This window comes from Ammospiza caudacuta, chromosome 1 (assembly GCF_027887145.1).
Source record: "Ammospiza caudacuta isolate bAmmCau1 chromosome 1, bAmmCau1.pri, whole genome shotgun sequence".
Classification (NCBI taxonomy): Eukaryota; Metazoa; Chordata; class Aves; order Passeriformes; family Passerellidae; genus Ammospiza; species Ammospiza caudacuta.
The window spans coordinates 49836647-50060045 of record NC_080593.1 but is presented as its reverse complement, the minus strand read 5'-3'; the positions used below and the strand labels follow the sequence as shown (position 1 = coordinate 50060045).

General features: G+C 38.5%; 2 protein-coding genes across 19 annotated transcripts; one reads left to right on the top strand and one right to left on the bottom strand.

The window, feature by feature from the left end:
- Positions 1-14156: 14156 nt before the first annotated feature.
- On the bottom strand, positions 14157-160115 carry CLASP2 (cytoplasmic linker associated protein 2). 17 transcript variants are annotated; one of them, XM_058800510.1, is made up of 43 exons: positions 159824-160115; positions 147578-147656; positions 134355-134458; positions 130931-131022; positions 130532-130607; positions 128976-129073; positions 121876-121946; positions 101194-101340; positions 85958-86037; positions 80252-80344; positions 79458-79603; positions 77903-78038; positions 74740-74810; positions 72946-73005; positions 71745-71822; positions 71029-71196; positions 68378-68433; positions 67125-67295; positions 63816-63839; positions 60997-61014; positions 58972-59073; positions 58809-58835; positions 55861-55887; positions 53812-53982; positions 52794-52901; positions 49079-49141; positions 48302-48408; positions 44969-44992; positions 44267-44511; positions 43645-43708; positions 38453-38616; positions 37660-37738; positions 37452-37502; positions 32827-32970; positions 28995-29138; positions 28542-28648; positions 27038-27191; positions 26078-26306; positions 21563-21756; positions 20607-20735; positions 18715-18921; positions 17481-17597; positions 14157-16417 (listed from the first exon to the last, which is right to left on the bottom strand). In XM_058800510.1, the coding sequence occupies exons 1-43, from the start codon at positions 160016-160018 to the stop codon at positions 16331-16333; spliced, it is 4707 nt and encodes a 1568-aa protein (XP_058656493.1). In that variant the 5' UTR covers positions 160019-160115; the 3' UTR covers positions 14157-16330. The 17 variants fall into 17 exon arrangements, with proteins under 17 accessions (XP_058656493.1, XP_058656542.1, XP_058656550.1 ...); XM_058800559.1 differs by lacking the exons at positions 134355-134458; positions 147578-147656; positions 159824-160115 and adding an exon at positions 131672-131741; XM_058800567.1 differs by lacking the exons at positions 134355-134458; positions 147578-147656; positions 159824-160115 and adding an exon at positions 131425-131504.
- A 29569-nt stretch (positions 160116-189684) lies between these two features.
- PDCD6IP (programmed cell death 6 interacting protein) lies at positions 189685-220346 on the top strand. 2 transcript variants are annotated; one of them, XM_058821163.1, is made up of 18 exons: positions 189685-189955; positions 195973-196027; positions 197773-197842; positions 200910-201037; positions 201604-201757; positions 204901-205001; positions 206678-206794; positions 207600-207822; positions 208555-208678; positions 209297-209474; positions 209870-209981; positions 211062-211231; positions 211946-212194; positions 213488-213622; positions 214489-214583; positions 215882-216014; positions 216379-216584; positions 217362-220346. In XM_058821163.1, the coding sequence occupies exons 1-18, from the start codon at positions 189750-189752 to the stop codon at positions 217525-217527; spliced, it is 2622 nt and encodes an 873-aa protein (XP_058677146.1). In that variant the 5' UTR covers positions 189685-189749; the 3' UTR covers positions 217528-220346. The 2 variants fall into 2 exon arrangements, with proteins under 2 accessions (XP_058677146.1, XP_058677138.1); XM_058821155.1 differs by having other exon boundaries at positions 206663-206794.
- Positions 220347-223399: the final 3053 nt, after the last annotated feature.

Genomic DNA, 223399 nt, shown 5'->3' with positions numbered 1-223399 from the left:
GCAGGGCCAATCAGGGAGAGGCGCGGAGGGGTGAGGGGGAAGCCCGGCCAATGAGGAGGCACTTCCTCACGCCAGGTGACGTCAGCGTGACGGGCGCGAGCCGTGCCTGCGCCCCGCCCCGGGCCCGCGGCATGGCGGGAGCGCGCCCCGGAAGCGGCGGCGGACGCAGGGGCGGGAGCGGGAAGGGGCGGTGGCGCCCGGGCCTGCCCCCAATGGCCGCTGCCGGGCGGACCCCGACCGCTCCCCAGCGACCTCCGGGGCCGTGGGTCCCGCTCTCCGCCCCGAATGGCCGCTGCCGGCCGCGCCCCGACCGCTCCCAGTGACCTCAGGGGCCGTGACTGCCCTGAGCAGCCGGGCTCGGTGCGAGGTGTCCCTTCCCATGGCTGCGGGGATAAGCGTTGAGGCCCAACCCAAAGCGTTGCATGGTTGCTTTTTCCAGAGAACACCGAGGAGCCTTCCTGGGAAAACAGCCAAACCCCACAGAATCACTGAATATTCCCACAAGGGTCAGGTTGGAAGGCACCATGCTGGGTCATCGGATCCAACCTCCCTGCTCAGGCATGGACACCCTGGAGCACATGGCACAGGATTGCATCCAGATGGTTCCTGGATATCCCCAGTGAGGAGACTTCCACAACCTCAGTGGGCAATCTGTTCCAGTGCTCGGTCACACACACAATAAAAAAGTTATTTCTCATATTTAGGTGGAAGTTCCTGTGCATCCATTTCTGCCCATTGCCTTTCTCCTCCTTTTACTTGGCACCACCAAGAGCCTGGCTCTGTCCTCTTGACACCCTCCCTTCAGATAGTAATAGACACTGATTAGGGCCCCTCTACTCTCAAAAAAATTCTCTTCATATTTAACTATTCAGACAATACTTACATAATTTTAGGATTTCATTACTACTATTAATTTCATGAAAGTGTTATGTCTGGAGAACAAACTATTAAGACAGAACACTATTAAGACTGTAAAATATATTTTGATCCTATAGTAACATGCTTTAAGTACAATTGCAGAAGTTCTGCAAAAGATAAAGGCAGGCCCTAACTTCATTAATGGTGAACAAAATACTAGCTGTTGTTCAAAATGTGCATATGTCATCCTCACAGATAAAGAGAGGTATGCAGACCATGATTTATGATCTTCAAAGAAAGTTTGTAAGTTAAAATGTCTGCCATCTTCTCAAAAAAAAAAAAAAAGTACTGTAGTTATTCCTGCTGTAATTGCTGTAAGAGTTCTCTGCCTGTCTGGGCAGAGATGAACAGCTCATCTGCATATAAGGAGAAGCTTAGAAAAAGTGAAATTTATTAACAAGGCAGGGGCTCATGGACAAGCCACTAAGGTGGGCACTAGCTACCATGTTACAGCTTCGAGTGAGAAGAACTGAAATTACCACAGGCAAAATTCCTCTTTTGTGCCTGACAAGATGACAACAATACTGAGGCAGCAGAAACAACACAAACCCCCATTTTTGTAAGTTTTACAAAAGAAGATTTGTGGGAAACTTTAAGTAGTGCACTTTCTACTTCTGACAGATAAGGCAGGCTATAAGACCAGAGAGGCCACATACAGTTTGATTTATGCATAGCAAAACTGGTTTCTCTGCTCACTAGACCTATGCTAACATAGCTACATAGCAGTTACGAGATCATAAATTGCTGATTTTGATACTGGGAATTGTTTTCTTGTGACATAAATTCCAATCATTCCTGAGGGCATCCTGAGAGGACACCATGAAACCCATCCTCTTGCATTTCAGTCTTTAAAAGTTGGGTGTAGCTTGTCCATGATAAACAAGGTGACTGCTAGTTTTTCTGCAGATGTTATCTTTACATATTTTAGGACACAAAATGCCCTTTTTCTGTTAAAACATGACTATTAAAGGGAAAGTATTTTTTTTTAGCATTATTTGTATCCCTGGCTCATGCAGAACAAGTTTTCTGTAGAGGTGTGCGTTGTTTGGTTTTTGCTGTTTTTAAAGTACAGCCTTGTGATGTGTTCCTTTGGGGCAAGGTCCTTGATCAGTGCCATTCTCACATCCTCAGCTGAGGATCAGCAATGCACACAAATTGCTTCTGAGCAAGCCAGATGCACAAGTCTAACTTGTCAGAGACAACACTGCCTGTGCCCCTGCCATTCCACTTCTGCAGACCCAGTGACTGGAATTGGAGACATGATGTGATGGAGAGAAAGTGCAGGCAGTGGAAGCCTGATTTTGCCAATGCAATTTTGCTTTTTACAAAAAATAAAAAGCATTCCAAGTGCAGTTCTGCTGGTATATGGGGATCCTGGGACATTCCTTTCTCCATCTGCTTATCACTGCTGCTGGCTGGCATCCTCCCCTGAGGCTGATTGCTTCTCTAGCAGCCTTACTGATGCCCAGCTGTGGGACTGAGGTGTGCTGTTTCACTAAAGGTGCTCTGAAGACAGAGCCAGGCAACTCAGTGATTAAGAGCAGACTGAAGCCTCGTGCCTGGGCTGGTTTGTGTTCTTTCCCCTCAAGGTAGTTGGCCTTGAGGGGCAATTTCATTAGAGATCAGCTCCTGCACACAGCCCATAATTGATGGAAGGGCCTCCTCTATGCTGTATTTCAATCCCACAACACAGATGCAGGCTGCCATCCAAACCTAAAGGCAGCTGCTCAACAGTGTGTGGGAAGAGCAACTTCAGAGGGACTCAAATGGCAGATTTTTAGATAAAGGGTGGGAAAATAGAAGCAAATATAGGGAGCAAAGGCAAGGAAAGGCAAGGACATGGTGAAAAAAGGCCCTGAGAAAAGCTGTGAAGGGACCAACCTCCTTGTGGCTGAAGAAGGGAAGACTGGAGGAGTGAGTGGACACTTTGCACCCTCACTTTCCCTTGTGGCTTGCTTCCTTTTGTGCTGGAGCTGTGCGTGTCACTTGTAAACAAGGTGGGAACTCGAGCACCTGTCCTTCATTTCTGCTTTATTGCTTGAGTCAATAGAAACAGTGTTGTGTTTGCTATCTGTTTGTGTTAACCAATCTGAATTTCAGATCACTCTCACCTTTGTACTGAGATGGATTGATTTTATAAAACTCCACTGCAGTTTCATTAGTTTCAGGCTTTGGAACCCAAATATAGCCTCAATTCCTTGGGGTTTCTTTTTGGCTGGTTGGTTTGTTTTAAAATCTAAAACCTAACACATTTCTAGTAAAAACATGCTACTCAACAATTCTGCAAGAGAACTAGTAATGCTGTGATGCAGCAATAGTTGTAAGGCTACCAATACAGTAAGAGCCACATCAAGATAAATGATTAAACACTGTTATGTTTATGTACATTGTATTTAGCCAAAAAGTAATAAGCTAAAGTTTAATACAAAGAGTGAACCACATTATAAATTGAAACTTAATTAACATCAAGATTATCTGTAATCTATGAGCCTACCTCTTGTTGAAGCACAATCATTTTTAATTATAAGAAAATTCGAATACTGTACACAAATAATATTTCAATCATGCAGAGGTTAAGTAGGTTCATAGCTAACAGGAATATGCTGATGCAATAAGCTGTATATTGCATGAGAATTTCAATGCAAAGCGTTTAGCTTTGACAAAGCAGACCAAACCCCTGGTCCCACAGATCAGTTGAACTGCAGCAAATAATCAAAGCAGATATGAGACATCAAGGTACTTCTAAGTCTGTATTATTTCATATAAAGGGAGTTTTATCTACAGACCGCAAATGTAATTAAAAAATCCCAACCAACCAAACCAAATATACCTGTGAACATCATATTAAGCAGGAAAACATTCCTAACACTATTAGCAGCATGCACATACAGTGACATAGCTTGTGAAAATTGTAGGACTACTGCAAAGTAGACCTCCACCATTTTGATTCTACTGCTCCAAATACTTTCAAATCATCAGCTCTAATTGAAGGCTTCAGCTTGTGGATCAGCAAAGATTGCACATACACTCTGCATTCCTGTGTATTATAGCATTATAATTACAATTATTATGATAAAAAGTCACCCCCATCCTTCACTTACCGCAGGTAGCTGTTGTTGCTGGTGGGATACTGGTGGTGGTGATAATGTTCAGGCTGGCTGTGCCAGAAAAGCATTTTGGGGTGAGGTGAAGGTGAAGCATTGTGCTCAGCTAGGAGATGGTCGCTGCAGTGATGGGAGATAGGAAAGAGAAAACAAATACTCAAATTCAGATTACAGTTGCACTTGGGTTGCTCTCAGGCCTTTTGTCCCTCCCTCCAGAAGAGGCAGGCAGCTGATGGCTTCGGCTGCTCCCCACATGCTCTCCTGCTCCCCAGACTCGCTGTGCTCCTGCTGCTGCCCAGCTGCAGGGCTTTGCTACTGCCAGTGTGGCATAAGTGCAGCTCAGAGCTCACCAGCATCCCTGTTTCTCTCCTCCTGTGCCCCCACACTGTCCTGGAGTGTCAGTGAGCAAACCCTGTGCCACAGAGCCAGGGAAAGGGCTGTTTCACTGCACTTGGCCTCAGAGAGGCACTCAGCTCCCTCTTCACACAGTCTAGAGACCTTGAACACTGTAACCTGCATAGGCACCACTGACTGCAGAGAGAAAAAAAAGGTGGAATACACAAAGGCCTCTCTAAGGGAGAAAGATGCCTTCTCAGCAGTGTTTAGATTGCAGCCTTTTTGCTTGCTCATTTCATTCTGGTGGCAGGCAGACTGCAACCTTATAGTCAGTCACCTTCTTGCCATGAACCAAAATTAAAAAAACCCCAACCTAATGATGAAAACACTGTCAAATTGCAGGAAAAGTATTTACTCCAACACCACTCCTCACACCCACACTTTAGGGAAAAATCATATTCAGATGTAAACCAGCTGCTTGGTGCACTCAGTGCCATTTGTATGCTGGAATTTGCAGCCAGGACTGCAGTATCAATTTTAAAACACACAAAATAGTACAGGTTGATCTTGGAAACATCTTGACATTCAGAAGTAATAGGAGGCACACATCCAAAATCCTCATCTGAAAATAGCTACCTGCAGAGGGCACCCATTCTGCTTGAAAAAGGAAGGACTACTGACAAATAGTAGTAATTCATTGGTGGCTTTGTTATTTTTGTGGTTCTTTTTTAAAACACCAGCTCATTCTATAAAAAGATACTTGTAAAACGTATTACAATATTGTGGCAACACACAAGCTATAAAAATCAGGACATCAGAGAGCAAGATTCTGGGAAACAAAAAGGAATTATTTAATATTAAAATGATAATAATATGTAGCAGCCAAAAAAGCTTCAAATAAACATAATTGGTTGAGGATTTTTTAATAGCATCTCAGACAATTCTCTCTTAATTTACTCTATTTACTTGACATCAAACAATGCAAACAGAAATGAATCACAGACTGGCTTGAGTTGGAAGGGATCACAGAGATCATGTACTATGGGCAGGGACTCCTTTCACTGGACCAGGTTGTTCAAAGTCCCACACAACCTGATCTTGAACACTTCCAGAAACAGGGCAGCAACAATTTCTCTGAGCAACCTGTTCCAGCATCTCACTACTCTCACTGCAAAGAATTTCTTTCTAATATCTAATCTAAGCCTACTCTCAGTTTGAATCCATTCCCCCTTGTCCTGTCATTACATACTCAAATGTCTCTGTCTTTCACGTGAGCTCCCCTCAGGTACTGCAAGGCTGCAGTAAGGTAACCCTTAAGCCATCTCTTTTCCAGACTGAACAAACCCAATTCTGTAAGCCTTTCCTAACAGGAGAGGTGCTCCATCCCTCTGGTCAGCTTGGTAGCCTCCTCTGGACTTGCTCCAACAGGTCCATGTCCTTCCTGTGCTGGGGAACCCAGAGCTGGATGTAGCTCTCCAGGTGGAGTCTCACCGAGTGGAATAAAGAGGCAGAATCATCTCCCCAGCATATAATAATACAGAATAATAGTAGAGGAACTGTAAGTGTGGGATGAGAAACAAACACCCAAAGGTAACACTGCCCAGGAAAGCAGACAAGAATTGGGACTGCTGCCTTAGTGATTCTGAGAGATTATTCTCCTCTAAGTGGCACAGAAGCACCTCGAGGAGGGCTGTTATGACACAGATCTGCTTGTGTACACAAATTGATCTTTGGTCCAGCAAGGATGAGAGCTGGATGAGTCTTTTCAAGGTTAATTGTTCCTCTTACACGTCTCTAACCGCAGACTTGAAACAGTCATCCTCACAGATGGAAAGGGCTGCACATGTCCCAGTAATCTGTTTTATTTTTTTAATAATTATTTTGATTTCAGTGACTGTAGGAAAATAATGTATATCCTGGTATCCAGTTTGCGCCACAAACCAGTAAACTGTAAAATAAAGCTACTCTGTCTTCAGCCCTGGATTTTGGCAAAGGAGGTAAATGCATGCAGTGCATTTATTTGGAAGCTCCATTTCCATCTACACTGATTATTCTCAAGAAGAGAGCTACACATGCCACAAAAAACTTTCACAACCTTCCCCTGGGTTTACAAAAGCTTCTCATGTAGAGGGCAGGCACGTTTTTTTCTGTGACTTGTGTTACTGCAAACGGAAAGGGTAATACCACAGATTCCCTTTCACTCAAATAGCCCTACCACAAAATGGCTTCCACCTCTCTATGCATATCCCACAGAGCTCATGTGGCTTAAATTGTCCAACACTTTTTCCCCTCCCCAAACCAGCCCACTGCTTTTCACAGATGCTCATTTATCAGAATGCAAATGAGAAGGAACACTGCAGTTCTGATTAGTCTTTTTTGTGAAGTCCAAGACAGAACTTGGGAGCAAAAGCATTTGAGATATCTGTTTTTTGTCTTTAGCATAGACTTGGTTCCTACCCCTTTTAGAATTTTGATATTTTTAAGTAACACAAACACCATATATTAGGGCTGCAGATTTGTTCTTAATAATAAGATAGACAATGTGCCGTCACTGAAAAAATAACCACCCCAGGGGAGCCCAGGCAAGCAATTGCAGATTCAGCGGGTCTGGGTTCAGCCCATGTATTCCAAATGCAGAGAGCAAGCAGGAGCTTTAGTTCTGCGATTTCAGTTCTCTGTCATTAGCTTGCCCAGCTGTTACCAGAGCTTTGACTCTCCTGATCACAACAGAAGGCTGTAATAAAACAGGAGCATCACAGCAAATGTGCCCATTCAATCTCTTTCCTTCATTTGATTATTCAAATATTACCCTTATGTGGACAAGTGAGTCATTGATAATATCCAAAAACTACTGCCTCGAGGAGATGTTTGTAGGGAGGGTGAAGTAATGACAGCTTTTCTGATCTAAGTACCTGCTTCTTACAAAAGGTAGAAGTCCCAAGGCCTGTGTGGCAGGTGTCCCTCATGGTATGCAAACTATTTCAAAATTGAGAGTGTGACCACAGAAGCTGCTGCAACAAAACATCCTATCCCACTGTAACCACTGTCCCTGATGGTATAACAGAAGAAAAGCCAAGCAGCTCTTGTGGACTTCTATACAAAAGCACTGTGAAAGTGGAAATTTTGCTCTTATTTTTCCCTCCAAGGGTTGACAAGATGATTATCAATCATGATGCTTTGAGTTCCTCGTATGGAATATAGTAGACAGAACATGTAGAAAAAAGTTATTATTCAAACTAATTTTTATTCAAAATAATTTAGTGTTCTTTTTCTTTGTCCTATTCAGAGTCTTGTGTTTTGACTGATCTCTGTTGTGAACAGTATATGGGTACAGCTTCAAGTACAGTGTAACTCAGTTTTTAAAATCAGGATAAACTTCCCAAGATACATCTAAATGTGGTATTTTGCCTTGTGAAACACTGAATATTCCCCACACCCACACCTGCTGCCCTTGACTAACCTCTAGACATAAAGGTATGTGGTTACATGGTCCTTCAAGTTTGGGGACAAATAAGGTGAGTTTTTTACCTTGTACTGTTTATTGTTAAGGGGCTATTTTTTTTTCTTGCTTTATGATCTGCCCAGTAAGTACACAGATCTCAGCAAAGGAGCACTGTATACACAAACAACAAGACATTATTTATTTAAAACATGTCTTGCCCTAAGGCTTGTGTATGGCATACAAAGTCCAACCTGAAATTTAAGGTGGGGAGGCTCATGTTTTGCTAATGGGTGGATATGAAGTTAAGTACTTTAGCATATAGTACCTGATAACTTTATTGGATTTTTTTCCCATGAGTTGCATTCAAAATGATGAAGTCTCCTAATGCATCACTCAACTTGCTAATCTTTTTTATAGTGATCAGACTCTTCATATAATTTTTCTGATTGATCTTCTGAGAACCACAACAAATGACCTTAAATACTGGCATTATAAACTGTTACATATGACCAAATGTCATCTTTGCTCTTTGTTTTCACCGGGTAAAAATTGTTCTACAGAAAACACATGAAAAACTTAAACAGGCACAATATAAGACACTGTGAATTCAGTATCTATTCTGAAAATTTTGTTTAATGGAAGTTTTTACTGTCTAGTGATTTTTGTTGTGCTTAAAATACTAGCTTTCAGTTTAAAGTCAGAAGAAAGTTTTATATTGATACAGAAGCAATCCCTACGTACTTCATTCCCAAAACAGAGTTGAGGAAAGTATTGTTATTTTGATGCATCCTATTTGGTCTCTGGACTCTTTTTGGTTGTATAGCAGTGGCTGCCTAATGCGGGGTGACCTTGGATAACAGTGAGTTAGTTATCATGTCTAGATGATACTCCTGGCTTGGATGGGCTATGAATCCATCACACATCTCTGTGAAAGGTGCTGACACACACTTCTAGCCCCTCTGGTTTTAAGAGCACAACTTCTCTGTCTCTCCTGTACACCTTGTTAGTGAGAGTATTCCCTTCTACTGCAGTGAACTTAAACAAAGCTGGGTAACAGCGACAAGCAGGAATAACTTCTGCATGTGATCCATCCCTGCAGTTCTCCACACACCTCCTGACACACAGGGCTGGCTCAGCCCTGTCCTTTGCTGTTTCTGGTCATCTGAAGGTGGCAGAAGGACAGGGTCACTGCTGACAGCCTGAGAACAGCAATGCACTGTGTCCATGGAGTGCAGCAAAGGATGAGCAGCAATGCCCCCACATGCTTTTCATGTCCACCTACCAACTTTAATCTGGATTCTTGGATATTCTAGGTGTTGTAATTTGGGCCTGTTGAATGCTGAAGGACTGCTGCATTTACCAGCCCTTCTTCTGTGATACAGAACACTTGAGAAGCAGGCCTACCAACAAAAATAAAGGGGAAATGGAAAAATCCACAATGAACATTTTTAGTTTTTACTACAAGTTCCAGTAGTAGTCTTAGGACAGTGCCAGCATAGAGACAACACACCACAGGATATCTGACAGAACTGTGTGCTTGATGCATAACTCTGCTGAGCATGCTAAATGCTTCAACAGCTCCTTCTGAGCACTTTGATCAAATACATCAGATACGTAGCAGACCCTGTGGACTTGCTTCAGTGTCTCCTTAACACGAGTCCTCACTTGGAGAAGTAACTTCATATGTAAAGGAGAAATATGGATTGCTTCCAATGCCCAACTGTTACAAAACCCACAGATTTGGCTGCTTCTGAAGAATGCAGCAAGATATGCTGCTTTCCTCATGGGGTCTTGTCCCCTTTTAAGAAAGTCTGCATTGCCTGGAATTCCTGGTCTGTAGTTTATTCCTCCATAGTCATATTCCTCACACAACCTACTTCTCAATCTCAGGATGCAGTAAGGTGCTGAGGTATGAGCTGAGGAATAAATGCCTTACTGACATCACACCTTACAAGATGAAGCATGGCAAGTATTACCTTTGCTTTCTTCTGTTTTATCTGCTGCCCTTTAGGAAGACCATGGCCTACAAAGAAACCTGTAACATGGAGATCATTTGCAGGCACTGAGATTTCGACAGCATCACTAACCAGAGAGTATTTTAATTTAACATCATACCTGAATCTAAACTCAAGCCAGCAGGTTTTTATGATGGTGGCAAAGGGTGGAGTCCATTTTATTTAAATATGACTCAGAAGTCTGTAAAGGTGGACAAGTTAAAGTTGTTGTTATTCTGCTATTCTGGGTCTGGTAGCCTAAAAATCAGTATTTGGACTTCCAGACTGCTGTGGCAATGTAGGCTGCCTGACACAGAAAACAGAGCTTGGTTATTTCTCACTCCTAATAGACTGACTCCCTTTTACTTGAGGCTCTGAGGTAGCTTTGGTATCCTGCCAGGTCTAACACTTTCTAGCATTGGGCTGGCTTGGGTTTGTAAATAAAGTCCTCCAACATCAGTATTTTCCTCTCAATTCCCAAAGCAGAAAGCAAGACATTGTGTATTCCAAGAAAATTCCCTTCCTAAAATCTTTACAAATCACAAAGGGGCATTAAGGTTTTTCAGACCATTAGCTGCAACATACAAGGGGTTTAATTAAGTATAGACACCATGTCACTCTCCTTTTATTTTCTAACAACTCTGCCTTTTCCATCTCCTATGCAAAAACCTCTTCCTATATGGTGCAAACAGTGGCCAATTAATAGATTTCTGAGAAAAGGCAGCCTCCAACAGTATTAGCTCTTCAAGTAAGGTTTTAAAAAGTTTAAGCTGGCACTTTCTGAACAATCAGGTAATATCCAATTTAGACTTCTTCTCTAGGGCAGGTACAGATTATAATAAATGGTGATGCATGAAAATTCCTTAGGGAAAGCAGGTAATTTTGCCTTGGGAAAGTGTTTCAATGGATTAGTTGGCCAGCATAGAGATGGCAATAGCTGTCATCTCTAAGATCAAAACCAGCATCAAACAGCTCAGAAATTCTTTAGGAAAGCTACAACCATCTGTAAAAGACATTTACTAGAGTGTAAAAATGTATCTGCATCAGTTTAATTTGTGCTGAAAGGACACAAAATAACATGCCAGATATCACTATTTTTCCAGCTTAGAGGCTTTTTGTGTTTGCATACTGTTAGGTACGTTTCACATGTATTATTTCAGACTAGCATATAAATTAATTAAGGGCTTTAAAACATGCTGATCTGCAATTTCAAATGGAATACACATCCATTTCCCTACAGGCTTGCACTTGAGCTGTTTATCCAAGCTGAAATCAACAGTTTCTTCATCTTCCCTGGTATTTTGACATGAACTGTATGTGCTCAGGTTAAACACACTGTGCTAAGAAAGAGGTGAGTGTTTTTGTATTTCCTCCTCCACAGGCAGACCCTCTCAGCCCAGGACAGACATTCCTTCATTGTCTGGCACAGGTTTGTGAGCCCTTGGTGTTGCTGGAGGACCAGTCTGAGATTATTCCAGACAAATCAGATTGGGGAAGCTCCCCCAAAGGTATTCTCTTGGCTCTGCCACAGGCAGAGATGAATAGATGGTGAGGGAATACCTAAACCAGTCCAGCTGACTTTTGAGAATATCTGTCTACTGCATAACTTAAATCTATATAATTGTTTTTAACTGCTACAGGTGTTCCTTGGACAGACAGGCACTGCTTCTGAATTTATCCTGACATAAGGTAATCAGAACCATCTCCAGTACTGACTGTAATATGAGTTTACAGAGGTCCAAAGATCAGCATTGCTGGACAATATCATGATATAGGTAAGAAAGGATACTGAAAAAGAAAACTTGTAAAACTGTGGTGCCCAAGATCAAGTTCAGTTACCTTTTCACCTCCTATCTGATACCAATGAAAGTGGATATCAAACATCTACATGCAGTTATGTTCCTTTTTCCACCAAAGAAGTATTTTCCATGTTTCACCATCCATAATTTTTTCCAATCTTACCCCATCAAAGTATTTCCACTAGGATTACTTATATCTATCTAAAATACATCAAAAGTGACAGAATTTTTATATTCAACAGAAATCACACAGCATTCAAAAATTGCTTGCAAATTTCTTAGTAAATACACTTACTATTCTAAAATCCCATCAGGAAATGAAGAAAGAAACTTCTTTAACTGGGATAATCCAAGCTGCACAGCTTGGAAACTCTGAGCTGTTAAAGTACACTAAAACACAGAAACATAAACAAAATATAGGAGAAGAGTAAGTGAAGTTTGATTTTTTGCCAGACCAGCACAATTAGTTCTTCAAACTTCCCACATTTCTGAAAATCTTCTGCGTTTTAACAAAAAAGAAAACATATAAATTATGAAGCAAATCTTTAAAGTACGTACATTTAATGAGCTGGAAAACTCAGGTGGGGGAGAATTTAAAGATGCTTTCTTAAGTGAGCTCAGTATAAGTATTGACTTTTTTCTTACCTGGAAGTAGACTGCAACTGCAAAACTCATTAGTTTACTGTTTTAATTGGAAGAACAACAACAGATAATGTTCTCCAGATAATCCTCCAGTTCCAAACTGCTTATGCATCCCCACCATATTGAAGTTTATTGTTTCTCTGTGTTTGTGAAGTCCCAGCCTAACACAGTGCAAGTTAGCACAGCCTGTGGAATCATTCTCACTCGCCTCCCATAGGGAGTAACTGTAGTGTAATTCAACAGATTTATTTCCCAAAATTATTTTCTCTTTTATGATTGTTTCCAAAGGGACAATACTACATTCAGCATTTGAATTCCTTTGCTGAAAATTCAAACTTGTGAGCAGTTTAGGCCTGCATTCTCAATAGAATTTTTCCATGGGTATGTTTGTGACTTAAATGTTTAAACACGGACAGAAACCATTAAGAAAATGTAAGTGTTTCAGGATCCAGATGTTTGTTCTTTTTGCTCTGTGACTCAGACCGCAAATAATAAACACAACTCAATCTGTTCCAACCTTTATCTTCAAAAACAAACAAGCAAGCCAACTCAGGAAAATTTACATGATCAGCTCTCCTTTCAATTTACATTTATTATCCCAACTTCCTTGCTAAGACTTCATCTGAACATAATCTGTTACTCAAAATTCTTTAAAGCAAATGACATCCAAGTCTGAGACATCCACAATATTCATTTCCCATCCTGATTCTGCATGTAGCTTTTCTTCTCCTTCCTCTTTTTTAAAGCCCAAACCCAACCTTTAAGAATTACGTTTCAATACTCAAATGACTGCAATGACCTATATTCACAGGATATTAGAAGGAACATATAGAAACCCTGTCTGAAAGAACAGCAACTTATAACTGTCCTATTTTTTTCCAGATCTTTATGCTAATCCATTAGAGAAAACACCTCCAGCAGGAACATAAGGCATGACTACTCATTGCTTGAATTTAACTGAGCTAATATCTACTTATAATATAGGAAATGAAGGCAAAAAGCAATGCAGTGAATCTGATCAACTGGCTGCTGTGGAAATAATTTTCTTCCCAAATTCTTACATTCTGATGGGTTCACATAATATAAATAGATTCTATTTTTTTTTTTTTTTTACAAAGATAGCAACCCCATCTCTGCTGGAAACAAAACTAGTCATATCATAAGTAAAATATTCATTTAAATATATAGCATTGAGATTTTTAATACATGGGATATCTTCACTTAAAACATTTAAGGACTGCTTCAAAGCAAAACTGATGGACAAACCTCGGGTAAATATTTTCCTCCCCCCTACCTGGAGCAAAATTTTTCTGTCATATAGGGGATAAAGCATATCTTTTGTTTACACGTAAAAAAACTAGGTTTCATCCAGAATATATACTGTATGTTTCAATAACTTATATTTTCAGTATGAAATAGCATCTTCAAAAAGATGACAAGTAACAGTCATCTTGCAATGGTTCTCTGAAAATAAATATTACCTATACAAAATGCAGGAATAACATACAGGGCTATTAAGCTTAGAATTCGTGCAATTTTTTGATGTGACTGTATCATTAAAATGCAAAAACTACAAGACTGCAAACTGAAAACTATTTTTAAATATTAAAAAAATAAAATGTAAATGATGTATCATATACAAATAAATGAAATAATAAGCAAAAAAATCTGCCTAGATGAAGGAAACTGTTTTCATAAAGATTCTATTCAATTTTTAAAAAATTTGTCCAATATACCTATATTCACAGCATGTTCTCAAATGCCAAGTCAGATTTAGTAGCAAAACTATATAAAGAAACATCATTTGGATGCACAAAACATGAAGATAAATCTTTTTAACCAATGCTGTACGAATCACATTTATAATTTTTCTCATAGCATGTGATCAAATAAAACAGAAAAACCAGAATGTATACATTGCTAATCTTTTAAGTAATGTTATGTACATTTTATTGCCAGTATATGCACAATGGTAAGCATAGAACTATAAATACACAATGTAATTAAACAGTAGAAAACAACAAGGATGTTACACGTAACAAAGGAAAGAAGGAGGAGATACTATTTTCTTCATGTAGCTGCTAAAAAGGGCTAGCAACGAGTTATGACAGTCTTGGATTTAAGTCTTTACATATATTTCTACAACTTTTCCTCCAAATAAATCTCTGCAATGGCATTGCTTCTTTAATAACCACATCTTAGCTCTTTCTATTGCATTCACTTCAAACTAAAGTAGAAACAACCTTTCATGTTAACTACAAGCATCTGACTTATTTTTTTATTCAGTTTTGTTTTTCGGGGTTCCTAGCAGGTAAAGTATGTAAGTAGTTTCTTATGATATTTGGCTGCAATGTTGAAGAATAGAGTTCTGAATACACATTAAGTGATAATTTGGAAAAAAAAAATAAAGATTTTTCTCTAGATAGTTCTTCTACTGGGTGCTATATGCAGCAGCTCAGTCAAAATCAGTCACCCTGAAGAGGTAGAGAGAATTTCAGCCTAGCATAGATCATCATCCTTGGCACCACTATTTTCTCTCTTATCAGGATACACTTCCATCAACTAGACAAAATCACAGTCAAAGGGAAAATAATGCCAGGAAAAAAAGTTCCACTATTCCTGGGAAGGGCACTGTTTCATCCCATTTCTCACTTAATTAGCTTGCTGCTTATATAAAAAAGAAAAAGGATAAAAAAAGGAAAAAAAAAAAAAAAAAGGAAAAGACAACATTTAGGGACACATTTACTTATCTTTGTTCTCTTTCCATTATCAACTTCATAAATACAAAGAACCATTATTCACAATATACTAACTCTTTTTCAAAAATGGAAAAACAAACCCTTGAAACATTTCCACACCTTAATCCAGATGGGTCTTGAGGATGCTATTCAAGAAAACCATGCAAATAATTTGGTGCAGCTTTTCCTACTCATCCAAAATATATATTTTTCTTTAAATTAACAGGTGGCGAGATCCATAGCGTTTGTGACTATTCCCCCCTCCCCCCATTTAAATTCAATGCAGAAAAATCTCGGTGCTTTTCGGAAGGTAAGGAATAAATAGTTTTCTGCACTGTTGTCATAAGATCCCATGTGAGTTACAATACAAGACTACTTGTTCCAGCAATTAGGTTGAGAGGAAACATTCTAGTGATAAAGATAAATACATACTGAGCATGCTTGGGCAGAGCACTCCATTCTGAAGCATCCTGCTTGAAGAACGAAAGGTGACAAGGATGGTTCACGTCCATCAAGTGACCATGAACTCTGCTGCTCACCAGCAGGCTGCCACACTGCCACCAGCTCGGCAGTGCAGTGCTGCCCTGGCAGGGCTGGCTCCCACATTAAGAGGTACTGGTTGTACCAGTCCTCTGCTGCGCACACCAAATTCTTATTTATGCAACAAACATACAACCAATGAACAATATCACTGTGACAGGACTGGATCGATCCAGCTTTCTTTTTATAGGCATATTTCTCAATCTCCAGAATATCCCAAACAAGCTGTAAATAAGATGATGAACCACCAACACAGTGAACGAGTCTCACTGCAGTTCAGACTAGTTCAGCCTTGTTTCACATCACTTCTTGTTTCTAGCAAAGGACATGATGCTCAAACAAAATAGCAATAAAAAAGTAATGTTATCTGCAGCTGAAGAAAAGCAACAGAATTTATATTTTAACTTCTGAAGCTTAAAGCATACCTTTTTAATTAGCATTAAAAAAATCTTTTTTTTAATACAGTAACACTGGCAAAAGTTAATGGGAAGACACAGAGGATTATGAACAGGGTAACTGATGGATAAGATTATTTAAAATTTTTATTCTGCTTTGATCAACTGATGTTAATACTGTTTTTCCTTAGATTTGGAATAATTCTATTGCAACAGTCTCATGCAGGCTGAGGACAGCCATTGGTTAAAGGAAAAAAAACCAAAAAACCAAAACCCCAAACAAAAGAAAAATAACAAAAGAAAGGGGGGGAAAGAAAACAAAACAAGAAAAAAGTTCCAGAAGTTGCATGTAAAGATTTTCCTTTCACTGAAGACGGCCTTGCCCTTGCTTTAGGAGACCTGGTTAACTCTTGTCAGCTTCATTAGCTTTGTCCAGACATATCTGCTGCTGTATCCCCTGCTCCAGAGCCTGTTTGTGCACGTTTGATGTAAAGGTTCAATAATTTCATCTGCAAATTTAAGCCAGAAATTAATTTTGTTTAGTATTTGCAAGCTATACAGACTGACTACAGGAATGGTACAACAAAATAAGACATTAATTCTTTTTCTTTTCCCTAAAAGCAAAATTGTACTGTACACAGGTACTCAAAAGGAACATACATGACAATGAAAACATCAATCACAAGTAAAATTTGACACAAGGAAACTGCTCAAGCTTCTCTAAGGATATAAAGAATATTATATCAGGTAGCTAGATTGAGACAGATGGAATATTTTCCTCCAATTATAATGCTTTTCTAAATATGGTAGTGGTTTGGGTTCCTTTATCTTTTAAGTTACTGCTGAGGTTTAAGCCTCTAGTCAGAAATGCTAATGCTGGTATGTACTAAAGCTTCCACTACTGTCTAGAGTCACTTTAAATATGATCACTGCCAGAGACTATTTTAAAGATTGAACTGTCTTATTCACAGACACACAAAATTAATTGTCCTGTTTTACTCCCAAGGACAAAAAGATTCACAACTAACATACAGCTGTTTAGATGCAAAAAATTGCATGAAAAAGATGTCAATGAAGTCATAAATATCCTGAAACAAAAAGGACCAGAGACTGGTTCTTATTATTTCAAATTAGAGATACTGAAAAGACTGGTGAAAGCAAAATAACAAGGAGGAAGAATAAATGGAACTGCTGTATGTAGCATGGACATACTATGTTCCTTGTTTTTCAATCACAACTTGCATGAAAACAAAGACAAGAAACACCAATAGGGAAAGCCTGCTGAATACAGCCATAATCACTGCCACCAGCATACAAGAAACTGACTGCATTAAAAAGTAGTAAGAAACACAGTTTAGTAATGATCTTTATGCAAAAGTTTGCACACTTGCATATAAAAAACCTGTGGACTCTCAGTTTGGAATATTTTACAGCAAAGCTGTATTAATACAATTGATATTCTCTTTCAACTTCTATACACTTCTTTGAAACTTTCTGGCAATGGCAACCAAAATGCAAACTCATAGATGCAATTATGAGCCAAGATTTCTTTGACCCATATCTTCTACTTACTTTACTGCCAGTGAGTTGACTGAGATGTGGTTTTAGTTCATCACCAATTACTGCATGAATGGCTACAAGGCAGAAAACGCATGCCTTACGAACGCTGCTCTCTGAGTTATCATAACCCTAGAAAGCAAGAAAATTAACCTTAATACCTTATCAGTTAATGATTAAAATCCACAGAAAGCTATTTACTATAATAAATACATTGAAGTCTATGGGAAATTAAAGCCAGTGTAACCCAACAAAGCATTCCAACAAAAAACCAAACACACAAATACAGAGCATGCAGTTAAAAAGCAGGCTGCATATTAATAACCATTGATAATAATTTTCTAGGGTGAATTTAAAACCCACACAGTCCTGTTCATAAGTTACACTGAAAACAGAGTGCTGCCATGCAACAGGTGAGCACATAAGAGAGCCTTTCTAGATTATACTTAAAGCAGAAGACCACTCCCAATTTGGAGCTTCCTGGCTCTGAATGAAGAACTCTCTTAACAGCTAGACTTTTGTTAACCCCCATCTCATTCTTCCATGACTTTTGGTTTTTTTGCCATTTTACTATCACTCCATGCCTGGCTGTCTCACTCAGACTCCCTTCCCAGAGGGCCCCTTCTCTGACTCTATTTTCCTGCAGATGTATGACCGGATCACACTCATTAAAGACAGAAATCTGCAGACTGCAGCTGCCAACTCTAAAGAGTCTTGATCCATGAAGGAAATTAATGTATTTTGGCTCTTGATATGATAAAAAGGTGGTAAAAATTTCAGTTTTAAAGACCAAGGAAGAGAAAACTTGGATATTCTTCTAATTTTATTTAACTTCATAAAATTGCTTCTTTCCTCTTGTCTCCTAAAAGCTCCCATTGATGAAACCCTACAATTATACACAAATAAAACATGGACAATTTCACCTCAAATTATGTAACTTGGAAAAAGGTACAAACAACAAAGAACTATCTTAGAACTGGAAGTATCTACCAAGCTTACCTATAACCAGGACTTTTTATCCTACTGAAATTTCCTGAGTCCTAATCATGGTTATAATTTAGCTCCCTGCTAATCAAAGAGATTGTTCCCACTATTGAAAGTATTTTGGGTCAAGGCAGCCATCAACTATCAGACAAGTGAAATCCTTTATAAGAACCAAGTGGTACTATTTTTTAAAAGTCTTTGCAACTCCTATGTATACAGTTTCTTTTTATTAGTCTGTTTTGCTGCTTCTTTCTTCTTTCCTTACCTGTATTAGACCTGGCACAATCTCTGGTAAAAGCTGAGTAAGGGTTTCTTTAGATACTCTTTCTATAACTTTTGTCTGCATTTTGATTGCAGCCAGATTAATGGGGTAATCTGCAGTTTGGATAATTGGACAGAGAACTTTGATGCACTGATCTGGGCTAATGGAAGTGGCCAGCATGGAAGCAGCTTCTTCAGCAGATCTCACCACCTATTGAAAGATAAAGACAGAAAAGTGATTTGTATAAGACTCTTACTCTGTGGTCTGTTTTCTAACAGTAATGGTCTTGAGCATAAAAATTTTCTATCAAGACCCCTGCAGTATTATAGAAATATAATAATATAGAAATATAAATATAATGTCCAGCCTTTGGACATTGTTTTGTAAAACCACAATTCTTCCCAATATTCTGTGGCTACTATGCCCTTGGCAATACACATACCAGTTTTTCAAATCTGCTTGTTTAATAAAATCTAAAATTTCTGTAATCTGCATACCCTCCAACTACATATTGAAGTATCACCACCTTTGTAAACCTGTAATTGCTTGTGTTGTCATTTGTTATTGCTTGTTGGGTCAGAGATCACTGATAAAACATGCTTTCACATTAATTTCAAAGGTGTGTTTAATGACATGCCTAGATTGCTAATTGTAGAAGCCAATAGAGATGTTCTTTCCCTATGATTTCGAAAGAAACTATGACAAAGGAGTACTTTAACCCTGAAGAATATGCAGAACAAGAATAATAAGGTAGGACTTCACCAGCTACACAAGCTCAAAATACAATAAGGGCACCACAGGGAAAATTAACATCTGATCTTCACATTGGTGCTGTGGTGGCATCTGCCATCTAACAAGGGGAAGCACTGTACACAATGAGGGGTACACAGTGGTGTACAAAAACCTTCAAAATTTTCTCTCCATCCGTTACTCTCTCACTCCTAGCACACAAAATGATGAGAGGGGAAAAAAGCACAGGAACGGAGAAGGAACAATAGGGAAATGACACTGTAATAAATGCAGCGTATGAAACAAATCCAGAGAGCAAGGGGAAAAGAGAAATGAGTATCAAATGAGTGATAAAGTCATGGGATGGGAGGAATTGCAGTCAACTTCAAAGCTTGAAACTCCACAGTAAATTCCACAAAGTGCCCTTGCATGGGGAAGATGGACTCATTTAGTATAAACATGGATTCTTTCCACAGCATCAGTGACACTGATGTCAGAAGCTGAATATTGGGTTTGTTGTTGTATCTGTGTTTCCTGTATTTACATGCATTGTCCTTTATTGTGTATGCAGGCATCACAAATAACTCTGAGCAAGGTTACATTTACCCTTCTCCTGAATCCCCTCACTATTCCTGGCACAAGCACCTCCCCCACTGACATATTCCTCTGCATTTTCCCTTAACACCATTCAAAGCCATGCTCTCAAATGGAGCAGAATGGAAAGGGGTGACAATTCCTTGTCTTGTTTAGCCTCATCTCTCAACCATGAATCTCATTTCAATCCAAAAGACTGTTTCACATCTCTAAGACACTTATATTTGGCTTAAGATGCCAAACAAGGAAAAAGCACCTTTCAGTTATTCCTTGAAGAGCCATGGTGACACGCTGTTGGTTACATGGTCCTGTGGGATGGCACCCAAGGCAATTGTTATTAGAGATGATATTAGCCATTCAGAACCTTTTAGAACTGCAGGGTTTTTTTTTTCTTGCAAACCCATGTTTACTAATAACATCACTGTTCTTAAACATATAATAATATGCTCATTATTAAAAAAATTACTTCCTCGGTAAGAAATTATTATTTCACATTTTCTGGACAGTTCTTTCATTCTGTAATAATTTTATAATAATATAACTTTAAACAAATAAAATAACTGATTACTGACCTCCTTATGAGGATCCTTATGTGCTTCTAAGGTCTTCATGATTGTGAGCTCTGCATAATTCTTAAACCTTGCTGGCTGGTTTCTTAGAATTTCTCTTAGAACTTTCAGTGCCAAAGCTCTAATTGCATGCTAAAGATTCAATATTAAAATAAATGAGTTATGCATCTTTAAACAGGCATATGCTTTTCACATTTGTTCAGCTGCTGGAAAAATCTTTAATAATGGAAAAAAAATCTGATTATGCTTTGCACACATAAACAGGCTCAATCTAGTGTTAACAAATAAAAGTAGGAAAGAATCTCTTCAATCTCTTTTTTTGCAGAAAATGCAGGTGACAGATCATAAACATATTACTAAACTTATTCTGACTTATCCATGCTACCCAGAAGTTCCAAACACAAGGGCTGATAAAACCATCATGCAAACACATTTGTTACTTTTTCTTTATACAATTACTTTCAAAATCAAACACAAGTACTAGTGTCTTTTTGATCCTGAGCAATTTCAGGAACATGGCCTTTCTAGAGAACTAGTTCTCTACATTACATAGTTCTCTACATTTCTATTACACAGAAAGAACTCAGTCCCTTCACAACGAGTATTACTGTATTTTAGAAACAAATATTTAAATGCTTTGCCACACATGATGTTTTGAAATTCCAGATTCATTCAGGGGCTATAAACAGAAGAGCTTTGAATCTCTGTGCAAAAATGTTTCACTCAATCTAATATGTCAGATTCCACAAATAGGAATCCTGGAGAAAGTAAGTATCACTGACGCCCTTTTCACCATCAGAGGAATTGGACTTCATGGCATTTTTGTATTTTCACATTTTTTTATTTTTCCACCACTGACTGGAATTTGTGCCCCTTCTACAACTCATACAAATGTCAAAGGTACTGAAAGTAAGCCATGTACTTTGTTAACATTCTTAACTGGATGTTTCTGAATTTACCTCTTTATCTCCAAGTGTTTCAAGCAGCAGCAGAAGTATTGTTTTGAAGTGCTCATCCCAAACACCAAAAGACTCTTCCTGAGTTAACTTCATGAGCTCATACAGGGCAGCCTTTCTTTCTTCAACTCTCTCATTGTGGTTTGATAACTCTTTCAGTAGCTCTGCAACCAGATCAGAATGGTCCATGGGAGGCTCTGTCAAAAAGAAATGCACAAACAGTTACTGCAGATAACAATAACAGTGCTTGTTGTACAACTAAAGGATATATTCTAGAATGACTTGCTTGTTTTCGAGCATGCTTTTGTTTTTTCCCCCCCATGTGCCTGCAAGCATTGCAGTTTGGCCACTACATTTTCAGTGCAGCCAACACTGCTGAACAAGCTAACAATCCCTCCCAAATCCCTACAATGACACAGCAAAAGCTTCCTTGCAGGCTAGTCTGCTGCAGGGGTTTTTAGGCTTGCAGTACCCACTAAGTACTCTGCACCCTTTTATATCTGATCTATACAAGAAGGGCCATCTTTCCCATATGACCCTTCCATTCAAGATGAAAAAAAAATATTTTCTCTGTTAGTATTACAGAATTGTTTGGACTTTGTAAGCCAAGATTCCACAATGGCTAGGTTGCTAAAACAAGCAGGGAAAAAAAAAAGTATAACAATAGTTCTTGATACAAAAGAGCTGAAATAAAGGAAAACCAGGGCTAGTCCCATAGATCCCAAAACCAATTCATTTAGAGATGGCTCTGGATTTTAGTTTTTATTAGACAGGATTCCATTATAATGGAAAAACACATTATTAATACAGCCTGTATTTGTAAACACTGGACTGCAAACCGAGTGATCTGCAAACCATCAAGAAACTTAAATATGGTCTTAATGAAAACTTGAATACCAACTTGAGAATCTTTATTCAGCCTTTAAGAAAGGGAAGCATATAGCTTCCATCTTTGCACTGAAACATTTGGATAAATTAACAGAAATATGCCATTTCCTAAGGTGAAAATTTGGAAGTTCTGGCATAGAATACAAATGCATTGCACCTTTCCTGAAATGACTGCATGTATTAACTGACACATGAAAAACATCCTCCATGACAAATTAATTATATCATACACTGAGAAACCACAGCCCTTGAACTTGAAAATGCTGTACAAAGCATTTGTACAAAGAAAACAGTAAATGCTGAGTACCACAGAATTAAATATCTTAATATCACATGTCAGCTACTGTAAAAATCATGCTGGTTTTGAATCCCACATTCCTATTTGCATTCGGTTTTGCATGAATAAACAGGAGCACCAGCACCTGAAATCAAACCACAAACACTTCTGCTGCCTCTGTATTAATGGATGATTAATGTTTGACTAAAGGGCAGACTGAAATTGCATTAGGTCAGTTATTATTTAAAGCAGATGAGTAGAATGGACAGTCATTTTTATGGAAGCAAGATCATTACTTTTACTGGCAGCACTTCTATACTTGTTCTACAAGTAAGAACTGTAAGAATTATAGCATAGCAAATCCATTTTCAGGGAATGCATATTGACACTTCATTTGCAAAACTACTTATATCTGTTTAAATAAAGCATTTTCATTGTATTGTCATCTTAGATGGATGGATGGAAGGGTTAAAGAGAGGGGAAGGTAATAGCCATGTCCATGCAGGAGTAAGGGGAGGAAAAAGCTTCAGTGTGTATGGACTACATAACTGAAAAACATGAAGATAACCAAGAGGGACATGCTTTTTCAGCTTGCCTTTTCCATTTCTTTGTATGACTTAGCACCCAGTATTTAATTTCCAAACATTCTCTAGGTAAGAATGGAGTAGCATAAAAGAAGTCACGTTCAAAATCTACTCTCAAAATTTATTTTTCAGAAAGGAAAGAAAACACAAATGAAGAGGAGCAGATATAGCTCCTTCATTTGAATGAATTAAAATATGCATTAGAGAGATAAATAATTGATGAAGAACAGCTCTTCTCAAACCGATCAGATATCCTTTTGACAGGACAAACAGTGTAGGGGTTAAAAGGGAACATGTAGGTATGTCCTGAATTTAGGAAAGATTTTCCTACTGCCACTCACAACATCCTACTATAAAAGCTATGCAAACATAATGGCCAAAAAAAAGCAAACAAAGCAAGTGCAAAATTTGATGAATCACTTGCAGGGTGACTGGATTATAAATGGCTTTCTATTAATCCAGGAGGGTATGAGTGATGTCCTTGCTTAGATGTGTGCAGAGCCTGGCTCTGTTGGATGCATTTGTTAGTGCTATCAAAAAAATTTGGAGCCAACTTAAAAAATCTGCAGATGACATCACTTTAAGGAGCAATTACAAATGTTCTGAAGAACAGGGTAAGAACTGAAAATTGTCATGTTAAATCAAAGGAATGGTCTGGAAGAAAAAAGATGCCAAGTGTAATGTGAGACACAGAAGCAGAAATCCTAAGCCCATGTACAAAGTGGGAGGTAAAAAGGAAGATGTTTGAAAAGTGCAAGCCATGGAAGCAAGCTGAAATATACAAGCTTCTTTGGAGAAGAACACTGTTTTTCAAACAGGGACTGTTTCCCTATGCTTCAGATAAAGAGTGTTTCCCTTGGGAAAAAATCAAAGTGCAAGTGGTTGGAAGATTTAGGTTGTTACTCTGAAGATCTTTTTACATAAGAGAAGCAAAACACTCAAATGTGAGTCATGTGAGGCACACTGTGGCATCTCCTCCACAGAAAATTTTCAACTGCCAGACAAACCATCTGTAAAATACACATTCCTGCCCCAGTGCTGTTGACAGGACTGTATGAGCAGCTAAGGCTCTCCAATCTAGCCTTGTATTTCTACATCTTTCTGTCAGTAATGCGTGACAGGATAGCTGGGAATCCAGTACTAAAGTAATTTTGTGGCAGGAACAAGCAGCAATTCTGTGGAGTTTCCAAAAAAATAACTAATGTCAAATTAGCCCTTCAGGTTTATGGGGAAGGTGTGTAACTCTCAACAGAGGAGTTGTATGCACAAGGTTTTTTGCCAAGTGTATCTTTTCTCTTGCAGACTTCTCACAAATAATCCCAGTGAAATTCTAAAAGTAACACACAAATGACAGAATGTACACGATACAGCTAAATACTATGGGTGAACAGCACAGGAATGAAAGCAAGTACTTCATCAAGACCCATTAAAGAGCAGACCTAAATAATGCATTGCACTACTCTTCCAACCAGAATAAACTCATACTAGATGGGGATGAGTGAACTGGCTTCACTCCAGCCAGTCGTGAGTTGTTACAAACCTGGATCATGCTGGCACAGCACAGACTGCATCTGGTTTAATGCAATACCCAAAAATTAGTTGTCAGAAGGCAGGAGGCCTCTCCCATGTAAAACAAGGTCCCTTAATACAGAATCTCGAACATAACCTGGCTCTGTATGTGGATGGCAAAGCTATTTAATTATTAATATGCACATGACACGATTTGTAAAACTGTGATTTTCCCTCCATCTTTTTCAGAAGATAGTATCTGGCTGCACTACATGCTTCTTCATGATATATAAGAAAACCAAAGAAAAATGCACCATACTTGGATTTGGTTTTGATTTGATGCAAACTTAAAGCCAACTTATAGAATAGGTGGATAAAACACCATGTCAAAAAAGAACTGGTTTTTAACTGTTTCTGTAACACATCTTTTGCAGAATGACAAAAGCAAAACAGGTAGAAGGGAGGTGATTGCTTTGTCCCTTGTTATTAAGAAAGTGTTTACTTAAAAGCTTAATCTATAGCTGAACCAGTGAATACCAGATTATGAGAACCACTGACTATTTGTTAAAATAATGATAGTAGTGCTAATTTGGAACCTTCTTAAAATAGAGATAGAAAAAATTACCTAAAGATAAATGGAGAAATATCATAAAGAAGCTCTGGAAGCCTACAAAACAACTCATGTTCCTATATTTACATGGGCTAGATGAACCACATTCCTGGCAAAAAGCTGGTTTGTTATGTTTCATTTAAAAATAATGTTTAGTCAATAGAAAATGCCAATGCCATGTTTCAGATATAAATATATTACTAACAAAATACTTAATCTTTCACCTAATTCCCCAAACCAGTTTGATCCAGTTTTACTTCTACTAAAGTAGAAGTAAAACTTTTACTTCTTTACTTCTACTTTTACTACTACTAAATCTTTTCTCCACCCTCCTGCTTTAAATTTCAATCATAAAACAATCTGATAGGTAAATTTATACTGGCAATACTGATAAAGGAGGTGCTTCCAGAAGTACACAACATACTTCAGCATTTCCTTCATTTTTACCCTTAGTCTCTAGAGCTACCAGGTAATCCAACAATGTAACTCAAAGAGATGACTAACAAATAAACTAATTTAAAATACAGCTTTTGTAAAAACCTCTCAAAGAAGTGATACATATCTCCCTAACAATAACTTCAGGAACTGAACTCCAAGATAGAAAAATCTCATAATTTTTCTTCTAGCACAGAATGTCATCTGAATCTTACCATCAGGAAACTGCTCTGCATCATCATCAAACATGGCTTCCTTCAAAGCAGATTTATTGAATGCACTGATCCCATCAGAATAATTGTATGGGTTGTACTCTCGTGAGCGTGGTGAGGAGTGGGGAGGCATGGTGTTGAGTAATGACGTTTTGTTATCCAGCGCTGTCCGGCCCGTATCGCTCACACCACCTCCTGCTCGCATGTCCACCATTCCCGAAGCACTGCAAATCTGCACCACAGCAAGTGTCACAGGAGCATGTGAAACACTCCTACACCTTTCCATTAACTACAGCACTAATTCATTTATATAGCAAAAACTCACACATTTCAAAATGCTTAGAATTTTCAAACTAGCCTTCAAATAAGAAGTCTTATTTCCCTAAAAGCTGCTTTCCTTAAAAAAAAACCAAAACAAAAACCAACCAAACAAACAAAAAAAAAGCCCAGAAAAAAGGTGTATGTTGTCCAAAAAAATCATAAACCAAAAATAGTTGTATTTTATCTTACAAGTCTGGTGCAAAGTGATTAAAAATGTGTTTAAGCATATATATATGTCGCAAGTTCAACAAATCTTACAGCCAAAGTTTAACAGAAACAGGAGTCTTAAATAGTGCATCTTAACATCCCACAGGTTGTGTACAAAATAAAATAAAACATTCAGAAAAACATGTATTAGGATACAAACATCTCAGAAAAATAATTTCAGCTGTTTTGCAAGATCACTGATTTGTAAACTGTTAACATGTTAAAGACACAGACATTGCTACGTAAAATCAGCATTTACGTTTTCAAAATGCAGCTCAAGACTAGGAACATATTTTTCTAAAGCTCTTAAGTAATTTAGGAGACATGCCCAATTTAAGAATATAAACCTCCTGAAACAGATGCTTTCTTATCTGCAATCAATCAGACACTAGCTTAGTTTGCTGATACCAACATGGACTGAGTGTAAATACTCACTGTGTCACCATCATCTTTTTTAGCATCTCGTTTTACAGGCTCATTCATATCTTCCTGACTGCGAAAACTGAAATTCTGAATGGCTTCAGTGACTCCACGAAGAGAGCTGTAAATATCTTCAGAATTCATGTTTTCAGTGTCATAGTCAAATGCACTGTGGGCCACAGAGAACGACATAGGAAGTAAGATGGATTTATTTTGTGACCTGTACTTTTAAATCACATTAGCAGGCAACTACAGAGACTGAGGAAATATTACTAAGATGATAACTTTTCTTGAAATACATTAAGAAAGTTGTCTCTTCACAATCCAAAATTGTATTATGGTATGCCTTAGTGTACCAACATCGACACAGAAAGCACTGAAAAGTAGGTAAGGGAAAAGCTACATTAGGTGACAGCAAGTGCCTGAAGAAAAACTTATTTTGCTCGGTTTTACTCTGCTGAATGTGAAACAACTGGAATTTTTACACCATCCTCTTATTCTGAAAAAAGTGCTCAAGTAAGGAGCACTGATAAAACTCAACAGCAAGTTGACTGGTAAAAGCAAAATTACAAAGTTGTCCACTTTGCTGACAACATCATTACTGTAAAAAACACTTGTAAACTATTACTTCTTTAGTCTCCCCAGTTTTAAATCTGGCTTGATGACCCAGTTTGCTGCTTTTGGTTGGGACAGACTTAAATTTCCTCATAGTAGCTGGCTGGAGGACTATGCTTTGGATCTGTGCTGGAAATGGGGTTGTTACCATAGGGCTGTTCCAGCACCAGCTGAGCAGTGCTTACACAGAGCCAAGGCCTATTCTGCTCCTCACACAGCCCTGGCAGCGAGCAGCCCGGGGGTACACAAGGAGCTGGAAGGGGACATGGCTGGGACAGCTGACACCACTGACCAAAGGGATGTTCTACACCATATGGCATCACCATCTAAACATGTATCACTGAGGGAAGGAGGAAGGGAGGGATGTTCAGAGTCATGGCACTTGAGTTGCCAGGTCACTGCTGCAAGTGATGGAGTCCTGCTCTCCTGGGGACAGCTGGACATCTGATCCCCCATAAGAGATGGCAAATTCATTGTCTGTTGCTTGCACATGTAGCTTTTGCTTTACCTAATTAATTGTCTTTATCTCAACTTTTTCTCTTTTATATTCTGACTGTCCCCCATATCCCACCATGGGGATACTGAGTGGCTGTATGATGCTTAGTTGTTAACTGGGATTAAACCATGACATGAGATGACATATTTTAACACTTGTTAGAGAAGCACACTTGGGTTTGCTCTCTTGCTAAACCATTTGCATTCCAAGATGGACAGCCCTCTCCCACCTCAGGCCAGCATGTCAGATCCTTCTGGGAGGCCTAGCAGTCTCACTCTATGGAGGAAGAGGGATTATTTCTGAACATCTGCCATTTTGTGCAAAATTTTGCCAATGCTTTCATTTCTGGGGTTACATTTTGGACAATGTGTTATAAGCCTTAGATGTGGCATTGTAATACCACATTACCTTGGTGACAAAGTGTTCTGTGATGTATTGGTTGGGGAAGTGAGAGGACTTGACCAACTTGCTGGGGAGCGTGGAGTAGGTCTTGTTAAAGGACTTCCCATTGATCCCTGGAGGAGGAGAGGTGAGAAAAAATACTTAGTAGGACTAAAAGCTTCCCTTTTAACTTATTATATTTATTATTATATTTTTTTTCCGGTACCCAGAAACATTTAAAGAGCTTCAACTAAGTTCCTGGATTGTCTAACCCATTACTAGTAACTTCAATTGTGTGTAACTTTGAATTTAGAAAGTACAAGATGACTACTCTTAAGAAGAACATCCAAATCTATTAAGTCACTTGGAAGCAACATAGAAACTGTAACTGCAGAGGAAAAGGAAAAGACATTCCATAGAGAGCTACTAAGTAGGCTTTTACATAGTAACTTCAGAAAGAAGAGTAGCAGAAGTGGATACCTGACCACTGTTGCCTGTATTCCGGAGATGATTATGGAGAAGCTTTGTGGCTCCATCCTGAAATGTTTTTGGTAAAGCACCCAACAGCATTGTAAACTCTGGAGTGTTGAGTTCAAAAAGGGAAATCAGCACTGACTGTGCAGCCTACAAGAAGAAAACACAAACTCAAGACATTAATTAGAGTTTCAAAGTAACTATCAGCAAAAGATGCCATAATGAGTGGTAATCACAAAATGTGACTTAAGTCTTGATCAAGCTTGAATAAAGATGTTAACAGATGTGAACAAAAGCAGTTCATATTTGCTGGCAAGTTGGAAGTTCTGATTTTGATAAATTCAGGCACACAACTACCATTGTAACAAGCAGTCTTTCAGAAAAGTGCTTTTCAAGCCTCCTAGCCCCACATCCTTACTGGAAAAAAAATGAAGGAATTTGAAAAATGGCTTTCAGAGTTTGGGAAGTTGAATAAATTTAGAGAGAGAAATGAAACACTCCAGGCAGAAGCAAGCATGTGATCCTTTCTACTGAGTTCTGCAAGTGGTAAAAAATTACAGATGATAACACACTTGCCTAAAAAGGAACAGTTAGCATTGTAGAAATTAAAACAAGATACCCTAATGTGGAATGAGACAGTAGTGATCACAGCACTTGATACTCCTCATAACTTACCCTACAGCCAAGCTAGTTAGTTAACCTTGCCTCTGCTTCCTTTAACCTTTCTAAAAGGTAGGCAAACATAAGGGGCAATGGAATTTAGCCGACTACAAATTCTGAAAATGAAAACTGTGGAGTAGTTTGTACTGGATGTCACCTCCCATACTCTCAATTTAATCAGTTCATCTTTACTATCACATTCATCTTACAGCATGTTTTACACATGCTGGGTTTTTTTTTAACCTGAATAAAAACATCAGTGTTCTCTACTGACAAAGCAACACAGTAAATTACACAACAGTTGGATTCCCCCTAGTACAGGAACTGTTGATTGAAAGAATTAAGTAATGTTTGTACAGTTTGATGAAGATTCACTGGATAGTATAACAAACCTGTCAACATAGTCACTAAACTAACAAGTGCAAATGAGAGCTGGAGGAAGTTCTCCAGAATGACTTCTTTGTAGCAGAGACTGTGGTTGTAAGATTAACCAACTACACGCAGTTTATACAGCTCACCCTCAAGTTCTGCCATGCACTGGAGACAACCAGTGCCTCATGCTAGACAGAATGATAGGCAGCTTGCTTAACCACCAATACACTCCAAGCAAGTAGTTCAGAAAATTCTTTTAGACATTTATTTCCCTCCTTTTGCTTCCAGAGCAATGAACTGTAGCATTTTTTAATTAAAAGTGGAGAGCCAAGGTATGAGCACACATACCTGCACACATCTCAGTATTAAGTTAAACAACAAAAATCCTAGCATGTCAGATTGCCACAAATTATCTTGGCATACTCGTGACTGGTTGTTTTCTTTAACTTATTTATTTCCTTGTCCCTTTGATAGCCTTCCCTTCAAATGATCACCCTGAATGTCCTCTGCAATCTGTCTGATGTTTCTCTTGTCCTTGTCATTTCTAATGGTCAGTCTTTTAATCTAAACTGATACAAAGCAAAACCAAGACAAATTTAGCATCTGAGCAGAGGTTTGGAAATCACCACCTTCTTTTTTCTGTCTGGTTAGCCAATCTCCACTCCTTAATACTGTGTCTATTTAAGCTGCTATTAAGAGAACACAATAGCCAGTCCAGGATTGTATCAGGACAAAAACTGATACCATCAAGTCTGCCCAAAACGAAGCTCTGTTGATAGTATCAAAACTGATACTGACTGCAGAAGGTTTTCAATGCAATTACCTATTTTCTCTCTTTCTTCCTTACCCAAGAAATCCTGCATTTTAGAGTATTTAGAGGTTTTTGTTCTCCCCAGCATAAGGTCTCTGCTGAGATTTAAATTCACTCACGTAGAGATAATCTTTAAAAGAGTGAAATAAGGATTAGAAATACTTTGGTTTTGCTTTCTTCTTAGAAATTTTCTAAGAATAGATTCAAACTTCTTCCAGAAGCATTCTAATCTTAGAAGAAATCTAAGTTTTCAAACAGAATTTTACTTTCCAGAAAGAAGTTCCATGTCACTGAACTATATTAAGAGTACCCAATGTGAGACTAATAAACTAGGATTTTTCATAATACTTAGCACTAGAACTGCTTTTGCTAAGGAAAAAACCCAAATCCACGAATTACACTGAAATTACTTAGAAAAAGCTTTTAATTTAAAGAAATTACACCAAATCCTATAAAGCTTATTACACCCAATAAAATTAAGAAGGCCGTGATAGCAGGTTGAGAAGACTGTTAAGAGAATTAAATATTTTATACTATCAGAATAACTCTTTTGACTTCTTATTGGCAAAATTTTATTTTCAACTGTTACAGGATTTTTGCAGTTAGTTGCCTCAAAGAGCTGTGTTATGGAAAGAAAAATAAATTCTGAAAACTTACATAATTAAGGTGTTCCAGATGAATAAACTCACTGGTAATTCTATGCATGATTCAGTTACTTATTGACATAAAAATGCTTATTAGGGTTATGAACCATCAGATAAGACAGCTTGGCACGTGTCTCAGTACTAAAACTTCACAGATTTAGAAGATAGTGCTGCTTCAATTCTCCTCCTGTTCTATGATCTTTTATATGTTACTAGAACATGATATCCAGGCAAGGAAAATCCATTGGATGTAATCTATTACTGTTTTCTCAAACTCATGAAGTTAGACAAGAAGTGAATGACTAAAACATTACTTCCAATACAAAAACTCTCTGGTGTTTTTTTAGTATGTATTACAAACATTCTAGATACCAAGAAGTCTTGTAAGTTATTTTTATTTTTGTTTTCTTCACATCACAATTTGTAAGATAGTCCCTACTATTCTTTCCTACATCCCTCCTAAACAAAGGAAGTTACTCTTTCCAGAAATGATGAAGCTGCCGAAACTCAAACCTAATTGAAAGTAGCAAAACAAATCACAACAAATTAATTGTTGCTGCTTTTCAAACTGCAGAAATAGACAGAAAAAGAGAAGAGTTAGCTCTCCTTGTCATAAACACTTGCACTGAGGAACAATAAAAGGTACAACATTTTTGGAGTGTTTACATGCTGGAAATGGCAGCTACACAGCATGACCTGTAACCATCAGAACAACCAAACTGTTCCATCAAACCGCAAATAAGATAAGAGTTTTTTGCTTTCTACTGCACTAATTTGAAGTGCTGTTTAGAAACTCTTTCCAAAGACAGCACTAGTACATTTCTTATGGTTATTTACCCCTGCTGTATCTATGTAGCTCACAGATGTTAATTTTCACTTTACATCAGTATGTGGAAAAGGGAGGTTGGCACTCAAAGCGCAGCATTATAAGAATAAGCCTATGACAATAAGTCTATAACCTTATCAAAGCACTTTCTTTGTCCAAGGTTCAACAGCTATCTACCTACCTGTTGTTAAAAATAAAGGACTCTAGAAAAGCCAACAGAGATTAGACTGAGTTTGCTACCAAATTTACCTCTCACTCCTGCTACAAATGTGCTATTCAGTATCACAGGGGGTGATCTCTGATGTAATATTAAAACTACCAAAAATGGCCATTAAAGAGATTTTAGTACTAGACAGTACTTGCAATGAAGAATGATAAATTATGAAACAGAATCTCAACATACTAACATATATAAAAGCACAACTGTAATGGAGAGTCTCAAGATGTTAATTTAAAATTTTTTACTTCAATATTCTTAATTACCTGGAATGTTTTGCAATTCTAAGGACACATTAACAAACATACCTTTCTAACATCTGAGCTTTTAGGTTCTGTGGTCCAGGTGATGATTCGAGACACTGCTAACCTAGTTTCACTTGAATTTACAAAATCTCCTGGGTCCATCTGTTGTGCAAGAGTTTCGATATATTTTAGGATTGCAACTTTGACCTGCAAAGAGAAACAGAGTCAGGTGGACAATAACAATGGTGGGCTGCAAGAACAACTGAGCTCACAGAGTGTTCATTCCCTAAAATAAAGATTTTTTTTTCCAATTAAACTACACATTTTCAGCATTAATGGGTTTTTTTGCAATAAAACAATCTACAAATGGATTTAACATTTGAAGAAGAAAGTTATTCCACAGACATTCAAATACTTATAGAAAGCTTACATTTCACTGATAGCAACTAAAAGACATAAATCATTGCATATGCAGAAGCTTATATTTATAAAAAAAGAAATGAAGAAAAGATTAATTCAGAATTATTAAGAAAGTTTTTCAAGTGCTAAAATGAAAAATGAACATCATCTGATGAACCAGTGATCACTTCTTACTAGCTCCTACCAAGTAGTTAACACTCAGTGCTTTTTTCATAAAACATCAGATTGAGCAGTCACAGTCTCTGGAAATAAGCCACAGGAATCTTCCCACTAAATACTAAAAAATGTATGGAATAGCATTTCTAGCAAAGACTTAGATGGGTAACATACACACTTTGTTTGAATATATTCAGATAACAGAGACATGGATTTACCAGGAGGACAGAAAACCTCCTGAGCTCCCTTATTTATCTGATCATTCTCTTACTCCACAAACTTGTTTTACTCCTTATGCAGATTCCCTGTTTTGTACATCCCAGATTGCAGCCCCTCTCTGCTTTCTCTGTGCACCGCTGCACAGTTTTTGGGCAAAGGTCTATTACACCTGTGCATGTCTAAAATATTTACTTCCTCAGCTCCTACTACCTCAGAAATTTGTCACCCAATCCGTCAATGAATGTTCTGGACATTTATTTAGACCATCTATCAGCTGCTTTTATTTCCACTAGAATTACAGTGAACCAAAAATACCTACCAGGAGGGAGAGACTTATGTCCATCATAACCAGACAGAAAAAGAGTTCTGGGTGTATTTCTGGTTGTTCATGGATTGTAGTACAACTGCTCTGTGCAAAGCTATTTAGAAATTTCTCTTGGTCATGAAACTTGCAAGTGATTAAAAACTCAAGATACACTGGTACACACAATGAGGATTAATAATGAATATTTCATTTCCAAAGCAGCTGTTAAAGCTCAACTTCTCTGAAGTTAGACCAAGCAGCATCTGAAGGCTTTCATCTTATGCAGATCAGTATCTACAAATGCACTATTTGCTAGCTATTTTCCAAGGAAAAAGACAAGCCATGAACATCTCTGCAGCAAAAAACCTTAGGCCAAATGGCTTTCCAAATTCAAAGCAATAGTTGACATTTCTAGATTACACACGGAAACCATTGTGACACCACTACATTTGACTGTTGAGGCTTTAAATAAATCTGATGTAAGACTTAAAGGTTGCTGTTAAGGACTGTAACACTTAGAACACCCAGAGGTATTTCTCCCAATGAAGAGACTCTGAAGTATTGTATGTGAGAGAGCAGCATTATTTAGTGTCTGAAGAACTGCTTCCTGAGGAACTTGCACAGACTTCGGCAAAAATGGAGGCTCTTGGACAGAACAGCACTGAATAGAAAATGAATGGAGGGAGTTCTTACCAACAGAGCTTTTCACAGTGAGACAGATTCCCAAAGCTAAACCTGACAGCTATTTCCAAAAAAAGCATTTTTTACTTATTCTGGAAGGGCTACACCTTTCTGTGGTCAGTATTATTACAGATTAAAAACCCCATGCTCAAGTAAAACTCCATAAGAGCAGCAAATCTACTTTAGAAGTATCTTTGCCAATATCTCCAGTAACTACATACTGAAATTTAGCTGAAATTTAGAAATAAAAAGGCTAACATCTTCAACAATCCATTTAATCTTTCTGAGAGAAAAATTTTTGGACTGCAATGAAAGCATCTCCAGAATTCTTACAATGAGTATTTGCTGTTAAGTTGAAACCACTCTCTAGGAAGCTGTTCAATACTGTCACTTTCAGACTGCCCAGGTGTCTATCTCCAACTTAGTGAATACTTAGGAGTGATTGTCTGTGTCCTTATATAACCAAATGACTAAAATATACACTAAAGATAAATTGTTGTGAATCTCTGTTAATTAGGTGTTTTTTAATCTAGAAATTTTAATGCTGACTTAGGTTAAAAAAAAAATCTTCTGATCAACTGTGGCAAATCAGCACTTTCAAGATAAAGAAGGATTTAGAAACTTGAACTTTGGTCACAATGCTCAAATCAACTCCTCACTGAGGCTGAGTTGATATGAAACACAAGAAAAATGAAGTGATGATTGGAAGTGTATTTCAGGACAATATCCATCCTTTGGAAACTGTATGTTTTGCCCCTGCAAAAATAAGCTAAAGAGATTATATCCCACCTAGAACATTTGACTCCTATGCTCATCCAAACATTTGACCAAACCAGACACATACATCTGGCACCTCTAAACTGTGTCTCAGTAACTCACCACACCTAAGTGTAAAATGATTGCAGAAGCATGACAGATATAGCACAGTACACTAAGCTGCATCTTTCAAGAATTAGGTCAGTAGAATTCTATCATCTCTATGGTTGGCCTTCTTACTGCCCAGCTATCCAAATCCATCCCTGTGGTCCCTCTTAAAGCTCAAGTTTTACTGCCTGAGACTTAGCTGTCTTTTTAAGTGTAGAGAATGACAATGACAATTTACTCCAAAGGATGATGATTATTTATTACTATCAAGTGAAAACCAGACAAAAAAGTAATTTGTAGAAGGGAATTGTTACACAGCTCAAATTTCTGATCTACCATCCTCCTATCTGACCATCTTTGGGGATGCTGAAAATCCCTTCTCTTTTTCCTGTCACAGCGAATGCTGTTTCTCAATATTCCTAGAAGAAAAGCAATGAGATAATAGTTTATCAAAGAATAAAAGCTCAAGACTTCAAGAATTGGAGTAGTCCTCTAGGATTATCAATTACTCAGTGGGCTTTGACCACACCAATTATTCAACTGGTTATATCAATTATTATATCTGGGTGCACTGAAGATGGGATTTAGGCAAAATACTCAATAATGTGGATATTAAATAGTTACTTCTGATCTGTGGGTAATAAATAACTTTACTGTCTGAATCTTGAAGTTGTAGTTACCATATAAAAAGGAAGTAAGGGGCAGATTCCACTTTCTTCTGGAAAAAGAAAGCTTACCTTTTCTTAAACAGTTACATCATTTACTGTCTCAAAAATTCATTCTAAATACTCTTTATTTTGCTTCCAACTATACTATAGAACTATAGGTTCTTCTATGGAGATAACTTTTACCAGCATCTTGATTTCAGAATTCCCTCTCAAAATTATTTTCAGAATGTCTTCCCATCAAGTGTTTCATATTTCTGAATTCCTTCTGGACCACTTAGGGAATAATCTTGAACTCAGTCCCAAATTAGCCTAGTAGGAGTCCATGTCTTGTTCCAAATCTACACTCTCAGCTTTGAAATGTGCTTGATGCACCTTTAACACCTACACACTACTGTATGGAAAAAGGAATATCTCAACCATCAAATTCACTTTCCTAGAGAGGAAAACCAAGCAGAATAAAATTTGTTCCAAGGATTCATTTAAACAACAAACTGATTTTTACTACCTCATTTGCTGTCTTCAATAAATGACAGCAGTCCCTTTTTAACACAGCTCTACGAAGCAACAGTGGTCAACGTATCAACTGTCCTCAAAAGCTTAAAAATATAAGTTTTACTGTATTGTAGACAAAATAGGCATATTCATGTGACTTCAGGTTCAACATAACTCTGGAAAAGTCATACTCTTGTGCAGTATCAAACGGAGTAAAAATATTTCGTGCAGGATAGAGCAGAAGATGCCAGTTATCATATGCTTGTTATTTCCCCATTCGCATAACTTATAAATCTTCTTAGGATTTGATGCATTTGTTCTAAAATGAACACTCTTTGGAACTGCAAATGTACTACAGAATACATTTTTACTTTTCAGATATGCTGGAAGGTCTACAGACTACAGATTCTTAGATAAAAATGTGTGTAATTATAAAGCTACACACTGCTTTCAGAGGAGTGTATCACAGAAATAGCTGATTTTAAATATAGTAACTCAAGTTCACATTAATATTAGAATAATTTAAAATAACTCAAGGCCTATCAGGCTGAACACAGGAAAAAATATATATGAACTAGGGAAAAAAGTATGGGAAATCACAAACATAAAATTAGGAAAGACTTGATAGAGTGAGTTTGCATAACCAGCTTGATGTTAGGCAGCCACATTTTTGTTGCTCATTTTTACTGTACTGTGTTTTTATTAGATCTCTCTTGCAGCAAACATTTTCATACTAGTGTCATGTTTAAAACTGAGCATCTGCATGCTTCAAGTTTCTCGCAAAGGTTAGTAGCAGCATACAATGCATTCAAATACAAATTATTGGTAACACTGTAAGAGTTTCACATAGGGTTAAGAAAAAAGACAGTAATTCAGACAAAAACCTTTGAGCTCCAAAAAGAGCGAAGCTGGTCCTGCAGTGCTGGCTTGACTGTCTGAAAGTTTATAAAAACAAAATCCACTAATTGAAAACCTTTTCTTTTTCTTTGTTTTTACACAAAACAAAAATAACAATCCAAATTAAAAAATTAAGACAAGCAAATTTCTATTAATGATAATTTCTGTCTGCAAAGCAAGCCTAATAAGTCTTACCTTCAGACTAGGTGTTTGGGTCTGGTCAACAGTAAATCTCATTAAAATACTGAACTGGAGGTCATTTGGAAAAGATTCCCTGTAAACAAACAAAATAATGTTAAGTTACATTAAATTTTCTTTTAAGAACTGTTGAGAGGCACCAAATAAGCTCTCACCCTTCTTAGTAAGGGTGCTACCAGCTAAACTGCTACCAGTTGCCACTGTATCTGATTATTACACTGTATTACATCCTTACCTAGCATGTAAAGCATAAGATTTAAGGAATTCCTGCTATGAAGCAATTACAGCTAGAACAGATAATGCTAGTACTGAGGAATGATATAATAATGATATGCTAGAATTCTGATTCTAAATCAGGCTATTAGTGAAGTCTGGTGAGAAGGAAGACAGAAAGCAAATCCATTATTATCATAACTCCTTAAAGTTAATGCTGATGCAGAGATGAATATTCCAGTGAAACTTTCACAGCAAAATAAAGAAGTGCAAACACAATTTCTACATCACTGAATACAAGGTGAGACAACAAACATACATGGTTCAAGTGCACATTTTGCAATCATGTAAGTGGTATCATATTAATTGTTCAGCACTGAGGACTCGAACCCTTTCAATTAGGAGTCATTTCACGAAACCAAAATGCTGAAGCAATAAGGTTTATTTAAGTTCAAGATCTCTATAAGCTGTGCATTTTTCCAGAAATCAAACAGCACACACACACAAAATAAAAGCAGCAAAACCCTTCAAAATAGCTAACAAATTTGTTACTATTACTTTTTAAAGTGCTCATTACCTTGTGACATCAAGTGCCTTCTGAACTTTTGCTTGTACAGACCCAAGCAAATCAGCACCCATTTTTTTCAACAGCTGTGTCAGCAGTACAAACAGCCAGTCCTGCAGATCTTCTTTATGGACCTGGATGAAGTCGACCAGGGTCTCCAAAAACATACTGAACACCTACAAGGCAGAAGAAGATGGAAAGAGGGTAGGATGGGGCAAAAGAGGAAGCGACACTGACGTATGCCGAACTTACAAACGAAGAAAGCAGTAAGGGAATCAGAGGCAGAGAAAGGCAGTGTTTTGCAGCCAAGCAGGAAAAAAAGAAAAAAAGGAAGGAAAAGAAAGAAATCTGCCTTGCTTTTTCATCAGATTTTGACATAAGAGTACTTTGGAAATGTTAGCTGACTTCTGTAAAAGTTTGACAATTAGGTATTCCATGCAGTTTCGTCAAGAAAAGGAATGCTTACTGTGATGGCTGGCGCAACCTCAATTTTTCCAGTAAAACTTTATTTTTTACCCTCTCAAGCTCTATCATTAAGTTGATTTGTCATATGCCTCAAAGACTACAAAACCACTTTCTTTTTAAAACCAAAAAAGCTGCTAGTTCTTTAGCAAAACAATAATTTTAAATATCTGCATTATTAATTACTGCAAAATGAGGACAGCTGTCCCTTTCCATTACAGATAATGTGTATAGAACAGAACAAGCTTCTTCTACTATCACAGGTATCCCAACACAAAATTATTCACCACAGTAGGGAAAAAAGCCACAATAGATTTCAGATTGGCAGGTGTTTAAAACACAGAAGTACTTTCATTTTTTTGAAAACATAATATCCATTGTCTTCTTTTCAACAAATAATGTTGAAAAGACTGAAGTAGGTAAAAAAAAAACCAAAACAACAAAACCAAAAGAACCAAAACCATGTATTTTTTAATTGGACTCACATCAGGAAGACGGGCTTTTTTTGGAGGGAAGGGAGGGTGTGACAAATAGGTAACTTTGTTTAAAGAGCTCTTTTAATATATCTGAATTGTTTTAAATTTTTTCCAGGCCTAAGAGTGAAATCAGGGTGTATACACTTTATACTTCTGTGGCCCATGGGTCTCCTGTTTCTCTGACAAGAAAAATGGGTGTTTGAGCTGAAAAAAGTTCCTTCACAATACACACACCAGCACAGAGCTGGGTACAGCAGCATTGCTGTGGTGCATAGAGGGTTGGGCAGATGTTGCCTCCTGAGTGTTTATGGCATGTGTGCAAGGCTAGAAGAGCTGGTGCACAGCAAGGGCTGGAACCCACATGTTTCTGCAGCTGACCTGCCTTGCCATTAGGCCAAATTCTGCTGCTTCTGTGAGAGTGGAAAACCTGAAATCATGATCACACCTCACACAGCTGCACACTCTAGGCCATGGAAGCAGACTTTCTTCCACAGCACTGATGCAAGTAAGGAGGAGCTGGCACAGGCTGCTGCACACCTTCTTTGCTGAGGAAATTCAATCACTTTTCATGACGATCACCAAGTCAGGGAAAGCAAACTCACACCATAAAGCGGAAAAATTCCATACAAATATCTCTTAAAGTAGTGCCTCCAAATTTTCTCTAGAAATAAAAAATAGATTCGGATTCATTTTATCAGGAAAGGTTGGACCAGATCATCCTTGAGGTTCCCTTTCAACCAGGTATTTTATGACTCTTTCAGAATCTACTGGAGACTTGGGAAAAATTTTTAGTAGATATCTTAAATACTGAAAATCTGTGTTAGAAAGAAAACAACACAAATTCCTACTCAATATAAAGCCCATTAGGAATAGCTACTTGAATGAATTTTGCTTTTGGGACAAAGTATGTTAAAAATTGTGAAAAAAAATTGCCAACTTCTATGCTGTCTGTGTAGATGTATGTTCAAGTCTAAGGTTTCAAAATTACCCCACCAGTACTGGGAAAGACTTTTTTGTGCAAGACTGGAAACATCTTCTGTCTCAGGCTAAACTAAAACTATACAGAATTTTGTGGCTACAAGCAGTAGCCACAGTAAAAGGACAGAGGCAAAACCAAACCAATATGTACTTTCTGTATTGTAATATGGAGTCTTTGGCTTTCACAGCCCTAAAGTGAGGGGAAAATATACTTAGGCAGACAAATTCTGGTGCTATAAAGATTACACTGTGTGTGTGGTGGGGGGGTGTCTCACAAAATCCTTCAAATTGAACTACACAGCAGAATTTAAACCTGCACCTGTTTCTTTGAGTTTGCAGACACTGACACACGTGGCTTTTCCATTAAAACATGGCAGCCTAACAAACTGCTTACAAGCTCTGACTTGATGGAGTAATACAGACTTTTTATGACACTTCAAACATGTAAAGCGGCTTAAACTGAAATAATTATAAAGTGAATTATGATTCACTATGGCTAAAATACTCTGAAGATCCTGTGCTCATGTTTCAGCTGTTAAAAATACACATAATTGAGGATTCAGCTTTTTTTAAAGCTTTGCTTCATTTTAGATTTACCACGGAGAATGTTTAGACAAAAATAAGTAAAGTAATTTTGCTGCATTAAAAAAAAATTCTCAACATATCATTTTGTCTCAGCATGAAGAATTTAAGAAGGCTGAAAGAGCATCTAAGGTAAAGGATGAATTTGGAATGGAAAATGGAACTCAAGTACCTATAAGTTGAAGAATGTATGTGGATACTGCAAAAATTGCACTTTCTGTTTTTATGATGCAAACTAAAATACTGAAATCAACCATCTGAAGTTGAAGTCATAATAATTTGACAGTGGAAAAAAATAAACAGATATGGAAATAATTACAAGTGTTCTACCTCTAAAGTGAATTATTTCAGATGTGCCAACCACCACAATACAAAGCAGGAATGCATAACCAAACAATGTCAGCTAATTAGTAGATAAAGCACATCTCGAAATTTTACCACACATTTTACTAATTGTTTATAGCATTTTATGATTGCAAAAGGCTTGACACTGCATGAACTCTTTGGGGAAGTAAAATAGAGAAAAGGGGTTAATTGCACATTCATGCAAAGTAAGGTTAGGCTTCCAACAAATACTGAACCAACTTACTCTCTAAAGAGAGTTCCAACACAGGGGACAGCATGCAAAACGAAACGAAAACAGAACAGAACAAAACAAACAACAAAAAAGGGAAAAAGATAAAAACACACAAATTAGTGGCCATCAATACGACATTCCTGTATGGAATATAAACCAAAATAAAACAAAAAAGGTACTTCAAAACTTTTATGACAAATTTAAGTAATTTTACTGGGATACCCAATTTAATTTTAAAATAAACACTTGGCACGTCCTTTAAGCCATTCTCCCATTTTCTCCTCCAAATATTATTATTCTCTTATTCTATGCAATTCCCTCCATCCAGATATCCTGTTAAAGTAAACCTTATAAAATTCCACAAAAGTGATGACAGAATAATTCCTACAGACACTTGAGTAGAGTTTAAGATGAGATTTATGTAGGTGTATATGTGTGATTAAAAAAAAAATCACAGCTGATGAACTCTTATATTTAAAGGGCTCTCCTGATAACATTGATAACTATTAATAGTTTTGCAACACCAAGAAGCAGGCAAGGTTTCAGGGATTGGAACAGCTGTACCACAGGTCAAACACAGGCCAAATTTTCTTGAAGCTACATTATTTCATATCATAGTGGCTAGTAAACAGAACAATCAACTGAACAAGTCAATATAACATTTTAAAAGGCTTATTTAAAAGGTAAAATGCTCTTTTATTTCTAGCTCTGACATATACATTGCTACAAATACTATTATCACAGAACAAGCACAATTAAACCAAGCTGCTATTAACCATTTGGTCATTACTTCATTTAAAAAGTAAATATTCCAGCAATATTTCAATATTTAATATTCTTTTCTCTGCTTTTTATGTAATGTTTTTTTCTTTTTAACTGCTTGGTTTAGTCTTTTCTTCTGGATTTCTGCTGTATGTGATCAACTTTAATGCCACGTTGCTGTGGGCAGTGCAAGTTATTTCCAAAATATGTGGTGTCAGAGATAGCAGCTCTCACTTTTTCCAACAGGAAAAATAAAGAGGACAGATGAACACTAAAGTTAACCTGTCAAGACCTCTTATCACTCTGAATTTAATTTTCCATTGCAGCAATAATAAAGAATTTTACATATTTTTAAAAACGTGTAAAATGTATTGCATAATCAAAGTAGTTTTTCAGGATTCTTCTGGGAAAAGTCAATACTTCTGAAATAATACCCTATTATGAATTCATCTTTGTAATTTCATCAATTCTGAAATACCGACACAAAGTGGGACATGTTATACTCAACATAAAAGACACCACTTCATCCAAACAAGCCTATAATTAAATAAAATATAAAGTTAGGTACTTTTTTTATATTATTACATTTATCAGGATCCTTCCTTACCTGCATTCCTTCTGCTGTGAAAAACTGTGATGTTTAATCAAGCTGTACTAGTAACCCACTTCCCACAAAAACTGTAAAAATACTATCATGCAAAGTAACTCACTTAAAAAGATTTTAATTGTCTTAAGAAACAGAAGCATTATTTTCCTTATTGTATCATCCATACTGAGTCATTACCTAAGTAAAAGTGAATAAACCATCACATTTTCTTTTATACCAAAGTATAGTCTCGTTATGGAATATTTAAAAAATTATGTAAAAATTATTCACCAGTCTCAACTGGCAGCCCTATCTACAAAATTCATGGAAGGTATCATAAGCTATGATAATACACAATGTCCTAGAAAATAAGTAAGTACACACTTGATGTAGTTTATCTGATTATGCATGATTTAGTCAGACAACTTTATTTATAACTTAAATTTTCTTCTCATTGAGAGAAAATCTATACTTTTGTTGAAGTGGCCTCTGTAAATAACAACCTCTTAAAAACACAGATTTTCAGCACAAACTCTTGAACTACTTCAATGCATTTTATATGACATTGACCTTCACTTTATTTCCATGATCCTGCAGAAAAAGGGTGGAAAATTATCTTGTTCAAAACTTCAAACTAAATTAATTGAAATCTCATACCATTAACTACTCTTGTTTGAGAAATTTTACATAGGGAAATATCACTGACGTAATTTATTATAACTGCCTTTCTTTTAATTTATGTTTTCAGAAATTTATGAAAATAAGAAAAACCTACACATACCTTACTGTGAGGATCAGCAAACATTCTTGTGAAGATCTCACACAATCTTTTCAACTCAACACGACTGTCAAAATGACAACAATACATTAGTCAACTCCCCTGCTAGTTCTGCTAGAACACTAATGCATAGCAATCAGTGAAATCACTAGTAAATCTTGAATCAAATAATCTAGTAAATTAGGTTTTGTTTGAGACATGGATAAAAATGTAATAAATTTCATCTAAAATGAGACTTCAAACCTCTTCAAGTATCTCTTTTAAACTGTCTCATGTATTATACCATATTTTTGTAACAGCGCAGATACTGAAAAAAGTGTTCTTAGTAGAAAGTAGTAAACTATTTCTTCTGAATAAATATCCCCAAAATTGTAGTAATAATAAAAAAAAAGGCCTTCTTTTGATAGTAGATGGAAGCATCTTATGAACACTCTGTATGGCAATAATTCTCAATTGTGTATTCCCTACATCCACTAGTATATAAACATACACTAGTAGCCAGAAGTGAGAAAAGCTTCCTTGCTCCTTCCCCCACCTTACTCTCACAGACACACCGCGCCTTCCCTCTCCCCTGCCTCCCACCAACACTGAAACAAGATGTTTCTCTATTGAGATGCCATCCTACCTTAAAGTTCTCTGGTTCTTTAGCAAGTTCTGCAGGCCTAGAAGGCCTTCTTTCCTCTCTGACCAGTTGGTGCTGGCACAGCGGTTCAGGACCTCAGCCACATCTTCTGTCTGCCTCATGTAGGTGGGGATGCTCCCGTTCCTGGAGCTGTAGGACCTTTCTGAACAGGCACTTGATGCATCACTGTTGGCATCATCATCTGAGTACATCCCATACGATTCGTATCTTCTTCGCACGGGCTTCTTCTATTGTACAGAGACAGCCCAGATCAGCACTGATCCTCACAGGGATAATACAACATACCCATAGGGGGGCATAAGGCCAACAGTTCCAATAACTGGTGTGACCCCTACTCCCTGCAGTGACAAATGGCTCCAACCATTCAGCAGGTCAAACCAAGTTAATGAAAATATTCTGAAGTATGGCTTACATAATATTCCAAACATAAACCCAAAGCAAACGCAGAGAAGACATACGTTTGAGGAAACATTTAACTTTAGGTCCTTTTCAAGAACCCACAAAATTGCATAATGGGATGACAAAAGATTGTTGCAAGTTAGTTATTTCACTTCATAGCTTTATATACATTACAGAATTTAAGAATCAGAGGTCTACACAAATTCTGACATTTTAACTAATTTTGTATCAAACATGTTAATATCAAAATATTAAACTATTAAAGAAGAAAAATAGTTTCTATACCTTAGTCCGTATGTCTCCTAAGAGCTGTTAGCAGTAAATTATTGAAAAGAAACAGAAATTGAGAACAGGAAGGTAAGGCATGGCAGCACTGTGAGTAATAAACTTCCTGCCACTGGACAATATATAGTCTTACTGTAAATTTTGTTCTTAGCTCTCTGTGTCTGATTAGCACATTGTCAAGATGTAGTTTGCTAAGTTTCCATTTCCAGTAAAGTATTACATATCATGGGCAGGTTGCTCACAAAGACTTCTCTCTCAAAATTTTTGTGTCTTATGTGGTGATATTTGAGCATGAACACATTAACTTAACACATGCAGGCAATTTTTATTTTACAATCAACTTTAAGTTAAGGACCAAACCTTGATTTGAACTATTTAATCTAAATTTTGTCATTGCAATAATAACAGTCAATGTTCTACAAAAAAAAATTGATTACATAATGCAAAATTCCAAATTTCCTAAAATAAAAAACAAGCCAACAAAACAAAACACAACATACCAAAGATCAGAAGGGGGAAAGAACAGCTATTTATCCTAAAATGAAAAAAAACCCACACACCTCTGCAAAACAGCTCTTGCCATTCAAACACTGGAGCTGAAGTCAGCATTTAAAAACTCAATTTCATTACATACTCAAAGAAGCAGTAGTATAAGTGATCATTTTCCCCTTAATTACCACTGCCAATTGCACAGGGCTCTCATTTTAAACCATGGAATAACTTCAAGGATATCACAATACCAATCACTAACTAATCAATACAACAGGTAACAAGCAGGCTTATTGTCAACAGAACGAGCATAAATACATGTGCAAGAGAATAACTGAAGGGAAAAATCACAGAGATGTTAAGTGTTTTGGAAAAGATACACCATAAGGCAAAAACAAAAAAACTTTTCAGTAAATAAATCTGAAATGCCAAAGATGGTACTAAAGTAAAAGACAAAAATATGGAATGACTTCCATTATTGCTGCATTTTATATAGCAATATTCAAAAGAGATCTTAGGCAGAAGACTGAAACCTCTTTGGCTTCACCATCACTAAAACTGGCCAAGTATTTTTCATAAAATAAAACAGAGAAACACAATCTGGAATATTTTTGAATTTATATTACCTATGACAGGACTCTACATTCCACCATTTAAAAATACCACTATGAGTGTGAATCTTCAGTCTATGGTAAAACAGTAAGAGTGTTTATTAGCAGACTTCCATCTACATGGAGCCATTTGTACAGACAACCTGTACCATTTAGAGCATGGCAAGGAACCAGGCATGCAAGTGCTACAATAATAAAATTATGCTGCTCTTGATCCTTCTCTGTAATGTCAGACTCTAGTTAAAATATACTACTTCATTTTCCTCTAACATTTCTAGCAGCATCATTTCTCTGAAGAAGCTTTATTGCTTCAACAAAGCAGGACATATTAAAGCCTCAAGAGCAGTCATGGGAAACCTGATTTTCTCCTCAACTTCTACTCTTACTAGATAATTTGCCCAGCAAATTTGAAAACTAGGAGGCTGCTAAAAGTATTGAAGATACTCTTAGTGATGCACTTGTGTGGAAAGGACCATAGCACATGCTTTCCAGTTATAGCCAGAAAATTTCCATGTTCCATAGACTGTTTTTCTACTGTTCCCTATTCCAAAATCCAGACTGAATTCCAGTTTACAAACCAGCATTAATGCTGAAAACATTTAGCAAGTTTGTAATAACAGAAAGGGGAAAATGTACTTAACTTCACCACGACTTCCTATGCAAGATTTCACAGATATTCTGATCTTTACGCCAGTGAAGGCACACAAATTTTAAACTAGTATGTCAAGAAAGAAGTATTACCTAAGAAATCAATAAATAGTCATACTAACAATATAACAGAGTTCTTCAGAGTTTGAAATTTTGTTTCTTTCTATTGAGCTATATCTGACTGTAATTTAGAGTCTAGTTTTTTACTAACTTTTAAAATAACAGTTTTTCTTAAACCAGAGAAATAACCATTCCTTTAAAGCATTCTGATAACTAGAAAACAGATAGTTGCAAGTATTTAATGAGATGCAAATAGCATACAATAATTGATAAAAATGTATGATTCATAGCATCAGGACTTTAACTGAGGATTTCAGCTTGCTGATGTAAATATCAGAATAGCAAAATACATCATGTGTTCAGTTTGGGGCAGGAAGGCAGAGGAGCCACAGCCACCTTTTTAAAGAACAACACAGCTTAAAAAGGAGAATAACCAGTTTTAACTTAGTGTAACGTTTTGAAAACAACAAAGGAAAACAAAAACTAAACTTATGAGATGCTACCTGCTGTGCTGGTTTTGGCTGAGCTAGAGTTAATTTTCCTGACAGTGGCTGGTGTGGGGCTGTGTTCTGGATTTGTGCTGAACACATCTTTGGTCATATAGAGAGGTTCTGTTATTGCTGAGCAGGGCTCACACGGAGCCGAGACCTTTTCTGCTTTTCCCACTGCCATGCTGGCCAGGAAGCTGGGGGTGAATGGGACACTGGGAGGAGACACAGCCAGGACAGGTGACCCAAACTGACCAAAGGGACATTGCAGACCACGTGACATCATGCTCAGTATATAAAAAGAGGGGAAAAGGGGAAAGAGGAGGATGTTTGGAGTGGTAGTGTTTGTCTTTCCAAGTCATTGCTATGTGTGATGGGGCCCTGCTCTGCTGGAGATGGCTGAACTCCTGCCTGCCCATAGGAAGCACTGAATCAATTCCTTGTTTGGCTCTGCCTGGGTGCATGGCTTTTGCTTTTTTGCTTTCCATAATAAACTGTCTTGATCTCAACCCACAAGTTTTCTGACTTTTACCTCTCTCTGACACCAGTGGTGGGAGAGACAGAGTGGCTGTGTGGGGCTTGGCTGCCCACCATTTTCTCTCTTCAGCATCAATTTCACTTGCTGTCAGACAGAAAAACTTTAAGTGGCACCCTGGTGTCTGGTAAGCAGAGGGCTTTAGCTATCATCATTCCTAGCTCTAACAAGCCTTCAACCTATCCTGAAATTTTTCTGGCTGTTGTGAGAAACTGCTGGTCAGTTCTCCCTGCTCAAGTGGCTCCTTAGGCTACTCCAACACAACAGACCAAGACTGTTTCCTGTCTGCCATGAAAAAAAGCATGCTTTTCAAAAGTTAACACTTCTGTAGGGAATGAAAATTCCAGTACTCTTGCAGCTCCAACAACTCAGTTTCTTTGGGTTTTTTTCCCCCCGAGAAGCCAATAAAACAATAAATTACAAGTTCTTCTGCATGCTAATGCACAGGAATCAAACACCTGAAGAGCCTGTAACCCACACAAGGTAAGTGTGTGATTCTTACCAAAGCATCTGCTACTGCCTCTTCCACGTCAGAACCTGTGTTCAGGACTCGCATAGCACTGACTGAGGACGATAATCTACTCGACTGACTAATTCCAAAGCCAGTACCTGTTACAACAACAAAAAGAAAGACAAAGAATTCCATCAGAATAGAAAGCTGGGATGGAAATATCACACTCACTTATAAAAACCCAAGTAGAAGAAAAGCATTTGCTCAGCATTTTTAGTAAGTTATGTAGTGGATAAAATAAACATTTCCATTCTGAAGTCTATAGCGGCACAGACAAAAGTAAGAATTCAAGTAAAAAGCCAGTCACCTACAAATGTTCTGTTCCAACATCACATGGAAAAACCCCTATAAAAAGATGGTTTTATCTGAAAGAAATTTTGCTTTTTTAAAAATTAATGTCTTCTTCATTTTGGGTTTTTGTTTTCATTTAGAAAGAAAGCAAATACAATAGGAAGACTATTGAGACTGTTGATTAGAAAACTACATGCATAAAGGATGCTCTACAAATACTAAAAAAATAAAAAACTAAAAAAAGTTTTTCTGCAAGTAAAAAAATGTTGTTAAGGAAAAAAAGGATTAACATTGGAGGATGAGGGTGGAGACAACATCTAGCAACATAAACACATCTATCTGGATTATTAAAACCACAAAATTCAAATTAATATAAATAATGCTTTCTAAAACTGAACTATGAGAATAACCAAGTGGGTGGGAAAAAAAAATCCAGGATGACTGCACAGATGACAGCAAAGGGTACTCATCCTTCACCTGTGGCCCCATAAGCATCAGGAGCGTAGAGGGCACCAGTGGATCTGGAGTGATGTCTGGAAGCTGCAATAACAGGATTAGATAAACCCTATCTATGACCATGGAATCACAGTGCTGCAATAGCTGCTCAGGCGAACAACAGAGTATTTATCAAAAAGATTCAGCTTAAGCACAAGAAACTGAATATTAAACAGAAGCAAAAATCTTCAGAGTAGTTCTTTGATTATGCCAAATATGATTATATAGGTTTATGTACACTGGACATTTCATGCATAATTTTTTTTAATTTACAAGATTAAGAGCAGGGTAAAAGCAAGTACGTTTAAGTTCAAAGAAGAAAAGGTGCACAGACACACATGCACACACACACACACACAAACAGAATCATCAGAAACAGCTAAAAAGGCATCAGTCCACTGACACTGATCTTGCATTGTGGTCTTAACTAAATTCTGTGTGCTCCAGTCAGAGCCAGAGCTCACATATCAAACACTATCTGCAAAAAGTGCCTCCTGCACGAACCTGCTGTGCTGGCAGCTGACAATTTGTACACACTTGAATTCTTGCCTATGTTGCAGACAACTCAACCTCAGCAAAAACTCAGCACTATGAAAATGAAGTTAAATATACCCAATTATAATTAAAAGTTTAATATAAGCCAACCAATGCAATTAATAATTCACATACTTACTATTTTATTTAAATGAATAAAATGTGACGCTGAAACACGTTAGTTACTACAGCTCATTACGATTCTTTAGTTATGGCAATTGGAAACTGGAGATCCTTAAGGATTTCTGAATAAAACTGAGTACCTCACTCCTTATGGCACTTGTATAAAACTGCTTTTTTAGTGATTCTCAAGAAGCTGACTCACCATTGCTTGTATTTTCTTTCTTAAAACAAGCGATTTTTAAATTAGATGTGTTTTATACAATTCAACTTTTTTCTTAAGTTCACTTAAGTTAGAATTTTATTGCCACATAAATGACAATTTAAACTTGAACTCCAATGTCCACCCACAAAGACAAAACTCCTAGATAAAATCTTACAATTTAATAAATAACTGTAAAAGCACATATCTTACTCCTTCTGGATATATAAAGTAGCACAAACAGACAAATCAAATTAATCATCCTTTTCTCTGATTAGCAAAGACCATTCAAGAGTCTGATTTGACTCATTTACAGGTGAACCATGGATCAAACAACATTTTGGGAAGGACCTTTTAACCTGAGTGCACTTCCACAACGATCCTAAGCCTTGTAAAGATCCCAGAAACAACACACTGTCTTTACACATTAAGCTCTCCACCCCTTAGATAAGGTACAGTGATGTACTTTATTTCTAACTAATTCTACATGAAGATGTTTGGCTAGGGCATTTAAGTTTGGAATTAATGCTTCCTGGAATTCTTGGTTCTTCAGAAAGTGCATCTCAGCATGGAAAAGGAGATATCACAGCTGACAGCTCTTTCAATACAAGCATGAATGGGATAAACCTTCCCCTTACTCTCCATCAATGAATGCTGAAAATTACAGGTTCAACTGAAAACTAAAAATTCAAACTTCAGGCTAGAAACTTGAAATTACTCCTGTCCCTACATACATTTGAAATATGCTGGACAAGTTTTTAAGACAGTGAAAAAAAGCATTATATATAGGGTGAAATGTACCTCATTCCAAAACATATTTTCAAGAATATTCTTTGTAGCCCTCAAACTGCAGAAAATGTCATGTATTTACTTTTGCTGTTTCATTTTTTTAACATATGAATCAAAATAAGACTTTAAATGGACTCAGACTAAGATGAAATGAATTATTTCATTTAATGTCCATAAAATATGGACATTAAACTGGTCTGATATTTAATACTGACTATATTTAACAAAAGTAGACACTTCTATATAAATTACAAATCACTTGCTTCTTAATGGCTCTTATCTCCCAGTGTATAACATTATACTGAGATGTGAGATTACATAAACACTTCATAACAATGTATACAGTGAAGCCATTATGTAGCATTTAGGACATTTTATACCCTAAAGGGGGATAAAATCCATTCTATTTCATTTTTGTTCATAAGCAAAAATTTCTGTGCTGACAATGAGAGGCAATACAAATTATATTCCCCTATTCATCCCCATGTCAAACTGCCTCTAGATACACAGAGCTGAATTTGCCTTATTTCATCTTTCACTTCTACCAACAAAACAATGAATGACATTTTAAATCATTCAAATAAAAAGTCATGCTAAAAGAAATTTTCATTTATTCCCATTCCCAGTATAATTTCCTTTTTTTTTTTAACCAATGCTGGATTCCTATACATATTACTTTGCATTCTCTGTGCTACCAGACAATTCCACCTATTTCACTAGTACTTGTTTTGATATCTAAATTACAAAACTGAACTACATAAAATAAGAATAAAACCTCCAGTGGCATCTATCCCAAATATCTCATGGTATTGCCTAATACAGACTTCTTAAGATAGCAAGCATTTGACCAATTACAAAATGTAAATCTGATCTTGCATGCATGTAATTCAAATCAAGCTGTAATGCAGCATAAGAAGCACCAAGAGTTCTGGAAAACACCCTTGTTTTTAAAAGAATAGAAGGTACATAGGTACTTCAACACAATCTCCCAGCCATGTTTTAGAAAAAAATACAGGTTTCCTAATGGATCCGGCATAACATCTACTTTTAGTATCGTTTCCCAATTAAACAGCATCTGGGCAAACCAGCATTAGTTACTGAAACAGTCTTCACTCACTCAATCTGTACTCTCCCAATAAAACCATGGCTGGCAGGAAGCCCTAACAGATCACAACATATGTCCAGTGCTAATTAGGAGTACAATAGGGTGCCTCAATTTGAAATAGAAATCAGAGATTTACTATTTTCAGACTATGTTTAACAGCCAGTATTATGAAGTCCTTAAGTGTAAGCTACACTGAACAAAGCAAATAAGAAGGACACATACTGAAGACTATTTCAGACAAAGGTAACACCAAAAAGAGATCTGTTTCAGATTCAATTGCACAGAGTTTAATATTACCAAAAGAGCAAAACAAAAACTCAATCAACAAACCCAATATGTAAAAGCACTTTAAGCAAAATATACTATCAACTTTGTAGTAACCTTGCCAAAGATACATGGAGATGAAAATCTTCCCTAATCCTTAACAATATGGTAAAGTAATAATAAATTAATATCTTTATGCCTCATTGACATCTCAGAAAGAGACTGAATCTTGCAAAACCTTGCAATTCGTGTTAAAACGAATAAGCTGCTGACTATAGCTGAAGGGACATAATTAAGCCTATTTTCTCCTTACAAACTAAAATAATTCATTGACTAGGTAGAAAATTTTGAGCAACAGCTGACCCTGCACTCAAGCACCCAAGCAATGAAAAGAGAAACATGCAATTTCAAAAAAATATCCAAAAACCAGGAACGCCTTTTCAAAATGGCATCTGGACACTGTGCATCCTCACACACCTTTCTAGACTTGGTACTTGAGACTGAGCCTAGCAAAGCCTGTATTTCTGTGTGCAGCCCATTCACACACTGCTCATCCTCCATGGGGTAAGTGGGGGGAGAGCCGAAGGAAGGGAGAAGCCGGTGGCCAGCTAGAAGCTAAAGGCAGGGGCACGGATTCGTTAGGGGGCAGGACAGCCATGCACGACGAGGCTCCGAGTACTTACCCAGGGGCGGGAAAGAGCGGACAGGGCTCGTGTCCCTGCTACTTTCACGGCTGGCCTCCCTGCTGCAGCCCTGACTCACACTAGGCCGAGGAATGCGGCTGCCTCGCGCTAGTATGATTCAGGGTGCAGGCAAACAGCGGCACAAAGGGAGAAGACATAAGAAAAGTTGCAGTTTTAATGCAATTCTGTTCCGCAGTAAGATCAAAGACGCGTTTCTAAGAAAAGACATTGATGATTATGTCGCATTTTAAGTCATAACCTTTTTTACAGACTCTCTTGATTGTGGTGGGTTAGTCTAAGTGTGGTCAGTTCAATGAAATTATTTTTTTGTACAGCTTAAAATGGAAATTTACTAACTCTTCACAGAATGGTTGAAAGACCCGTTGGAAGGGATGGAGAAAAAATGAACAACATTGAGTAATGATTCAGAATTTGTGCTCAAGATGAAGTTAACCAAGAGTAGCACCAATGGAAAACTCCACAGCCTTACAAAGAAGGAAAATAAAATTATGTGGCTAAGATAAAAATCAAAAATACAAAGGAAGAACAGCATCAACATCATTCAAATCAACAGACGTTTTTCAATAACGTTGTTTGCAATAAAGAGTAATCTAATTATACTGAGGCTGAAGACATGTAACCTTCATTTTAGCATCACAGCATTTACACATGTGCACACACATACACGGAAGACATGAAGTAATGAAGAACATATTTCCAAAATGGTATTACACTTTCATTCAAAGGATATGGGTATTTTGGGTGTGAAGTGAAAAAAAGAGAAGGAAGAAAGGAGGTGAGGAAAAGAACAACTACAACATTCTGACAAGAAAAACCTCAAATTTTAGCTTCAGTTTAAAACTGTCTTGTGTATCAAAAACTAGTCTCAGAAAACAGCCACATTCTGGGATGTATTCTATGTTTTTCATCCACCTATAATTAAACAGCAGCTGTAAATATCCAGCACTTAAATTAAGAAGGGCTATAAAGAAACCAAGAGTTATTTGGTGACTCTTACCTACTGACAACCTAGAAGGACTAGCTTCTCTACTGCATCCCTGACTTCGTGGGATTTTGCTCCGTTTTTGTGCAGCTGCAGGATTCACCAACACTCTCTGAACTCCTGTGTTCATAGTGGAAAGTGTGGTTGTTGTCAAAACTCTTCCAGGAGACCCAGATCTACTGCCAGCTGAAGGTAGAATGAATAAATATTAGCAACACCACAATGGAGAAACAATCATGGTAAAAAGAAAATAACACCTCAAATTAGTAGGAAGGTGGTGGCAGACTGAAATGATCAGGAAAAACTTATAAGGTAAAAACATGAAACAGAATGCCTTGGTCCGAGTTCTTCCAGTACTGCATACAAGGTAGTTAAAATTATTGATGCAAGGAAGCACTTGACATGGTATTTAGCACTACATGAGCTCAAGAAACCACAATTATTATTTCTGGACTTTGTCAAGAGTTCCACGGTCCCTAAAATGAATGTGTTCTTTTTTTTTTAAGCTATGTGGTCTTACTAACCACACTTTCTATTAATAAAGAAAAGCAAACAAACAAACCTGTTGGAAAGCTAAAAGGAGAAATTTTAAACTAGGACTTCATAACTATCCCAGCTCTTCCAATGTAATCAGTGTTAGAGTTAATTAATGATGTAATTTTCCTAATATTTGAAATCTTCTCCCTTGTTTAAATGCATGGTACCTTCAAGGACTATTCTGACATTAAATAAAATATGACAAACACATGCACATTTCTGTGGAGGTTACCCCACAAATTACAGAAAACCTTCAATTAATTCTAAACAAGCTAAAAAATTGACTAGGATATATTTAAGTGTCTTAAATTTCTGTTAATTAAAACTGTATAGTACAAAGTACTACAGATGTTCCAGGTACACTATCACTACCAGAAAAGGTGGTCACTTATCTTTAATTTTAATATTTCAGTTACAGAACATTTAAATTCTAAGTTTTTAGCAAAGAACTCATTCTTCCCTAGCTGTAACTAATTTAGATCACCAGCTGACATTAATATATTGCTTCCAGCTATACAATTCAAGAAATATGACCAAATAAAAAGCAAACCAGAATTTCAATCAAAGACTAATTACATACAAATCTGAACCCTTCATTAATCTTTAAAATACAATCAGGTAACTGTATGACCACAGTGATGCTATCAGATTTACAGACAACATGCAACTTTTCAAGTGAATTTCATGGGTTACTTCTCATGAGACATGTGGAAAAAAGACACAAGTTGACTAAAGCTTGACTATATGGGAAAAGAAATAAAATCCCAAACAAAGTAAAACATATGCTGGGTGGAAGAGAGAAATCTAAAAAATGTACCATGCATGTATTTTCAGATTCATTGTTTGAATTCAAACTTGAAATGATTATTTAGCAAAATCCCTTTTCCAGACTATGGGCCTATTCAGCAGAAATGATAAATAAAGTATTATGCAGCCTGGAAAAAAACAAGCACAACTTCTATAGCAACAGAAGAATAAGCAAGCCTATAAAACTGCTGTTAAGTGCAAAAATTAAGGGTTTGACAGTTCCCTCACATCAGGGTATTTCAACTTAGAACTGATATTACGATGCCTTCTTCCTGTTTTGTAACTCTTTAAAACAGTAAAAAAACTATGTAAGGTTTCACTGTGGTGCAGACTTGTACATTTTCTTCAATAGGTCAAAACCCACTTGTTCTAATACTTCATTTAATCTTTCTATAGTTTGACCTGCAAAGTGTACCACTGCAGTGTAAACTAACTGAATACAGCCTGAAAACAGCAACATTGGCATACTCTTGTCACTATTACCACTACCAGCAGATCTAAGTGAGCTGAATGATGAAACAAAGATTACTAAAGCACTACCCCAAAATGATAAACCCATCTCATCTCTCCTGCTTTCTACATAAGGATTGCACCCAATTAAATTATGCACAGCATATGGAAAAAAGCCAGACAGAATTTCTGCTGAATAGGGTCCTTTAATGAGGTATGTCAAACAGGTGATCAAACAATGATGTGTACACAAATTCTGTAGACTCTTACCACCAATGGGGTTAGCAGACTGTGATCCTGAACAAGTGTAAAGGCAGGATTAGGGTAGGGATTTATAATCCATGAAGAGGGAGGGAGCAGAGCAGATTAAAAAATGAATGGCAAATGGAAATAAGAAAGCTTTAGTCATTTCACACAGGAAAAAAAGCCACAAGGGGGTTATGCTAAAGCAGTGCTATTAAGTAGCTTCCACATTGAAGAATTACACTCATGTGCTATGTACAAAGCAGATGAAGCAAAGCTGCACAAGCAAATTACAATTCTTCAGCTTTCTAATCAACAACTCCACACTGAAGAATTAAATTTCAATTAAGCATGAAACCGTAGCCTGGATATTACTTGAAAAGAATATTACATTGCCAAAAAGGTTCAAGAAGTTCAACAGCTGAACAAAAATTACACACGAGATCAAAACTTTGTTTTTGAAACACAACAGTAAAGGAACTGAGCTGCAGGTGCGGTGGATGACCAAAACAAAAAAACCAAATTCACAATGGCATAACTGAAAAGACTTGCATAGAATTCTTTGTTTTCTTCTTTAAAAGTAATCTTGAGTACAAAAGGAAGAATTTGTTTCCACTCAGAAATTCTCTGAATGTCAACTGTAATGCAATTTTAGCAGACCCTGTTAAATTACCTGATAATCAAACTGGAAAGAAGAGGAAAAAAATGTAACCATTTTTTTCCATAGGTAAGAATAAATAATGCGGCATTTACTTTATGTTAATTTAAAAATAGAAGAGTAAAGGGCTTTTAAAACCCTAAAAAAATATTTTTTGGTAAAAGCATTCAAATTTGCAAGTCTTTCATAAAATGATTTTTGAACAAAAGATAGCTGCAACCCAAAAATTAACAAAAGCATCTGTGCTAGAGTGGTTTTAAAAAAAAATAGCTTAAATCTAGTATGAAGCTATTCTCTCATTATATAAGCTGGGGAACTAAATCCCCTGTATGGAAACATTAAGCATCACGCTTCACACAATGCTGTGAAAATTTTCAGTCACATAAAGAAGCATCACCCAAATAGCTGGCATACAGTGCCTGAGAATTCTCCTTCGCCTGTCCATTTGTATTTGCCCTGTTTATCTTCCTTAAAACATCTCAGAATTCTTGTTCTCCCCCACTGACAGGTTATAATGAGCTATTTGAAGCAAGCAGTTCTGAACAGAAGTAGTAATAAAAGGCTGTAAAGATGTATTCATGCATTTAATTTTCACACATCATCACATGTAGTCAGATCTAGTTATCTCAATTTATGTCTTCAGACATTAATACTGTGTAAAAATGAATTTTAAAAACCAACCCTGTCATTATTAATAGAAAAGCTGGAAAGGCCTAATTCTGCTTCTCTGGATATAGATTTATTTAATGCTATATGGCAGTGATCATCACTAAAGTATTATATTGCTACCTAAATTTATCCCCTTCCCCAGACATTTATCAAGCATCTTCACTTTTTACAAATTTACCAAAGCTATTAAAAATGCAAAAGTATTTTCAAAAAGCTTAATTCCAAACTTTCCTAAAACTAATGAAAAAATTGTTACAGACACTGCTTATAGCTTTTCACAGAAGGGAAAAGGGGATTAGAAGGAACTTTACCTTCCCTCCCTCTTAAATTATTGACATATTCTTTGTTTATGGTACAGTGTTGCAATCTGTAAAACAAGTTTTGCAGAATTTTTTTCCCAATGACTCATTTGAAGGCTCTCATTTCACCAACATTTCTGGGACTAGAGCATTGTCAAAGCCCTTAGGGGAACTTCTTCTACTGAATTTTAGTAGTAGTAGTAGCAGTAGTAGAATTTCAGTAGTAACTCCACTGAATTTTTAGTGTGCTACATTTATCTGTACACATTGTTTGAAAGCTTTATTTCAGAAAACCTGCATACATTAGATCAGGTTTGATCCAACTGTACTTGTTGGGAAATTAAATTATGGCAAGTACTCTAACGGGAAAAAACCAGCTACTACCTGCTTTTTTAACTTCTAAAATTATTCTATTTACAACAGATGCAGTCATTGCTATGAAGACAAATGCTTCTGCCATTAAAGAAATTATTAAAGGGTTTTATTAAAGAAAGTGGATATGGTTAGTGATAGCAAAATAATATTGAAAATTTTAAACCTGGCAAAATTTACTGTTTTAGAACATTAGATATGACAATTTATACAAGTGGGAAGTTAATTTTAATTTTAGTGCAATACAACATTATTGTGCATCTGTCTTCTTTTCATTAATTTAGTTGCATTTCACCTAATCAGAAAAAGATAAGAATCTGAGAATGCTACAGAGCTTAGTCAGAAAATGTCTGTTGGAGACATAAGATGCGTGGACGAATTGCTGTAGGTCAGCCAGAGCCAGGAGTGTGAGGTAATCAGGTCTTTTTAATTAATGACCAAGTGCTTGGCTACATCTGCAATGGTTACTAAACACACAGAGAAAATTACTGTGGAGTAGCTGACACACATTAAATTCCTTGTTTTAACCCTCTGACTTAAGACAAGCTCAGTAACTGATTGTAACGTGAGGAGTTAGTATTTTTTCTTCAAAGTAGAGTTAAGTAAAGAAAAGAGCTGTAATACAAAAAAAAGGAGTTTATACCCAAGAGCTACAGCATTTTCTAAAGAAAATGGGTATTTCTGGCTAAAATAAGACTATTTTAAAAATGGAAAATTAGGTCTCTCAGGTAATTGCCTTCCATTCTTCTCTATTAGTAGTCCATGTTTACTGGTGCTTCATGTTGAGGAAGTCAGAAAAGGGGGGAAAAGAATGTTGAGAAGTTATAATTGAAGACAGAATTTAAAGATAGATTTCACTCCCTGCTACATTATCTAATTTAATTGGCAAACTAAGATCTAACCTAAATTTTGTCCAGAGAAAACATGAATCAGAAAAGCATGCAAATACCACTGATCCAAAACACTGAAAAAAATACCTTCATTTTGGTCTGGCGATGATGAACCTAAGGCACAGAACAACAACTCAGTATGTAGCTTTTTTTAAAAAAAATTAACTTTGACTGTAGCCATTGGTCAATGAATTTATGCTTAAGATTTGGCCTCTTTATCAGGTATAACTAATAAACAGAAAATACATACGCTGAGATTGTGACACCACTTTGGTTCTACTCCGTCCTCTGGAATCTGTTTTAGAATTTCCAATACCAACGGAAGGGGTGGAGAGCTTTGATCGTATACGACCTAGAAAAGAAAAAGGGCATTAAATCAGTTTTTCACAGTCATGCACAAAGCAGAGCATCAGTAGTATTTACTAATATTTTATAAAGTTTCTGCATATAAAAGAAGCGCAATGTAACTCAACTGGTGACAATTCGCTTGGGATAATTAGTAGAAATTTGAACACCTTAAGGAATTTAATAGATGAGGAAGCAAGATACTTCTCCTCTGATGCTACATGTTTCATCAAACAATTTGCACATTACACCTTCAACACCCTGGACTGGCTAGCTAGCTCTTCCTTCCAACATATATATGTCAAGTACATTAAAAAAGGGGAAGTTTACTCAATACAATGCAATTCAAGCACTAATGTTGCTGTATGAGGTAGTGTCTTCTCATGATTACTTGAGCTTCTAATTCTACTTTTGCTGTCATAAAACTACAGATTCTGAGCTTTCTTCCTAACTTCACTCCTATTTTAAGAAATCTAAATATTTTTCATTACTGAAGATTCTACTGTTTTCCTGGCCCCAGTCATACAGACTTCTACAGGATTTCCCAAACCTTCTAGAGCATTTTGCAGACACTAAATACATTCAAGTAGTTCTCATGACAACATGATATAAAGAAATACTACTTTCCCCACTAGACAGAAAGGCCAAGCAAGAGACAAATTAAACTAGGTATCTACAAATAAAACAAGATTCACTTTTCCCTAGAATGCCAAATGACAAATTCTCTTGGGTTTGGTCAAAGCTTTCTGCATTGCTAGCCATGTTCCTTGTAACATCCAGCATATACAAAGAAATTACAGAAGAAAGGAAGATCCCAGTTGTCTGCATTACAGCTATCTGAAAGATCATTCATAAAAGAAAATAGTGGTGTTGTATACTACATTTCCCAAGCCAACCTCTCAAACAGCAGCAAACTGAAATCACAACCAAACTCATGCTAACCATAATTCTTCTAAGCTGCAAGAACAAATCCCAATAAGTCTCTACAGGGTGGATCTAGCTCAACAAGCTCTACACTTTTAAACACAGCATGATTAAAATATTTCGTAGACATGCTGAGTCAATATTTGATCTAAAAGAATTAAGTACATAGACTGTTATTTAATTCTAGCCTCTTTAGGCTTTCCACAGCAGAATTTGGACATCAACCAAGTTAATATTATTCTTCCAAGTAGAGGGAATAGCCACAGATGAGAGTCTATAGGAAGAGAATCAGGATAAAGGTGGTTATTCACTAAAACAATAGGCTTAGCAAGAACAGTTAGATTAACTAGTGCAAACTCTACTAGTTATCCCCATGCAATGGCAATTGAGAGCTGTGAGACTGCAAGGCATGTAACTGCATTCAGAATTTGGCCCAAAACCTAGGAACACAGAGTGCCACTATTTCAATACTATGTTAAAGTATCACCTGGAACCTGTTTCATTTTTATAAATGTAAAATAAATCAGTTTGTGTCTGTCAGTTAAATGAACTGTTAACTCATTCGGAGTCTCTACATCCATTCACTAATGGCAGGTTTAAATGCTAATAACAATAGAAAATTAGCTTCCAAGTCTCACAGAGATGAGTAATAGTAGCACCTGCTTCCCAGAGCATGAACACATTTGATGAAATATTCTGTGACAAGATTTGCTTTAAAGAATGAATGCAAAATTATAAAGCCCCTGTATTTTCACAGCAGAATGTTAAGCAATGGTACTTCAGACTGCAGATGAGTAATTAAGAATTAAAATAAAAGCAAATGAATTTTAAAAATAGTACATAACAACCAAGTATTAGATGCATAAGCTGTTAGCCCATAAGCCCGTATCTGTTATGAACCTCCACAAAGCCCAAGAAACACCAAGTTCTACTTTTAAAGCTTCATTTCTATCAATGAAAATATGAAGCTGAAAATATTAGCTAGTCTAACAAAGTAGTTTCTTACCATCTTCAGAAGCTGTTCCTAAACAGAAAAAATAACAAAATACATGATATTCCAAACAATACTATGTCTTTGAAATTTCTTTTTGAGATTAATCTTGGGAATCTTGACAAATTTTATCAAGTCAAGAGAGCTAATGCTTTTATGTTGCAACTCCATAACTGAACTGAAGTAAAATAATCAAGAAAATATCCATACTACACTGAGAGCAATTTACAGGAACAAAATGCACATCACTGCCTTTCAAACCACAAGAAGTTCAATAGAAGAAAATTACAATTATGAGATCAGTCAAAAAATTACATATACACATCAAAACAGACATTAAAAATACTGTAATGCAAGCTCTTCTGAAAATATGAAACATACTGTTATACATAACCTCAGAGAAAAACACAGACACAGTGTTTCCCACACTGGACAGTGATAATTTGACAGGAACTGCCAGCAAGAAGGATTTCTCTGAATTAAGCCTGTGATTACTCTGAAGATACACATGCACAAGATCAAGTCTTGCTCAGAGACATGGAAGGAATATGAGCTTGCTGAAATCAGATCACACTTGGACAAGTATGCTGAGCTTAACAAGGCTTGAGTTTTGATAATGTGAGAGTCAGACAAACCTTTCTCCCATCAGTGCCTAGGAACTGATGGGACCCTGCCTCATCAGCAGTCCTTCCTCTAAGTTCCTCTGAAACAGATCTTATTACACAATAAAATGCATACTAGTAATGATAAAAATGTGAAATGCCCTAAAAAAAAAAAAATCAAAGGATAATTCCATTTTTATTTTCACCCTCTACCATTTCTGCCTTGCAAGACAACTACAAGGATGAAAACATCTGTTAGCGTCTTTGGCTAGCCTGAACTCAGTCAGATTTGCTGGGAAAGTTTTCTCATGTTACAATATCTTCACAGAGCTATTTTTAAAAACTCCCTCTAAAAAACTAGTTCAGTGTGTATTTCAATGCTCTTCACAAAAACCAGTTACAGTAATATGTAGGTAGGAGTGCCTCAAAGTACTGAGATAATATTTGCCAGTTTGCAAAAACTCAAAACCAAACAAAAAACCAAACCCCCCAAACCCTGAGCTACCTCTCCAAATCCAACAGTCTTGCAGAGATGGATCCTGGAAGGCAGATCCTATGCAACAACTAAGACAGCCAAAGAGACTCCTAAAAGCTCCTAGAAGGGGTGGTTCTGTTTCTCGTTCCTCTCAGCCTTGTGCTACCACCTGGTCTGGATGGCTAAAGGTTCACTGGCAGCTTCAAAAGCTAAATAACAGTATTAGTCACTTTTATGAAATCAGTTTTATGGAGTTTGTTCACCTACAGTCATCAATAATGGAGTATCACAAGGTGCTAACAAAAGAAGAGATAAAAAATATGTGGACAAGGTTAGTGGGCAAAGGAAACATGATTAGTTCCTCCTGGTGATGGTTAGATCAGAACAGCTGTATCATACAACTACAGCTGGACAGCTGAGCTATTTTCATTCCAAACGCAGATCATATCTGGAGATAGCTTCTAGAACAAAACCCCAACCTGTTAACTCTGACCAATTTTAAAGCACTTCCCTTGCTCCTTTAAACAGAAATGTGCAACATAGCATTAGTTGTGACTTCTGGACAGAACAAAAGAAAAAGCCTACATGGCCCTAAGAACCTTTATTTCTGGTGACAATGTTCAAAGCTCATAACTTGCTATAAACAAACAGCCATAAATAAAGCCTACTATATGTAGCCTAAGGAAATGTAATGTGGAAATAGGCAATACAGATTCTACTATCCTGTACAAACGCTCCTCATTTTATTAAACTAGTCTTGACATCTTCAGTGCTCAAAACCAGCTCCAATTCTTTCAAGAAGCATCTGTTTTGAAATTATTCAGGATTCTACTTTCTTACTCTTTTCATTTCTATGAGATACATTTGCTTCCAATAAGCTACTGATTCTTCCCAACATGCACAGTTAATAAATACATCACACAAAATATTAAGTAAGCAGCAAACTTATTAAGGACTTGTTAAGTGCTCCCAAGCAATAAATTAGAACTACAATCACCAAGCAGCAGGCTGGGACTGTCACTTTATTATATGAGAAGCATTATTTGCACACACCTGAAACAGACAATCGCTATGAGAAGCTTGATGCTCAACTGTTTTGCAGTCCCATTATGTGTTTGTAACAGAGTGAATTAAGAAAAATCAAGTGCTAAAACTTAGGTGGGACACTTGATAAGCTATTTTAACAGGTAAGTCTTCTTCATAAATGATTCTTTAATAGAATTACATTTTACTACAGAATTTAAAGGCACTTAAAATTATGTAGCAAGCCTAGATTTTGATAGAGGAGATTTTTTTGGTTTTCTGCTTTTTTTTTTTTTCTGCTTTGTTTTTCTACTTAAGTGGTCAAGCATCTTCGGCTCTCCCACTGCTGTTCTGCTAAGTCAAAAAAATTGACTTCACATGTAAAACTATTGAATCAAGCGGCACTAGATTAATTTCAAATGCATGTATTTAACTAGTTAAAATCAGCATGTAACAATTACAAAACTGCTCTGTAATTAACAGAGCTTCTTTTAAAAAAGAGGGGTAATGTCAGATTTCTGTTCAGGTTTCTGTTGCTGATACAGACCAAACATTCACAAAATTGACAGATACAGCAATAACACATAAGACATCAAGATTAGACAGGAGTTAATGGAAACAGCATAGTAATTTGTTAATGAACAGACAAATGTATTAAACATCAATACTTTTACATAAAAGACACTTTATTAGATATTTAATAGAATTAGAGGACAGACTAAATAATTTCTTACCATCCATCTTGTCAGAAGTATCCTCTTTGTTGAAAAAGCAGGCAAAGAAACATGGAAAACTTAGTGTGTTAGAATAAAGGTGTTCACAGCAGAGTCATAAAACATTAATTGAGGAAAATACATTAATATTAAATACAGCAGACATGTTTATCTAATTAATGCATGTATAAGCTACCTTAAGCAAAGTTGGTTTTGCAACTTTGCGCAAGGTACAAAATTACAAAACAGAGTACAAGTACCCTGCACAGTGACATTGATTCTGTATTTCCCAAATTTGAGAAAACCCTTACCCTAAAACATTTATAAATGGTTTCATTCTTGGTACAGTTACTGAAGCATCAGTACATATGTACATCATTACTGAACCACTTATTTATATTTCTTATTAAATTTGCTTCTGAGCATGAAGTCCCACCTGGGGTAAGAGACAGGAGGGATAAAACCAGCACAATTAAGACAGAGGACAAATGAGAGAAAGTTTCACTCTGTTTTAAAAGCATTAAATATTTACCAGTTCAGCTGGAAGGTAGGGCATAAATATTCTGACAGTAACAATCAAAATTAAAATATTTAGCACAAGACATATATAATTACAGCTCAGGCCTCCTCAACAAGGACATTAATACTTAAGGATGTCAAAGATAGTCAACATTTAAAATAACTAGAGAGTATCCTCCTGCTTCTAGCATAGTCTTTTAATAAATCATAAATAAGCAAGAGTTCTTGTATTAATAATGAAAAGGGAAGAGATGGGTGAACACATTTATGGATTACTATGCTTATAAGCTTCTGGCCTTCTGAGGCTTTAAATTTGGTAGCTGTGTAAGCAAAAGGTGGATGTTTCTCTGCAAGCCAGGCTGAAAATAAATTCAAGCTCTGGGACACAATGTCATTTATTTTGGTATTGACTGCAACACCTAAAGGGAGTGGAAAGCATTACCGAAATAAAGTAACAGTGCCTGGGCCTTTTCAGACCATGGCCAGTATTGGCTTGATAGTTCTGTCATTTAACTTTCCATATTTGGGCTACTATAAATAAATCCCTTAAAATGGACAGAAGAAAGAACTTTACAAATAAGCCCATTATCTGAAACATGGCACTTGCTTGGATTTGCACTCCATTGATTTAAAGGTTACCTTTTGAAAACTAAGAGTAAACAATATTTTGAAGCTAATCCACAACAAGCAGTCACACTGTCTACATGGCATGTATCCTTGAAATTACCTTACCACAGTCAAAAAACTGTCAGGAGATTGAGCCAAGATCAGTCACGCAGTACCGCTTTTATGTGACTGCAAACAAACCTTGGTCTCCTTGACTACCACTGCCCTTTCACTGCCTGCACTAGGATTTGACTTTCACTGTACTTTGCCAGTATTACGTTATTTTGCCATTTCAAATGACATTGCACTGTTCTCCACAAGTGACTGCATCTGCTAGCAAGGTAAAGCTTTCCAGCAACTCAAATCCTTCACATGAATAGGACCTGGATTTATTGCTTATTATTCCCCTCCCCCAATTCTCACACATCCAATCAATAAATTACAAAGAGAATAAGCTATTTCTGTTACTTTCCTGCTAAATCCACCACTGTTTACTTCACTGGAAACCTATGTGCCCTTCTCAACCCTTGCTTACAAAATTCCTAGCATGAATCAGATATTGCTTTAAAAGCTGTAAAAGCAAACCAATAGTCCTATCAAGAGATAATTTTCTGTGAAAGTCTTAAAACAATATAGTCCCTTCATTTGAGCAGCATAAAGAAGACATTAACAGAGCAGGATCTCTGTTTTCCATTTGACTTTTCTCTCTGTCACCATGCTCTGCACCACTTTTACTTTGAATGCCAGCTTTGTCTTAGGTTCAAAATATGTTTTATTGCACATCAAACCACACCAGGCAATACTCTGATCTTGGAAAACGATCATCACACATATTTCAGGCTTTTAGGCACTAAGTGAGGAGGAACTCACAGTTCCAGAATTATAAAATGGCTTGAGTTGGAAGGGACCTAAAGACCACCAAGTTCCAATCCCTTTACTGTGGACAGGAACACCTTCCACTGGAGCGGTTGCTCCAAGCCTAGTTTTGAACACTGTCAGGGATGGGGCAACCATCATTTCCCTGAGGAACCACCGGTGTATCCTGTCCACCAAGCAGCCTCATGTCGGTGTCCACCTGCAATCCAGCAGGTTCTGCTGCCCCCTCTGTGGGCACCAGAGGGAGCCCACATCCAAAACTGCTATTCCAAGTACCAAGTATTCCTTTTAGTAGTTCAGGACTGCTCTTTAAATTAACACTAAAATCAATGCCGTTCACAGACTTATACCAGGCCCTGATGACAAAAAGAATCAACTAATTTTAGGCAGCTTTTAACTTAAGTTCTGATCTTAAAAAGCACAATTAAAACCTTTGCAAACCACAGCCTACATGTATGCTAACACCTGCCCAAACACAATGCAGGTCAGAAGAACTATACAGTTTCTTTGCCTCTTGTGATCACCTATGGCCATACTAACATGTTTCTCCTTGGTAGTCTACCTGGCACAGAAGCTGAGAAGAAAAAAACAGTTTTGGGAACACTGAACCTTTCTTTCCCTACTGTTATCCCTACAGCACCGATAAGCTAAAAATCTAGAGCAAAAATACATTCATAGTCGTTTACCATCGCCACTTAGTGGATGTTCTAGCACCTACACCACCACCACTACAATTATCAAATACCTTTCTGCACCGTTACCACTTGCAGCACTTCCTATGTCTAACAGCAAATATCAGTGGAGGCTGTCAGCTAGGTAAAGCATACACATAGTTCCATCAATGCCCTTAGGAAGACATTACACGCTCAACGTAGTAAGTTATTGTGTAAAACACTTCCCTATTTCATGAAGAAGCCACCTCTGACTGCCAGGGTATTTCATTAGCACTCTTGCAGAATATCTGAACAGCTGAGAAATATGGAAAATCAAGAGCTCTCACACTCATTTTACAAACAAAAAAAGGCATGATCACCATGTGCTGTTAAGTACAGATACCACTCCTTCCAACACTTAACATTAATTCTAGATTAAGACATTCAGAGATCATAGTATGGACACACTCTTTGCACTGGCATTCTTCCAGCACAAGAAAAATAAAGCACGTAGGAAAGTTTGCGACTTACTTCAGAACACCTGCTCTTTTGCCACACTCCAGTGCTACTAACAACAACGACTGCTTTTCAAGCACAGGAGTATTGCACTGTAACTTTTTGATCAAGAAAATCCCAAAGACCTCTGAGAGCAGCAGAGCAGAGGTGCTCCCCTTACCTAGGGAGGCGTAGGAGCCCGGGGGCAGCCCGGCTGCTGAGAGGCGCCCAGCTCCAGCTGCCTGCCCAGCAGCATGGCGGGCCTTGGCACCCGCCGCAGCGTTCACGTCGATGTCACTGCGGGACCTCTGCAGGGTGCCCGGGCTGGGGACGCCCTTGCTGCTGCCTGGAACTACCAGAAAAGGAGAAGAAAAAAAAATGAGTTGATATTGAATAAAATAAATGATATTTAAGAGGGTAACATCATCTACTACTGCACCATGCTTGTAAAAAAGCACAAAAACAATGTAAAAAAGGTTAAACTAGTATTAAACCAAGAATTACTGAGATTAAAAAGCAAACCAGATCTGGTCTTGCTATGAATTGCATATAGAAAGAGTTTGTGTGTCAGTAGTATTTATCTTCATTCAGCATGAAATTTTAGCATTATTTAATGCAAACTGTCTCTTCCCACCCCAGCACAAATGACATAATTCTGAACCTTCGTGTGATTTATTATGTTACTGAATGATTCACATATGTAAGAAAATTCACATCCTTCCTTGAGATACTGAAGGATGAACAATATTCCCACACTTCAGCTAAGGTGAGCTGAATGCGTATTCTGAAATGTTTGAGAGTCTAATCTTTAGTATTTTCATATTCACTTCCTATTATTTACTGAATTTTAACTATTTACTTAATTTTAACCACTGTTTTAGGTCTTCTAAACTTGACTCCCCTTATCAGTTTCAGTATCCATTCTTCATTACAGTCCATTTGTAAAAAGCTCCTTAATGATTTACTCTCAAAGAGTTACTACGACATTATGGGAAAAGACATTGAAGTTATTAAATCCCAAAAACTAAACACATAATTAAACTCTTTGAATTACAAATATGCCATTTGGCTGCTGTTCTTTATATATGTATTTACAAAGAGCAAGAGCTACATGGGAACAGATCAAAGAGACAGTGAGTCTTTAATTTCTAATTGCCATAAGCCTAACCATGAACAGACCAAAGAATAATATTTTGTTTCTTTGAGAATGACTGTTCCATGACAAAACTCCAGGACAGAGGATCAATTAATTCAAAATTCATAAAGAGTTGTGTCTTATAATTGAAACAACTGAAACTACATAAAATGAGAAATACCATTATTTATCTTGGAAACAGGGTAAATGCTGATAGTCAATTTTTAAGCTACATTATAGAACTTTTAATTCAAACAACATGAAGAACTATGCACTACACAATATTACCACCACCTTACCTCTGCCTGCAAGACTTGCTGGGCTGGCTGCAGACCATTTAGATGACAGAGGCCGACTGAAAAAAGTCAATAAATCCAGTAAGTCTCATGTATCAGATGCAAAAGTAAAAAATAAAAGAGAGGAAAAAAAAATTTCTGTTCTTTTCTCCCCCTTCAACCTTCTCAGCATATTTTTAGATAAATACTCTAAACAGAAAATGATAAGAAAACCAGAATTATCTTTTCCCTTACATTTTATAAAACTACATCCTTATCACAAAGCACTAATCCTTCAGCTACTGACAGGCACATTTGCTAACAAAGTTCAGGCATTCTAGACTAGGTCACAGAAAAATTTAAGGTGGTCAGTACAAGGTTTTAAACACAGGGCTGATCTTACACATCAGCCATCAAACAAGAACAGTGGGAGCTACCCAAAAACCTTTATTTATGAAAGACTATGTGAAGTGGTGTCTGCAGTAACAAGAAAAACAGGTGTCCAACTCATAAGACTCCCCCAGTCCCAGATGTCCCAAGAATCAAGTTATAAATTAAAAAAGGAAATGCTAATGCCTCCAAGCAGCTAGATTCCATTTCCCCTGTTGGAATGTAGAGGCTCCCATATCTTAAAAAAGGAGAAAAATCTCATGTCTTTTCTTCTATGTTTTGTCTTCATTTCATTCCCACTGCAAAAATGAGTAGTTACTGAAGCACAATCTTCCAGTCTAATCAAGGTTAATTGTGAGCCCATCCTTTGGCCTGTTTGGTACAGTAAAATGCAGCTGGAGACACCAGGGAAATGAAAAGGACTGGTAGAAGAAAAGGTAATAGCATATTCATTGGTTAATATTCATTGGTTAAATATCTGATGGGGAAAGTTTGTATTTGATGAAATAGCTGAGTATTTCATCAACAGTCAAATTTCAAGCTGAGTCAGTGTCTCAGCTTTAGTAAAAATAATCCCTTTAATTTTAAACCTAAAAGCAGAAAGAAAAGAGATGCCTCATTCTGTGGATTTATCCCAGTTATTAGCTCAGCAGTAATATAAAGGTCAGCACCATAACCTAAATCCTCACAGAAGAATATGTGTTTGCAGCTTGCTCTGAATAAACCTGCTTTTCTGACATGACTAACTAATGTTTTGAAGGTACTTTGCCTCAAGTAAGGTAAGGAGGCTGAAGTAGAGCTCCTGACCTTACAACTTGCTCCAAACAGAAATCCCAGACAACTGCCACAATCTATTGCAATTGACATTTTATGTAAACAGTTTCATATAGGTACACAGAAGTCACTACATTTCTCTCTCATTCTTCTATCTTCTCTTAAACAATTCTGGATTAATGATCTCTAGGAGACGTAAGTTCAGAAGGTCAAAAATCACAGAGGCTCTGACTTCTAGGAAATCATACCCGTATTTCCTAATTTAGCCTATACAAGGGGAATTCAGCATTCACTATACTAAAAGCCAGAAATAAAATTTTGGGTAACAAACATCCATCTGAATGCAAAGTTTGTAATAAATCAATTAAAATTTCATTAAATTCCAATATAATCACCTCTACTGTTCATTTCTTATTTTACCCCTAACTTCCTGTACTGTAGCACTTACACATCTTGCAACATGGGAAACAATATTTGAAGATTTACGATTATTTTAAGATTCTAATTTCCCTGTAATTTAGTTTTTAACAGTATATTACCAGTAACTCATTAACAGCACTTTTATTTTCAGATGGGGAACAGAGATTAATTTAAACAAAAATATTTAATCTCTGAATAAACATTTGTGGAAAATGAAGTGCTGGCAATTGCTCGCATCACAGACAACTATTTTAAATGATTTTTTTATAATTACAAGAATCACAGGAATAATAAGGTAAATCTCTGATATTTAAGGCATTAGCCAATAAAAAAGGCGAATTCCAATATGTGAGAAGCAGTCTTTGCCTTCAAGTAACAAGTGAGCAGACAAGCTCTCAGGCTTTGATAATGAAGATCTGAAATATTAAAAGGTTAAAATACTTTGAGGAAGCTTTCTAGCATTTAAAGGCAAAAATCACCACATACTACTTCTACTGCTACTTCACATTTCTGCTAAAAAGCCTGTAGATTTCTTTTACTATTGGTACCTAAGAAAACTTCAATTTTTTCAGCTCAAGATTACCTATGCATTTTAATACATCACTGCACCACAGACCCACCCTGTAGTAAGTGGCAGAGCTATGAAATACTGCTAATACATATTCAATACTGTGAAGATAGGAAAAAAAAGCCCAAACCAATCTCCAACAAATCTCATTGCTGATGTTCCGTTTTCATGCTTGCCAGGGAAAAAAGATGATAAAGGAATTACACCATTATAGCTTTCCTAGACCTATTCAGCACATCAGAATGCTGGACATCAATATGAACTGGAAGATATTTTGGTGTTTAAAGCAGCTGTTAAGGAATGAATGTATGAATACAGCATCCTAATATCCAGTTAAAGACTGTCTGTACTTTGCACCTTGCTGGGGTAATGCTGTCACTTAGCAAAACACGGGAGAAGAAATTTTTATTAAAAAAATTAGAAGTCACAAAATAAAACTGCAGCTTTTCTGTACTCAACAGGAATCTGGATAATTTGCTTTTGAGAAACTGCATTTGTTTCTTGGCTCAGAAGTGACCCTTACTTGAGGCTCTCCTGTGAGCTGGAGGATGACCTGTCTGACTGAGGGAGAGATGCTATACTGCCAGAATTCTTCAAGTAAGTCTGAAGGCTTCTTTGATAGGGTGGCTCCAGAGAATTGTACAGAGTCTCAGCTTCACTAGGAAAGTGATTTCTAAGACCCAGATAAGCCCTGCAAAAAAAGAATAACCACATGTAAATGCTCAGTATTTTCTTTAAAGGGTGGAGTCAGGAAGTAAAGATTACAAAATGAACCATGGATGGGAGTGAAAGGAACTGAGAGTATGAGCAATGCTCATCAAGTCAGCTGCATGGACTGAATTAATCTTTTCAAAATAACTGAAGTCTATCATCTGAATGTCTCACATTCACTCACCAGTTGTGTGGGGAAGCAAAAGGAATTGTTTTCTAGCCTTCTCAAAGTGCTGCAGTTGTTTAAAGACTTAATTAACGGGAGCAGAATGATTATGCAGCAATATCAACCTTTCCAATTCTTCTTTCAGTGGAATCATCAATGCTGCACAACTGCATTGACTGACTTGGCTTTGAGAATGTCTTTTGCCAAAGAAACTGGGTAGCAATTCAGGACAGAAACATGTGTTTTCAAACAAACTTGTTTTTATCTTCTTCAGCCATGGATAGCAGCTCACCTTGGATTAGAGCCTTCTATCACTCATTTAGCACACGCAATTTTTCAGAGCAAAATGAATCAAAACTCACTTTCTTGCCTCCACTCTTGCTTCTGCATCAGCATCATGAATACCCTTCTTGATTGTTTCAACCAAGACAGCTGCATGCCTAGAAGAAAGACATTCTTCATGCTATTTTGCTACTCCAAATTCTAAGAAGTAGCTTTACACTTCAATTAACATTTCACCAAGTAAAAAACGGCTGCAATACTAGTTCTTTCCAAAATATGCAGTAAACAAACACTTAAGCACACTGATGACATAACTGTACCTTCTGTAAAGGTTTAGGTCAGCTTACTCCTTCAATCTAAAAGGATTTTAATCTACTTCTGACATACACCCACCTATCACACTTAAAAAGTTATTTAAAAATACCTTTTATAAGACATCTGCCTTCCTGAAATGGAAAAGCTATTTCCACTGTTATATTAATAGTAGGAAAAGGGGAAAAATTAAGACCATAAGTTTTCTTACAGCTTGGAAAGCTTTTGGCATATGAGTTATAAACCTAAATACAAGTTCAATGAACAGCAAAGTACCCATCAGAACACAAACTTGTGAAGACAAAAGTTTTAATTCAAGGTAAGTTTTGGGTGGGAAGTTTGTTATTTGGGGGTTGGGGGAGAGGTGGTGGGTTTTATGGGTTTTTTTAGACACTTTGGCATAAATGATTTCTCCATTACTCTCCTTGTCAGGAGCACCCTGGGGAAGCAGCAATGTGACTGGAATGAGCTGGATGAATTCTTCAGAGTCAGTTCTGGATGCCCTTTATTCTCTTTGCTCCTATCCTGTGTTTAAAGTGACCAACCTGCAGAACTGATGCATGCACAGTTTTCCCATCTATCTGGAGAAGCCACAACATGCCCTTACTCATTAGCACAAAAAGTCCTCCAGCCTAAGCCCACTTGCCCTCTTTCACAGCAAACACACAGATTTCCCCCTGCCAGGAGAAAAGACAGCTGCTTACCTGTATATGCATTGCTCACAGGCAGGATGGCAGAGGCAGAGGGTAAGGAGAGGAGGCCACAGGAAGCCAAGGCTGGAACATACAGCTCTCCTTCCCCCTGGCACCTGAATGAGCCACATGACCTGCTGTGCTAGAAAGGCTGTCTATGCCAGAAAGGCTGGCCAACACTGAACAACATAATCCAATTAAAGGATTCAACGACAATATTTCTGTCTTAAATTACATTAGCAGTTTATTTTAGGGGAAAAAGTATACTGGCCCATACCTTTCCAGTGAATGTGTTTGCCACTCTTGTAATAACAGGTCTAAAAATTCAAAGGAGCGCCTAGAAACACAGAACCAAAGTCATAATTAAATACTCATTTCTCTAATGTGCTCGTGGAAGAAACACCAACTTTACTCTTTCCCCCTGAAGGAAATAAATAAAATAAAATAAAATACCTTTATCTGTCAAATAAGGGCATTGGTCACCTTACTGGAAAGTTAAAATATTCTCTATATTAAGCAAACATGCACGCTAACTAATTTTAAACTTCAAAATAACAGACATGGTTCAATTAACAATGTGCTGTTCAAGTCATGTTATTACACATACCCCATGTTAACTGTATTAGTCCCAAAATAACAGACATAAATTAATGAAGTTGAAAAAATTGTACAGAGTATAAAATCCTAACATAAAAAATAACAACATTAAAACCTCATAAAATATTAGTAATTATTAATATAAAATTTTAATTTAAACATTAATAATAATTATAATTAGTATATTTTATATTATTAAAAATAATATGTTATATTAATATATAATTATATATTGTACATTATATAATACCTAAATTTAATTTAAATCTATTGATAATAATTTTAGAATATTAATAATAACATAAAAGTATCAAAGAAACAATACAGGATTTCTATGGCAGTATACTTCTGTCCAAAACACTATTCCCAACCTTCCAACTGTCACTACTAAGTAGGTAGCATAAAGGAAAACATGAGACAATTAGCAGAGGGCTCTGCATATAGAAAGCACTGCAAAAGATTTTCTGGCACTGTGCTAATGAAGATATCTAAATGTATTCATTATTAATTTGGGAATCTTGACAATTAGCCAACTGCCATTATCAAAAGGCATACTTTCAAAAACTATGTCTGAAGCTAGATCCTGAGGAAAAATCAAACTGACACAGATTAAGGAGGTGTAGATAATTTTCAAACATAAAGTGTACCTGACAGACTGAAACAATCTCTTTTTCTGGTTATTCAGCATTTTTTACTTGTTCTGGAGGGACAAATTTGGTTTTATTCTGCCCAAATCCTTTGGGCATCTGCAAGGCATGGCAAGAAACCCTGCAATGCTTGTCACTATTACAAATGATGTAGTGTTTTGCTGTCCTTCCAAAAGAATGAGAGCAGTATGGAGACAACGCCTTCAGTGATGCTCACTAGATTGTGAACTGCAGCACCAAAGCCACCTACAGTCTGATGTTCCTCAGTAAAGGCACAGCATGTGGAGGCACTGAAGCCCTGTGAACTGTTCAGCAGTCAAACCAGAAACTGTGGCAGGTCAGTACAAGCTGGGTTGAGGTAACACTTGCTCTGGATGCAAAAGCAGCTTAGACTCAAAGAAAGTAATTCAGATGCTCAAGTTGTTCCTTGCATACACACAGTGACATTGCTTTCAGGACTAGTGTCAGTCCTGAAACAGCATTAACTGCTTTTGTGTGATTTGGTGCAGAAAATGACACTGTCAAAAAAAAAAATCATTTTTTAAGAGCCAACCCACGTGTTCAAGCATCATGTTCTCAGAGAAAGCAACATGCTGGAGATGTAGCTGAGATGCTGAACACCACAACACATGGATGCTCTGTGTCCTAAGGTAGCTGCCACTGTCTCAAGGCTGAAATTAAATTTTGCAGTTTGCAGTTTACTGGCTGACAGTTTTGTGTGTTCAGCATTTATGGTCACAAGTCTTCTAATTTGTTAATTTTCAACATATGATAATCATATTTTAAAAAGTAACAGCTTTGGTAATTTTCATTTATAATGTACTCACCTTCTAACTGCAACTGATTTTGAGGTACAGTTGCTTGTTATTAAAGGTATGAGTCGTGGCACATGAGTATGCTGCCAAAAAAAAGACACAGCAGTTAATGAGAAAAGCATTCCTGAATCCTGAATTTGTACTGTACTTATTAATTCAAACAGAATTAACACCATAATAAAAACTGCAATCATTTAAACTGCTTACCAAAACTAAATCATAGAATACTGTTAAATGAAAGACTGCTGTTAGCATGTCAATTGAAAGAAAGCTATTTTCTTCCAAAAGGTCAAGCAAAAACCACTTCCAGTGCCATCAACAATAACATCATGATATGCAATACTTTGCTGTCAAAAGTAATATAAGAAGTTCAAATGTAGCTGTCTCCTCAGAGGAGTTGAAAGCTGATGCTATTTTAGTTTTGCCACAGGGAAAAAAAAGTAACAGACATAGCTGTCTTAAAAGTTAGGGTTATAGAGCAAAAAGTGAATCAATGAATATGAAAATATAGGCATTCTTACAAGGATCAGTATGATGAGTACCACAAGGATCAAATGTCCTTTAATGCAAAATATGTCAATAAAGTAATAAAAGCATTGACATATAAGCAAACCTATATCGATAATCTATATGGAAACACCTGATGGGAGAAGAAAACTATTAAACTATGCATAAGATAAACTATATTCAATCCAAATGCATTACAGAATTCAGAATTAAAGCTGTCTTACTTCAGCTTTTCTTAACTAGTTGCAGACACAAAGCATTACCATTTTAATTTCAAGTAAGAGTAATGTAGTTCAACAAATCTATTCTCAGTTAATTTCTTTAGTCCTTTCTTGATTAAATACCTACAGTAAACAGTCCCCAATACAGTGTGAAAGAGTAGGCTAATTTAAAAAAATCCAAGATCTTCAGAAGTACAGTACTGAAGAATTTAAACTCTCTCATGTATCACAGCTGCAGTATATAAACACACAAATCACAAAAAAAATCAGAGATAATCATCAGCTCACAGAGTACTGCCAATTTTAGGATTAGGAAGAAATTAATCAAAAATTCTGGAAGAGCCTAGCAGTTATATTTGTTTGTCCTGATATACTTTAAACACAGTTTTAGGCGGTTTGTTTGTGTTTTGTATAGATTGAAAAGAGGCATATGACTTCCAGAAAGGGACAATGAGCAAATCAGGAGTAAAAATAATTTTCTACAGATGGAGAAACCTGTAAATTCAAGTTACTTGGAGCTATCAATGTTGTAATTTCTAGAAAGTATTTTGCAAAGGAATCAAAGCCTCAGGCTTGCTTTAATTCTGTTTTTAACATGTCATACTTCATCTTCTGCTCCTTTGAGGATGTAATGATACATGCTTCCTTGCAAACCACCTTGAAGATCAGTTGACAAACCTGAATCCCACCTCCTTCTGAGACAGATTTCTGCCATCATGCCATCCTCTCCATGATTCCCTTCCCCCCCCCACCGTTATTTTAATTGCCTTCCTGATGTATAAGAGTCAAGAAAGAGAAATCAGACTGCACTGTAAGAACTTCCTGGAGAAGAAATACGAAATCCAATGAAGGCACAAAGATGAGATGAAGCTCCTCAAGATCACTGGTATAATACAGCCTCCCTGTCTCAATGCACTCACTCTAGAGCAATTACAAAGGAAAGCACCAGGATCTCAACTGGCTGTCACTGGGTGCTGCTGGGAATTTTTGAGTAAAACACTGACTCCAAAAACTGCAGTAGCTTGGGTTCTAGATACTCAATTGATCAAAGACCCCCTGACCAATACTCATTTAGTCCAAAGGACAGAAGCCCAAACAGGCATGGGGGCTGCACTTCTTTTTGATATTTAATTCTCAAATATGAATTTTCTGCTAAAAAACCTCACACATGCCATTTATTGGTTGGGTATTTGAACACCGTGGATAGGATTTTCTTGTTTTTATGCTTCAAATCCATTATGTTAAATCACAGCTAAGAACAGAAATTTAAACAAAATCAGGGCAACTATAGCTGATGTGTAAGCTTGTCTTCAAATGACCTAAACCAATAAAGCCAATTTAATGCAATTGGTGAATGTTTATCATTTCTTACATGCCTGAGCTTGTCTTACACTACTGCTAATGGTATTCTCTTACAACTTTAATTATCCTGTGTAAGGTGTATTCCTTCCCTCTCAAGTCTGTGCCATCTCACAGTGGAGTGTAAGAGTCTGGGGAAAAAATACCAAGGGATTTTGTCTTAGCCCAAGTGCTGATGCAAAGGTCATGCATGCAGAAGTCTCAGAGCACATTCTCAGAGACACAGAGAGACAAAGCAATATACATTCTGAACCATTCTGAAGATGGCAACAAAAGGCAAAAGTCATGAAACCTCTTAGGTTTTCCAACAACTTACAAAATTAAAATTACCACTGATGAGATCACAGTAAATTGCACTAAGTGCTTGGCATTAAGAACACCACAACTTCTAATGTAGAAACTACAGGCAATCTCCCACGTTATGTGAAACACAAAAGTAGCAGTCCAAGTCCCAAATTCTGCCTGAGACACCAGTCAGTAGGTGCTCAAAGAACATTCAGTAGAAAACAGCTAGGATAGAGCACTCCTCTGTCCCATAGGCTATAGCTTCAGGAACTCAGCTTAGAAAGTTCTTGAATTTAAAAATTCAAGTCTCTATTGGACTTTTCTTTGATGAACTCGTGCTTTCTGAACTGATCCAGGTATGTGGAGCCTCTTCAACATTTTATCATTAACTCCATGGTTTCAAATTGTTTTGGGGGGGAGCGTATATGTAGAAAGAAATAACTTGCGTTGTTGTTTGCACTATTTAAATTCTCACTAGTTTCTTAGCTACTAGCATAATTTGTATTTTCCAAGAAGGCAGTTAAAAGCAGTTACTCTTTGAAACACACTTGGTCTTTTTTCAATTAACACATTACAAAAAAAATCCCAGAAACATGAAAACAGCAGCTGTTCACACCTATTCTTCCATCTTTATGATGACAATGCTGCCAATTGGTTTCAACGATATGTAGTATTTGTCCACCCATGAGAAACATTACTCCTCTGGTAAAGAATTATTTAAAAACCTGTATTTCAGTGCAGTTGTTATCTCTGCCAACAGCCACGACCTGAAAACTCCTAGCAGGCGAGGTGAGAACACCTACCCGAATGATGAACCTGATGGCTGCACACCCAGAGGTTGCCATCACTTTGGCGCTGTTGGGAACCAGGTTAAAAAGAGTAGGCACAATTGCTTCAGCGCCATGGTCAAACTTGTTTCCCAGAACAGTTGAAAGGTGGCTGTTTAGAGGAAACATAAATTAATTTCTTAGTCTTAAAAAACATTAATAACTTTGCTTCATAATGAAAAAACAAGTACTACAACTGGAAAGCCTAAATTTTCACGTCTACATAAAGTATCACTGTATTTCTGCTTTTTAACAGACTTTGAGATGTATAAATCTAGAATTTTAAATAAATTATTGAGGTTTTTTTCCTTTTGAATGTAGGCAAAACTACTGAACTCACCACAATCAGCCAACCATAAGATTTCACACCCTTGCCTCTTAAAGGTTAGGTTTTCAGTTTTAACAAATATTAAAACACATGCCACACACAGAAATTTAACTGTCCACTGGTGACAACAAATGCTTCTTTTGTGCAGTAAGACTATATAAAAAAGGATTTGTAGCCAGCAGCAAATGACACATCAAATATATCCATGTTTTAGGGATCAAGGAAAATTCCAGGTTGTTAGGCCTGCAGGAGAATATTTGCAGAGTACTTTTAGACTGCTCCTGACTTCATGTTAGGAAGGGTTATTACAATTTTCTCAAAGTCTCAATTTCCTTGGAAAGGGCAGCTGTATGTTTCAGCATTTCCTCTCAGTCTGTTCAAACAGGAGACCAGAATAGCAAGGGTGAACTCCATGGTGATCCTGTTTCAGATGGCCACTGAAAATCAGTGGTTACACCAATGTCTTTCCAGAGGATAAAAAAAGTCATGGAAAACACAGAAATGGGAAACACTACTCTGGTTTTCCCCTTGCCCTTGAATTTAAAGGAGTCCATGAGATGCTAATGGTGAAGATTTTATTTCAGTTTAGCCACAGCTTCTAAAATTATCATGATCACCTGTCTCTTGCCCAGAGAGACAACCCTGGAAGTGTTCAAGGTTAGGCTGGGTGGGGCTTTGAACAACCTGGTCCTGTGCAAGGTGTCCCTGCACTGCCAACAGGATTGGAACTAGATGACCTTTAAGGTCCCTTCCAAGCCAAATCCATCCATGATTCCCTGAAAGGTATTACCTCAGCAAAATGCTCTGTGTTCAAACCACTACAGTGCTATTCACATTGTCTTTACAAGCAGTGCCAGTGAAGTGCTGCGCCAATCACCCAAGCATAAGCGATCCTGAGATAAGTCCCCAGTATCATTCACAGCAGTTGGCATTAACCTGCACTAATGATGGCTTGGCAATTGGTGGTAACTGGTTATTCACATACAATTGGTTACAGGATTATCAGCTACATGCATCCCCTCAGAGAACAAATTCCTTTAAGCATTTCTTTTCCTCTGTGGCTTCAGATCCTGACTTGACTCTATCAGTCACAGAGCACAGCAGCCCAACAAGAGAACCTCACCTGGGACACTGATAAAGCACTCTAAGCCAACCCCACAGTGGCATCTAGCAAGGTGCCCAAAGGCACAGGACTGTACTTACGCTACAGTGATGCAGGCTTCTCTCACCACCTGGGATCTGAGATCCTTGGCTGACAGCTTGAAAGCACCATCCAAGAGCCGCAAATGCTGGAAAAACCCATCGTACTGTGCAGCTCCAGCAACGAGCAAGGAACGAACCTTCTTCAGCTAAAAAATCAACACAGTAGGGTAAGGACACTGCCAATGTGCATTTCAAAACAAAAGAAAAACGAACAGCTTCACTATGCAAAAATACATGTTGGCATGTCTTTAAAGCAAAATCTTCAAAATACATGGCAATAATTGAAAAGAACTGTGAAAAATTTATATTAAGCTCTAGAGTTAAAAAAAAATAATCGCAGAATCCAGAATACAAATACACAAACACATAATTCCATTTACATACCTGTTTATAAGCATTAAGATGCCATAAACATGATTAAAAAATATAAATGGTACATACACACAGAAATTTTAGCCCTGTAAGTGGAACTTTTCACAGTTGCACACAAGAGATATTAATGCTAGCAGTTAACCTGTAGAATATGCAACTTTACATAAATGCCAAACTTCAACATCTGTGATGGCTTCTAGAAAAGCTTCCACTTAAATGTCAGCAAAAATGCGTTTTAGACTTTAAAAAAACACTCAAACTTACTTGGTACAGAAAATTTAAGACGTAAAAATTAAAATAAAAAATTCTTTTATTACATGGAGTGCAATGACCTTAGGAAAAAAAAAAACATTTTAAAATACTGTCTGTCTGTGCTTTATGAAATACACCCACCCAAGCCTGAAATCAGATAAAAAGCTTACTGCATTAGTTCGCTGATCCCAATCATGTTTGTCATCTGAGAGAATTTCCCTGATTTTGTTCAACGTTTCTTCAAGTTCTCGACTAGAATAAATCTGAAGTATTAAAAATAAAAATTTAAAAAAAATCAGCAAGTTTTTATTGTTAATATCCTAGGTAATGTGATGAAGAAAAATACCTTGAGAAGACTGAAAATACAATTCTAATCCCACAAATCTTACTCCCAAAGTTCCAGAGATCTGTGTAAGAGTTATAAACAGGCATTTTAAGACCAAACTGTAAGGATATCACTGAATAATAAATATTCATGAAAAAAAGGCTGAAGAAGCAACATTTTCCTTTCAGCATATTCCTTTCCTTTTAGCTGATCACAAAGATTTCACCTTTCACCTTTATGATGAGCTAATCATAGTCACAATTTCATTAACTCCACTTTAAAAAATAAATAATTCAATAGGAGCAGAGGTTTTAGACAATCTGCTGCAATACTATGGAAACTCAGTTTCATTTTCATACTCTTATAATGAAACTCAACCAACATCTTAATTCATTGCAACTCTTTTGGAGCTGGGACTCTCTGGGGAACCAACTGGGCTGTAAGAACACCAAAATTAAAATTTGTCTGAAAAATTAAATTAAAAGGCTTCCATAGCTTCTCTATGTATTGCTACTTTAAGACTAGAATTTATTAACTTATACAGTCAGTAAATAAATATAAGGAGCCACCTCTAGTCAGAATTCTCACTATACAGTAAGACCACCAATACTGAAGCCTAAACAATCTAATCATGCAACAGTCACTATTTGTTTTTAAATGAATTAATGTTTTTATTGAACTGTACCTGTATAAGAACAGATTTTTAGAGAAGAAAGGAATAAAAAACCTACTAGTGAAAAAATAGTATTTTTAAATTAACCGATTTCCCTTCTGTTTTCCTGCACATAACTCAAAGGATGTTTTTTTCTGTTTCCACTGCATACATAAAATTTAAAGTTCTTTTTCCCTTCAGACTGAGAACAAGTTTAAGAGAATATGAAGCAAATTACTAAGCAGAAATTTAATCCGGCCATGGTTTTGTTTTCTTTAAAAAAACCCAAAAAACCAAACTATCTTCAGCTAAACATTTCCAGTTTTTTTTGATCAACAGTTTTTTTATGTAATCACATCAGTCAAAACTCACTGGCTCATACACAAGCACCTGAGACACCTTCAAGGCATAGGGCTGGCAGACGTGGGTCAGGACTTCAAGGAAACTCACACCTCTCTACAGTGAAAGCTGGACACCAGCATGGTAACTTATTTAGCACCTAAACAGCAGGGCCTGATGCTGCCTCGTTATTTCAGACACACGTTTTTTATGTGCAAGAGCACACAGAGGAAATGAGGGCCAGTGGTTAGGACACCTTGTTTTGCATGAATTGGTTAAGAGCTGTGTCTAGCATGTATATATGCATCTTTGATCTTACTATTAAAATGATGCAATGCCTTTCTTCTGTTCTGCAGTTATGCTGAGTGATTCTTTTCTTTAAAATATCTTTATTTCCCAGGCATCTTTAAATTACTGCAAGGGTTATTCCAAATACAGTCTAGTTTTCCTGTTTCCTGAGCACATCAAATTAATTTAACTTACAAAGGATTTGGAACCTTAACTCTACTGACATCTACTCTTTTCCCAACACTTTAACAGAATATGGTTATGGAGGTATGCATATTTCATGCTGGAATATGGAGGAGGTGAAAGACATCACAGCTCTAAAACACCTTCATACTGGATTTCCAGAATAAACAGGCTAGGAACCTTTGCAGAAACAGATTATTCAGTACACCCAGACCAGCTTCACTGTAAGGTGGAAAACGATTTCTGAATATACTTTACCAACGAAAGTGAGATTTTTATTACCATGCAGCTGTGTGACCTCTTCCAGGATACACTGTGGAAGCAGCTTTGTACTTCTATACACTTCTGTGACTGCATCCATAAAAACCAGAAAGCTATTCCTCATGATCATTGTTTCCTTCAGTGGAAGTCACTATGTATCTGATGGAGTATCTACTCCATCGCCCACAAAACTTGAGTTCTGTATCACTATAAGATATTTGTGTATACTGGTAGCCTATTAATAGTTGTTAAACAACCCTAGTTTATTCTAACACTAATTCTCTAAGTATCATACTCTGAAAAAAATAAGTATTATGTGTGCCTCAGTAAGCTTTTTGATGAAAATTATTTCCATTCTGAAAGAAAATTATTTTTCTTTGAAAGTGTAAAGGTCTAGTCCCTCGTTAACTCAAGATGCAGTTTCATATTACAGTGACACTTCATGCCATCAGAATTCACGACATGATTCAACCTCCTCAGAATCTCCCTTTACCATAACTCTCTTTAACCTGTCTCCTGCTCAGTTCAGATCTTTAATACACAGAAAGCTCATCCTACAAGAGGAGAGGCAAGAATTTCTTTGCCAACTCAGCATTTCTCTGTGAATTTATCATAAAGCAAGGTGCAACAAGAAAGGAAGCAGGATGATGAAGCATTCACATTCTCTGCAAAAATCCCTTTGCTCAGGATTTTTCTCCTGGGAAGCTGAGAAGCCTCAGAGAAAAGGAAAACAATTCTTATCTCATTTGCTTCTCTTGTGTTTTGCTCCTTTGAAATGTGTTTGGAGATTGTTTACCCACAGGTGATTGTTTCATTGGATTCTGGTGTGAGTTGTTCTGACTCATTGGCCAGTCAGGGCCAAGCTGTGCCGAGACTCTGGAAAGAGTCACAAGTTTCATTATTGTCTTTTTAGCATTGAGTAAGTATCCTTTCTGTATTCTTTAGTATACTATTCTTTAATATAATATAGTATTATAAACTAATAAATTTAGTTTATAATACTATATGTGAGAACATGGAGTCAGATTCATCATTCCTGCCTTTGTCAGGACATTTCCCAGCAAATATAATACGATGATGCCTTTTGGTGGCATCTAATTGAGGACTGTTCAATGCACACTCAAACCCCAGTCTGAAGTCCTGGTCAAGGTACAAAAACCTCTTGCAAGCTGTTTCATTAAGCAAATCCAGAAAAATATGTTTTTTGCTGTCAGCCTCTGTGTCATAAGAGACCATGTTGTACAGTCTAGTTATTGCTGGAAGACTAAAATAGCTGGGCAACAGGCAAACACAGAAGCAACTGTACAATGGGTTAATGTCCACCCCATTAGCATTTCCAGGCAAGGAATTGAATTTTTCCTTTAATTACCTGGCACAAATAGAACTGAACTTAGAAATATTCAAATTGGCATTGCAGTGTAGAATTTAATAAGTGGTATAATTTAATTTTGTAATTAAATGAAAACCATAATGCCACTGAAAAATCCTGTATTTTCAATGTTATACACGCCTACCTTAATTTCACAGGAATAAAAAGTAATATTCTAATAATTTCTTTTCTCCCTGCCCTCAATCAATTACTCTTTTAGGAGGCCAAGATGAAACTAAGTGTTCAGCCAATGACATAATGCATTTTTGGTTCACAAGTTCCCATGTCAGACTTTATAAAAAGAACTGAACTTGTTTTCAAACAAATTTTAGCTATTAATGGAGTTAGTCCTAATAATCTGAACACAGAATTTTCTTCTGTTTCAGCAAAGGCTTAAGTTGTAAAAACATGGTGGTTGTAACCTTGAATATGAGTGCACAATCCTGTCACTACAGTACTTTTTAGTACACAGATCCATCAGACTACATCTAAAATCACCCATCTTGTTCATAAACTGCTGCTATCCATTAGAGGGCAACATAAACACACCTCATTAAAGGCAACTGTAACATCAAAGACAGAAAAATTAAAAGCTCAAACACAAGTAGGAATAATAACTGTACAGATGGAAAGTATTTTCAATATGAGGATTTAAAAACTGGGTACAGGTAAACAACATGACATTCCTAAAAAAAGATGAGCAGTCACATGAACAGCTTACTGGAAAGGCAGACCTACCATTGGAGACTTTTAAGGATGATTTAAATCATACCTACAGAGTAAGTAATCTCAATTTGACTAATTCAAATGCACTTAATCTTCATCCAGAATTGAATCTGGTTTTCCTTTCTTACTTTCACTGAAGCCACTACTCAAACCCATAAATGTAATGAAAACAGAAGAGACACAGGAATGGGCCCAGTAACATCCAAACATCCTCATGCTGTCCTATGCTTTTAGAATAACTACTGGTAAACTACCAATATTTGTAGGTCATAAACATTCTTTCTTCACAAGTCTAACAGAGAAATTTCCCACTTCCTTAACAATTAACACAGTTGCAAAACATGAAATCTGCTTTGTTTTTTTTTTTTTCTGAAAGATCAGAGACTGTCCACAACTAGAAGCAGGAAGTTGGCAAGGAAGTCATTATTCCTAAGGACACTAAATGTAACAAATAGGTAATTTTGGAGTCAGCCACACATTTCTCTCCTGCCTCCTCACCTCAGCTTGAGGGAGATTAGTAAAGACAAATGTCTTTCACCTCTATCTCCTACAATTTACAGAATGACCTGCCTTCCTAGGCCATTGAGCAGTCAGACAGGAAATAACATGTGTTGGTCTACGTCCTGTGGTCACCCCAGTTTTGTCCCTGCAGTGTTACCAACCAGCCTGAGTAATCAGAGAACTCTGTGTGGGACTCTGTCCTTGGCACTGCATACACTAAGGCACTGAACTACAAGCATCACATTCTCTGTTCTGTGGAACATGGCTCTGTGTAACATAACAGGGATAAACAATATTAAGAGCTACATGTTTTTATCCTCCAAAGAATTCTTAACACAGTCTGAAGAGGCAAAGATACATAAAGCTCTTACAGTGTTAGACAAAGACTTCCTTGATGTGACAGGGATCATGGAGATTGAGTGCTCCCTCATGAAAGCAGACAGTACTGCTGCCTGCAGAAGCAGATCTAACAAATAACTATGCCTGGGAAATAAAAATAGAACAAAATCCTTCTGTCATTTGGCAACTGTGGCTTACTGAGATTTTGGTTGTGTTCCACACCTCAGCTCCTCAAGGAAAACTTATTCAAAATAGCCCTCGTACACTACACACATATTAAATGACTCAACTATGTGAAAGTATCAAATACATGCAATTCCCACACTAAAAATATAGAAATTCAAATCTGATCTTCTTAATTAAGAACTCAGAATCCAACAAGTTCATTAGTATGAAAAGAAGGCACTAGAATATTTTTCTAAGTATTACTAGAATAAGGACATGTATACCAGACACACATCATTACAATTCAGGTGAATTTGAAAATACAATTCTTGCTGTTTAAATTATTTGCCTATATTATTATTACTTGATTATGCCTTGAAATTTTAGCCCCAAACTTTCCAAACATCAAGTTAATCCTTTTCTTATTAAAACATCCAATTACTTTCAGTGGTTCCCTGAAAAAGTTTGAGAAAAGCAATAAGGCATTATAGCCAAAACACAATGTGGTAAATAATCAGTAGGAGAGTAAAAAAAAAGGTGGCACTTTTTTTGGTAACTCCTGGGAAAATATAAAGAGCTTTCCATGGAGACTCTAAGGTCAGAAGGAGGAAAAAGTAATGATGCTTGCTTAGAACAATGTAAAATTATGTAAATTTAAAAAGCAGGTTAAGCCATTATTGCAAATAACATATTTCTGAAGACAAACATGAATATACACAGCATCTTACCTGTACAGTAGGAACATCTGTAAATGCCTTAATAAAATCATCCTCATCCACAGCTCCAGCTCCTCCTTCTTTAGAGGAACCTAAATAAACATTAAATACTGTTAAATAGGATGCAATATACATCAAGGTTTGAAATCTCTTACAACCATCTTTCACCATACCTACTTTCAAACATTTAATATATCTTACAATAATGCTGCATTTTTGTGTAGAATTGTACATCGTGTGTAGACTCACAAGACTTTGAACTCTGACTTCACCATAAGAAAAATAATGACCTTTTTTACCCCAAATGAACAACTCCAAGTATTTTCCAATTTGACAACTTTAATGGTGCAATAATTTTTATTTTTGTGTCTAACTAGAAACATGTTTTGCATAACAATCCTCTAGCAGCAGCTTGCATTTGATTCTGAGACCTGCACCCTGACAATAAAAATGTTCTAAAATAAAGCCCCAAATTTCAAATTATTTACCAGAGCAAGAGCTATTCATCACTAAATGGAATTCCTCAGGATGAATTTTCATCTTAACATTTGTGCCTCAAGTAATCAATCCTGAAAGTCTGGGCATTGATTTTTGTCTTTTCCATATGCTAACATGAAGCTAGGAAGTGTGAGGTACATTTCTTAGTCTTAAGGTTACAAGATCTTCAACAACGAAAGAAAAGACACAGTGAGGAGAATTTGCACTGGAGCAAAACCTGAACTTCAGTGACCTTATTTTCAGACCACTCATGATGGAACTGTTCTCACATGACAGCCAAAGATGCCCAGCAGAAGGACCAGGGAAGAATACTGACAGGTAACCTGCTGGTTTCACACTTGGTATACCTTGCAAATTTTATTAACATCTTGTCTTAGAAGCTAAGACAACTCTAAGCAAGAAAACTACTTGGAAACAATGTCTGGATTTTGCTCTCCTGAAAAAACTCAGTTTATCAAGAAAGCCCCCTCTTTAAAGAAATGAGCTCAAGTTTGCTATCAAATCGAAGGTCATCAAATCCAGGCAATGCTACAAGTCTAGAACTCCAAGCACAAGGTGAAGCTTGGCAAACCCTTAAGTATCTTCAATAATTGCATCAGGAAGGTAATATGACAAAACATATTAACCACAGGGAATCAGTCCAGCTGAACATTTCCTTTCTGAAAGGAAAAACATAATCTGTCACAGCAAATGAGCATTTGGGAACAAGTGCCTCTTTCAGAGGCCTACAGGGTAGATGGCAGAATGTCCTTCCTAACTGGCAGAATGAAATGGAGGCATCACACAGAGAAGACAAATATTTCACTAACTACAGAACAAATAAAAACCATAAAGAAAAAGCATTTAAGAGGCTGAATGGTCAACCAAGAACAAAACGGTAGGAATTCTTGATGAATCAAATTTTGGTGGCTGCACTCTAACAACCATGGTTTACAGTCCCTGATCACTTAATTCTAGTGAAGGAAATTATGCCTGATGTCTTTGTATACATGTCCAGTTTGGAAGCACCAGGGTGCACTACTTCTACAAATTTGGTGGCAAACTTACTAGATCTCAACACTGCCTTGCAGAACAAGATCTCTCATATACCTTTGTGGCTCATTAGTGTAAAAACACAGAACCTGAACACAGTACCTGCAGTATGATATAGGAACATCTAATAGATTTTGAGTGCCTTAGCTCAAGGATGCTGCAAAGAGATGCTGTACACAACACATTTCAATGGGTGTATCTCCAACATCATCTGTCACAACTGCCAGTGGCAGCCAGAAGAGTAAAAAGAAATTCCAACCACCTATTTCTTCTCCTTCCAGAGAGTAGAGGGAACAAACCCTTCCATAAAGTTAATGACTATTTGACCAGCTAAAAAAAATGAAGAGGGAAAGACCAGAACACACCCTTCTGCCACACAAACTTATACAGCTCTTCAAAGGGAGAATATCCTTGTCAGAGCAGAATTTTGTGGAGAGACAGCTTGAAAGAAATAATTTGGCCCAGAGGCACCACGTTAAAGTAGGTGGTACAAACAGCTGCTTAGATGCTCAGATCATCACCTCATTTGTCTGTCCATAAATACTCTGACATTTAAGGAAGTCTCATAGAAACAAAATAGAGTCAATACACAATACCTAGTCATGAAAACAAAATAGAAAAGTAAGGTTATAAAAGTTCTGTATTATTATTCAGTTACATAAATACAAAAATACCTATGCTAACACAGGGAAAAAAGTACTTTGCATTCCCATCCTTTACTTACCAATTTTTTTTTCCAGGGAATAAACTACAGAAACATTACAAATTGACACATATAGGCCATGAACACAAAAATACAGAAAAAAGTTTGGGTTTCAAGTTTTTCTAGCTCACTGCTGTACATCATAAAGATTAAAAGAAGAATAAGTTGCCCTTGCTAAGTAAGTACATGCTGTCACCTTCAGTCTACCCTAAAGTATCCCTTTTAAAATTAGGAAACAGCATGTGTTACATGACAGATATTTCTAGCACCTGAACATCATCCAGTAATGCATCCTGAGGATTAAGGAAAATCCTTTATCCAAAGAATAACAATTTTTTACTTCAAAAAGAGAAAGAAGAGGGACAGACTACTATTTAAAATCCATTTGACATAGTCCAGACACAGAGAACTCTCCATCTTCCTGAGTTTCAACAACTAGTTCACATCTACAAACCAATCTTCTTTCTCTAAAAGTTGTTTTATTATCTTGTTGACTGGTAAAAAAAAAATTATATGGTTCAAAGTTATCTGTAAATCACATTTCACTTCTATTTCACTGATCCTTCTCACAACTACCTGATGGCATATGCATACCAGAACAAAGTATGAAGTAACTTTTCTTCATATAGTATAGAAGTCAAAAATCCACACTGCTTAAAGAGGAAAAATACTGTTCAATTTTTCCCTTTCCCTTTTATTCTCTCTGTAAGTATTTTTACCAATTCTGTTTACCAAGTCACTGTTTCTGTAGAGACAATCAAAAAATGACAGAACTCCACCTGCTGTTTCCCAATTCAGGAGAAAGTATTTTACTGTGCTCACAAGATACATAACAGTCATACACATGCAGATGCCTTCAAAGGATCTCTCATGCTTTTGTAAGGCTTGACTCTCCTCCACAAAAGCAACACCAGAGCTTTTCTAAATTCTCAATTTCAGACAGTGCTGCCTCCAGACCCCAAACTGATATATCTGACAGAGCACACATATAAACTGTTTTGTTGCTTACCTTCTCAGACCAAGCTTGTGATTACAAATTTCTTGTATTTCTCTCTAGTATTAATTCCTTCCACTGAACAGTGCCTGTTCAAGGCTCCCAACAGAACACACAGTGCTTTGACCAAATAGGGACAAGTTCAGCCACTGCGTTCCTAAAGGCAAGAACACTATAAACAACTCTAGGGGGCTTTAACCCCACTGCATTTTTAACATCTTTAAGTGCTCAGCACACAGCTAAAATTCAGAGCCTCATGAGCTGGGTAATTTTATCACCCTGTCTTTGGACTTGAATCCAACTGAGCTTTTTTTCAGCTGAGACCCAGAAGAAAAAATTCTCTCACGGAGAGGAAGAAAAATACACGCAAGACATTTATCTACATTGTTTGTTAGTTTTCATTCCTAACTTTTACTTTTTCTTATCCTTCAAGCCTTCTAGTTAGACAGACTTTCAGAGAGCCCTGGAAGCCTCAGTTCCACTTCAGGAAGCTGGTGAGGATATACCAAACATAGCAGCCAGACATGAAATGGAAACGTATCACGGCACCTGAAGCCCCTCTCAGTTTTACAGTGGCATGGTGGGGGTTTGCTAGGTTTCTCTTTTTTGTGTGTGCATTTTCAGGTTTGTTTTGTTTTTTAAACTGAAGCTCAGTGAGTTTAGAAATGGAAGCAAAAAAAAAAAAATCCCTCACTTCCTGCAGACTGCTAACAGAGATGACACTTTCATGAGTTAAAGGTCTCTAACACTTTGCAAGGCCCTAGGAGTCTTTTTTTGGAAGAAGGTTTATTCCAGTCATAAGGCTGAGTTCAGCACTGGGAATAACTCAACACCAGAAAGGGTACTGTATGCAAGCAAGGGAATTACCCAGCCTTTTGTGAAATCAATTTTTTCACCCAGGAGTTAATTCCTGTGGTTGAGTTATTCCACTCTTCAGACTAAAGCACTTGAAATACTTCCAATATATCACAACTTTGGAATGTTCACTTGCTCTACTGCCTTGATGCTCTCCCCAGTATTATCTACAAATCTGTACATCATGGGATGACAAAACAATATGGAAAAACAAAGATGCTGAATGTGATTTTGGACTTGTATTCCTGTTTTCCAAAAGAGAACTGCTTATTCAAAGCATGCCTAACTGTTAAATAAAGTACACAAGTGCTGGCCTGAAAATACAAAAGAAATTGCTCCATTTGTATTTGGTAGCAGGCCTTTACTAGTCAAATTGATTTTTTTCTACTTTCATAAGTCTTTTGACAAAAATTTCCAAAAATAAATTCCCTGTGAAAAAAGGGTATTTCAGGGTATAGAAACTCAGGAGTAACAAATACTCTAAAACTCTGTTTCACTTTTTGTTCCTAAATCCTTTTCTTGAAACATTTCCCTAAAAAAAATTTAACTATTTTCTGATACAACATGCAATCACAATTTAACATTAGTAAACTCTGAAAGGGATACTGTTTCTCAGATGCCTTTTATCCCTCAGAAATCTCTAACTGCAGGCAATTATCTTACTTAAAACATACCTAGAGTAAAATGATGGGGAGCACTTTTTTTTTTTCTGAAATACAACAAAATGTTTTGCCTTTGTCTCACCTAGTTCAAAAGCTTCATTTCTTATCTATCAGAGACTGAAGCAAAAGATGCAGTTCATTCTGAACTGAAAGAAAAAATCACTGTTACCCTTTTGGCTTTGTAGGTTAATCAACAATCAGCTGTAAATCAGGAACAGAGAGCAGCTTCAGCTCTGCGTGGGATAAATGGCCAGGATAAGCTCAAGTACTTACTCAGCTTTTCATATAATAGGTGAACTGGCAACTCCCACTCACTCCTACTGACCTCTCTCGTTCTAGCACTGGGACAGCTGAGCACTAAGTCACTAAAGGGAGGGGCTAAACCAAGAAGAAAATAAACTGGCCAAGATGAATAGTTTCACTGAGCAAGTTCCCCAGTCTGCCTCACTGTGGGGCCATACAAACACCAAGGCAGCACAATCCAGAGCTGACTCAGGATACAAATGAGTTAGAGAAGACAAGGAAGGAAATTAGCCCAGGCAGCTTAAAAAAATACAGCTGCTGAAAGTCTAAGTACAGGCTGAGGGGAATAGAGCAATGCTTAAAATGAACTCAAGGAAGGACAAGTGCAGAAGCTACATGGTGAAATGGACAGCCTCTCTCACAGCAGGGAGTGAAGTGCATCTAAGGAAACTGCTGACACCAAAGAAAGATAAACAAACAAACAAGCCAGTGCACACACACAAACTATAAATAATAGATCACAACCACCCTATCAATGACGAAGGCACAAAACCTAATTGTTTCTTCAGCATGATACTTGCAATAATAACCACATTCTGTTCCCAGCCATAGTGGGCAGATGTTGCAAAGGTCATATTTAATTCTTTGAATGTGCATTCTGTTGTCTGTTAATCTCTGTAACTGGGATTTTTCCTGAATCTTCTGTAGCTCTCAGTCTTTGCAAAATCTTTGTTTATCCTTGGGTCAGGCCTTATTATTTACTTTTAAAGTGGTATCTGTTGGGGGCGAGGTAAGGAAATTCCAGTGCTTCATGATCTGAATTTCAACCTCTGAGATGGCAAGGGTGACTTTTAAGGCCATGACTGTGATACACAGTCCTCCTCATGTACAGACTGATCTCAATCTCAGTAACTCAGAAAGGACTCTCTTTATCTTTCCAGGTATCATAAGATTACAAAAATAGTCTAGAATAGCATCTTTTCATAAGTCTGTCTCTGTAAAACAGGAACTAATGATCAGAAAACTGGCTGGAGACTGAGAAGTTTTGAAAATTCCCTTCAGGTTTTAAACTACTGAGTTATCTAAAGCTATCTGATACACTGTGCATAGAGACCTTGTTGCATTAACAGATTCTAACATTCTAAATATTCTTATTTACATGTTTCAAAAACTGATCTGTGAACTTCAACTGACAAACGTATAAAAAACCTCCCATACAAAAGCAAATAGGTATTCTTCAGTCTCAAGTATCTGCATAAAGCACAAAGGTGTTCTTTCATCTTCATGTGAGTGACAGTCACCTAGTATATAGATGCTTTCAGCTTGCCTTAGGTTAGGAAAACATTTGAAAGCAATAAAGAAGCAGCAGTTGCTCAAGTAAAAACCATTTGGATCAACATTAGACAAGACTGTTTTTTAAACAAGAACCATAGTTTCAGATAGTTATACTGGTAAAGCCTACAGGATGGATATAATTAGACCAACTTAGATAAAATTATGTTAGTTTAAGTAACTTGTACTGTCTACATCACTTACTGGCTTTGCTATACAAGTTAAGAAACAGATCATGCTGCTAATTGCCACAACTCTGCCAATAAAGCTTTGGGGAAGACCAAACTATGAAGAGCTGCAGAGATCCTAGCTTAGACAGAAGTTTTCATAAACTGAATTTCAGCTGCCTTGTGTCCATTTCCTGAGAGAACAGCAACTGCATCTGCAAACAAGTAACTCCACATTCTCCAAAACCCCTCTGTTATTATAAACTTTTGCAAGCACACACCTTGTCTACCAGAGAAACCTCACAAATAGAACTTCATTGGGAGATTAACTTACTGGGTCACTCAACACATTTGTCTTATGGTAGTTATTACCTGCACATAGGGAAACAGGAGAGTGAGAGAACAGCAAAAGGAACCTGCACCAGTCCCATGGGCCACTGCAGTTCATGATTCAGTACCTTAGCCTAAAATACCTCTGCCTGAAGTTGAACTGCCTTTGACAATGACACCCAGGCAGGCAACTAGTATCAGCAAACCCGTTCAGTTGCTCCAACACAAGCCACTAGAGTTTTTTAAATGAAGTTCAGAAATATGTTTTAAAATCATCAGATACAATACTAACCCAAATGAAAACCCAAATGAACCTTCCCCCCACCCCCCCCCAGCACCTCCACCAGCAAAGCCTTCCTGTTGTTTTTAACCAGCTCAGAAAACAATTCAACTGAGTAAGCAGAACAGAAAAGCATTCACTAGAAAGCCCACTTTAAGGAAACTGACAGATGAATTCTGTCATGTTCAGCCCCAGTGACTGACACTCACTCTGTCCGGACTTGTCCACCCCACTTCCTCCAATGCCAAAAGTCATCATCCCTGAGGCACCCAGAAAGTCATTCAAACTGGAACAGCAGCATAAACTGAACAAAACAGCACAGTATCTTGAAATACCTTTACAATATCTTGTATTCTTTAATTTATCTGCCTTGTTAGAAATTTGGCAGACACAGTAGAGACCTTCCCAAAACAGCCTACCTGTACTGCGCCTGTTCCATTAAAACATTCCTCTTACATGCCAGAGACATTGCTCATGAACACAAGTTTCCACCCAACAAGTGAGTGTGCTGTCTCTGAGGGCTGAGATGCTAAGCAGAGCTCTCCATGCAATTATACATCCCAGGAGAAAACAGGAGCAGGAAGGACAAGCAGAAATTAGGAGTGAGCTGCACTTACAAGGAAGAAAGTGGTGCCAGATTTTCAACTATTAGGATAGCACATCTCAAGCCCTGAGGTGTGGCATGTTAATCAGGTACAAATACAGGACTCCTGTACTAAGAGGAAGCACAAAATAATTCTTAGGTGGACTGAAGATGATAGCACCAGCACATATATGGTAAAATTTGAAGCTGCTCTTGAGCATGCAAATTCCTTTGGAATTATGTATTGAATATAACATGCTACAAGAAACTTAGTCACTAATGTCTGAAGCTGATTCCTAACACTGAATGCATAGTTTCAATAAGTTTAGCCTCAATTCCTTTGTATACAGTTTCACAGGTATAAAAGATCAATAATACTAGCTCTTCACAGACACCCTGTGGCCATCAATTCGATTAATAAACATCTACCAAGCACACAGTAAATAAGAATATTACAAAACAAGAAAAATAACAGTGCTATACTTAACACAAAGTTTAGACAGCACACATTAGGTAAGACCAAAGCCTGGACGTGGTAGAAGACAAGCAGTTCCTCAAGCAGCGACAACAGAGATGCCTGACTTTTTAGGCTCATCTCAAATTGATTAATGTTGGTTTCTACTCAACTGGAAGCTCATGCAGTCATCTTTCTATTCATGCACAATGTTCACGCTCCCATGGTAATCTTTCAAAGCACTCATGTATTTCTTTTCTCTACTGGCACTCAGTTTTCATAAATAATTAAAAGGACATACATATGCAACCCTGGCCCATTTGTTCAGTTTCAACAGGTGAGTTTGGAAGTTAGGCTAATTTTATGAACATGATAGCATTAGTCTTATTTTCAGTTTTTAATGTAACTTCCTAATAACCTATTTACATTTTACTTTAATTTGATACTAGTTTTACATTTGAATGGGAAAATTGCACTAATTATTTTACATTACAGAAATTACTGACAGCATGCAGGAACACAAACAATTGGTTTGTACCATCTGTAATTCTGATGCCAAAACAGAATGATTTGAGATACTGTGATGTAATAGTTTCAGTAATATAGAATTTTCATTACTGTTGTCAGTATCCATTTGTGTATTCCATTCTGGAACAATTCAAACAGACACTTTAATAACAACAATTCACACCACCTGTCACCACAAACTACACAATTACCATTTTTACATGTTCTAGATAATACATGTTGATCTTCTAGAAGTTCACTAGGGCAAGACAGAAGGTTGAAATAACTTGACTTTGAAGTCTTGTTTTTTCTCTTATACTGTAAAAACCATTTAATTTATACATTCCAAAAAATAATTTCCAACACAGGTGCAAATACTTCCATTACAAAAATAATTTCCATTCCGTGCTTCTCTGTTTGAAAGCATATACCATTGTCAAAAGAAATGAAACAGGTTTCTTAAGCCTCTTCTCCCACACACCAACACACTACCCCTATGAAGAGGAATCACACCTGCTACTCCACAAAGCAGCAATGCAGGAATGTTTTGGAATGGTTGTCTTTGCTTACTGTTCAACATAGTCACAGTCCCTAAGGGCTCCAAGAAGCAGGGTCAGCTGATTTTAGTCCACTTTGCTCCTCCCTCCTTCCTCTTTTTTCTTCTAGTTTAACTCACATGAAAATACAAATTGCTTCCTCTTCCTATTGCTTGAAATAACCAGTACTCAGCGTCAGCAGCTAAACAAGGGCTGGGTTGTCTTCCTTATTCTCATCACTGTCTGGTACAACCATGATTGCCAGTAGGATGTCTGGGACAAGAACCCCAGGCAGAGACGTCACAAGCAGGCTGGGTTACATCTTGTGGTGTGCTTTCATCTCCAGACCTCTTTTGTGCTCCACTGGTACTCTCTCCCTATTTTATCCATTTACAAGCTGACTTCCAAACTATAAGCCTTTTGAGAAAAGACTGTCTGATATAATACCAAGCTTATACCAACATAATGAATCCTACAATTTAACTGAAACTTCTAGGAATTCAGTGAAAAATAGGGTAGTATGAACTATCACTTCATTGACACACAGAAACCAGAGAGGCTAATGAACAGTGTTAGGGACACATACACATATTTCCTGAAGGTATATGTAAAGGTGTGTATACATATATATATGTATATTCATAATTTATCATGTTTGTTTATTTTCATTCGGTTGCCTTATTAAGGTGGATTTTTCAATCCCCCTGCTGAAGAGAGCTGCAAAGGAAGGTATTTGCTATAGGAATGGAAATCCCAGTGATTGCACAACCATTTATAATGTCCAAGGAGAACAGAGCACTGATGGTATGGAAGGGATCCCTAACATCAAGTGCCATTCAGGAGAATAAACAACAACAAAATCCAGTAACTCTCAGAGAACACAGAAAGCTGAAAAGTCCTCCTACCTCCCTGAACTCTGTATTAGGTTAAAATAGCTGCAGTTCATGACCATAGGATTGCAACCCAGCAATTCCATGGGCAAGGATCTCTTGGGATGGAAGTTAATTGACATTAACTGTGGGGAAAAGGAAGCAAATAGGCATTCTGCAACAAATTCTCTGATGCAGACTCTGATACCCAAGGCTAATCTCTAAGGCTGCTCAGAATGACAAAAAGACTTTTTAGCTGGGATGTTGAAGAAAAATCCTTGAATTTCACCACCACCACCCAGAAATCAAAAAGGAAACAAAGTGCCACAGAATGCTGGGGTGCTTTGCTGACTAATATTACCTCAGAGCAGCTTTACATCATTCAAAGGGCCAGGTAGAACAAGGAAAACCAAAAGAATCCTAGTTTATTTTAAACAACAAAGAGAGCACTTTGGAAATCACTTAATGAGGGCTAACAAGAATAACAGAGGAGATATTCATGGACTTCAGAATTCAAAATTAAAAAAACAAAAACTTGTGGGCATTGATTATTATGAATTCTTCTGGTTTTTGTACAAGTGAACATGGAACTCTCTTGAGTCTGGAGACAATCGATACAGTGAGCAGGAGTCTATCTTGTTTCAAGTCCATTCACTAACCTTGTGTATTTACAGTTCCACAATTACAGAAGCACTTCTAACACAAACGTTTCTTAACTACAGCACCTAGTTCTAATGAGGTTAACTTCAACTATCTTTCAGTCTCAAACCTGCTTTATGCAGGGCCTTTTCATTTAAACTTTGTCCTACTAAAGCCTCTAAATGCTACAAAATGCCTTCTGCTAGGAAATCAAGCCAAAAAAGCAAATAAGCACCATTTCAATACTTTTCAACAAAGACCTGTATGTCTTATTAAGAAGGGGAAAAAGGCATAATGACAGATACAATAATGAGAGTGCAAAGCAATAACCAATACATAATATTGCCAGCCCGCCAATGCACTAAAGATTAAAAAAAACCCAATGAAATACAGATAAAAAATATACCATGCAATATCTTCATGCTGAAAATGCTGCAAAATGTATGAAGTCCACCTTGTTTCAAATTACAGCACTAAGACTAATGCTCCAGCCCCACAGAGGTTTTTTGTAAAAAATTCAAAAGAAAGTTAACAGAAATTTCAGTCATGATTATATTTCATCAGCAAGCATTTCTTCCAAAGGCCACATGGCTCTCTTGAGGAATCACCATTTCTACATTTAACCCATTTTGAAGACTACTGACCTAAACTGACATTTTGGGAAAAGAGAGGATGCCAGACTTCTTGTTAAAGCAGCCTGAGGTTTGCTACCCACACTTAGATTACATAAAGCTTCCAAATGGTATACAAGCAGGCAATTCCCTAGAAGACTTGGAACAGGGCTTTCAAATTTGCAAGAGAACTTGCCAAAGACCTATAAGAGATCTTGAACAGCACAGGGAGAGGAATATAGCTCATTTGGCTGACATGAACTGAAGCCCTTTTCTACTGTAAATTATGGTCTTCCTTACCATTAAAAAGCTTCTTGAGCCATACTGCCAAGAAAAAGCCCCTGAGTATCCAATTTCTGCAAGGGCAGGACACAGAGTGCACATCCTCAGCAATAAGAAGGCTTTAGAGCACAGAGGTATTTGCAGAGGCTCTACCACCTGAATGAAGAGCTGAGAGCAAGTGTATCAGAAGTAAGCAGATCAGCTGTGTGCTTGCTGGCAAAGGTCTAACTTGGCAAAGTGTATCGACCACGGAATAAGAAATATGCCAAACAAAGCACTGCCCCATTAAGTGGAAGACCTATCACTTCTCATTCATCACTAACAAGAAGCTCAGTGTCTGAACATCTCCAAGCAGAAAAGCCAGAGGAGAAACAGCCTTCTGGATTCTTTACTCCCAGGGCAGGAAACCACTGTGGCTGCCTGATCTGGTACTTTTTTGGCAAGCTGTCTTCAGCAAACTTGATCATGCCTGTCAGCAAATCCACAAGTTCTACAAACCTTCCCATCTCAACTGCTAACAGGAAAATGTCCCAGCACAAGGAGAGAGAATTCCAGGCTGAGTAGAACTCTGCTATTGCTCACATAAGACCTGTTTTACCTGCCTTCCTGGACAATGATGTTGCACTTCCAGTGCCACCAAAGTACATTTCCTACATTAAAATGAAAATGCCCAAAGCAGTGAGAAATTCTTTTTTTTTGAATATCAGATGGGTCCTTTCACTTGAACAGCATATCTGGGCAGTGGTGGAATTACCCATTTCTTCCTTAAGAACCATCTCCATGACATATATAATGAAAAGCCAAGCTCACAGGCATCTGAGGTATAATTCAGCAGGTGTCAGCAGGCAAGAAAGCCAGAGGTGTGGCTAAGGAGTTCAATTTTCTTAGCTTCAAGACAGGGTAGCCTCAAACCCTTTCTGGACCCAGGGAAAAAAGCTGTACTTTGCCACCTACAACTCATTGGAAAATACTCCTTTGTCAAGCAACATCTCTGGGATCCTTTAAAATATAAAAGGCAGTTTAATCGAATGGAACTTGCAGTAATCTCAGCCTTTGCTCAACACAATTTCTATCTGCACTAAATTCTGCCTGGTCACAGAAGGCTGAAGAAGAGAAACTGCAGTAAAAACTTGCTTCAACTGCAGGTCACTTCCATAACTGGAGATTTTTGTGGAAGGGAAATAAAAAGCAACACAGTTCAAGGAGCTGCTCCTAGTTCTTCCTCCAAAGCTGAATTGCAACTTCTGAAGATGGATTAATGGATATTTGAGAGTCAGAGAAAAGGGACAAGCAGGACCAACAGGTGGCAGAAGCACGAGGTGAGCAGTGAAAGCCTGAAATACCCATCCAGTGCTCATGAGGAAAAGGCGAGAAATGGCACGCCCACTGACTACTGACATGGAATGCAGTGGTGAGCACAAGGATGTGGGACTGGAGGATACAGCAGATTCTTACTACATCAGCACGAGCAAACAACTTCCAGAACTATAAATGAAATCCATGGAGATGGCAATTTTGGGGCTGGAGAAAAATCTCAGGTGTACTTTAGGCACCTGCAAAGTAGATCCTACAGAAACTGGATGTGAAAGACCATCAAGGATTTGTTGTAGCCATAAAGATCCAGGAAGTCTCTAGGATAAACAGAATAGGATGACCTAACTGGGCTCTCCAAAGACCATGGCTCTCTGGAATAAAGGTTTCTAAAACCAGCATTTTGTCCCATCATGACAGTGTGCCTCTAGACACTTCTCCTGTTCTTGCTCATGTCTCAGGCAGTCGTTTCTGACCACTGTCAGATGGGAGTGTGGGCTGCCCAGGCCTCCAGTCTGACCTTGTGTCATTGTTCATATGAAGATTATTACAGGAAACTCCTCGCTTCTGGTAGAGACTATGACCTTATTGTTAAAGAAATACATTTGGCATCTACACTAATCTTCTTGATTAGGCTAGGAGATGCAGGATTTGTAAATAATGTATTAAAATTCTGACTACAGACATCCTACAGAATGAAAAAAGAAGGGAAATAGATTGGTATGTAAACACACCCCAATATTTTCCTCAGTTGAAAGGAGATGGTATAAAGCAAGGAATGACCAAAGTACTCTGGTTTTGGCATGCTTAATTTTAAATTAAGTTTGGCAATATAGGAAAAAGAGAAAAAACAATGTACTAATTTTTGGGGTTTTAATCTGCTTTACTACTGTATTTTTAGATAAACTGAAAAATCAGTGAGTGGTTATTCTGTTCTTATCTCCCTTCACCTTGTATCTCGATGTTTTTACTGCAGAGGATGTTAAGTGAAAGCCTACATGTAAAAAAAAAAAAATTAAAAACCATCTATATTTAGTAAAATATTATTTAAAGCCCATATTGAAATAAACAGGAATCCTAAGCAATCAGTTCTGGTACTATGCATACTAGTCTTGCATGCAAAAACCACCATGCTTCAGGTTAAAGAGATTACATTATAATTAGTTATTGATTTATATTTACTCATTAATAACACTTGCTATGTGCAGTAATAACAACAATAATAAATATCAATGAGATAGTTTCCTTTATGGAGTCTTTTAGGTGGTATTTTCTGATATATATTCCTATCAATTCTCAGCCACACTATGACAGTGTTAATGCAGTCCTATGGAAATCTTTTCAATTTATTAGGAATTCTTAAGATTACTATTGAAAACCAATAAATTTTCAAAACACCAGCTGTATCTTAGTAATGTGAAAATACTTAAGGCAGCTTATTAGCCATGCAGATTTTCTTCCAAATTCTGTATTTGCTTTGCAGATCACATATGAGATTACATGAATAGGAACATGGAAAAATTACTCTTACAAAAACCCCTTACTAAAAGAATCACTTATTCATAAAAACCCTGTACCTGAAGCATGGTGTATTTCCACAGAATTATGTATTTTTTTTAATGTGTACATGAACCATCAAAAAAGCAGCCACTTCTTTAACAGTAAACAGTTGCTTTTGTTAGGCTACCCCCGCCCTAAAAAAATGCGGATTTCCCTGTTCTAAGATCATAATTACTAAGCATTCCTCATACACTGCTTTAGAGCTACACCATGCAAAAAAATCCTGCCAAGGCTTTTGGCCCTCATTTTTTATCTTTCACAACCAATTTCACAATACTGACAGTTAAAAGAATAATAATAAAAGTCATCCAGATGTAACACACACCTCTGATGAGGGCTCTGGGTGATGGCTAATCCTTTCTAGCCATGTGAAGCAGTGCAGACCCACAGTAAAAATTTTTTCTACACAGACCTTCTCCAGAATTTCACAGGATATTTATATATACAATAAGTGCAGTGTGGATTCCAGCAGAGACACCCATACATATATATGCATATAAATATTTGTATGTATTTTGTATGTATTTTTTTCCATTCACCAACATAAATGCTATCTCCAGACATTAATTTTATTTATAATGCAAGAGACCTTTATAAGCTCAGTGTACACACAAAACCAGACAGATATGCACACACCTTTCCAGATGAATAATTACATAAAACAGGGTCCCTTACTGTTCTCAGCTCTGCAAAAATACTGCAGTCATGAATTAAACATCACCTTGCAAAGTTCTCTGTTTTGTGCCTCTCTGGCAAGGTTTCTGAGAACACTGATTAGAATCTGAATAGCTTTACATTACCTCCAACCTTAGGCCCACCAGCTGATCCCGGCTTTCTTGCACTGTTTGAAGGATTTCCTGGCTTTTTAGGTGCCGGAACCTTGAAGGCTGAAGCAGCTGATGATGGCCTATTTCCATCCACTGACTCTTCATCATCAAAGCTTTTGTCTAAGAAAAGATATGTTAAATAAAAATAGAGCTATTAGAATGGGCATATTTTCATTTCCTAACAAACTATTTTCCTTCACATTTCACAGAAATTCACAAAATGCATAAATAAAAACAAGTATTTATCAGTTTGTGCTGTCTCTGATCTAGGAATAAAATGACAATGGGAGATAAACAGCATTTTCCACATTTCACATTCTTATAAAATACTATTTTTGCTTCATAATTAACCACAGTAGAACTAAGCATAAAAAAATGAATCCTACACATCCACTCCCACAAAGGAAAAATATCTTTGCACACACCGAATTTTTTTAATAATTTCTTAGTATTTTCCCAAAAGGAAAACCCTTAATATAATTTTTATCATTGCAGTCTACCGAAGAAAAATGCTTCTCCTTTTCCTTCTTTCACTCATGCATGCATTTTCTGCTACACATCCTCCCACAATGTGTCTAACTAGCACTCCCTGTCTCCTTCCTTCCACCCAGATTTTTCAACTTACAATCACAGATCCTCTTGCAGATCAGCCGCCTCATTCCTCTGATAGCTCTTCAATCCCCTCGCCCTAGCACGGACCCAGCACCTCACATGGCCACATGCAGTAAATTCTTAGTACCAATCAAAGATTTTATCAAAATCTGCTCGCAAACACCCAAGATCCACCACTGAGATTTGTGCCGGCATCTTTCTCTCCCTTCCCTGCACTAGGTGCTGCACAACCAATGAGCTGCAAGGTGACATCATCTTCTGGGAGCCAACGCCAGAGGAAAAGGTGAAAATTCTCCATGCAAATAAATTCATTCCCACACATGGTATTTGCCACTATTCCAATCCTTCGTTTGAAAAATCAGACAGGCAGACAATATTCAGAAAGAGGGCTTGCACTCCTCTTTCCTATAATTTCAGGTTTGTGTATTTTTAATCATGAGAGAAATTCATGCCTAGTGACTAAACAGTCTCAATTCAAAATACTGTGCCTTAAAAGAACCCCAACATATTCCAACAGTAGAACATCATGTTTTCCCCACCCACTTAGGGAAGAAGGATTTATCTATAAGCTTGAGCACAGAAAACACCCAGCCTATGGTTCCTATAATAAATAAAATGGGCGAGGCTGAGACACAGCTGCACTACAGTAATGAAAAACTAATTTAGCATATTACCTGCTCTAAAACCTGCCATTTGTTAAAAATATATATATATATTGCAAAACTTCATCATCTCTGGAATGGTTAACTGTTTACCCTTTGCTAATTCAGTACTTGCTCCTAGGGAAATGTCAACTATATTTAACAATGCAGCCTCCCAGAGGAAGGCAGCTTACATTAAAAGGTATAGCAAGGTTTTGTCCAGCAGCACTGGCAGCACCATCGAACGTCACAACACCCTGCATTTAACATGTCCAACATCACTGCTGCTATAGTTAGCACATTTTCCTAGCATTTGCCAAAAGCTGTGTTTTGCACTAATGAACCTCCATGATCAAAGAAACAAACCGTCACAAGAAAAATATGGATGCATATTACCAACTTGCATTAACATTACTTGCTCCTCTCCTATAAACACTGATTTTTAGGTGGATCTTGCTAAGAGTAATTGTTTGGATCTGTAAACTCTCCGAATGGGAGGAAAAGGCATCAGCCTTCTCCCTCACTGTCCTGTGTGTTGCCATGGGAACAGCACTCCCGCTCAGCATACGGGCTGAGCCAGAATACATTTTGATTCCTGATGCTTTTACTCTCACTATCTTAAATAGAACCAGACATCAAGAATTCGAGCAAGGAAAACCACTAGCACAAAGGCCAGATTAAGTGAAATGACTTAAACACTGTCACAGAAGGGTAAATGGCAAGGGTTAATATCTAGGATACCCACAGCATTACAGGTAATTTTAAATTAGAAATATCTTGCAGATTTTTGAACAGCATGACCAGATCAACACTGACACGTGAGTATGGAATCATGAAAACAGACTAAAAGTGAAAACAGGCTTTGCAAATAAAAATGGTTCTGTCACTGCACTTTCAAATCTGACGAAGAAACAGGCAAGACTTTCATGCTACTACCCAACAGCTCCACAATGCTGCACTGATATGCAAATATTGCATAAGCCTTTGAAACAATAAAGTTATTTGCAATACAATCCTAAAAATAGAAACTAAACATTTGCTCATTTATGCAAAATCTCCTAATCAACAAAAATCTAGACAACCCCAAACAACTGTGTACTTTGGGAACCAATGACTCAGATGAAATAATTTTATTTTTACCAAACAATTCATTATGAAGGAGTATCAAAGATGGGTAATTTTAAAAGTTACTGCTCAACCCCAAAATGTGCAAACAGAATTCCAGAACAAAAATGCAAAAGCAAATGTTTCGACCCACTGTGTATATTAGAGGATACATTAAATAATGTTCTTGGTAATACTGTCAAATTACATTGCCTAGTTAAAAAATATTTTTTCATACATTTTAACAATTGTTAACACTGCATTAAAAATCTACACTATGAAATAGTTTTATACAGTTTTTCAGTCCACATAAAACTCATCCTTTTAAAATAAATGCCTATTTTTCTTAAGATACACAGAACTGATTGAAGCCACTGATACATGGCTGTTCTTAACCAGACTTTTCATGGTTTATGTTAAAATAAATTTAAAATTGCTGTGCTGTTACTTGAAGTGTTCCAAAATAACAGTACAGTACCATAAGCATATAAAAGTAATAGCTGAAAAGGATTTGTTTGAATTCTATTAACACTGAAGTGATAATGCAGCTGAGCCTCTTTTGTTCTGGATTTGTTTCTTTTTTAAATAAACATAAGCAGGAAATTTTCATACAGTCTTTTAAAGAAACCAGAGGTTTTCCCCACCCTTTTAGGCCTTTACACTTTTACTTCCCTAGGATTTACCATCAAAATCCCGAGCGATCTTTAGGGACATTCCATTTTCAGAAATCTGCCTTACACTGTCAAGATCCAAAACCAGAAGTCTGTATTTACAGCACTTCATGAAAACAGAGCACAACACTTGCCTCCCTTACAATGCAGCTTCCATGCGCTCTCGCTCATCTGCAATGAAGCTTTAGCTGGTAGCTCCTGTAAAAGCATTTCCATGTACTTCAGCATGGAGAAGCCCGGCTCTAGTTGTAACTGCTGCTCCCCGGGGCATAATCAAGGAGCAGTTCTGCCCAATCTGGCTTTACTACCAGCCTTTGGCTGGCCAGAGGAGCAGGGATGGAGCTCCTAACAGCCAACACACAGAGCATGGGGATCACTGTATTTCAGTATCAAACTGTGCCTCTGATGTTAGTTTTATGCAGTCTACAAGCAAAATATATCTCTATAATGGGATGTCATAAAAGCCTAAATGTAACTGGTATTTCAAAACAAAGCCATCTGATAGATGCAAACTTTTTTCATTCTAAAATGGCTGGATAATTTTCATTCTAGGTCATTTTAACACTTTCAGAGTATCAAATTTTACGTATGCAAATAGACCTGACAGTTGAGAAAGCATTATCCAAATAGTGTTTTAAAACAAAGCTCCAAGGTACTAAATATGAAAAGCGTATGAATTGCTAGCAACCCACAGAACATATTAAAAGCAAAACACAATAAACTAAAGACACTGAGCCTCAGTTAAATCCCACAACATGTTCCTGTACTTGATATACAGTATTTTAAACCATAGTGCATAGGGAGTTTTGGAGGTAAGCACACTGTACAGAGAAGAGCCTGGAATCTTGTACCGCCAAAAACTCCTGAAGAAACCTCATGAGCACCAACTGCTCTCACTCTGGTACAAGCTCTCTTCCAGATGAACAACTTCAAAGCAGGGGAAGAAAAAATTCATGAAAAGGTTGTTTTTACCTTCACAAAGCTAGAACTCAGGATCTGAGCATTAGAAGTTTTCTCTTCTAATGGCAGGCAGATATCTGCCCATAGGGGATGCTCTGCAGGTACAGTGCCCCAAGTGAGCTGCTATCAACAAACTGCTGTGCATTTCTACAAAATTTCTGAAGAACTGTCTAAGAAATCTTTCCAGTAAAAACCCACCAAACCAACCTGCAGGACACATCAGAACCTAAAGTCCACTACACTTTCAGATCTTATGATTTACCAAAGTTATTTGAAGATTAAATGCATGCAGACAGACCAACACTTGAACTACCACAGAGCATTAAACACTAAAATTCTTAAGAAATAAACTATGTAATTTGAACTAAAAATAAACAAAATATATGTGCTATCTTCCTTCCAGCATTACTCTTGGGGGCCAGATCACAAATGTGTAGTGTATGTTTTCTGAAGTATTCAGAGAGATCAAAGCATAAACATTTATAAAGAAACTTGATATTCAAAGAACTTCTAGTACTCCCAATATTTTAAACTCCAGAACAATCTACTTACTGGGATTTACCGATACAGCAGCAAAGGTAATTATGTATCCAGTAAATGTAAAGATATATCCATTGACAAGGAGAATCCAGGGGAGAAATCTAAAGTTTTTCATATCCAGAGAGAAAAAATATTTCATTTTCAAAGAAGATTAAATTAGAATACCTTTATTGTTACTGCAACTCAAGCCTCCACCTTAGCTGGTTTGAAGATTCATATAACTAATGTGACATTCTGGTGTCTAACATTTTGTAAGTCATAGTCAATAACAAAGAAATAAAACACAGTATCACCTACACAGCAGTGCAAATACAAGCTCTATATTCTACCTGTACTACTCAGCAGCAGGAAATCAAAAGTTAACTGACTTAAAGGAGGTCCTCAAGTGACACCATGAGGGTGAAAAAACTGGATCCCCTGCAGTAAAACTTAACTAAAGCTGGCAATAAAGGCAAATCCAGATACTGTTTTCAGTAGCAACATTTTACATATCTAACATAACTAGGGCTGTAAATACCAACTTGCAGTATTTTACTGTAGCCTGACAAGAGTCAAACTAGAAAACACAGTATACTTAATATTTACATATTTAATAAAACTGCTTTTAAACTGACTTCTATTGAAAACATATGTATCAATTTTAGTTCAATAACTGATCATTATAAGCTTTGCCAACAAATACTGGTTTTTACCTACCGTTAACACTTCCTCTTTCACACCACAAAATATTTATGAGGACAACTGCAAAATCCTGCCTAAGCAGAAAAACCCCAAGTAGATGAACTCTTTTAAATTTCCCAGTCACTCCCCCATTCTGTGCCTACCAAGACATCCACTCAGTCTCCCTTCAGTGACTTATAAACAGAGACTGCATCAATTACTTGGAACATCTGGGACTGGATCATTAGCTCAATTCCAGATGAACTGGTGTGGCCCACAACAACTTCTGTCAAGCATGAAAATGAAGCCGCAAGCGCTACACATGCATCAAGTTAGCTGATCCCTCTAATCCATACTTCAAGCCAATGCCCCACATCATTGAGTGAGAACTTTATCCCTTACACATCAGGCATTCCATACAGTCCAAATCTGTTTGTCCTGACACAAAGGACAGGATTCATTTGCCTAAGCACAGTCATCTAAAACCAGTTTAGACAGTCCTGGGCATCCTGTCTGGCAGCCAGCTGACATTCCAGCAGGCCACAGATCTCTTGCAGTTCTTGTGTCACACCCGCTCCTTCCGCGTGGCCACTGAGGATCCTGCAAGGCACCTCCAGTGGCACCAGACTGTGCCAGCAGCTCTCTGGGCACAGAGAGCAACAGGCACAACTTCCCCAGGCATTGTCCTGGGGAAGGCTCTGAGAAGATCAGATAAAAGAATGATAAACCATTCTTATCTTCACTTGCTGCACCTGTTGAACACGTGGAATGTGTTATGGAGATTTGTTTACCAAAGGTGGTTTCTTAATTGGCCAATGGTGATGGTGTTTGGATGGAAGGACCAGTTGGGTCCACGTGTATCGTGACTGTCTGAAAGGGCAATGGGTTTCTTAATAAGTACAGAATAATAAAGTGATTGATCAGCCTGCTGAGAATCATGGAGTCACTGCTAATTATTACCCAGCTGGGGGCCTGTGGTGACACCAGACACCTACAGCTGGACAGATGAATTGCACCTAAGAAGCTTCAGATCTACCATAAAGGCGTCATTCCTTGGCATTCTCCCCATGCCACAGCAGGTATTGGGCTCCTAAACCATTGGGAGACAAATTCTCATACTCAAACAAAAGCCTGCTTCCCACAGTGATGGAGCATGGCTCTTCCTGGGACAACAGTGACGGAGCATGGCTCTTCCTGGGACAACAGTGACGGAGCATGGCTCTTCCTGGGACAACAGTGACGGAGCATGGCTCTTCCTGGGACAACAGCGGAGGCACAGAAGTAACGTGAGGCCATTACTGATGAATTTAACTTTACTGATGAATTTAACTTTACTCCTTTGCTCCTCTTTGCCTTCCTGAAGGAAGCAACTGTACCAATGATAGTGCTGGCAAATGGCTCTCTTCTGTGCAATACATGCTGATGCTCACCAACAAAATCTCAAATTCCTACCAGAAGAGACTTCTTTTTCTGCAGTAATCTCACAGAGGATGGGTGAGATAAAAAAATACCAATGAGAACGGTGTTTATAGAACAACAAAACCTGGTTCAAAAAACCCCCAAAGTTCTTAAATGTATATAAACTTATATTCTTTTACATGCTATTTTTTCAGGCAGTTCCAGTGAACTGGTGTCTTAAAAAAAAAAAAAAAAGAATCAAAAAGGCAGCAAGTAAGGGGAGCAAGAGTCAGTAGCAAATATTTATCAGTTAGATTTTGCTGTTGATCTGATCTCAAATTTTAATAAAGTTCCCCTAATTTTTCAACAAGCAAAGCAAAATACAGCTCTATTACAGTCCATCGATCAGTTGCAGCACTGAAAAAGAGGCTCACACCTGCTTTTGGGGGAGGCTGTATGCATTGATCTGCTCTGCTGCCTGCATTTGATCTCTTTTAAAATATGACCCTCAATGAATAGGACAAAATAAAAGAAGGAAAATGAGGAAGAAAGTACTAGACCTAACAAACATTTAAAAAAATAAACATTTAGGAGTGGCAATGACACATGCCAAAATAATTATCCTCATGTAATACAGGCATATTCCAAAGACATTAGTAGTTTATCTATTCTGCTCCACAGCTTCATGAAGGACTATGTTAAAAAAAGATTAATTCAAAAAAATTTAACACATCCCCAGTACTATTTTCCTAACTCCATAGAAAAGTTAGTCTTACAGTTTATCTTACTACTGTCTGGATGAAAGACAAGACTTAACTACAGGTTTCAAATAAAGCTGCAATAAGCTCAAATAAGCAACTGAGCTAATTTTGCTCCCAAGTAAAGCTTCATTCCCATTTCTAGCTCTAGAATATCTCCTGTAAACCCAAGTACTTTTCTAATTTTTACCTATTAAAGTTTAAGACAGTTTCTGCAAATTTTGCCATATTTTGCATTTTTACAATATCTGTAAAATTACCATAGTCCACATGTTTAAATTAATTCATAAATAATTGAGTCCTTCCTAAATTCTTGCAATTGGACTTTCTTTTGTTACAAATGTGTAACATTTCCCAAATGTTACTGAACATTTCCCAGCAATCTTACTGAAAACTGAAGATGCCGTCAGCATCTTGGTACTTTAAAAATCATCAATTTCACTGTCTTTACATCCTTCCTGAGGCACATTCAATGGCCTTCTGAATCAACACTCAATAGTCTACAACCTATTAGCAAACACACAATTTTCTCAGTAAAAGGGGAAGAGAAAGCTAATGAGGTTCTCCAGAATTCATGACAAGGTCAGCTGCTAAAATAGGATTCAAGACTAAACACCAAGGCTGAAAATAAAACTACATAATGTTCTTGTTCTTCAACATCTGGACTATGTTATAGCTCTAGGCCATGCTATTTGGACCACACTGCACTATGTCCAGCATTAACAAGTCAGGCGCCTTTTAGGACAGGCGAAGGCAAAAAGGTGTAGGAGGACACAGACCTGGTCTTGCATAAAAAATCAAACACTGAAAGTTTTTGGCCTTTTAAACACAAATGTTGAATCACTAGCTGTAACATAGAAACTGACAGGATACTCCTCTATTTTAGCACAAAGTAAAACATGCCTACCATAGCACAAATGTTTTGCTCTCTTATGAAATACCAGAATTAAAGCTGAGAAAGACAGTAACTTCTGGAGCACTCAAGATTTCTGCTAAATGAGTGACTACTCCCTCAGAGAGTTTCCCTATCCAGACACTGATTAAAATAAAAGCATGTAATTCATTTTAAAACGTGATAAAAAAAAAGAAAGAAAAAGAAAAAGCCCTAAAAGAACTTTTACTTGATGCCTGGTAAATTTTTGTGAGCCACATTACATAAAAGACTCCTAATTTCTATCAGAAGTGATGGTTTATTTAACCATTGAAGCCCTTCTGAATCCTATACTCACTTGTGGCCAAACCCCTCACTCAGTTGCTTAAGCTGCCCTCTGAAAAAGCTGCCACTTCAAGTATCTTCTTGAAGTATCAACTCCAGTATTTGCATTTAAAATACTCTGTAAGCCAACAGCCAGTCTTTGCTCAGTAGGCCTGGTTTAATTTCTGTCTTTATTATTTCATCCCCAGAAGTAATTTTATCTCTTTCTTCACAAATTCCTTTTGTTTATACATCAAGTATCCAATTCTCAATAGATTATCAGTGAATCTATTGAATGACCTATTTTAAAATTAATATATTTATCACAAAAGTGGGTTTTATCTAGAAACCACTATCCACAAACTGCAATAATATGCCTAGCATTATTGATGTATGTAAGTTCAGAAAAGTAGCAAAAAGAACCACCACATTTACCTATCTGCAGCTAAGTCAAACAACTGATATCCATTGAGAAACTATTCAATTCAGGACATTTCCAGTACTTAATTCAGTGACACAGAAGCACCTGGGCTTAATGACTTGAATTTTCAAACTATCAATTACATCACAGCAAGGGTAAGAGAGGCACCCATAAGTGCTGTGTTCATTCATCTTTAACATATATCACAAGTATGTGTGATAGGGAAAGGGCACAGGATACATGAAACATCAATGAGAAGGCTGACAAACAGGGAGCTTAAATTGGGATTTACTATTAGAGTGTGACAGTGACAAATGTAAGTCTACCATCAGAGAGATCAATGAGAACAGCTAACATTTGCATTAGTGTGCAAATGTTTTTAGTGTGTTTTTAGTGTGGCCAATTTCTGCATGTTCAGTTCCACTTGCACGTTGAAAATGTAAAACAGTAAGGCAGATTGACAGATAAAACACGGATCCTAGAAGCAGAAAGTGCAATATGAGCACACAGCAGATGAAATATTGAGAAGTTTATTTTTCTGCATTTTAGATCCATGTAGCTTAGGAATTACAAGTTAGTATTTGCACATGAAAACATGCACACCACAGCACAGAATGAAAGGGGCTGCTAATGGCCTTTTGGCTCACTGACCCACCTGATCTCTGCCTTACACAGTCAGAAGTAGAGATTAAGAAAATATGGCAAATCACCTTTCTTTTACTCTCAATGCTGCCACTTGTGGGTAATAAAACTGGTGGTTTTAAAAGGCCCAACTCTCCTCAAACTGGACTTCTTAACATATAATCATAAAATGGTTTGGGTTTAAGGGACCTTAAAGATTGTCCAGTTCCAACCCTCCTGCCATGGGCAGGGACACCTTTCACCAGACCAGGTTGCTCAGAGCTCCACCCAACCTGGCAGTGAATTCCTCCAGGGATGGGACATTCTCTGCTTCTCTGCTCCAGTGCCCCACCACCTCAAGTGAAGAATTTCTAGTCTAAATATACCTTTTTCAGCTTAAAGCCATTCACTATGCCTTAGTAAAACATCCCTCTCCAGCTTTTCTGTAGGCCCCCTTTAGGCACAGGAAGGTGCTGTGAGGTCTCCCTGGAGCCTCCTCTGCTCAGGGCTGAACAATCCCAACTCTCTCAGCCTGTCTTCACAGCAGGGGTGCCTCAGCCCTCTGATCATCTTTGTGGCCTCCTGTGAACTCACTGGACAGAGATCACCTCCCTTGCCCTGCTAACCACTCTGCTTTTGATACAGCCCAGGACAGAACTGGGTATAGGGCTGCAAGCCCACACTGCCAACTCATGTCCAGCCTCTCATCCACCAGCGCCCCAGAAGTTAAAACTCACACCAGATCTGGAAAATCTGACGTGCTTGGTATATGGCTAGCCAGCTTTAGTAGCTGCCATTTCTCTGATTTTGTGGGAGCATGATGCAACTCCTAAATAATATACAGAGATTGTTCCCACACAGTGTTTCTAATGAGTTTGTAAAAATCAACTTGGCAATGCTAAGAAATTTTAAACAAAAACAACCTACACAGAAATGTAGCAAGTTTGACCTTTAAGTTCAATAGCCACTGCGTAAGTTCATTGACCAAAGGACTTTTATCAGGTCAACAAACAAAACAATCCATAATGATAAAAGGATTTTTTGTCAAATAGAGATCTACTCATGCTCATTGCTTAGGCAATCATGGAACACCATGCAGCTCCTGACATCTAATGAAAGCAAAAATATCTAATTTGAATAAAGTAAGGTTTTTCTGCAGGCTCTTAAGAGCTATGCTCCTCAACTTCAGTCCTTCTCACCTTTCCTCAGGCTCCAACTATCCAGAAGTTTGAGGGCTTTTAAGTGTTTCTCAGTTGAACAGAAGAATTTTCACATCAATTAAATACACATGAAGAGGTACCAGAGAGATTCTGGTACCATGAAAATCTTGTTGTCTACACTCCATATAGCTGGGAAATTCCTGTGAGTTTTGAATTGTGGTTACTTCTTGTAAGAGTCTACATACACAGCTGGTTTTCAAAAGGCATTTTCAAGTTATCAACTGCTCTTTCCAGCTGTTGCTATGAAAGTGCATTTTGATGAACAAGCTGGGCAAAGAAAGCAGACAAAATCCAAACCACAAGTCTTTAAAACTAAGATGATTTAAAAATACAATACACAGAATGGAATTTCTGATTCAAGTCAATACTACAGGACACCCTTCACCTCTGAAGGCATTTCAGACACTGAAATGATCCAAACGTAGCTTACTTGCTCATTAGTATTTATGAAAAATAACATGTAACAGTAACGAAATATTCCTAGTATTTCATAGATAACAAAGACGAAAATAAACCCTGCAAGGCAAATATCCAACCAGTCAAGTGGAAGATTCGTGCAACATCTATGAAAGGAAACCCTTAGTAGGCCTTAAATTTCTCCTGTGGCTGTTCACAATTTTAATGGGTTTTTTTTATTTGGTTTTTTCCCCCCCAAAATGTACTTTAAGAAATAATTAAAATAAACAACTCCCCACCAAACAACCACCAAACAATAATCAAAAACATGCAGATATAATGGAAAACACCAAAATAAATTTTTTCATTATGTAACTTGTTCTTAAAAGCTAATAAAAACTTACTCCAGCACTCTAGATAACCAACACTTTTGGGTGATAGATTAAACATATCTGAAATCTTTTTAGTGAACTTATGTTTCATGTTTAATGAAAACAACAACAATCACCACTACCCACAAAATTCTTTGACATTTTGAAAATGTCAGTGAGAAGCAGGAAGACAAAACTTGTAGTTATTACCCTAGAGTATATAAAAAAATCAGATGCTCTTATCATTCTAGAAGCTATGCTGGTTTTGAGAAAACAACTGTGTCTGTCATATGTTGCAGCTGTTTTTCAAATTAAAAATGCTCTGAGTTGCACCTTGAATTCTTCCTTGAATTCTTTTTTTTCTATTCACACCACGCTTGAACCTTGCTGTATTCATCCGTTCTCTCTCTCCATCTTTTCATACAGCCCTTGGCTTGTTTACACATTCCCTCCCTCTCCCACTCAGCTGCTACACTTTCCCACTGTTCTTTTACTGCTATTAGCAACAGTGCTTGCACTCTACAGACAAAACACAGCTCAGAATCCATGGTAATCACTGGGAGTAGCATATGACCTTGCTGTGAAAAGAAGCTTTGCACTGGTTTGGAACAGAAATCACACTCAGCTCACGGTATCTTGCTCTCTCAGGCACAGCCATGTCCCAAACCACATCCCAAACTATGTGCCCACCAACTGCTAATAACAAAGGAGTGGTGGGAAGCAACTACAGGAAAAGGACTGGATAGTCCTTCCATAGTCCAGGAAAAGGACACCATACCACTGCAGGTGTGGTCAGCGTGGTCAAGAAAACACAGGCCCAAACAAGAACAGAAAAGGGAATAAGTGATACACTTCTATCCCACACAAAAACTTCTGCTACTCTTTATATTCCCACCCCCAGGAGACAGCTCTGAATGGTACAAAGCACCACAGTTACTGCCTGGCCAATTTCTAGGCCAGTGCAGCAATTGCTTTATTATCAGCATTCACAGGACTCTGTTGGTTTAAAAAGTCTCCTACCAGAGGATAAGAAAAATCAGAAATACACCTCAGAAATCCACCTGCACTAAAATAACATATATTTTAAATCAAGCTAATGTCTCAAACATCACTGTAGCTTCTGTGCCTTTAATATGTCCAATCCCTTTTTGAGTCAAAAGTAAAATATTAAAGCTGTGCAGCACCCACACTTCACAGAAACTAGTTAATCAGATTAAAGACTTAGGAAGACAGCCTTCCCTCAGAAGAACATCAGGGAATGGAAGATAATTGTTCTCATGCTTTAGGACCATGCATAGATTAATCAAGTATTTTGAAAGAAGACAAAGCACAAAATTTGATTTGCAGATGCAGTAAGACAGAAGGATAATTTCTATTTATAAACCAGTCACATATGCTTTATCACCTAAAATGTGACAAGTGCTTCAAGTCATGAAACATCATTACACGGTATGCCATTTACATAAAAATACACTAATAAATAAAGAAGTGCTTATTCATTGTATGATACAAAACAGTATACTTAGTATACACTAGTGCAACAAATGTGTGTACCAAGTATGTCCTCTTACAAAGCTGATTATATGCTTTTAGACAGCCCTCAAATACCTTATGTCTGGTACTGCAATATGTTTAGTAGATCTTAAGAAAACCTATGTCTGATCTTCCCTATAAGGCCATTTGTAGTTTTAGGCAGATAATTTCGTCCTTATCCTAATTACCTTGCTCAGCTAGGATCAAGGGAGTCCCTCACCTATGAAATCACAGGTAACACAGCACGGACTGCCAAAAAGGTGAGGAAACACCAGTGGAAGCTGCTGGACTACAAGCCCTGGAGAGAGCGCACGACGCGATGTGCACACGGCGACTCCGGCCGCCACCTCCTCAGCAGCCTAATCTGGTTACCAAGGGATAATGGCAGAGATGCATTATCCTCCCCAAGGAACACGGCAACCAGAGCGAGGAACAGCCCCTGGCTGGCTTTCCTCAGCAGCCTCCACAACTTGCACGGCAATCCCAGACCTGCACTCACACCAGTATGTGAAATGCCTTTGAGGTTGAGGCAGCGCGTGCTCTCCCACTGGCACACGCTCACTACAGAAGTTACGGTCCATTTGTTTGCTGGGCCACAAGCACTGGATTATTTTTTTCCCCCCTCCACATTCTTCCAACAATAGCTTGGAGAGCTTGAGACAGTTAACATGGGGGCAAACAGAAAATCTGGTTCTTCCCTTTAATCTTCACTTGAGAAATCAGATTAAGATTCAACTGCTAAGCATCATGCTTTATTTACATTTCTGCTTGTGCTCAAGAAAACGGGAAAAAAATCCAGAAAGTTCCCATAAGCCAACATCTTGCATTCAAGATAAAACTCACATTACCACTTCTAAATAGCATTTCCAAACATAATCTGCAATTCTGTAATACATCCAGACTGATTAAGTGAGCAAACCAAATAAAACAAGTAAAAAAATCTGCTCTCTGGAATATCTGCACAATGCCTTCAGCCGAGTCTCACAAATATTAAGTTAAACATACATACTGGCCACAACAAAGTGACATTTTGCAGAGAAAAGACATTTCTCAAAGGTTGCAGAATCACTAACCTTAAAACATTTTCTTCTATGTTGCATATATTAGGAGGATATACAGAATATTTGCAAAACAAAAGACCGCAGCCAAACCATCGTTAAATTTAGAAAAAAAGATTAAGAAGTTTTCTTAACAGTAACTAAGGTTTTGTTTTCCCTTGCAGTTTCATAACACAACATCAGAAGACTGAAATCCTTGTAAATGTGGTAAGCAGTAGTTTTAAGAGAGACCAACAGCTACATAATCATCCTACACACTGTTAATTGTATCTGGCATTATTGCTCAAAGCTCCTACACAGAATGTCAGCTGACTGCCTGAACAGTACTTTGTTCTTAGTGCCTTTGTTAATGACGAATTAAATTATACAGAAGAGAGCTCCACAACCACCCTCACTTTATAAACCTTGGCCATTACAGAATGACAAAAATCCTATAGCTTTGCCTAGAGAACACAGCTATTTCTTAACATGCTACAACTTGTATTCTTAACCTGCAAGTTACCATAATTCATGTTTACACCATGGAGAACTGTGTTGCCTCACAGGAAGGAAACAAAGATGAAGAAAAACATTTACAAGAAAAAAAAAATCTCAGCAAGAGTGAGCTTGGTACTTATTCAGTTCTACAGAGACCACGACTTCTCTTGCACCTTGCAAATGACAAAAATACAAACATCAGGGAACCACCTACATTTTTTTCTGGACTTACAGTCCAGACATAATTTCACTGCTCTGGTCACAATCATTATCTCTTTTGGTCTCTGACATTTGAAAGAACTAAGTGTAAAACACACATTTCAAGCTGTCTCAATAAAGAGTCTTCCCCAGGACTCTTACAACTACTGTTTCAGCAAATTCAGATAAAAAATTTAATCTTAATCTGTGATCTTTATAAACCATCTTCTTTATGCAAATCTGCATACATTGTCACTTGTGAAAGCACAGCCATCCTACCTCATCCCTAAACTTGCTGCAAGTCCAATGAATGTGCCTCAAGTCTCTCTAAAAATAATAAAGCATATATAGAAAGTCATCAAGGTATTAAGCTCAGAGAACTTGGCTGACATGCAAACCCAAGGGTGTCCTAAAGATAAAACTTAAGTCTAGTTTTTAACGAAAACACAACCATATAGTCTGTACCGCTTTACTGACCTACTTTCCATTGGTTTGTGTAACAATACACTGTGCAGCGAAGGAAACGTAGTAACATCCCATGTCTTTATTAAATATGCATCCCCAGATCTAGCAGCAAGGCTCTTATTTTATGGCTATGCCGAATAAGTAAGAATTTCTTCACACAACAGGGCAGGTTAACATCCGCTTGTTTACAGAGCAGTATAGTAAATTCTGCCTCATCTTGCAGAGGTGGCCAACCCAAGTAACACCGAGGCGAGAGGGGTAAACACAACGCCAACATAAAAATGCACAGCGGAATCGGCCCGAGTAGTAAATAATTGAGATCACGGGCCATCCCAGAGACCCAGGCACGGTTAAAATTCCAAGAAGGGCTGGAGCTGCCACGCTCGGTGCCCGGTACCCTCCGGCTGCCGCACGCAGCATCCATCGCCCATTGCCCGGCTCGGGCGGAAGCCGAGCCCGCCAGCCCGCGATACCAACCTGCCATACCGAGCTCCCCGGGCCGCCCAGAGCCCCCGCGGCCCCGCGCCGCTCCCCAAGGGCACGGCGCTCCCCACTCACCGTCCCCCACAGCCATCATGCCCGCCGGTGCCGCGGGAGGGCGGGCGCGGCGGGTCCCGGCCGGATCCCCGCCGGATTCCTGCCGGCTCCCTGCCGCTGCAGCCGCCGCCTCGCTTCAAAATAGCAGTCCCGCCTTGCGAGGGAGCCTCCGCGCCGGCCCGGCCCCGGCCCGGCCCCCCGGGCGCTCCGCCCCCGCCGTCACGGCCCGCCGCGGCCCCCGCCGCCGCCGGGGACAGCCCACAGCCCCGGGGACAGCCCACAGCCCCGCGGGAAGCTCTGCCCCCCGCCACCGCCACGGAACGCGAAACCAGAGGAGGAGAAGGAGGCTCGGTAAAGGACGAGCGCTCTGCGGAACAGAGATCAAGCAAAACGCCACGTAACACGAAATGAAACAAAACAATAAAGACACAGGAAGGAGGAAGGGGTTCCGTTGAAGAAAGCTGCTGCCTCTTTCTTTGAGTTTTCGGGAGACTTCTCCGGAAATCCCCCCCGCACCTTTGAAAGAGAAACTGCTTCCAAAGCATGTGTGCAACACACGCTGGGAGCATCAGTGACAGCCTGCCCAGACCTGAGCTGCTGATCAGAATTTGTACCTGATCAGTTTGTACCTGAATGTGCCTTTTGGGTGACATGCTGAGGGTAAAGAGTGCAATCCAAAGTGATAAAAAAAAAAAAAAAAATAGTAGCAAGTAAGTAGTACCAATTTACGTAGTCTTGCCAAAAGAAAAGTTTAAAACTCAGGCAGACTGGAGCATATGCTGCTGCACAGAGCATGAGAACTACGCATTTGCAAGGAGCCAGACACAGTTCCTTGTAGTGACAATCCAAAAGCTCAGTCAAATTCCTTAAAACCAGTGGAAGTACAGCCTGATGAGGCCCTTTTCTTGCAAATGGGCTTGAACTGACCAGTACAGTTCATTGGTCAGTAGATTTTCCTATTTAAAATGATAAGCCATCAGGAAGAGCAGTTGAAATGGAAAATGATGTGATTACATTTTGACCGCTTGCACTGAGCACACCAAAGGAATACATGCAGCTCAAAACCTCTATAAAATAATCACAGCAACTATCACCAGTATTCCCAAATGATATATATTCATGTTGTGCTGCACTGGTGAGCTCTATTAACAGTATGTCGTCACTGTCTCCATAGTAACTATATTTCCAAATAGAAAACAGCAAAGGGAAATAAAAAACAATAGTGTAATGTGGAAAAACAGATACACACTCCTGCTATGGATTTTTATTTGCCCTTTTTTGTCTAGGAGAACACATATTTCAGCTGCGTCTTTATCACACATAAAACAGCTCCCTACACCATGATGCTAACATCACATACCCTACCTGTCATATTTTGTGTTTGTAAAGCCAGTCCTTTGAGGCATTAAATATTAAAATGGAAAAAGTGCACAGGTTGAATAGAGATGAACAATTTATCTTCAGCCCAATCATTCTGCTGAGTGTAGCAGGGAGCTCAGTATTAATAGTTTCCCTACTTTTGTTTTAATTCCCTGTCTCAAAAATGACACTACTATCTGATACAGGAGTCTGCTTGAATTCTCTTAAAGAAAATAGTATTTACAAATCTCAGGCAGCAGAAACAAGTGCTTTTGTAGTGCTGAGATTGGCTGCCAGTTCTGTTTCCATAGAAATGAACATTCACTTGCTGAAAAATGGTGGTGGGGGGGTGCTTTAAAGAATCTTCTCCAGTTTGGAAGGCTACATATAGTTCTGGTGGAGTGAAAGGGCAAAACTAGCAGCACGTGTAAGATATTGCTTAACAGGCAAACATCCTGATATGATTCTTTTAATACACATCATTAAGAATGTAAACAAATCCCAAGGTTTGCATAGCAGCTCATTCATTCACGTAATTGACATTAAAGAAATGATCTCTGATTTTACTATACACATCTTAGAGTAAAAAGTAAAAAAAATCAAGGGTCAGCTGGAGAGGCAAGCTAGTAGTGGGATATTATTTAAGGCTGTAAGCACTCTCATCAAGCAAAAGCACCAAGATTCCTACCCAGTTCCCTTGTTAGACATGGCACCTCCTCATGTGTTGGCTTTTGAAACTCCTTGTTACATCCCACCCCAATTATTCCATCCATACATGTTTGAATGTGCCTTCCACCTTGTCTACCCTCAAAGAGGATCTGTCAGTCCCTAACAGTAACTCATTCTCCCCCTGCTCTTTACCATTCCATCAGAGACCAGATTCAATAAAGGAAAGAGGCAACATAAGAGTGAAGGGACTGTTCTCACTAGATCCCCTCCAGCACACTGAAAAAGTAAGATATTACATCTACCAGTGTGCTCAGATGGCAGGAAGGAGACCGTTTCCTGTCTGCCTGTATTTCTCCCACATACCTAAGCACACCAACATGATCTCTTTTAAAACTCTCAAGTATTAGATCAGTATTTTTTTAAATATATATTTGTTTTGACTATCAATAAAGTATGGAAAACATTTTTGTAATCAGGTTGTTAAAAACTGCAAGCTTTGACTCTTTATTCCTTTTTTTCTTCCTAAGTACATGCTGGATAAAAAGACTGAACAACTGACGTTAGTATTATTTGATGAGAGAATCCTCAGTCACATCTCTGGATTCTCAGAAACTAGGTCAACACACCAAATATTCACTACCACAGCAGTGCAACTCAGGGCTATGAAGAAGATGACATCTTCTGAGGTTGTATTAACAAGTTCCTCCCTATCCATCACACACTGAACAGAACCACCATCAGTACAGTCACCCTACTTGGGACAGTAACTCCACCTGGCAAAAAGCCACTCCTTTTGCTATTAAGAAGCCCCACTATGGAGTTTAATGATATTAAAGCCAGATGAAGTGGTTTTGTACTTTCCACCCTGCCTCTGCCTCCCCATTTGGGAAAGACAACCCTATTTCCCCCCCCCCCCACCATCCCAAACCCTACTACAAAATATACAAAGCACCAAAAAAAAAAAAATCCTCAACACTGTAACAGATGTATTTAGTCACTAAAATTTGGTCTTTATCCAGAGATGTTTGATAAAGCCCCTGAAAGAAAAGTTGGAACCAAGGCCACAGGAATTCAACAGTAACTTTAAATCTACACGTGCAAGCAGTAAATACAAATTGTCCTTCAGAGAATAATGAAGCACAAAGCCAAGATAAAGCACTAACAATGGAAGAATACCTTTCAGTAACATTGAAAAAGTGCCTAGATGGAAGCAACAGATGAACTAGGTTCAAGCAAAAATACTGAAACCAATGTATTTAGAGGGATTCTGTCATTTATGGTACCAAAATAGAATCACAGTAACTTTTGCATAGAAATTGCTACCTACAAGACAAAATACATGGTTTATACTGTCATAGATCAGCATCAATATCTGTGTTTTGCACATGAGATAAAAATAGGTTCAAAATAAACTCTCTTAAATGGAGACAAAAAGGAGAGAAGTGCTATATAAACTACTCCAGCAACATGGTATATATATATTTATATATTTAAATAATTTCAATGCTTATATTCCTCTTTGTGACTTTCTCTGTTTTCCTGAGAACTACTGACAGAAAAAATACCCATGTAAAATGCATCTCTGAATCTCTCAAACCTCTGAAACCTACGCAGCTGTATTAATATTAAATGCAAAAGATAATGGTTCATCCTTTCATAATGAGTAAGTTTACAATATAACAGAACATAAACATTTACATTTTATGTAAAACATTCTTACCCAAATTAGAATGCTGTGGGTTTAAAAAAATATATAAATTTTTGCAAATCAATTTTTAAGTGTTCAAGAATAGCAATGTTTTATTTCAAAGCAAAATGCAGCATGGAAACTCTTGCTATGTCAAAGAAAAGGTTACAAAACCACTTTCCTTTGAACCTAGAGTCACTTCTGTTTTCACACTAACAAGAAAAGGGTGAGAAAATTTCAAATGAAAAAAGTATATTTGAGTACATTGAGGAATTATATACATTCCTCAAAATATTTCTACTCTTGAACAACTACACTTTTTAGATACAGCAGACCATAATCAACATAGTTACTTTCAAAGACAAATTAATATGAAGAAACACTTCCTAATAAAACAAGATCTATTGATTCCTCGCAGAAGACAATGAGGCTTCCAAAACTGACTATGCTAATGCCACTGCCTCCTTTGTTTTGCTGTTATGTAACACTTTTTTCATAATTTACAGTTCTAAATTAAATTTTCATACTAAAATTACGGTAGCAATAAAGCAGTAAGAAGCAACAGGGATTTTCTGCATAACTGGTTGTCTTTTCCTGAAATACACCAAAATAAGGAGCTCAAGCTCAAAGAAGTTTTAACTTCAACAATTGTCTTTGAATGCTGCAGTCTCCTATTTCTGTAATTTTAAACTCCCTGTATTATAATTCATGATACATAATTTTAACAGAGAAAGTATCAAACACACCCATCACTAAAGTACATTTTTCTCTTAGAAACATACTAAGGATAAAGGTTCATCTGATCTTTTTTCCCATACATGAACACTTTGCAGCATTCTTCTATCCTCTGCTGAGCACATCTGTAACTCATTAAATATTCCCTGCTTGTTTCCATGCAGTTTCAACACCTTTTCCAATTGTATTCTGACCACAATCCAGCAAATACTTCCAAGTAAAGTGCACAAGCTCGTTTCATCAAGTGTCTCATTTTCTTAGCATTTACATGTTGCTATTCCTCCATCTCACATTGATAATGCTAGTATTTAAATACTTATCTTGCATTAATCTAAAACTGATTATAAATATATGATCTTTCATACTCACCACTGACGTTACTTAAAATCATATTGTCAGAGTTTCTTATTTCATCAAATTTTGCAAAGATTGTTTGCAACCTATAAAGAACAAAAACAACAAAGGATTTTTAAATGTCTGAAATCCCACTGGCTACTGGTAAAAACAGAAATTAGTTTATTAGCATATAAAGCAGCAATGCAAAATATACAAGAGATTAAGTGTATGAAGAAACAATTCGTAAAGGATTTCTCTTTAGCTGAGCGTCTTCACAGAAACGCATAGAAAACAAAGTAAACTTAGCAAAGAACAAAACTTTAGTACAGTTATTAGCATGATTAAAAATAACCTTCTATAGTTCAGGTTCAGTAATAGCACATATTGGGTACATATAGTCTATATATATATTTATTCATACTCAACAATAAAAGGTTACAATTTGAACTATGGAATGTTCAGTACAAGAAAAAAAAAATTTAATTTGTTCTAAGACTATTAATAATTTTCTTCAAAAGTTTTTGTTCCACAAAATTTCCTCAGCTTGGTTATGAAAAGAGCTCTGTGCTAGCTAGCACTTCCACAGGGAAAAAAATGCCAAACAACAAGACTTTCTTCTAAACTTAAGATACCCTAAACACTTAGATGTGTCCAACCCACACACCACTGATTTTAACTGTCACAATAGAGAACACACTGTAAATGCTGTGCTACATGTAAACAGCAAACAGACAAATAAAATTCAGGATAAACCAAATCACAAAACTCTACAATCCTACATTTGCAATCTAGTCCCACAGGGCAAAAAATGGTGTTCAATCAAGAAAGCTGGCAAAACACTTCAACAGCGCTTTCTCATCACTTCTGCAGAAAACTCAATAAAAGCAGTGGAAGTATCTCCCAGAAAAATGTGTCCCACACATTAACAATAGATTTGCACTGACACTGTTCAGCTGCAAACAATTGAGAATATTTTCTTGTATTCCTCCAAAGACTTCTCTGAATTTTAGACTACTTGGTATATGGTAAGATGTAACATGCACATGGGATTTTTAGCTCCAGGACTATCAGGACTGAATCCTGATTTTAAATGAACAAAGTTATGAACTACAAATCACATGACAACCTGCAGGTCTCTGAACAGGTACAGTTCAGCTACATCAGAAGAACCAGAGACTATACTACCCAATTCAAAATTTGCACTGATAGGCTGTCTTTACAATTCACAATCCAAACTGTTGTATGACAAAACAAGAAAAATAGGTAAGAACTACACCTGGGTATGAAAATTCTCACAAGGAGAAAAGTCAAGGACACATGAAGATTTCACTTCAGCATTTCATTTTACTTCACACACCACTTTTATGCAATGATCCATGCAGAGAGGCAGTGCACTTAGCCTACATTCTCTGAGACTTGCATATCCCTTTCACTCACTGGGACCTCATTTACCCAATAAATCTCATCCTAATAAACCTCATTACCTAATCATGAAGTATGTGATAAAAAAATGAAATGCAGACAGACAACAGCATAAAAAATTGGAGCCCTATCCCCACTGCGCCCCCTTTCCAACAATTTGGGACTCTCAGGATGCATTATTTTTACTTTCCAAATACTTCAAAGCAATATGCTACAGAGCAAATTTGTCCTGGACTTAGTAAGCCCACAATCAGAACTATACAGATCTCCACAAAAAGGCTTACCCTACTGCAAGGATCTAAAACAACACAACCAAAAACCCTCTTAATCATTAAAGTCAATAACCCCTACCATCTCAACTTGTCTCAAAACCAGATGAAGCTCAGTAGTAGTTTGCCTAAGCTTTCCCTAGCACACTCACCAGCTTGTGTCTGGAACCTATTATCCCCTCTCCCTTTTGCACCACCATTGCATTTCCAACCAGTGCTGCCACAGCAAAATGAAACGGCAGCAATTCACAAATGTCACTGCTCTACTATTAAACTTCAAGTTTTGAAAAGATCAATTTTGCAAACCAAATGCAGTATATACTGAAATGGGGTTTTCTGCACTTGGACTTGAAAAAGTAAAACTTTTGAAATGAAATGTTTTTGGGGTACTGGAATTTAGTAATGACACATGAAATGCCATTAACATGCTATGTGCTTTCAACTGTAGGAAGCGAGAATCAATAGCTGTAACAATGCATTAGGCCATCTTGCTTTCATAACAAGAAGTTAATGTGTTTGCCTCATATGTTTGTGTTTATCAGGGATTGCTGTGAGTTCCTCTCAACAGTGCTGGATTCCATAGCAAACACTGCATTAGCAGTTCACCTAGTGAATAAGAAAGACTTAACAGTATATCTGAAAGGCTCAAACTGTCATCCCAAGAGAAACTAAGTATGACTAGAGAGATAAACAGATTTGCCTTAAAATTTCACTTTGATTTTTACATCCTGTAAAGCTGATGTTATCCACTTGGCACAAATATTTTAGAGAATTCAAAAGAAAAAAAAATTTCCTGCTCTTTTGAACTTTGTTTTCAAAAATGCTTTCCTGAGTATTTTAAACAGAAGCTAAAAGCAAAATGCTTCCTTGTAAATATTTTACAATAATATACATGTTGCCTCTCACTCTGGGCAAAATATTTGATAAAGTATTAACTATAAACAATTTTAAAAAATGTGTTTGTCAGCAGTGGATGCTACATTGTCAGTGTTGCAGGCTGGAGAACAACACACAGTACTGCCACTCCTCACACTTTCAAAGCATGTCGTTATGACCAGAGACACACTCTGCAGTATTTGTCATAATTGCAACAACAACAGAAGAGCCCATTATAACACAGCTGTCAACATGGTAAAGCACTACTGCAGAACCAACCCTCTCTTTAGAAGAGCTTACAGGATCTGTAACTACTACTTTGCAAAGTCTCTCACAACAAGTTTGTCCCTCCCTCTCCTCCCACTCTGCTCTTCTTACTACCTTCTTCTATTTCTTCACAGGGTGACAAGCAGCAAGGCAGTATGGGCTAGAGTCTCTAAAATTATTGCAACCACCATCAATTTAATTATGTTTACAGGAGGTTCAGCTCCTGGCAAAAGAGAGCCTGCCAAGAGGAGTCCAAGAAATTCTACAGGGCTGGATGAAGACCAGTTTTACTGGCAATAAGGAATGTTTTTGAGAAGGGAAGCATTATTACTCCTTCAGCTCATATCTGCAAGCCCAACTCTGGATGTGGCAATCAAAATCAACCACTGAAGTCACCACAAGTCACTGGTGGACAGAAATACTATCTCCTTTTCCCAAATAGTCATAGACAGGTCTTCCTCAACTTCTCATATAGATGGGAAAATTCCCATTGACAAAAACCACAAGTTTGGGACAGCAGGTATTTCTGCATGGGCTGTCAGTGAATAAATGAAGGAATGCATGAAGTTGTAGCACTTTAAATGGGGGCTCCTGGCAACCTGCCAAACCCTCTCCTCTAGCAGGTGACAGGATGGGCAACAGGAGGAATGCACACGTACCTTGCTAGGACACAGCTTGAGCTGACATGCACACATGGAAACATGGATGCTTCCAGAGAATGTGCACAACACTTCACACTGAAAAGCTGTTTTTCAAGACAATGCTTGATGCAGTTCAACTGTTCATATGATGAGCAGAGGGGCAAACCTAAAAGTGTGGACCTTAGTGAAGAGGCAAAGGGGGGTACCTAGAAGTGTGGACCTTTTGGTGAAGAGGCAAAAGAGCACCACTCCCCTATCAACAGCAGAAGGATAAAGAAGAAGAAGAATGGATGGTGAACTAGTCTGTTGTTTATGTCCAAACTGAGTCTAAAGCAGGAAATAACCCATATCAAACTTTGCAGTTGTTTCTCCATATTTCCCCTTTCCAAGGGAAAAAAAAAAAAAAAAAAAAGATCTTGAAGACATGTGTCCACATCTGGACACACAGATGGATCTCATCTACAGCTTGAACTAGACAGATAAGTAGAATGTGCATACCACATAAAATGTGGTATTCAGAAACGCATACTGCAATATTCTTCAACATTTTAGGAAATGAAGTTTGGCCCTAGACATGGGAACTAAACAAATGACTGGTTTTTTGCATTTCTGTTTCTCAAGCAACAGTGGGGAAATTTGTCAGATGAATTCCTCAATGATAAAAGCTTTTAACACTCAGACTAAGTAACTGCTATCCAGAGCCACGTATACTATTTCCATTCAGGGAAGATCAGCCACACAGATTCCATACTGCAAAACATTCAGTTTGGCCCATAGACAACAAAACCTCTTCAGTATTTTTGGCTCACTGAGCAATAAATAAACATCCATTTTCACTATTCACAAATATATTAGCACTACTGCTTTCAGGTCTGACACCAAAGACTGTCAAACCTCTCTGGCAGCAATTATAACAAAAGGGAAAACAACATCCAAATTTCCAACCACTGACTTTACACTGATTTTTCTGGAAAAAGAAAGTGCTTCAAGCAAAAAAGCATAATAATAATCTGAGATTTCTAAGTTAAAAAATAACAAATAGAAAGAGGAACTCACTGATTTTATTTATAAACAAACTCACCAATTAATCTCAGTAAAGAAGAGAAATGCACTGAACAAAAATAAATAGTAAATAAGTAAAATTGAACTACAAAAGTAAGATCCCATATTTTATTCATTACTTAGATTCCGACAGGTCCAGTAAAGCCCTGCAGAAAATCCAGTGTTTTCCACAAAGGCAAACCCTACCAGGTGCAGATTAGAAAACCTTTTAAGCCTACTATTATTAAAGTACTAACTGTATTTGGCTTTATACAGACACAACATGTATATGCCATTTGCATATTTAAGGAAGTTGAACAATTTCTCAAAACAATGCTTGATTAACTTTCCTGCCTTCCTTTCAGCAGACAGGAGCTCTTATTTTCCAGTGCTCTAGGATGGAGTGCATTCAAGCAGCAACACACAGCTCTGTAATGTGTAATTTGTTATGCAAACAAAACAAGCCTACATTCTATTGATTCATGTGTGCACCAAACACTAAAGTAATAGATTTTTCTGCTAATATTTATGTTTACATGTAATTTTTAATGCACTGAGTTACAGCAAAGGAGCTGCAATGCAGTTCTTTAAGGCTGAACTCAACAACTGAAAGCAGCCGTGTCTGAACTACAGATTATCTGTAATACTTAAAACCCTTAAAACCAACCCAGACACACACACATGAACACAGATTCCCCTCAAAATAATAATGATACTCTACATCAAAGGGTTTTTTCCCCACAGATCATAGCTCCTGCATAACCACTTTTATGGTTATGAAAATTTTACTGCATCTAAGCAAAGGGAAAACCTCTGACAGGCACGGGGGAAGAAACGTCTTAAATGAGGTCTGCCTCTGAAGGAACAACAGTCTGAGCTACCACAGAGCTAATCTGTCTTTCCTGAGCTTTGTCAAACGCCTTCTTAGTTGTGTGAAGGAGTAAGACAGGACTACAGGAACTCTGCTTTCTGTCAGGGATGGATGGGACAGAGAGCAGCAGTCTCATGTTTAACTCAGGCAAATCCTAACTCCCTCCTTTATCCCAACCTGAAAACTACTGCAGAGGACACAGCACTGACACTCAGCTCATGTACTATTTAACAATAGTCCTGACTGTCAGGTGCAAAACTGTTAGAGATTTAGTGGCAACAACCCATTTAACATGCACCAAGTAGAGCCTTGCTTCTTTATGTAAATGCAAATTATACAACCATGCTTGCTTTCAGATCAGGGGGAATTTTGTATTCAGCTGATTCAGACAGTAGAAACAACAACTTGGCACCTACTGCAACTAAATTAGAAGCTGTTGATTGTCCTGAGGATACAAAGCACCTATGGTGTTTAATCCTATTTGGATCCCAAGATGTACTCAGCTTGTATCACATGGAATTGAAAATGGTGAGGAACTTACAGTCAGACCCAACATTCCTTGCAAAAAGGCTGTGATATCTGCACTCTTTTATTCTCTGTTCCAAAACATGTCCAAGGCCCTATCTTAATGCAAGGAAGATCTTCTTGGATATGTTCCACTTATTTGACAGGAAACTTAATTTTTTAAATTGTAGTAATATGGCCTAACTTCTGTGGTAACCATTTAACCCACTACTAGTCTAAAAACAAGACTATCATTAAATAGAAGAGAATGTGTGCAACTTCTCATTCTCATAGGCAGGGTAAACTTGTGTCTCAACTCTGCCTGGAAAGAGAAACAATAAATTCAACACCCTTCTTCCATGGCCCTTCTTCTTTCATAGAACCATAGAATGGTTTTGGATCATCCAGTTCCAACCCCTCCGTCATGGGCTGGGATAACCTTTCATTAGACAAGGCTACTCAAAGCCCCATCCAGTCTCACCTTGAACACTGCCAGGGACAGGGCAGTCACAGCTTCTCTGGGCAGCCAGTTCCAGTGTCTCACTATCCTCACAGAAAAGAATTCCTAATATCAAACCTAAACCTATTCTCTTCCAGTTTAAAGCCCTTGACGCTGGTCCTATCACATCCTTGTAACAAGTTCCTCTCCAGCTCTCCTTACACCCTCTTCAGGTGCTAGAAAGTGCTCTGAAGTCTCCTAAGAACCTTCTCTTAGGAGAGTTAAGTTTTAGCTCTTAGTTTAGTTTCTTAGATGGGTCTGATAAGGCACTCATCTGATACTCTCTCTGAAACCAAGCAGTAGACATATTCAGCTTTATCAAAAAGAAGTGAGATGAAGGTGATGGTAAAGTGGTAGGCTAATATCTAAGGGGTTAACACATTTTAGGAAGTATAAATTGTCTTAACAAGGAATTTTAAAGATTTTATGGAATAAACAGTCTTTCTCACTAAGTGAAATTTCAAGCTCTGTCTAGCTTTCTTAATTAATCAAAGGTAGAAACAAAATGTTTTGTTTCATATGAATTATTATAATACTAATAATAATAACAAATTTTCTTTCATATAAACTAATCAACACAGTCAGAAACTCTAGTAACATCATACTGAAAGGCAAAACTAACTAGAATATAAAATAAAAATTACAGTAATTTAAAAACAGCATTTTTAGTGAGTTTAAAGTTCCAATAAAAAACAGTAAAACATAAATGGCTCAGAATTACAAAATCAGAACAGCTAGCTCACCTTCCAGGAGGAATTCCTCTTTTTGTGAGATCTATTCGTACTTTCTCTCCCACATGTCTATAAACCTCTACAATGGCTAGTATGGCAGCATCTCTCACCTGTGAACAGTTTAAATTGTTAATTTCAGGGTTATAGAAACCAAAACAACATTTGCTGACAGGCCACTCATCTTACAGTTTCTATGGCCCTGTATGCCAATTCAGTTGAAACAGTGAGGGTGAAAAGGAAATAGAACTGTTATATCAAGATGGCATTTGTTCCAAGTTAGAGAGCATGTCCAGATGGTAAAAAATCCTAGAAATAACAGCTTTAGAGGGAATTTCTGGATCTGACATAAGAATAGCATTTGTGGAAAAAATGTGCTTTATCTAGGACTCGCTCACAGCAGGCAATTCTTTCAAAAGTTAGCTCCTGCACTCAGTCTTGACATTTCATCTCGTTTCCATCTGTTTTGACACACAGCAAGGTCCTTCTGGAAGACTAAGACTGCCCACAAGAGTGGACCAAAGTGATCAGCATTTTCTTTATTTATTTCAACTGGAATCAAGTGGCATGACATCAGCACAAGAAAGGGAATAGGGCAGGACACTGAAAGGGGAAAGAACAGGGGAAAGGAGATAGAGTGCCTCTTCAAAAATTTTAAACCATGGCCATCACAATAAAAACTGTCAAAAATGCATTTTAGTAAATGCCATTATTTGCTATAAATAAGGTCTGGAATTCATTTAGTATTATTCTTTGCAGCAGTTCAAAATGAACATAAAATTGCTCTAGCAAGATGTGAACTACATCTTTACTAATGATCAGCAAACAGGACAAATTCTCAACAGAATTTCTATACAACAGAACAGTGTTATGCAGCACAGGGGAGATAAGAACTTTGCTGCATTCAGAAATTAAGCATAAAGACCAATCCTGTTTAAAAGTCCATCTCCTACCAATGTTATCTTCTCCCTTGCTGTATTCATAGTCTTTTCCCTCAAACACAACTTCAGATAAATCAAGATATTTTAACCATTTCCACTGGAAGATTTTCTGAGATTCAGACGTCACCATTATGAACTACTTCCTGATTTTCACTGCAGATGTTTTTGCTTACTTTAATGACAGTCCTTGCATGTTCTTAAATGCCATTTGGTTTCCAACTGGATAATTACACATAATGTTAACTCCAGCAAATTTGGCAAACTAGCACAGGTTTCACGTAAGGGCTGCTTCTAGAGGTAGCTTTTTGTGTCAATAGCTTATTTTTATTTCTTTCCTTCAACATGCTCTGTAAGAAACAATTACTTTCAGCAATTACTAGTTTCAACTTCTGAAGACAAAACTAAAGGGACCAGTATATCATGATACTGCTGCCTTTGCAACTCTACTTTCATCTTCTTAATGGATTGATTAAGAAGAAATTTGGTTTATTTTTTCTCATGGTAGAAAATAATGATCTGCTGCACACAAGGACTCTTATCAGCTTTTCTTTGAATGCTTACATTTATTTTGCTTTCACTGCTCTGTCAAAGTATAGTTGTTCAAGGCCCAGAAAGTACTGAAATCCTTACCTGACTGTTGGAGTCACCAAATGCTATACACAGATGTGGTACCAACTTGCTGAGGATTAATGGTTGTGCACCGTAACTAAAAAAAAAAAGAAGAGTGTTTTTAAGAAAAAATCGGAAAATAATTTTTGCAGAAGTGAACTTTTGGCTTAGATTTTATAGAATACAAACTGACATCAATCAAGCTCTGTCTCTCTCTTACTAGTCCTTTATCTACTTTTAAATAAGATAAAATTTCTGTAACTTTAGTCTTTCTTTCAGAAAGCCCGCTACTTAAGTAGTTCGATTTTTCCTATATATTAATTTAATTGAAGCAGACTCCCTAAAGGATTACTTTCAGAGAAAAATGACATTCAGAAGAAGGATAGAACCATTACATCTCCATAGAAACAAAAAGCTTACATGTTTAAGGTAGCAACAAGACACAAACACACTCCTTCTCGGGATCGGTAATTCTTGTGTTTAAAACCAACAGCAAGGCGTTCCCAAATGTACTATAAAAGCAGAAATAATGGTCTTTAATTACCAGGAGCACAATACAACATAATTCTATTCCATATAATTACATTCATAATAGTTGCAAAAAAAATAACAGAAGGCAGGTCCACTGGAAAAGTGATAAAATTAACTTATGAAATGCACAATATGGAACACAACACAGATTAATTCTACACCAAAACCAATTCCTAAAAAAAACGTCATTCAGCAATCTAGCTGAGTATTTTCCTTGTTTAACAAACAGCTCTTAAAACATACAGAATTGTTACAGTTAATGCACACAAAACAAACATTAACATTACAAACTACTGACTCAAGCAGAAGTTACTATATTCTTTTTGCTTCATATTCTGTTTCCCTGCCAGAATTTCCTCACATCCATTTTAGCTTGTCCTTACCCCTACTCCTGCTGTCCCACTTCTCCCTTACTTTTGCTTTAGATCTATTTCCTCATTTTTTGATTTTCTTGCCCCCTCGTTCTAATTCCTGTGCTTCCATTTTTGCTGCGCTTTCGGTTCTCCTCTCCGCGCTGCTGCCGCTTCCTGTGGTAGGATCCCCGGGCTCGCTGCACCCTCGCTCACCTCCCTGCGCACTCGTTTTCCTCTGCCCGCCCTGGCTCTCTGCCTGCTGCCTTTACCCCGTTACCTTTCCATCTCCTGGCCGTGCTCTAGCCGTGTATCAGGGCGCTGGAAGCACCAAGGTGGAGAAGAGGAGCTCGGGGATTCTCCCTGGGAGCAGCTGCACGGGCTCAGGCTGCAGCTCGGCCCAGCTGCAGCGCTGCCATTGCAGCCCGGCCAGCATCCGGGCAGCGTTGCCTAGCGATGGATGGCTGCACACTGCCAGGAGCTGCACACTTTGCAGCCCAGGCACCTCCCTCCCGCCAACTGCACCCCGGAGTGCTGCAACTGCAACCTGTAATGACGCCACACAAAGCTGCTAAAATGTATTACATGCTAATTATTGCAATCGGCTTGCTGGAAAAAAAATAAAGCCTTCACAAACAGCTGTTGATCAACAGAAACAGAGCGCAAGAGCAGGGAATATGCATCCTCTTTATTAATGAGGTAGCACGCTTCGGAGCAGACATAAAATTTTCCAATTAGAGCCCTGCTTGATAATTTTGTCCCATCTGTGGTTTTTTGTTTGTTTGTTTTATACTTCATTGCATTTAGAGAGAACAAACCTTAGACGAGCAGGATACGGCTTGCCAAAACTGCATAGCTTAAAAACAAAGAACAGGGTTTTACGGAAGAAAACATCCTTCCAATTAACCCACTGTCATGGACAAACGTGGGAAAAAGGAAATCTCCTTGCTAGATGTATAAAAATACAGGTGGAGAGGGAACTGCTGACTACTGAAATAAGCAAAGCAGACCAAAGAGAAATTTCATCTTTCATTGAATTATCCCTTAAGAGCTAAATTTTTTTAAGCAGAGAAATTCAAATGGCTGCTTAGAAATTTTAACGTTCAAAAGTTCCTAGTAAGAGTTGATATTAAGCTCTCTTAGCCCCTTTCATGCACATTTATACCACCTATATTTTTATGCTTTCCTGCCCATAAACAGCTACATCTAGTTCTTGCTCATAAAAGAAACAAAAACCCCCCAAACATCTAAAACAAGTAAAGGGATTTAATGACATGACAAATTAAGTATTATTCAACAATATGCTAGAAGAGGGAAGGTGAGTTGAGTAGAAAGAAATTTACAGGACTTAATCTTCAAACAATTATTCCACTCAGCTCTTCTAAAGGGATGCTTCAGTCTGCAGCAGAGAGCCTAAAGCTCTGTATTTCAGTGTTGGAGGCACAGGAAAGACTCTGCTGTTTTGGTCCCTGCTGTGAGGATGATTGATGTTTTTCATCCAAATTTGTAATGACCCATAGGCTTTCCTGAGAGCAGACAACCAAAGCCAGGCTTCTCCCACTCTGGGGGAGCTACCAGGAGAGCCAGACCTTGTCTGACAGACACATGGTCTTCCTTGGACCCCACAAACCTCATATGCTTTCTGACAGAGAGTCATCTCCACAGGGGGTGGAAACTTCCTTCCATCACCTCTATGTACAGCCTAAGAACTCTGCACAAAGATGGACCAACAATGTAAAACTTTCCTGACAAGGGTTTAGCACAAAGCAACTACCATCAATTTCTTTATCAGCAACTGAAGGTATCTTCAAGGTGCTTTGCTGTGCACTTGTCCAAATGCTGTTGCTGTGGAGGTGCTGGTCTGTATGCCAGGTATTTGGGAGCATCTTGGGCACAGTAACATGTCATTTATGAACTACTGGCACTTTGACACAAAAAAATACTACCAGGTCTTTTGGTCAACGATTATGACTGACACTGCAGCTTGTGAACAGATAAAGGAATGTCTTTGTGGATGATATTAGTAGACCCTGATGCCTAAATCCCAACCAGACCTGTAGCCAAAGGGAAATAAACATGTTCTACAATAGCCAACATGCCACATGTTTTATCAGACAAACAAAGCAACTGACAATAATTTTCTCACTCTAGCTAAAGTCCACAACATCTTACTCACTGCACACAAACATTCAAACTTGAATCTATGAATAAACAAAACCAGGAATTAGCACATACAAAACCCCATTTTTTTTTCTTATTAACATCTAGAATTAGAACTCAGAAACAGCTTTTCTTCAGGAACTGAAAACTTAAAATAGTAAGTTCTTATTCACATCCAGGGTCTCCAGACTTCCAAATAACACCCCTATTCAAGAATATAATCTTGTTAAACAGTCTTCCATTTTTCAGACTCACAGAGTCAAGATATAAGATGAAGCACTCAGAAGCCACAAAATGCTTAGAACTGAAGGTTAAGTAAGCCTTTTTACAACCAAAAATGACAAGCTAAAGGGCAACTTATCCCCACCTCAGTCTGTCCATGGTTCACAGAGCACCGCTGTCATACAGCTAGAAGGCCATGTTCTTTTAAGTTAGAAAATGTGCACCTTAACTGTAGGACTAGTCCTACATGTTCAAGTACAAGTCTCATTTTAAATCAATTTGGAGCTAATTAAACATATTTATTCCCACTGTCCAAACCCAGAAGATGCTTTAATTAACAAAACCCTGACACATGGCATAAAAACATCTACCCAGAATTAAGCTATGATGTGCAAAATATGCAGAATCACATTGTGCCAAGATTTTTATCTTTAGCTGAACAATCAGTGTCAATCCATTAAGAGTATCTTTAACATTTACACCATTAGCAGTGGCAATAACATTGTGACATGTTCAAAGTTCATACAAATGTCATAAGCTCACTGGAGGCCTCCATCTGAATCTGCATTAAGCAATCATACCATGGGTGGTGCTGCTTCACTCATCAGTTTCAATATAAGATTCTGTGCTTGCTCTCGAACTTGGTCTTTGGCATCTCCCATACGATCTATCAAAGCCAGGAGAACTACAAAAAGGGGGAAAAAGAGAAAGTAAAAAAGATTAAACACCCAGTGGACATTTTCTAATGCTTAAATGTATTTTTTTGAAACAGATGTAATATACATGTCATTCAAAAATAAAATCAGAGTTTAAGTAGGCCACAATATTTTAAAATCTCAAGTGCATTTCTGAGTATTTTATAAGACTAACAACAAATGCATAAGGCTGAAATAGAAGAAAATAGTAACTTTCAACAGGTTAAAAAGAAACCAAAATTCCCATTTTCAAAACGGTATGAATGACTTTGATTCTGTCTTCAAAGAATGTTCCACGTAGCTTCAAAATGTCTGGCTTTTCTAAAAAATAATGCTAGGCATGGTGAGTGGCAAACAATTGGAATAGAAATATATGACTATTTTAAATCAGTGTGACTTTGCTGTTTATTGTAAGAAAATCGAAAGTTTTAAATCCCTTTATTCACACAGTGTATCTTCAGGAAATCCAGCCTTACTTCAGTACAAGCATTGTTAAAAATTACTATGCTAAAACAAGCATCCTTGAATAGTATTTAAGAAAAATTGCATGACAGCTGATGATTTCAAATCCTAAAAATAAGTAAAAATCAAAATCAAAGGACTTGCCAATTCTTTTTGTTTGCTTTTCCGGACAGAAGCTTACGATTACATCAGATAAATTAATGCTATGACATTAGGAAAGATATCCCAATGAATACATAGCCAGCTCCATGCTGTAAGACAAACTGCTGTACTGGTTCCCAATCCTCCATCTGGGCCCAACCCTTCGTGAGATTCTTCCCCCCAGTGCTTTCAGTAACACTTTTTACAAATGAGGGGTGATGATACCGAGTGTGCTGCTTTACTTCAGGAAGCACAACTGATGGAGTTGGTGGAATTAGTGGAGATGTCATCCCTCACAAGACAGTGATGTAAGGTACTCCAAGTAAAAAAAAAAAAAAAAAAATCTTCACAACTAAAATAACTTTTTACTACATTTGGTACTATATTACTGAACACATGAGGATATTTTGCAGTTACTGCCTGACCTCAACAGACTGCTGAAGAATTTCTACCCACTAAAGAAATAACTGTATTTGGCTATTGTTTGAAAGGCAGATCTGAAGTCATTTTACCAGTACTTAATGATTTTATAGTAATAACTAAACAATAGATTTGCCAGCAAAATAAAGGGAAGAGAGTCATACATTCTGAGGAGGTTCCCTGAGTCCTCTGTTCCTATATCAAAAACAGCAGCCATTTCTGTACCATGCTTGTTACTGACAAATACACTGCTGAAGTTGGAATTTCCCCTCCTGTGATACCTGAAGGCTTTCTTAGTGTCCTAATCTGAGTATTTAATACTACTGGTTCTGGATAGTCCACTGACATCTTCAGCCACCATTATCAAGGTTTTGTGTTTTTCATCTATCTTCTTTACCGTTTCTCCTCTGAAGAAATTAGTACAGCTACTTTCGTTTTACAGTTTGGAAGGAAGAGTCTGGGGGATTTTTGTCTGGGTTGGATTACCATTGTTTTGATAGCGTGGGACTTTTTCTTTATGGTTTGGGTTTTTAAGGGGTGTTTTTGCTTTGTTTGGTGGTTGGGTTTGGTTTTGGGTTTTTTTCCCATTTTGTGAACAGAGAAAGAACTCCAGACCGTAAGAAATTATTTCTGGGAGTACACAGCTGACCAGTCCCATGAACTTCCAATCACTTTACACCTACTGATTATATTTTTCTTGCCAACAGTACTTTCCATGTCCATTTTCAGCACTTCAGAACTGACCCTGTCCCCATGCCTTACACCACTAGTGATGTCTCCATACTGACCTGACTGCTGGGCAGCTGAAGGCAATTCTGGCTTTACAGAGAAGGAAACAAACACAGCCAGTGCCAGTTCTGTGGGAACACGGCTCCTTTGTGACTAATTAGCACTCTGAGTCATTTGATGGAGCTGCAGATACCAGGGCTCTGCTCAAATCACCAAGGCAAGCACAGAGAACAGCTAGAGAAGCTGCTGAACAGAGATGAGGTCACTGAGTTAAACTAAGCTATGACACAGCCCGCAGATTTCCGTGTGTGCAGCCACTGAACACAGCAGCCTTTGCCACTCCTGGAGCTCTGACAGAGGGACAACACGCTGTGGGAGCTGTTAAAGGGCCCAAATGGCTGCAGGCTTGGCTTTTTTCCCCTAAAAGCTCAAATTTCTGTAAGACCCCATATATGGCATGTTACATTCTATTTGCACAAGACAAAAGAAATTAGGCTGTTGAATGCTGGCAACCACCAGCTGGTTTCCAGTGTGGCTGTTCATCTTCTCTGTCAGAATAAGCTCCAACAGGAAATCATTGGAAGTTGGGTTTCCCATCGATCAAGTTTCAAAACAGAACATCATTTTGGCTGCTACCTTTCCTATAAGATGTACAAGATTTCTCACTAGCATTATTGAATAAGTGTCCCTCTTTATACTGCAATGCAAATACATGCATTTGGTTGTTCCTGGCATCAGCCTGCAAACTCAACAATCTCCAACAGATGTCAGAATTAAAAGAAGGGTGACAAAGAAAAAGTAGGACCATACATGAAGGTTGTATTCAATGTGGTGGCCTCCTAACAAATTACTCAGTGAGGTGTATAATTTGTCACATGCCATCTGGACTGAACAACCCTACTGTTTTACATTTACCTTATCCATCTTTTATCTTGTTGCCTAGATTCTTAAATTATTTCAAATGGATTTTGGAAAACCTAATAACATATGACATCTTTCTGTTATTTATTTCTGCTGATATGCTGAGAAAAAAAAACTACACTAAATTTAGGAGACAGTGATTCCTTTTGCAGCTGTTGTTTATTTTTTGTGAAGCCCTGTATTTCATTCAACTTGCCTTTTCAACACATTTTAGCATGTTGTCAAAGTTTCTTACCACTTCCAGCCACTCCTGAGGTTTTCCTGTTAAGATTTCTACATTGCAGAAATCTCATTCTCCCAAGGATTTCCTGCTAAGATTTCTACATCACAATTTTACAGGTTTTGATTACTGAACAAACCCTTAAAGTGGTAGCAAAAATACTCTATAGCAGACATTAATTCTACCACATCTATCTCAAACTGACCAGCTATTTTATAGTCATAGAATATTCTGAGTTGGAAGGGATCCATCAGGATCATTGAGTCTGACTCCTGGCCCCGCACAGGACACGCCAAGAGTTGTACCATGAGCCTGAGTTCATTGTCCAAACACTCTGTGGTGGTCACAGCACCAAGCTCTGTCACACTTGGTGCTGCGACCACTTCCCTGGAGAGCCTGTTCCTCTGGGCAAAGAACCTTTTAATGATATCCAAATCAAACTGCTCCTAGCTCAATTTCAGGCCATTCCCTCAGGTCCTGTTGCTGTCCAGCACAGAGCAGAGATCAGTGCCCTCCCCTCCTCTTCCCTCACAAGGAAGTTGCAGACTGCCATGAGGTGCCTCCTCAGTCTCCCCTTCTCCAGGCTGAACAGACCAAGTGACCTCAGTCACTCCTCACACAGCTTCCCCTCCAGACCCTTCACCATCCTTGTTGGCCTCCTTTGGACACTCTCTAATGATTTAATGTCTTTTTTATGTTCTGGTGCCGCAAACTGCACTCAGCACTTGCAGTGAAGCCACTGCAGGGTAGAGCAGAGCAGAACAATCACCCCCTTTAACTGGCTGACAATGCTGTGCATTTACATCTGAGCTGCTATTTATGCCTTTTTCCGTTCTGCTATATCCATACCAGAGCTTATTATCCCATCAATTTCTTTTCCCATTGCCTTCCTTCTCTTATCTGAGTACATCTGAATAAATTTTCCTTTTTCCAAATTCATCAAATAATTTTATCACCACTAGTTGGGACAGTAGATGCACGACTAAAGGCCACAACCAGCCTTCAGAGTCAGAGAGCAGCCTGAGAGATTAAATATTTATTTCCTCTGCTAGGATTGAATATGACAAAGCAAGTAAATTGCAGAAATTGCCTAGAATAACACACAATGTATTTTTAAAAACCTGAGCAGTTTAACTATATGACCCCTGCAGCAAAGAATGCCATAGGTAGCACAAACAATTTCCCTCTGTTAAAATAAGAGTTCCTTCTGGAGCTTTTCAGTTTGTATTGTTGCTTTTTCTCCTCCTCTGACCACTTACACCTGCTGCTCTTTGTACAACTGTTCTCATTTTAAGTCTCAGGTCTACCTATTTCTATGAATCAACTTTAGATAGTCCATTACTACAGGAAAAAAGCATTAAGCAAAAAGGAATCTTTATTGAGGAAACGTTATCAATGTTGGCAAAAATTCTGTTACTAAAAAGAAATGTCTTTGAGGACAGAAAGAGATTAAACCTAGGCAGCAATATCTTTGTTTCCTGAGAAACCTTGCCAGCTCAGGCAGCAGCACTGAACAGCTGTCATTAGAAAGGAGGGAGGGAAAGAGCTGCCCCCGCAATTAGGGCAGTCTCTGTTCTGGGCAGGATGCACAGGAGAGAAAAGTATCCCACAGGGCCAGGCTGACAGATCCATGTGGTCAAGGGGCTACTTCTAAGCAAAGGATCATCAGCAGGCTCTCAGAGAGGGCCTCAGTGCTCCCCTCCTCAACAGAAAGTCCTGGCCAGTTTAATCAACAGCAATTTCAGACACTAATGTGCTTCTTGGGGTCTCTCCAGGAGCTAATTAAAAACAGCATTAGTGGGATTAATGACAAATACTGTTCATCAGCAGCAGCAGAGAGGAAGAAACAAAAGCTTTTTTTATATGATCTATCCATGTGCCTATCAAGGCGTCAATCTCAGGAACATGAGAATAGTCTTAAAGGCCAAAGAGTTTCAAGAGGTGTATTAAACCTGAAAGAAAAGTAGAAGATTGAGAACAAATATTCATAGCATCTTCTGAAATTTTTAAGCTCTAAGCTAGGCTTTTTACATAACTAGAATTAATTAGAATCAAGCTGAAAGCAAAGAAGGCTAGGATTTCTCTACTCGGAGTTAAAAACACTGCATTTCTAGGTGTCATACACTGAAATGCCCATGGACAGCAAGCAGATGGCATTTTAAATCACAGCCTATCACTGAGGCACGGATCATTTCAGGTAAAATGAATTCCCACTACTAATAAACTCCAGTACTAGCTAGCCAGGACCAAAAAAAACCCCAAAAAGCACCAAAACACCCGCATAGATTTTTACTTTTTTCTTTTTTAACTGAAACCTCAGAGAATCTAATCACAAAGATGAAAAAAGTTGTGCCTTTAATCCGTTATGACCTTCAGCTGTGACCATTAACTAAAGAGGAAATCAAAGAAAATTTAAGGATTTTCTGAGGTATTGTAGGAAGTTAGTATTTTTGTTACATTTAAAAATACAAAAGCAGCTATTATGGAGGAAAAAAATACTAGGCTATCCCCTAAATGCCTTTTCCAAAAAAGAAAAAAAATGAAGCAGTCTGCATTTTATTGTTTAAGAAAATCCTACAACAATCCAGCACAGCTTTTACTGAGGTCAGTAAGCTATAAAATGAAAAGGCAGTACCAGACAAAACACCTGACTCACATTTAGATGCAACAAAGCATCCTTGAGACAAGACATCTTTCATATAAATAGAAAAGCCTGCTTTACTTGATCTGAACAACTCAGTTTCTTGAGTTAGTTAATTTCCAAGTTTTCTCTAACAGCATAGCTTGGCCATTTTTTAAGCAAAGACACGGAACAGATAATTTTGAAGGTCCCTTCCAACCTAATTATTCCACGTTTTATGTTTAGTTGTTCTGCAAGCATTTTTAATCTTGATTCCTCAGCAGAATGCGCCCTTAGTCTCAACATTCCAATTCAATTAATAAAAATTAAAAATAAGAACACAATCAAGTCAGGCACTAACACCTGAAGATCCAGAAATTTTTTACATGTCATATATCCATGGTAGCTCATGCTAATACAGTTCTTGGTCTTCATGGATTTCATGGATTTTCAAAGCATTTCTCCATACCACATTAAAACCACTTATTAGAGAGTCACAGCTTGACTAAACTGCACACTTGAGTCTTTTCCACCAAAAAATTCAATAATTAAGTAAGAGAAAAAGCAAAAACTTACAATTTGGGTGTCACTAAACACTGATTTCCTCAAACAAGTATTTCCAAATTCTTGGACCAATACTTTCAATCCAAATTCACCGAAAAAGTTAAAGCATGTTGCAAGCCCTTACAACTGCTTTAAAATACATCAGGTAACGCAGAACCATTTAAGTCAGAAAAGCTCTTTTAAGATCATCATGGCCAACCACTAACCCAACACTGTCAAGACCACCACTAAACTTTGTCCCTCAGTGTCACATCTACAAGAGATTTGCAAATACCTCCGGGATGGTGACTCACCCTCTTCCCTGGCCGTAACAGCGCTTGACAACATCTTTCCTCATATCCTATCTAAATCTCCCCGGCACAACTTGAGGCCATTTCCTTTTGTCCTATCACTTGTCTCTTGGGTGAAGAGACCGACCACCACCTTGCTACAACCTCCTTGCAGATAGTTACAGAGAGAGCAGTAAGGTCACCCCTGAGCCTCCTTTTCTCCAGGCTACATAATCCACAGCTGTTCCTCATCAGCCTTGTGCTCCAGACCCTTCCCCAGCTTTGCTGCCCTTCTCTGGACATGCTCCAGCCCCTCAATGTCCTTCTAGCAGTGAGGAGCCCAAAACTGGACACAGGATTCGTGGTGTGCCCTCACCAGTGCCAAGTACAGGGGACAATCACTGCCCTGGTCCTGCTGCTCACACTACTCCTGATCCAGGCCAGGACACCACTGGCGTTCCAGGCCACCTGGGCACACACTGGCTCATGTTCAGCCACTGTCAACCAACACTTCTAGGTGCTCTTCCTGCAGCTCTGCCTGGGGTTGTTGTGACCCAAGTGCAGGACCTGGCATTTGGCCTTGCTGACCCCTCAAACCATTGGCCTCAACCCGCTGCTCCAGCCTGTCCTGATCCCTCTGCAGAGCCTTCCTACCCTCCTGCAGATCAACACTCCTGCCCAACTTGGTCTCATCTTCAAACTGAGTGTGCCTTTCATTCCCTTGTCCAGATAATGGGTAAAAATACTAAACAGAACCAGCGCTGAGTCCTAGGGAATACACTTGCCACCAGTCACCAACTGGATTTAACTTCACTGACCATCAACCTCTGGGCTCAGCCAGCCAGCCAGTTTTTAAGCCACTGAAGAGTGCACCCATCCAGGACATGAGGCTTCAGAGAGACTTGCAGGCTTCATTGTAACAATAAATTTGATGGAGCATTTCAATTAGTGTGAGGACACTAATTTAAACGCTCTTCCAACACCTTCTAAGAACTACCTAGAAAAAATTTAAACACTTCAAATTTGTTTCACATGTTAATATTGGCACTACAATTATCTCCCAAAATTATTTTTGCCCAGTGGTTTCTTTTCATAGTAAGATAAATCTGAAACTACTATTAAACATATAAACACATTTACATATGGAGTTTTTGTGTGTAAAATGTGTATCCCTATTGAGACTTCCACATACAGGTACATCTACAAATATAACCTATCTGTGTTTCATTGTTTTAACTGTCAATTACATTTCCTTTAATTTTCAAATAAGTACAATATTTTGCAACATTTTGTAGGGTTGTATGTAAAAGCTAATGTCAATATAGTTATGTAACAGACTAATGCACAGTTCAATATATGCAGAAAAATAAATCATGGTTTAATACTGCACTGTAAAACTGAAACAAATTCTGTTTCCTTTACTGTATTAATTATTTTAGTAATATCTTTACTATATTCTTTCTTTTCCTTTTCACAATAAGGAGAAGGCCAAGTCATATTCACTTGTTTTAGAGAACAAAACTAAAAGTATGAGTAGACACTTTTCCCAGAAATCCTATCATCCAGACACATATGCCCATAATTCTAATTGTCTCTTTTATTTTGGATATATACAATTACTTTAATAATTGTGTGATCACCTGGGAAAAGAGACTGTGATACAGTAATTATGTACTCTTATGTAACATCGCTTTTAATCACAGAACAAGCAGTAGTTTTAAATACCAAAAGATGTAACACTCAAACACTGCTTTATTTTTTCCAGAATACAAACACAGTCTTATAAAAGAACACATACCCTGGTATTTATTGCTTCCAAAGGATTTTCAAAGATTTGAAGTGGAAGTACTAAAAGAAAGATTCCAAATTTGTGTGTCTAGACTCCCAGAACACTGATGCCAGCTGCAGAGCACACTCAATGTTGCTAATCATAAAAGGATAACACCTTATGAGAAATTTAGTGCAAGGTTGGATGGTTGCCTAGGAAACTGAATTAAGTCTCTTATCACTTCAATACAAAGATCACTAACATGCTCTTTGGAATACTGGAAGGTATCTGCCCTACCACTGTTGTATTGGTTTTGCCCAAATGTAAATATATGTAGGTTGAAAAGATTGTAGTAAAGCAGAAGCCTGTAATGTTTAAGGGGGTGAATATTCAGTAACATTAGCTGTCCTCTGCACTTAAGGAAATCCACCCCCATCAAAACAGAACAGGAAATTAAATTGGGATGGGGTAGGAAAAGATTGAATATGTTTTCCCATATTGCAGTTGGATAATGTATTATTATACTTCCATCATTTACTGAGATCTGAATCACAAATAAAAACATCTCAGGGTCACCAAAATATAACACTGTTTATTAAAAGAAAAATACATTTAAAGTTGCAGGTATGTTATAAGTGAAAACAGCTGTAAAATTGAAGCTTTACCTAGAAAAGAGGCTGCATTGTATTTTAAAAAAAGCAGAGAACAAAGCAGTTAGGTATTTTACATCTATCCTGCTTTGCTGTAGTTATGGTGCAATCCTTATTATTTTTGGAGAATACAAGTACCTACAATAGCTTAGTGCAATAAATGAGAAGTTAACTATAGTTTGAATATTTCAAAGTAATAATTGAATTCCCTGGAAAAATTCTGTTATGTTTGCCTTCAAAAAATAATACACTTACATTTATTTGACCAAAACAGAGAAAGTAAAAGCCAACCATATAAATTAGTACTAAGATAGGTCTGTGGGGCCCCTGTGTTACTTAACTGAACTACTTTGCTTACAAATTTCCCAACATTTTCAAGCTTAATTCCATGATTTTTGTTTTCTCCTAATATCACCTGAATGCACTGCATATCTGAAATACACGATTATATACCCCACTAACAATATCCAGGTAACTTAACTGGACATAACCAAGAGAATCACTTAACTGGACATAACCAAGCTAAAAAAAAAAAACCAAAAAAACAAAAAAAACCAAAACAAAACAAAAACTAAAATCTCTCTAGAGAGCTGGACTTCCACACAGCTCTCAAGAAGGGGTCTTGCCCTAACGATAAAGGCATGGAGCAAAAACACTACCCTGGAGAGTGGGCCCCAAATCCACCATCACTGCACAGGAAACAGGGTGTTGTAGTACACAGTCTCATGCACATATTAGGTAAATTTTCAGGGAGCAGCTGTTGTCATCGTATTGAAGGGGTTCCATACTGTTGTCTCCTTATCACAAAAGTTCCATACCTTCTTGGTGTTTCTCATGGGTACCTCCTCAGAGCACTGACTCTTTCTTCTTCACAAAGCAGCCAACTGACTGCAGTTCCCTTCTTATCCAGCCACCGCACTCTTTTATAGCACTCTGCTTCTCGTTGGTTACAGCTGTGGCCTGGTAAAGTCAGGCCTGTTGCTAATCTTTGATAATTGGCCCAGCTGCAACTCCTTAGGGGTGAGATTACTTTCTACACTCTTTATTTTCTTATATTCTATCCCCCTACAATTGCCCCTTTTTCTTTTAATTACAGAGTTGCAGCATTTCTAGAAGGACACGTTCAAATAAATTAACATTATGACGCATTCATGTATTTCATTTACAACAAATATTCAGACAACATATTACAGTACAAATATATATATATGTATTTCTAAATGTTGGTTCCATTTTGCAGCTTTTCTCAGTTTAAAAAGTATCTTCAAAATCTTTTATACTCATACTTAACAAACATTAATAGCTGCAATTGATATATTTCACTAATCAATAAACACATTGTACTGAATAACAGAACTACTCTTTTTCTAGTTCTTACAGTTACTTTAGTAAATTCTGTTTCTTCTTACTTTTCCTCATGCAGTTCTCCATTCAAATCACTATGGGACCACATTGCTTAATGTTTAAGTCTTGTTTCCTGAATCACCACGAGATCACATTGGTTGATACTTAAGTCCTTTTTCCCAAATCCACAGGGTCATACAGTTTAGTATTTGAGTCCTTTTTCCCGAATCACATCGGGGTCTCCAACTCTCGTCATCTTATTGCAGGGGGTCCATACTGTTGCCTCCTTATCACAAAAGTTTCACACCTTCTTGGTGTTTCTCATGAACATCTCCTCAGAGCACTGACTCTTTCTTCTTCACACAGTAACCAACTGACTGCAGTTCCCCTCTCAACCAGCCACCCCACTCTGTTATAGCACTCTGCTTCTCGTTGATTACAGCTGTGGCCTGGTAAAGCCAGGCCTGCTCCTAATCTTTGCTAATTGGCCCAGCTGCAAGTCCTTAGGGGTAAGATTACTTTCTACACTATTTTCTCATATTCTATCCTCCTACAAGCAGCTATGAAACAGAGGAATCTATAATCAATAACTACAAAAGTAATAGATGACAAACACAAACAAATACAATTGTGCCACTATGAACATAGGCACCTCTCTGGTATGGTGTGACAGATATGGCTTCCTTTACTCAAATGCACCACAACAGAAAGGCACTGAAAGGGCAAACAGTTGTATACAAGAAACAGCTCCATTGTGTCTTTGAGCTGGGGCAGAGGGAGGGATAGCAGAGGACAGGCATGGAAGAGATCCATAAATAGAAACTGGCAGGAAGGTATGAAATGTTAGCTCACCTCTCTAACACAAGATCTAGCAAGCACCAAGTTTTTCAGGCAATCAGTCCAAACAAGTTTCTCATACTTAAGTACTTCTACAGAACACTGCAAAAACCAAATGTGGGTCAGAAACTAAACAGAAAAAGCTGTAGGAAAACAAAGTGAAAGGGCATACACTGAATATCCCATGTGCCTCAGCTGGCCCTAACCTGTAAGACTGCTGAGAACTCCTACTGATGAAGGAGTTATCACTGCCTGTTTCTCCTGTCCTTGCTTTCTTCTCAGGCAACTGCAAACAAATCACTGTCAAATACAAGTCTTTGGTCTGACTTAATGGAGTCAGATTACATTAGAAGACAAATCTGCAGAGTCAACAGAACATGATTTAGGAAACTCCTGGTTCTTTAAGTTTTCTTGAAGGAAGCAGTTCTCTGCTTCACCAATGTGCTTTTAATTATTCTCATAAGCCCTGACTACACAAACCCGAGACAGTTACAATAATGTTTTTATGTTACTGCTTCACTGACAAAAACTGAATGATATTCCCATCTTGTTATGAAACTTGGAGAAAGAGAGCTAACAACTGAGGAAAATTCATATCACTCTTTTAAAAAGTAACCTAAAATACTGTTTTCTGCCTTTACTGAGACTAAGATTTCAGCGACTGTTAGGTTTGTTTATACAGAAGTTGATCATGAACAACAGTAACTTGAATATTCTAGAGATCTTCATTCTGGAGATGCTCTGAGGCTCAGTTTCAGTTGAAAGCAGTGCTTCTTAGCTTAACTGAAAAATACTTGGAGAATACACAGCTTCAGATGTAATGTGTGTTAAACGGTCACCCACTGCCAGTACTCTCTCTCCCTTCTGCTTTTTAATATAAATACTACTGAAATTTAAATATTCAGTTTGCACGTGGTCTCACTCAACTACTGTGACAAGAAAAGCCCAAACCCACAAGAGGATTTTCAAACTATTCTCAGATAGTTCATACTTAAAACAACAGAGAAAAACTGAATAAGCTTCCCAACTGTCCTTTAATAATGTGATGTAATTTTAGGTTTTACAGACTTAAAATAAAAACCAAAACTTAGTCAAACTCTGGAGCAAAACAGTGTTTGTAGCTACAAATGGAGACTATTCAAAAATCAATACTGTGCATAGCACAATATGCCTCCAGTTCCCTTACACTGCTCCAATACAAAATTAACCAGCCAAAGAGAAGCTCTCTGCAACAAAACAGATTTAACTTCTGTAGCACACTACTGCAGTAGCTCCACAGAACACTGAAATAAGCTTTCAATTAATTTAGTTAGCAGCTTTTCATAAATTATACTTTGTATTCCTGAACTTTGAAATTTTATTTCAAAGCTCTTAATTACAAAACTAAACATGTAAAATTTTGATAATTTGAGATAGCTGGGGATCAGGGAAAATGATGTAACTTACTCAAATTTTGAAAAAGGACATTCACTAGAAACTTCTGTCAAAAACAGCCAGTGCTATAAAACCAACATTAATATCCTAATATCACTAGCTCTTTTCAAAGCCAGCAGCAAAATGAGTTGACAAGTAGTTTGCTTGTACCTCCCACAAAAAAGGTCTCATACTCCAGCACATGTAGATCCATTAACCTGAAATTCATTTGAGTAAACATTTCACACAGGAATAAGAGTTAGTACTTCTTTCTTTCATCCCATAAAAACTTTAGATTACTAAAAGCTACAGTCAAGTTATTTATCAGAAGGTAGATCACATAATCCTCTGAGACTACAGGCTTCAGGAGGCATAAATCTCTGATTAAAGTGATCTGCAAATCAAACCTTCCATCTTTAACACAACTTGAAGATAATACTTGTGTTTCAATGTAAATTTTAGAGGACTGTCTCAGGGAGTGGTAAGCAACCATATAGCATCGAACTAATTACTGGAATGGCACTCCTTGAACCATTAAAAAAATCCCAAGCACCACCTAAGAAATCAGTTACAAATGAATACTGACATGCTACTCTACAATTATTTCAATTCCAACACCAGTAAAATGCCTGCCAGTACATTATAATTAGCTCAAGAAGTTTTCAACATGTTCCACTCCAGCTGCTAGGAGAGAAGGGAGGAAGTGTCTTTTACTGTTTGGTCTTAGGGAAAAAGTTGTATTTTCACTTACCAGTTCCTATATAGGGTTTAAAGCGTCCTGATAGTCTGTCAACAAAGGCACCTAAAACATCTAATCCCAGTAGTGCTACCTGTTGAAACAAAAGCATTGCATATTATAAACCAGATCAATAAGGAAAGTTTTAAAATATATTGCAAATAACTTAAGGATAGAAATGCAAGTATGCTGAAAAGCTATCTTAAATTAAAGTTTCAGTTAAAGAGCTAAGAATTCTTTCAAAGTTCCCATCAAGACAAAGTTATCAGAATATGTTTGAAATGGATCAAGTTTATTTACATATACCAGAGCAATTCAGATTTTTTAATTCTTGTCTTAAAACAGAAGAAAATAAGTATTAGAAATCCAATGTTTTCCTATTTTTAACCACAAAACCCAAACCAAGACATGGTTTAAAGTTTCCCAGATGCTAAGAGCTTAGTCCAGGAGCTTACTTCTGGCCACTTAGCTCTTCCACTAAGGTCATTACATCATTTTCCAAACTCCCAAAAGAAAATAATTGAGAAGCTAATTCTGCTTTCCCTAGTGGTCTAGAGTAGACCATTTTTCCACTTGCTTGTTAAACTAGGGAAGCTCAATTTTTCATTTGCTCATTAAAATATAATAAAGAACCCCCTCAAACCAAATGAAAACAACAAGAAAAATGAAACCAAAACAAAGACCAACTCAACCCACAACAATGAAAAAAAACCCCCTCTAACAAAAACTAAACCAAAACAGAAAAAAAAAAGGAAATGCAAAATACTACTGGAGTTTTGAGGCATTTCCCATTCATGTACAGAAACCAGATGAGACAACAATATCCACTAATACAGAAACAAAAACACAAACAGAAATTATCAATTTGACAAAATTATTTTACAAAGCAGGGACACTTCTATTGCTGTTTACTATCCTGCATATTGTTCCAAGACTTCCTTCTGTTTTTCCTACAATAGCTCATAATGAACACCAGAACCTGCATTTTTCACAACTTGTAGTTACCTCAATTTGCTGCTGCCCATGAAGGTGCAAATGCAATAACCATTTGTCAAAGGAACAACCTCCTCAATCTTGGGTGTTCCTTACAGCTTTTCCTCCTCTTCATTTTCTAGTAAGACATGCACTGCACATTTTCCCCCATGAACTCATGACTAGAATTCCTCTCCTTTATTAGCTGTTTATTTTCATAACATTTGGATCTGCATTTTTTGGACCCCTCTGTTTCCTTAAGATCCCTATCTGTCACAATTGTCCGCACTAGGCAGAAGGCCAGAAGAAAATCTGACGGGATATGCATGTGATACACATGGCCCACGCACAGAGCATCATACAAGCCTTGTTTCTACAGGAAACTAGAAAAATAAGGTCCTCAAAAAGCCCAGGATTAGAAGCAACCACACAATGAAGCTGGTTTTAATAAATTCAGTATTTGCACAACAGATCTGCTTTTAAAAAGGAGATACAAAACTTAGTTAGCAGTTAGTACAACTCACCCAGACACAATTCTATTACATACTAAAATACAGGCTAGCATATATAAATGGATGGCATCACTGGCTTAAATTAATAAATTGCCAAGAAGTAACTATCTACAGATTAGAGAAATGGAATACTATAGCTAGTAACTTACTTATACAAAAAAGAATTATACAAATTAGCTTTTGTGGTAATGTCAAGGTTTTTCCTTTAATGTTACTTTCCAGCTTATCAAGCAATATGAAACCATAGTCAAAAGCTCCATCTAAAAACCAGTGTCTGAAAGAAATAAATTCCTTCTGGAGCCACAGTTTTCCTATGCTTCTGTTTCCTGACTACAAACCCACCTGAGACTTGCACTGACAATTTTATGGTACCTTTCCATGCAAGTGTTTTGCACAAACAGGAGCCTTTTCATCTGTTAAGATACATTCTTAAAAGTTTCTCTCTTCTTCAGACATTAGATTATCTTTGCAAAATCTGTCTTGAAGACTTCCATCCTCATGAAGAACTCAGAAACTTAGAGTAAAGCACACGTGCATGAGCTTTACCTCATGCAAAGTCTTCTGTGGTCTGCAACTCTGAACAGGTAACAGGCATGAAGTCACAATAACTGAAGAGTTAAAATGTCAGTGTGGCCACAAGCTGAAGTAATGGAAAACTGCTCTAGCAACAAAATTTGCTTTCATTCCACATCACAAAACAAGTCAGCTGTACCACACAGCTACAGAGGATAGCAAGTGAACTACCTGTTGGTTTTTTAAATCAGTTTTAATATTTCTCTGTTCTGATACACAATGCTCTAAGCTTCAGCATCTCCTGGTAGGTATCATCTGTGCAGTATTCAAGCAGCCCTTTGGAAAGAGCTCCTAATTTATATGGGGTCACATAAACATCATTCAAGAAAAAAAAAAAAATTTAAAAATGTAAATTAAGGCAGAACTTGGAGGTTATGCAGAAGCCCTGCAACAAAGAGGTTCCAAGTTCTGAGGCACTGTGTGGGACCATTTACCAACACAGGCTGTCCACTGTCAACAGAAAAACCTTTCACCAGCATCACTGCTCTTTCCCCAACAGCTCCAATGAAGGATGAATGCCTTCTGGGATTAAAATCAATGGATTTGTTTCTTACTCTGCATTCATTAAGCCTTTTGCTTGCTGTCTAGAAAGAGCCTTTGTATATTGAGAGTGATTCATCGGTTTACCATTGTCTGAGGCATTTAAACAGTGCTTTTAAAGTTCATAGGGAAAAAGAAATTTAGGCTCATTTGAACTAGAGCTGGTTATTTGCTATTCTTTAACAAGCCAATATTAAGCCTATCCTTGACTTCTCAGATCACAACAAAGTTGCCAAACCAACTGAGAAATATTTTATCTGTTCTGGATAAAAAAAGACCAGACTCTTTAGTGAAATCAAGATGTTCCAACCAAAAAACGATTATGAATAGAACCAGTGATTAGTAATTGAGCCTATTCTTGCTCTGCAAGCTTGATCCTTTTCCAGCTCTCCTTCTGCACACACTTTCCAGCACTTCCCCTGTCCTTCTGTGGACAACTTCCAGGCACCTAAGTTTTCTCCTAGAAAAAGAAATACTGTTCTTCAAACCATACCTGGATAACCATGCATACTTATATTATTTTCATTGTGGTTCTGTAATTTCCTATCCCTGTGGGGGACAGCTAGGGGCAGGACACTACCAGGAAAACATCCCTACTTGTGTAACTTGCCAAATAACCTTAATACAAATGTCCTTGGATTTGGTCATAGGATCTCTGAACTGTGCAAGGAAATATGGGTTCTGTAGAACAGGATCTGTGAACTAGTCATGAGAATCTAATGGGGGAATTATGGAGGTCCCTATCTGGGAGTCCAAAGAATGAATTTAAGGCATTGGACTTCCTGTCACCATGGGGACAGCTGTGGTATCACTAGCAACTACTGACAAACAGGACACAGCATGCCAAACAACTACGCCCTGCAAGAGCAAGCATTGTTCCAGCACTGCACTGCTAGAACAAGATATATGCAAAAACTTCATGGGATGATATTTTTTAAAGTATTGTCAGCCAAGACACAAGGTACACTTTCCTTAATTCTCATAATCTCAAGAACCTTGCAAGCAGCTCAACATGAAACAAAAATATTTATGTTCGTGCACTATCTTGTACTTCACTTCTTCAAGTTCTATATTCTTAGTTCTCTCTACTCATCTTTCAGGACACACTTCTGCTCCCCTATTCCATACTTCCTGCTCCCTTTACTGTTTCCCACTCCAATTCTATCCACTTCCCCCATCTGCAGAGATCTATCCATACTCCATTCCCTCCCTTAACTCAAAAGCTTGTAGATACTTAAGCATGCCCTTGGCCCCATGAGCAGAAGGACATTTCCATTTTCCTGGGTCATTTCTTCAACCTGTGTGGTTTTTCAGTCCCAGCCACGACATCTCCAGACTCCATTCTCCCTACCACTCAGCAGCAGTTGGACAGCTGCCTCTGCTGACAGAAGCCAAAACTGCAGACCCAGCTGCTGAAGGTACCACACACATCTTCTATACTGAAGATATTTTAGCTGACAAGGAAGCATTATTTCCATTCTCTTGTGTCTTTCACCTTCAAGAGCACTAATGACACACTTCCAATTCCAATGGCATGATTTTTTTTTTTTAATACGTATCACATCACATTGCAAGGAGAGAGCAGAGTTGCTGGTATCTAACAAAGTCTTCAAGCTCAACAATTGGAGTCCAAGTTGGTTAGCAAATGCAGAGCCCCCTCTACCTCTGCTACTGCCTTCAAAATGATGTTTTGCAACTATATTTTGTACTACAAGGTAAGATTCTCCAAAGCATCCCATCTTTGCTACTGTTAAACCACCTGTCAGCTGCAACCTCATTGTCTCAAAAGGGGTATAGACTATTATAAAAATCCGTATGAACAAACCATGTGATATAACAAACTATTCAGTGTAACGTAAAGACTGCTCAGTGCAAATCTTAAATCACCCAGTGCAAAACAACTAAATAAACTATTTAGTGCAATACAACAGACTATCAAACTTCTGATAACCTTCCCTTCACAATTCTCCTGTGATGGCCAACCACAGAACATTTCAGTGACGCAGTGCAAGCAACCACACTACCAGAGGATTGCTGAATGAATCACCCGTGTTAATCTAGAGAGTGGCAAGTGTATTGCTGCACTGAAAGGCTTGGCTTCTTCAAGGGATCTCCCAAGAGGCACAATTCTAGGATGTCCCTGTTATGTTGACCTCTCCTGCACTGCAGACAGAACAAGCAAGCAAAGTGCTCTCCTAAAAATTCTAGAGGTTAGTAAAAAAAAAGGAAATATGCTTTAATGCCCGGTCCCCAAGTTGGGAACTTGAGCTTCCTATCTTGTCTGCCTAGATTAATTAAGAAGCATTTAGCCAATTCTGAAGAACACATTGATGTAACACTCAAAATGATCACTGGAGAAAAAAAGTTTACAACTTTCTGTTATTTCAAAATCTCTCATCTCCAAACTGAATTCAGACTGCAAGTGTGATCCAAACTGTTCTGTATTATGCGGACAATACAGTATTCTAAAATTTGTGTACTGCCTCCAGCTTGATCCATTACATCCATTGAGCATCTCCAGTTCACTTCACATGTGCATAAACGTTCTTCCCTTAACTATTGTAAGAAATTTTTCATAAATATTTTTCCAAGGACTGTGAGCAAAACCCAAAAGTATATGATGCAGCAACACTTGACATTGTAAGCCATTTTTTTGAGATTGTCTGGCTAAAACTTTATGTGCTACACTAGAAAAAGTTTCCAAACAGAGCCTCTTTAAAAGCAAGATTCAGTGGGAAGACAACGAGATGTATGGTATTTCTCTTTTGAATAAATAATTAATTAAAAAACTTTTTTTGCCCAAAAAAATTGCAGTTGAAAGCCTTTCTAAGCACATTGATGGTGCAAAACAAAGAAACACTTTTATTTTAAGACTCAGTTCTTTCAAAAGAATTTAATTCTTTTTGTGCCCAAGGTCTCTTATTTCCTTTCCCATTTCCTCTTATTTAAATTGTATCAAGCATACAGTGACCCCCATTCTCTGCTACTCACTCCCACCTCTGCAGCAGCTCCTCTGCTGTGGGAAGAGCAGCATTCATGCAGCTGAAGAGCAGCCCACTTTGGGGAAGCAGCCCAACAAAGAACAAGAGAAGGCACCTCCTGAGGCGTGTCTCCTCCCTGGGCCTCCAGCCGGGCAGCTTCGCAAGCGCTGCCATCAGAGCCGTGCAGCATGACGCACCAGCACCACTCCTCAGGCAGGCACAGAAACTGCTTCCATCAGCAGAGCTGCTCAAATCGCCGGGCTCACACGCACTGACTGCTGCCAGCCCTGCTCTGAGGGATGCACCCCTCCTCTGGCTCACACGCCCTGACTGCTGCCAGCCCTGCTCTGAGGGATGCACCCCTCCTCTGGCTCACACGCCCTGACTGCTGCCAGCCCTGCTCTGAGGGATGCACCCCTCCTCTGACACACTGCACAGGGCTGGGAAAGCTCTCTACCCACACCCAAATCAATCAAACCGCAGGCTACAAGTGACCCTCCTGTTATCCCTCTTGGCCTGCAGATGCATTTGATCTGGTGCACTGAAATCGCCTGTAACACGAGTCAAATCAGCTTGCTGAAACACTGGAAAATGAATTGGACATTGACAAAACGTTAAGTGCCTCAGGAACAACAGTGGGAACAGAACACCTGGCCCCATGAGCAGCAGAGCTGCAGTTTCAACAGCCAGTACAGTTAGGCTGTGTCACAGACATCTTTTGTGAAAAATCCTTTCTTTAGGATTTCTCCCTCTTCTGGGAAGCTGAGGCCCCAGAGAAAGAATGTAAACAATGGTTACCTGCTGCTGTGGAATGCAACAGGTGCACCTGTGATTGGCCCATGTTGCATGTTTACAATTAAGGGCCAATCAAAGACCAAGCTCTCTCTGGGACATCATCAGAGAGAGCTCCTTTGTTGATTCATTCCTTTTCTATTCTTAGCTTAGCAGCTTCTGAGACTTTTCTCTCTATTCCTTTTAGTATAGTCTTAATGTAATATATATCATAAAATAATAAATCAGCCTTCTGATCATGGAGCCAAGATTCTCGTCTCTCTCTCTTCACCCCTGAGGGACCCTTGCAAGCCCAGCAACAGGCTGGATAACACAAAACAACTGGACAATGCAAAACAACTGAGAACTGCCAATTCCACCTCTGGAGGACATGCCTGAGACTTTGAGACTATACATTCCCAACTCAAGACCAGACAAAATTAATTTTAATTAAAATAATTAAAACTTCTTGGAAGTGTCCCTTGTCTTCAGGAGATCTGCTTGATTATTTGACCAATATTCCATTACACCTAATGTATCATGAAGAGAACGTAAATACTACATTAAAAAAACAGTAATTATTACTCAAGAAGGAATCAAATAATTGAATTTGAAAAATAAAATTGGATTCACACATGGACAGGTTAAACCACACTCTCACTACATAGAAAAAAGAAAGTAGATCCCACACAGCCAAGATCAAACAAAACTTGAAGAAAAAAAGAATGAAATTCAGCAAAGAGTTCAAAGTCAAACATTTCTTCTTCAACAAAGACATTTAAATCACCAGCATTTGCTAACAAAGACTAAGGAAATACCAGGATCTACACAGTAACTGAAAATAAAGGTTTAGCAGGGTCCTCTTTTATTCCATTTCTCTGTCCTGCATCTTACAGTCCTACAACTCACTATGGCATTTGCCTTTTGTGTAGCATATGTTGGCTTGGGTTCAACTTCAGATCCAAAACAACCCACACATTTTCTTCCTAAGGTCTGCTACACACACACCCCACATCCTGCATTTGTGCATTTGGTCATTTCTAACTAAATGTCCCACTCCACATGTTTTATCTCTGAACTCTCTTTTTTCAGATCTCAGTATCTCCACTTTATTCAGGTAGTTTTAAATTGTAGGTTCCACCTCGCACACATGTGTGGTCAGCCAAGTTTTAACTGCTGTCATCTCTCTGCAAGTATTTCAGACAAGCATCCCAACCACTTGTCTTTACCTATCTGCAAAATTACACTTCAAATATTCCCTTCCTTTCTGGAAATTGAAAGCTCCTCCTGCTGGCCTTTTTTTGAACTAAAGACAAACCAAAATAAATACTCGCCAAACCAAGGAAATACAAAAATGCAACACCAACATTACTGGTATTTTAGTATCTTTTGGCATTTAGCATTGAGACAAACAAACCTCAGAAAAATCTCACTTTTCAAGATGCATAGAATGAGATAATTCCAAGGATTTGCCTAAAAGAAACAGTATCTCTTTCTGATAGTGTGGATAAAGAGTGAAATCAGATTTTCTTCTTCCCATGGCAAACAATCTGCTGCTCTGGCATAAACTAGTGATTATTAATTATTTTTCTACTGCAGTTGAGGAATAAAACAAGCTAAGATACTGACCATAAAGGTAAGAAATCCAAGTGACTCGTAGTTACAAACATTCCTGATTACTCTTCTCATATAAAACTACCTGGAGAAACTACCACCATTTTAGTCATAGTTTTTTGTAAGTTCTGATCAGGTGTGATTTCTTTTAAGAATCAAAAGGTGGCTTTGTTGCTCAACAATAATTTTAATGAGAGTAATTGTTCAATTTTGGCGTTCTTAAAAGACTCCACAACATACTAACAACCAAGAGTAGATTAGCAAAGCTCTACATTAAAAGCAGTATTTCCCCATCCCACATCTCTTCAGCAGGAGTTCAAAGCAGATTTCCAGATTACTTGAGTCAGACATAGAACAGTTTGAGTCACCAGACTGCACAGTTAGATAAACTTGTAATTATTTCAAGTGACTACTGAGCATGAGAGAGACACAACAGATGTGTTAAACAAAACTCATATATACCTAGATGAAGATCCAGGCTAACCCAGTAACACCAGCAAATATATATCAGCAGTACCACTCTCAAAATGGGTAACTCATTTACTGTTTGAAGTTCACCTGAGAGTCCAAACAGAAAAAATATCACTGTTCCCATTTCCTGAGATTGCTAAATATTTCAGATTGATACCAAATACCAGCAGAATAATTCTATCACTCAACTCTTAATACTTTGCATTCAACTTACCTATTCTTATTCCTCACAGCCTTTGGAAAACAGTTGAGGGAGGGGGGATAGGGACTGACATATACCCAAAACCCCAAATCTCTGCATTGTAGAAGGAGAGAGATTAGACCCAACCAATACAAAACAAACCACATCACTAAGCAACCAATTTTCAGTGAGGAATTCTTTCATTCTAGTGAGATACAAAATAAAAGTTTAAATTATGCACATCTTCTGTGCCCTCCCTGACGTTGCAAAGCTTTTGAGTCTTTGTAAGCCAATTCATCACTGCACAGACATGGTAACTGAAGTCCTCATAATTCAACCTTGACTCATCTCTCTCTAGGTCATTCCCTATGTTCTGCAACCAATTTTCACTACAACCCTGAACCACCTGCAGATGAGTCAACACATTCTTAATCCCACCTTTCTGTTTTACCAGTAACTCAAGCTAGTAATTGTGTTTTCCACTTCAATGAGCTAGATGAACTCAGAAATTTTCCTATCTGCTCTCTCAGTTTGGAATTGCCAGCTTGTTTATTAAATAACTATAAAGAGTTGCAAACTTCAGAACAGCAAAAGCACTGTGTTTTATGTGGCCAAAATCTTTTGGGGATGAGTTAATTCAACCTTGCTGATAACTAGCCCACATTTAGAATTATTGAATGGTTTAGGAAAAGGCCTTTAAGATCATTGAGTTCAGCTTGTTTACTGAATGCTTATTCTCTTTTTCCCCCACTCACTATCAAACCTGCCAAGCCAACCCTCCTATTACTCCTCCAGAGTCTTTCCCTTCGGGTTACATGAGCCAAAAACTTTCCAGGGTGGCATACCGTAGAAAGTTTTCTCTTCACAGGCACAGCTTAAGAGTTGAGACCAGAGCTCTCAGACATGCATCTCCTCTTTCAGTACAGTCAGCAGAGTACACTGCATGCAAGAACTGAGATTTCAGTGGGAATAAAAAATACAGCACGTTCAGGGCAATCACATTAGTTATCCCCTTATTATCCATCCCCATCACCACGAGCAGAAATAATGCTCTCCATCAAAACTTCCTCCAGCATTCCCCACTTGTATCTCCAATTCATCTAGCTCAGCAGTTCTGAGTCTCCAGCCATTATCACTGCTTGTGATATCACCAGTCATGTCAACTGGGAGGGATTCATTACTTTAGGACTCCAGAGACCGCCAAGACCTTCAGCAAGATACAAAAGAAAGATGATAAGCAGAATTGTTAAGTGCTCTACGTATCCATTTCTCAGTAGAGGGTGACCAACAATATGTTAAATAATACAGCAATCAAAAATCACTTGGTTTTTTTTTGAGAAGACACATGAGTCTGTGGATTCATTACTTTCTATTGTTCAGGGCCTGAGTGCAATAACGAAATAGGACACAACATTTAAATGTGTAACATCTATGCTGGCATGAGACAAAATATGCAAGTAAAACACATGCCATTTTTCTAGACTATTAATCTGCATTTTGAAGCAGCACACAGTGGCAGTCACTACCACAGCCAGGAACAATGGTATGATGATCATGAGCAAAACACCCAAGATCTTGTGCTGTTGTCATTAATATAGTCACAGAATCTTCCAAGCTGGAAGGGACCCACAAGGATCATCAAGCCCAGCTCTGAAGTGATGGCCCCTAGAGGAATCAAACCCGTGACTAACACCATGCTTTGAAACACAACAAAGAGCCACCAGTAAGTGGACAGAGAGAAGAAGTAACAAAAATACTGTAATAATTTTGCAAGCAATCTTTAAAATTCTCAGAATTTGTAATACTCTCATTCTGTATGACTCTTTTCAGGGGTACCCAGCCACGTACTAAGGGCAACAGGCTCAAACTGAAACACAAAAGCGCCATCTGAATACGAGGGGAAAATTTCCTTTACTTTGAGGGTGACAGAGGACTTGAACAAGCTGCCCAGAGAGGTTGTGGGGTCTCTCCTGGAGATATTCAAAACCCATCTGGCTGTGATTCTGTGCAACCTGCTCTTGATGAACCTGCTTTAGCAGGGAGGTTGAACTAGGGGATCTCCCTTCTGTGACTGATGCTTGTGGAGCACTGCATAGTTGTCATTGATCCTACAGTCCAAACAGCTCTGGAGTTCTGTCACCTTACATCAACAGCAAACAAAATGCCTTGCATTATGAAAAATACATCTTGAAAATTGAATTTCCAGTCTTAACGCCTAATTCTGTTAATTTACAAGTGGAGGAAGAAACTCTTACATTACCCTGTTAAGTAAGTAGCTAGCACTCTTCATGAAAAAGGGTATTTTTAAAGACCTGTCTAGGTCTTGCACTAATCATTTTTTTCACCAACAATCCATCCTCAGATGATGGATTTAAAGATAAATAAATTATATTTGTCCAGCACACGCTACTTCCTCAAGCTAACCCGACCTTTACTGACAGACACGCTTCCAAAATAAATAAATCATGTGCGCAAATCGAGTTAAGCCTTTATTCTTTTCAGACCTCAATCTCAGAAGTTGCTACGTGCAAAGGCTGGCGGATTAAAGTCAGTGGAGGGAAGAAAAAAAATCCATTTCAGGAACATACTGCCCTCCTCCTGTGTCTCAGAAAACAGAGAAAAAAGCGAGCACAAGCTGAGAGCAGCGAGTTTAAAGGTCCAAAGTGCGGGCGGATCACGCCGGCAGGGCAGGGCGGAGCGGGCCCGGCCGGGAGCCCCAGGCGCGCAGCGCGGCCCGGCAGCGCCCCCCGGCGGCGGCAGCGCGGGCCTGCCCCGGCCGCGCCGCGCACACGCGCCGCGGGGAGGGCAAAATTCAAAATAAATAAATAAAATCAAAAAATCGCCAGTGCGAACACGATTGTCCTTGGCACTAAAAATGCGCTGTCAATCGCCTTATCGGCTGACCGACGTCAGAACAATTCGCAAGTGTTAACGCTGGGTGAGGGAGTGATCGCTCTTTTCCCGTGGCTCCGTCTAAAAGACACACGCACACAGGAAAAAGCGAAACGTGAGTCATCATCGGGCCGCCGTGAGGATACTGTATAACTTCCCAGGCACGGGAAAGTCACCTAAAGACGATATAAACAACTTTCAACTCACAGAGGGAACCCCAAGAAGCCAATTATTCCTTTAATTGGCTAAAATACACACAGCGTGATACAAATCCGGTGGAGCAGCACTCTTTACGGCCTGCACAAAACGATGGCAACCCCATGAAACACTACACCCAAGTGCAGACACCATGGAAGGGGAGTGGTAGCGAGAAAAAAATAAGAAAAATAATCATCAGTTCTCGTTTCTGAGTAAGAAACACAACCCGAGTGTGTAATATAGTTGCGGGGGGAGGGGTGAGGGGGTTTAACACAATGCCGCGAAAAACCCTCAAACCAAAACCAAAATACCACCTAGCCAACGATAAAGGCAAAGCCAAAACCCCTATTACCGTTTCTTTAAGGACAGACACAATAAAACATTAACCACCCTTCCAAAATTTCGGAATTCCCCTTTGTGCGGGGAGGGATAATACTGGCACAAATGTAGTTTTACTTCTGCTCTTACCTGATTAAAAAAGTAACCCGGGGCTCTGTACCTCCCAACCATGATGAATCATGGTCTGCCCGGGCCGAGCCCCGCCGAGCAGCCTCACCTTAAAATTACTGGAGTTGACCCACGCTGTTAATTCGTCGATCACTTTGTCAAGGCGCTGCTGGTCCTGCTCCAGATCGGGGGACCTCGCCGGGTCGCCCAGGTACTCCAGCAGCTCTTGGCCGACCTGCATCCTGCGGCCCACGTCCTTCTGCTGTACCTGCTCGCAGAAATAATCCATGCCGGCAGGCTCCATCTTCGGACGCTGCGGAAAAGTTTCTTCGTAGGCGAGCCGGGGGCCTCAGGGTCGGAAGCGCGGGCAGGGCAGGGCGGGCGGCAGGGGCGCGGACAGGCCTGCCGTCCTCATGGAGCCGCTCCCGGCTCCGCGCCCGCCGCCCCCATGCGCACTCGCGGTCCCGCAGGGGGAAGCCCCCGGCGGGAAGGGAACGCGGCGCTGCTGCTGTGCCGGACTCGGTGGGTGCCGCTCACTCCTGCTCAGGGCTTTCCAGCCGCCCCCGCGCTGTCCCGAGGGATCCCGACAGGGCTCCCCGCCGCCGCCCCTCCTCTTCCCTCGCCGGGGAACGGGAAATAGAGCTCGAGAACAGGCGCTGCGGCTGGAGGGGCTCGCAGGCACCCCGGCCGCGGGCTCGGAGGATCCCCCGGGGAGCTGCTGCCGCCCCCGCTCGCTCTCCCTTCCCTCCTCCCGCCGGAGCAGAGATCTGCGGGCCGCCTCTCACGGGCACCGGCGAGGCCGCGGCGAACCTCTCATGCTCCTGACGCCGCGGCCTCCGGCCCCTCCTGCCCGCCCGCGGGGCGGCTCCCAAACTTTCGTCCCGGCGGGTCTCGGCGCCGCCCGCTCCCCTCCACCGTGAGCCGAGCCGGGCCGGGCCGGGCCGGGAGAGTCCCTCCGAGAGCCGCTCACGCTTCGCCGCACCTTCCCCCGCCGGGCTCTGCGGCGGCAGCGCCGCCTCCGTCCCGTGCAAGTTGCGCCTCCCGCCGCCGACGCGGCCGCCCCGGCCGGCGCCAGGCGGACACACCGGGCGGGGCCCGCGCGGCTCCGCCTCCCCCGGGAGAGCGCGCGCCCGCCTCCCGCCCCGCGCTGCGGCGGGACAGATGGGTGGGTGGATGGACGGACGGACGGATGGATGGGCGGGCAGAGGAGGGGCAGTGCGCGCTCCCCCGGGACCCCTGCGGGTCGTGTCCGGCGGCAGTGGGAGGCGCATGCGCTGTCTGCCCCGCTGATGGCCGCGGTGCCGGTCCGGCGCTCTTGGGCGGAAAGTGTTGGAAGAACAGGGGAAGAGGCGTGAAAGGTGCTGGGGTGCTTGGGTGCTCCCCTGCTTTCCTCCCCCCCCGCTTCCGAGCGCGGGCCCGGCTTTGCCTGGCCATGCCCTGCAACCCCTCCCGCCTTGCTCAGAGCCCCGGTGTAAGATGGGGAGGTCACCGTGGAGCCATTCCCAGTATTCCCGGTGTGGTTGGCTCTGCAGCGTTGCTGTCCGCAAAATCGGGTTCCTTATCCGGAATGCGACAACACTCCAGAGAGACACGGGTTTTTAAATTCAGAGTTGTGCAAGCCTGGGTGCTCAGTGCTATTCCATAAATCCAGCACAACCCATCGGACTTTCTGCACTGTTACTTACACAGAATCACTGAATCACAGTTAGGGTTGAATGGGACCTCTGGAGATCATCTAGTCCAACCCCATGCCAAGGCAGGATCACCTAAACGAGATAACACAGGCACACATCCAGTCGGGTTTTGAATGTTTCCAGAGAGGGAGAGTCCATGAACTCCCTGAGCAGCCTGGTACAGGGCTCCACCACCTTCAACATAAACAAGTTCTTCCTCACACTGAGGTGAAACTTCTTGTGTTTTTTTTTATGGCCATTGTTTTAATTTATGGCCCTTGCTCCTCCTGCTGTTGCCGGGCACTACTGAAAAAGAGTCCAGAACCATGCTCTTGGCCCCCACCTTAGAGATATTTATCTGCATTAATGAGATCCTCGTTCAGTCTTCTCTTCTCTAGACTAAACAGGCCCAGCTCCTGCAGTCATTCCTCAGAAGAGAGATGCTCCAGACCCCTAATCATCTTCGTGGCCCTCTGCTGCACTGTCTCCAGGAGCTCCTTTCTTGTGCTGAGAAGCCCAGAACTGCAGATGGATGTGCAGTTGAACCAGATGAACTCTTGTTCGTGGATGGCAATTTCCCAAGTAAAGCCCCAGCATGGCGGACCCACATGAGACTGCCAGGAATCTGCTTGAAGTAAAACAGAGACCCTTAAGTGAGGGGCTGTGATTTTAGGTGTTGTTTCAGGACCAGTTTAAACTGGTCCAAATCCCCTTGATGGTGGGAAAGGCAGTCCTCTCTGTCCCTCTGCATTGGCCTCTGTGGCCTCTGAAGGAACAATTATGACTTTCACATGCAGGGAGAGGAGAGCAGAGGAGGTCACTCATCCCCTTCTCCCACCCTAGCTGCTCCACTTGGCCCCTGTCTTGTCCCCTGTGCCAGACCCTGCACACATTGATCACTGGGGCTGATTTAATGGGCTAAATGACAGAGCTGGTGTCAGTGAGCTGGGCTGGCCCACGAGTCCTGCAGGCAGAAGCGTGGCACTTGGAAAATGGGAAGCACAACAACCTCCATCACTGGCCAGGGACAGTGACATTGTTCTCCTGCCCCTCTGATATTGGGAAGGTTCACCTCATGCTGAACTGGAGACCACTGCTGATACAGGCAGTCCTTTTCTTCCCTGCTGTCGTGTACACAATTCCTCCCTTCCATACACCAGAGCTGGTTTTTATTCATCCTCACTTAAACAGTTCAGAAAGATAATATTTTTATTCATTTTTCTCCCCTTTTTGAAATCACATAGCTAGCTTTTTGCTGATTCAGATTCCTAAATTTTCTCACTCTGGGGTTCAGCAGTTACCAGAGTTGGAGCAGGCAAAGACAGCTAGAAGATAGATGGGGAAAGCAGCCTTTGTGTTATGAGAGCTCATCTTAGTTCCAAGACAGCAGAGTCTGGCTGTCTGGCTTGCCTTGTTACTCCTTGGAGTGGGGAAGAGTGAACCTGCAGGAAAGCAAGGTACTCCCTTCATTTGGCTGCTGGATTTACACTGAGGAACCACACCTGCAAATTGCTGCTTCACAGCAGTGTCAACCAAACTAAATTGGTGCTGCAGTGTTCCTACTTGTCTGCTTCTCACAAACCCCTTTCTCAGGAATTCTCCACTTTCCTTCTGTCCCATTGATCTGAAAAAAAAAAAAAAAAAAAAGAAAAGAACTCTCCATCCAGGAGGCAAGACAACAAGCAGCCTTTTGTTGATTTTGGTGAGATGCAGCAAACTGAGGATCCCATGCTTCATCAATCCCTAGGCTTTACAATAATGAAGATGGTTAAAAAGATTAAAGATGCCTTTAAAACAGAAATGTATGTATTTACTTTGAGCTTATTATAATTTACAAGAAGATTATGAGCTGCTCATCATGTTTTCAGGAAGGAAATCCAAAAAAGGAATTTTGGATGAAGCTGAATAGTTCTTGTCTTGTGTGTGCGCACTGCCACTTATGAAGATATGGAATTACAGGTTGCTTTTCTAGGAAAATGAGACCCAAGAAACTTCTGGAAGTGAAAAAATAAATTTCAGAAAAAAACCAAACTGGATTGCAATATTTTTTATCAGTGCACTAGAATCTGATTCTCTGGTGTTGTATGTTTAAAAAGCAAATATCTTGCTATGAAAGTTTTAAAATTGTTGACCTAATAATATTGGCTAAATAGAAAAGAACCAAGTAGACGGTGCTGGACCCTTGGAGTATTAACAACTGTAAACAATTTCTGTCCTTGTCCAAAGTATCTGAAAAAAAACCCAAAGTAATATAAAATTCACTTTTCATTACAGTCCAAGTTAAGCTCAATCTCTGAAGAAAGAAAATCCTAAGCAAAAAGAGGGGGTAAAGCTTGTGGCACTGAGTTTTTGAAAAATTCTCTCAATTCAAAGCAAATACACTGATTAGGTAACCCAGTTGTGTGACTAGCATTGAAACTGAGGGGAAGGGTAAAGTATAATAAGACATGCACTTGAAATATCAGAACTATTTTGTCAACTCAAAGACGGCATTGCAAAGCTATGCTAAGGGCAAAAAGTCATGCTGGGCTATGTGGCCTTTCTTTTTTTTTCCATTTCACGTAATAAGTGTTTTCTTAAAAACCACAGCAGAAAATAATTGCCTTGCTGTAAAGTCAGAGGATTAGACCACCGTATTTCATCCTGTGAACCTGTGACTACCTGCCATGACTAGTGCCTTTTTACAGTATTGATTATAGGTACACTGTTTGGATGTACTGCTATTGATATAACAGCAGAAAATGGGTAGCCTTTTTATTCCTGAGATGTTTTTCTAAGACTAAGTCAATTTTATTTGAAAGCTACCATTGAAAGTAGTTTTCTCTCTCTCTCTTTTTTTTTTTTTTTTTTTTTTTTTTTTTTTTTTTTTTTTTTTTTTTTTGTTGGTATCAATAAATGTTGGTTGACATTTTCCTTTGCAAACAAATAGCTTTTGGCAAATAGAACTTCTGGATGTTTGGATGTTCATTTCCTTTTTTAGCAAGGCAGGAGTAGCACTCCAGCACTGAATCCAGAGCAGTCCCTCAGCTTGGAAAAAGGACGTGGTTTCATTGCAGATGTTCCCACAGAGTCCTAGTGGACTTTATACCTAGGGATGTGGGCTAGGCTCCAAAAAGAAGGCATTTTCATTCAAGCCAAAGATCTTATAAAGCTTCTTACTCTCAGTTAAGGAGATTGCTTTCTCTGGAATGCAATCTTCTTTTTGATATGCAAGCATGTGAGCATAAATCCACTCCTCTTGTGTATTCGTACAATGCATAATATTTTGTAGAGCCATTAAGCCCCGTAATTGAATGCAGAATCCAAATTTCCTTCAGTCTTCTCAATGTGACTCGCTAGCAAGCAGAGCAATTACAGCAGGAGCCGAGGTAAATGACACTAATCCAGTGCGGCGCGTTTCCAACCTGAATTGCACACCAAACCTGTTCCTACGCCCCCAGCCCATCCGAGTGTGCTGCGCGATTCCCGCACGTATTATCCTGCTCTGGAAAAGGAGAGAATCCTACCAGCGGGCTGGGGAGGGAGGATGCTGTGCTCTTTTTCTCAGAGGCTTTTTAGGGGATTTTTATGGTTCTTTCAGCAACGGGATCATATCCGCTGTGTGGGAAGGGTTTCTCAGGAAGGGAAGTCAGTCTGTAGAAGTAGCTTTTCTGCAGCAGTGACTGACACTCTCTGCTACAGGAGATCGATAACCAGGTTGCATGAGCTCTGAGCCTGTTAGGGCTTACTGCTAGCAAGGGAAGGAGGGCAGAGCAGAGCCTGGAGCACCCAGCGTGCTCCCTTATCAGCCAGGGAACAAAGTTCTCTTCATCGCAGATAGCGAACACGGGCCAAAATAATAAAAATAGAGTGGATTTAAACATGAGTCACTCAGAAAGTTCCCATAAATTACACTTGATGTAGCCTAGGTTGACACTGAAGAAATCTACGAGAAAGTTGTCCTTCCTGCTGGATTCCCCAGGAGCCGGGTCAGCACTTCTACAACATGTTCCACCCTGGGTGACTTGAATCAAATGTTCAGATTGCATCTTGGATGTAGTGTCCTTCAGTCATGTACCACCTTTTAATGTCTTCTAGAAGAACCATACCTTTTATTTTTTTATAAGTTGGAGATAAGTACACTAAGGGTCTTCTTAATACTGTCAAGAGGTAAAAGACTGTGCTATTTTAAGCAGAAATGTGGCAGACTTTGTTATCTATGTTGTATAGGTATTTATTTTGCATCTTTTCTGGCATTCGTTGCGAAAGTATGATGTGTATCCTGTCAAGCTGAATTTATCACTGTTGGTAACTTTAAAGTATCATTTGAATTCCTCCCTCTGAGATTACCAGTATCAGAATAATGAAGTAATAAATATCTTTTGAATATAAATAAATAATTAATGCAGGAATGTTCTGATGATGATATTGCAATACATGTACCAAGCTAGTTGAAAATTTGTCCATTTTTCTCACTGGGTCTTAAAAGATGAAATCAGATATAACTGTATTAAAAATTTACTTGGTGAACTCAGCTACATTTAGGCTTGTGCCATGAACGTTCTTTAAATTATGTATTTAATAGAGATTGCTTTCATATGTTTATTTATAAAACAGTCAGGAGCTGAAACTAGTAGTTTGGTATTTTTCCTGTACATACAAAGTTAATTTGATCACAGAAATGGGGTGTGAGGGGGGATCAGCCTGATGCCTGACTACTGGATTACTCCAAGGCATTAATTTGTTCCTTATTGTCCAAATATGTTTTAACATGTAGACACTGCAATTAAATAATTCCACCTGATAAATCTTTTATGAGTAATTTGCAAATTTTCTTGATTCATGTGATACAGAGAAGGAAGAACAAATTAAAAACTACAGGTAATAAAAAATAGTGTCAGAATTAACATGTAAGTGACAACTTCTCTTTCATCTGTTAGTCTACCATGCCTTATATAGTTAATCAAAGCACTGGTGCATAACTTAGCATCCTTTGTGCCCTTTTTGCACAGCAACAGAGATATTTGTCTTTAGTGATAGTAGAATTTGACCGTGGTTTGCCAAGCAAAGGTTTCTTTCTGTTTTGTGCAGGAGGTTATTTGCTAGACTTTTATCAATTAGTATTTTCTATCTTTAAATTTCTGTGGAGGAATATAGTATGCCAGTGTTCTGTGTGAGACCTTAATTGCTATATAATGATTTCATGTAATGTTAGAAAAAAAATCTGGAATGCATTAGTCCTTTGATATAAAATTTTCTCAAATTTTAAATTTAATAAATTAAACTTTTAGTTAAAATACCTGTGAGAACTATTTCAATATAGATGCAATTACCTTTGTATTGTAATCCTACCCTTTGTAACAGCAGGATGAAAGAACTAGAAAAGGATCCAAACTACTTGTGTCATCTGACCTGAAAAATAAAAGCTGGTGAGCACACAGTGTACTGCAGAGCAGTATCAAGGGACATTTAGCTGGGTGCATTTTGGCCTTGGAATGGCAAAATCTCTGTTCTTGCAAAACTAGTCATGGCATTTTCATTATCTGCAGGAAGATTGCAAGAGAGTGAATGCACTGAAGGATATGAAAAAATTTGCAGAATGGAATCTTTCTCTTTACACAGGAACAACTCTCCAAACCAGGCAGAGCAGTGATACTCATCCTAGTAACACCAGTGCAGTGCCAGACTGCCCCCGTTTGCACAAAGCAACCCACTTCTCACTGCATGGCAATGAGGAGGGGAAGAGAAAAACACGTACATTTCATTTGTTGGCCTCTGGTTGGGCTTGCTTTTGTTTCTGTAATGCAAGTCCTTCTATAAATAGGACAGACTCAGCGGTAATTTGCTACTCGTGGAACTCCTACATCAGCACTATTGATCCAAGGAAGGTTTTCTCAGGTAAGAAATTGCAGGGTTCTTCCTAAAATGAGGACAAAATTTTCCGAACATATATGTGGTTTAACGCATACAGACGCATTTCCATACATATAGCTTAAAACTACTTATTTTCCATAAAGAATTGTACGCGTTTCCGTGTTGGGATTAGGCTGACAGAATTTTTTTGGCTGCTGCCGGATTCTGGCGTGTTTTTCCGCTGGAGTTTGCTGGAGTTGTCTGGCTGCTTGAGCGCTCCCTCTCGTGGTGAACTCGCCTCTAAGGAGATTCCCGAGATTCCCGGCCAAGGATTCCCGACCGAAGGAACTTTACCTACCATATCTGTTACGGATAACGCTGTGCAGCAAAAGAAAGAAGCCGAGATTCAGTTGTTACAGGGGTTTTTTTGGTTTTTTTTTTGTTGTTGTTGTTTTTTTGTTTTTGTTTTTTTTTGCTTGGCTTTCCGCCCTTGTCACATAGAAACCTACTGTTTAGTATGGATGCAAATATCAATTGGTATTTTGAGGGGGGAATTTCTGTAAATCAGTAAACATATGAAGGAAATGTAAGTATTCATCTGTGTTCTAAGGGAAAAAAAAATTGATGAATGATTTTAATTTTTTTGCCCTGAAAAGAGTAAATGACTGTCATTCTCTAGAATAGGTTAGGGTCTCCTGTATCTGGTGCTGCTGAACCTGCTGTTTAAAGCAGACTGTACTGAGCACGGCCATCGGCAGCTTTGACCAAATACCCACTGTTATGGGTCTGTGCTGTACCCATAGGGTGTGTTTTTATTAAATTCATTTTCCGCTCGGAACTGTCACCCATTCTGCGCAGGAGGAGTACTGAGAGTTTCAGAAAGAAAGCCTCAGGCATCCTCCTCCCTCCTTCCCTCCTCCAGCCCAGCTCCTGACCCGGGAGAAGGTGTGCATCTGCAGCGTGACGGGCGAAAGCAGCAGCCACAAACCCCGCAAGCCTCTTTGCGGCGGCTCTTCGCGTCTGCTGCGAGATGCTGAGTCACGGCTCTTGGGTGTCTGCGCCGCCTGACACACGGACACGGCAGGGCTGCTTCCAAGGAAGCTCAGAGTGCACCAATTCTCCCTGTTTTCCCATGGCTAAAGCGATAGCCTGCACAAATCTCCCAAGCTAGGTGGGAGAAAAAAATTATAAAAAGAAAATTATATTATATAAATAATATAATTATTACATTACTATATGTTTATATTTGTACTTACATATATATGTGTATTTGTATTTATATTATATGGTTATATATTATTTATATAATTATTATAAATTATTTAGAATATACGCTATTATAAATGATATAAAAGATGCGCTTCAAAATATACAATTAAAAAACACACTTCAGCCTGACACACGGACATGAGAGCCTTCTAAGAAATCTCAGAGTGCACCAATTCTCCCTGTTTTCCCATGGCTAAAGCGATAGCCTGCACAAATCTCCCAAGCTAGGTGGGAGAAAAAATTATAAAAAGAAAATTATATTATGTAAATAATATAATTTATTACATTACAATATATTTATATTTGTACTTACATATATATGTGTATTTTTATTTATATTATATGGTTATATATTATTTATATAATTATTATAAATTATTTAAAATATATGCTATTATAAATGATATAAAATATGCGCTTCAAAATATACAATTAAAAAACACACTTCAGCCTGACACACGGACATGAGAGCTCTGCTTCCAAGAAAGCTCAGAGTGCACCAATTCTCCCTGTTTTCCCATGGCTAAAGCGATAGCCTGCACAAATCTCCCAAGCTAGGGGGGAGAAAAATTTATAAAAAGAAAATTATATTATGTAAATAATATAATTTATTACATTACTATATATTTATATTTGTACTTACATATATATGTGTATTTGTATTTATATTATATGGTTACATATTATATATTATTTACATAAATATTATAAATTATATAAAATATACGCTATTATAAATGATATAAAATATGCACTTCAAAATATACAATTAAAAAACACACTTCAGCCTGACACACGGACATGAGAGCTCTGCTTCCAAGAAAGCTCAGAGTGCACCAATTCTCCCTGCTTTCCCATGGCTAAAGCGATAGCCTGCACAAATCTCCCAAGCTAGGTGGGAGAAAAAATTATAAAAAGAAAATTATATTATGTAAATATAATTTATTGTGTTATAATAATTATTATGTATTTTATATTTATATATATATTATATATAATTATTATAAATTATGTAGAATATAAAATATACACTTCAGAATGAATATTTGAATGAGATAAATAGCTATAAATACAGCTCTGAAGATCATAGCAATGTAAGTCGAGTAAAATAGTGGGAAAATTATAAAAAGAAAATTATATTATATAAATAAAATAATTTATTATATTATTATTGTATCTATATTTATACTTATAATGTTATATAATATATATTATTTATGAAATTATATAAAATATAAAATATACACTTTAGAATGAATATTTGAATGACATAACTAGCTATAAATACAGCTCTGAAGAGAATAGCAATGTAAGTTGAGTAAAATAGTGATTAAGGAGGAAGATTGCTTTTGTGTATGTGGGTTCTGAACTGGACTGTTTACTAGTAGTTGAATTCATGGTATATTAATGATCAATAGATTGCCCTGTCAAGAAAATACAGTTTTTAAGCACATCTAACTGGAAAAGAAGTAAAAAACCCCACATGAATCCAAGCAGCTCAAAATGACACAATTTTTGAAAACTAAGACTGGATACAGGTCCTATGACTCTGACCAGTGTCAGGGATTGAGCTTGTTATTTTAGGTGGTTTTTTTGTTTATTTGGAGAAAGAGGGTGAGGTACTGATGTGATGTGTATGGATGGGATCTCTTAAAGAAAGCATGTGGAAATAAGTAATAATTACCTAAAGTAATAGAAAATTTTCTTAAAATTTTTTTAAGAAATTTTTTTTAATTAAATGTAGCGTAATTGTTAAAACATAATACAATTGTTGGAACTTGAAAGAGAAATTGTTATATAAACATATATGAACAAATTTAATTTAAAACCCACTGTATTTCAAATAATTATTCAGAACAGCCTCCAAACTTTTCTTTGGCGTTTATTGAACCTTTATAATTTCCAGTTTACTTCCAAATAAATCCTATAGGCACTAATTTTAGTAGTGAACTTGGCAGTGCTGGGTTAGTGATTAGATTTGATAATCTTAAAAATATTTTCCATCCTAAATGATGGTATTATTTTAAATTACTTGCTCTTAGCAGATACTTTTCTACACACCCACATAAGAAATTTTATATTCATTTGCCCTAATCCATTAAGTTGGAGTCAGAACTTCCATAAGCCAATGCTTATGTGCCAATTTATTGATATTTTAATAAAAAGTTAGGTACTTTACCATTTCTACATTCTAGAAGGGAAATGGTTAGAGAAGTGAATGTACAGATTGGAAACACAGGCACTTTGGAGGGACAACATCTCTTAGAGTCAGATTGTGAATAGGGGTTTTGTTCCCCCTTTAGAGGCTCTATTTTTCCACTGAGAGAACTCAGTTATCCACATTGCATAGGTCTGGGGGACTGTTTCACTAAAGACGAATCAAGAAAAACATGTCACATTGTAGGAAACACTATAACTTTTTTAAAATATAAAATCCCAAGTAATATCATGCAAATTTGTGGCAGCAACAGTGGACTCTTTTTAATTTGCCTTTGACTGAGTAATGATGATGTCTGTGATGTCTCAATTATGAATTCCCCTTTTTTTTTCAATATTGCATGAGTCACAGCAGAGACATTCTTGTATTCATTGCCAGCATTTAAAGACAATAACCAGCCTATTTAGAAGTAAATTCCCATTGAAATCAAAAGTTCAGCCTACGAGTGTTTCTGCTCACAAACCTGCCCTGTGCTGTGGATTTTCCAGAGCATACACCCCGTGCACAAGTGGGCAAGCATGTCAGTGCTTTGAGTGACAGCAGGGGGAAAGCCCTACCACCCCCAGCATGGTACGCACCTATCTCTGCAGTGGATGTCTGAACCATCCCCTGTGTTGACTCCAATAATTGGCATGCCAAACAGCAAATCAAGAATGTATAGAAGTGAGGGTGACTAGCTTAAAAATTCACCTTTAACCAGACTTTTAGTTTGTTCATTTTAGATACCAGCTTACATTAAACATTTTGGTTCTTTTTAAACTAGTTTAAGTGCCAATCTACAGCCTGATCCTTTTGGAAGGAAAAGACTGTGCAACCTCTGCAAAAATAATATCAATTTAGTGACCAATTTAGTAGCTTGTGGGTTTTTTTAAAATAAAACAATGTTCTTTGTTTTTAGATCTTGACAATGTAACTTTTATTCAAGGATCTTGGCATCAGGCTGATGGATGCTCCTGCTAGTTCATGTGGAATCCTGCGAATGGCACAGGGATCAGTGCAGCAAGGACTGCAGCCAGAGCAGGCTGCTCTGGAAGGGAAGGAAAGCCAGCAGCTGGGCAAGCTGGAGTAGGGGTCCCACGGAGCCCTGTGCTGGAGCAAGGTGAGCAGAGCTGTCCCTGGCAGTGCCCCCAGCAGCTGGGGGCTGCCACACTGCTCTCAAGGCAGCTTCCAGGTCGAGACAGGCGTCTGACTTGGGCACACCACGGGCCTCTGCTCAGGGCAACAGATGGAGCTTAAGCTCTGCTCCCAGGTGAAGCTAGGAGGCCTCCAAAGGGGCTTCTCACAGCTCCTTCTCACCCACCAGCTTTTCACAGCCACATCACTCAAGCTTGCGCTGCTATACCACATGGCAGTCAGGCCTCTGCTGGGAGAATGCACCCAAGGATCCTCATACTTTGGATTTATTGGTATTTTTGTGGTCTCTGACTTCTTGCTTGCAATTAAAATAGACAAGTTTCTTAGCTCTGTGTTTACTCTCTTGTTTTCTGAAGTGTAAAATACATGTTTCTTTATGTGTATGAAAATGGAAATATTCTTTTGCCTTAAATGCTTTAAACATTTGGATGTAGAACTTCTATCCCATTTCTGTCACAAAGCTACATGGCAAAGGAGGAGTAAAAGCAGTAGAACCAGTCCATGCAAACTGTGGATTTGAGATGGATCTGAATGACAACATCTAAAATTTCAACATAAAATCTGATTTTCCACCCACAGTTCACTTTTATTCATCTCTGTGGCTTTGCTGTAGAACCATTGGAAGTCTAAGGATTAGTTTCAAAACTTTAGCTGCAGACTTTCATTGAGATTCAGAAATCCAGAAAATCCTGTTATGATGAGGCTTAATGTCAGTCCTTACCTAAGCACAACATCCCTTGAGTGCAGTGAGTTGCTCAAGTATGAACTTCTGAAGTATGCCCAAAAATAGGAATGAAGCGTATCTTGGCAATGGCTACAATTCCTCATATTTATGAAAGCAATCCTGGGAACTGTTGACATTTTCAAAACTAGCATACAGTTATATGTTTATTTGGGAAAAAAAAAAAAAAAAAAAAAGAAGAGGCATATTTAAATAGAAAATGTTTTCTTCTCCCAATCTAATTTTTTTGAAGCATATATGGTGAAAGTGCTTTCCAATAATCAAGTGCTTTCCAATAATCCAGCTTACTTTTTCAAGCAAACACTTTAATCAATCAGATTTTGCTAACTGAAAAGACTTTTAGAAAACTTTTGACATTTCTCACATTTTGTAGCACTACTTTCTTTTCCCCGGGACCCTGGAAGCTCCACGACAACTGTGCTCTCTGGGTTTCACGGGGACAGATTAGACCAGCAACATTCTCCCTCTTTGATGCAATGTAATAGATATCTTGATGCTGCTTCAGGAAGTGCTAACTTGAGCCTGGAGAATGAAGCAGATACGCTGGCTATGCCTGTACTCCATTTGAGGTTACTCTATCCATGTTCACACTGCTGGCTGCAGCGTGCTTCCAGGGATGTCCATACATAGGGATATGCTATAGTTATAGCAGAGAGAGAAAGCAGACCTTTTGGCTTTGAAAGCATTTTTGAATGCATATTTGTGCAACCTGATGTGTTTCAAGATGTTTGTGCAGACCAGAGGCTGCCTTCAAGGCAGCGTTGCAGGAAGAACAGTATTTGTGTGGTTATGTGACCATATTCCTGGCCAGGCCAGGAGCTTTGTTCAAGGAGTGTTATTCAACACAAAATACTTTTCCTGTTCTCATTAGCATAAGTTTTAGCCAGAGCCTGTCACAATCAGCTCCAGAGAGTCTTGCTAGGCAGTGCTTGGCGTCCCAGGGTCTGGTGTTCAGCTGGCATTGCTGGAGGAAGGTCTGCAGCTGCAGGTGAAAGCCAAAGTGAAAACATACATGGCTGCTGTGGTCATGTCTGTCTGCTACCAACCCTGCTTTGTGCTCATCGCTGTAGGTCAGGGCAGGCTCTGGCTCCAGCAGTCGCCAAGCACTTGGACCTTCTGGAGCTGGAGTGTGACCTCCTCTCCCGTGCCTCCTTGCTGTGTAGTCAGCCTAGCAAACAGGAGAGCTGAATGGCCCCCCTGTGCTGCAAGGATGCCCCAAGAAGCACATGGCAGGTGAGGGTGGCCACTGGTGGTGCAGGCTCTGGTGTGTCCCTGTCACTGTCCTTGCAGCAGGGCCCAGAGCTCCCCCTGGCACGCGCTGGAGGACGTGAGGAGCATCCTCTGCCGCCGTGCTGAGGCTGCCCTCTGTGCCTCTGGGTGTGCATAAATCATTGATGGTGCACAGTCAGGGGGTCTGGCCTCGGGCAGTGTACAGTCTGGTATGGAAATACACTGAGATCACAGAACCTCTGTCAGAAACCTTAGTTTTAAATACACTCTACCTTCCATGCCGAGACATGGCCGTTACATGAAAAGCCAAGAGCACAATTATCACAAAAAGTTTCCCTGAGCCATAACTGTGTCCAGTAGTCCATGTGAATGGCTAATCCGAACAATACTTTTCCACAAAGAGGAAAGATAATGCAAATTATATTTCACAGAACTGGGCGATAGCTATGTAATTGTTGAATCCAATCTTTATCAGCTTTAAAACGTGTCTGTAATCTCTCCTTGTAAGCATATAGATCTCAGCAGGTATTTTGCCTCAAGGCTTGTACAGCAGCGGGCCTCCTGAGATCAATCAAGCCAAAACACATCATATGGTTTTAGTATAAAACTGTTCCACCTATTTTAAATATTTCCAGCTGTAATTAACTAACTTCAGCTACCATTACTCACTCCTATTTAATGTACCACCACTACAGTTCAATTGCAGATTTACTTTCTTTCCATAACCACTAACTAGCTGTTGGTTTTATGAACCCTGTTTTTCTCCTACTCTGATAAACGTCCATTATATGATAAAATCTGACTTAATTTTAGAAGTGTTCTGGTCACTGTTCTTTATTTCATGTGTCAGTAATCATAAAAAGAGCTAATCATGCAATAAGGAGAAAATCCAATATTAAATTACATAGTAGCTTTGTACAGTGTAATCTTTTCACTCTGAGAGATTAATTTTATCAGCATGGCATTTGCAGCTGGTAGTAGATTCAAGAGATACACTACTCCTCTCGGGAAATAAGTCAAAACCATGGCATGAATATTATTACTTTTAGCTTTATCTTGTGGCTAGAAGAAAATGAGCTCCCTGTCATTTTTATCAGTATCCCTATTTATTTAGGCAAAGCTGGGGGTAATGGTAGAAACGTGATTCACATGGTAATTATTTTTAAAACTTTTTCCATTCCTTCCTAAAAGCGGTTTTTTAAGTTAAAAGGAGAAAAGTGCATTTTTCCTCCCGATGGTGACAATGTTGTGTGCTGTGCAGTGACAGTGGTGTGACAGCTGCCTCTGTGCTGTGATGCACAGCTAACTTGCTTGCAGCAGTGCTTCTATGGGCTTTTGCTCTGAGAAGTACTTCTGCTGGGGCTACCTCAGCAATGTCTGCACTGCACATTAAATACCTTGAACATTTTCACCTATTTTCATCTGTAAGCTCTTTACAGTTATATGGTGCTTCAGACTGAATTTTTGGGTTGCTTTTTTTGTTTTGTTTTGTTTTTTGTTTTGTTTTGTTTGTGCACTATTTCATGCACTTGTGTTCTTCCTCTGCAGCACAGTAATATTGAGAACATTGCAAAAGTGAGGCAGCGTCAGACAGCTCAGTTCCCTTCAGGTGTAGTACAGAGCAGAAAGCAAATGGAAGGTATAGGTATTTATCTCCACTCCAAAGTTGCCACAGGCCAGTTTGGTTCCTGGAAAAATTCCAGCTACCCTAAGAGTTGCTGTAACTTGTACCATAATTGCTGTGTTTCCCATAGGACTTTTCAGCTCTCTGCATGACAGGCACTGAAGAACATCCTGGCCACACCCCAGAGTGCTCTCATGCTGGCTCAAACACAGAAAGATCCTTAGCAAATTTCTTCTTATTTTTTTGGAAGACCTCTTCTGGCGCAGGTACAATGTGATGAAAAGCAGAAGAGGAAAGTCAGGGACAGCTAATGTCCCCACAATATAGTAAAATTTCTACTGCAACAGAAACCCCTGGCTCTCTTGCTGGATCTAGCATGAGAGTTCTCCTGGCAAATAACTTCTCTGGTATGTTTATGATAGGTCTATTAATATATAATTGCTTCAATTTTTGTCTAATTTAACAAAGTGTTCCTAAATTTTGCAAAGACCCCTGCATTCATCTATGGTTATTTATTTGGCATTATGGCAAGTAAAACCATGCTCCTTATGTCCCTCACTGAACATCCAAAAGCCCTAACAATTTTACACTCACCCTACTCAGGACACCCTAAGCTTGCTGCTTTTTCACAAGCATTGTGTCATCACCTCAGCTTGCAATAATTGCCTACAGTCCTCCATTCTTTACAGTATTCTCTTTTCCATTTCCTATAGAGTTGCCATTCTTAATTCCTACATTTCTATGCATATAATCTGGTTAATATGCCATTCTCAAATATGTTCCAAGTGAGCAAGGGAGAACACAGGAGAGGAAATGAGCTGAAGCAACCTTTAGTTTGTCAGTGATGAAATACGGTGTCAGCAAACTGTCACAGCCCAAAAGTGGAGATGACTGGGTACAACTATAGCACTTCTGAAGATAAATTCTGGAGACCCTTAAGTTTTCATCTTTAATTTTTACCTTTGCTCTTAACAAATAATACATCACAAGTAAAATTTCTCATCTCTTGCTGAGCTGGTTTTTTTGGCATTTACTTTGATGTGCATGCATTTAGACCTTATATATGAGTTTTACACAGAAGGAGAGAGCTACCATCGAATCATTCCACACATGTCTGGCCAATAAAATGTTACATTTAAATAATTAGCATATAAACACTAGGTACATTGAATGAAAAGTCATACTGAGTCATCTGCGTGGTAGAGCAAAAATTCTTTGCTGCTTCATCCCTGCAAACAGGCACAGATAAAAGTATTACCATGCCAAGCAGGTAATACTGGTATGATCAAAATGGAAAAAGTGACTTGCATGAGGTGGAACAAAACACACCATGGGAAAATGAATTGACCTGCTATGATGACTCACATCCAGCTAACCAATCCAAAGTACATTCTTTGAAGCCTGTGAAAAGTGGAGGAAGCAGACGCTGTAGACATAGGGGTACAGAAAGGATACACAAGACCAGAAGCCTGAAAGTGGACAGACACATGCACATCTGGTGTTGTCAGGGTTACAGAAGCATGAAGGATTGTACCAGTAGAGAAGTGGTTAGACTTTGAATTTAACTTTGTGAAATTCACTTGCTATCCTAGAGTGATTCCAAGGGCAATTTAATGTCACTTCTGCCTAGTCATAGTGGAATTCCTAGTTAAGTAGGTTGGAGGTAATGCCAGCTGATTGTGAAAGTGGCTGCTGATAAGCCTGTCAGTGCTTGCAAGAGAGTGGAGAGTAATCAAGCATTCTTTTAAACATAATATTGGAAGTAGGAGTAACCTATCTCATATTCCTTGAATTATCTTATTTGTGTACATCACCACCTCTGTATCTGAAAGGAGAGGAAACAGTGCTAAGTACCTAGGCCTACCAACACACCAGTTTGAAAGGAATGAAACACTGTAGTTTATAATCAGTCTGAATGAAAAAATGTACAAATCAGCTGAATGTTGGATTCTACAGAAGGAAATACCACTTAAGGAACTCATTACAAAAATTTCACTCTCTGTATGTGACGCCAAGAACTTTCTGGACCTGCAGAGGGAATCCATGAAGTATTAGGGATAAACTCATAAGCTTCTAAAATATAATTTGCATTATATATTCCTTGGTGTAAGGTTTACATACTAGCATTAGTCAAGCCCTGTCCAGCTACTTTATGTCAGGATGAATCATATATGACAAATGCTGCACTGAAATCTGCCCTAATTTATGTAAGTTTTGCAAAGGTGTTGACTGAAGTACGGTGTCATGCCACAAACTGGCTCATCCAGTGTCTTTCAAACTCTCCTCTTTAAGTCTGAGTCAGACAATGGGAGGTCCTATGGATGTCCTACAACAATGTGAGAAACAAGGTGAGCCACAGTTATCTCCTCTGATGGAAAAAAAAAATAGAAAAAGGCACGTATTGTAAAAATTTCCTTCATCAACTCATTTTTTGTTCAAAATCACACTGCTGCATTTTGTTGCCTGCTTGCACCACATACATTTTTATACAGCCAGGAGAACAATAAAATAGAAGACTAAACAACATTTTTTGCATCTTATTTTTTTGCAAATTGCACTAGTACAAGTCTGTCTATAATTTCTCCTTTGAACATTGTGAAGCAAGCATTTTAGGAGGAATCCTCTGGCAGTGTGGTCAGCAAATCCTGTTGCCATTTATTTATCCCCAGATTTTTGTGGTCAAACCAAACTTTTCAAAAGAGCTGCCTGTACTGGCATTTGTTACATTATTTAACAGATGAACTTTGTTCCTATTCATTATATTTGGCATATTTAAGATAAAAACCACATATTACGGACAGGTTTAACAGCAGGACATGAGGATCTTCACAGCTTTCAGAAGTTATTAGAGGTGTCCCTTTGTAAACTCATCAGTATGTGTGTTAAGGAGGTGTTTTAAAATGGGAAAAGTCATAAACTCCCTGTATGGAGCATGGAACAACACTGAGCTCAGGGTCTTCCATCCTTTGTTTGATCTTCCCATTTTTTGTAAGTCTTAGAGTGTTTAGCACTGGAGTGTGTTGTTTCCAGAGAATAAGGACCACAGCTGTCCTTCCTGGACCATGCTCATAGGGAATGATTCATTCAATTCTCACATTAGAAGGAGAAACCTTGAATTGACAGCTTTTAAATCACATCCTTGCTTTCCTCCTTACACGCTCGTCATCCCCCTTGAATCTAAAATTAGGCCTTGGCCCCTGTTGTCATCTCCTAGTACCTCCCAGCAGAGTGAGTCTGCTCTGTCCAGAGCAGAATGGCAAATTCCTTCTCCTGACTGTAAGGTGCTTTCACAGAACAGATTCCATGTGCCCAGTGACAGTGGCAATATGTGCAGATGTGGATATACCCACACAAGATGCGGATATACCCCATGAGGATCAACCCACACAAGCATGCTCAAAAGCATGTCTGGCTTTCCATTCACCTTGGTCCAAAACCAAGGTGAATGGAAAGGGTGTGAGGACACCCTTTACTGAGTGGGAAGAGCACATTCCGAATCTGGAATAGTGAGTTGGTGACAAATAACCTGGCAGTGAGTGAAGAGCTGAGCTGCCTCTTTGGGCAGCCACTGCTACAGGCACAGGAATAGAAGCACACACCTCCAGCCAAAGGACAGATGCCTCCCACCCCACACATGATTGTCTCTGTTGGAGCAAGGCACACAGCCCATAGGAGGGAAAAAGTTTATTTTACTGTCTTCTCAAACCCCACTGTTTTGTGTAGTAAAGGAGTTCTAGATAATTGAACAGAGACCTGCAGGCTCTTCCCCATCTAAGATGCTGAAAATTAAAACTTCACTACCAATAGAAAAGATGACATAGTGGTGTGAATCTCTCACTTGCTATATAAGGCATCAGTTAAGTGACAGAACTGAATTTCAGCAGTGTTTTTTAGGGAAATTTACCTAGCGAAGGTACTTCTGTTGGGCTCTTTTTTATTGTCCTGCTTGTTCCATGTGGCAAGAAGTGATGTCTGTACCAGCAAGCATTATTCTGCATAATGACTAGCTACCTAATTCCCTACCTCCATCCAGACATCTTGCAAATGAAGTAAAATTGTTTCTATTTGAATATTTTACAAGTAATTTCAGAATAGAAGATGTAGTTGAAGTATCTGCTACATCCGTGACGATGCAGAAAGGATCTTCCAAAATTAAACCCAATTAGATTTCTTCTGTATCTTCAATGTAGTATACCTAGCAGTCTTCAAATTATACATGCAGTTTTCAAGATTTCAAGACAAGCCTTGTAATTGTAGTGTAATAAACAGGAAAATGCATTTTTCTTACATTGAATATGCAGACAGACTAATAAAAATTTAATTATATATTGTAAAATACTAACAAAGGAAATATATTAATTTCTACCTCTTTGAAGGCTACTCTGTCCTTTGGTTCAAAAAGCATTCAGATTGAATGGATGACATAGTTAAACAAAATTCTTTATAAAATATGAAATGCAATGCTTTAAATAAAGCAAGCAATATTTTAAAGTGAATAAACTAATGCTGTTGCTTTAGGTATACCCTAAGATGCAATAATTAAGAGATTCAAAGTTACCCCAGTATCTTTCATCTATTTTGCTGTTTTCCACTATTGATGTTTGCATTATTTACTAATAGAGAATTTAAGAGAAAACTTTGTGACTTTCAGCTGTTAAGGGCTAGCTTAATCAAAGCTTGAAAGAGCAATTTGTAAAATAAAAACAAAATACAAACAAACCTTCTCTCTTCCAGAATGTATAAAGAATCACATATTTAGGTTCAGTCATTTATTATTTTAAAATTAGAAAAATAAAACACAGCATAGTTAGGGGAAGACTATATTGCAAAACTCTTCTGTTTCAAGGTCATTAATCCTTTCTTCTTCAAACATTTAATTAAAGATGTGATAACATTAGAACGCTACCCATCTCCTGTTGGGGCTTCTGAAATCCTATGACACTTCAAGGAAATGTTCATAGCAAGAATAAGTGCAGAGTAAGGGAAAACTTAGTCCATTATCACAAAAAGCAGATGTTTGATTTTTCTTCTGCTTTCAATGCAATATGGCAGGTCCTTTGTTTTCCATTCCTAAGGGTAAAAATTGTTTAAAACTCCATAATTTATATATGTAAAGTAGAATTAATGATTTAGTAAGTAATATCAGTGGTTAAATGCTGAACAAAAGTAGAGCAAACCTTTTCTTCATTTCAACAAACTCTGAATTATAGAATCCTAAAATGGTTTGGGTTGGAAGGGACCTTAAAGACCATCTTGTTCCAAGACCCCTGACATGGGCAGGGACACTGTTCACTAGAACTGGTTGCTCAAAGCCCCAGCCAACTTGGAAAAGTTGAACTTTTTTCTAAAACCCTACCATAAACCTTGCAATTAAATCTGTTGATTACAGATTTTTCATGCCAAAATATAAGTTAAACACTCATGCATGACTTTGGATTTTTCAGAAACTTATATGCAATGTTTCAGTAAATAGCTGTAATCATTTTAATCTGCCCTGGATTAAATTACACTGATTCTGTATTGCATCCACTTTTTCTTGTGCATAGTTGTGCCATTACCAATAGATGGGCAACAGGGTATAAACTTACATCCTCACAAATGCTTTAATTCAGAGCAGAAGTGGCCATTTTGGGGCCTTCCACTCACCTGACTTGTATCAGTAAATCTATAGCACTGCATATTTATGGTTTGCTTTCTTTCAGGACAATTTCCTCTGTAATCATTGTCTCTTGTGTATCTGGAGGCTGAGCATGGCTGCACCCTAACATACAGTACTATGATAACACAGCTAATTAAAAGCTGTTTTATGAAATACATTCTGAAAAAACATTTGATATTTGTATTCACAGATCTTGAATTAATTCCAATCTTCAGCTTTTGGGAAACATGTTTTAAGAGCATCTCAGCTATTTCCTACTGAACTAGAAGCTGCTATTGTCTTCCACAAGCTCTTCTGCTTTGCAAATCTTCTACAACGACAGTGATATGAATAGTCTAAGCAGTAAAAATAATAAAATTTTTAATAGGATTTATGAAAACACTAGTGATGCCACGGTGCTTAATATGAAGACCCACTACTACAAACCATGATGTGAGAAAGTGAAGAGCTGTTTGTTCATGTTTCTGTAGTATATGTTTAACAAGCACAGGCTCTATCATTATGTGATCAGTAATATGGCATATTTCTGAAGCCTGCTGAGACTTGAGGAAAATTCTAGGCTGTTCTGTAGTTGACCTAATAGCTAATACTCTTGTAAGCATTTATGGAAAATATTGCACTAATGCTGGTTGGATTACCTGTTTGTTGGCTCTAGTTCATCTACAATAATCATGGAATCACAGAACAGTTTGGGCTGGAAGGGACCTTAAAATGATCTAGTTCTAGACCCCTGTCATGGACCAGGACACGTTCCAAAAGACCAGGCATCTCAAGGCCCTTAACACTGCCAGGGATGGATCATCCACAGCTTCCCTGAGCAACCTGTTCTAGTGTCTCACCACCCATAAAGTAAAGAATTTTTTCCTAATATTTAATCTAAATCTACTCTTTGTCAGTTTAAAGTCATTACACCTTGTACTGGCACTGTATGGCCTTGTTGAATGTCCTTCTCCATCTCTCTTTAAGCCCCCTTCAGGTACCGAGAGTGCTTTAAGGCATCCATGAAGCCTTTTCTTCTCCAGGATGAATAAACCAACTCTCTCAGCCTGTCTTCACAGGACAGGTGCTCCAGCCCTCCCATCATCTTTGTGGTCTGCTCAGGACTTGCTCCAACAGGTACATGCCTTTCTTATTTTGGGATCCCCAGAGATGGATGCAGCACTCCAGGTGAGGTCTCACCAGAGCAGAGTAGAGGGTCAGAATCCCCTCCTTTGCCCTGCTGGCTTGAGGCTGCTTTTGATGCAGCCCAAGATGAGGTTGGCTTTCTGTGCTGCAAGTGCACATCGCCAGCTCATGCTGAACAATGCAACAGGTAAAATTATTTACTTATGTCAACAGTTTCCAGGTCTGACAAATATCTTTCTATAAACATCTACAATGTTATTTTCTGAGGCACTAAGCATGTGATGCTCTTCTCATTCTAGACCATTCAGCCAGCACCCTCTCCTCAAGCAAAAATCAGACATAGTCACTATCTTTAACTTGAGGCTGAAAGGCAAGTTGGTTGTGAAAATTTTTTATGTAGCTGGTGAGTGAGCCCACCAGGGGAGGGACTATGTTAGATCTGTTGTTTGTAAATAGAGATGGACTGGTGGGAGATGTGGTGGTTGGAGGTTGCTTGGGGCATAGTGATCATGAAATTATAGAATTCTCAATGTTTGGTGAGGTCAGGAGGAACATTAGTAAGACTTTTATACTGGTCTTTTGGAAGGTGGACTTTGGCCTATTTAGAAGGCTTATTCAAAGAGTTTCTTGGGAAGCAGTCCTTAAAAGAAAAGGAGTTCAGGAAAAGTGGATGTGCTTCAAAACAGAGATCTTGAGGGCACAGGAACAGACTGTCCCTGTGTGCCGAAAGATGAGGTGACAAGGCAAACACCCAGCCTGGGTGGGCAAGGAGCTTTTGGAGGAACTTAAGAATGAAAAGAGGATGTATCATCTTTGGAAGGAGGGTCAGGTCTCTCGGGAAATATTTAAAGGGGGCTACTAGAGCATGTAGAAGAAAAATTAGGAAAGTCAAAGGTCAGTTTGAACTTAGAATGGCGACTTCAGTAAAGGATAATAAAAAATATGTTTTTACAAATATATTAACGAGAAAAGGAAGGGTAAGATCAGTCTTTGCTCTTTATTAGACGCAGGAGGGAACTTGGTAACTGCAGATGAGGAGAAGGCAGAGGTGCTTAATGCCTTTTTTGCCTCAGTTTTTAGTGGGAAGATGACTTGTCTTCAGGAAAACTGCCCTCTTGGGTTGGTCAGTGGTATCAGGGAGCAGAATGGTCCCCCTGTTATTCAGGAGGAGGCAGTCAGAGAACTGCTGAGCTGCTGGATGTTCATAAATCTATGGGACCAGATGGGATCCATCCCAGGGTGAGGAGGGAGCTGGCAGATGAGCTTGTGAAGCCGCTCTCCATCATTTACCAACAGTCCTGGCTCACTGGTGCGGTCCCAGATGACTGGAAGCTGGTCAATGTAACACCCATTCACAGAAAGGGTAGAAAGGAGGATCCTAGTAACTACAGACCACTCAGCCTGAGCTCAGTGCCAGGCAAGATAATGGAGCAATTTATATTAAGTGCCGTCATGCAGCACTTACAGGATAGCCAGGGTATCAGACCCAGCCAGCATGGGTTTAGGAGGAGTAGGTCATGTTTGACCAAACTGGTCTCCTTTTATGACCAGGTGACCTGCCTTTTGGATGCAGGAAAGGCTGTGGATGTTGTTTATTTGGACTTCAGCAAAGCCTTTGACACTGTCTCCCACAGCACACTCCTGGAAAAGCTGGCAGCCCACAGACTTGGACAGGAGCACTCTGTGCTGGGTTCAGAACTGGCTGGATGGCCATGCCCAGAGAGCGATGGTGAACAGCGCTGCATCCAGCTGGTGGCCAGTTGTAGTGGGATAGAATATAAGAAAATAAAGAGTGTAGAAAGTAATCTTACCCCTAAGGAGTTGCAGCTGGGCCAATTATCAAAGATTAGCAACAGGCCTGACTTTACCAGGCCACAGCTGTAATCAACGAGAAGCAGAGTGCTATAAAAGAGTGGGGTGGCTGGTTGAGAAGGGAACTGCAGTCAGTTGGTTACTTTGTGAAGAAGAAAGAGTCAGTGCTCTGAGGAGATGTACATGAGAAAACACCAAGAAGGTATGGAACTTTTGTGATAAGGAGACAACAGTACGGAACCCCTGCAATAAGATAGCAACAGCCAGTCACCAGTGGTGTCACTCAGGGGCCTGTGCTGGGGCCAGTTCTGTTCAATATCTTCATCGATAATGTAGATGAGGGAATTGAGTCCTTTGTTAGTAAGCTTGCAGATGACAGCAAGTTGGGGACGTGTGTTGTTCTGTTGGAAGGGAGAAGGGCTCTGCAGAGAGACATGGAATGGTCGAATGGATGGGCAGAGTCTGGTGGGATATAATTTAATAAGTCCAGGTGCTGAGTCCTGCATTGGCCACAATAACCCCCTGCAGCGTTACAGGCTGGGGACAATGTGGCTGGACAGTGCCCAGGCAGAAAGGGACCTGGGGGTACTGGGTGACAACAGACTGAACATGAGCCAGCAATGTGCCCTGGTGGCCAGGAAGGCCAGTGGAATCCTGGCCTGTCTCAGGACCAGTGTGGCCAGCAGGAGCAGGGAGGTCGTTCTGCCCCTGCACTCAGCACTGGTGAGGCCTCACCTGGAGTGCTGTGTCCAGCTCTGGGCCCCTCAGTTTGGGAAGGACATTGAGATGCTTGAGCACATCCAGGGAAGAGCGACAAAGCTGGTGAGGGGCTTGGAATGCAAGCCCTGTGAGGAACGACTGAGGGAGCTGGGGGTGTTTAGCCTGGAGAAAAGGAGACTCAGGGGTGATCTCATCACTCTCTGCAACTTCCTGAAAGGTAATTGTAGCCAGGTGGAGTTGGTCTCTTTCTCCAGGCAATTACTCTCAGAATAAGAGGACACAGTTTCAAGCTGCCTCAGGGGAAATATAGGCTGGATATTAGGAAGAAGTTTTTCACAGAAAGAGTGATAAAATATTGGAATGGCCTGCCTGGGGAGGTGGTGGAGTCACCATCCCTGGATGTGCTCAAAAAAAGACTGGATGTGGCACTTGGTGCCATGGTTTAGCTAGCGTGTTTAGGGCATGAGTTGGACTTGATGATCTTGAAGGTCTCCTCCAACCTAGTAATTCTGTGATTCTGTAATTGCCACTATACTCTAAGTAAGTGTACTAACAGTATTAATTTGATGCTTTCCTATGTCTCCAGCCTCTCGCTTCTTCATCCTGACCTGTATCACCTCTGGAATGTAGGCTGAAGATGTGTTTTTCTTATTTAGCATTGGAACGGGGTAGGATGACATACTGAGCATTCTTGTGATTGCAGCTCTACGAGCACAGAGATAAACATGGCCCCTGCCCAGCTAAGCTCACTATCAATGTATCTCCTGGTGCAGGCCCCTCCTCAAATATGAGAAATATAAAACTTTCATGAGTACAAATAAAAACTGAGGAAATTAGGATTAATAATACCTCTACATTTTGAAACAAAGAGTAAAGGAGTGTCAAATTTGAAGGAAATGGTAGGAATTTTTCCTCATGTTTTTGATTATGGGATGCTGAGGAGAGAATTCATCCATATGTCAGGAATTTTTCAACTTCTAAATAGATTCAGACCAAATCAGACAGATTTTTTTCCTGCATTTCCTCATTTTGGTAAATGATGATAACCACTCCTGAAACTCATGGTCAAAAGATAATGGTGATAAAATACTTAGTTCTTACTCTATCTCACAAAAAATGTTAGGAGTATCAAAATGGGATTGGATCTGAGTGATAAAATAAATAGAACTTTAGGCAAGAGGACCATCAGATTTAATTAAATGAACAACTTATCACTTCCTTTTCTGATTTTTGATTTGTTTGCTATAGCATCTCTTTGCCAATTAGTGCAATTGCTACAGGGTGAGTCTTATGCTATGAATAAAGCAGCATGATCAAACTCTACAGAATAAAAATGGTTATTTAGGAAAAAGAGGAAAGCTGGGAACATCTAATGTCCACACTAAAATGAAATGCATCAGGGACCATTATAAGGCTTAAATGTGGCTGTAATATGTTTATGCTGCATGAATTTAAACATTTTAGGGGAATCTGTGTTAAAGTGGTTCCCTTAGATACTATCATAAATCTGTTGAAGAGGGAAGTATGGTGTGTTGTTTAAAGCACAGGACTCTGAGTCAGAGGATGTAAATTATGCCCCCTCTACTGATAACTACTGACTGTGGCTTCCTCATCTTTAAGTTGGGAAATAGTACTTAGCTAGACATAGGTAACAAGGAGACAAGTCATTACTACTTAAACATTGTAATAATCAGAATAAAGCCTTCAGGAGTGCTGATTTATTAAGAGATCTGTGGGAAAGAAGCAAATCACTTGTTTGAAGTTCTGGAACTTGTTCTTAAGACAAAGTGAAAAGTTGTTCTGCGTTGATGGACGTTCAGGAATGCAAAGCACCAGTCATTCCCTTCATTAAGCAGCAGCCATCTAAAGGTCACTGGGGCTCTAAAGTAGAACTATGATCTCATAGCTGCAGTTTTTGCCCTTCCCTGCTCACACCCTTTCCGTGTTTATGAGTGTTATGCTGGAAGATATTGATGGCTTCCATCTTCCATAGATAGGCAGCCACGTATCTTGTAATGATGTGCAGGCTAACTATACTCCAGAAGGTTTTGATATTGGAAACTGTCCAAAGTTAAGAGTATATCTTAAGATTGATCAGAATGTGAGCTGATGAGGGAGGAGGTTTTCCCTGAACAGGAAAGTGTGGCCAGTGCAAGGCTAACTCAAGCTGAGAGATCAAAATGCTTGCAAGTGTATGTGGGCAATAAAGCCTTAAGAGAAAACAAGCACTGAGGAACTCATGCACCCAGATAGGAGTATGGCACGACTGCCTACTTTTTGTGTTCATTGTAGAATAAAAATACCTTTTTAAATGTGAAATTAAGTCAGTTATAACTTGGTTTTGATTGAGCTGGGGTTTAACTTGGTGCAGGGGTGCTAGAAACTGTTAACATATAGTTGTATGACTATATATATATAAACTATAGACTATATATAAACTATAGACTATATAACATAGTCATGTTTTGTGACTACAGCAATCTGGCAGAGCTCCAAGGGCACCCACTTGGGCCCCACTGAAAGTGACTGGATGCCACAGAATGAGGACAACTCCATCATCCCTTTCCCTATCCCTGTGCCTAGGAAGGCTTGGCTGCTGTTGCCACAGCATCTTTGGACTGCATACAGGAATGTTTAATACTGGACAAGCTGCCCCTCCCAGTGGTGACAGGAGTGGTTAAGACTGATTTCTCAGGCTCTACCCTTTTCCTCCTATGCACCACCACTTTAGACATTCACGACAAAGACAGCTCTGCTTAGCACAGAACACTTTCAGAATGGAGTGATCTCCTGCTTTACAGCAAAACTCATGGTCTGCTGCAACATGAGAACAAATATGTAATTTTAAAAGCACTTTTACTGTTCCTTTTATGGTGTCATCACCTGGTGGCTTATGAAAATATCAGGCTTGGAGGCTTACCTGTCTGGAACAAAGGGGAGAAGAAAGGGGGAGATGAGCACAAGGGCTGAATATTCCCTTTTGGTCCCCAGACCAGGCAGCCTGGCAGGCTGAGTGCCTGTTTCACTCCTCTGAGCCATGCTGGGCTGAGTCAGCAGAAAGCAGGCATGATGTGAACAGCTGATCCATGACTACACAACACGAGAATCCGTTCCTTTTCCTGCCAATAGAGACATTTGAACTTTTGCTACAGAGAAGCCCCTTTTCACTTGAATTTAAGGCAGCAGCCCTTAGGGTGGGTTGAGAACAGGACCCTGTGAGGCATTACATGCCTGTCTGCTGCACCACCTTTCTCAAGGCCACCGCTGTCACTGCCATGTCACAGCTTGTGTTCCCAGCTGGTGAGGTTTTCCCTTGCCACAGCCAAGCTCCACAGTCACATCTCGAGTGCTCGAGGTCACTGCCTTCCTGGGGTCCCCCTGGATGTGCTGACCCTCTGACAGCCGGGGTTCATCTGGGGAGGGAGCACAGTGCCCTTCTCCCCTCAGGCAGCTGAACTGGGGATACCAAACCCTGCATCTCATAGTCTTAGATGAGGGGATCATACTGAGCCCATCAAGATTTGAGTCCCTCAAGGTTTGAATTAAATTTTGTACCTTTTTTGAAATTGTTAATTAGTAGCTGTAGCTGGACAGGTATGATTAAGTAATTGCACAGTGAGCATCACATGGTGCCAAACTCCTTTCGGTGGTGCCCAGCAACAGGGTGAGGAGCAATTGCCATAAACTAAAACACAAGAAGTTTCTCATCAACAAGAGGAAGAACTCCACATTCAGGGCGGCCGAGTACTGGAACAGGCTGCCCAGGGTGAATGTCTGGAGACATTCCAAACCCACCTGGATGTGTTCCTATGTCACCTGCTCTAGCTGACCCTGCCTTGGCAGTGTGAAAAATGCCAATCACTTGGGTTTTTTAAAAGATTTTAAGAGTTTAATAGTAATAAAATGGTAATAAAAATAGTAATACAATTAGAGTAATAATAATTTGGACAGTTTGAATTAGGACAATATGAGACAACAGAGACAAAGTTACGGACATCCGGGTACCTTTTTCTGGGCAGCACAAGCCTGAAAAAGGATCCCTGTTAACAGAGGATTAACCCTTAAAAACAATAGCTGTTGCATATTCATACACTTCATACACAATGCATAAATTCCATTCAAACACAGGATTCTGTCTGGTTATTGTCAACTTCCTCTGAATCCTAACAGCGCCTTCGAGGTGGGAAGAAGTTCAGTTTCTTCTGATAAGAGGGCAACAAATTCTTTTTGTCTGAAAGATTTAGGTGTCCTATGGCTGCTATCTTGCTGCAAGTCCTTTCTTTAAAAAAAGTATCCTACATAGCATAGTTTCTATTTTAACATTTTTTATAACCTAAAACTATATTTAACACACTACTTGAGAGAATTAATACAGCATTACTTTCTAACACAACACATATAATATTCATTTTAATATTTGTGAAAAGCCAATCATAAAATACGCATTTTTCACAGTAAGGAGTGCTGGACTAATGATCTCCCTTCCAACCCTAACGATCCGGCTTGCACGCTTGCCTAACCTTTTGTTTTGAGCATAAAATAATCCCAAAATGGTCTGTCCGGACAAGAGCTACCACGAGTGAGGGCGGCAGAACCCAGCAGACTCCAGACTCAAACTGAGGGAAGAACTGCGCCTGCAGATTAATTAGCGCCACAAGCGACAGATATAACCACCAAATAGGAACTTGGTTACTAATTCATAAAGTTATTCCATTTAGAACCAGTAAACGCTGATGCCTTTGTTTGTTAATATGTGTAAATAGCATAAAGTTTTGATGACGGGTGAGCCCGCCTTCCGCGGGTCTCGCGGCCGGGCGCTCCCCTCAGGAGCGGCTCCCGCTCCGGGGGCGGTATCGGGACAGCGGCGCGGGAGGCGGGACAGGGCGCGCGCGTGCGCGGCGCTCCCGGAAGCGCGGCGGCGGACCGGGAAGGGGAGCCCGGCGCTGCGGCGAGGAGCGGTGTCGGTGGCGGCTCTGCCCGCCCGCCCGGCGTCGGCCATGACGAACTTCATCTCGGTGCAGCTGAAGAAGGCCTCGGAGGTGGACCTGGCCAAGCCGCTGTGCAAGTTCATTCAGCAGAGCTACCCGGGCGCCGAGGCGCAGGCCGAGCACTGCCGGGCCGCCGAGGAGCTCAGCAGGCTCCGCAAGAGCGCGCTCGGCCGCCCGCTCGACAAGCACGAGAGTTCGCTGGAGACCCTCCTCAGGTAGGGGCCCCCCACCCCCGTTATCTCCCGGTTCGTCCATCTCCCCCTGCCCTGGTTCCCCGCGAGGCCCCGGCGGCAGCTCCGGGCCCTGGGCGTGGCGGAGCCGGAGCCAGGTGCGGGCGGGCCCAGGTGTGGGCGGCCTTTCCTGCCGGCAGGAGGCGGCCGGGGCTGCCGGGCCGGCTCCGGCGGCCTGTGGGATGCCGGCGCCCCGGCGCTCGGGTGTCCTGCGGCATGCCGGTGTCCCCGGCCCTCGCCGCGCCGCCCGGGTGTCCTGGGGTGTCACATGATGGCAGCGCGGGGAGGGGAAGGCCTTGTCCCCATCAACATCCCCTTCCCAGGGTTTGTGTCTGCCAGTAGCTCTTAGGTGTACGTAGAAATTGTAAAAGCAGACAGCGTTAAGTGTTTGGAAGAGAGTTTAGAGATCACCCAGTCCCAACCCCCGCAGCCGCCATGGGTAGGGACACCTCCCCTAGACCAGGTTGCCCAAGGCCTTACATGCAGCTTGGCCTTGAGCAGTGCAGGGCTGGGGCACCCACAGCCTCCCTGGGGAAATCCCTCTGCCAGTGCCTCACCTCCCTCACAGTAAGAAGTTTCTTTGAATGTGAATTTCCCCTCTTCCAATTTGTACCCATGACAGACCATTTTGTTTTTCATATAGGGTTGGTGTTTCTTTCTCTTCAGTGTTACCTTTTGCTATTACAGCTTTCTTTTCACTTCCTGTTCAGTTCTGTGTGTGGATTTGTTTTTGTGTTTTGTTACCAGCGTGATTTCCTTTTGTTTTCTATGTTTAGCAGCTTCTTAATGTATTTGTGAAGTCACATCCTTTCGTTTTTTCTGCTTAACACACTTAGTTTGCTGTCAGAAAGTTTGATAGAGTTTCTATGGTGCTGGAGTTACCATAGGTTAGATGAGCAAAAGATTCATCTGTGCCTTGTGCCTGGTGAAGTGCATAAAGCCTGCATTAGGACTAACAGCTCCATTGTCCTACCTGCCCAAAGCACTTAGGGATTGCAGTGTTGAGAAGAAAGAGAAGGAGAGGGTCCAGAGAAGGGCCACAAAGATGATAGGGCTCTGGAGTATCTCCCTTACAAGGAGCTGCGCCTGTTTAATCTGGAGAAGACTGGAAAGGATTGTAGGGGATTGCAGAGAAATACCTCACAGGCAAGTTTTGAGAGGATGCTGCTGGTCCCTTCTCAGTAGTGCCCAGTGACAGGATGAGGAGCAGTCGCCATAAATTAAAGCACAAGAAGTTGTACCTCAACATGAGGAAGAAATTGTTTATGTTGAAGGTGACAGAGCATGGGAATGGGTTTTCCAGGGAGGATGTGGAGTCTGTCTTTCTGGAGACATTCAAACCTCACTTAACAAGTGCCTTGCCAAAAAGAAGGCAAGTTTTGTGAAATAAGTTGCTGATGATTATCAACCCTTCACTGGTATTTGGGCTGTAAAAGCTCTGACTCCACTGATTGTGTTTTACAGTAGCTTTGTAGTTCCCTGCTCTATTTCTGTCTACTGCTGTGTATGCTTTTGAAGGTACTTGAGTTTATCCCTTTGAAGGTCGGGGAAATTGTGAGCATCTGTGAACGGAGAGAGGAACTTTGGTACCCAAATTGAAAAGCAGATTATGTTTCTTTGGAATTGAGCTTCATTTGAGCATGCTGGAACCGAGCTTCCTTTTCTGAAGGTGCCAGTCAGGTTTGTTGTTAGTTTCTGTCTGAAATCCCTGTTTGGCACAGCCACATTGTGTGACTTCACACGAACAGTTGCTTTGCAGCACCAAAAGAAGGCAACCCCCTTTTCAATTTTGATCCTTGCACCTTTTCTGGAAGGCAGAATGTATGCGTGGCATTCTGAGCAACTTGAATGAGTTCAGTGGAGTGTCAGACAAACATCAGAGATGGTGCAAAAATAAATAAAAGTAGTGTTTTGGAAAGCCAAGAGGCTGAGCAGAACCTCCCTCTTTCAGAGTCAGCCAGTTATTAAATGAATTTATCCATAGTATGCAACTTCACCTCAGGTTTTCCCTCTGAATAATCAAGGGAAACCACTTGCAATTGCATAATTACCTAATTACCAGCTTTGAGTCAATTCCACGTGCAGTGATCTGTTCTCCCTGCTGGAGATGATCAGCAGTGAGCACCAGATGAGTTTAGCTGGCCCAGATGCTCTTGCAGTAGACTGGAGCTGTTGGATGTAGCTCTGAACTGATGTAAACATGAAGTGATATCCCTCCCATGCTGAAGTTCCTCTCTTAAAACGTCTGCATTTTTAATTGTATTGCTTGAGAATATTTGTTCTTTTTATAGTGACAGTGAGATAGGATGAAGGTCTGAATTAACTGTAAGTTAGTGAAGATAAAACAAAGAGATGCATATTTTCCCTTATTTCTAACAAGTTATGCCTGTTTAGTCCATTTCTGACCATTTATATTCATTGCAGTTGCTAGAAAATCGTTTTGCTCTTACTCTGTAAGAGTATTCTGACATATATTCTCTTAAGTATTCTGTAAGGCACAGTTATTTTAAACTGTCTGGATATCCAGAAGTTTGAAGTATCCAGTGCCTGAATGCCTTTTGTTTCCTCTGAAAATCTCTGCCTCTCCAACTTCCAGTGTTTTTCTGCTGGTGTTTAAGAACAATACTCAATTAAACAATTAATGTTTAATTTCATTGAAGTTGGAGTTTAAAATGTTGTTGGTGAAGTAAGGTTAGAAGAACTAATTAGAACCTTGCATACCATTTGCATAGTTTTACTTCCTTGTGGCTTTTTATAGACCTTAATACCTAGTAGAGCATTGTAGACCATTTAACTGTTAAGAAATGAGGGCTTAATCTTCTGCCAACTAATCTAGGATTTGCCCATGGTTTTGTGATTTCTAGAAGCCTTGTTTTGCTGAGTAGTCACTCTAGACTTTTTTTTTCTTTTATGGAAGAAGTGAGCCCTGTTGGAGCCACATCTCCTAGACAAGCATTGACCAATAAAGCTTGAAAGGTGTGGTGTGCTGTTGTTCAGCTGATAAATGCAAATGCTTCTCTTGGAGAAACATTTGAGATAGATGAGCACCATTTCACTGGGAAAGACCTCAGCCTGCTTCCAAGCTTGCTTTGTTTTGTGAGAATCTGAGTGCTCTGAAGGTGATGTAGGTGAGCTTGGTACAGATGTTTCCCCTTAAATTCTGTTGTGGCAGATTTGATTTAGTGGTGGTTTTTTTTTTTTTTTTTAAGTTCTGAGTATAATTATAGCTTCAAGGGATTCCTTGCTTCCTCCAATATTAAAGATAACCTGGATTTTATTTCCTTTTTCTGGAGACGTGGAATATTAGTGCAAGTTTAATTGGTTTAATTTTGCTAACAACTCCTGCAGTTTTTTTTTTTTTAAAGAAAATCGGGAAATAGAAGGGGGGTGGGAGGAGTGCACAGTTTTATTTTGAATGCTCAAATTCCCTTAGGGCTGAAAGTTGCAGTTGTGATTTCTAGCTGTGAGTTCAGGACTCTGGTTCTTATCTTGAAGAGCAAAGACAGATCTTTGGTCTTTTTGATGTTCTTTTGAAGGAGATTTTTCTTTAAGATTCTTTGGAGGAGGCACATTATTTGTGTTTAATGCAGTACATAAATTTTAGTTAAATTCTAATTTAAACCTTGACTGCCTACTCATTTGATGACCTCTTTTTGCTGGCATTTAGGAGTGTATAATGCCAGTTTTGATGAGAGATTGCTGTATTTTGAGCACTAGATCTGTGTTGCTGACATGTGCCCCTCCCTTTCACTGCTGCAGTTGTAGTTCCTCACTGGCACAGCCAAACTCACCACTCCTCTGTGTTGTGCCCTGTGTTCTTTGTATCTTGATGGTTTAAATTACTGTAAATTTAGTTTTAAATTACACCTTTATATTTACTGTCCTCCTCTGTGTGTAACTGACTTGTGCATCCATTGTGGCTTTTCCTTCTGTAGTTACTTTCTGGTTTTGTACTGATGGTTTTGTGCTGTTCTGTGGTTAACATCTTCATGTACCATTTTTGTATGTTTAATTTTATGCGTACTGTTATATTTATACCGTTTATATTTATAAAACTAAAAAACTTTATGTGGTTGTATTCTGGGATTTTTTTTTTTCTGTCTGCAGAGTTTTAAAGAGCTCTTAACTCTTGAGTAGATTTTCAAGTTCTCTAATAAGAAGAAATAACATCACATGCTTAAAATAGTAAAGAAAACAGCGAACATAAATTCTGAACTTGTTTAAAACCAACCAAACAAAAAGCCCTTCTTAGGAGGAGTTATACACCTCTCTGGCTTATTTTGTCTGTGCTAATGTTGACACAAAGAATAGCCTGTTCGCAGGGAGCCAAGGCTTGGGCACACCCGGCTTCACAAGGACATTTGACAAGCTTTGCTCCTTTACTCCATCCTCATGGCAGATGAGGACAGTGTAATCGTGGAATGTGGGAGGACAGCTTGGCTTTAGCAGCAGCTTTTAGTTAACAAATTAAACTGAGTCAAGAGGAGACAGCATGCAAAGTCTCCTTTTCTTTGTGATACTATGTTAAAGCAAGTGTGTTGAGACCAGACCAGGCCAATGGAGGAAGTATATTTAAATATATATTAGCAGTAATCTTCAGGGCTAGTTGTTATTTTTAACTATACCTTTCACAAAGTTGGTAAGTTGTTTAATCTTGATAAAATTGCCATCACAGTAAATGTTTGCAGACTTTTGTTTAGCCTGACAAGCAATTTCTTTCAGTTCATTTATTGGTGGAAGTCCTGTTGCTGTTGCAGATTATTGTAGTTTTTGACATGGCTTGGTATATTGTGTCTTAAATTGCAGTGGCTCATTTGAAGTCAGAGACCTGTAGTCTGATATACATTGGCAGATACAATTAACTGAAGAATACACTAACACTGGTTTTATTATATATGAGATTTGAAAATTTTTCTTGAATTTTTAAACAAATGTTTATTGTCTGTACAATGCAGGTCTTGTACATGCATCTCATGCCTGTATCTGTTGTGATCAATATTTAATAGTGAAAGGAGCTGGGAACAATGTTAGTCCTGTTTCATAGACCGTGAAAACCATTACTGCAAGGTGTTTTGTGTATTGGGAATATAAATTCTTTATAAAACAATTTGCCCAATATAATGTTGAGCATATAGCTGCATGGCCAGTGCTGCAGGAAGAGTATAGGAAACAGGCTTCACATGTTATGTGTTCTTAGCAGTTAAAGAGTTTCATGTTCTGCATCTAGCCTGTCATGTTTAACAAATGGTGCAGGTGCAGGTCAGCACTCAGGAGAACTTGGAATTCCTTACTGTTACCTGGATAGATTGGAAGGGACTGTGCTATATTCAGTACATTATCTTTCCGGCATCCTTTCCTAAACATCTTCCACTGTGACTAGTCAAAATATTGTAATGTAGAAGTTGTTGATTTAATTCACTGTGACTACTAGAATATATTCCAATGAAAATTAAGTTTGCAACTAAAGAATTTTATCAATGATTGGTCCAACTGGTACTGTGCAAGGCAAATGGCATCTATTTCAAAAACATTGAAATTGGGTTATAATGGTAAGATCAGGAGAGTACAGTGTAGCATGTTAATATTATGTTAAATGCTGCACTTAATTTACTTTTGCAGCATGACTTAATGTACTCATTGTCTGCCTGTATGTGTACAGGGACTCCTTTGCATGGTGCCTTTTCTAATCCACCATCCATCAGGCAGTGATACCTGGATCAGCTTTGTCTGAGATACTGTTTTACTTCCGACTGAGACAGGGTTCCCATGTTATCTGTGAAAAACCACCTCCTGCTGAACTTGCTCCTCTACTGAAAGAATCTCTTTATACAGAAACTGTCCAGCCTGCAAATCCTCCATTTCTACAAATGAGCTTCTTAATTAATTGTGTGTAGGATTTTTGTGCCCTTCTCCCTACTTTATATGCCAGTTTAATAAACCAAAACTATTAATTTCATTTATCGAATAGCTGTGTGTTTATTTTCTTTTTTTCCTTTTTTTAGATACTATGATCAGCTGTGTGCAATTGAACCAAAGTTTCCATTCTCTGAAAACCAGGTAAGAAGACTGCCAAACCAGTTACTGAATCATGGCACCTGTGATGTGTGACTTCCAAGCCTGTACCTAATCCCCTAACGAGTACTTTTATTGAACAAGACAGCTAATCTCTCTGAGCCTTATTTTCCTAATCTCTGTTTATTTTCTAGTTGGTGCTCACATTCAGTCTATGCTGTAACTTCACCTCTAGTGGACATAAATGCCTTTGTTTTACAGATTGAGAAGCATTTTGGCTTTGGCTAGGTGATCACTGTGGTCTAGGGCAGAAAGGATTGGGCTCTGCTGATTGCTCTTCAACTCTCTGCTTTCCAAGAAGTCTATTTCATGCTATGTTCTAAAGGATTTTAAATTCATAATTTCTATGGGAAAACCTATAGAAGTGGATGGAATCTGATCTTTGTTTTCTGAAGCAGGAGAGGTGTTTCCTTTACAATAGAATATTCCATTTAAGAGCTTATCACTTTATTCCTGCCTCTGCATGACATAGTTTTTATGTAGGTAGTGTTCATTAGGGTTTGGGGTTTTTTCTTGCCATATTTCTTTAGAATCATGTCTCTAGAGAGACATTCAGCTGAACCTTCTCCCTTTTGAAGGCTTCTTCACGTGGAGACAGGAATAGATCTGTAGGCTCCTGTGTTTTGTTGGAGAAAAGTGTGGATTTTCTTTCAATGTGTTTACAAATAAGAATTTATATTTCTTTATCTACAAATCGTACTTCAATGGTAATATTATGATCAAAAGGAGAAATTTCTTAATTTCTTTCAGTCTTACAGGTTTTAAGTAATGTTAATCTATTTCTAACTTCTACGTGAGTTTTGCATGTAGCTGCATTTGCTTGCACATTGATTTTCAGTGAGCAAATCCTTTGCTATGGTAATCTGCAAACCCTGAGACAAGGAAAACTGGAAAACTTAGACAGCAAGATCTGCATGTCTGTAAACTGTTCCACCTAAAGAGAGAAGTAGTGGAAGCAGCAATGCAGCTGGGGACCAGAATGTCCTGTACTAGCCCTGCTGCTAGAGGAAAATACACTCTCAAGCAGTACTGTAGCTCTTTCTGAAGTGGTTCTCCCCAAGCACTTTAAACTGAGGAAGTTTGCCATCTTTTCTGGTTTGATACCAGTTGCCTACAATTACTTGATCAGGTGAAGAAGGAATTGAATTGTGGAACTTGTAAGCAGATTCAATGAAGTGTTTGCATTGCCTCTGAAGTATATGCTGGAAGTATAAATAAAACACAGTGTTTCTACCTCCATTCTCTTTCCTGAGGGCATTTCCTGATAATGCTGCTATTGAATTCATTCATAATAATGAGTGGATTTTGGTATTTCACAACAGCTCCAAATACACAGATAATTTGGCACACTGGAAACTGCCTGATTGGGTGGTTTCCTTAAACTGTGATTATACCAACCCATCAGGCTTACTGGGAGAGGAGGAATTGTTCAGAAACAAATTTATCTGTTGCTCAGAGTATGAACAGAGCTGAAAAATGATTCTGACAATTTCTGTCTTGTCTACTTGAAATGTTTTGAGCAAAGTAACAGAAAGGAAAAAATGTAGCATAATTTTGTTTTGAATACTTCTTGATGATTTCCTGAAACTTCCAGAATGTTTGTAATGTTCCAAGAAGCAAATGAAAGGTTTTATGCAATTAGGATATAAGGGCTAAATAGATAGATTTGGGGTATTTTAAGATTATATTTGATCTTAGAGGTAAAGATCTTTGTTTTTCACAATTTCCAGGTCTGTGTAACATTTACATGGAAAGATGCTTTTGACAAAGGATCTCTTTTTGGAGGATCTGCCAAACTGGGTACGTGAATGTAGCAAAAAACCCAAGTATTAATGATACTAAACTTTGAGAATGTTTTTATGTAGTTGAATTAATGTCTTTCTGGCATTCTGAACATAGCTTTCAAGTGAATTCAACTGTATTGGTAATGGATTAATAACTTCTTTAACATTGATAATGAACATGTAAGCACCATGCAAAGAATTTTTACAAAATTGAGATTTTATATTAGATTTCCAGAGGCACAAGTAGATGTGCAGTCTGATAATAGTTGTACTGTGTGCTTCTCAGATGTCTTCTGGGAATAACTCCAGTTGATACTAATCAAAATTGTTCATGTTAACATTAAGATCCAGTAGATTTTGGGTAATGCAGCTCTTCCTGTTCTAAATGAGTAAGATGAAGAGTGCTTAGGAGTGAGTGAGTCCACTCCAGAAGAGGAGTGATGGTAGCTGGCTTCAGTAACCTAGTCTTGATACCACGTTTTCAAGAGAATAGAATTATTTCCCTGTGCTCCAAAATTACTCTTCTATAGCTTCTTTTTGAAATATTTTCATACAGATTTAATCACTTGGGAAGGAAAAAAAAAGTATTTTTTCCCATGAACATAATGAGTTTGAGTCTGATTTGTTTAGTCATAGAGGGACAATCCTGCACACAAATTCAGGGTTACTTGCCAATATAGAAGTAAGACTACATCCTTTGAGTGAGTGAGGAGTGGTTCAGATGTGTGTCATCATTCTTTTGTATTTCTATTTATACCTAAGTGTTCATCATGATCAGCATTGCAAGATGACCATGGCAATTTTGAAGTTCCAGACAAAGCCTGAAAAAGATATTTGAACTTACTCTGGTTTTATTTTTATTAAAGTTTTTTCCTGCTTTATACAGCTCTCTGTTAGCAACTACTGGAAATCTTTGCAGTTTTCTATATTCTGAATACACATGCTAGCAGTTGCACTTGTGTAAACCATATCTGTAACAATACACCTATGCCTACCTATGCATACTCAGGTGATCCTTGCTTTCTGTTCCAACTGTTCTAAGAAGTCCTGGATAATTGGAAACCTTCCTGGAGATGCTTTGGGTTTTTTTTTCTCAGAATTTGGCTTGTTCTTTCTTCTTTGGGCCTAATATTTAATGAGGATTGAATCTATTTCTTTGTAAAGAAATTCAGAAATGTTTAATTATGATGGAAACATAGTCTGTGAATCACTAGAGATCTGTAATAATTGTGAGAAAAAAATCAGTAACCATAACAATGATGATTACCGTAAGAATTTGAATAAATGTGATGTTACTGCAGCTTGAGGAAGCTGGCTTGTCTGCAGGTTAATTATATGCTAGTCTAAATAATCTGTGAGGTAGATGGCCAAAAATTTATGCAGCAGTCTGTGTCAAATATCAAAGAAGTTTTTAACTGAGATGAGAGTAATGCTCTGTTAACAAACAATGGGATTAGGGTCATTTTGAAACTTTGAAGCAGATCTTGGTGGGAAGAAATTAACAAAAAGAGATCAGAATTGGTGGTGAGGTTTGTCAGTGTAAAGCAAAGATATCAGGAATCAAGGAAGCAAAATTTCTCTTGACTTCTAAGAGGAGTTTCCAGATAGAAATTCAGCATAAAACTCCTGAGACTTCTGTGGCAACAAGATGCAGGGATGTAATTTGAGAGTTCTGGCTCTTGCAGTGGTGCTGAACTGTTGGCTTCCCACCTTCCCCTGGATCCCAAGTCTGTATCACAGTGGTATCTGACAGATAATGTGATTGCTTGAAAAGTGACTGAGTTCACAGCATGACACGTCATCTGAAATATATTGACTTAAGTTAATAGGTAGTGCTGGAAACAGATGAGTCTGTGGAAAATCTGTATTGCTGTAGTAAATCACACTTGTGCTGTGGTCCAGAGTATAAAGTAATTCTGCACTTCAGAAACTTTCATATTTTCTGTCCTGAGTTTTAGTGTTTTCCAAGTCTAAACAACTTTTGTCTGAGTTCAAGACCTTATTCTGATAAAAATTCTGGAAAATAAACTTAGAGAAGGGAGATGATCTAGATAAAATAATGACTGTGGCAGTGTAAATCAGAAAAAAGTGGGAAAAATTGCATGTCAGATTTAGGCTTACTTGCTGAAAACTTGGTGCAGGTTAGTGAGCACTAACATAGGAGCTTCAGAGAGGTGTTAGATAAATATGTAGCTGTTTAAGGAGGTTGGGTGTCAGTGAAATGAAAGAAATGTACATCTTGAGTACCTTCATGTTTTACTGATAACCGTACCTGGGTTTGTGAAATTGAAAATTCAGTAGTTGTCCCTCCTGTATTCTCCAGGAGGACTGTCTAGATACCTTTTGACACTGGTAGGAACTATTATCTACAGTATTTGTTTTTTTCAAGCACTTTCCTAGGGCAACTAACCTTTTGAAAGTGATTACTATTCAAAATGGTTCCTGTTCAGGTATTTCTAGTTTCAGAAGTGTGGGCTCCATCCTCTGGGCTGAAGAAGTACTGCAGGAATAGCTTCGAGTAGTCTACACTGCTGCCTAGTGAGATCAAGTTTTAACTAAGTAAATCCTTAACTGTTTCAGTACATGTATAAAGAAGATATTTTTCAGCATTTTCAGCCTGCAACAATAGCTTTAAAAGTGAAAATTTCCCTACATTTAAGTAGATAGAAAACAGAACATGTCCTTGTAATTGGTCACTCATTGCAAAGTGATTAATGTGTGGAAGTTCATATTTCAGATGACCACTTGGTAATGAATGCTTCAAAAGCCAAAAAGCTGCACTCTAGTTAGAAAGACTTTGAAGTTATTTTGTATACATTTTCATGCTACTGCTTTTATGTATTGTGTTGCTTTCTGTAGTTGCTCACATGGAAACAGTTTGTGGTAGTACTAAATTAGACTTTACAGTCTTCAGATTGAAGATGACTTCAACTTGACAAGTTCAGTACGATTAGGGTTTTGTTTGTTTTTACTTGAAACTGTTGATACCTTTACTGATAAAGAGTAGTGTTTCATATGTAGGATGCTAGAGAACTGAAGTTTATTTTCTTAACAGTCTGGCTAACTGTCTGTCTTGTCTGTAGCTCTGGCAAGTTTGGGATATGAGAAGACCTGTGTTTTGTTCAACTGTGGAGCATTGGCAAGCCAGATTGCAGCAGAGCAGAATCTGGATAACGATGAAGGACTAAAAGCTGCAGCTAAGCACTATCAGGTACAGAGGCTCCCTGCTTCTGCATTCAGAATTTGTGTTGTTAAAACATCAAGTATCTCTCAATTTTAAAACTATATACACATTTATAAAAATGTGTACATATTTTCCTGCTCTTAATTGCAAACATGGATTGGCTGTGTACTTGATCTTGTGTCATATTTGTTTATCAGATTTGGAGGATATAATTCTATAGAGTTCTGCATACTCCTTCCTTCAAGCGAATTGGTAGCTAAACATTCAGCTTAAGATTTAATAATTTTAGCTAGTATAAATTTTAGTTTTCACAAATATTAGAGTAATAATCTCTTATGTCTTTCTGGAATGTGTTAAAATCTTAGGTTGTTAGGTGTAACCAATACACCATTATTTATAGTCTGTCATGATAATGGTCTCATTGTAAGTGGCTACAAGAACAAGAGGTCACAATGGCGTGTTTTTAATGACTAAACAATAAATGGGAGACCATAGACCAAAGAAACTTTCAAAAAAATTATATGTATTATATTTGTTAGTGGGAAAATGCATATGAAAAGAATGGGTGATAATATATTATTTTGTTTATTTAGTTTGCTAGTGGTGCTTTTCAACACATTAAAGACACAGTTTTGTCAGCCTTGAATCGAGAGCCTACAGTGGACATCTCTCCAGACACAGTTGGGACTCTCAGTCTTATTATGCTGGCTCAAGCCCAAGAAGTCTTTTTTTTGAAAGCGACAAGAGGTATACTTTAGTTTTTGTCTTGTATATTTAAGGGCATATTACAACTTGTCCCAAAACCTTAGAAGTGTTTTAAGTTACTAAGAGCCTGTCAGGGGTGTTTCAGAAGTTTTTATGTTTGCCTTTTCTGATCCTCCCCATGCTTCTTGCAGGTCATTAAACACAAAATACAGATGTCCCTTAAGAATTTGTCTAAGGTTCACCTGACAGTGCAGTTTTCCTGTCTGCTTTTTTATGTTCTTCATCTTTACAAATGATATTGCTAAATTATTTTTTTCCCTTTCTCCCTTGAAGACAAAAGACTCTCTGAATTAACTGAGAGTACTAAAAGTGGGGCATAAGGGGTTTTGCAAGTACTCCCCTACTCCTCAGTCTAGGGAGCGATTTCACAAGAATTTAGAAAGAAATGACTGTGCTAGAAACCAATGAGATTTTCTAAGAGTTGAAGGGAAACAAATTCTGTTTGGTTGCTCCTGCTTTTAACAGAGAAACTCTTTGACCAGTTCTTTTAGAATGCCCAGTTATCTTGGGGAGGGAAATTCTGCTGGTAGAACAAAAAATAGTTTCCCTGGATATTAAGGGTTGATTGTGAAATAGACATTCAAAGTCTAGCTATCTTAACACCACTATTAGAGAACTTAGGCTTCAAATAAGTTTTCCGTGGAATGGTACTATCTTTGATACAAAATTTCTTACTCTTCTGCTCTTCTCTCTTTGTTCAGAAAAAGTTCTTCATCTAGAAGCTAAAGACATAGAGGTCAAATGTGATTGCCCACAAATGGCTCTCTCTCCTGACATTATTTGGAATACTTTGGAGGAAGACATGGGTTATCTGAACTGTGATGTTTCTTGTCTTCATAGGGAAGATACCTGAAAACTCTTGTAGCCTTTCTGCTCTTAGGAGAAGCTCAACAAGAAGCTGTTGTCCTTCAGCCAGCTGATAAATTATGTTTGTTCTTTATCATGCTGGTAGTAGTATTTTAGTCTCTGGCTGTTTGGACATTGCTTTGAAATAAGTTAGTACAAGAAATAGCCAAAATGTTTCCTCAGGAACGGAGCAGGTGCTTCCCTCATTTTGTGTGACAAATAGATTGTCATTGTCTTGATTTCTTCTTTTCCAAAACATAAAAAAGATGAAACAAGGCTAATCCAAATCCCAGGTGTGCACAGTGACCTGAAGATTTTTGTGATTACTCCCAAGACCACAAGTCTGACAGTGTTTTAAAGACAGTAAGGTTAATAATCATCTGATTATGAAGGCTGTAGATTTTGGTGGATTTAGGTTCTTTTCTCTGGGGGAAAGACATTTTGTGAAGAATCATGGTTGACAACATGATTGCCTTCAAAAACCCGTTTTTCAAGCGCAAATCCTTCAAAGTTAGATCTCAAACCAGAAATTAAGCTTCTTGCTGCATTGACTATTTACCTTACTTGGAATTTTCTGGGCTTTCTCTTATGTGAGATAGTCCATTTATCAGCTTACCAGCTACAATGGTATTTCTGATACAGCTGAGTTTATTGAGAAGTTAAAAGAAAGTAGAAGTATTTGACAAAAGCCAAATTGATCAGTCATCTCTAACTTCATTATGTAACTATAGGCCAGTTATTTTATTTTCTGAGCCTTTCCTGATGTTTTAATGGTCTTGAAGTCTGAACATATTTGCTGTTCTGAATCAAATCTTACATTGTAGCTGCAATATTTTAAAGATACCTGAGTAAAAACTAAAGCTTCTGATGGTGAAAGATATGTTCTGAGTTGTCTGCATGGACAGATGAGTCTCCTCTAACATCTTCTTTGTTAATGGAAATGTAGTTAGTATGCCAGTATTTTTCCTTTCTTAATGGTCCAGCTATAGAAAGGAAGATGCAACTACTGCACATTTGGTGGGGCTAGAAAGGAAGTTATTTAGGTTTTTTGTGTGGTTTGTACTGCACCAGACAGGAACATTCTAGCAAAGAAGAAAGGTAATATATCTCATAAGCTACTTTCTCTCAGCTTGTCCTCTAAATCCTGTTCTTCAGTGAAAAGATCTTCCTGGCATACCTTAAACATGTTTACTTCATAGAAGCTGAATATAGTATATCACTGCTCATGTCTGAAATCCTGTAGATAGATGTGTGAGTATGCTGGTATGAGCAGACCACTTGGGAATTCTTTTGGTTGAATTTTGGCAGATAAACATACTCTGCAGAATTCCTAATCTCCCATAGTCCACAGTCATGCTTATCAGTATGTCAGTACCTAAGGGTCACTGGGTGCTTGTGTCTAAGGGCAGCTATTTAGAGTGGACAGCCAGTGTTTGCATTGATTGCCTGCCTTATCTTGGAAGGCTGAATTGCTAGTGCAGGCCAGAGGTTATCTTTATCTCTTTTATACAAGGATATAATCTCCAGCCTGCACTAGCAATAGTGCAAGTCTCCTGTATAGAAGGAGATAGAGAGCTGCAGAATGTTCCTATTCTAGCAGCTTTGGCTTCAGGAGCGGGATGAGGATGTGAGGCAGGGGATGCCACAGCAGATAGGCACATGTGCCGATAGGAAGTAGTGGATATGACTTTGAGGAGCTGTGGTTATTTATGTCTAGGAGTGGTGTTTCTATATTTGCTGTAAGCTGACAGTGGTGTGGACTGCAGTGGGAATGACCACTCCCTTCCCTATTGCAGCTTTTCAGAGTCCTGACATGGAACTGGGTTAGGAACAGATCCTGCTGAAAATAAAACCTATTTTGTTAACTAGATTTCAGCTAAATTCTTTGACTATTGGTGCACAAGTGCTTGTGCTGGCACTAGGAAGGGCTGGGAGCGAGCTGTGAGAGTTATGAGTGGGACTGTTGTGGCTTTTATTGGCAGCTTGCCATTGGTTTGAGGTAAAGCATCACTATTAATCCTGCATAAATGCTTGCAGCTGCCAAAAGATTTCTTGTACAACTGACTGAACCTTGGATGTCATAATTAAAGTAGAAATCCTGGAAACTGCTGCTGGATATCGAGAGGGAAGAATGGGATCCCACCTTTGAGATGTAATGTAAAGCTGTACACTTAAAATGCAGTTATTGCTGTTTAAAGATTAAATAATCGCCTGTTCAGTTGTAAAAATTTATGATTGTCTTAATTGTTCTTTGGTTTTTTTTCTTGTTCTCCCCACAGATAAAATGAAAGATGCTATCATAGCTAAACTAGCAAATCAAGCTGCAGATTACTATGGTGATGCTTACAAACAGTGTCAATATAAAGATACTTTGCCCAAGGTTAGTAACTCATGGGAATAATGTGGGATATGTTGTTATTGTGAGTAACTGTTATTGTTTACAGTGTACTTACTGAAAGACACTTAAAATGTGTATTCTCAAGCTGCTTTCAAGGAAAATGAACCTGTAATTTGAAAAACAGTGAAGAATCGAGGGGGCAAAAGAGTGTGGGGTTTTTTTAATAAGTAAGATCTCATTACATGAAGTGCATTTATTTGTAATGCATTTCATTAAAGTAAACTTGAAATGGTTATGGTGTTATTTAGAGATGCATTCTTAGAACTTAATGCCTTACTAAATCTGTTTTCAAACTAACACTTTCTATTTGGGCTTAATTGGCTCCTTAGTCTCAGTGTTTCCATGTGAAATTTGCTCTCACGTTGAGTACAGCATGAATACGGAGGTACTGTTCACTGACCTGTTAGTGACAAACATGACTGGAAGTCAGTGTGTCTTCTGCCTGCCTTATCTTGCACTGCCCCAAAGCAACCTTGATACTTGTAAAATATCCCAGTTTAATCTTGACTGGTGATTTGAATGCTGTTAGTTTTGGAAGAGGTAGAAAGATCTTTCTCATGTTCCTTGAATGTTTCCACGTAGGTGTTATGTTTATGATGATTTTGACAGGCAGTGAGATATAATACAGCCATTGCATTATGTTTTGTTGCTGTGTTCCTTTCTAAGCTGTAGATCTGCTCCTTGTTCCAGTTGCAAAGTAATCTGTCAAGTGAGGTTATTTGCAAGAGCATAAGGTTTGCTGCTTAACACCAGCTCTGAGAACAGTTCCATGTTTAGGAGTGTGCCGTGAAGGCTGATTGGATGTGTCGAACTCCAGTTGCAAGGCCTTTGAGACAGCTTTGTCTTCCAAATTTACCCTTTTTTTTAAATGTTATTTTTTCATCTCTGGGGGAGCAGCAAATTTGCAGAACTGTGAAGAAGCAGGTCTTTGTATACTGAGGTCTTTAAAACATCACTCTGGTTTTCCAGTGCTGCTTGACTTAAGAAATAAAACAGTAAGGCCAAATCCTTGATCTAAGACCATGTCTGTACTGTGCGCTGCAGCGTAATGTTTTCTTCATGTCTTGGTTGGTACTCCTGCAAAGATAAGTGCACTTATATAAAGTCTAAAAATGACTTTTAAGTTGCTTTCCATGTCAGTAGTTACTGGTCTTCTTTATTTGTTCTTTCATAATTGTAGTTGTTTTCTTGATAGGCCTGCTGCTGTTTTAAGTGTAATTACTTTGTTTAATTAAAAAACCAATCAAAACCAAAAAACCCCTAGAAGACCTATCTTTCCACCCACCTCCATTTCTTAAGAACACTGTCTTGGCTTTGTCTGGGGGTATTTGGATGTGTTCTTGCAACTGTCCTTTCTACTACATGCATGCATTTCTTATCTTTGAAGTAAATGTTGTGACTTCATGGCTTGGATTTAAATCATAGTTCATTTAAAATAATGAACACCAAGAATTTTGCAACAGCAGATTTAAAAAAAAAATTCAATCCATGCAAAGCCACATGATCTCTGACATTTACCTCTAATGTTTTAACCTATCTAAACCATTAATTGGGTGAATCTAATTTCCTTTTCTTCTTCCTTTTTCTTCCTGCATCCCATGTTGTCTGTGGTGGTTATTGTGGTTGGACTTTCCCCTGGTCAGTATTTTTATTTCCAGGAGGTGTTTCCTGTTCTGGCTGCAAAGCACTGCATTATGCAGGCCAATGCAGAATATCATCAGTCTATCCTGGCAAAACAACAGAAGAAATTTGGTGAAGAAATTGGGAGGTTACAGGTGAGTAACTTTCTTCTCTGAAAAATATGGAAAAACTTTTAATCCTGGAAAGCTGGGTTGGAGTTCTGAAATCCAAATAACTAAGAATAAATGTATTCAGAAATTGTTGAGCATGCTTATCACATGAATTGAATTATTATCAGCTGCAAAGATAAAAGTCACCTCTCTAACTTTTTTAAAGATGTGTTTTAGTGTTTTTTTTGGCAATTTGATACTGCTTGACATGTTAAATCTTTATCTTAGTGTTTGCATAAGCTTTATATCTAAGTACAGCTAATATGACAGATTTCTTGATAAATTTTCCTATGTAATGTTATTAAAAATCCCCCAAAGATTAAAATTCTTCCTGATCTATACCTAGTATTTTGCTGATATCCTGCTTTAAATCCGAGTAATTTTAAAAAATTGTACAAACAGTTCTCTTTTTAGTCTTTATAGTTTTTTCCTCATGTGTTTTTTCTAGAGGGACTCAGATGTTGCAATAAATAAGGTTGTCTCCTGTTTTAAATACAGTAGAGAAAAAAAAAAAGCTAAAATGAACTACTTCCTTTAAGTCCCTGGAAATTTATTTTTGGAAAATGATTATATGAAATGCTACTAGTGAAGATCCATGTGCACTGTGCATCTTCTGATATGCAAGAAATTTGACAGGTGATCGTGTTGACATCTTGAAAGTTACTGTTATGCATTTGTCAACTTCATGCAGGATGGAGCTTGAAACTTCTTTTTTGTACGCTCATCTGTTTTCTTAATATGAAAGGGAGAAAGAAAATTTATTATTTTAACTGTATTTATTTTTTTTTAGCATGCAGCAGATTTGGTGAAAACGGTGGCATCTCGCTACGATGAATACATAAACGTTAAAGATCTGGTTGACAAAATCAACCGTGCACTCGCAGCTGCCAAGAAAGACAATGACTTCATTTACCATGACCGGGTTCCTGACCTGAAAGATTTGGAGCCCATTGGAAAAGCCAGTCTTGTGAAGTCTACTCCAGTTGTTGTTCCACTCAGTCAGAAATTCACGGGTAAGCAAAGTGTGTGGAGTGCACAGGGTAATTGTTACCTTGTGAAACACATGATCAACAAAGTTCATTTGTACCATGCAAAGATAAACATTTCCTTTTTGCATTCTGTTAAGGGTACAGCTGTGTTTTTGAAACTGCTGTTTTTCTTCTCCAGTCTGTTGTTGTTGTTTTTCTTGATGATAAGTGTAATAAAGCACAGATTGAAAATTCTTACCTGAAATGTACAATCCTCCTAAAGATCTTTATAAGATTTTCTCAGCAATTGTATTTTCTATATTAAACCAATCTTTTTAATTTTAGAAGGAAAGTTCTGTAGGGGACAGTACCAAGTTAGGCAATATTAACTAACCTTGTTGCTGGTCTCCTATAAAGTTGAAAAATTTCAGTTCTGCAGATGAGTTGTGAAAAATTTCTCTTAATTTTCTCATATTTTTCCTTTAATGAAACAAAATTAGAAATGAAGCCTTAAGGGAAATCTAATTTGTAACCCTACAATTGGTGCAAATATATTGTCTTTAAATTACCTCAAACTCAATTCAGCCTTAAAAACTGAAATCTAAAGGTCTTTAAAAATAGATTTTTGTTTTTAAGACATCTTGGGGAATAGGTGGAAAGCATATTAAACTGTTTAGGTCAGTCTCTGTAGTACAATATGTACAAAAAAGCTGTGAAGGTGTTTGTGCTTTTAGTTTCATAATGCTGCTTGTATAATTTATACTACTCTAATTGCAGACCTGTTTGAGAAGATGGTTCCATTGCAAGTGCAACAGTCTGTGAGTGTTTATAACCAGAGGAAGGCAGATCTGGTAAACAGGTCAATAGCCCAGATGAGAGAAGCCACAAATCTGGCAAATGGGTAAATATGGCTGCTTGTTAAGTTTCTCAAGTGAGGCTTGTGAGCCTAGGGTGCCTTGTAGTCTGCAGATATCCAGATTATAGCAGTGTTTTTTCATTACTGTTTGCTAGGCTGGCAAATTTAAACCATAACAGGGGGATTTAGAACTACTTTTCTGTAGGTGTTAAATCTGAAAGCTTATTAAAAACAAGTAGTATTTATTTTTCTGCCATCTTCCCCTATTTTTTAGGAGTCCAACACTTTCTCAGAACCAGTACCATTAATCTAGAAGGATTTTCATATTCCAATGGTCATTAAAAAAAAAAAGTTCTTTAAATAATTACAAAAAGTCAGTGCAATCTGAGAGATAGCACTGTAACTTAAAGCAGTTGTTTCTTTTGTCTACCAATCATTACCTAAAATGTTTTCCATGTTTTGTAAGTACTAAAAGGCTAGGATTTCTTTAGCTTTTTAAGAGCTTTGAAATGTATTTTTAGTGAGATGTATGTTTGAAATTTCAGCCCAGGCATACATTGCACTCCATTTCCATTGTAATTGACTGTGTGATTGTTTGTTTGTTTAGCTAGCAGTGTTATTTTCAGATTAAAAGTTGTTTATTTAATACATTTACTTTTTCAGTGTGTTGGCTTCCCTCAATCTTCCTGCTGCTATTGAAGATGTGTCTGGTGATACTGTTCCTCAGTCTATTTTGAACAAGTCTAAGTCTGTGATTGAGCAGGGGGGAATTCAGACTGTTGATCAGCTGATCAAAGATCTGCCTGAGCTGCTGCAAAGGAACAAAGAAATTCTAGATGAAGTAAGCCCAAAACCCACTACACTAAAACATACTTAAGATATATCTCCACTGAATGCTTTAAATGACAGTAGAAAAAGTGCATATTTATTCAAATGCTTGTAACTTTAATAACACTTTCAAAGTATGCTATTTAAGTGTTTAGCCCATACAAAAACTGTGCTGTCACATGTGGATGTTTCCTTACAAATATTTTCTTTTTAAAAAAGTTGATGGAGTTCTAAAGAACATTCTAAAGAAATTTGAGTGATTTGTCCCTTTCGTGCCTATTTTTTATTTGTCAAATTATATTTTAAAAGAATGTGTAGGCAGTTTTTGTTTTCTACATTAGCTACATATTTTGAAGCTATTTTATGTTTAAAACAGCTCATAATGCATGTCACATTTTACTCTTGCAGTCTCTGAGATTATTAGATGAAGAAGAAGCTACAGACAATGACCTGCGAGCAAAATTCAAAGAACGCTGGCAGCGAACACCATCCAATGAACTCTATAAGCCTCTGAGGGCAGGTAAAGTCCATGTTTCATGCTTTGGGTTCTAAAGATGTCCAGAGCATAAATTAAAGTAGTTTTCAGTGCTCTGTAAGTACACAAATATCAGTTTGAGGCAGGTTATGCCAAAATATTCTGATTGCAATCTGCACTGTTACTTGGAGCTGAAAGAGGATGTGACAGGAGGGAATTTGCTGCTGGTTTTGCACTTGTGGTGTGTATGTGCATGTTGCATATAGGTAAAGTCTCATGAAATAAGGGTCTTGTTGCCCTTGTAAATCATGGCTCAGGCTACTTAGACTAAGTAGAGGGGAACTCTGGGGGAGTGACTCAGCTGGAATAGGGGTAGAGAGACATGAGAGATGTGCTGCATGATTGCCGCATGTCCACGTCATGGTGTATGGGGCTTGATTGACTTGGGCTTGTTGTGCCTTAAAAGTATATAAACTGATAACTGGCTAACTGCTTAAAAAGGCTTAGTTTTTGCAATAAAGCAGCTCTCCTTTGCACTTCTGGGGACTCTGAGTCACTTTGCTTCATACATTGCATGCTAAAGTTTCAGAAAGCAAATGAAGTGAAAAATGTCTGCCCTCCTAAGGATCTAGTTTCAATTGCCTCTTCAATACGTCAATGTATTTTACTTTGTCAACATATTTTTTTTTTCCATCCATGTGTTGTCTCTTTAATTTGGTGGGTGTTTTTATTTTTTCCCCAGCAGTTAGGTCAAACTACTTAAAAACACCACTATATCATGCTTTCTGTGTACCTAATATGTGTTGTCTTTTGAAGTTAACAAGGGACTGATACCACTGACTTGGTCTTGCAAAGTTACAGAGGTTTAAATTGGCAGAGTAGCTCAAAGCAGTGTTTATTCATATACCTTTGTGTGCTTCATGGGAGAATTGTTATAGGTGCCTAGTTTATGCATTTCTTAAAACATAATTTGGAAGCTTAAGTTTTATATAAAAATCTTACATATTGTGCAGGTTTATAAAAATGTATGATGGCTTGCTGAAAAGCACAAAAACTGCTCAGGTGCAAGATTGGATGGAACAAATTTTGAAATGATATAAACTCTTTTTTTCCTCCTGCCCCCAGAGGGAGCCAATTACCATAATATTTTGAATAAAGCTGTGCAAGCAGATGGGCAGGTGAAGGAGCGCTATCAGACCCACCGGGATACGATTGCGCTTCTGTGCAAGCCAGAGGCAGAGCTCAATGCTGCCATACCTTCTGCCAACCCAGCCAAAACACTACAGGGAAATGAGGTAAAGCAGTGAAATCTCTCTCTATTTTGAATAGAAATGCTATTTGTCTAACAAAGTAAACTTGCTTGAATTGGTAATCTAATTTTTTCTGTGTCAGTTGATATGTGAGGTAATTAACACTTGTCTTCATGTTTAAAATCTTCTTGAGCATAATTTGGTACATTTAATGTGAGCAAAGTCAACCACTATGGACAGCAAGACTGATTGACTATTATAAAAGGAGTAATGAATATTTTTGTTGTGTAGAGAAGTGGGATGTAGTGCTCAGGGACAACATAAGACGTGGCTCAGTATTTTAAAGTTTATTTTAAATAGTAGGCAATTACACCAATTGCTTTCCAAGAAGTTAATGGCTCATCTACAGCAATATTACTGTTTTTCTCATAGTAATGATTTTATGTCTGTTTTTTGCTGCTGTCTTAGAATATCCTATTGGAAGGTATCTGATCAACTTAAAAAAACCCAAACATTTTGCTGTAATTCAGCAAAAGCAAACCTGTAGAAGAGAATATAGATTGAGAAATGCTTGAAGATCTTTTGTTTGGTCATATTTTGTCCTGGTTTCTCACCTTTAAAGACATTCATAAAAAAATACTCATGGAGAAATACTGCCAGCATCAGTGAGGAGTGCAAGATGGAAACACGTTATTAGTAGGTTATACTTCCCCAATAGTTGCTCTAAACTTGCTAACTTAGGACATTTCTATTGTCTAGGTTGTTAATGTCTTAAGGACTTTGCTGGCCAGTCTGGATGAAGTTAAGAAGGAGAGAGAACAACTGGAAAATGACCTGAAATCTGTGAATTTTGACATGACAAGCAAATTCCTGACTGCACTTGCACAGGATGGTGCTATAAATGAGGAGGCTATCTCTGTGACTGAGTTGGACAGAATTTATGGAAGTTACACACAGAAAGTGCAGGAGTCCCTAAAAAAGCAGGAAGAACTGCTCAAAAACATTCAGGTATAACACTTCGCATGTTTTCCTTTCTCCTAAACTAAGAGCAATGATGCTTCTACCTGTCTAGTCTCACTTTGCTTTCTAGTCTGTTTTGCTTTTTATTCTGTATGTCAGTAGATACTCCTTTATGCCTCAGCACTGAGAAATAGAGAGATGTCTTTGTGTTCACTAAAAAGAAATGGGAATGTTTAGCAGGGTCTCCCTACAGCTCCAGTGTAGATTCTATTGGACCTTTTCTTAGCCCAGTTCTGCAGATGGTTTTGTCCTTGAAAGAAGCTTAAGTGGTGTGATAAAATGTTTTTTTGGTTTTTGTTTTTTCCCCTCACTCCATTTTAATTCTTCATGGGATAACAGGAGATGTGTCCTTAATGTCTATTAGAAGACAATTTGGATCTCTGAAGTAGAGCTTGGTTTATTCCTAATTGCTCTTTACAATATATGCTTGACTTCCAGTATGTGCAGAGCTCTTTGAAGTAAAATTTAATAGCATTTCTCAAAGTTTATTTATAAATTCAGTCTTAATTTATCAGAGATGGGTACCTGAAACATCTGGCAAAAGAGGAGGTCTTAGTGCTTGGAGAGAAGATAATGACAGCTTGAGTAGTGATGGACACTTTTTCCAGTAGGGGAATACTTTTTTTAAAACGACCATAAACACCATATTTAGCAAGGATTTTATATTTGGATATTTTTTATCACAATATAGTTAAAAAATCCTGGTGGGTATTACTTTAATGTTTGAATGTCCTGGAGTTCAAGTTAGTTGGCTTCTGGCAGTTGAAGCAGTCTTTTAAAGTTTGCTTGTTTATTTTCCTGAAAGAAATGAGATGTAAATAGGTGATCCTTCTGTAAGTTTTCTCTTCCCTGTCCTTTTAATAGTTTGCCAATGTCAACCAAATTTGAAGTAATGCTTCTTAAAAGTACTGACTTTCAGTATGATTTTATGAATATCAAGGGAAGTTGGTACAGGAGAGAGCCTAATTAGTGTAGCCTTGGAAAGACAGTCTGCAGGATGAGCTTGAGAATTATTAAAGGCAGCCCACAACAGAGCAGGTAATTAAGTGGTGCTACCTACTGCCAGTGGGTTAACATATGTACAGTTCTGAAATATACATTATAATGGTCACTGCATTTGGCAGGTAGCAAGTGTGGAAGTCCAGTGGGGATGGGAGATGAGGAGAAGCAGGTATTGGGGAAAACAGAAGCAATGACCAAGAGAAAAGAGAAAACAAAACATACAGAATCTTACATGGAACTAGCTTGCATTATTTACACTGTTTATTCTCTTCTTTTAAGAATGCGCATCAGGATTTTTCAAAGATGAAGCAATCAAACAATGAATCGAATTTAAGAGAAGAAGTCTTGAAGAACTTAGCTGTAGCAAATGACAACTTTGTGGAACTTGTAGCAAATTTAAAAGAAGGCACAAAGGTATGGTAATGCTTAAGGGATTGAAAGGACTTTTTTATGTATACAATGAAATGTGATTCAAAAATCATAACAAACTTTGGAGACATGGTAGCTGACAAGTACATTTTTGAGGATTTTACTACTGAAGCAAGGACAGTGAGTTGCTTGAATTTTGATTGTTTCAAGAGCTGTGAAATGCTTCTTTGTTCCTATCTGGAAAGTAAGCTTTTCTGAGCAATAGGATAAGTTGTTAATTACAGCTGACTAAATGATGCTGAAGCACCCAGATAAGCTATTTTATCTGAGAAATTCTTTCATCTGTTCTCCCATGGTATTTAATCATCTTATAAAATTGGTGTTTTAAATGTTGTTACTGCATACATGAGAAATAATGAGAGCTGTATTTAGCTTGCTTTTTTGATCTGGCCGTCTGTCTTATGGCTTCTGTACTAAGTATTTTTTGCTGGCTTATTGATAGCTCATTAGACAGAAAAAATCCAATCTCTGAGATATCTATACAAATGAAATGCATGGAACTGAGAGCAATAAAATTAAAAATTAACAATTATCCTTTACAAAAATAAATAGTTCATCACCAGAAGTGATCTAGTTTTGCTTTAGTTTTAGTATGTTTTTTAAGTTATCCCAAACTATTTTTATATTTACACACACACAAAATTCTATATTATTACAGTGATGGGCAGCAGCAGCTGACAAATTTTGGTTCTGAAAAGTTAATAGAATGTAATAGCAAACCTTACTGGAATGACAGGTTCTGGGCACTGTAATAGTACAACACCAATAGCTGGATCAGTATGTAGAAGTATGCCAGCATGGAGTATGAAAGTATTGATTGAGCATATTGTGTTTTTATTTTTCTTTACTAGTTTTACAATGAGCTGACAGAAATCCTGCTGAAATTCCAGAACAAGTGCAGTGACATTATCTTTGCTCGCAAGACTGAAAGAGATGAACTGCTCAAGTAAGATTTCAACGTTTTGTTTAAGTATTGCAGAAATATTCAAGTATTTATCAGAAATTTGTCTTTGGGGACATGTTGAAATGAGGAAGGCTTAGCACACCTATTCTTCCTGTCACTTCTTTTCTTTAATCCTAGTCCTACTCTCATTTCTCCTAGGAAAGTGATAGGAGAAATAAATGGAAAAAATCTACTTTGAAGTCTGCTCTGTTGTTCCTATGTGCAGTTCAACACAAATCTGTTTCATGTTATGATTTCACTCTCTATTCTTTTTGGCATGCATTTGTTAGTTATTTTATTTTATTTTATTCTTTCCTTTGAGGAGCTTCTGATTTCCACACCCTACTTCTGCTGTCAGTTTAGTTTGAGAAATTAGACGCTTCATCATGAGATTTGCTTCCATGTCTTCAGTGTGAGGGGGGAAAAGCATTGGTATTCTACTTCTGCTTTTCACGTCTGCTCTAGTCCCACACTTTATCATTGCTTAGATATGTAGATTGCCTACAATGCTGGGGAGAGAAGCATTTTGTCCTTCATGTGAGGAAGAGTGTTTGATGTCATTGTCCCCTATATGAGATCAGACTTAGTGTAGTATGTTTCAGATGTGATTTTTAGGCTCTTCTCTTCAGAAGAAAGCATAACTGAAAAGGTTTGCCATTTAATTAGTGTTCTTTAGCAAAGCATGTAGCCTTTTATAAGAGCTTGTTACTAAAATTTTGGTTGGTGAAAATGCAGTTGTTCTGTGTACTTGCCATCTTAAAAATGGGTTGCTCAACCCTCAATTTTTACCTTTCCAAACTTGATCCTTTGTAGAATTGTTATTTTTCATTTGGGCTCTGTGCTTGTAAACAAAGTCCAAATTACAACCCCTTCTGCCTTTATTTGGCTTCCTACATTCATGTAGTTTGGAAGCTGTTAGTCTGCCTAAGGCAGAGGCCTGAGTATCTCACATCTCTGCTGTGTTTGTGTTCACTGTTAAGGCTGTAGGTTAGTGTTGATAGAACATTCTGCTGAGTCTTGCTGTGCTCTTTTACTGTTTTGGATGTGTTGTGATCTATACCCAGTACTGAGTTAGAACATAAAGACGTTATTAGAAAATAAATGTAACAGTTAATCAGAGAGTTGGCTAGAGGATGGTTTCTGTGGAAGTGATTTGGACTTCACATTTAGTTTGAGCTAGCTCAGTGATCATGCTTTAAATATTAGACTTACTCTACTGCATCTTTTTAGCTTAACTGGCTGCAGTGTATAACAAACCATTCTTAAACTAAGCTGCCTGTTTGCTCTTTTGTTTTTAATAGAGATTTGCAGCAAAGCATTGCTAGGGAGCCCAGCGCTCCCTCCATCCCGCTGCCTACGTATCAGACCACGCCAGCAGCAGGAAGTAAGCCAGCAGCATCTCCTGCTCCCACTCCAGCCCCAAGAACCATGGTGGTAAATACATGCTGCACAATTAGGGGGTTGAAAATACTGGGTCTGTTCTTGAGAACTCTAAACTGATCTGTAATTTGTGTGTATCACTCCTTAGTATACTGGTGTGGTTGGAAATGTGTGGAAGTTATAGAGGGCAAAATCTTAAGGCTTTCCAGAGAGGTGTCTTATGTACTATTCATATTCATCACTTCTAGATTTGAAATGAAAAGCTTACTGCCATTTAGATGCTTTGCATTATCTGAATAGACAAAATATGGAATGTCTGTTTAAAATGAAAATAAAAGTGAATTAATCATATAACCACAGCTTTTGATTCCAAGATTTCGATAAATGAGCTCTAGCTTAATTCACTTTCTCTTGTTAGGGGACTAAACCACAGCCACCAGCACGGCCACCACCACCAGTGATTTCTGCAGCAAGCAGTTCCCCTTCTGCATTAGCTCCCTCTGGAACAGCTGCAGCTCCTGCTGCTGCTCCAGCTCCTACTCCAGGAGCCAGTGCACCTGCAGCAGGCACTGCACCTTCACAGGCACAGGGACCACCTTACCCAACTTATCCCGGTTACCCAGGGTAAGTTACAGGAGCACTTAAGCAGATTATTTGTTAACCTGTTACTTAAAAGCACTTTTTCTTGTGTGTAACATTTTAACATTAGTTATTGTTAAAGTTGAAGGTTTGTTTGCTGTTTGAGGGAAGGAGTTATTTTGTTTGTTAGTTTTTTGGTTAGTTGGGTTTTGTTTTGTTTGTTTGGTTTTTTTTTTAGTTTTAATCATGTAACTCTTGTAGGAATCATTTGCTTGTACCTTTTGTGGGAACATACATTTTAAGTGTTTACAGTTCATCTTCTTTAAAGGAGAAGGAAAATAGGGCTGCATTTCCCTTATCGTGGTTTGTTGATTATTGCCAACACTTGGATAATCATTTGGTGGTGGTTATCTCAAAACCGTTGGCATATCTTATTTTCCAAGTCTTTAGTATGATACTAAGATACTGAAAAATACAGAGAAAATTCCAGTTGAGTAGTGCTTTCTTCTGATGCTTTTTTTCCATCTTCCTGGTGTCATCACAAGGAATTGAAGGCAGCTGTGCTCTCCTTTGGTAGCAGGCTCAGCAATGTTATTAAACATTTGAGAATTAATTTAGATCAGTTCTAGTTCCAGCAAGTTGCCTTTACTCCGCCTTCTGTCTGATTTCTGTACCACATTCCCTGCTGCACTCAAAGCAAAATGAGAGGAATGCATTTGTGGAGACTGCATGTGTGTTTGTATCTATTAATGAGTTGTTTTTGCAAATTACCATCATCGGTGTTTTTCAACTCAGGTATGCTGTTTTTTTCCCCCCACACAGGTATTGCCAGATGCCAATGCCAATGGGCTATAATCCATACATGTATGGGCAGTATAATCTGCCATATGCACCCTCACCTGTGTATCAGACTCCTGGACAGCCACCATATCCACCACCTCAACAACCTGGATACCCTTTTCCTCAACAGCCTTATTATCAGCAATAATGTCTCTGCAAAGAAGCTCTGCTTGTTAAAATTTGGGAGAAATTGGCAATAAGTGTACTAAAACTTCTGGCTTCCGTTAGTGTACCATACTGAACTGTATGCAGCTATAACTCCTGTCTCTTGTTAACTGCTCCAAAATGTCTAGATCAGTTTTTATGACACTAAACTCTTTGAAAGATCTGCTGCAGTGGTTTAGACCATAGACTAATGACAAAATTCGAGCCTAATTCAGTGGTCTGAAGCAGTAAAGTACATTTTGGTTAGACCAAAATATTTGTTTTCAGAAGTCCTCTAAGTAACAAATAGGTTCAGATGAGAAAAACAAAGCAGTGGATGCACTGGGTGTGATATATTCTACAGAACCATATAGCATTTCCTTCTATACTCTATTGGTTTGTATTTTTTTTAGTTTAGTTAAAATATGCTATTTTGTCTAATAATCAAGGCCTTGTAAATCATCAGTAAAAAGAAATAAATTACTTAAGAACGGTTTAAACACTTGGCATTCTCATTACCATAAAAATGTGTTATGTGTGTCTGTAGATTTTCATTTGTCCCTTGACTTTCGTAACAAAGAAGTTCTCAAGGGTTTAGCCTTACAAGTGAATTTTCACCTCTTTTCCATGGTTCTGTATTTTTGTGACAGAATCTATAATTAACCCTTTAAGTGTTGGTAGATGAAGTCTTACAGGTAAGAGTTTTCCTATAAGTTTGAAGTGTACTGGACTGAAATACATTTATTACCATTTTGTAAGAATGGTTACTGTCATCTGCAGGATACTGTATAAAAGAATGGAAGTCAGGGTCCTCTTAGAGGACCAGTGAGTCGTTGTTCTAACTTGTGTTTTCCAAAGAAATGGTGGTGGAAAATGTGTCATGGCTCAAAATAGGGCAACTATTGATTGCTGGAGCTTTGCAGTTTGCTTTTTAAATAATTGTTTTTTTCCCTTGAAAAAATAGATGTATTCCCTCAGGGAGCTTGTTATCAGTGGAAAACTTTTTTTTGGGGGGTGGGGGGAAAAGCAAATCTTGTGAATTAAAGCATATTGAATGTTTACTTTTGGATCCATCATCTCAAGGGATAGGTAACCTTGCACTGCATTTTACATAAGATAGTGAAGAATCTAAGTTTGGGGTTAATGGCTTCTACCAAATATTTGCTAACCATTTTTCAGCCTTTTCTTTTTCTAACAGGCTTGTCTAATGAGGGACTCTCCTTTCATTTAGACCTTGATAAGAGTTGGTTCTGTGGGACAGTTAATTTTCTGAATGCTTGATAGAAGATGTTCTGGCCTTACAGAATAACTATAACAGTACCTGTGTTACAAAAAGTTACTCCTTTGTTTTTCTATTAAAGTGCCTGATTAAGATATCGAGGTATATTTTAGTGTAGGGTGTTTAGAGGTGCCAGTTATTGTAGCATCTGGGTGGAAACCTCACTGGATCATGAATATTCTTCCTCATGAAGAAAGCAGCATTTGTATTCATATGAGCTCCTTTCTTTCTGTCTCAAGTTCCTCTTGCTGTGTGATCATCCCGATTACTGTGTGAAGACTCCTTGTCTTTAATACTCACTAACCCCCATAGAAAATGTGGATCAAAAGGTAGAAATGAGCACCCCTTATAGAACTTACTGAGTACCTAATTCTAAACAAATTGGTTAATCTGTAGAAGCTCAGTGATGTGGGGAACATGATGGAGTAAGAGAATCCAGCACCGTAGGTGAAACCACTGCACAAAGACAGGTGCTTTGCATTTCTTCAGAAACGTTGTTGAATGGGGTGGCACAGAAACCTCTCAGTTTTTTTGTTGTTTTTTTTTTCCCCGATGAGAAGACATGAGGCAAGCGAGGACAATGAGAAAAAGCTAGGAAGATAACTGTTTGGAAACAGCAATCAGAACCTGATTTTATTCTAACAGGAAAAACAGTAGTTTTCCACTAATTTCACTGTGTCAATGTGCAAGTGCAAGTCTAATGCAACCTTTTAAATTCTTAATTTTTAGTATACCATGGGCTGTAGGTTTTTCAGTTCACAAATTAGATGCATTTGAGCTACTGTGTAAGTTTGTTTCTAGTGCCTCAATTGACAAAATTTATTTTCATGCTGTATAAAAGAAGTCATTTGTTCCAGCATAAAGATTCTTAGAACTGAAATTTCCTTTTCAAAATTTCATAAATCTGGAATTACTGTCAAAACATTTTTTTCCAGTTGTGTTTCTGCTTGCTTTAGTCTATTATTTGAATATGTGTAGAAATCTATGCATTGTGTTCAGTTTTTCTCTTTTATTTTTTTCCTAAAGAGAACAGAAATATCCAGACATGTTATGTATCTGCTTTTAAGCATGCAGTTGTCATGACTTTGGTTGAAATGTTACCTTGTTCTTCTATAGTTTATTAAAAAAATCAGTTAGAAAACCTGATTTCATGGTGTTTTTCTCAACTCCTTTGAGTTCAGACAAGTGTTGTTTTGGAAAGGATGGAAACAAGTTATGGGCTTCCAAGAACATTTGTGCTGTGATGAAGGCGTATCAGCTACAGCTGCTTGGTAATAACAGCCACGTTCAAATCCTGGTAGTTGTGTTTATTTCCAAAGCTGATGGAGTGTATTTCCCTCTGTTTATATGAGGAGGAAATGATTGATTTAATGGTTCTGTGCCTTCAGAAACTTGTATTCCTAATTTGTTTTTGTGAACTTGCGTTCAGGCTGGGTTACATGAGATCCCCAGCATCAAGACCATTAAAGCATGGGATGCAAGAAAAGGAGTTGTAAGGGCAGCTAATAACAGCAAATAAACAGTCCCCATGGGCAATCCAAGAAGTCTATTTTAATTTTTTTTTTTCATTTTAAAGGCTCTGAAATGCCATGCTTGTTTCAATTGCTGTGTGGAGGGAAAAAGTTTGCAACCTTGTCCTTTCAGAGACTTTGAAGTCAAGCATTTATTTCATCTTACATAAAAGCTTTCATTGCAATTAGTAAGAAAAGCAAGTTTTAGGAAGCAAGCTAATAGCAGATCATCAGTGAAATATCAAACTGTTTAAGGCTAGCAGGTCTTTCTGCAGTCTTTATTAACATGGTTTCAGCCCATATGGAAAAAGTGTCTTCTTTCCTCACCACTGATGTGACACTGCCAGCTAATGGTACTTCTTTTACTATCATCCCATTGTTTTGAGTGCTTTTAGAGCTGATTTGTGAGATTTGTTTTGAATTAGACTGAGTGAAGTCCTTTGCTATTTCCAAGTACCTTGAGGCAATATTTGAACCTTGACATACTGTAACAGCCTCACCCATTGTCAGGTAGCTGAAAATCACAAGAAAATCCTTTGGGAAACACTTTTTTCCCCCTCTGCGTTACCTGAGAGATGTGCTTGCTTATTGCTGAAATGTGTTCAGTTTTGAAATGACTTGCATCTCAGAAGCCATTTTCTGGCATGCATTTATCCTGGCAGAACATTAAAATAGACTAAAAAGAGCAATTGTGGGTTGAGTTTTAGTTGTATACTATTTAGAGAAACTACCTAAATTTTCAGTAGTTCACTGTGTATAGTTTAAAAGAAACTATTTGGAAAGTTTCAGTGCCTGAAAAGACGAGCTATTACAGCAGAGCAAAACTCAAAATTGCTTTTTTGTATTGTTTATGGGGAAAGATTTGAGGTTCTTGCTGCTTTTGACTAACATTACCCAATGTGCTGACTTTTTAGGTTTACCATGACTTTTGAAAGGTATATTTGAAATGGTCAATGTTTCTTTTTTTTAAAAAAAAGTGATGTCTTGTTCATCATGATAGCTAAGTACTGCTAGATTTAAAAAAATGAACTAGTTTTTTTAATTGCACTGCTCTAAATACTTTCCCTTGTGCTTTTATGTTCTGACAGTCAAAAATTTTATACTCAAGTTGAGATTTTTCTGATTTGGACTCCTGTAACTTACTGGCAAGCATAGAGTTACTGCTAATCTCAAAGTTATGACTTTAATCTTGCATATAATTCCCCTAATTGAGTGTAATAGTCCCTGGTGCCAACAACTGTATCTCAGTTGTTATATTGTGCTTTTTTCCCCCTTTTTTTTTGTTTTTAAATGTTTCAAAATCCTTGTGAGAGGCTGGCCACCAATTTTATTAACCAGGTTGTGAGGAAAAACTGTTTACTGTCAAGCATGAAAAGGAAGAGGCAACTGCCATTGCAAAATCAGCACCAAGGCTTCGCTGCAAATTACTGATTTTGGTCCCTTCAGTCCTTTTACCTTTAATCCATTCAGCAGTTCTGCATGGCAATGATGATTTGCATTTGCACTTCCACATTGAAGCACTTCTGGGTGCTGGAGTGCTGTTCTTGGTGCTGGTGAGCTGCTGGAGTGTTTGCTGGTGTGAAGATAACCTGTTCCTATGTTTTCCAGCCAGGTGAGGTGTGTTGTTGGGAAAGCAGAGCAGTGGAAGGGCCATTCCCAGTGCCTACAGTCCCTTTCCTTGCAGGCTGAGGTGGTGAGCAAACACATGGGTATGGGCCTGGAAACCCAGCTGGTCTCGGACTGTGCTCCTGGGACATATGCAACAGCTGACAGCATCCAGGTGACAAAAATGTACTGAGACTTGGCTATGAGTCACTGTGGGCACTGGTGAGATTTATACCAAAACCAAATTTCACCTCCTGTGACCTTTCACCTAGACTAACCTGTCCTGTGACCTGAAGTAACCTTTATCCTAGAGTGAGTTTTGTCCTGTGACTGTGAGGAACCTTTGCCATTGAGGAACATCTGTCCTTGGACCTCAAGGTCCATTAACATTTGATCTTGAGGATCCTCTGTCTTGTGTCCTCAATTAACCCATGACCTTGAGGAGTCTGTCACCTCAATTAACCTTTGACTGGAAGTAAGGTTTGACCTCATGTAACCTCGGTCCCAGTGGAGTAACATTTGAAATAAATTAACCTTGGCCCTGTGACCTCGCAGAACCTTGCACCTTGAGTAACCTTTGTTCTGAAAGAACTTTTGACCCAGCATAACCTCTGTATTTTGGTCTTATGCAGTGTATGAGCTCCAATTACCTTTCTCCTTGAGCCCCTGTCCTGTGATCTCAATTAACTTCTGTCCTGTACAGAGGCTGGACTAGTCTCATTCTGGAAATCTGCCTTAGAAAGTAACCTTTGACATCAAGTAGCTTCTGCCCTCTGACCTGAAATAACCTTTGATCTCTCGTAATCTTTGTCCCATGACTCAGCCTGACCCAGGCACACTCTGGAAGGCTGTCTGAAATTGTTGGGGACAAGCAGCATTGTGTGATCTGGGCAGAAAGCACTGGGCTGTTATACAAGCAGAATGAGGGCAAATGGCTTCCTCTGCCACTGCTGAGCTCCAGCTTCTCCTGCCCCACCTTAGGCATGCTGCTAGCAGTGGGAGACCCTTCTGGCTTCAATGTTGGCAGTGGGATCCTCAGGACCTACAACCCTGGTGCCAAAGTAGACAACAGGAGGACTTGCTCATGGCGTGTGAGTTGAGTGTCCAGGTTTTGCTAATGATGACTTTCACTGGAACACAGAGGCCGCCTGAGGTACATAACTGCCCTGTTTTGGCTGGTGCAACATTTACAGGTTATTTCATCTAACAGATTTGCCATTGGTTTGCCTGCTTTTCAATGTGTGACAGCAAGTCTGAGTGCTGTGTGAGGTGGGAGGCTGAGGTGTAAGTGCTGACTACCTTACACCTGGGGAGTTCACTGCAGTGCTGTCTGCCTGTGGGTGGGCCTTCCCAGCTCTTGTTTCTCTGCTATTTCCTACTGCAGGTTTTTAAATCTCCCCAAAACCACACCTGGTGGCACCTCTTACTTTTTGCTAGCTTAAACTTTTCTGAGTTGAATATACATTTGTGTACACATACAC

What these genes read in the sequence shown, in the direction of transcription:
- CLASP2 (XM_058800510.1), bottom strand. Translation starts at nt 160,018, where the DNA reads ATGGAGCCTGCCGGCATGGATTATTTCTGCGAGCAGGTACAGCAGAAG. An exon ending in ATCGCCAGACCAAAATGAAG is followed by an intron (nt 55,888 to 58,808) that starts GTATTTTTTTCA and finishes ACACTTGTTCAG; the next exon opens with GATCACAGTCTGCTAACCCC. An exon ending in AAAAAGATGATGGTGACACA is followed by an intron (nt 26,307 to 27,037) that starts GTGAGTATTTAC and finishes GCTGTGGTGCAG; the next exon opens with ATTTGCAGTGCTTCGGGAAT.
- PDCD6IP (XM_058821155.1), top strand. Translation starts at nt 189,750, where the DNA reads ATGACGAACTTCATCTCGGTGCAGCTGAAGAAGGCCTCGGAGGTGGAC. An exon ending in TTCCATTCTCTGAAAACCAG is followed by an intron (nt 196,028 to 197,772) that starts GTAAGAAGACTG and finishes CACAATTTCCAG; the next exon opens with GTCTGTGTAACATTTACATG. An exon ending in ATAAAGATACTTTGCCCAAG is followed by an intron (nt 205,002 to 206,662) that starts GTTAGTAACTCA and finishes TCCCCTGGTCAG; the next exon opens with TATTTTTATTTCCAGGAGGT.